The following is a 264,336-nucleotide window of genomic DNA, read 5'->3' as shown; positions in this document are numbered from 1 at the left end:
CAACATATCAGATGCATTTACATATCTGAAGTAGTGGAAGTATGGTGCAATACACTCTTTGATGTAAAACAGACCGTTCATTGTTCGCCTTTTAAAAGCCAAATTGTTTGTTTACTTGAAAATGGAAATTATTTTTGATTCATAAATACACTCCTTTTAAACATTTTAAATATTCTATAACTTGCCATTGTTAAAATTGAAACCAATCTAAAAAAATAAACTTAATGTACAAATATAAAAATACAAAATAAACTGTAGTCTTATGGAATGTAGTCACTGATAGACATATCTTAACTTTTGTGTGTCTTGAACCAAAAAGTCACATTTACCAGGGTGCATCCACATAAAAAAAGAAACTAACATAGCATATTTTGTACGTACACAATTCGCCAAGTGATTTTGAGGTTGAAATTGGCAGATAAATTTCACATATAAAAACTGAAGATAGAAGACAACAAAATGAATTTACATGCTACAGTTCATGTAGAAAAAAAAACAACAATACTGCAGCATTGCATGACCCACTATTTCACCAGTTAAGTTACCACAAATGATTCACCAAGATAATACACAATTGAAACCATGGCTGTTAAATCTGAAGTGTCATAGGGTGTGTCTGAGAGAGCCCAAAAGCATAGTTTGCCTAGAATTATACTGACAATGAGACAAAAAGATATTTTTTCTTGGATTAAAATAATATCCTCCACCAAGTGTCACAATATATTAATCATCATAGTGTGTATGAATGAACATCACTGTCTACTCCAACATTTTTCAGTAATGACATAAAGATTTAAGCTACTAAGGAAGCATATCCGACCTACGACCTAGGCTATTATGGCACTGCAGTACATTTGCAGCAGTGATTTATATTTATTGTCCTGTCTTATTTTTCCTGGGCTAGTCATAAATGCTTTCATGAGTGAGGGTTTAGTACAGAAAGTACAAAAAATAGTAATAGGAGATAACTGATTGAAATACAGATATGGAGTATATAGCAGTTTGTTGAGAAAAGGAATATTACTCACGATTACTCCATCAGGACCTCCTTTGTACATAGCTCAGTGTTTGCACTCAGACCAGTAGGGGGTCGCCATTGTAGTCTATGAGGATGATGGTAAACACGGGCGGTTCCCTTACTTCTGCCCAAAACCGGCGTAATATCAGATCTTGGTGCATATACTGGACATAGAGGTCTCTGTCATGTAAGTCCAGACCCAATGGAGAGTAAACACACAACACATACTACCCCCCTCCCAAAATGCAGGTACCTCAAATCTATGTCCGAGCTCCACAGTCTTTAGAGTCTCTGGTAGTTGGGCACAGAGGCTTATGTGACATTTTGCAGCAGGGTTTTGTTCCTGGAAGGATAAGTCAAGTGGCAAATTATTTAGGTAAAAATGGAAAAATGGTCTGTGGCAACTGACATTTAATGTAGATAAGTGCAAGATAATACACCTAAGGAATAAAAACCCAAGGGCAGAGTACAGACTATTTGATACTGTCCTAACCTTAAAATCTGAGGAAAGGGATTTAGAGGTAAATATTTCAGAGGACTTGCACAATGCAATTGAGCAGCAGGAAATGCTAGCAGAATGCGTGGTTGTATAGGAAGAGATATTAGCAGTAGAAAGAGAGAAATCTTGCTGTAATTCCCCAAAGACAAGGCTTTAGTAGGGCAGGGGGCGTAGCATGCTTCAAGGTGATTCTGCTGCAGCCTGCCAGCCTTTTTGCCTCTTTTTTTGAGCCAGGCAGCAGTGTGTCCATTTAAAGCATGTAGAAATTTTCTTTATGGTGAAACCTGGTCTTCCAAATAATTAAACGGCTGGGTTGCTCAGGGCAGGGCCGTTTGGCTCCGCCGTGGTAGGGAGCAGATGCAACCCAGCCAGGCCCAGGGACTACCCTACTCGGACAAAAGCTTGGCTTAAAGGATTACATTTAATAGGTTGCAGTGAGGTACCTGCTCTGTTACCATAGAATATGTTAATGGTAATTGCCTGAACCTGAACATTACAGGTTCTTATCATATAAATAGGAAAGATTTAAATTTGAGCTCAGATTCCTTCTATGAGACCATCACGATATATATATATAAATATATATATGATTGTTAACAGCAATCACACTCCTATCGTGCCCAGGGATACCAGGATTCCAGCATGTACTAGCTGACTTGGCATGATAGGAGTGTGATTGCTGTTAGCAATTATATATATCTATTGTTATTATAATTGTTCACATGTGAACTCAGCACTGGAGGCATAGAATCAAACATACAAATCCAGTATTTGCAGGTATACAATAATAATGTATGGAAACATAGCAAGAGATAAAACTACAGGCATAGATGATAGGTTGCACAACCCAAAGCCAGCTCTGGCGTCCACACTGCCCACATAGAACCTGACCAGCACCCAGATTACACACATAGGATTTACCATCTTTGTCCCCTAACAGCCCAGCATGAGTCAACTTTGTCCCCAAACAGCCCGGCCTGTGCCATCTTTGTCCCATAAACACCCTGGTCCCCAAGACTCAAACATCCTGCTTGTGCCATCTTTGCCTTTCCACAAATCAATTATACATCTATCATACACAGAGGCATATCTACTGAAAATAGCGCCTATGGCAAGCACTGAAATTGTGCCCCTGTCCAAATATCTAAAACCCATTTATTAGCCCCTGATGCCCATATCTATATATATATTAGTCCCTGCTGCCGATATATATTTATAAATATATATATATAAATATTAGACCCTACTGCCGATAGCGGGTATAGATCAACACACAAACCCAGATCAATTGAAATTCAGCACTGAAGGTACCGTATTTGCTCGATTATAAGACGACCCTGATTATAAGACGACCCCCCAAAATCAAAATATTAATTTAGGAAAAAAACAAAAAGCCTGAATATAAGACTACCCTATAGGAAAAAAGTTTTACTAGTAAATATTAATTCATGTAAACTAATTTTCATATTTAATAAAAGCTATGATTGAGAAAAATATATTTTTTATTTCCTTTTATTTGCCAACCTGCCCCCCCAGTTATGCACATCTGCCCCCAGGCTTGCCACTCTGCCCCCAGAAATGCCTTATACCCCCCTATTTGCCACTCTGCCCCATGATGTGCCTTTTAACCCTCTATATGCCACCCTGCCTCCAGAAATGTCTTATACCCCTATATGCCACTGTGCCCCATGATATGCCTTTTAACCCCCTATATGCCCCTCTGCCCCATGATATGCCTTATACCCCTATATGCCACTCTGGCATATAGGGGATTAAAAGGCATATCATGGGGCTGAGTGGCATATAGGGGGGTTAAAATGCATTTCTGGAGATATATATATATATATATATATATATATATATATATATATATATATATATATATATATATATATATATATACACTGCTAACAGCAATCACACTCCTATCAAGCCAAGGCAGCCAGTACATGCTAGAACCTGGGGATGATAGAAGTGTGATTACAGCCTCCCTATGCCATGCTACCACCCCCACCCCCCTTACACATCCATGCTATCACACACACACTCATTCACAAACATTTAAATACTCATTAATTCCATTAATCACACATACACACACGCTCAAACCCCCCACCCCCTCACCCCCTTACCTGAACTGCAGATCACCCACTCGCAGACTTCTGCAGGGGCCCGGCTGTGCGAGCAACTTCCCTGGCCCCGCCCCCAGAGGAAGGAGGGGGGAGGTAGAGTTATGTGAGGACTGTGCTAGCTTCCTGTTCTCCTGCTGCTAATAGCAGAGACACTGCTCGCGATCAAAGCCCGGTAAGCAGCCTGGCCCCAGCAGAATGAGGTCTTATTAGAAGACGACCTCGATTATAAGACGAGGGGTATTTTTCTGAGCATTTGCTCTGGAAAAAACTCGTCTTATAATCGAGCAAATAGGGTATAGATCAAATAAACAGAATCAGACATACAAATCCTGTATTTGCAGGTATACAATAATAGTATATGAAACGTAGCATTGCAGGTATAGATCAAATAAATACATGGAAACAGCATTGCAGGTATTAATCAACTGAATAAGACATATTTACCCTGTATTTGCATGTATACATAAATAATGTATGGAAACATAGCATAGCAGATATGGATCTACAGAATAACACAAAAACCCAGCTTGGCATTAAAAGGTATATTTAAAACCCCTTAAATTACAGGCACACCCCAAAGCCAGCCCTGGCATCCTCACTGCCCACATAGAACCAGACCAGCACCCAGATAACACACATAAGATTTGCCATCTTTGTCCCCAAATAGCCCAGCACAAGTCAACTTTGTCCCCAAACAGTCCAGCCTGTGCCATCTTTGTCTCATATACACCCTGCCTGTGCCATCTTGGTCCCCAAGGCTCAAACCTCCTGCTAGTGCCATCTTTGCCCTTCCACAATTATACATCTATGATACACACAAACACTTTTACAGTCACTCACTAATACACTTTCATTCAGACAACTCATCCACACATTAACTCATGCTCTCCCTCATTCAGACAATTCATCCTTGTTAATTTAATACAATTAATACTTTGTTAAAGCACCTTTTCATTTTATTACAACAATCAGTCTTGGGTAGGAGTCTACTAGCATGGCACATCTTGACATGGCAATATTTCTCCACTCTTCTTTGCAAAAGCACTCCAAATCTGTCAGAATGTGAGGACATCTCCTGTGCACAGCCCTCTTCAGATCAAGAGAGATGTTCAATTGGATTCAGGTCTGGGCTCTGGCTGAGCCATTCCAAAACGTTAATCTTCTTCAGGTGAAGCCATGTTTTTGTTGATTTTGTTGATTTGGGTCTTTGTCGTGCTGAAAGGTGAACTTCCTGTTCACCTTCAGCTTCCTAACGGACGCCTGAAGGTTTTGGGCCAACATTGCCTGGTATTTGGAACTGTTCATAATTCCCTCCACCCTGACTAAGGCCCCAGTTCCAGCTGAAGAAAAACAGCCCCAAAGTATGATGCTGCCACCAACATGCTTCACTGTGGGTATGGTGTTCTTTGGGCGATGTGCAGTGTTGTTTTTGCGCCAAACATACCTTTTGGAATTATGGCTCAAATTGGAATCAAGTTCAACTTTGGTGTCATCAGGCCATAACACATTTTCCCACGTGCTTTTGGGGGTCTTGGATATTTTTCTAAGAAAAGGCTTCCGTCTTGCCACCCTACCCCATAGCCCATTTATACGAAGAATATGGGAGATTGTTGTCACATGTAGCACACAGCCAGTACATGCCAGAAATTCCTGCAGTTACTTTAATGTTGCAGTAGGCCTCTTGTAAGCCTCTCTGGCCAGTTTGTTTCTCGTCTTTTAATCAATTTTTAGGAACGTCCAGCTCTTGGTAATGTCTCTGTTGTGCCATTATTTTCTCCACTTGATGATGACTTCACTGTGTTCCATGGTATATCTAATGCTTTGGAAATTCTATTGTACCCTTCTCCTGACTGATATCTTTCAACAATGAGATCCCTCTGATGCTTTGAAAGCTCACTGCGGACCATGGCTTTTGCTCTGAGATGCAACTAAGCAAATGTCAGGTAAATCCTACTAGAACAGCTGAACTTTATTTGTGATTAATCGGAGTCACTTTAAATTGACGTGGCGGGTGAGCTTAATTATGCTTTGGCCAATTTATATAACCAAAACCTCTCATTTATATTATGTTTATGTATTTGTTGCCAACTTTATTAGGGTAAGAAGCGCAGACAGTTTTTGTTTTTTGTATACATTGTACAGCCAATACACTGTTTTTGCAGCATGCTTACACCTGTTGGTAGGCCTCGTATTATACATTTGTATTATTTGAGCCTGTGACTAGCTCAGCGCACCGACATTTTTTCTTTTCATTTTAAATGATGACAGGTGTGTAATGGCTTCTATTTAACATGAGTTTGAATGTGTTTTTTCTCCCTCAAAGATTTCCGTTTATTTTGCAATTGAATTGTTCACATTATAGGTCACATTTAAAGGTGGAAACGTTCTGACCTGATTTATCTTTGTCTCATTCTTTAACATCAAAAGAACCTGGCATGTTAACAGGGATGGGTAGACTTTTTATATCCACTGTATGATAACAGTAGTGTAGAATACAGTGGAATCAGCTCTAGACTGTATGAGAATCTGCCCCTTTATGCTGAGACTGGGGCAAAAACCCTAAGACTTAGGGTCACACCCAGGTATGCTCACTGGCCCCTAGTCAGATTTCACATAGTTTATTATCCCTAAACTACTTCTGATAATGATCTGGTTTGGTATCTGTATGATAATTGGGCAATTACAAACATCTTCATGTTGCAGATATTTTAGATGCCAAAGAAATGCACCTTAATATAGCAGTTTCACATAAAGCAATGTTACGTGACCGCTGTTAATAGTGGATTTGTTAGCAGCAAAAAAAATAAAAATAAATAAAGACTCCAGGGTGACAGTTTGGAAGTACAAGGTGTGCTAGAGTAAGGATTTTGAATGTGCATTGTGTGTGTGTGTAAGTGCGTGCGTGTGTGTATGTGTGTAAATGTGGGGTGCTAGTGCATATGTTAGGGGAAATGGTCTGGGAGCTACTTGGCTTTACCTGCCCCCTTGGTCAGAAGATTTTAATACCTACACATTAAACAAATCATGCAAATATTTGAAAACCTGTCATTTTTTTATGCAGAAATGAACATTGGGACATTTAAACATAAAACAGATTTGTACCATGTGCATTACTCTTTCAAATTTGTGTTTTTTTTTTACTGTAAACAAGCATAACTTAACGCTTACAGATTTCTAATAAGCCCTCATAAAGATATTAAATCCCAGAATTTAGTGGGAGTGAAGAGGGTTAATAGGTAATCAAAGGTATAATCGTTATTCATAGGAAAAACATTGCTGAATGCATTCCACCTCTCAGAACACCTATAGTCTTATGCATGAAATCTAAAAAATCCCATGTTGTTACTAAATACTTAGGCTCTAGTTTTCAAATTTGTCGAAATGTTGTTATAGCAGTGTTGTTAAATGCATATACTACACCACCACAAATATATTTATTAAAATAAACACCTAATAGAAAGCTAATTACCCTATATATATATGGATTAGTCATTGGAATGAACACTCATATTAAGTGGATTCTAACATCATATGTACTGCAAATACCAAAAATATAATGGCAACATGCCTGTATAATGATATCATCGGTATGTGAAACACAAAGGAAATCGCAACCAAAGCATTGGAACCTAGTACTGGGAACTTGGATTTCAGGTTCCTTCTATGTATTATATGCAGTTTCTGTCAAACACCCATAGGCTGCATGTAATTAGGGCTTCCACCCATAGAAACACATTGTTCTTAAGGTGTGCTCATAATGTATTCACATAGCTATTGGTAGATTTGATTATTTGATAGAAACGTTTAAATACATGAAGTACAGGTGGACAGAGGAGAAACATTAAGACAATAGGCTGTAGTCTAAAACTACAGGGTCTGAGGTTTAGATGTAAGTAGTAAACAGTTTTAGTTTACTGAGGTGGTGGTAGATAATTGGAAAACCCTTCAACCCTCAGAAGTTGTAGAAGTTAATATAGCGAGGGACTTTAAACATGCATTGGAAAGACATATGGTTATCCTGAATAAACAAGCCAAGATCAAGGATCAATTAAGGTCTGAGATTTTACAGTAGGAGTAATGGGTAGACTAAATGAACTGAGTGGTTTTTATCTGCTGTCAAATTTAGGATTTTCCTAGCCTTCGGCGACAGAAAGTATAGATTTTATTAAAGACAGGAGATAAGTATTGTTCATTCAATTCTCTCTTTACTACTCCAGCAGCAAATATCAATAAAGTTATTTAAAGAAAAACAAACACACATAGAAAAAAATATGCAAAACAGTATGCAAATGTGGAACACAGAGGATCCAATCACAGCAGGGCACAGACTATATACTATCAGTCAGCCAACAAATCTTCCACTTTTGTGCTGTGACTCCAACAAAATGAATGAATAAATATTACCAAGACGAAAACCCTGAAGAATAACTAGAAGCTTTGAGTATGTCAGCCAAAGAGCCTCCAGCTTGAAACACCTTTGTTGACATAGCACTTCTGGAGGAATGTGCTCCAAATATAGAAATGTCAATACCTGCCTTAGACATGGTTGATCTGAGCCACCTAGCTAAAGTATGAGAAGAGACAGGAAGGAAAGTTTTCCTGAAATAAATAATTGGGAAAAATTAGGATTTCTGAAAGATTCAGTCTTGCATTCATACACTTTTAGACACGTCACAACACATAAAGAAGGATGACCCGGAAAGGAAGGATAGAGGACAGGTTGAAAACCAGTTTTAGTACGTCAATGGATTTTAAAGCAGACACCATTAGGAAGAAACTGTCTAACATTTAAATCTAAAGCCTTAATATCCGATACACGTTTAAACAATATCAAACACAGTAAAACAGTAAGTTTGAAAGATAACAATTTTAAAGACAAAGAATCATTATCACCCCATTCTATTAATCTAAGAACCAAAGAAAACGTAAGCATGTTTAGCTGAAATAGCAGATCTGTACCCATTAAGGGTATGGTAAGCTTTGCCTGAATCAAACTGGAAAGAAGGAAAATTCACTACATTGGTTGCATGTGAATGTACAGTATTTATTTCCCGTTCCATGCACCAAAGTAACGAAAGCTTCCAAGCTGATCCGTAATTAGCTCTGGTACCTGGAGCCCAGGCCTCTGACAATATGTTTTGACCTGAAATTGATAGTTCTGTATCAATTCCGAATTCCTCGAGATCAGACATGCCACTAGAACTAAATGTCCGGACTGTATTAGAAGATGAAAGTTGTTCAATGGGTCTCGGAGAATATCTTGGCTGTTTGGAAGAGTCCTCCGAAAATCTACCAGCACACTCAGTCATTAAGGGAACCAGGGTTGCATTGGCTACAATGGAATAACAAGGATTATTGTGGCTTTCTGCAACAAAGTCTGTGGTAGTGATCGAGCGATCATCGTGAAAGGAGGGAAAGCATAGTTGACTCCTTTGGACCAATCTTGTAGGAAAGCATCCTGACCCAAGGCTTCTGGGTCCGGACGCCAACGTCAAAGTTACTGTCTGAGAGTTCACTAAGAATCCCAGGAAATGGACTTCTCGGGTAGGAATCAGAAGTGATTTCTTGCGAGTGTGGATGGATGGAATGTTCTGGGACATTATTAGAATATCGTTAAGATAAATTATTAACCTCTGCTGCGTAGTAAGATTTTAGTAGTTTGGTGAAACACCAAGGCACAGAGGAAAGACCAAAAGGCAGGCAAGTGAATTGCCATTTCTTGTTCATCCAAATAAATTGAAGGTATGGTTGATAATCTGGATGAATTGGAACCGAAAGGTAAGCATCTTTCAAATCTATGTTTATCATCCAATCGTTGTAAATTAATAGATTTCGAAGGAAATTAATTCCTTCCATCTTGAAGTGTTGGTACTTCACGTAATTTTTTAGAATTCTGAGATTTATAATGGGTCTGTGAACAGCATCCTTTTTCTTTACTAAAAATAGATTGCTCAAAAAAACCTGGGGAAGAGAAAGGGACTTGAATAATTGCATCTTCCACAATTAAATCGGTCACCTCTTTTTGTAGAAGAAGTGAGTCTTGGGACGAGAAATAAATCGGAGTTGGGATTCGATTTTGAATGGGAAGAGAAAAAAAGTATATTGGATAACCTCTGATTGTATTTAGTACCCATGTATCGTTTGTTATCAGTGTCCATGTATGAAAAAAAGAAACAGTCTTTCCCCCAACTTTTCCAGGGAAGAAGGGTGACGGTAAATACTCACTTGAGGTATTTCATGATCGGGTAAAACCTCTTTGACCTCCAAGGTCTTCCCCGGTGTGGAAAGAAGGGTGAGGCATGGTCTGATTCCATAAATGGTCTGTATTGGGAATATCCTATAGGGGTATGTCTGTTAACCTGGGATGATTGGCTGGGAAAGTGGCCCCGACCTTTCCCATCCCTCCCAAAAATATGTGCGTTGAAAAGCTGCAGAATCCAAGGGTTTCCTCATCCATAGCTCAAAAAGCTTGCTAATATTTGAAGCAGGTATCCACTCGTCTGATCAAGGGTTTTAATCTGATCAGGATGGAAAAATGGATTACCTGAAGCATCCAAGAGAACGGGTTCAGCGGTTACGGTTTTCCTCGGATTCTGAAGCGGTATTAGAAGATACCACTTTAAAATCTGGATCTGAATCCAATTCACTTGAGGAAGTATGGAAGGAATCTGGTTTCCTTCTGTATATGACCTTTCTTCCTCACGGGTAGAGGGTCTGTATGGTGTTTGGGTAGAACACCTTTCAGTACTGCGTGATAAACACACTTCAGATTCCTTTCCCAGATAAGCTTTTTAACACGCTTAGGGGAGTCAGGGATATCTTGTAAGCAATGCTTCCTTTTCTGGTGGCCTTACCAGACTTCCTCATGCCCTTGGCTAGATTGCGATTTGACTCTTCCGCGGACCAGAATTCATCAGGAGTCTTGGGATATTTAGGATAACTCTGTTCAGGATTAGAGTTGTGTATAGCCAGGGCCACAGATTTAGCAACAGTCTGCTGCATAGAGGACATGCATTTGACACTGATTTATTTACAGTGCCATCCAATATAGACTGTACATTTCCCTCGGAAAACACTTCATTATCATGAGAGGTGCCATCCAAAAGCAAATCAATTTTAGATGTAGTATATTTAGCAGACATAGTGTCAGTGTAACAGTTTCCTCTTGAAAACACTTCAAAACTGAGTCATAATAAAATTATTCTGCTTAAAAAAGAAAAAAAAATTAACAAAGTATGAGAAAACTAAATCCCTGTGAGAAACACTGAATAAAGAAATAAATATGAAATGAGAGCTGTTTACGGTTTGATGAGGCTCTCTGAGGTAAAAGGGCTGTACCAAACTGATTGAGGATATAAGATGTGGATCAATACATATCTGTGAAGGGAGCAGTAAAGAAAGAGGAAGATTGGTTGGCTGACTGATAGTATATAGACTATGCCCTGCTGTGATTGGATACTCTGTGTTCCACATTTGCATATTGTTTTGCTTCATTTTTTGTGTGTGTTTGTTTTTCTTTAAATAACTTTATTGATAGTTGCTGCTGGAGTAGTAAAGAGAGAATGTAATGCATAATATGAGCCTCCTGTCTGAGATAAAATTCTATGTTTCTATTTTATGACAATATTACGATCATTCAGTGTTTATTGGTGGAACTACCAGTAGGTTATAGCCAGAGAAACAGACAAATCTGCAGCTAAGCCATGTCGCAGCAAAGAATAAAGGCAAACACTTATCGGCCTTAGTAAACAGGGATTCAAATCTTTTTCCATCAACAGTTCTATTTGTGCTTTAATTAACAAGAGAATTAATGATTCATTTGAATTATGTTAGTGAATCAGACTCTTAAGTGGGATTAGACACAGATGGGTTTTTAAAAAAATCCTAAAGAATAAATGTCAGTTATGGGAATGTTATATTAGTCAGTAAAGCATGAAACTGAGCAGCTGTTCCTATACCAGCATACCTTGGAACTTTTAGGCTCCAGCTACTGGGAAACCCCCTTTCAGGATGCAGCTACCTGCTGACACCAATAGGTGGTCCCGCTAACTTCACAGGCAGTCTCACTGATGTGGTGGGCATTTCCACTGATATCGCAGGACACTCCTCCATTTAAGGGGGAAATGGGCAGAGTGGGATGTGCCAGGACCCCACAACCCGATGGATTTGGGTGTTGAATCAGTGCTTCTCCTAGTGTCTCGGGCAAAACCCGGGGAGTTCCCATGTATTTAGTGTAAGTTATTTTTACTATTTGGTTTGGAATTTATGGGGATTTTTTTTTTAGATATTTACCACTATATCACGTGACAGAATGCAAAGTTTACCCTAAACGTGTTCTCTATAAATAGCTTATCTCACCATGAATAAACAATATACCGTATTTGCTCGATTATAAGACGACCCCCCCAAAACCTGAATATTAACTTAGGAAAAAAAGAAAAAGCCTGAATATAAGACGACCCCAAAGGAAAAAAGTTTTACCAGTAAATGTTAATTCATGCAAACTATTTTTTTTAATAAAAGCTATGATTGAGAAAAATATTTTTTTTGTTTTTATTTCTTGTATTTCCCAACCTGTCCCCCAGTTACGCACATCTGCCCCCAGGCTTGCCACTCCAATATGGCACTCTAGTTCACTCCAATATGGCAAATATAGTTCCCCGCACCGGTGCGGGGAACTTTGATCTCTGACAGTCGGGGAAGGTCTACGCGACGGACGCAGACAACCCCCGCTGCTAGCCACACCTCCTTCCGGCTGCAGCGGTCGTTGTCTACGCGGATCGCGTAGACGTCAACCTGTTGCCCCGGCAATACAGCAGGAAGCACCGGTAAGTGTGTGTATGATGGGGGGGGGTGAGACAGGAGGATCCAGGTCCCCTGCAGCGGTGCGGGGTAGAGCCCTGCGCGGGACTGCTTTTTTAATCCCGCTCCCGCCCGCTCCCGCCCGCTCCCGCCCGCTCCCGCCCGCTCCCGCCCGCTCCCGCTGATTTTTTGCCCAATCCCGCCCGCTCCCGCTGATTTTTTGTCCAATCCCGCCCGCTCCCGCTGATTTTTTATCCAATCCCGCCCGCTGATTGTTTGTCCACTCCCGCCCGCTCCCGCAACATATGTGTCCTATCCCGCCCGCTCAAACTAGGTTTTAATACCTAAAAAAAGTTTTACTAGTAAATATTAATTGATAAGGAAACTATGTTTTCATATTTAATAAAAAGTATAATTGAGAAAAATGTACCGTATTGGCTCGAATATAGGCCGCACTTTTTTCCCCCACTTTAAGTTTTTAAAGTGGGGGTGCGGCCTATATTCGGGGTCTAGCGCCCGACGCCCGGGACATGCAGTCCCGGGCGCCGGGCAGGCAGCGGGGTTAAGATACAGATCCCCCGCAGCGGTGCAGGGGACCTGCATCCTTCTCCCCGATACGCTCAGACAGCCTCCCCTGCCAGCACTTCCCACGGGGGGGGGGTGCCGGCACGGGAGGTTATCTAAGCGTTTTACCTCTGCCCACCCCCGACTTACCGGAGCAGACTCCCGGGTGTCTTGCGGGGCCGGCGGGAGACATCTACGCAATACGCGCATGCAACTTCCGGTACCGGTACCGGAAGTTGCATACGCGTATTGCGTAGATGTCCCTCGCCGGCCCCGCAAGACACCCGGGAGTCTGCTCCGGTAAGTCGAGGAGGGGGGGCAGAGGAGGACAGCGGCAGCGTATCGCGGGGAGGGAGGACAGCGGCAGCGTATCGTGGGGAGGGAGGACAGCGGCAGCGTATCTCGGGGAGGGAGGACAGTGGCAGCATATCTCCGGGGGGGGGGACAGAGTGGCAGCATGTTTTTTTTGGTGCTTTTTTAAAGAAAAAAAACTTTTTCTTTAAAAAAGCACCAAACTTTTAGGGTGCGGCCTATATACGGGGGCGGCCTATATCCGAGCCAATACGGTATTTCTTGTTTTTATTTTTCTTATTTGCCAACCTGCCCCCCAGTTATGCATATCTGACCCCAGGCTTGCCACTCTGCCCCCCAGATATGCCTTATATTTCCCTATATGCCACTTTCTACACCAGATATGCCTTATATCCCCCTATATACCACTCTGCCCCCTAGATTTGCCTTATACCCCCCAGATATGCCACTGTGCCCATGATATGCCATGTACCCCCTGATATGCCACTCCAACACCTGATACGCCACTGTGCCCCCAGTTATGCCTTATAGACACTTATATGCCACTGTGCCCATGATATGCCACTCCAACCCCTAATATGCCACTGTGCCCCCAGTTATGCCTTATATCTCCACATATGCCACTGTGCTGTCCCCCCTGGAGTGCCCTATAGCCCCCTGGTGCGCCTTATAGACTCTTATATGCCACTGTGCCCATGATATGCCACATACCCCCTGATATGCCACTGTGCCCCCAGTTATGCCTTATAGACACTTATATGCCACTGTGCCCATGATATGCCACTCCAACCATTGATATGACACTGTGCCCCCAGTTATGCATATATCTCCAGATAACCCACTGTGCCCCCCAATATGCCACTATGCCCCCTGGTGTGCCATTCTCCCCCATCATAGAAGCCCCAGCAGAAGTCATTCACAAACATCCATTGATCTATTCCCTAAATCACACATACTGGTTAATACAAACTCTTTCACTGCCTTATTATAATTGCAGATTTCCCGCGCACTCAAGGCTGCCTTCAGGTTGCTCTCACAGAAGGTCTCTTTTCTTTTCCCGCAGGAAAGGAGCAGAGTCATTTGATGAGATGTTAAATCACGTGACTCCGCTGTGTTCCTGGGCAGAACAAGAGAAGAGACGCTGTGAGGGAGCAGCGAGAAGGCAGCCTTGCGGGACTGCGCGGGATTACCGGGACCCGCAGGTACGCTGGCTGACCGCCCGCTCCCGCCCGTAATAGCTGAAAAACCGCCCGCGCCCGCAAGTTCTTTGGCGGGTCCCGCGGGACCCACCTCCCAATGCAGTCCTCTAGTGCGGGGGATCTGGATCTTAGTCTCCTAATCAGACCTCTATTTGAGGTCTGATTAGAAGACGACCCCGATTAGAAGACGAGGGGTATTTTTCAGAGCATTTGCTCTGAAAAAAACCTCGTCTTATAATCGAGCAAATACGGTATATATGTTTCCCTAGTTAAAGTATAAGCTGTGTATATGATTGTCACCTAAATGTAACTATAGCAAAACATAAAAAAAAATGGCCTGGCCCCTGGCAGCCAGAAAAAAAAAATCCTGATTCCCAGCACTCAAAGGGTTAAACTTAATCAGCTGGGTTAACATCCATTTAATTATCGATTAAAATTACATTTCATCATGATTTATGGAACTTGCTATGAAAAACACATAAAGGAACATGTCTAACTTCCCTCTGTACAAATTGTGTTATTTACTGACAATTATATTATTAACAATAACATTTTAAATTATTGCCATGCGTTTTTTTTTAACAGGTCGATGTTGGCCTTTAATCTCTGCCTGAAGCACCAGCTATAGATCCAAGTCTATGGCATCGGAGTAAAATACTGGTTTGGACTGCTGAACAACTGCACAATATAAAACATTTCTATTTTTTTACAATCTCATCTTTCAAGGGCTTTTTAACCATCTGCAGGGCATGCTTATTTCCTCATGACACTGGAGGCAATGGTGACAGTATTCCCCGAACTGGGTAAAGATCTTCTAAATTGTGGCAATTACTGGCCTACTTACCTTCCAAAAAAAAGTTATCATATGCTGGTCGCGGAAATGCCCACATTAGAAGTATCAATGGATGAAAAGAAAGCCTATGGGGTTTAGTCTCTAATAGGAGTTGGTCCGGTAGTTTGCAAGTGACATGTGGTTTTAAGTTCTTCATTTTACTTGGAAAGAGCTTGGCTGGTTCCATCAATTGCATATTAAATCAATGAGGTTTTTCATCATCCTGTGACATTGTCAGAGGACTGGTTGCAACATCCCCTCTCAGAAAATTACATTTCCCAGCAGGCAACACATCAGGGTTTCATCACATATTCCCCTCACAACATGATTGGTGCTAGACATGCCCCGGACCGATTGGAGACCAGTCTGGGTCATTTAAAATATGCTCTGGAAGCTGTTGTTTTGCATTTTACTGCTTTAGCATGTCCCGAAGAACCATACAGAACCATTATTACTTATGACTTGTGATAGAAAATTACTGTTTTTATTTTACCTTATCTGCTGAGATGTTTTTTGTTATGTTCTATTTCTCTTTTTACACTTGGGTCAAAACGATTGCCAAAGCTTCCACAAGATTGGAAGCAAGCTTGTATTGAATGTGTCTTTCAAAGGATGTATCTTTTTGTCCTGAAAAGAAATCGAGAAAAATAAAATATAATGCTGCCAATGTTTTCACAAGAATATCAGCATATATATGTTTATATTTGAACAGGCACATGTTAAATTTACATGTATGTATATTTAACACAGACAAAAGCAAAATTATACACAGCATCAGAATATAACCAACTAATATAACCTAAATAGAAAGCGTATTGTTGCCTGTACTGCTAAGCACACACAAAATTAACAAATATTTGAACCTGGACAAAGTATACTGAAGAAACCACTATACAGTAATAGTGGAAACAGTCACAAATAATTATACTTCATTTGACTGCAGACAAAGTTAAGAATCAACTTGCACTGTGACTTGATTGACAAACTACTGATTTACTATCACATTAGGTGTACCTGAGGGCTGGAGTCAGGTGTAGCTATCCACTTGTAGAGAACAGCCTCAACCTTGCTCTTGTGCACAGCAGACCAAAGAGAGTGAAACAATAGTCCCTTTATACCAAGCAGAATAAGGAACAACAGGGAATCTGGCAGATGAAAATGCCAGCAAACAGAGGTAACAGCACAGAATGAGGATCCTGCTGCCTTATAATCTTATATACTTATAGTCTTATCCAGCACAGACTAGTGTTTGATCCTGGGTGACCAAATCAATTGAGAAACAACCAACTCAATGAAAGACTAACAATGTCCAACTACACAGCAACTCGACTTCTTATAAACAAATTGCTGTTTTAGTTGACCAGGGCTGCTGCAGTTGAATTACCTCTGTATTGGACCTATAGATTTACTATATTTCTGTAGGATGTAATTATTATTATTACAGATGTTACTGTGTGCAAGCCAACTAATCTAACTAAAGATCAGCTGGCAATCTGCTAGCACACATTTTTCCGGTACGTCCTGCCCTTCTTGCAGCGGCAAGTTTGACGGGCTGGACTCTCCCCTCACAGCACAAGCCAGCATCGCCGGCTTTCGGCTGTCTGATCTGATGTAACAGCTTCCGGCGCGAAAGCTGGAAAACCGTTACATTTTTAAACGCCGATCGGGCATTCCCTTCCAGGTCGCGTCACTGCTGACATCACCTGGAAAGGTCATCAGATGCTGTGACCTCTATGCAATTCTGTGGGAACTTGCAGAGAGATTGTAGTATGATCAGTGCAGGGGGATCGCAGGGAAGAGAGTGAGAAACCATGTTTCTCACCCTCCTTCCATGCCGAAAAACGAAACAGAGAAAAAAAAGGTTAGTGATTTTAAAAAAAACCCACTAAAATATTACAATAAATAAAACAATAAAGTGAGCTAAATTATGTCATTGTGACATCACTGGCATTAATAACATGTTCAAGAGGTCCTTAAGAGGACCTCTAACCATTTAAAAAAAAATAAATAAATAAATATATATATATATATAAAATGCAAAAAAATACAAAAAAATAAAATATATAAAAAAGATAATAATAATAAAATTTTAAAAAAACCCTTACATCCCATTGCCCTAACACAACATCTACCCAGTATAACCTTCCTGCCCCTGTTCACAATGCCCAAACCCGTTAAGCCATAAACATAAAAATTATATGAATAATGTACACCTTATAGTATGTTCCCTATAAGTGCTGGGAAAGTATGGAAAATCTATATAAATTAGGTTTTTCCGAAATCAGGACACCTGAATTGATAAACTTGGAGGGGATTTTCCATCACTTTACCTAATTTTGTGAGGATTCAGAGGGAAAAAAAATAAAAAATTAGGAGTTTTTTTCTAATTTTCGCTTGTTTTTACTAAATTTCTCATTCTCAGCGAATCATCCAACTATGGTATCAAAAGAAAGCTCTATCTCTCCTTGAAAAAAACAATATATTTAGTTGTACATGGGTACACTATTAGCAGGAAAAGAGAATACGCGCTGAACCGACATGATCACCAGGGGCAGTGATGGTTACTATGGACACCATTGGGAAGCCGTGCACACCACTACTGTAAAACACGATGCTCCATGGCACCGTTATAGGGTTTTTGGCACACCATGATAGTATGGAACATCATGAATGCTTCAAGGGGTTAAAGCTGCAGGCACTACTATTTTAGTGAATACGTAAGTTTTTTTTTTAGTGTTTAGCACATGTGGGTGTGCATCCGCGGTGGAGTCACTGTTAACCCTTAACTCGACTGATCACTCAACCTCTGAATAGATTTATTTTGCAAGATGTAAGTGTAAGTCTCACTGTCTTCTTTGACGGACTAACTTTTAAACCAGATTTGTAATATGCTTAATGTGCTTAGCCAACCTAATCATGGGTCAGCTTTTGCATATCTCCGGGAGTGAGTAATAGTCTTTCATATTTAGAAAATAGTCACACATGTCACAAACTATTTTTGGTAGTAGCCAGGGTAGGAATGTTTCAATGATTCCAAAGTTCAGGTTTACTTTCAAAAACTGTCATAAAGATTTTTTCAAGGATTATGGCATTTGGACAATGCTATCATAAATCCTCTGTTTTTTTTCACACATTTGGCCTAAATATACAGTACTGAACAAAAGTTTTAGGCAAGTGTTAAAAAAATCAGTAATGTAACAATGCTTTAAAAAATAGACATGTTAGTAGTTTTTTTTAATCATTTTACAAAATTCAAAGTTTGTGACCAGAAGAAAAATCTAAATCAAATCAATATTTGGTATGACCATCTTTGCCTTCAAAACAGCATAAATTCTTCAAGGTACACTTGCTTAGTATTTAAAGGAACTTAGTAGGTAGGTTGCTTAAAACATTTTGGAGAACTAACCATAGTTTTTCTGTGGATTTAGGCAGCCTCAGTTCTCTCACCTTCCCTTTAACGCAGACCTGCTTTGACTTCTAGGTAAGTGTATCTATAAATATAAAACGGAAAAGGAACACCTTCACGAGTGGGTAAGTCTTAAAAAATATAAAAATAATTTACAGTACCCTACAGATCTTGCTGCTCTCGTAGATCAACACTCCTCATAAGTGTTATAATAAACGGTATATAGGCAAAGGTCGGGGCGCATAGATATGTGGGAAATCTTTCCTTCCTGAGTGACTGATCATCATAATGGTAAGGTGGAAACCTACTGTTACTTACTGGTACCACTGTGTATTTTACTTATTTATATCCAGGTCCTACTGGAAGACATATCTATACCCTAGATATTCAGATGGGTGGATGCACTACCACATGTATTCCAATCTTCCCTTAGTGGAGTCTTAGGAGTTCGCGAGGTAGGCATGGAGAAGACTAGCAAGGGTCAGTATGACCCCAGTCAATAAAGGGCTACATACATTTCAGAACAGACTGGCCATGCCTAGGTACCAGATTATCAGTGTGTCTCATGTATAATAGCTTGAAAAAGACCTCATTGTGAGGTCGAAACATTGTTTTTTTTGTCTCAATAAATCTGCCTGACGCTGGAACTCTTGAGAGTCTGGAGCCTTTATTTACCTTCTGGATTTACAGGGGAGCTGGCCCTTCCTGGCACAGTTAAGCACCTGGGTTCCCTTGGAGTGTGCAGATTCCTCATTATGGTTATTCATGTATAATAGCAACCTAAAATACAATTAAGGTACTTAGGGGTTTCATCACTAAACCAGGAAATTACAGGTAAGGTGAACATTTCTTATTGTTGTCATTTATAGAGTTGCTTTTATTTCACTATTATTGTTTTTAGGGATGCACCAATATATCGGTGGCTGAAACGATATCAGCCGAAAATAGCATTATCGTCAAAATGCCGAAACAAAAAAAAACCCCACCGAAAATAATCATCTGCAGGGGCCCTGCCGCTTCCCTCTGTGTTGCTCATCAGCGTATCTCTTACTCGATCGAGGGGATGCAGGAACCCAGCAGAGTCACGTGAATGCGTGCCACCTCACGTGACTCCGCTCCATTCCTGTTCCCCTTGGCAGGTCAAGAGAAGTTCAAACAGACTGCGAGCAACGCAGAGGGAGACAGTGGCCCCTGTGTAAGTCTGTGAGCGGCACAGGAAGATCTGCAGTTCAGGTAAGGGTGGAGGGTGCATGAATGAGTATACGTGAATGGGGGAATTAATGTTTGTGATGAATAAATATGCATGTGATAGCATGGATGTGTAAGTTGGGGGGCAGGGTACAGAGAGGCAGTAGGTTATATGCATGTATTGGCTGCTTTTGCATGATAGGAGTGTCATTGCTACATAAAACTTATATGATTAGTAACAGCAATCACACTCCTATCATGCCCAGGAATATCCAGACAACATGTACTGGCTAACTTGGCATGATAAGAGTGTGATTGCTAACAGCAATCACACTTCTATGATACCCAGGATCCAGCATGTACTGGCTACCTGGGCATGATAGGAGTATGATTGCTGTTAGTAATCATATATATTTAATATAGCAATCACACTCCTATCGTGCACAAGCAGCCACAGTAGTGTTGTGTTTATGAACATGAACCTTTATTGGAAGCTCTAGATTGCTTCTGGGAGAGGATCACACATGTGCATAAGCACATGTTCCCACACGTACTGGCTGATGTACTAGCAGCTGGCATCAATCACACTCATATTATGCCCAGGCAGCCAGTACATACTGGACCCTGGGCATGATAGGAGTGTCATCCTATCCCACAAGCCTATCGCCACATTTCAAATACATGGTGTCATTCAATCACACTGACTAATATCATGCCCAGACAGCCAACACATGCTGGAATCACTCAGATTCCAGCATAAACAGACTGCCTGGGTGGTATAGGAGTTTAATTGCAGTTATTAGTCGTACATATTTTATATATAAAACTGCTGTTTGAGTTTATTATTATTAATGTTTATTTTTTGTCCAATTTAAGTGTTACTTATATTTAATAAAAGTGTGTTTTTTGTTATTTTTCTTTTCTATAGGGGGGGGTCATTTTCAGAATCGGTTTTGGCCAAGTGCATCCAGAATTTTCAGTTTTGGTCCAGAATTTTCATTTTGGTGCATTGATATAATCATACCTGGGAACTCCGCGTTTGTGTGTTATTTTATATTAACCTTTTGTTGGTTTTTATTGTTTTTTATTACCAAAAGTTTAAAATAAAAAAGTTTTTTTAAAACTATTTGATCTTGCTCCTGGGCCTTTTTTAATTTACAAAACAGAATACCTTGTCAGCCACCACTATATCCTTGGTGGGGATCTTACCACCTATGCGCTGAGGAGTGAGCAATTCTATCATTGCTCACCAAAAAGGAACTGCGGACACTCCAGACTGCTCCAAAGGCTGAGGCTAAAGAAATTCCAAGGCATGGATTATACCACCTAACTGCACATCTTGGGGCTAACTGAAGAAACCCATATTACATAGTGCTGCCAAAGAAATCTTTAAGGCGAGGATTATATCGCCCAAGCGCATCTAGGAGTCAGAAGCACCGGTAAATTTGGGGGGCGGGGCATAAGACAGGAGGATCCAGGTCCCCTGCAGCGTTGCGGGGGATCTGGATCTTAGTCTCATAGTCAGACCTATTTGAGGTCTGATTATAAGATGACCCCAATTATAAGATGAGGGGTATTTTTCAGAGCAAATACGGTATATCCCACCCACTGACAGGGGCCATGATAACAAGATTATCAGTGTTATTCACGTCATCTGTCATAATGGTCATAATGTTATGGCTGATCCTTATTTTTCTACAAAACGTAGAAGCTTGCTCTCTTAAATGTTGGTTTGTTTCGAAGGATTTAGGAACAAAACAGTTGTATTGAGATACTGGAACAACAGGGGTATGCCAAGAAACACATTTACTTGGAAAAAGAACCTAGTTGAAACATTTTAAGGTCAAATAACTACAAGGTTTTTGGGGATAGTAATAATTACTAGACTGTACTAATGTATTTTTAATGTTTCTGAATGTATACCCCTATATTTTATATTCAAAGCCGAATATTTTATATTTTGTTTACTATAAGATTTCTGCATACATCTGTCAGGACTCGGGTGATCAGGTCGGGTAGGAGCCCATGTGCAGGGGATACTTGGGGTTCGGTCTGTAACCCACAGTCCATGATTATGCAAACAAAGACACCACAAGCAGAAATCCAGGTAATGCAATGTATTTTATGTATATATAGCAGGACAAGCAAATAAGGGTAATACAGTCTAAGCAAGAAACCGGACGTATGGCAAAATAAATACCGGTAATAAGTCTTTTGGCAGGGAGCCCACTTGCAAGGGCACGAAAGGCAGAGAGCCCACTGGGAAGGGCACGAAAGGCAGAGAGCCCACTGGGAGGGGAACGAAAGGCAGAGAGCCCACTGGGAGGGGCACGAAAGGCAGAGAGCCCACTGGGAGGGGCACGAAAGGCAGAGAGCCCACTGGGAGGGGCACGAAAGGCAGAGAGCCCACTGAGAGGGGCACGAAAGGCAGAGAGCCCACTGGGAGGGGCACGAAAGGCAGAGAACCCACTGGGAAGGACACAAAGCAGGGAATCCACTTGATCAGGACACAAAGCAGGTAACCAGGAACCGTACAGGTGCAGAGCCACAGCAGAAAGGTCCACAGACTTCAATACAAAGTCCCTGACTGAAGGGCAGGGCAGGTTCATAAAGGCAGGGTACTCCAGGTAACAAGGCCCAGCTGGATGTATTGATTAGGGCTCAACCCAGGTAACAAGGCACACCTGATCCTAGTAATTGAGCTCTGAGTGCTCCAGAGGGCGGAGGGTGGCCACTAGTGGTAGCAGATTTAAATGCCACAGGTATAAAAAAGCCATGGTTCAGGCAGCGAAAAAGTGGTTCCTGACAACATCTTTCTACTGAACTACGTGAAATAACATTAAGCTCAAACACACCATCTCTCTTTACATGTGTCTAAAAACAGTTACTACATCTTCTCACACACAATAACCATTGCCTCCTCTTTATCTCGCCTGGTGGCATATAATGCATCTTCACAGGGATATTGTTACTCTCTCTAAACATAATGTGTATTCAGTTGTCAGGCAAGAACATTTTTGCCTTTCTGTTTATCTCTCACCTGACTTTCTACTGCCTCACCCTAAGGCGTAGTCTTGGCATATCCAACAATGCTATGCATTGTGGCAACGGAGATCCTGACCTTCTCTCCAATTCCCCACCCTCACTCCATTAACATAGTAGGAATTTCAGTGATCTGGAGTAAAACTAAGAAAAAAGGGCTGGTCCCGCCTTTGTCTAAAGTTAATCATGTGTTTAACCCATGTAATATTATTATAATCTTAAGGCATTTTAAAGGGTTTATGAGGCATTGTGAGAATGTCGACAAATTATTTTCAGGTTTTAGATGATAGCATCAAAAAAACATAACAAACTAAACATTTCAACTTGTAAGTTCAAGATCCACATTAGATGTATTAGTAATATTCACTATGTAATACACCTTCAGTTCTACAAATTTAAACCTACACCTGCCAGTTTATCATCATCTTTGCATTGTTCTTATCTTGACACTACTCCATCCTGTGCAGTCACTTAAATAGCACACGGAGATCTATGCTGGAAGAGAAAGCTAGGTAACCCACCCTTGGTCAGTCATGTCTGCCTGTCCAAGTTTGTCTGCAGCAAGTATTTTCAAATCAGGATGTGGTATTTCAAAACATGGCAAAATCCACAAATGATAACAGGAGAGATTACCCAACAGGAGCACACTAGGGGGTTTACTCAAACTATCCCTTGTGAAACATAACTTTTAATTATAATAAACTTTATAGATTAAAATGGCTATAAAATGCACATAAGACATGAGAAAAAAAGAAATAAAATGTGTAGAAAAATATCAATGCATATGCCCTATGTAGAGAATTTCCATAAGGGAAAATACTTTACTAGCCTCCAGGTAACAAGCTAAGCACAGTGTCAATTGGCACTTATACTGAAAATACCAATCCAACAGTCCTATCAGCAGATTAGCTTCACTGACTCAATTGAAAATCTGAGGTGCAGCTCATAGAGAGAAGAGAGGGTGATGATCAGCAAAATGCATACCGGCTCCATCACCCCTGAGTGAAGGAAAGCTTATTCTTGATTCCAACAACACCCGACATCTCCTGAGTACAGTGATACCACTCATGCATGGCTTATCTGGTGGCTAAAAGACCACATTTGGGACATGCACAATTCAGTTTTTCAACTTGGAATTTTGACATCTAGTCCTTCTGCCCTCATGTCCAATTTGATCACCGGTCCTCCAAGTCAGTACTTTATCACTTGCTCAGTACTCATGTTACTGTCTCTGTACATGGCTAGGCCTGCCTCCCTGAAATCAGCCATGTTTCCTTACTAGACTCCTATAAAGAGCAGGAGACTTGTGAGGTGGGCTAACTGGGAAATTTCCATGTATGCACATTGTGTAGTGTAATTTCTACCAAGAAACACATTCAGCACAGATTTCCAACCAGTGGTATCTTGTAAATGGTGAGGGCAGTGATTTTGGACAGCCTAATTTACATTTTGATGTTTTGACTTAATTCACTCAATTTCTATTGCTGTGTGAGAAACTCCTAGTAAGAAATAGAATAACCAATCCAGAGTGGATAGATTATGGGGAGGGCCTGGTGAGGATCCAGCTGCCTCGATGCACATTGGCACCAATGAGATAGTAAGAGGAAGATGGAGAGTCCTAAAAGTTAATTTTAGGGATTTAGGGAGTAAGATTTAAAAAGGACCTCAAAGGTAGTATTCTCTGAGATACTACCTGTGCCATGCGCTACACCAGAAAGAAAGCGGTAGATTAGGCAACTAAATGCATGGCTTGGTGTAAGCAGGAGAGCTTTGAGTTTTTAGAGCACTGTACTGATTTTGCTTTGTGGTATGATCTATGTAGTCTTGATGGGTTTCACCAGAATTCAAGAGCGTCCAATGTGATTGGGGAGAGGATGGCTAGACAGCTAGAAGGCTGGACGAGATTTTAAACTAGGAATGGGGTGGGGGCTAAAAACAAATTCTGGTTCGGACAGGATAGATAGGGAAGGTGTTTTGGTTAGAAATCAGTTGGGTGGATCTGGGGCTTTAGTTTGTACAGATAATAGGGAGAAGCATCTATCCCCCCCCCAAACAAGGATAGAAGGCGCCTGCAGCTAAAGGTCATGTCTACAAATGCTTGCAGTTTAGGGAAAAAAAATCATGAACTTGTGACAGTAGTGGCAACAGATTGTGCCTGGATACACCAGGACAGGCTCTGCCACGCCGACACCCAAACACACACCAGGACAGGCTCTGCCACACTGACACCTAAACACACACACCAGGACAGACTTTGCCACACTGACACCCAAACACACACACCAGGACATGCTCTGCTACACTGACACCCAAACAAATGCACCAGGACATATCCTGATGGGCTACAATGATTAAAAAAAAAAAAAGATTTTCCATACTGCTTTTTGATGCCTCCCTTTTGTGTTTTTGCCCCCCTTGTGTATCACCCCCAGCCAGCCCCACATTTTGTAGTTATGACACCCAACCCCCTTTTAGTATCATGTTAGAGCTTAGAGCTACTAATACCCACACCCAACTTCCACCAACTCTTTTTTTTTTTTATATAATTTATGTACCTTTTCCCTGAGAGCCTGCCCGCCTGCTCGCTCTGTGTGCCCCTCTAATTACTCCTCCACAGGACTGACTGTGATTCTGTGTGAGCCTGTCCCCTTGAGTGTCTAGTCGCATCTTAACTTGGGCGAGACAAAGAGCCTCATTGAGGCATTAGGCGGCCCGGCGTCCACAAGCAGGCCTATTTAAAGTTAGATTGAGGTCGATGGACTGGCCCCTGGACTGGTCTGCCCACCGGGAAATCACCTGCTGGGCCAGCCCAGCCCTGACTGGGCCTATTTTTAGGTGGGGGCCTGGAGCTGCAGCTCCATCAGCCCTTTCGTTAATCCGGCCCTGGTACAGAGCACTGATGAGACCTCACTTGGAGTATTGTGTACAGTATTGGAGAATAGCCTTCCAGCAGAAGTGGTATATGTTAATACACTGAAGGCATTTAAGCAACCATGGGATAGGCATAAGGCTAAGCTAGATACAAGATAAGGTCAGGGACTAAGGAAAGTATTCAGAGGTTGGGCAGACTAGATGGCCCCAATGGTTCTTAACTGCCGTCACTTCCTATGTTTCTATGTTTAAAACAAGATACTGATATCTCAAAAATATATTATTCATTTGTGTTCTTCTTCTCACCTCTCATTGTAAAATGTTCAGCTACAATCAATTCAATCTATTAGTACATGAAGATAATACTGCAGGATAAGGCAAAAATGTAACATTCCTAATGTAATAAAATAATTTATATAGTAAACACACGTCATTTGTGAAATTCAAGGAAAAATCTTCTAAAGTTAATCAGGTTGAAAAAAAGACATATAGTCCATCAAGTTCAACCATTCCACAGTCCTATTTTAGTTGATGCAGTAGAAGGCATAAAAGAGAAAAAAAAAATTGGACTTCAAGGTAGTCCACTGGATCGTTATTACCTTATCTGATCAACCTTGCAATACCCCTTCAGTCCCCTATAGACGTACCTGTACATCTTAAAAATGCATTTAGCAAACACCTACAGGTACGTTATGTTATTTCTCTGCCGTAACACATACCATGTGTTAAGAATACTACAAAATTAATTGGTGTTTGTGAAAAAAAGTGCAGGGAATAATTTCTGTGGCCAACTTTGACAGTGATTGGTGGACAAATAGCTGCATGAAGAGTGCCCAAATACTCATGATAGGATAGTGTCACGTGCGCCGCCGCGGCACGTACCTTGGGGCCGTGTGCACGCGTCAGGTTCGCGGCTCCACCGCGAGCCGACATCGACAGGGCGTCACGCGCGCCGCCGCAGCACGTACCTTGGGGGCTCGCGGCGGCTCGCCCGTCACTGCCGCCGTGGCACGTACCTTTGGGGCTCGCGGCGGCTCGCCCGTCACTGCTACCGACGCCGTGCGGGCACATCAGTGTCGCGGCTCCGCCTCCGCCGCGACCCAACGTCGGCAGGGTAGTCCTGCCTCCACACCCTCGGCCGGGATCGCGCCTGCACACCGAGGACGTGCAGGCGCGCCACCTCCTCGTACCGCCGGGACCGGGGGTATGACGCGTCGGAGGTCTGCCTCAGCCGCGACAACGTCACGTGACGGACGCCACGCACGCTACGCACGCCACGCCGCGGCCTGTTTGTGAGTACCTTCTCCTATTTAAGCCTCATTTGTTTCCATTGTCTTTACCTGTTCAAAGTGTAATGCTTATTGGGTGTGCTGTTCCCTACCATTTATCTATTGCCTTGTGTACCGACCTTTGCCTGTTATTTGACTACGATTCTGTGCTGCCTGCCTACAACCCGGACCTGTTTAAACCGTTTATGCTTCTGATCTGCCTGCCTTGACCTTGGACCTGTTTAACCGTTTATGCTTCTGATCTGCCTGCCTTGACCTCGGATACGTTTTGACCTCGCTGCCTGCCGTTGCCCTTGATCACGGACTGTTTACTGGACTGCTCTACGTCTACATATCTGCATAGTTGGATCCTCCTTCGCTACCTGACCCCGTGACAGATAGTCTGGGTTGTCTGCTTTACAGAAATATGTACTTAATGGGTTTTTTGGTTTATTTGTTTAAAATTAGAGTTGAAATCCCATCATACCTAATGTAAAAATTCAACAGCTTTGTAAAAAATAATGTGCACCTTATAGTATGTTCCCTATATAATAATAATAAGTAAAGTATTTCTGAAATCAGGACACCTGAATTGATAAATGTGGAGGGGATTTTTTTTCACTTTTGTGAGGATTCAGAGGGGAAAATATATAAAAAACATTTTTTTCAAACTTCGCTAAATTTCTCATCCTAAATTTTCAGCTAATTATTCAACTATGGTATCAAAAGAAAGCCCGTTCTATCCTTCAAAAAACAATATATAGTTTACATGTGTACACTATTCACAGGAAAGGGGAATAATCGCTGAACCGACATGCCGCAAAAATGGCAAAATTGCTCCGGCACTTGAGGTACCAAAAACCCCTGGGACCAAAGGGTTTAACAACATTACCATTGATTTTATTTTTCTTAATATTCTTAAGCACAATGAAGCCGAGTAGACAACTGGCCCTTCCTAACAAATCCTATTTGCTCAGTCTTTTTGTAATTATACTCTTATGAACTTTTAACATTTAACATGCTAACTGAGGCCTTTAGAGTCTGAGATGTAACTCTTGAGTCTTTGAGCCAATTTCTCTGACCATTTCCCGGCCTGACCTTGGTGTAAATTTGGTGGGACGTCCGCTTTCTAGGAAGATTAGCACCTGTCTTGAATGTTTACTACTTTTGAATAATCTTTCTCACTGTAGAATGAGGACTTGTTTGGAAATGGCATCATAAATCTTCACGGATTGATGGTCCAGTAACAATTGCTTCTCTACGATCATTGATCTCTTTCATCCTTGGCCAGACCTGCAAAATGCTAAAACGTTGGCTTGTATGGAGGTGGTCTCACTTGCTGATGGTCAATTAATCAAGAGCATTTGAATAGCAGCACCTGTCTGCTACTTAGCATCTAAATTCCTATGGATATTTTTTGACACATAGCTTCTCCATTTTGGCTTCTCCATTTTTGTAGAATAAATCATGACCCTGTGTAATATGTCATGTGTTCTTGTTCATCTGAGTTTGTATTTATTCAGAGATGCGCAATTCGTATCATCCGACGCCCGGGACATGCAGTTCCGGGAGCCAGGCAGGTGTTTTTCTTTTTCATTCAGAGCTGCAGGAGATCTGTATTCTGCTTGCAGTCAGCATGGTTATCCAGGGCTGCAACAATGAATCAATCCTCCTCTTTGGCAGCCGGTGAACGTCTGCATGATGCACGTAGACAACCTTCCGGTGCTGCCTGGCACTTCTGCCAGGGCTTCATTGACAGAGAGCCAGCGTCCACCAGCTCCTCCCGCTAGACACCTGCTGGCACGGGGGCAAGTCGGGGGGGGGAGGGGGCAGAGTGGCATATCTGGGGGTATGTGGCATATCAGGGGGTATAAGGCATGTTTGGGGGACATAGTGGCATATCAGGGGGTATAAGGCAGACTTTGAGTCTAGACTTTGAGTCTTGTGTGTGTCCAGGTTGGAAGGGCCCTTTCTACACAGTTTCGAACTGGTACGAAGAGACTCCCTACTACCCCTGCAGTTATGCCAGTGGTAGTAGTGATGATTGTGAGGCAACTATTGGCATCTTTCTGCATACTAGGAGATGGTCCTTCTCCACTGAGTTCGTCTGGGTCTCTTTGCATCTGTGGGTCTCCTCGCATCTGGGTTGTACTGTTCAGTTGGTCAATTTCAAGTTTTTAGATATTTATAAGCCCTTACATCCCACTGCCCTAGCACAACACTAGCTCGCAAAGTATAAAAGAATGTAATACATACTAACACTCACAATTGTTTTTTGCATGTTACTATAGTTTCAAAGAAAGACCTATTTTTTCTGAAAAAAGGATGTATAATTTGTGTGAATTCATCAAACATGGAAAAGGAATCTTAAATTTACCCACATATGGTAAAAATGGCAAAAAACATACAGTAATTATGGCACTAAAGGACCTTGGCAAGAAAGGGGTTAAGGTGATATAAAAAGCATGTGAATATTGTGTAATGACACTGCCACCAAGTGGCCATGTAAACTTACTACATTTTTGCAAATATTTACCTAGCTAAACAAGACGCTGCTCTTTTCGGTTTGGGGTCTCAGTAGAATAGAACTGCAAAGGATTATTTAAGTGAATTGTAATAATATTGATAATTTCTATGTTTTTAGAGTGTATAAAATAAACAGTGACAGTGGCTTTTTCATTGGGCTGAATCCCCACATAGCTGCTTTTGCCCAGAAACGCAAACGGCAGCTCTGTCTGGTGCTGGACATTCAGCCCCCGTTTGCTTCTCCTCTTAGGAGCAGAAGTATGCTAGGGTCCCTACTTATTAACCCCTGTTGAATATAATATTGTTAGAGCTGACTTGTTAATTGAATTTTTATATGCTTTATTTATAAATCATTTTTGTTAGAAACATTTTCTTTTGTGTGATTTTCTTCTGCCTTTTTTGAGTGGCTGATTTAATTTGGAGTTTAATTTAATTAAAAAAATGTAATAATTTTATTTGAGGTTCTATTCAGTCTAAAATTTCAGATTTGCAGGGCCCTACCCTATATTTTTCCTGGTGCTTGTTAATAGTAGGCATTGAAATTGTTTCTGGATTAGTAGTCTAATTCGGAAGCAATTTTAATGCCTACTATTAACAAGCACCAGGAAAAATGTACTTCTTGTGGAAGTTGTCACACCTGTGCGAATAGGAATTCAAAGCAAGGTTTATGAGGTAGTTGGTCACAAAGCTATAAATCCATACTCCTAATGTTGCCACACAGTCTGCCCGTGCTTTCTTCTCTGTCCTGCGATTGCCCATTTGCTGTTCCAAGAGTTGTATATATGATGCCACAAAATCCTTCTCAAACTGCTAAAGCCTTAGAATAGGCGGATCTATTGAATCTTTGAAGCGAAAATCAATCAAGGTTACCAGAACATAGTCTTCAGTGCGCTTTATGGTGATTACTATAGTACTAGCTACAATATTTTCTTCTCCAAAAATGAAAACGGAAGCTTATCAATGGCCAATGTTTTGTCAGTAGACCATTCCACTATAATGTCACTCTTAGTTCCAAGAGAACTCAACTGTACAATATTTTATTGGCTCATTGGAGTCAGGGTACACATTGTTATCATCATTTTAGCCATCAGCTGTTCCTTTGCAAAGTTTAGGAAGACCCTACATGAGGTGAGTGTTGTACAGGTAACTTCTTTTCCACCATTCAAGGCACTTTCCCTGTAACTTCTGCTCTTTGAACTTATTTATAAACTTTGTGGGGATGCACTTAAAGCACCAAGCCTTTAAACCCCTCTGTTACAAGACGCCCTGTACTCCCACTGGGTACTCCCACCAATCTACGCTTCCCCCTTCCAGGACACCAGTGGTTAACCCCTTCAGCGCCAGACAGAACCAGCGTTGTAGAGAGAAAGGGGATACTGCTGCACCGGAGCTGGCACGGTGTCTAGCTGTAGCTTGGTATCCTCAGCGCATATACTATCCTGAAAAGGACAATCAGTTATTACAGTAGCCCACCCCAAGCATCAGACAGCATCAATATTGAGGTGAAATCAGGACTCGCTTTTATTGAAAACACACCAGTATCTAAACAGTACAAGGGGTATTTTACATACAAAAGAAACAGCAAACCACATATAGTTCTCCATTAGGCCCTCATTTGCACACGGCTCACTATTTGCACTTGGCCCACCTCAGCCCAGTAGGGGGTCGATATTGTAGTCTGTGGGGAGGATGCTAAACTCGAGCGGTTCCCTGACTTCTGGCTGAAACCTGCTGGATATCAGATCCTGGTGCAAATACTGGTCATGGAGGTTGCTGTCCTGTAAGTCCTGACCCGATGGAGAGTAAAACCCCCTCCCAAAATGCAGGTGCCCAAAATTTGCATCCAAGCTCCACAGTTTGTAGAGTCTCTGGTACTTGGGGAAACGCGGCACTCTGTTCCAGGGGTAAGAAGTTATCCCAATGGACCCCTGTACTCACCTCCCCAAAAACAGAACCCCAAGTCCAGTACCCATAGTCTGTAGGAAGGAGGCTGGCCCTCAGGCTCCTCCAGGAGCCCATGGCACAGAGGCTTCCGTGACACCCTCAATCCCATTGGCATACCGTTTGGCTCTGGCTAACCTGAGCCCTGCCTTATGTCAGTGGGTGGTCCCGCTGCCGTCAGTGGATGGTCCCGCTGTTTCTCTACACCACCGTACCAGATACGTCATGAAAATATGTACCTAGGACTTTTCATTAAAAAAAAAAACAGTGATCAAGGAGTCTAGTCTTTGACTGGACCGGTCAGTCTAAAACAGACTATGCATGTGATTGCTTCTACAGCCAACTACGTGAACAGATACAGTCAGATGACAAATGCAACGACAAACTCTGTCTGTTCTCTATCTCTCTCCCTTTTTCAATGTGATTGGGAACAGTAAGAATCAGTGTTCACTTGTGTGGAGGTTAGTTAGTGGGAAATTAGTTATGTAAAGTTAGGTTTAATATTAGATATTAGTTTAAAAAACAATATCAAATAAGTAGAATTAAAACCTAAAACAATTATATTAAAGAATATAGGGCGTTTTTTCTCATGTATAAAAGCTGTGTATAATTCTATATAACTGAAAAAGTGAATACATGTTTTGTTTTTTAAATTTCATTTTTCAAATTTCATAACAAATAATGTACAGATATGAATATGGTTTTTAAAAAAGCCTTACTTGACCCAAAATATCTCACACTGATGCCATACCTGTCAAATCCTTGTACAAGCCCAATAACTTTTAAACCTGATTTAAACAATATGAATATACATTGGTTCCTATGACAGGTATAACATTGACCATAGATAAATATTAATGTTCATTGACCTACACATCTACTGTACATTTGCTTTACAATGAAGAATCCAAGTGAAACATGTTGATTCATGGAATCATGGAGATTAAATTACAGAAAGACGAATCAGAATGATGGTACCAATAATGGTGTTATTCAAATAAAGGCAGATAGGACAGATGTTAAATGTGCTGTTCCTTTTTAGACAAAACATGTAGCATACACCTGAGCAGATCTATGATCGTACTCTGTGTTTCTTTAAAGTACTTACAGCATACATTAATTTATTGACAGGCAGTCATTTCAATTCAGAAGTATAGGTGGAACAGTACCTTGAAACAATCTCTTAAATATATTACTAAATCAGGCAATCATTACGATTATTAATGTTTTAACCATTTATAGTACTGTATGGTGAGCAAGCCCCATTTTACCCTATACTACTGTATCCATTATCGTTGTCTAGCAAAAACCATGGTCATTCAGCTTCCATCCTTATATATTTTACATCTTCTTTAATTTTTGACTGTCTGTACGTTACACACTCAAGATAACAACTTTGCTCTTTAGCTCTTGACAGTTTAGTAGACAGGAGGTGTGGAACCTGTGTCCAGAAAAGGTCCACAAAAGGTCAGTGAATTCACATGGAAGACAGAAACTGATGTGCTTAGCATATCTTGTCTCAACCAAGAGGAATATATTCCCTAGATGAATCAGTACACTGCTCTACTCATCTAACAACTCATATATTGTTTAAACTCCAATTTGAGATTAAATATACACAGTATAATTTGTAATTCAGTATAATTTAAGTGTAATGGGACAGTTAAGTTAAAGAATCAGTGTCAATTACATGCTTACAAGTCAACCCTGCAATACTCCAGATAACTATTTCAATGAGATGGATCTTTGTATATTCAAGAACAATGAGCAAGAACCTGTTTTCTTCTTGCTGCTACTACTTGAGGAGTAGAACGGATTGCAGAGTGGTGCATCTCTATTTCCTATTTTCTAATTAAAGTGTCCATGACAAAGACTGTGGAAGACATTGCTGCCTATGGAACAAATGCTGAGCAGTGTGGATGCTATAAGGAAATGGACGGGGCCAATCATCAGTGTGACTGCATGGAGGGACTGAGAAGCAGAAAGGGGTGGGGCCAATCATCAGAGTGACTGCAGGGAGAGACTGTAAGTAGTAACTGCTGTAAGTGACATTGAATGAACCAGATTATAAAACTAGGGGTATTTTTCAGAGCATTTGCTCTTTTTCAGAGCATTTGAAAAAACCCTAATCTTATAATCGATAAAATCGATTCATCTAATCTATAATGAAATTCGTTGTTGCAGCCCTAACTGAAAGGGTGATGGATATGTGGCACAGCCTTCAAGCAGAAGTAACTTGAGGCCCTTGGGATTTATGTTTTTGCTTTGTACCTCTCTATTAGAAGTTGGTGTTTTGGTTAAAGATAATATTAATAGGTTTAGTTTTAGCGTGATCTGAGATAGGATTTTTTCCCAATATAGATAGGTCTGGCACTGCAATGGTTAACTATAGACTCTTTTTCTTTTGCTATATGTAGCCTTTTGCACGCTGTCCTTGATTGTTTCCAGGGCAGTTTGTATCACTGCACCTGTTGATTTATTGGACTCTGAATGCTTAACAATGTACCCACTTTAAAACTTGACAACATTTTCTGGGAATGCTGCCAAAATTGCTAATCATAGCTTGTTTTAGCCTGGCTGACCACAGAAAAAGCAACATCTTGTAATTACTGTTAACCATCCTATCAGGCAAATGAATGAACAAGCGGTTTTGCTATTCGTTTTCATTTGTTTTCTTAGGTCCTCCTCGTTATCAGAGATTCTTAAAAAATAGGCAATTTTGATTACAAAACAAGTTTGCACGAATCCGAATGCAGATATATGTATGTATGTATATATTTATATATGTATATAATTTGTGACAGGTCGTCACCTTCAAATTAAACATTTTGATGTCTAGGTATGGTCTAGATATGGTTTTATTATATACAAGATACTGTAGCTTTAAACCAGGCATCCCACAAATAAACAAAAGAAAAATCAAACCCTACTCTTGTTTGGAGACTAACTAAACAGAAATTGTCCTCTCTAGCTCTTTTGCCCAATCAATGAGGATTCAAAGTGACAGCACAACACACAGCAATTTGATCAAGCAAAACTTGATTGAGATTCCTACCACAGATTTTAGCGAGTTAAGCACACAATATCACGGCAATATAACCATATTGCTATATCTCAGCACACAATGCTATATAGTACAGTAATACATCACCAAGCCAATATCACTCTCTTAGCTGATCAACTTGCAACTCAGTAGGGACTGGGAAACCCCTCAGGACAGTCTTTTCAAAGAGCTACTTGTCTTGGACACAATGATCCCTGGATCCGTCCTATGCTGTCCATGCATGTTTCCCAAATAGCACAGGTGAGGCTTCAAAGTTTGTGGTCGCGGCCGTGGGTTTTCATAGCCGTTGTGGGGACTTTTCAATCTTTTCAATCTTTCAGGGGTGAGTGTCTTTAAATCATGGTGTTATCTCTAGGTGGCTTCTGTTCTGTGGCACAGGCTGGCCCTCTATCTTATGGTGCTGGCCAGGCAGGTCCTTTGCCATTTTGTTCTTATGTGCTTGGGCTGTTCCTTATCTATTCGGCACAGTGATCTGTACATGTTGACCCCTAAGTTACAAGTTATCTAACTATACTCAACTAATTAACCCTGATGTGACCGGGCCCTGGAGTACACTGGCGAGAGTAACACAGAGCACCTCCTGTAGGGTCTCTGGGCATAAGGCTCACAGCCTCCTCTTTGTTATACACTTATCTGCCACCCGTTCCCACGCTGCACATTCTCCCAATGTCAAGTCCACCTCGCGGTGAAGTGTTTTTCAGCTGAGACTGTGAAGTTTTTGAGTACTGTCTATGGGCACTGCCATTTTGTTGATGGGTTTTTGTATGATGTTATTTGGCACCAAATTTGATTTTTTAAACTCCTGACTTCAACCCTACGGTACCCAATCATTGAGCTTGTTCATTGTATTTGTTGTTTTGGTGATTTCTTAAAAAATCTGTTGCTGCTCGTGCCCTTTGTACCTTGCTTCCGATCTAGTTTGACCTTGGCTTCTGAGTCTGGCTCCTGATGTCTGCTCCGGTTGTATCCTTGTTATCTTCCTATGTGGCCAGTCTGTTTGCCTTTTATCACGCTAGTGGTTTTAGTGAGGTGTTCCAGGCACTGACCCGACTCCGTATAGAGGGTTGAGCAGAACTTAACATGACACTCTCCAGCCTTTGGCTTATATAAAAAGCCTCTCTCACATTGCCACTATATATATATATATATATATATATATATATATATATATATATATATATATATATACATGGCTCTCTCTCTCGCTATATATATATGTACATGGCTCATGTGCCTGTTTATAGGATTGCAGGAGCAGATACCTTTATGAAGCATGGAGTGAGGTATAGAGCAGAGGTAAGAATCCGGTACAGTGCAGCACAGTTATGTGGTAGAGGTGGGCGCCATTCCAGTACAGAGCAAGGCGTTTGTATAAGGGTGGGGTAAGGCTCCAGTAGGGGGCAGGAGAGGGATAAGGATCAGTAAAGGTTTGAGGGACAGGGCAGAAGAGGGAATTGTTTCTGTATTACACCCTACCTTTATCCCTGCTAACCCCTGCTGGGGATGTAGAAAGACCTAATATTGAGAAATAAGAGTTTCATATGTATATGCAATATACAAAATTCAGTGTGGTTATTTGATTCAAAACTTTCAATGACTTTGAAAGTACTGTCAATATTACTTGAAAACAAATGCAAAACAAATGCAAATAGGCTTGACCAATAAAGTAACAAGAGTCAAAGCTAATTAAGATCTGGACCACATAGGTTAATAACATCCAATGAATTATCAACAAGGGAAATAAAGAAGACAGACATAAGTGCGTTCAAATGCTTCTGTCTAATGGATATTTCCTTCTGAAGCAAAAAGATAAAAGGGAGTTTGGAAAGAGAGTGAGAACATAAATACAGTACTTATACTTGGTAATATTTGGTAAGGTGACTTACGCCCCAGAGTTTATAAATCATCTGTGACTTGCTGTTTGGGGAATATGTGAAATACTACTTCTATCTCACTCCTTTGTGCGTCATGCAAGGCAGCTTTATAAGTCAAACACAAAACCAGGCTCAGCAACCATTTTAGTGTCTTAGAGGTACAGCCTTATTCACAAAGTTTTTAAACAAACTAGGTACTTTGTGTACATCCAAAAATAAAGAAATCATCTGGCGTTCAAGTAGTGTGGCAATCTTGGTTTCTTATACAATATTTTTTTTTAACTGAGAAGATATATAGGTCTCTGCCTATGATGGTCTGGGCATCTTTAGATGAAGTGAAAATGGAATCATTTAAGAGATGTTAAGCTAAAGGCAATAGAACATTGCATTATACTTGTTAGAGAAAGAAAAAAAATCAAACCACTGTGGTACTCAGCAGATGTGGCACAAATATTGAAGGAAGAGAAGGTAGTGTTTAGCAGACTCAGAATAAAGAAATGAGAGCAAAACTTAAGGAGGCAAAACACATTACTAGATGCACCAAAACACACACTGAGGATAATGTTATATGGATAAGCATAAAGATCTAGCTGGCCGCATTATTCTTCAGTTCTTTAAAGAGAAAGTTGAAGGGAAAGGGCTTCTAGGAGTAAGGATGAGGACCTAGCATGGGCAGAGGAGGACCTACTGTACCATCAGGAACAAGTGAAGGAGTTGGAAAATGAAGGGGTAGGGCTGAATGAAGGGGTATTTAAAGCCAATTTGTGGCCTATTTTCCAAGCAGTGGAGCACATTGATTCAGGATGGCAGAAGCAAGTGTGGGTGAGATGGTGACCAAGTTGAAGTCTGCAGCATGTAGGAAGGGGCCTATCTGGATGAAGACAAGGTTGGAAGCCTGCCATGATGGAGATGAGACAACAGTTTATGGGGATGAATATTTCCCTCCTCAAAGGTCTATTTTCCCCTCTACTCCTCTTCTGCTTCAGAGCAGAAACATATTTCCTTCTATTTCTACTTCTGTCCATTTGGGGTTGGGTGTCTGTGGGGTTAAGCTCCACTAACAGAGACTGCTGGGGTGATACTAAGGGTAGTATGGATGGTACAGGTGCTTGTCACTTTACAGAATTATTTCAAGGCTTTGGGGATTTGATTTGATAAAGGGGGTACAGGATCATAAACTCCTGGGAGGGAAAGCTACCTTATGCTGACTGCCCCATCCCAAAATGTGAAAGCTGCAAACTCAGTATAGTGTCATCTGAGGTTACCACTCCTACAGGGGATATATCATGTAATAGTGAGGCAGCAAAAAGGGTTGAGACAATATCAGATAATGCCAAAGGGAAGGGGGTCTTCGGGGCCATTTAAAGCAGGGAATTAGTTAAATATTTTGAAAGGTGAGTACATAGATACATTCACTTTACTGTCCCTGGATATGTTTAACCATGACGAGGTGGCAAAGGCAGAAGAAAGCAAGAAGAAGGTTGTGGAGAGAAATTGTTACAGGCTAATTCCTTGCATGACTTCAAGCCTTTGAATGAATGTTTGGGATGTAGGGACAACCATCCCATCTCTAAGTTTTTTAAGAAGGGAAACCACAGGACTTGAACCAGCAACCCTTTGCATGACCGACCGTTCGCCTACCCGTGTAGGTGGCTCTGTGGTCTCTAGGATTGACGATAGTATAAGCAGAGAAACAATGTTTCTTACACTTCTTTTAATAAGGCTATTTATTGGGTGAGGTCCTATAGCAAGGGAGTGCAGATGGCAAAATAGGAATTCTTACCCCAGAATTCTCTTTCCTTGTCCATTTCCACTGTGGCACAGATGGAGAGATGGCTCCGCCTACCAGGTAGGGCAGGAAACCCTATAAAAAGGTGGACCTCCCCTTCCTCCCCAGTGTGGTTATAAAGACAAACGTAGACACAAATTGTGCAACAAAAAAAAAACCAAATGTGTCCATTCCCATTTTCCTTGCCATGGAGAATTAGCAAGACAGGGAAGGAAGGATTCCTGCCTGAAGGACATGCTGACCAAACTGCGAGTCCTCAGAGGCTTGGAGATTGAGCCTGTAGTGCCTTACAAACTTATGGATGGACTTCAAGGGCGCTGCCTTACAGATAAGAGATGGGTTCATACAGGAGAGTTCTACCCATGAAGTAGAGACTGATCTAGTCGAATGCACCCTCAAGCCAGAGGGAGGATCCTGTCCTGCAGAGATATAACATTCAGGGATAGCGTCTTTGATCTCACGGGCTATGGAAGCCTTGGATACTGACATCGCCTTGCCTGCCACTCGGGAAGCCTGGGTTTGTTTCCCGGCCAATGTAAACTTGTTTGGAGTGCTGGGATTCTTTTCTGTGTTTGTACACTCAGAGACTCAGGCAGTCTCACACACACACACACAGACTTAAGCAGTCTCTCTCATACACACAGACTCAGGAAGTCACACATACATAAGTGAAATTTACTGTAAAAATGTGCTAAAGCTGTTTAGCAAATATATATATATATATATATATATATATATATATATATATATATAGCAGTTAATCAAAGTGTTCAATAAAAGTCTGGAAAAAGTATGCACTGGTACTTTTTAGATAATTGATTGAGATTTTTTATATGACAAATGCTATTAATAAAACATTTAAAGAGCCACTAAACATGGTTTTTAAAAAATCTACTTCTTGGAAACAAGGTGAAAACTGCATGTACATGAAAAAAACAATTTGACTGAAATTGGTATATGCCGTTTTCACCTTTTTTTCAAAAAGTATATATTTTTTACAAATCAATGATGCCTCTTTTGACATTTTATCGATTGCATTTGTCATATAAAAAAATCTCAATCAATAATCTAAAATGCACCGGTGCATACTTTTAATTACCATTAATTAATGCTAATTACCATTATATTAATAACAAATATTATATATTTATAATATATACAATTTATACATTTAACATTAATAATAAATGTTTATTTTATTAATAATAAACAAAAAAAAACATAAGCAAATTATTACCAGTAAAATACATTACAAAAAAATCCCAATTAATCTAAAAAGCACCAGTTTTAATTATTTTTAATTACCATTAATTAATGAATGCTAACTACCATTATACCGTATTGGCTCGATTATAAGTCGCACCCTTAAAGGTTGGTGTTATTTTAAAGTTACATTTATTTTTAAATAAAAAATACACATTAGTGGCATCATGCAGACGTTCCCCGGCTGCCAGAGAGGAGGATACAGGTCCTCGCAGTGCTGCGGGGGATCCTCATCTCTGGCAGCCGGGGGAAGTCTGCGTGATGAAGTCTGCGTGATGAAGTCTGCGCTGGGGCTTCTATGGCGGAGCACCGGAACATTATGTAACGCCGGCGCTCCGTCATAGAAACTCTGGCGGAAGTTCCGGCAGCAGATCCAGGTCTCCTACAGCTCTGCAGGGGATCTGGATCCTCACCCTGCTGTCTGCTCGCAGCAGGGCTAAATGATAAAGAAAAAAAAACACCTGCCCGGTGCCCGGAACTGTATGTCGGGCGATACGAATTACGTTAAACCCTGATTATAGGCAGTACCCCCACTTTAAGTGCGGGAAAAAGCGCAGCCTATAATAGGGTAATTAAGAAACGGTTTGGCGAACTCTACATTTTTTAAGAGATGGTTTGTGCCAACCGACAAGAACCGGCTGAATCCCACCACTGCCTCCCACAAGCCTGTCCACTAATGCCAGCGAGACCTCCTACCTGCATCCCACAAGGGGAGATCTGGGTACCTGGAGCCAGAAGTTTCCCAGGTATGCCTGCAGTGCTATGTTTCCATGTGTTATTTATTTAGTTTGTACCTGTAAATACAGGGTTTGGATGCGTTATTCAGTTGATCTATACCTGTATGTGGGTCTTTTCAGGTGATGACTGGGGCACACAGGGAGTGGCACAAACAGAGCACCTGAACACCTAAGGCCAGCTCTGTCTGCAGTAATTTATCACACAGTCCACTGCATACTTATTCTATGTAGTTCAATCTCAAGATAGAATTCTATCCAAAATAGCTGAATATAAGGTGCATTAGATAAAGATATGTAGGATATAACAGCTACAAAGAATTTGCTGAAAGATTGAATAAGAAAAATGTATATTTAACTTGTGTAGCATGTAATGCTGAGATCAGTCAAGAACAAATATGTCAGATCAGCATGTTGAGCTAAAACAAATATTGTCCCTGAAAAAAATGAAAACAAGATTTATTTATGCTGCCTGCACTTATTTTTGTGATTTGCTTTTTGTGATTATCAATGCTGCTTCTGCAGCATACATATAGTGTTTAGTGAACCTGTTTTCTGCTCTGATATCACGATACGTGAGCTGGAAAAATATTATTAAACTGTATTGTAACAATTATAATAATTGTGGTTATGTGTTATAATTGTGCAAGCTCATCTCTAGATTGTAAATTTAAGCACAATCTAGTCTTTACATAATGTATTGGTTTGTCAGTCAGTCAGTTCTAGTTTAGTAATGCCTTTAAAATATATGCACTGTAAGAAGTGCTGTAGAAATTGTTGATGCTATCTCTACGTTAACCACATATTAAGCTACAGCTTTTCGTACAAACACCCCTACACATATTTAGCAGAAGTAAGGCCAATAAATGGTGGAATTGTAGTCCCTCTCTTTAAATGCAAATGCAGCCACACAAATGCAGAGGAAGCGCAAAAGTTAAGGACGCAGATCCTTTGTGTTCGGGAGAGGAACTTGCAAAAGCTAAGGCTCCAAGATTCTTTAGTAATAATAAATATCATGTATCACGCAATGTCTTTTTTTAAAATTACATAGTTACATAGTTACATGGGCTGAAGAAAGACATTCATCCATCAAGTTCAGCCTTTCCTACATCTGTTAATTTGTTGCTGTTGATCCAAAAGAAGGCAACCCCCCCCAGTTTCCAATTTTGCAATTAAAAAAATTATTTTTGACCCCAAAATGGCATTCAGATTTCTCCTTGGATCAATAAGCTGTTTCCCCATAATTAAAGATTATATCCCTGAATATTATATTTTTCCAAGTATTCATCCAGTTGCAGTTTAAACGTCTGTACAGACTCCGATAAAACTACCTCTGCAGGCAGAGAATTCCACATCCTTATTGTCCTAACTGTAAAAACCCCTTTCCTCTGCCTTAGACTAAATCTCCTTTCTTCCAGTCTTAACGCATGACCACGTGTCCTATGCATACTCCTGTTTATGAACAGATTTCCACACAATGGTTTGTATTGGCCCCGGATATATTTATATAATGCCATCATATCCCTCTGAGGCACTGTTTTTCTAAACTAAACAGATTTAAATTTGTTAACCTTTCTTCATAACTATAGTGCTCCATTCCTTTTATTAATTTTGTAGCCCGCCTCTGCACCCTTTCTAGTGCTATGATATCCTTCTTTAGAATAGGTGCCCAAAATTGCCTAGCATATTCAAGGTGCGGCCTTACCATTGATTTATACAGAGGCAAAATTATATTTTTATCCCGCGAATTGATGCCCATTTTTATACACGACAATACCTTACTGGCCTTAGCAACTGCTGACTGACATTGCACATTGTTGCCTAGTTTGTTATCTATAACAACTCCCAAATCCTTCTCATTTGTCGTGACCCCTAATTCGCTACCGTTTAGGGTGTAGGTTGCTTGTGCATTCCCTACCCTGAAGTGCATAACTTTACATTTATCTACATTGAATTTCATCTGCCATTTGTGTGCCCAGTCCCCCAGTCTATCTAGATCCCTCTGCAGCACAGTAATATCCTGCTCGCACTGTATTACATTACCTAGTTTAGTGTCATCCGCAAACACAGAAACATGACTTTCTACGCCTATTGCCAGCTCATTTATAAATATGTTGAATAAAATTGGTCCCAGAACAGAACCCTGAGGGACACCACTTACCACTTTTGACCAGCTTGAAAATTTACCATTTATAACAACTCTCTGTTCTCTATCTCTAAGCCAATGTTCTACCCAAGAACAATAATTTGCATCTAGACCAATTTCCTTCAGTTTGAATACTAACCTATTGTGTGGAACCATGTCAAATGCCTTGGCAAAATCCAAGTAGATTACATCCACTGCAACACCCTGATCTACACTTCTACTTACTTCTTCATAGAATGCAATTAAGTTAGTTTGACAGGACTTATGTTTCATAAAACCATGCTGATTTTTGCTAATAATACTGTTCTTCCCAATGAATTCCTGAATATTATACCTTAATAAGCCATCAAATACTTTCCCAACCACAGAAGTTAAGCTCATCGCTCTATCATTTCCGGGCACAGAGTTTGAACCCTTTTTGAATAAAGGAACCACATCTGCCTTCCTCCAATCCTCTGGTACAGATTAGAAACAGAAATTATATTGCTCCTTACCAATTAGCTTTCACACATATTGAGAGCAAAACAGATGTCAGAGGTAGACATCTGCTTTTAAAGTGTTGGATAAGCAATGCTAAGTATTAGACTTGTGCATTCAGATTAGTCTGAATTGCAAATTTACAGAATTTTGGTATATTCAGCGATTCATATAAAGCCACGAAAATGTTTTCTTACCTCTCCGCTGACCACTTCAGCTTCTACATCTTCTTCCGCATCATTTTGCCCTAACTTGAAGTCGGGGCAATATATTGACGGTTCTGGTAACATCCTCTCCCTGATCCTCCAATCAGGAGAGAGGACATCACCGAAAGCGCCATCATTTTGCCCTAACTTGAACACAGGGCAATATAACAGCACTTCTGGTGACTTCACTCCCCGATCCTCCAAAAGCCCCATCATTTCTCCCTAACTCGGGGACAGGACGTCGCCCCAAGCACCGCTATTTTGGTGGAAGTTCTTGACGGGTTATGTCCGCGGAGATGAGGATGAAGATAGCAGATTGAAGAAGAGGAGGTGGAAGTGGTCAGTAGAAAAAACTTAGAAAGCGTTAGAGAAAAAGTGAGAGCATTTGTTTACCAATCTTTTGCCCCTGGTTATAGAATTTAGGGACAGTCAAATATTATGTGCGTACCTGAATGCTACGCTTGACCCCTCCCTAAACAGCTCTCACATGGGAGACTCCAACTATTCACAGCAACTGAATAATCAAAGGCTTACCCTTTCCTGAATTTTACATTTTCTTTAAATTAACATAAAAATGTATGGGTACGGTCTATAATCGGGCGCAACCTATACTTGGGACGCTACGGTAGTTAATCCAGGTATGATGGCTAAAAACTATAGGGCGTGATATAACCTTAAAGAGACCCAATGGCAATTAAGCCACTTAAGCAATTGATAAACCTCCTGGATTCCTTTTCTTTATTACAGTTCTCAGTGGAGCTGAGATAGTTACTGTATGCCCCCCTAGAGTTCAGTAAAATTACCAGGGTAATCAAACAGTTAAAACACACTCTGCACTGGGTCCATATCACCTTACAAACTTATATTAAATCAGTACAACTAAGACAGATTGGCCCTAGATTCCAGGATACTCTTAAGAAACTAGAGGACCATAGAAGTTTGGAGGAAATGTATCATACATTAACTAACTCTGTGGAAAATCTGGGGGACATGGTTAACGTCGGACACATACAAGTTAGGGGCTGGACGACAAATATGAGGAAGAAAAAAAAAAGCTCCCAGTCAGAAAGGTGCCCGGCATAATGAAATCTAAGGTCATCCTAGAAGAGGAGAGAGCCAAGTCGGATGAGAGGTAGCATGAAGGGTGGATTTTCATTTATTACCAGGCCCGGACTGGCCATCGGGCACACCAGGCATGTGTCTGGTGGGCCGGGCGGCCCAGGGCCGGATTGATGGAGCTGCAGCTCCAGGCCCCTACCTTAAAACGGCCTCTACGGCCACATTAACGCAGGGCATAAGGGGCACCTGCCCCTAAGCCCGCCGCGACCGTGTGCCACTCTACAGGGCCGGACAGCCCCAACCAGGGCCAGCCTTAGGGGTGTGCGGCTACACAGGACTTACATTACACCCCAAAGGCTGGCCCTGGTGGGGGCTGCCCGGCCCCCTAGAATGGCGGGCCCGGTCGCAGTTGCTGCTTACTCCGGCAACAAGTTAAGTAGGGTGAGGGAGGGGCTGCAGTGAGAAGAGGGGAGGGGTTAGATAGTGAGAGGGGGTACATATTGAGAAGTGGGGAAAGGGGTGCAGTGAGAAGGGGCAGAGGGGTTCGATAGTGAGAGGGGGTACATATTGAGAAGTGGGGAAGGGGGTACATAGTGATAAGGAGGAACATAGTGAGAAGGGGCAGATAAGAAAGGGAAGGGTAGATGGGGAGAAGGGGTAATGTGAATGCGTACGAGAATGAATGAATAAATGTGTGGATGAATTGTGTGAATGCGTATGAGAATTAATGAATTCATGTGTGGATGAATTGCTTGAATGATTTGTGAGACTGCATTAATGAATATGTGTTAATGATTTGTGTGAATGAATGAGTAAGTGTTTGTGTCTATCATGAATGTTTAAGTGATTTGGGGAAATGCAAAGATGGTACATGAAGGGCGGGCTTTAACAATAAATAAATAAATACAAATGGGCTGCTCAGTCTTAAATGCCCGGGCCTATTTTTTGTCCCAGTCTGGGCCTGTTTATTACTAATCAATACATGATGGATATGTATGAGTGTATTTTCCTTGTCATCTATCTTTAAAACCGATACAGCTATTGGGGTAAAAAATACACAGACATTTTATGATGGTGTTTGTAAAAATGTATAGATTAAATACAAGTTTTTGCATATTGTAATACCGTATTTGCTCGATTATAAGACGACCCTGATTATAAGACGACCCCCCAAAATCTGAATATTAACTTAGGAAAAAAAGAAAAAGCCTGAATATAAGACGACCCTAAAGGAAAAAAGTTTTACCAGTAAATGTTAATTCATGTAAACTATTTTTTTTAATAAAAGCTATGATTGAGAAAAATATATATTTTTTGTTTTTATTTCTTGTATTTTCCAACCTGTCCCCCAGTTACGCACATCTGCCCCCAGGCTTGCCACACCAATATGGCACTGTGGCCCATGATATGCCTTTTAACCCTCTATATGCCACTGTGCCCCATGGTATGCCTTTTGACCCCCATGTGCCACTCTGCCTCCAGAAATGCCTTATACCCCTATATCCCATTCTGGCATTTAGGGGGTTAAAATGCATATTATGGGGCAGAGTGGCATATAGGGAGGTATAAGGCATTCCAGGAGGCAGAGTGGTATTAAGGGAGTTAAAAGGCATTATATAGAGCACTCTGCCTCCAGAAATGCCTTATACCCCTATATGCCACTCTGGCATTTAGGGGGTTAAAAGGCATATTATGGGGCAGAGTGGCATATAGGGAGGTATAAGGCATTTCAGGAGGCAGAGTGCACTATTAAATGCCCCCTTAACGCCACTCTGCCTCCTGAAATGCCTTATACCTCCCTATATGCCACTCTGCCCCATAATATGCCTTTTAACCCCCTAAGTGCCAGAGTGGCATATAGGGGTGTAAGGCATTCCAGAAATGCCCTACACACACACACACACACACACACACACACTTACTTACTTACCGGTGCTTCCAATTTCCTGCTGTATTGCCGGGGCAGCGGGTTGACGTCTCATTCCGCGGCAGCCGGAAGGAGGTGGAGTTGGCAGCGGGGGTTTGTATGCGTCCGTCGCAAATACCTTCCCCGGCTGTCAGGGATCAGGAACTCTGGAACTCTGATCTCTGACAGTCGGGGAAGGTATTTGCGACGGACGCATACAAACCCCCGCTGCCAACTTCACCTCCGGAAGCACCGGTAAGTGTGTGGGGAGGAGGGGGGGGGGCGACGACAGGAGGATCCAGGTCCCCTGCAGCGGTGCGGGGGATCTGGATCTTAGTCTCCTAATCAGACCTCTATTTGAGGTCTGATTAGAAGACGACCCCGATTATAAGACGAGGGGTATTTTTCAGAGCATTTGCTCTGAAAAAAACCTCGTCTTATAATCGAGCAAATACGGTATTAACCATTTCTGTTTGTTTTATCACTATTATCTTTATAAAATGCCCTAGCGTTTTAATCATCCAGCTGCACACTCTGACTGTTGAAAGGTTACATAGGAAAGGTTGTCATTGTGGGACACTCTGACTATGGGACACTCTGACTATTGAAAGATTGTGTAGGAACAGACATAAGTGAAGTCTTTGTGAGGGATAAGTAAAAAAAAAATCACATGACTCACAATGGCTGCCTACATGTTTATTGGAAGAAAATAAGACACAACTAGGCTTTATGGCTGGGCTCAAGAGACAACTGCTATAGGCAAGTCAGGGCTCAGGACAACTACCCTTTTTTCTATCTGTTAAATATAGCCTTGCGTTCAATCCCCCTCAAAAAACTGCACTCACACTGAAACCACAATATTGTGTTTCTGAATTTAAAACATTTAAATGAGGCCGGCCAATTTGACACAGGTCAACAGCCAAGAGGCATAAACAGTCTGCTCTCGTTCTAATCACAGGTATACAGTTTGAAAGCCCAACCATATCACACTGTATTACTGTTAGGACTCATCTCTCATGGGGTGCCTTGACATGACAGGTGGGCTTATGTGCTTTGGCCAAATTGCAGTACTAAAGCCTAATGTTTACTGAAAATGTGTATTTGTAGGTTTGGATTTAGCACTGGTAATTTTAAATAGCTACATTTCATGTCTTGCTGCTACAATGTAAATTTTGAGTGAGTGCAGATATAATATATTTCTGTAATAAATATGACTTAGCTGTGTACATCTTGCCAAACTTAAAACAGACAATAGAGGCTGAACACTGCAGATCTTCAGTAGTACTTAGTTTTCACTCCAGAACATTTTCTGCTGATGCCTGGAAAGCGTTTGCATCTTCCTTATAACAACCATCTATTTATAGGGCTCAAATTATATGCCGGGAGCAGCATAAATATCCTGGGCTGTTATTAAGCTGTCACAGTTTCAGTTCATTTAAAAAAAAATAATAATCTTCACACACTGCAGAATTCTCATTATTAAAGAAGGCAACATTTTTCACTGACTCTAAAACCGGCAGCGATTAATGTTCAAATCATCAGCTGATTTTATGGTTAATGTTTCAATACAATCAGAAATCGCTCCTCCTTTATTTGCTAATCTTCACCTTCACTTCCTGTTCATACACACGTCTAAAAAATCAATAGCCACAGCATTTGAAGGAAACAATAATGTGAAAGATCAAAATTCTGTATTTTTCCTAAAACCTGGAGCACATTTCAGATAAATCTGAAATCCCGATAAGACATCTGTACCCAAAAAATGACAATGTACAAAGTCTGATCAAAGAATTTATATTTAATACAGACGCGGCGATACATATGCAGTGTGTCCCACTTAGTTATGGACAACGGAGTTATATTAACCTGTGCCACCTACTCCAGAAACAAGCCCCCATGCCTTATACTAGTATTAAGAAAGATGTGTTCAAAGGCAGATATCTTTCTCTGTCATCATAAAATTTTATACAAAATAGGAACAATGTCTATATCAAGATTTTTTTGAAAAATAAACAGGAAAAGAAAAAGCATCCACACTATCTTTTATAATTCATTTATGATATATTTTATAATTCATTTATTAGTTGATAAAACATTTAAAAGACGGCCTATGGTTAATATGATCATACTGTCTTGGTTCGTTTTTTTGGTAGGAAATGACAAACTGATAAGCACACCAACAATCACTGCCCCTAAAAGGTTAACCCTAGCAGGTTTGTGTAGCTGTTGGACCTCAGTGATCCAATAGGAAAATTAAAAGCTTTAACCCATGAGCTTGTGCAAAAAGAACAAAAATGATGAACAAAGTCTGGAAGAGTTAGGGAAGAAACTGAAATGAAAAAGGGTTTCCAGGTCAAAATCGCACAAAAGCCACACTCTCTTTAAATAAGCAGTCTAATCATTGCCTAATGAACATACAGAGGAAACTGGCACATGCAGACGTTGAGTCCTAAATCACCTAGTATTTATTATGGATTTGCAATTGGCTAGTATTTGAACAGTCTCAGTGTAAGTTGATTTATAAACAACAAAGAAAAATAAATGAGTCCTTGTTCTGAGGTAACAGAAAATAAATTATCTTCTTTAAGATGTCACCGCTCTGCACGTAAGCACAGAAAATGTAATATACAATCTGTTTACTAATACATTTCAAAAAATATAAATAATAATAATAAAAATAGGAATGGAAATAACATCATATACCCTCAGGAAAAGAAAAAAAAATAAAAAAAAATAAGTGAGATACATTCTGCTGGTTATACCCCTTGCTGACAAATCTGCAACGTATTGCAACAAATGTCTTAACAATGTCCCCCAAATATTTTGGGGTTGTTAATTTGGACATTTTTACTATACTAATACATGAATACCTATTGTTTAACTAATTGGAACTCTACTAAGGGAAATTTAAGTACTTTATGAATTGAGTTTACAACATAGATCTCAAGGAATTGTTATATGATGGTTTTTATGTTAGCATCAAAATAGGATGATTTTTAATGTGTGAGTTTTGTTGTAGTGAAGTGATTATACTTAGAAAGTGATACAGGTTGTTTATAATCCATTAAGCGACTACTAATTTGTGGATGAGTTATTTATAGGTTTGCGTAGATGTAAGCCCATTACCTATGTCTAAGTCGGAGAGAAGAAACACGTTATTATCATAGTTCGCTGATGCACAAAACACTTTGCCATATGCTGACCTTTTAAATGGAAACAAATACAATTTTGATTTTCCAATGCTTCGGAGTGCACTTGGATTGATTTAATCCAACTGTTCAGGGATCCTCTCCACTGAGTGGAGGAGTTGGTTTGTTCATTTATATTCTCTGCATGGAGGGTTGGGATTCCAGTGTGCTGCATTGTAGTTTGGAGTAGCCGTATTAGTCCAGTGTATAACAGAATAGCTTTCGGGAGTCCTCCCTTTGTCCCTTTATTGAGTCAAAATGCTTCTGACTTGATAAAGGGAGGACTCCCGAAAGCTCGTCTGTTATTTATTTATTTTTTACAATACTGTTAGTCCAATAAAAAAGGTATTACAAGATTCTGCAACATTCTGTTATTGTGTGCTGCATGCAAGTACTACAATTGTAGGAAGATGGAGTTGCTACACTTGATTATACATTCCAAAAAGGACTTTTCTGGACCTCTACAGAGCCCCTTTGTGACAGAGGGGTTTACCCTCCCTCCTGAATGACTGGAGCTTTTTTGCCATTTTTAGCATTTTGCCATTTTGTTCTATCATGATTCCCCTTTTCAATGTTTAGTGTTCCCACACAAATTATATATTGTTTTTGCAAGGACAGCTAGGGCTTTCGCTTTACACCACTTCTTTATAGGCTTTCATTTATTGTGAATAATATCGACTTAGGATTTATTCCACGAATTAGGTGCCACTGATAAAAAATGATAAATGTACATCCAGCAACAATAATATGCAACATTTTATAAGGGAGTAAAATGCTCTCTTACATAAATTTGGTTAATTTTAAACTTTGGATTGGAGACAACTGGTTATTCTTAATAGTTGCAGATTTATCAGTAAGCAGGGCTCCATTGACCTGCTTTGCTGATTGCAGTACCTCATCATAGGACATGCTATTATGTATTTTGATCATCTAGGGCCTGTTTTATAGGATGTAATAGTATGTCCTAAGGGCTTCGAATCATAGTTTGCTTGCTCTTGAGGACCATGATCGGCTGTTATTTGATGTCCATGATCTCCCGATATCCTCAGAGACGTTATAGTGAAAGGTACATCACTAGAATGTAAGCCATTTTGCATTTAGCTAGGTGATAAGGGTACACTGTTTTCAAGGGCCACAAGTAATGCCGAGGTCAAGGCATTACAGCAACACCGTTTAAGGTCATGGCGGTCCTGGCAAATCAATTGTGGTTAACCCTTCGTTTTCGGGTGACGTGCCCGGACCGTCAATTGTCATTAAGGGGTTAAGAAGGATCTTGGATATGGACTCCCTCCAGGCAGTATACATAGAAGACAGAAAGCCGGAAGGTAAGTATAAAAATATTTATTCGATAATAAGCAACATTTTTTTTATCTTACATTGGCGATTCCATGTTTTTTTCACTGCGACCAGATAACTAATCCATATAGCATCGTCCTGCTAAAGGCAGATATAAGTCCCCAGTGGCGTCGGAAGGAGGAAGTAAATGATTTTTTATCAATTATTTACACACGTGAGCCACCACACAGCGTGCTCGGTTATTTATTGTTTCTTTTCATTTTTTTTAAAGTCAGAATATGATATAGGTCCTTTAAAACAATCAGAAGCTTAAAATGAGTTTGTATTTTTAAGTATACTGCATACTCTGTGTGGGCCACAGTAAATTTACATCATATCTTGGCTATAAAGAGACCAGATAGCACCATAACTTGAAATTAATGGGAAATTGTGAGGATTTTTGATTGGCATTGCATCTCTCTACTGTTACACCTACCTGCCCGGCCGGTATCCCGTGATGTCCCGTCTCAGATGGGCGGCCCTCCCAAGGTACCGCTAGCGCGTCCTCTCCGTGCACTGTGGTGCGCGCACCACGTGCACACAGGGGCGTGCGCGGCGTGTCGAGCTTGTTGTGTTGTTGGCGATGTTGCCATCGCGACTGCGACATTGGCAGGCGCCGGTCGCGATGATGTCATCGCGTGTCCATTGGTTGTTTTTTTCTGGCTTCCCCGTCTCTAGTACTTTTAAACCCCCTTTGCCCTGTGCTTAGTGCCCGTGCAAATAGTCTTTATTACTCTGGGTGTGTGTTCGTGTTACTTTTGTGACTCCTGTACCTACGCTACCTGATTTCCGTGTACCAGACCTCGGCTATTGTTCCTGACATTCGCCCCTATGCTGCCTGCCCCGACCTCGGCTTTGTTATTGATTGTGAACCTGCGCTGCCTGTAGTCAGAGATGTTGCAAGTATTAAAATCTATTTAGCAGGTTTTTTCATTAGATTTTGTAGATGAGTAAAAGATTTTTCAAGTAAAAGTCAGAATTTTATTTTCTAATTTTTCACCATATTTTGGCCTTTTTTTATATAAAATTATATGATATGATCCAAATAATGGTTTATAAATGAGAAATTTACATCTAAACGCGAGGACTGCAGAAATATTAAAATCCATTGTCAGGAAAGATACAAAAATGAAAAACAGCTCCGTCCTTAAGGGATTAAGGAGGAGATTTACACTCAGTTTTGCATTGCAGGACCACCGGCAACAGCAGCGCTGCACCCATGGATACACACATCCAGCAGCATGCTATGGGACTCAATTTCTCCAAACTTTGACCCAGTTTGATTAATTGATCCCTCAATGTAAGGGCGGTGATATGGCAGCATTAGTAGCAAGGCACCGGGAGCAGGATAACATTGGCACATATCTAGCCTGACTATGCAGGAAGGAAAATGAGCTGTGGCAGCAGAGGCAGATAAGTGTTTAGGGCAGGCACTGCATGACCATGAATGGCTACCTTTACCTATCCTTCATTGCTGTTTACCTTCCTATATATATATATATATATATATATATATATATATATATATATATCCCTTCCCACTTTGCCTCATCAAGGAGCTCCAAAACGGCTTGTGATTGCGCCAAAACAGCTTGTAATGCACAAGTCTATTAGCTAATGCAAGTTTATGTTTAAAAGACTCATTGATCTTTAGAAAACCTTTTAGCTATTATGTTAAAACAGCTAGAAATTTACTGCGAGGGAGCACAGAACAGACCTATCACTGGACCCCTAGGGATGAGTCCCTTCCTGTGCCTACAAAGGTAGACAAGCTGGGTGGGGCTCTAAATGTCAACGTCTGTGAGGGATGGCGTGCATGTATATGCGAATCTTGTTGGGAAATACAACAGCATGTAATGTACAATATGTATAAATAGCACTGGAGCTGTAGATGGTGTTGTGTAGTTCAGATTACTGTTTGTATATGCCTGCAAACTTGTCACACTCAGGAAGTTCTATTTTTTTCTTTGTCCTTCCTTTATCCTTTCTTTTCTCTAAGCGTGTTGACTACTGCTTCAAGTAACTGATGTGTTCTAAACGTTTGCTGTTTTATCCACAAAAATAAAGCCTAATGCTGCATCTTCACAAGCTACCAGTGTCTCTTTTTGATACATAACCAACAAATCTGTGTATCTGTGACTTTGTATATATTTAGAAATGTAAAACTGTGTGAGGACATTTGAATGTGCATATATGATTATGTGTGAGTAAATATTACTGTGTAATATATCAAGTTTTATATTTCAATGGTGCTCACTGAACTGAAGATGCATTTGTGTGTATACATGTGTGTGCTAGATAGCCGCCTATATGGTCTTTGTGCTTACACGTCCTTACTTATAGATTACTAAAAAAAAGATGCCAGTGGCATAGATATTAAGTTTTAGTGTTTTCTGCCTTTTTTCAGTACTGTAACAGCAGTTAATTCCACAATGAAGAACTTATCACTTTGTAGGTTCATAACTCGATACCGTAAACGTTGGTTGTGTGATTACATTACTTATCCGTGGGAAGGTATAAAGTGCTATTACCATGTATTCATAATTGTAACGGCTTTAAAAGGGACCCATTTGTATTATATTTAGTATACAAAAGGATCTATATGCTATTTTAAAGAGTTGATCAGATAGATACTGATAAACATGTGTAAGCACAAGAGAGCAGTAATTTAACCCCTTCAATCCCCTATAGACGTACCGGGACGTCCAAAAAACGCCCACAAAGAAACCCCTATGGACGTCCCGGTACGTCCAGCCCTTCGTGCAGCGTCAGGGACACATCCCTGCCGCTGCACGGGAGACCAGGCTGTCGTTTGACAGCCTGGACTCCCCACTGACAGCAGAAGCCGGCTTTGCCGGCTTTCTGCTGTCCGATCGCCCGTAACAGCTTCCGGCATGAAAGCCGGTAAGCTGTTACCGGTAAACTGCCCGATGAGGCACAGAGACGCTACGATCTCTATGCAGGTCTGTGAGGACAGTGTGATCGGTGCAGGGGGATCGCGGGGAGGGGAGTGAGAGACCATCTCTCTCACTCCCCCTCCCGTCCTGTAACAGAAAAGCTGAAAAAAAAAAAACGTTAGGCATTTAAAAAATAATATTAAATAAATCATTAAAATAATAATATAAATAATACTAAAAAAAATTATAATGTGAGCTGTGATGTCACTGTGACATCACTGGTATGTTCAGGAGGTCCCTAGGAGGACCTCTAACCATTAATGTGTAAAAAAAAATATAAAAAATACAAAAAATGTAAAAAAAATTAAAATAAAAAAAATATTTAAAAAAAAGATATAAAAAAAATTCTTAAAAAAAACCTTACATCCCATTGCCCTAGCATAACATCTAGCCAGTATAACCCTCCTGCCCCCGTTCACAACCCCCAAACCCGTTAAGCCATAGGCATAAAAATTATACAAAATTGTACACCTTATAGTATGCTCCCTGGTGCTGGGAAAGTCTAGAAAATCTATATAAATCAGGTATTTCTGAAATCAGGACACCTGAACTGATAAACTTGGAGGGGATTTTCCATCACTTTACCTAATTTTGTGAGGATTCAGAGGGAAAATGTAAAAAAAAATTAGTTTATTTTTCTAATCTTCGCTAGTTTTTACTAAATTTCTCATTCTAAATTTTCAGCTAATCATCCAACTATGGTATCAAACGAAAGCTCTATCTCTCCTTGAAAAAACAATATATAGTTTACATGGGTACACTATTCACAGGAAAAGAGAATCATCGCTAAACCGACATACCCCAAAAATGGCAAAATTGCTCTGGGCTTTGAGGTACCAAAAACCCCTGGGATTGAAGGGGTTAAGGACCGAGAAACAGAATGGTGTGGAAAATAAACAAAGTAAAACAGAAATGTGGTAAAATTAAAGTTTTTAGGTTCTTGAAAATCCTTTACAAATATATAAAAAAAGCAATATACCTACAACATGATGTATCTGATTTTAAAATCTAGTCCTGGTATTTTTTTAACACACTTTGCCCATTTCAATATCCAAAATATTTCATAATTTGGTTGAATATTTATATTTTTAAATGCTGGTTGTTTTCAAATGTATGCTTTAATGTGAACAACCTGAGAAAAGCAAATTTTGAGCATGATTTTTGAAGTTCTATTAGGTATAGTACGGTAATAACCTTATAACCTTACAGGGGTACATTAAAATATCTAGTGTGTTCTGTGTTCTATATAACCTATGCTTTTGTATACTTACATTCCCAATTGTACATGATTATGCCTTGATTGCAGATTGACCCTGTGACTTTGGAGTAAGTATTTTTCAAATGCGTACCACCAAAACTATGCTCCAGGGGGAAATGTACTAAGCTCAAATGGCATATGCTGAAACTAAACCAGCAATCTGAAACATTCATGTAAATTGTATAAAGTACTATGGTAATAAGCCTTGGCATCAAAGCTGAGAACATCTTTTTCACAGGATTGAAAAATTCCAAGTTAAAAACATTATTTCAAAATGCAGTGGGAATTACAGTGTTTGCCCAAAGTAATATGCCTAGCTAAACAAGTTTCAATAAAATCTGTTATCAACACCACTTTATTTTTCAAAGAAAAATATAAATTGCTAACTGTCTATTACAAAGTGCATATTGTATTAATTTTAAAATAGGGCAATTTCATTTCTAGCTACCAGTGTTCTCACTTTAAAGCAATTCCTTATATCAAGATACAAGGTAATTACAGTGATTTGTAACATAATCCAAAGTATATTTAATATATATATAAATATATATATATATATATACACCGTATATATATACACTGTATATACAAACAACTATGTTGACAAAAGTATTAGAACACCTGACCATTATACCTAAAGGGACTTCTATGACATTGCATTCTAAATACATAGACATTATGTAGTTGGTCCCCCCTTTGCAGCTATAACAGCTTCCAATCTTCTGAAAAGACTTTCCACGATCTTGGAGTGTTACTGTGGAAATGTTTGCCCATTTATCCAGTAGAGCATTTGTGAGGAGAGGTACTGATGTTGGGCGAGAAGCCCTGCTCGCAATCTCCGTTCCAGTTCATCTCAAAGGTGTTTGATGAAGTGGCGGTCAGGGCCCTGTATGGTCCAGTCAAGTTCTTCCAAACAAAACTCATCGAACTATGCCTTTATGGACGTGTGCATGGACTACTGCTTTGTGGCTGAGCTGTTGCTACTACTAGACATTTCCACTTAGGGCAAGAATTTCAGGCACTGAAACGTGGCATTCTATGATACTACCATATTTAAAGTCACTGAGATCTTCGGATGGGCCAGTGTTTGTTTATGGAGATGGCATGCTTATGTGCGCTGAAACACCTAAATGTAATAATTAGAGGTATGTCCCAATACTGTTGTCTCTCTCTCTCTCTCTCTCTCTCTCTATATATATATACCGATCAGCCATAACATTATAACCACCAGCCTAATATTGTGTATATCCCCCTTTTGCCTACAAAACAGCCCTGACCCTTTGAGACATGGACTCCCCTAGACCTCTGAAGGTATGCTGTGGTATCTAACACCAAGACATTTACAGCAGATCATTTTAAGTCCTGTAAGTTGCGAGGTGGGAGCTCCATGGATGCATCCTGGTACCATGTTTTCTCCAGGCAAGTGACTCATACCGACCCAGCCAGCCAGCCATGTGATGTAAAAAAAAACGTGATTCATCAAGCCAGGCCACCTTCTTCCATTGCTCCGGGATCCAGTTCTTATGCTCACATGCTTATTGTAGTGGAGAGGGGTCAGTATTGGCAGCCTGACTAGACTGTGGCTACGCAGCCCCATACGCAACAAACTGTGATGCACTGTATGTCCTGAACCAGAATTTACTTTTTCAGCAATTTGACCTACAGTAGCTCGTCCGTTCTCTTGCTGCCTAATATATCCCATCCACTGACAGGTGCCATATATATATATATATATATATATATATTAGTCTTGTGCATTCAGATTCATGTGAATTTCAATTTTAACAAAATTTGCACAATTTCCTGTCTCCTTTTCCACTGCTCCGCTTCTTCTCTTGACTCTTCTGTTTTTATCTTTAGCTTCTCCTTGTGTTTTTTTTGTCTGCTGCTCTTTGTACCTTGGATCACTTTGAACTTCTGGAGGAACAAGGGAGAGGCTGTCCTTGTGCCTCCACTATTTTGGAGATGTTCACCAGGAGGCCAGAATAATGAAGACAAATTTGTGAAGAAAGAGAATCGTTTCTGCATTCTCTCTCTATCTCTGCAAACGTATCTGCATTACTCTGGTAACTTGGTGCACGTCCGCAAAAGGGCAGAGCTATGAAGATAGCCTCTCCCTAGTTTCTTCAGTCAGAGGAGAGAATGTGCCAGAAGGCTCTGCCCTTTTACAGAAGTTCGCCGTGAGGCCAGGTTCACAGAGAAGATGATGAAGAAGATAGAGCAAAGAAGACAGAACAAGAAGATCCAAGAGAAGAAGCACTAAGCAAGGAAATCGTTGGCAGAGCAGGTTGGGAGACATTGAAAGATAGCATGAGAAAGTGTGAGAAAGCATGAGTGAGAGAGAGCATGAAAGAGTGAATGAGGATGACAATCATTTATTTCCAAAAGCCCTCCAAATATCGTTTTAACCGAAAGGGAAGAAAAAATGTGTTGCCTGAATCGTTTCTGATTTATTTGCACAAGTCTTACTCAATGTATATATACTTTTAAATTATTAATTTAGTTAATGAACTACCATCCAATAAGGTGTGAGGTTTTGGGTGTGGTTAGGAGATATGATAGTGTTGCATTTTACCTTTAATGCAATTGTCCACAATATAGACACCAGGAACAGAATGAGGGAAGAGGACATCATTTTGTGTTGCTCCATTGATAATTGATTGATTGAACTAAACATTCTGAGCTCCTAGAAAAGTGAGGCGTCAAAGAGGGATCCAAAGTGGAATATATGTCACTGAGCTTCTATTTTTTTTAGACACAAATTACATCTGCACTTTCGTGAGACCCTTTTTTTATATGTAACTAAATGCATTTTGGTGTTTTAGACCTAACAAGGCACAAGGGGTGAGAAACACATTCAAGGGCCCATATGCAGCTGCACCTTTCTCCCTACTATTGTAATTATTGTAAGATAAAGAAAATATTTTTATTAGTTGTGATGTTCACACCAAAAATAAATATTTAATTGTAGTAATTTCTGAACAACTAAAAGATCTCTAAATATAATTGTAACTTGGATAGTTTAAAAAAAAACTTTTTTTTTATTTGTTAAAAATTCAATAAAAACTCAAGTGGTAAAAAAAAAACAAAAAAAAAACGAAGTGCAGTTAGTGTGTTTCTTTTATTATTTATAAAACAAACACACATGATTAGCAAAATGCAGTATATATATATATATATATATATATGTTGTAATTTATACAAATTTAGCTATGGTGTATTACTTAGGGTCAGAAGGGTTCATATGATTACATGGGCATATATAAACTGCATAAAATATTTATGTATGGGGCCCAACAATAGAATTTTGCCCATGGTCCTATTAATTAAAGACAGCCCTGAAAATACCACATAAAGGCTTAAGCACATATTTTTATTGGAGCCTTATGACTTTTTTTCTAAAACATTCTTTTGAGCTTTTTGCTTTATGTGAGCTTTTGTATACCACTGATACGAGCAGATTTATGGAGTAAACATCACATCTGAGATACAACCATAAAAAAACATTCATTGTTTGCCCTTATTTAGATTAGTGGTCTTCAACAAAGCATTGCAATTATATATATGTAAATTTTCATCAATTTCATATGCTGTCCCGTTCTTGCCTTTTCCTGATAGTGCTACAAAATCTGGCGGCACTCTGTAAATTGTAATGCTAATCATAATGCTGCAACACGAGGGAGGATTTCACACCACCCGATAAATAAAAAAAAAGGTAAAGTGAAACACAATTATTATATTTTATATGGGGGTAAGAATTAGACTATAGTATAATCTGCACTGTGACAGTTTTCCTTTAAAATTACCCCTCATCATTTGCGTTATTTGCAAATAAGTGTGATGGTTAAATACGTGAGTATATTATTATTATTATACTTTACTTATAAAGTGCCGACAGATTCTGCAGCGTTGTACAAGATGACAATTTTACATATATATCCATGTGTAGATAGTTCAATAAATTAAAGGAACCGTCCAATGTCCCTGAATGAATATTAAAGTACACTTTGAAACTTTAATATGCATTCTTCTAAACAGAAGAGGCTACTCTCCTCATCCATGATGCTATTGTTCTTGCCACTAATTGGCAGCTTGAAGCAGCCAATCAGTGAGAAGAACGAGCACCCTTTGAAAGACATGCACACTGCGTTTTGAACAGACCCCTGCATGTGGTGTTCACCCTAACCAGCGCTGAAGCTGACTAGCGCTAAGTATATCAAGTGCAGCGAATTTAACTGGTGGTTGTGGAAAGGAGCAAATGCATATGGGGGATTCTGCAGAATATTTCACAGGAGTACGCAGCTATCATAAGCATTACAGTTTATATGATGGCTGGAGTGTTTCTTGAAAATGTATGTTACTTTTGGTTTTACTGTAGAGCAGGCATGTCCAAACTTTTTTCGAAGAGTGTCAGATTTGATGAAGTGAACATGTACAAGGGCCGACCATTTTGCCTGACATTCTTTGAACCATTAAAATTAAATGCAAATTATTTTATGCAAAGTTTATTGAAAATGGCATACTTTTCATTTTGTGACTTGGATGACAAATCTAAACAGGTGTTAAATCACTCTGCCTTTAATATAAAAAAAACCAGATCTATATTTGGGCAACTTATCTGGGGGGGCCTTATCAGTCCGGAATGCAGGCCGCAATCGGCCCTCGGGCCGGACTTTGGACATGCCTGCTGTAGAGGGAACACTTCTGTGATCTTGAGAAGGTGACAGCTTATTTTCTGTTTGTGTGTCTACTATCACAACCGTTTTTTTGAATGCCTTTTGAGAAACACCTTTCTTCCATGTAAGGATAGGCCATTGTTCTGCAGTAATCTTCATTCTCGTCACTCTTGTTCTTTACCAAGTTTAGCATGTAGTAGATTCCATATACCTGTACTTTAAATATTTAAATTGCTAAATGGTAATCGTGGAAACAGATAAAGATAGGATTTTGTTTGTGAAAAATACATTCTCTCATAGAACCTTGCCAGGGAGTGTGTTTTAAAATCAAGGGAAGATATTAAGCTTAATTCCAGCAGTTGAGACTCACTTTTGTAGCCGCATGTTCCATTTTGGAAGCAACAAGTTTCTCAAATAATGTAACTGAATTTCAAACTACTGTGCACATAGAAACTAAAGAGTACATGTTATCTCTGGGTACACCTTGATATCCAGTAATATTCATGTTTTCAAACATGATTCTCTTAGATAAATATCCAAATGAGAATTATATTGAAATATGTGTACTAGTCGTCCATTTCAATTGCTTTAAATAGTCTTAACACATTTAAAGGGTGGTCCTATTAAAATCAAACAATTTGATAAGTATACATTTTGTTCAGGCCTACCATGTTAAAACATCCTGCCTTCTGCCTAACATTAATTTTAATTAATACATTAATAAACTAGTATTGTGTACTGAGAACATAATGAAACAATATCTCAAAATCATAGGCCTTATAATTTCAAAAAAACCCCACAATATAGCAAAGATTATTGACAACCCCATTAGATGTTACCTCCGTGATTTAAATGTTTAAGAGGAATTGCTATTCTTATCTTGAAAGTTTTTAACGTGAGAAATGATGCTGTAAGAACACAAAGCAATATACTCTTTACCTGTATTAATGTACCCATAAGTCGCAAATCTCTCCCAAAATTCCATTGAGTCTTTTATTTTATTTGTTTTTATTATACCAGTTAAGAGGCGTGAAAAATTGCCTTCAAAATTGTTTGTTTGATTTTACACACATATAAACAACATGAAAGTCAGAGATAATTTGATCTCTTATTTTTTTTCTTTAACATTTGACTTAAAAAAAACACCCTGTTTCATAATGTAAAACGCCTGTGAATTACTTTCAATTAATATATATATCTACATATATATATACGATATTTTCAGTTAAAGTTTCTCATCCCTTTAAAACTTTTATTTGTAAACAGCAGAGGAGGAATTATAGTAAACATTTTTTTTTTGTAGTTTTCTTGTTCATTTGAACACGTTTGAAAAAAAAAACCTCTAAAAAAAGAACACAATAGGAAAAAAAAAATATCACAGTTCTGGCTTTCTGTACACCAAAATTAGCTGCTCCTAATTATCTTTCGGGAATTAATACAACTTTGTGTATGCTTGATTACAATTTACTGATTCCCAAATACCTGCTTGGAAATAGTGTAACTTTTGCTCTTGCCTGATTGACATCCATCTGCGTAAGGTGTAGGATAAGTTAAAAGTGCAGTTTCCCCAACTCAATTTAATTATTATACCAGTGGAATATATACATTGTTATGTTGTAACACCTTCCTAAATCCCCTAACAAAGATATTACATTTAAACAAAAACACGGCAGTTAGAAAATTTAATTAGATAGAATATAGAGGTTGGAGAAACTGTACCTTTAATTGAACATTGTACAAATGTTACAATTTGCTTATTTTGCTGTATGGCGACCCCCTCTAACATCTAAATTAGTGTAACCAATGCTGCATGTCTATTAATATACATAAATTCCATATAATATTCAAATACTTGAATATACCAACTCTCCTCACTTACATTATATATTTTATTTGCAGGGCAAGACACAATCTCCTCCGAGGAATTTTATCCTCCATTTATATTTTCGGTTCAGAAATCATACACTGCTCCTGGCTGAGGTCTATTGGTGTAGCACAGTATTGATAATAATGACCTTGGTTTTTCATTTTCTTTAGCTAAAACTATTGTTGAAACATCCCCACCAGGGGGAGCTTCATTAAAAAGCTTCAAGAAAGCACTAATCAGCTCACCTCAATAGTGATTCTGTTCCATTTACTAATTGGGGTGACTTTGTTTAATTTAATATCATACTGGAAATAGTAACAATTAAAATATATTAATGTTTACATTTATAATGTTTTTTTTTTTGTTTTGTTTTTTACAATTTTCCCATGCAGGCAGACCATTGCTTTATTTACTTTCTATTTGAAATAATTGAAAACCACTTTTGCAAAAAAATTGATTTCACTGTTTGACATCTGGCTGCCCTTAAGTGCCTGTCACCACACTTAGATACTAATCACATATTTCTGGCAAAATATTGAATTTGGCCTATAAAAGATGGAAACACAACATGTGCTCACTAAACCATAGTGAATGGTGGCCACGGTTCCAGTGTATATACTATGTTTATGTACAGGGGTATCGAAAACTTACTAGGCTTCCGGCATTCAGCTGCCACGATTTCCAATTTTAAAAACATGTTATTCTAGGATTGTAGATAACTAAATCCATTACTATGAAATCTGTGATTTTTCACCCAATAGAACTAAGGGCATTCAACTTTGACCTAACATCAGATATGGCTGAAGAAGCCCTGCACTTAAACTGTGTCAAGAGCAAGCCTGGTCCCTAAAACAACATTACTTAGATGGAGCAGATGGGGTGGATAATGCAGTTTAAATTAGGTATATTGTTTTCATGTTTCCCTTATGCGGATACATCGTGAAAAAACGTTCTGTTGAGATGTTTTATCGTCATGAAAAGCATTCCAACAGGGGGCTATGCTTCCTGTCATTATTGTTTGGCACTAAATTACTTCTCTGAAGATTGTATCTAAATTAAGCAATTCAATTTCTGACCACCAAGTATTGCTTCATCAACAGAGCTCCATCTGATGCTGAGTCATCATAATGTCTAATGGGTTCCTACATGGTAGCAGCATTTGTAGAAACAATGCATGTCAGCCAAGAAAGCTGCTGATTGTGAAGAAAATAAAAAATAAGAAAAGATTAGATAGAATATCAACCACACAACAAAAAGTTACTCAAGAAATGAAGTGTCCTATACATCAACGTCACAAATTTCTACAGCCGAAAAGTGGAAAACCACCAAGAAAAGAAATTACACGCTTCAAATTACAAAGGAGGCTGACTGTATCTATAGCTGTATCCCTAAAAGATCTGCTTTCTTACAACCTTTACACCCCAGGGGAAATATGGAACATGAAACTGCCATATCATTGAATTTTTGTTTGTTAATTTATAGTTTTGTTCTTACGAGTAGATTTCTTGTTCCCGACATTTTGCACTTTGGTGAATTTGCATGAATGGAGACAATGCTGTATAATGAGAGTATAATAAGGTGATTAAACAGGAATTCATTCTCATTAACTTACAACCATGAGATTTCTCGATCACTTGGTCAAGACTCCAGTGAAGATATCTCTACTCTTCCCTTATATAAAAGGTATGTTCAATTTTGGAGACAAAGCATCTCCATTTTTGTTAACCTAGGTCTGGATGTTGACATATATAAAATGTTGAATGTGTACCAACAGTGTTAATGGTTAGTATTACAAAAAATCCATATTACGATTTATAATTAAAATGTTTTTGGCCCTCTAAATCGTCAAACACTTTGATAAAGTGTTTTTATCGCAGGATTAAACATATTTTTATGCTGTTGAGATAACTGACTGGTTCATTCTTTTTTTCTGAAATATCAGACTCTTGCTTATTTCCTACCACTAAGAATCACAGATAAAATCCCTGTTTTTTAAGTGGCCTCTAAATGTCAGTTTATCATTACAGAAAACCTACTGATCAAGTTAAGGTTATAATATAAGTATATGTACTAGCAACTTCAAACTGATATCATTGTAAGGGCCCAGACTAACACTTCAATCATCGATTGCATAGATTTAGAATTTCAAAAGTCTGCGTGATTCACCTCAGACAGAAATGATGCAATTTTAACGTCTTCAATGAAATTGAGATACTTTTAAAATTCTAATGCTATTGCAATGCAATTTAGTGGAACAAGACATTTCCAGAAAAAGATGACATGTGACAAAAATGTTCAAAACTTCGTAGGTTGTTAAAATATCTCAAACACAAGACCAAGGACTGATTAAGATTTGAGTCTTTAGAATTTGACGGCAGATAAGAACCATTCGAAGCACGTCTAGTCTGCACATTTCCCTGATGTAAAGACTCAGACCTTATCAGTCCTTAGTCTTGTCTTAGATTCTGAAAAGCTTTAGGCCTCTTTCATGCATGTTTACATTTCTTCACTGTATTAGCCTCTACCACTGATGGGGGGGGGGGGTCATTTACTCAGTAAAGTAAAACTTCCTTACATTACATCTAAACCTTTGACCCTCTAGTTTCAGACTATGAAATCTTGCTCCACAACGTATATGATTTCACTGGGAACAGTAATTTCCTGTCTAGATTCAGGATATCATTGGTACACTCAATATGATAACCATATGTAAGAAGTTCCTATGGACACTGCAGATAGACAGGAGACTGACCAACCAGGAGGATCATGTTTTACTAGGTACAGAATTTATAGTGGTAGTATAACCATGAAGCATTAAAATACAGAAAAACATTTTTTTAAAAAATTACATATAAATCTGCCAAATTTATGTTAATGTTTCTTCCATTTATTACACTTTAGTATAATCCCCTAGTGGGTTATCAGGGAGCGTTTGAAGTTATTGCTGGATACATAAGAGTTGGCATTGATGGGTTTAGGTATATATATGTATCTCAATGATTCAGGTGTGTACATTTAGAAAAGGAGATAATGTATTAATGCTGGATTACACATTAGGCACCATAGCCAAACAGTGTCCAATAAGGGATTGGGGCTATGGATAATACAGTGTGAAATATGCCTTCTCTGGTTCAGACCTCTCTCACTTCTCCCTTGCACCTGCACGTTTGATTCCTTACAGGAAGTACTTGGATATGACATCACATCCCAGCACTCCTCATCTTAAAGTTCTGCTTATATTATATTATTATATTTTTTCCAAGTACCAATTCAATTTAGAATCCTATGCTCTCTAAAGAATAGTATATACTGAAAATAGAGAACTTAATACGGCACTCCCGAAACTAGTGCCAAAAGCAGGGGGGGAGTTAGCACATTGATCTTAATATATAGCTTGATACATTTACTCTGAAGTGTAAATTAGCCAGGAGCAAAAAGTAGTATTTAACAATATTCTGAGAGTTTAACCTTGATAAAGAATTCACATGATGGTAAAGTTTCACCAGTAATTTGTTAACTTGTGAACTGTTGGTCACGTATAAATTGGCACAGAGATAGTGGCAGTTTCACGTTACTCTTGGATGGCTTCAAATTGCAGGCTATTCTATGAGGGTGTCAGTTAACTGGAGTCTTTCATTTCTAAGGTGGCTTCAGTATTTTGGCACAAATTAGTCAGAGCCTGGCATCTGGCGACTCAAGGATTTGGCACAAAGAAGAGCATCTCACCTCCAGGACTGAGCTCTGTCAATTGGCACATGAAGAAAAAAAAAAAAAGCCAGAGCCAGGGATCCTAGGCAACTAAGATCAAATGACTCATGGAAATGGCACAGGGATACAGAGCCTTGAAACCTCTAGGAACAGGTGTCTCGGGGCAGGACACATGACTTTCTCCCTCTGTGTCAGTACGAATTCATTGAAAAGTCTATTCTTAAAAAAAAGTCTCAACCACATATTTACAAAGCTAAATAAATTAACAGTGGGCGGTGTGTGGTCCCGTCCTGTGTTTCTGATGACCGAATGGGCACCTTTATTTATCTCCCCTCACATTCAACGTGATGGAAGGACTAACTGGAGGCTATGTTAACGCTTCCTGTGTTTCTGTATCTAAAACCATGTGTCATCTTGGAGAATTGAATATTAATGCCCTTATGGTCTTAGCTCTTGTGCTAGGATACTGCCCTCAATCATCTGACTTCACCACACTCAGCCACACCATTTTCAGTACTCTCGCCACATACAAAGCAATTATTCTGATGTCCATCCAATATTCTTGTAAGATGTTAATATGCTGATATATACATGAATACAAATAGATATGTGAAAAATATATTACAGGTTTCATCTGTATAACCAAAGTGAAGCCCATATGAAAATTAGCCCTCAGAGTACCAATAACATCTGTGCAATATCATCAAACATTTTTCTGCAATGTTTTTCCTTCAAATTTTACTCTTGCATTCACAGCATTCATCAGCATTTTACAGCATTCATCTTAAGTATGCTACCAAACAGTCTATCAATCTGCCTCATAAATTTGAAAGGTGGTTTGTTTTGGGTTTTCCCCTGATAGAGATCTGGACTCTGAACATCTACCTACAGTTAAAAGTGTAGTTTTAGTTTAAACTAAATAGTATGAATGACAGCTTTAGCGTCAAGATTGCAAGTTATATTTCCTTCACTATGAAGGACAGCCAAAATCCTTAACTCAGACTGGTATTATCTGTTCCTTAACACAGTGCCATGCTAGGAAGCCCTTGGATCCAGGTATGCTTCTTGTATCCCATTGTTCTGATATATCTATAGAATCTATTTCTGAAAACAGTCTGTTTAAATAAAAATGCCCGCAATTATGAATACTGAAAACAAGCATTATTCGATGGCAGAATCAATAAATTTGCAAACCCAAAAAATATAAAAAGTTATAAAAGTGTTTCTAATACTATACGGAGCTATTCTATATCAATATGGTTTGCAAATTAATTATGGGCTGAAGTTTTGATACTGACCTGAAAAATTATAAAGATGTTCCTGAGCTATCAGCAGAATTAGTTTTCGTCCTTAAAGTACATAATATTTTTTGGTAAAAAAAAACAAAGATCATATAAGATGACTCTTGTGACTTTCAGGCTTTACGTGTTATCACTTTCCATTTAGCTAATGGGTAGTTATGGCAGCAAGATTTATGTTTGGTCTACCTAAATCAAAATTAACTGTATGCAGATAAAAGAAAACAGTTAAGGTGTTTTGGTGGATGGACAAATGGAGGTCTTACTTGTAGTCATAGAATTCTTAAAACCTATGTTTTAAACATTCTCCACACAGACATACGTCAGCATTCACAGTGGGCAGTTCCCAGTCATTTTTTCTTCTCCCATAATAAATATTCCTAGGCTTGTCTATAAAAGCTACCTAGTCTCCACTTCTATAACAAATTAGACGGTTTCATGGAAGCTTTCTACAATGTAAGCTGTACCCTATTTATCTTAACCACATCTGAAACTTTATGCTCTGCTTCTGATCCCCTGGCACTATGTGTTCTTCCAGCTCTTCATATCGTGTTGGAAGAAAACTCTTTAGAATGTCTTTACCCATTCTTTCCTTTCTCCCTTACAGCGCTCAAGCCATGTCTTTAGTAAATGAAATCAAAGAATCCCCCCTCGTCTGATGTCAGCTCGGTGTTTCAGCAGGCTGGGATATGAACTCCACGTGGTTAGAAGGACGAGATGGCCCCAGGAAGAGAAGAAAGATGATGAGAATAAAAAGGCTGCATCTCATATATTCTGCTCCAACAGCACTCAGGAACACATCTGTCCTGCTTCACTGTAAGGGAATAAAATTTGGGAATTGGGAAGGGGAGGATTTAGGTCCCAGCCCACCTCCCCCTTTCAGACATCAGATTCAATGCTGGACAACTTCTCATACACATGGCCATTGGTAGAGTTGTTGAAAGATCTGGGGTTCTTATTGTTTGAAACGCAGGCATTGGGTTGGTTTCCTATACAAATGTCTTTTTGGAAACGGCCTGTGGGACCTGCATGTAGGGCAGTGAGTGATTTACCAGATGCTCGGAAGTCCGACCTTCCCTTCAAGCCACCAATTGCAGGCTGCCTAAAATAGTAGGGCTTGCTCCCATGAAGCAGACATTGGTCATCCCCAAATGTGGGAATAAATGGGTTTTGAGTGACTCGGTCTGGGTACAGGGAACGGCTGAGCATATAACCCCCAGGATTGTGAGTTGAACCATGGGACTTGTTGGCAAAGGAGGTCTCATTGGGCATTTCAAACATGTGGGCATAAGGGCTACCATCCAAGAAGCGCTCCTTATCTTTCAGGCTGACACTGCGGGGAGCTAAGGTCACATCTTCTTTCTGAAGGTCCACAAATGTGTCATAGGAATGCTGGCGATGGAGTTTGCTTCTGTTTCGTTTCTGAGCTTTGCCATTGGATGGGCTCTGTGGATACTTGGAGTTGGAGGTTGCAATTGGTCGAGCATCCAAATCCTGCAGAGAGTTGTCCTCACTGATGTCATAAAGGTTTCCTGCTTTTTTGCAGACTTCACAACGGATACAAGCAGGACGATTGGTATTTTGGGCTGAATAGTTGTGCATCTTGGAAGGGCAATTGCGACAGAAGTTGGTGCCGGCTCTATCCTCCCATTCCAAGTTACTCATATTTTTCTCCCACGCGTTCCCTCCAGTGCCGTGTTTACGCTCATTTTGCGCAAACTCAGGTGCATGCTTCTGATGTTGCCTGTTTGAACATGAACTTTCATGCTTAAAATCATCCCCTCTTTCTTTATAGATGTCTGTTAGGTCCACATGCTCCCAATGAGGGTTGTTTTCCTTGGTCCTGAACTGGTCCAGATAAAAATCTCGCAGTCCCTCTTTGTCCCGAAAGTAGCGTTTATGATCAGGTGACCTTGGACGTCTGCGGTAAGCTAGTTCAATCTCATCAAATTCCCTTCTGGATTTGGCAGATGCTGGCCTCTTTTTCAGACTATCTTTATATTGTTTCCTGCGCTTTGCATTGCCTTCAATGTTGCCATAGGTGACAGTATGTGTAGAAATGTCAGAAACATCAGACCTTATTAAATCATCAGGGGCACCATAACGGTCACTTTTAAAGGAAAATTTACCATATAGGTCACCTATTTGGGTTGTTGAGTGTTTTGTTGGCAAACCTATGTCTAGAGGTTTTTTTGAAAGAGATCTGGGCTGTGTAGTGAAAGGTGCATTATCACAGTCATATAACCCATCAATAGAGCTATTGCTCCCTATACTGTGTGGTCTATGATGGTGGAAATGGTCTTGGTATACATTGCTGTCTTTCAGCTGAAGATTACCAAAGGTCCTCTCCACTTCAGAGATGTAGTCACTAAATAGATTCTCCTCTGGTTGGAAGGACTTGCAGTCAGAGTGAGTGAAGCTTCGCCTATGCTCAGAGATATCATATACTGAGGATTCCCGTCGGATAAAATCCAGGGCGCTCTGCGGGGAGCCATTTACTCCAGACAGGTTGGCCATGTTCTTGGCAGTGCGGAGTAGACGCAGTATATTGGAGTGTGTATTGTTCATTGTTGCTGAAGGGGAATTCATGGCTGACTGCCGATCTTCTATGGCAACACCATGTATACAACTGTAGATACCCTAAAATAAATTAGAAGAAAATCAAAGTCTGATACTATTAATTTGTAGGATAACAAAGTGGCTTAGTGAAGGGCAGGGAATAGGGCTGGGTGTGCCTAGAGAGCTGGCAACCCCACAGCCTGGAGAACTGGAGACTCCAGGCAAATCCTGAAATCCCCAGGTCTCTGTACCTGAGAGCAAAGTGCTAATCCTTAGCTTAAGTTCCTACATGTAAATACATACATGTATGTGTAAATATTTTATGTCTAAAGCAAAGCTATTCTTAATTAGTGTAAAACTATGAGTTAAAAACACACACGTCTGATCCCTTAAATCTTCTGCTGTAGCTGCTGCTCTGTTCATCTTCTTATTTGCTTCGTGACAGTAAAAACAGCAGGAAGCTATGTTGTACTAAAATGAGGCTTTTCAATATATATTTTTACATTACAACTTCTTTTGTTACCAAACCATTGTAACAATGCCTCTCAGTTGGGCTCATTTTGCAAATGCATCTATAAATGTTTCTTTATAAAATCAGAAGACTTCACAGGTTAGCTATGTGATTTAAAAGAAAACATTTTTCTATTCTTTCCTTTGTAAGTTACACCATAGAATTCTCTTACTGATGATTCGGTAGTTTTTACATTTTCAAAATGGTATACATAAAAAAACCTTCCCTCAAAGGTTTAAATTCTAAAACCTGTTTAATGTATAACCCCCAAAACACCTATGTAAAATGTGTAAATTACCAAACTTGATATTAATGGGTGAGTCTGGTATTAGTAATTCAAGCTAATAATTGGAAAAAGTCTTGTCTTTTTAATTATTCATTAACTAAAAAAAACTGATGTCTCTTCAAGTTCCTCGTGCTCTGAGAAGCACACTAAAGACCTGCTGTTACTTTCAGTTGTATTCCCACAAGGTACTATTTGTCATGGATATCTTGATATAACGTACTGTATGACAAATCTGGTTAATAAAATATATGGTTCTTTTGTTTTATAACTGATTTAATATTGGCTTTGTTAATATGTAAGTGGCATGGTATTTTTAAATTACAGTCATTAAAATGCAATTTACAAAAATGTACCAAATGTGTATCAGCCGCCACTGTTCCATAACTCACCCTGCTAATAGAGAACACCAAGCCTGGCTTTCCAGAACAAACACCCATGAAGCAATGCCGAAACTGCCAGAAGAAGAGGTGCTCCATTATGAATGTGATCAGACTCAGAGCCATGGCTGCCCCCAACATGTAGAAGACCCCCGCCATGTTATCGATGTCCAGTTGGCTACTCATAACCTCATTCTTCTCATTGTGACAAATACCAGTTAGCCAGAGAGCTTCCAGCTCCTCCATTTCTCCTACAGGAAAAGGTTAGTAAGCTTGTTATCACAATTTGTTTTCAAACACCCACACCGCTTCCATCAATCAAGAAATATGATATGAAGCAGATAAGGCCACATGAATGCTACATGATGTTTTTGACCAGAAAGATGCAGTTGATCATTCATTCTGGTGTCTTTGGGATAGAGACTTATCATTCTTCTGTGAATAACTTGGCTTGTCACTAGTGTAAACCTTACCTACGAGTAATTATGTCATCAACTTGAAATCACCTTGCTGAAAACCAGCACTGTTCATGTATGCAAATAACCATAATTTTAACAGAAGAATAAGCCAGATGTATTTTTGTTAGAATTTTCAGGCAAACTACCCAAAAAAATTAAAGTTCCCAATGTCACATATCTCTTTGCTTATTTACCCTGTGCCCTCTCATGTTAAAAAAACACCTCAGGCCCCTTGTGTTAAAGAGATATAGCTACCTCTGATTCCCATGTCGCTTTCATTGGAAACAAAGCATCTGAATCATGGTGGGGATGCACACATGTGTGGGACTACATTGCCCCAGGGAGACTTTGGTTAGGTTAACGGAAAAGAATACATATAATAGCCGCAATTAGCATGTTCTATTTGGTCACTGTATGTTAATGTTTAAGATATGTCCATGCAAAATATGTTTTAAAAAAGTGTGCCCAATAAGATTAAAGCTAAACACCTACTTGCACACACCGCTTCCATGGCAAATGAACATTCAAGCCAATCAATTTGCTCAGATGACTATTTACAGACAAATACATACCATCACCAAATAGCTGAAGAATTGCCAGATCAATTTGTCGTTTCCATCCTGAGTCCTTCTGAATGGCAATTCCATATCCAGTAGAAGCAAAGACTTTGCCACTTCCAATAGTCACTAGCTTACATCCTTCATCTCGACCAGCCATGTAGTTGAGTACAGCAGCATCATAGATAAAGGCGTCCAACTTACTATATTGTCAATAAGAACAAGAATAGAATATCATGGTATACCACTTCTGAACATTACTTGGGCCTGTGGTTGCATTTCCACAAGATATGGAGTGTTATCTGATTTAATCACTGGTACAAAACAGGTCTAAAGGAAGGTTTCATTAACTACAGTAACATCAGCAGAGTGAAAATGAATGCGTACCACATTAAAAATGAATTTACTAGCATGCATGGGTTTTCTTGAAGGGGTTTTGTGTCTTAATTCGAAACTAAAATAATAAATCGTGGGAACATTGCTCATGATTGGGTTACATAAAGTGACATAATTGACATCTTATATAACCTCCATACCCAGTTTTTAGAGATAGAAGAGCATCCTGCACAGATTTCTGGTTAAACTTCACCATATATGCATGCATCTCGAGGTAGTTGTTACGGATATTCCTTTCTGTGCTGCCATTGGGAACGGTCCCGAACCGGAATGCTGGGGAGAAGTCGTTGGGTCTCTGAAACTAAGCCGAGAAGAAAAAAAATCACCTGTGAAACAGATTTCTACATTTTACCTGCATAATACACATGAAACCGATGCTGCGTTTGACTGCTTAGCATTGTTACCTAGGCTAAATAAATAATACACTAAAAACATCCAATTCTGTGATGCTGTAAAATCAGTTTATACCAAATGATAGGTAGTCTTACTGCATATTGGTAATCTGTTTAAGTTAAAATCTCTGATTAAATAATACTTCATTAGTTTTAAAAACTGCGGAAAAAACTGTGTTAGTTTAAAGTAATTCACGAATAAGAAAACTTAACATTCAGATGACCATCTTACTATCACGCCTGGGAACTGTCTGTGCCATTGACATGGATTTCTGTCTACTGTGGCAACATTGAATATCTATATTAAAAAAAGATTTGATATTTCTTTTATTCTATTCAGCACAGGTTTCAACCCCTTACGTGCATGTTCCATATAGAACTGCCCCCCAAAAAACAACTTTTTGCATTGCATTTAATAATAATTTTTTTTTTGGATAATAATAGTGAGTGTTGCATCATAATTACTTTTATATAAAATAAAATGTAACTGGGTTGCACTCTTGCGTTTACTTTATATTTGATGGGTTGCTGGTCATAGGTTGCAGTAAAATTGGATAGGCAGGTCTATGAGAATTGTGTATAAGCTCAATTTGCTTAGGTTTCCTAATTCTACAGAGGACCGCTGACTGGGTGGTAGTGAACGTATATAAAGATGTAACACATTTTGACTGGAATAGTCAACATTCCATAATACTTAGAACAGATGTCCTTTGTATGGCTGTTTTCACTTTTACAAAATACAAAAAAAGGTTGCTGTCTCAAGTTTGCTTTGGATTCTATCTATTGTTTAAAATTAGGCCATGGTTATTACTCGGATAAAAATACATTATTCATTAAAAAGGCAAACTGCAGCTTTCCACCAAAGCATGAAATTCAGCTGAAATTAAATTAGGATTTCATTTAAGATAACATACCCACAATCCTCTGCTCACGCAGAGAAGAATAATAGGTTCAAGGAACCAGTTCCAGGCAATAAATGTATTATTTTCCATTCGCCCTGTGAGGTAGTAACTTTTAAACCCCATTTTAAAAGTCCTGGGCTATAGAAAATGTAAACTGCTCAAAAATCCAAGCAAAATATAATTTTTATGCGCAAAAGAATGTGCAATATGAGGTATAGATCTATATACTCAGTGTGTGTGGGTGGTTCAATATACCTTATATTCAGATACATCATATTACCTCCTTTGTATTTTGAATATGGATTCAGGTTTTTATTCTATAGAGCAAAGCAAATGCTATCAAACTCCTCAAACTATATATTTGTGAGGACATCAGAAGATACATCTTGCATAACCTTACTGTAATATTTTATGTATAGGTGCTGTCTTATCGTTATCAATGATAACATTTACAGATTACCGTATATTGCCCTTGCCTACTCTTCAAATCTATAGGTGATTGTTACAAAACAGAAGCTGTGTCTGCCATTTTCCTTGCAGGCCTGATTATTTTAACTCAGAATGTAAACAATATGTTGGCATAATATACATCGAATTGGTATCTTATTTATAGTGGGAATCATTGACCAACAAATATTAAGTTAGATATGTTTATCGTTCTCTACATTTTTTGATTAATTAATGCCTGAGGAGGGGACCTAACAACTTGGTCTTGAAAGCTTGCAATTAAACTCTCAACCAATAAATGGTATCATTTTAACTATATTTTTCTCCTACATTTTATTCACATTTATCTTCTGTCTTGTTTTGATTTATATTTGATTAATTATGGTTAAATACCTTACACTTCCTGAGCCTTGGTATTTAATTAAGCTGGTAACTAATGTCATTTTATGTCAGAATTTTGATTTTGATTTAACTAAGTAGAGTTAAATTTGGTTCATGTGGAAAAACTTTGATGTTAAACATATTTCTGTCTATATTTTTGCAATAAGACAGGTACCACACAACAGCCTTAAACTGGCATGCATCCCATGTGGGCAGATACTGTCTGTTTCATCTGTTTTGTAAAATAACTGTTAAGTTTAAAATAAAAGTGTTTTTTTAAAAAATTTTTTTTATTGTGTTTCCAATAGTTGTTAATGAGGGAGCCACATCATGTACAATGGCAATACATACAGTGCCCTCCACTAATATTGGTGAATATGAGCATAGAATAATGTGAAAAATTGTCTATATTGCTTAACCATTCGATCTTTTCTTAAAAACAAACACAAAAATACACAACTGAATATTAAACAATTACAAACACAACACAGGTTTATCCAAAAAAAGGTAAAATATATTTGCGGCACAATTATTGGAACCCCTATACATTCATATGAAAAAAAATATATTTGAAGTATATTCCCATTGATATTTAAAACATTTTTAGTACACCTGACTAGTAACAGGAAATTGTTCAACTATTACTTTTTTCAGAGGGGTATAAATATTAGGTAACATATAGGCCAAATTCCCTTAGTCATTCATCACTATGGAATATACGTATCTGTGATGTGCGGCAAAATATTGCTGAGCTTCACAAAATAAGAAGTGTCTAATCATTGAGAATGCCCATTTATATTATAGCTGCAGGGGACCCGGATCCTCCTCTCTGGCAGCCGGTGGACATCTGCGTGATGCGCACAGACAATCTCCGCTGCTGCCGGCACTTCCTCTGGGGGCTTCTATGACGGAGCACCAGCGTGACTTTCCGGTGCTCCATCATAGAAGCCCCAGCGGAAATACCGGCAGCAGCAGAGGTTGTCTGCGCACATTGCGCAGACATTCACCGGCTGCCAGAGAGGAGGATGCAGCACTGTAGGGGATCTGGATCCTCCTCCCTGGCAGCCAATGAACGCGATGCGCGCAGACAACCTCCACTGCTGCCGCCACTTCCACCAGGGCTTCTATGACAGAGCTCCGGCGTGACATGTCCTTCCAGGGCTCAGTCATAGAAGCCCAGGCGGAACTAACCGGCAGCAGAGGTTGTCTATGCACATCGAACGACATCCACTGGCTGCCCCCACCAGGAAGCCTGAAGCATGGAGGAAAAGCATAGGGATGCATTGGTAAGCCGGGGGGGGGGGCAGAGTGGCATATAGGGGGTTATAAGGCATATCCGGGAGACAGAGTGGCATATAGGGTGTATAAGGCATTTCTGGGGGGCAGAGTGGGATATCTGGGGGGTAAAAGGTATATCTGGATAAATTTTTCATACTTTTTGAGGAACTAATTACCATCTAAGCATTTTTAGCAATTTCCAATTGAGAGAAACAATGAACTGTTCCATTGTTATTCCCAAAGGCTATAAACTGCTTCTCAATGCTTACAGTAATATTTAGATTTGTCCCCTAAGCCACAATGTATGTCAATTTATTAGCCTTGCATTCAGTCTCATTTCCCAACATTAAAGCAAACCGTTTTACTTTTAGCACACTTTGGAGAAGTGTAAAATGCGTAAAAACGTAATGTAGTCACATTGATTAAATTGGTAGTGTGTCCACCAATATATACATATATATATATATATATATACAGGTGTGTGTCCCCCATTAAGTTGCCCAAATGGTTGATACCACTTTTTCCCAACATTTGATGTTAAGATCAGAGTTTTGAAGTGATAACCCAAAAATGTGGGATTACAGGAGAAATGAATGCTTGTCCCATAGAGCTAAAGATAATTGTGAGCTAGCGTACACACTTGAGAGGCATGTTCACTTGTTTCTTGGTGTCCACATAATTTATGCTATATATTAGGGGACAATAGCCTCACTCTTTATAACTAGCCGCACCAGGGAGCCATGGTAATAATGGCATACAAGTGACTGTGACAGTATGGACTGTGACTGTGGTATAGATAAAAGTTTAGCGTCCCCCTTATTGTTGGGTCTCTGAAGGATAGCCATAGATATTCTAGGCTTCCTATTATTTGAAAGAAAGTTCAATATGTTCTTTTGTAGGGTGTCTATTAGAGGCTTTGGGATCATAACCGGAATTACTCGAAAGATGTATAAAATTGTGGCAGATATTCTCCCAAACCAGGTGATATATAACTTGTGTCTGAAGATCCTGTTTAACTGCTTCACCAGTTTAGAATAATTGAGATTGTGAATACAGTTGGGGTCCCTATGGATCTGAATTTCCAGGTATGATTGCCTCCAATCAAATTTGAATTTTAAGATTGCCAAAATATGTGAGGGTAGTATTCGATACATTGATTTGATGATTTCTCAAGACAAAATAATTGTGTTTTTTAACCACTGCAAAACTATACACATTTTAAAGCATACAATAAAAGATCAAAAACCCCAAAGTATATTACATGCAGAAACATACCCCCAAAGAACAGAACAATTTTGTGTCCATATTAATTTTAGTAATTTGCTCTAACTTGAATAATCTGGACTAGATTTACGCTGTTTTTACACGCTTGAGCGTGTAATAAGAAATTATTTCTGTATTTTGCATGCCACTTTTTCATTTGATCTCAAATAGTTAAACATCTGTTCTGAAGTTGCAAACTGTGAATCTTCCTGTGCCTTTCAGATACTGATTAGTAATTTAGAGATGCACTTCAGATGAAGGCTTTGTACAGAACTATTGTTAAGTGCCAGCAAGTTCAATCTGCATAATGAAGTTGCTAAAAGCATCTGTTGATTGGTCAGAATAAAGCTCTGATTCTGACTGGCTACAATTAAACTGACACTTTGACTCTGTGCATACGCAGTGAAATCTCAGGAGAGCACGAAGAGTGGAGGCGGCTTTAGCTTTTCTAATATATCTTAACCCGTACTCATTACCATAATCAATGCAAAACATGTCACAGGATGTTGGATTAAACCACATCAGTATGTAGGAAAGTCTACATACCTATCTCTATATGTTCATTGGAAATTGCTGAATGACACAATGATACAAAATGACATTAGATTAGCTGCTGAAGTGTAAGTTGCAGATGAGTTGAGATAAAACATTGCATCATCTAATGGGCAGCCTTGCCAACCAAGAATGTATATTAAAACTCTTGTGACCAGGGTTTCTACCCAGTAAACAGTGCCTATTTATCGACCTTGGAAGGATTGAACCTCCGACACTGCTTCCCCCAACTGTTTGATTAGCAAACAGGGCTCATTTTCCCTGCATTACTGATCGCAGTACCTGTGATCAGCCTGCGTGGGGCTCATCAGAGGCCTCAGGAAGGTCTGGATAGACCCTCTGGGAACCTTTTTACTTAAACATTGTTTCTGAACACAGAGAATGCCTAAAGAGAAAGTATTCTCTTAATCGGTATGTTAAATAAATAAATATTGGTATGTCAAATAAACATTGCTACAGTGTTGTCACTTGTTGCTATAATCACATGAGCTGAGTACATCCATTCTGTGATTTGCCTATACACAAAGAACATTAATCACATCATTCTCGGTCTACAGCAGATTAGCAGACAACACTGATTATACCCACAATTGACCACACTGCAGAAGTGTTTATTTGACATACTGTATCACTCGGTCTTTGGAGGGTTATTGTACATCCCACATCACAGGGTGTTTTGTCATTTAATGTGATACCTTGTTAGGCCGGAATGCGTCAGATTTACAGCATTTTTAAAATAACTTGCCAACTCACTGTTTGTACTTTTTATGGACTATGATTATTTCATGATACGCACATGATTATGTATTTACTGTATGTATGAATATTATCATCATATTCACTCTCTCTTTGGGGCATTGGGAACAGGTCCCCGATGTTGTTAGAGTTGCCACTACTCCTTTTTTCCTCTCTCTTTTCTATCATATTTTTTCTATCTATACTGAATTTCCTATTAAAGCATAACATAACAAGTAGTGCCTAACATAACAATTTTGACTTACAGAAAAGTAATGAAGGCCAGGCTCAAACATGCTTACAATCTGACACTTCAACTCACTATCTTGCGTTTGATTAAAACAAATGTGAATATATATGTTGTGTTCTGTCTGATATGTTTAGTCTGCTATGGGGAAGACCAAATCTTTTTTGTATTGGGCTCTTATGACATGCATAAGCACTGGCACGATCAAGTTGAGTGCTATGTAATATGCAAACATATCAAACATTTTGCCGGTCACTAATGCACACAATGCACATTGATTTGTTGCAAATGCATCAATGAGCACCTGCAATTGGTATGCCATTGTGTAAACAATATAGCATTTCAAAACACATAAATGAATATCAAGGTAAGAATTACTTTTTTAAAACTGTTACATAGCACTAAAAAAAGACACAACTTGTTTAGCCACATGAGACCAATAACCACACTTATGCATTATTACTCACGTTTACCATATTACACCAGGCCTGGACTGGTCTTCAGGCACACTGGACAGATTCCTGGTGGGATGGTGCCTGACAACACCTTTAATTCCCCTCAACCAGCTCAGACAGCCAGCCCAATTCTTTAGCATGTGTACAGGAGGCAGCTTCACGCAAGTGGGTGATATAAAAGTGCAACACGAGGCTGCATGTATCCATGTATACAGAAGTCAGCCTAATGTCTTTTATCAGCTTCCCTACTTCTAATTTCTCACCCCCCCTTTGCCTTGGAAGTCTTTTATTTATTTCATAAAATGAAAAGTCCGGAACCAAAATATTTTGTGCTGTACATGGAAAAACATTTTTTTGAACAGTGTCACACAGGAGCACATACCACAGAAGTTCTTTACACTAAGACACCTAGAGATGGTTTGAGCCCCAAAGACAAAACAACAAGGACTTTGATGATCCTAACAGTGTGGATGCTCCGGTATAGGCAGGAATAAGTAGGCAGGTGCGCCTCCAGCATTTTTTTTTTTTAACAGGACCGCACATCTTACAGCGGTCGGGCCAGTGCACCTCACCTGGAGACCACGCACCAGCTAGCAGCAACCTGCCTGCTGGTAGCAGATCCCAGCAGCATGACATTACCCCCTTCTCGAGGGCCGACAGAAGAACAGAGCAGGGACATGTAGATCAATTGGGGAGACCCACAACCTTTCTCCTGGCCTATATCCTTTCCAATGCACAAAGTATTGGATTGCATATTCCATACCTTTCTGGAATCTAGGATGGCCTGTATCTCTTTAGAGAACTAATGCATTTTCAGTAATAATTTACAAAGTCCAGGAACCGTTGGAGAGGTTTGAAAGCCGGAGGTTGAGGCCATTCAAAATGGCATGATGTATCCCAGTAAAGCAATACACAAACCAAATGGAATCACTGTGTATTCATAGTGTTCCATACGTGTATTAAAGGCAGTCTTCCACTCATAGTGACGTGATGGAGTCCACGTTAATCATTAAATGGTCTATTTTTAAATAAAAATTATCCTACTGGGAATGTGGATTTAAGAATGAATCCTCTCAAGATTATTTTCAATATACTCCTCTAAAACAAGGGATTCAGGTATTGACAGAGGATGGGTTCTGCCTCTAGGAGGAATGCTACCAGGGCAACCGTAGTGACGATGGAGTGGAAGCTCTTCAGCCTTGTCAAAAACATCTTGATAGTCCTTATAAAGACTGAGAAACGAGGATGATAAGACGAAGAAGACTTTCTGTAGGCAGTAGGAGATACACAAATCACAGCAGGAGCTGATATCACCAGTTTGCCAGTGGATCATGGGATTTTGACACTGCAACCAGGGGAGGCCCAGATTGATGGGGAACTCAGGAGAGGAGATGACATGGAACAAAATGGATTCCTGGTGAAGTCTCACATACAGCAGTAAAGTAGTTTGATGGGTAAAAGCAGCAGGGTATAAGGGGTTTCCATCAATAGCAGAAATATAGTAAGGATAGTCAGGATAGTAAGGGACAAAATCATTAGGCAGAGAAGGGTAAAAAAAAAAATCTAGTGGTGTTTAGTTCAGGAATCAGTACACCAGATAGGGTTCACAGGACCACACTAGGGTGCACCTGCATTACAGTTTCAGATTTTTAAATCCAGTCCTAACCTGCCCTGCCCCTTGCTGTGCATCACAGCCGCACCTCCAGCATTTTCTTCCCAATTGACCTTACACCGGCTTGTTAGAAAACAAAACCAAAGCCGGTAGCTTTTTTCAGTTGCTGTCTGGGTTGCACTCTGCCAGCCAGGACTATGTAATATTTATACATTGTCATGTCTACCTGCAGCTACTGGTGGCCACCCTTCCCCCTCATGAGCACCCATTTCTGATTACTTGGGACAGCTGAGCCACATTACCCGAGCATAGCCCTGCCCTTATATGCCTGCTCTGCCCTTCAGTCTGGGCCTTTGCATTATGGTGTATTCAGCTTTGTCGTTTCTCTGCTTCCTGGCCCTTTGCTGTGCCCTGTTGGATTGTACCCATTTTGACCTGGCTTGTCCTGACCTTGATCTTGGCTTCTGCTTTGGCTCTTGTGACCTCTGGTGTTGACCCAGCTTTCCTGACTACGTGTGCCCTGCCTGAGGGCTGTCCGTCGTGCTCCCGACTTCCGATTTGGATTTTGTTCCTGTGATCTCCTAGTATCGACTCGGCTTGTCTGACTACGTGTGCCCTGCCTGAGGGCTGTCCGACGTGTGCCAGCCATGTTCCGTGTCTGAGGAGTTCCAGCCTTGTGCTCTGCTCTATGGTCCCCTATCCGAAGTCCGTCCCATGGTCCCTTATCCAAAGTCCGCTCTGTGGTCCCTTATCCAAAGTCCGCTCCGTGGTCCCCTGTCCGAAGTGTGCTCCGTGGTCCTATCCGAAGTGTGCTCCGTGGTCCCCTATCCGAAGTCCGATTTGTGGTCCCCTATCCGAATATATATATATATATATATATATATATATATATACAGCCTCTTTTGTCTTTATTCGCCTGTCTGTATGATGCATTGTGTGGTACAGACTGAGCCCTTGGTATCCCCTGCAAATGGGCTCCTACCCAACCAGGGCTCCTACCAGTCCTGCCAGTTGCTATGACAACACTGTTTTTTTTAACCTATCTGCACCTTCTACTTTTGTCACATGACAACAGACTGTAATTAAGCATTCCTTGTTAAAAATAATGGGGCAACATTTCACACGATTTTCTGCAGAGCATTAACATTCAATAGAACTGAGAATGTTGTGTCTACTGTTACTGTATATTTAGTTATGGATATGGGTTAGTTTCATAAGTAGGTGGAACAGTCTCATTAACATTTTTTAAACCTGCTTACGAATGTGAAGGTGTTATTAAATCAAGGGTCAATTTTGATTCACCTGACATAAATGCCTTATTACTTTACGTTTACGTGTAGTCCAACAGTCCTTCAAGTGTTGGGATTTAATGAATTCGATTCCGGCGATCTGTTTATTAGCTAAAACTTGGAAAATAAACAATCAATAACATAAAACATGTATCTTATACAGGACGTAACTTGGGAGCACACTGAAAAACACTGGCCTAAATAATCATTTGAAAATATTTTCCAGCCTAACTACACAGCATCCAAATTTTCAGTCATGAGCCGATGAGCCTGAAGAGGCTCTGATCTGTCAGGAAGGATTTGGATCTGGCAGCCTGTTACGTCTCCCCTGCATTGAGTCAGAAGGTCTCATCAGGTCGTGTGTGTCCACATCACTTCTCGGGGCTGAGAGATGAGTCAGGTTGCATAGGAGCCTTTTTAGGAAGCCCTGTATCCTGCATCGTTCACGCTTTGTCACTTCCAGTTCCCTTGGCACAAAGTTTGACTGCCATCCAAAGATTTTGTGCCTTTCCCCCTTGGGAATTTTTACCTTCTCTAGAGTTTATTTTAGATGTAGTGCAAAATCACCAAAGCATGTATTTGTGCATTAAGAAATTATAAGTGATGGCAACATTTCAAACATTTATTATAGCTTTATAATGACAGAATAAAGCCACCGTCACAAATCTTAAGTGAATACTTTCTTACTTTTTATGTTTAATATGTATTGTATTATTAATGATGCATTTACACATCTCAGAATTCAAGCATTCATTCATTAAATCATAGCATTACCATTATTATATCTAAATTACATTTTTTTTTGCTTAAACACTAGAACTACAGTTACCATATTTTTAGATACATAATATAAGCTTTTTTTAACATTATCCGTGGGCACTTTAACATTTAGATATGTATAACACAAGGTCCCGAGCCACGAATTGTATAATGGGCATAGCAGAATAATATATGTATTCTGGAGATACTTTGCATGCTATATATGTGTCAGCTTTGCCCGTGAAACACACATAACACTAAATGTTTGTGGCAAGCATCCAGATTAACCGACAATGAACAATTTCATGGACTATACCACATAATTAAAAAAGAATGATAACTGAAAACCAAGTGGCATTCATTTTATTTAAGAATTGTGCTGCCAACTTGCTGCAAAAATATTTTTGTTGTACATTTCCTTTGTTCCTTTCCAGTACATTTACAATTTAATGTGCATTTTGCATGTTACTTCAGCTATTTTGGCGTTATACTTTCTGGTTGATATACTAGCTAATTACAACAATCAGTATTTCATTTTGAAATATAGGTTTCATACCTTTTTGTCACTGAGGCCAGACACCTGGTCCACATACTCCTCTTGGATCATGAAGGCAGCAAGGTTAGCTGTATAACTGGCTAGGAAGATGACAGCAAAGAAGGCCCAGACTGATACCATAATCTTACTTGTGGTTCCCTTTGGATTTTGAACAGGCACAGAGTTATTGAACACTAGGCCCCAAAGCAGCCAAATTGCTTTACCAATAGTAAATGAAGGACCACCAGGTTCTACAAATCAGGGAACAAAGAGATAGACAAGTGTTATTGAGCTCATGGTCAGGAGGCAAGGCAATTTTTTCAGGTAGTTTTGAAGGTACACTAAAATGTCTTTCAGACCCACTCATTTTAAATTGTAATTGCTAAGGAAGAAAAATAACGGTAACTAAATATTTGCCATCTTACCTCGCCCATCTGCAAGGCACCTGTTGTACCCAACAGGACTGAAATACTCAAATATGAACACAGCTACAGCAGAGACGATAAGAAGCATCACAAACATCATCACCCAGACATCAGCGCTAAATGGTTCTGTGGAAGAAAGATGAAATTGCTTAAAACTAAATAGAGAACAAAATAAAAGGGGACATAAAACCAAGGAAATAGCAGCTAAAACATTGGCACAACTCAAGAGTTAAAGAAAAAATAAAGTCAATACGCTCATAGATTAAGAAACGTTTTTAAACAAATAGATCCTGTCTTACCAAGAAATGCAGAGGGAGAAACAGTCCCGTTGCTTCTAGACACCATAACACTAATACCAGTTTCTATGAAAGGTACAGAGAAATCCACCACTTCTGAGCGTTCTTCATTGATCGTGAGGGATCCAACAGCCATATAAGCACGTTTGGTAACCACCTTGAGAAAGACAGTGTTCAAGATTGCATATTCACCCCTCATGGCAATCCAGCCATCTTCATTTCTCATTGTATAAGATTGTTCAACTATAATTCAGTATTTAAAGCCTTGATCCTATTCAGCTCAATGACTGCCCATGATGACCACGGAAAGTTTATTTGAAACTAAATGAGTGCAGGCTTAGGCTTAGGAACCCACTTGCTCCTTCCACCAACCCCCTGGGATATTTGGTAACTTTTATGCCCCGCAGCTGTTCAGTGTGGGGGAAAGGAATAATAAAAAGAGTTTATTTTTGGTTCCTGCTTACAAACCAAACCAATAACATATTACCCTCCAATTATAGTGCCTCATCAACATCTAAGGACCAGAAGGTATTACCTCTCCAATCATTCCATTCCATGTTCCATTAATCTTCTTGCCATGCTTGCCGTTGGTCACCAGATACAGATCATAGGTGAATTTGACAGTCTTAGCAATTTTTTTGAGGATATCTATGCAGAAGCCTTTGCAGCATCTCTTGATGTAGTTTCCTCCCTCTTCGGTGCGGTTCCTAATGATCAGAACAAGATTAACATGAGGTCTGGAAGACTGACATTTTTATCCAAGTCACAGGAACTTTATGTCTTTTTTGCTCCCTTAGGGGATGGGTTCTTTCCATAGCAACCTTAGAACATAGCTCTTAGATTTGTATGGATGTCAGTTCTGTTTGTCTGCCTTTGACCATCTTTCATTGTTGCCTACAGCAATGGCTACTTTATTAGTTTCAGGCCTATTCTTACTACATTTATGTGGAATGTTTTTGAAAAAGTATGCTCACTGGAATAATTTAAAGCAGAAATGGATTCTGTCAGTCGAATTTACATTACTGATATATAAAAGTATTATTAATACTATAATCTTTCAAATTCAGTACTACTGTTTTGCTTTTTTTTATAACAAGCAAAACATTCACTGAGCCTTTTTTTCTATACGATTTGGTATACATAATAATGCAATTACAAGTGAGTTGTAAATATTGTGGTTGTTAAGACCTGCACCATTGGAACCTCAATCCTACCGTTGGCATTCACCTTTGCTTATATATACACAGCTGGTATCCTGTGGCCTATGTGCTTGTGGGGTTCATGTGCATGGCTGCTATTGATCCCCAGTCCCTCCTCCATGATTGTCTTTCATTTTCTCCTTTTCTCATCATGTGACGTTTCTAGCCACCCACTGTTATTGACCAGTGGCATCAGTCTTTTTGTAGCCAGACAGCTGTAGTAAGCTGCCTGTGGGTACGGAAGATGGACCTATTCTGACTGATTAACATAACCCCCGACAGTTCATTCACTCTCTTTTTCTCTCTAGGTTTGTCTCTGGCATCCGCAGGGCTACCCATCAAGCAATTCAGACATCTACCTAGAGAACCATTTTTTAGGTGGAGGGCACCATGAGAGGCAGACAGGAAATGCTTAGTTGCAGCTCTGCTCTTTCTTGTATATGCTCTGCCCACTCATGCTTATGCTTCACTGATTTTAAAATATTGCACCCTTTTATGGTAACACAACAATTTTCCCCCTGTCCTTGCTTCAGGAACTTTTATTTTTGTATTTTATTATTGAGTAAGGAGATTCTCATATATGCCTTTGAGTGTGAATCCAGTGTCTCAATAAGGCCACCTCCTTTGAATTCAGTTTTCCAACAACTGAATCTTTATTGTTTATCCTGACTCCAGTTTATGCTCTTATAAACTCCCATCCCTTGTCCCCTACTCCTATAAGCTGGGTTTGCTGCTTTATCTACTTCTGGATGTTACTAAAATATTACCTCTACTTATACCATATGATAATATTATGATGGTTCTTGTCATCAAGCCCATAAGCTGAATTGCTTTGTTTTGTGAGGCAATTGCCAGTCACATGGCTCAACTCCTGACTAGGGCCTTAGCGCAGTCATAAATTTATCACAACTCTTGATTTAACAGACTTGGGAAGCAAAAATACTATGCACCAAGATCAAACGCATGAACTACAGAAAAAGGTGGTGCCACGTTGCGCACGACAGGGGCTGAAACAGGGACTGCCCCAATCCTCCAAGGCTCTGCCCTGTTGCAGAAGCGCTTCAGGTACATCCCCAAAAAACATCCTATTAGCTAATATTGATTTATCCTTGCAAAAACGTACTCAATAGAAAGAAAAAAAGACAGAGGGAGACAGAGCGAGACACGTGTGGCAATACATAAAACAGAGGATTGTCATGTACGTATTTGACAGCCCCTGTATCACAAGTTTCATCCAGCAGATCCTTTGGGAAACCACTGATAATGTTAAGGTGATGCACATTGTAAGAGATAGCCCTGAATTCTGTACAAAGTTGTTTGTCACTTCCAATACTGACATATGTCTTATGATATGATAACATCTCAGCAAGTGACACAGGGCTGTCATCATGATTTCTCCTAGGTTCAGAACACAGAGAGCTGTCTCTCTAACACAGTCACAATGACAAAGATGGTCCAAAGGTCGGTTTCATTTCTTAAAGTAAGAGAAGGGATTCATGTTTTTAAAGATCTCTGAGGGAGGCTGTCATGTGGTGAAGTATTTTCCATCTCCATTAGCAGCTATTTAAAGTAGCAATCCATCAAATACTCAAAAATGTAAAGCTTCTGACAAGATTCACTCCCCTTGCATGAGTCCTTCATATTTCAAATTTGGGCACATTTGCAATTCTGAGATACATGCATTAAAATAGCATTACATGAATCAAGGACGTGGTTCACAGATTCATGCGTTTTGAACTCTGGTTGTCTGATTTTGTACAGCTTACAGTAGTTAACAATTGTTAATCCCTGCACAGTCCACATTAGCAGGACAAAATCCAATTGTATAGGTAGCAACTTTTATTTGCGGCTATACTCTTTGAATGTAGGTTGCCAGGGTGATGAACAGTATAAGATATATGTTTTAAATAACATTAAACAGATTGATTTATTAAACTTATGTTATCCCCTATTTGTGAAGACCATGATTGTCACTACATTGACTTTGGATAATGTATGTTTTGCATTCTAAATCCAAATAATTACTTTCATATTAACCTGGCATTTAATATTCTGATCTGCCTCAGTTCAATAAATCTTGCTGATGTGTTACATTACTTATTGCTGCAAACAAAACACCCATTGTTATCACTAATAAGCACGACCACAGAGTTATAAAGCCACCAGGGGAATTACAATGTTGTCATAGAATAGGAATATGATTAAATGTGTCACAGAAGGATAGCATAGCAAGATGTTTCAGAAAATATAGGCTTTGCAGCTATAACAGCTTCCACTTTTCTGTGATGGCTTGATGTTGGATGAGAAGGTCTTGCTCGCAATCTCCATTCCAGTTCATTCCTAAGGTGTTCAATGGGGTTAAGGTCAGGCCTCTGTGCGGGCCAGTCAAGTTCTTCCACACCAAATATGTCACAGACCTTGCTGAAATACAAAAGGACCTTCCCCAAACTGTTCCCATAAAGTTGGAAGCATAGTATTGTCCAAAATGTCTTTGTATTCTGGAACATTAAGCCTAGCTCAAACCCTTATTTAAATAATTAAGGTGTGTCCCAGTACTTATGTTGGTGCACAAAGCAAGGTCCATGTTGGATGAGTCTGGTGTGGAAGAACTTGACTGGGCCACACAGAGCCCTGATCTCAACCCCATTGAACACCTTTGGGATGAGCTGGAATGGAGGTTGCGAGCCAGACCTTCTAATCCCATATCAAGCCATCCCAGAACAGTGAAAGCTGTTATAGTTGCAAATGGGGGACCAACTACATTTTAATGTCTATTTAGAATGCAATCAAAATAGAAAAAGGCTCCAGGCACTCAAGGGTTCCATCAGACAGATTTATTGAAGGAAACGGACAACAACGTTTCGACCTCACAATGAGGTCTTTATCAAGTTGACCACACAAGTAAAAAGTGAAAGTTTAAATAGCACATATCAATAAATGAATAGCCAATCAAAAGACCAATCTAATCTAACACCATGTGTAGTATAATTGATAATCATGTATAAACATAAGTAAATATTCAAAAGTATACATCGCATAATAAATAAATGATACTTGCAGATGTTAAAAGAAACCAGTGAAAAAATAAAGAAATATATTAAGATCCATATGTATTAAATAACCATATGTATTACTTTTGTATACTTTTGAATATTTACTTATGTTAATACATGATTATCAATTATACTACACATGGTCTTAGATTAGATTGGTCTTTTGATTGGCTATCCATTTATTGATATGTGCTATTTAAACTTTCACTTTTTACTTGTGTGGTCAACTTGATAAAGACCTCATTGTGAGGTCGAAACGTTGTTGTCCGTTTCCTTCAATAAATCTGTCTGATGGAACCCTTGAGTGCCTGGAGCCTTTTTCTATTTTGATTTACTGGGGAGCTGGCCCTTCCTGGCACAGCTAAGCACCTGAGTTCCTGTGGGGAGTGAGTGCAGATTCCTGATTCTGGTGATTTATTTAGAATGCAATGTCATTAAAGTCCCTGTTTGTCCATATAGTGTATGTGCATACATACACATACTTAACACGTTCCTGGTTCCTCAGGAGCATAAAGCATAAATTTAATCTGTGTTTGTATATACATAGCGGTGGCCTGGTGAAGTTACAGGGGACTGAGGTGATAAGCGGCACAAAAGCTCAATTGTAAGGCTACAGGATCTAGTACTCAGGTTCTTTTTATATGATTGTTATTTTCTCTTGTAATTGGCTTTGTGTTTATTAAAGCATTAGCTTTTAATGCATGAAGACTCTTGTTCCATTTCTATTCCACTTCTCTTTTCTAAAGAAATCCTTGAGCCTGCATATTATCATTGGACTGCAGCAAGCTTTGGTTTGTAAGTACTTTTTTGGCATGAATGGTTTATAGTGGACTTGCGCATTCAGATTCTAGTTCTTTTCTCTTCTTTCTTGGTCTGCTTTTCCCCAAAATCCGCTCCGTTAACCTGGCCTCCTGAATCGCTTCTGCAAAAGGACAGAGCCTTGGTGCATATCACAAGGACAGTCCTAACTCTGTACTACTCTGTAAGTAGTCTAAGAGGCCAGAATAATGCAGAAGGATTTGTCTTGAAAGAGAAGCGCGGAAACGTTTCTTTTTTTCAGCAAATCTGTCTGCACCTTGTGGTGGAACTGCTTCGGGAGGCCTGGATAACCCAGAGGATAGCAGGGAGAATACTTAATATTTAAGTATCAATTTCAAATTAGTGAAAATTCTGCAAAATTGTGCCATAGACAGTTGAATACATTCACTATGTATGACGAAATGACGCACTTAATAGGTTCATGCAGTGTGTGAATATATGAGTTAAGTTGATTGTTCTTCATGTGAAGTTATGGATCTTTAGTCTACATGGAAACATTGTGACCTGGAAACATGTGCATATGCTTGCATTAATGTAAACAAATGTTATATTTTTGGACTGCTTGTCACTAAACTGATCAGAAAGCGGAATCGCTGACTTCAATCTGTACTATCTCAGGTATACCTGAGGCAATTTATATTAACTCCTTAGCATCCTTTTCCAAGTCACCGAGACAAACCCTCAATAAAGCCCTCATCGGCATTCATTTCCTTCTGGCTAAATGAACAGATGGTATTTAGCTTAATATAACCCCAAACATTTTTTTTCTCGATAGAGTAACTTTAACCTTCACACAATATATAATGCTGACAGAAAAAAGTATAAAGGACATCAAGTCATACTCAATGCGTATCTGCTTTCGACAGGGAACAGTGTTTCTCATGCAGGTGCCACTTAACGGGTCAACATCCTCAACGATAACAAAAGGTGCTTCCTCTAAAGTTACAATGCTCAAGTGTTCGTCCTTATGTTCCTCAGAATCTGGATACAGATCAAAAACGGGCCACACGTAATACTTCATCTGCAAACTTCGGTCCTTATATTTTCCCACCTGGTCATAAAACAAAAAAATGGGATTAACGATAAAAAACATACAAGCTTACGTATTTAAAGAACAATGAAGAACAGCTAGTGATACACACAATGGCAAATAATTGTCAAAATCAGCTAATGAAACATCACTAATTAAAGTAAAATTATAGGACACATTTTGCATGGGGCAATAATGCCTGTTTTTTTTTTTGTTTTTTTTTTTTAGATATTAAGAATCATTGATCACCATTGAAATCAGTGTTTTGTTCTGAGATATTTCTCATTTACTTTATTAGTTGCTCCTGCCTTACTACCTGTGACCTGTAACAGATCATTAATGAGTTCTTCCATGAGGTGGTGCACATGATGATCCATCTTTGGTGTCTCACTGAGGTCTAACAACATCTGGGCAAGAATCGGTTTCCTCAACCACAAATGAAAAGCCTTAGGTAGACAGGCATTTCCTGTAGATAGCATTTCCTGTATGTTGAAATTGTGAAATCGATTCAAATATATTTCCACAATTTGCTCTCTTTTATGCAGCCTTCTTGTTGCACAAAAACCTGTTTGATATGTTACTGATCTCTGATAGCACAGATAACAGTCTTGTTTGAAGAATGTCCCAAGAGGAGCAATTAACATTACCAAGAAACAGCTTGTGAGGATTCTGTGCCAGATTCAAAAGGCAGGTAGAAATAAAATGAATGGGGAGTGAATATGGGTAATAGGGTGGTTAAGTAATTATATATATATATATATATATATATATATATATATATATATATATATAAAATCACTGAGTCCCGGATAAGTCACTGGTTAATTGTGCACCAATCTGCAATTCTATATAGATGTATGAAGTTATATTTAATAATATGATACCTCACCACTCATTTCTTTTTTAAGAAACATTATTTTTAGTCTTCCAAACAACATCAAAAGGCATTGAGACAGAAAGTAATTAACATGCAGTATAATACATCATAGGCTGCTTATTAGAGAATAGGGTGATTTTTTTATGTTTCATTAACAATATTTAATAAGCAGGGAATGTACCCAAATTTCGAGAACACCAATTACCTGTTGAGGATTTTAACCTACTCTGTGTATACAGCAAAAGTGAAGGCATTGTATATTAATTCCCCCCCATTGCACAGGCACACCACTTCAGAGAAACAATTCAGAAGTAGCAAGGTAGTATAGTCAAGGGAGGGTGTCCAAGCTGCTCTGATTTAACCCCTTAAGGACAATGGGCGGTCCCTAAACCCATTGAAAACAAAGCATTTTGAGCCCGTACATGTACGGGCTTTGTCATTAAGGGGTTAAATAAGCTCAATTGCTTCCAATGCATGGGACCTTTCCAAGTCTCCCCTGTATACCATAGTCTATTTCAGTGTATATTAGACACAGTGCATCACTGGGAGGTTTAAGGGCCAAGTGAGCTTCTATGTGTCTGTATTAAAGGGCCATATGTGGTCTAAATCCGCCACTTATAGTAAAACATTCTGGCTTGCCCTGAGCAGTGATAAATATACACAGCTTACTTGCTGATGTTTGTTGGTTGAAAATCGTATTAATTTTGCAGAGACAATATTCTATTTTACCATCAATATCTCCAAGTAAATATTAAGCCTATAAGTGATGTGTTTTGGACATCCGTGTAAGTACCACTTTAAGAATAAAAAGATTAGCAATTGAGAAAGGGAAATAAAAGATGCCAAATGGAAAACACAAGCAGGTAGGAGGCAGTGACTGGCAGAACTCTAAATGGCGTTTCTGTGTTCCTGGTGTTATTTTTGCTCTTTTAAGCAACATTCCCCTTAATTATTTACAGTCTGTGAAAGGGCATTTAGTAAAAAAAAAAACAAAACTAAAAAAAACTAGGTTGATGAAAAAGTAGTTTTTTTTAATACACATTAGTGCCAGAAGTAACTGCTGTAATTCATTACACTGCATCTCTCTGGAAGGAAAGTTTGAGATACTCAATGGCATCAGTGATTTCACATTTGTATATCTGGGAAGTCCCAGGGTAGGCTACTTTAAGCTGTTTCTTGCAATGTTTTGTAACTATTTGTTTGTGACCCAAATGAGAAGTTTGATAACACACATGCAAGACCATACATACTAAATCATACATAGTTACATAGTTACATAGGCTGAAAAAAGACATGCGTCCATCAAGTTCAGCCTTTCCTATATCTGTTAATTTGTTGCTGTTGATCCAAAAGAAGGCAAAAAACCCCGGCTTCGCTCTTTCCAATTTTGCACTAACCAGGGAAAAAAATTCCTTCTTGACCCCAAAATGGCAGTCAGATTTCTCCTTGGATCAATAAGCTGTTTCCCCATAATTAAAGATTATATCCCTGAATATTATGTTTTTCCAGGTATCCATCCAGTTGCAGTTTAAACGTCTGTACAGACTCTGATAAAACTACCTCTGCAGGCAGAGAATTCCACATCCTTATTGTCCTTACTGTAAAAAACCCTTTCCTCTGCTTTAGTCTAAATCTCCTTACATATGAAGAATAAAAGGTCATCATAATTTATGTTTATGCTACATGCATGTACAGTTTCAAGACAACAATAAATGCAAAAGAGAAGGTTTGACCTTGACATAAGAAGCACCATAACAATGCTTGATTGCCAGAAAAAAAAACATAAAAGCTATATATTAAAATAGAAACATATACTGCATGCTGGGATGGGCAGAGAGCTCAGTGAGGTGATATGCATCTATAGCTCCTGTTTCAGCCTCAGTGATAATGTAATTCATTTGCTCCCCTCTGAGAGCTTGGTGGTAAATTCTGTTCTCTTTGGCTGATTTTTCAAGAAAGCTTTGATGAACGGAGAAGTTATGAGTCGTGCCAGCTTTCTACCACCCACCAGACACATTTTTGTATCTCCCCACTAGCTTGGAAAAACAGAACACTATGTTCTTTCAGTCACCAGATTATGACGTCTCCCTTCACTACATTTAAACAGCCATCCGTGTGAGTAAAGGATGTCGTTTTCGACTCTGAGATTCCATCCACATATTTCAGGCCAACATTTGAAAAACATAATTATGTTAGCTAAGATGTATGTATCCTTTCTCAAAAAGAATAATAGGTGGAATGTGCAATCTATGTTTTCAAATGGAGCTGCAAAACATCTTATACAATTGTTACAATACTTTAGAAATATAGATTTTTAAATACACCTACAAAAATTGTTATACCAATTTATTAACCAGCACAGTTTGATTGACTGGCCTCAGTTTTATAGAGATATACTCCAAGAATGTCTGGAAAATTCATGTCTGGGGTACGCCAGTTCTAAAATATGCCATAGGTCTTCTGCTTATGTCTTATATGTTGACTTCGCTTTACGAGTAGGATGTGTGCACTGATTAATATAATCTAACAAGCTGTTTTGAAAAACAGAATCTCAGTCTCAAACTGAATCATTAGCTTGGGTTTTAGGAGATATTAGCAAGTCAGTTTGCAAACCTGGCTAGGTGATCATCCAAGCAACTACACATTCAGAGAATGGATCAGTTCATGTCAAGTTCCAGCTCGTTTTGTGGAAAAAGATGAATCCAGCTAATGCTGTAGTCTCAGTCCCTTGTTCCTTGAAAGGTAGGGGGTGTTTTGGGGGTTGCTCTGATTTCAAGACAAGGGGACACTCCTTAATTTATTTTCAGATATTCATTGTAGTTCCACACCTAGCCACTAGGGTGTTTGCATTTGCAATGCAACATGAACCATTCACACCCTGACTAGATTATTCCCATGGATTTTTGTGAGCTTTCCATGTGCTTTTTGCTGAATGTGTGTAAGACCAGGCTGAATATTGTCTTGTTATAGACCCTATTTTACTGGGCCATATGGGTCAGCGTAATAGTGCCTGTCCTCTCCTCATCTGCTCTGATTTTAAGGGTAACCAAGACAGCATTTGTGCCCTGATGATCCTTTCTGTGCTCCTTTTATTGGATTTCTTTAAATGTCCTTCGAACATAATGTGAATTTGTGCTGAATTGTGTGAACATTTTGAGCAGTTTTTTTGAATTTCTTAGATTTGTAATCTAAAGATAAAAGCATATAGCAACTTGTAGACATTGGGCTTGATTCTATGACCTGACTAAATCAAGTCTTAGAAAATACAGAACGACCGTTCTATACATGATATGAATGTACCAATTCAATTCCTCAGACTAAAAGCAAAATAGATGACCGACCAAAATACTGGTAAGCAGTAAACAACCATATTACTTGATCACACCATATTGTATGCCATGAGAATGGCCAAAGCATTTAACCACCAACTAGATCAAAGAAAAAATTGTATCATTGTATTTATTTTTAGATCACATATCTGCAAAATAAATACAAATAACATTACCCGCTTTAATTTAAAGAGTGAACAGCAGAAAAAACAGATGATCTTCAACAAGGAAGGCTAAGAAAATTGAAGGGGTTATAGTATACAGGAGTGATTAAGTATGAACAGAGATAGACAATGACATGGATGCCCAACTTCAGTCATTGCAAGATACCATTCCAACAGGTTTTCTGGATAACAGATAACAAATTGCTCAGTAAGGCAAACTGTTAACTGTTTGACTGAAGATTAAAATGGTAATTGAAAAAGTGCAATAGGTTCTATCATGAGATGGGAAGAATGGTGCAAAATATAACTAGGATTAGAAGACTATTATCCATTGTGAAAACCGGTGTTTAATCTACTTAAGATGCGCTAATGTTAGACATGTTTTTTTCATCTCCACTTTCCAGTTAATTGCTTGCACTAAGAAACTGCATTCAGCTTTTAAAAGCCTATGGTGGCTAAAGAACTGAGATATGCGTAATAAATAAAAGGCCAATTTTCAATATGTCTATAACATGTTGCAACAAAAGGAATTACCAACACAAAGGAGAAAGATGGCTTTTCCTCACTCATCTTTTCAATTAGTAAAGTCATAATTCAGAAATTTATAAAAAGGTTGTGGTTGTAACAGCAACTAAGGCACATCAGCGTCTTAAAGAAACCATCCACAGCCTCTGTGCACCTGGCTCTGGAAGCACGACACTTGTATAGGTTTCTTGCTCAGCTTTATTGTGTATTTAAAAATAGAGTTAATATGTGATTACCAGAAGACACAGTTGGAACACAAAACGTAAGATGTATGAAAGAGGTCCTTTTTAAACTACTGTACAGATCATGTTAGCGTGTCACTGCCGCAAGCATAGGTCTGCTCAACATGTAATAGCATCTATGCAATGCCCTGTGGGATTGAAGATGTGTTCTCTAGCTCTGAACAATCTGATACAACATTAAAAGCCACCAATTAAAGGCAATTGAAAGCGTCAATCTCTATGACTGGCAATTGGCAAGGCTAATCTGATAAAGAACAAGCCCGTAAGGGACTAAATGTGGATATGCAGGCAGCCTGCCAAGTGTATGAGGGAATGGAACATGTATGGAGAAGATAATAGGGGAGTGGGCATTTTGAAGGAGAAAAAAAGTAAAGACCAAGGGAACAAAATTATATTGCGAAGGGTAGGAAAAATATAAAGAACTACAGAAAGTGAAGATTTGCTAAGTGAAGATTTTAGCAAATGTTTAAAAGTAAGATCACAAGCTAAAGGACGGAGATCTTTATAACCATGAATGCTAACCATTCACTGATGATGACTCCTCGTCTTCTCATGTTAAACCATATCCTTAAGTGATGCTTTCCAGAGAGAGATTTCAGCTGTCGCATAATAATAATAATCATAATGAAATTAAGAGGTGCAAGTAGGTGTTGAACCATCAGCTCCTATGTAATTCTGATCTTGGGAAAAATGAAAGCATCAGGTATAAATATCATCCTGCCTTTAGAAATGTAAAATATCTATACAACCTTACCTGGCCTCGGATTTGAATCGCTACCAACTTTTGAGAAACAAATTAAGAGCAGGATAAAATGAAGGGGATTTGTTGGAGTTAGCTGTTGACAAATTCCAATCCTCTTGTTATAACTTTACTAGTAAGGGTAAGCTAATAAAAGCTGTTAACATGGTTTTAATATTCTGGCTTGATTTATGACACCAAAGTGGCACAGTTCAAAACACATATGAGCAATGAGTCTATTTAGGCTATTTAGGTTATACTTAACTGCACCTCTACCCACCCCCTCCCACCAGTGATTTAATTCTATCTCACAATTTACTTCAACTACTCATTAAATTTAATGATGATGTCATTTTCGGTGGTCAGTGAGAGTCTGTTGCCTTTGATCATTTTTTCTGTCTCTGACTCTCGTATCAGAACGAGGCATAAAAAAAGAGGACAACAAGAGAAAAAAGGGACTTGAGGGACTTGAAAAACACAGGAAAAAAGCAAGAAAAGTCAGGTACATAAGCAAAAGATCTAGCAAAAGAAATCATACCAGAATTAAAGAGACAGAAGGGAAAACTAAATGGAAAATAGACTACAAGAAGTAGGCAGAAGAAAAACTAAAAGAACAGAAATAGGTAAGGAAAAACACAGGAAAGTTGCCTATATTGTCACTTTTCAACCATAAGCAATTGCCCTAATCCCAAGGACGAGACCACGATGCGTTGCATGTCCTTGCAGTAGTAGCTCGACAGCTCTGCATTAAGGAAATGCTGAGGCTTCACAATATTAAGTAAGTTATGTGTGACTGTGTGTCTGGGTATGTTAGTGTGTTAGTCTGTGTCTGCTAATGTGTATGTGTCTGGATATGTTAGTGTGGAACTGTGTGTGTGTCTGAGAATGCTAGTGTATGTGTCTTGGAATTTTACTGTCCATGTTAGTGTGGCTTCCTGTGTGTTAGTGTCTGAGTGTGTGTGTCTAGTTGTGTTAGTGTCATTGTGTGTCTGGGTTTGTTAGTGTGTGTCTGCTTATGTGGGTATGTTAGTTTGTATGTCTGGGTATGTTAGTGTGTGCATGTTAGTGTTGAGTGCCCGGTTATGTTGCTGCGAGTTAGTGGTTGTGTTAGTGTGAGTCTCCGTGTGAGAGTGTTAGTGTAAGTGTGTATGCATGTTAGTCTAGGTGTCTTTGTGTGGGTAGTGTGAATGTGGGTATGTTAGTGTCTGTGTGCATGTGAATTAATGTGTCTATGCAAGGGAACAAACTGGGGCTTGAGCGTCCTTGATAAAGTCCCTGGAGGGTTGAAAATATTGCCTGTCCTTTTTAACTAACTTAGAATAATAGGGCATAAACGCTTGTGGTGTTATATAAACTCATTATACATTTTTAAAAATCCTGAATAGCAAAGTATACAGCATTTTTGATATATTTCAAAAATGTTTAAATCATTGCATCATTGTTTGCAAAATGTTTAGCTTTACAGCATGCTCTTTACACCAGAGGAAGCCGATTGGTGAAACATGTTGTGCTGAATACGCCCATTGAGGAAGTGGACACGAATGAATTTTGTGAGAGTCAAGCTGTCACTGCTACAGCACGATACGATTCCAGTCCTCTCCACGGGAGCGTTAAAGTATTTTTCTATGTAAGATACTGATTTTTGTATTTATATTAAAGTTGTTACTTATTTTAACTATCTCCCCTCCGGTCTTCCTCTGTTATACTGGTACACGGAAGAAGCTCCATTTCATTCCCCAGAGTCCACTTTGATAAATTTAAGTATTGTTTAATCTTCACACATATTGTGGTGCAATTTGTAAATGTTGCACACCACCTTATTTTTCTGTTTTGTGTACTATTTTTTACACACTTGTGGTCAGTGTGTTGGGTCTGCAGCACCGAGGTATTATACCTTTTTAAATCGTGTCATTATACCAGATATCTTGCATTTCTATTTCATTACTTTTTTGGTTTTGGGCTATCAAAAAAGGAACAAATTGATTATATTATAAACATATGCTTAATTAATACATTTTCAACCAATAGAAACTATTATGGATTGTTTTAAATAAAAAAAAAGGGTTTCCTCCACTGATCTGGTTGGTTTTGAAAATGTCCACCATGAAACATGCTTGTGCCTATCCCTGGACACACTTGGCAGAATGACTTAATTCACTAAACCGATCTCAGGAGGCACCTGCTAAGTGTACAAAGGTTCATATACTAATTGAATGACATTCACACAGGGATAATAAATAACTCATCAAGCTTAGAAAACAAATCTTTTATGTTCACCATACTAGTTATGGGATCTCTGCCACAGTTCTTTGTATGCACTACCTCATTTAACAACTTAATGACCAGTGACATGCAAGACACGTCACGCAAAAACAGACAGTTAACGACCAATTACGTGCCTGGCGCGTCATGGCATTAAACAAGTTTAGAAAGCAATCTACAATCTCTTTCTTCACTTAAATGGTGTTGCTGTAATGCCTCAATGTGGAGGCATTCAGCAACACCGAGCCCGGGGCGTCACATTCCTCAATATTATATAGCGACGGATCATTGACTGCCTCCTAAGCTTCATTGGTGAAATGCCTCCATAGCAAACCCACCCCAGCATTCAGCAACACCAAATACCCACCCTAGGACGCACTCTGGCCTCTCTGGAGACTGGTCACAAGCATCACTGCAAGATATTTTGCCTCTCGCAAAATGGCAGCATCCTTTAAAAAAAATAAACATGTTTTTAAGAGGGTCTCTCCAGACCCTGCTGAGAACTCTGGGCTCCCCTTGCAGGTACTGCATTCAACTATGCAAGTCAATGTAGCCCAGCTTTCTAATCACAATGTGATTAGTAAAATATAAAAAAAATATCTAAAAAGAATAAATAAAAATGTGGTAACATATAATTATATATAAATAATCATGCAGTGATTTCACCATCAGGGGAATCATCCAGTTCCAACAAAATGTAAAATAAAGTCCAAAAATATAAAAAATAAAATGAGCAAGTGCTAAAATTAGCGCTGTATCTTCCCAAAAATCCTGACATGGAAATACTAGCATACTAGCAAATACCCAAGGGGTGTCTACCTTAAAAATAAATGGTTTGATGGGGTAAATTGGAGTGGCCTGGTTTCAAAGATGTCCTAAATAGGGCACAGTCACAGACTGACCAAGTTCAAAAAAAATTGTGCAACTCCCAAATGTGTCCTTTTAGTCTCCAAACCAGACAAACCCATGCATGGGTGATCTCACTGTACTTGCTGAATATATATTGGGGTGTTGTTTTACAGTGACGTATACCAGGAGCTATAAATTCATACCTGAAGTACAATTTGTGTGAAGAAAAAAAAATACTATAACAAACTTTGGCAAAGGTAGAGTCTCATGTGTGGAAAGGGTTAAAATACCAGCATTTGAAATACCTTGGGGTGTCTAGTTTTTAAAAATATATGGTTTGATGGGGTAAATTGAATTAGCCGACTTCAAAGATGGCCCAATCAGGACATGGGGCAATACGACCAAATGTCAATGTTCCAAGAAAAAAAAAAATGCACACTTCCCAAATGTGGGGCATAACAAGGGCATAGTCACAGACTGACCAAGTTAGTTTAAAATTGCGCAACTCCCAAATGTGTCCTTTTAGCCTCCAAACAACCAGACAAACCCACGCATGGGTGATATCACTGTACTTGGGAGATGTTTGGAGGGTTGTTTGACCGTGACATATACCAGGAGCCATAAATTCATACCTGAAGTACAATTTGTGTGAAAAAAAAAAACACAAAATAATTTAGTGCATAGAAAGGGTTAAAATACCAGCTTTTGAAATACCTCAGGGTATCTAGTTCAAAAATATATGGTTTGATGGGGGTACATTGCATTGGCCGGCTTCAAAGATGTCCGAAATAGCAAAATGCTACTTGTATTGTCCTTTAAATGGCAAAAAAAACCATAAAAAAAACATTGGGTATTTTTAAACTGGGGACAAATAGTAGAATCTATTTAGCAGGTTTTTTTATTACCTTTTTATAGACGAGTAAAATAATTTTCAAATGCATTTTTAATAGGTGATAAAAGGTGTTTTTTTAAACCTGATATATAACTTGTGTGGGTAGGGTCCTTAAGGGATTAATTCATTGTCCCTGCTCATAAATAGGTTTACATTTTAAATAAAAGGATTTTCATCTCTATGTATATCCATTCACCATTGCAGTTGTCACTGACCAGAATTATGCACCATGGTCCTTTTTAGGAAAGGAAAAGTATTAGAATGACATTGTGAATGAGTAAATCCTTTGTGTCGATTTAACAAAGCAACAAACTATATTTAATGAATAACATCAGAAGAAGAGGCAGTAAAATTAACCCGTCTTGGTTTACCCTTTTAGTTTAGAATAACACCGTGAATAAACCAAAAATACGTGCTTCTATGGTGAAGTGTAATAAATAAAAATAGAAAAAGTAATAAATGGATCAGTATACAAAATAATACTTCCCAAAAAGCAACCGCAGCTGCCCAAACGACACTCTTCCTCAAAGTGTGAAAATATGAACAAACCAAAAATGGATGGGGCGCAGGTACATATAAGAGGGAAGAAAGAAACAACACAATATAGTGAAGATGGTATGTTCAATATGGTGATAAAGTGATATGTTGCACTCACAAATAAAGAAGGTGATTCAAACCCATCAGCATGGAATATGTAAAGTTCTTTAATAGTTCTTCATATAAAATCTAAAAAACAAACTAAAAATGGTGCAATATCTCAAGGTAAAATATAGATGTAACAATAAGGATGCACTCACAAATTTTCATGCACAGAAGTGCATATGTAGGCGTTTGGTATAAAAGTCCACCACAAGGTAGGATATAGTAAAGTCCAATTGGATCCTTCGACGCGTTTCGCCCCTTGGGCTTCTTCAGGAGATCAATCGATAAAATAATCAATAATCCGTAATATTAATGTAATAATGTTACGGATTATTGATTATTTGTAACATCCTTATTGTTACATCTATATTTTACCTTGAGATATTGCACCATTTTTAGTTTGTTTTTTAGATTTTATATGAAGAACTATTAAAGAACTTTACATATTCCATGCTGATGGGTTGGAATCACCTTCTTTGTTTGTGAGTGCAACATATCACTTTATCACCATATTGAACATACCATCTACACTATATTGTGTTGTTTCTTTCTTCCCTCTTATATGTACCTGCGCCCCATCCATTTTTGGTTTGTTCACCCTTTTAGTTTAGGCAATGTATTCATTAACTGTAGAATGAATGAACATAAAATAGTTCATAACAAAAAAAAACGGCAAAGCCTTTGGCACATAATTCTTGCACTAAACATATCAAGAGAAGATTGAAATTACCAAGCAGGTAATCCAGATTATTTTTTTTACTTCTTCACAACCTTGCAAGAAACACTCCATAACTTTAGTTATCTTTATTGTAGCACTTATATGGGAACTACCTTGATACCCACAGGGTCTGCATAGACTAGAAAGGGCCTTGACAGGGATGTGGAGCAGGGCTAGGCCAGGGGGTCATGTAAAGTTCAGATGGGAGGGGGAGGAAGTGAAGAGGATATATGAAGTTAGGTAAAGGGGGGTTCTGGGTTGTTTTGTTGTGCTGTGTGTTTGTCCCTTCCTCCCTTTATTTATTGTGAGATGTTTTCTTATTGCTATGTTTCTGGTTGGTGTTCATGTTTACTAATTTTCTCTGCTTCTGTTCTAGGCATTTTGTCTGGTAGCTTGCCAGGTAGCGGGGGATGTTATGTGGTGTTATAGCCACTGGTGGTAAAGTGTTGGTGGGAGGTTCCTGCCTGGGCGTGTTTGCTGGAACCTCGGATGGGGGCAGGGCTTAACAGGATGCCCTCCCATATGTGACGTTTATGGTTTGGCCCTGGTTGATCCTGGCAAGCTTATGGGTGCTCGGTTGTAAATGGTTTTGGGTCATTGTCATGTTAATGCACCTTTTATGTTCACAGGTTGCGTGGCAATGACTATAATAAACCATATTGGTGTCTGTGTTTTATTTGGGGGGTTAATTGGGCATGGCATAGCCCGAGAGTCGAGGCTACCCCTGTCAAATAAAACATTGGTTGTTTAGGCAAATTAATACGGATGAATGACTGATAGCTGGTAAAAAAAGCCTGACATTGTTTTATTATAAATTTTATCTCTATTACTTTATGAGACTATGATCTGCACACAAAGCCTGCGTTACAACAGGGGTTATTTTTGACAACAGATAAGAACTATCTAGTCTGGCCCACTTCTAAAGGTAGGCTGCCCCATTTATCTACCACCCTCTCAGTAAAGTAAAGGTTCCTTACATTATATCTAAACCTCTTACCCTCCAGTTTTACTATGGCCTTTTCGCCTCTGAAATAAATGTGTCTTTTGTACTCTGTAAAATACAATTTAAGTATTTAATACCCTCTCTTTTTTTAACTCCAACCTATACATATTGAGATTCCTTAGTCTTTCCTGATATTTTTTATCCTGCAAACCATTTATCATTTTAGTAACCCTCATCTGAACTCTCTCCAATAAGGATTATGGGAAATAAACTAAAAATACATACAAAACATTGAATAGGCCTCTGACTGATGCAGGTATGACATCAGTGATAAGAAAACTCAGAACTGAATCATGTATTACCCTAAATTCAATAACGGTTTCAGATATGATAGTTTCTCATTTCCTTGTACACTATTTTATATGGTAAGGTATCAACTACTCCTTGAAACACAATGTATGCCTCCTTACCTTAGGAAAAGTTTACTTAGAAAGGTAATACATGGCAGGTTTTTAATCACGGCATTAGATATTAGGATTAAAATGGGTCACTGACAGAAATTACTGTTTATTGTGAATCTAGTGGGACACATCTTCAGTGTTGACAACGTAAACCTCTAAACTGACTTCAAATTCATATTGTTTTCTTCTTTCATTCACTTCTTATCTCCTCTTTTGCTGTCCTCTTTAATCACACTCTTGTTCTTGTTTGTACTTTCTGAGCCTGTACTGATGACAAGAGTGCTTGCCTGTGATGGACAGTTTAAAGAGATGCAATAAACAGATGCAGGAATATTTGGGTCATGCTTGGTGAAGGAATGTCGGGATATTACAGTACTGAAATTCATATTGAAGAAAACCTGATTGAGCTGGGCTATGAAATAAATACAAGAACCTCACAGCACGTTCTTTTTTCATACTGATATGCATTGCAATAGTCATATCTAGAGTTCAGATTAATTTCCCGATTTATATACTGTATGATAACTGTGAAACACTTGGTTTCCAAAGTTCTTACATTTAATCTTTTGATGCCAGCTTAGACCCAAGCCAAAGTGTCTTGAGCTGCTGGATAAATGGGTTAAAACAATGGTTAAACTTAAAAGTTTTACATACACCAGTACACCCAAAAACCTTACCACACCTATCAGCAGAATATTCTGGATTAGGGTAGGCCTAGGGTGGCAGGTCTGGGAGTTGGAGAGGTCAGAGATCTGCCTTGTAACTGGCCCATTTGCCAGCCCAAAACAGGTTCAGTAGCATCATGCCCCAGTGCTCAGAACATAGGATCTGTTTAAATGTTTCACACCCACACCACCACTCCGTCTCCCCTCCAAGCTACGCACACTGAGAATTCTTAGTGTTGAATTCTTGACCATTCACCGTTGTAGTAGTTTTGCACTGAACTCTCTCTAGATTGTCTATACTTCTGAATATGGGTCCGCAGAACTGAATGCAATGTACGCAACTGGCTCAACAAGTACATGTATTGTGGGGCGCCAAAGAAAAGATCAATGTCACCTCACATGACAGCCTAATCAATCACAATCAGCCAAAAGTGATCTATCTTTTGAGAATACCTTGCTTCCACTTTCTGGAGCTGTAATAGAATACCTGTAGTACGCAAAACAGAAAATGTCTCTTACCCGTTCCCATTTCCTCTCCTGATTGAGCAAGATGATGACAAGTTTAGGATGCATTTGGTAACCATCTTCACTGAATGAGAGATTTCTTCCTTCAAATGTCACATTGATCAAATATCTATAAAAAAAAGCACAATGTAAATATAAGATCGCCATCACTGATTGCCATATTATGATTTTGAAAAGTCCATATACTTGGTTCAGGCATGACACGGCTGCTGTGCATAGATGCTCTGGGATATGGTGCCTTTAACCCCTTAATGACAATGTCAAAATGCATTGTTTTCAATGGGTTTAGGGACCGCCCATTGTCCTTAAGGGGTTAAAAGGCTGCCACACCAATGACAAGAGAGTCAATAATTCAGCCCCAAACTCCATGCAAGGATTAGATACAGCTTGCAGAAATTGTGGTATATGGGCAAACTGGCAAGAAAATCAATGTATGGTCATATGGTATCATTGAATACCTAATATTTATACCTAAGATAGGTGCTTATAATATTTGCAGTGTGTAATTGCTGAGTGTGCTCTATTTTGTTGTATATACATATTTGTAATTTCAGCAGCACCACAAAACCCATATCTAAATGCTTGCTATGCGAGTGCTTCTTTTCTTTGTATATATTTCATATATACACACGAAAAATGGTTAACGATTTAAACAGTGTTATTTCAGAAACATAAAGGATAGTGTTACCATGGTAACATCTACCCACGGACAGCGAGATGCAGAACGTAGAAAAAAGAGCGAAGATGTAGAAAGCTGCCCATGGATGTCATGGTCCAGTGAGCAAAGCAAAGGAGTTTTCAGAGGTATAGAACCATATAAAGTGATGACATAATTGTAATTCCAACAATAGAAACTCTGCATAGAGTGGAAGAAACAAAACCACTAGGTCTGAGTAAGAAGGTCTTACAGAAAACCAGAGATGCATGCAGTCTGATCTTTTCCTACTATTTGTGCATCGTGTAATGTTATTCTGGATCCTCTGACGCACAAACATTGTCATACTGATACAGATAAAATACACCAATGACCCCATTAGAACACCTGTTAATGTAATGTAATGCAATGAAAATGATTGGAATATTTATTTATATGCCTTTGTTTTATCACTCCTGCTGTTGTTCAGGAGGGAGAGCTTTTTATTGGATTTAACTCTGCCATTAGGTACCAGTCAAAAGTTTAAAGAAAGATGCATCCAGGATACGTCTTGGTTTAGTGTACAGTTTCTTCGGGAAGAGACCCGTGTGCTTAAGACCTCCAATGGTTTACTTGACAACGGACAGAGTATGACTACATAATTGACTTTATCTTTATTTTTGATTACCATGACGCAACCGTTTGTTTTGGGGGAGGGGGGATTACTGTTTGGAGTTTTCTTGTTAGCCTCCCTGTGTTGTGGTGTTCTTGTTTCTCTCATTCGGTGGTCATTTGGGGGATGTTACTGGGGTACTGTGTCATTTTGTTATGCTATTTGTTTCTTATTATGTTGTACCCTGGTTTCCTTGTTTTTATCTTTAAAAACTCAATAAAAATGTTGAAAAGGAAAGAAAAATGCATGGTTCCAATATCATTATTTGGGGAATGTAAGGATGGATACCTGTGAGTATACAATATGAAAGATTCCAAAGGCATGTCACAGTGTAAGGCAAAACCCAATGCGTCCTGCAACCAGATAACAAAGAACCTAGGCACAGAAGGGAAGCCTAATATGAGTTATAGCATTTATTTCAGTGCAGGAAGCATACTTCAAATCTCAAGATCCAGTATCTAAGAGTTCATGTGCCGATTTTAATTTAGTAAAATGCATTGGCTACCATGCAAAATTGACATTAGATTGTAGATGACAAACTTAAGAAAAGGAAAACATTTACATTGTAATAAACCCCGAAGAAGACAGAATTGTAACTTTGTTCACAGGGAATGTATATTAACCAGGGCAAGTCAACTCAGGCAGTTGCCAAGGGTGCTTGGACCAGGGGTGCCCTAGTAGTCACTAAAGACACCATGGAACTCTTGTGTAAGCCCAGGTGAAAGTGGTGGCCGAACACAGCGTCTGTAAGCTCAGGAACTGGAGAGGTAGGGAAATACTACAAATGCAAGAAAGGTTGCAAGGGAAAAAAATACAGTACAATATGCTTTTGAAGCTTTTTGCATTAAAGTGCATATTATGTCTGGGATGTCCCTTAATTTGTCATTTCATTACTTTTGCAACTTACCTATTGAAAAAATATAAAATTACTAAGTGCATCCCAGGAGATGAATATAATAATTTATCTGATTGATATACAGATATATCAGTTCTAGTTTTAATAAACAACACATATTGTATTACTTTGACTTTCTTGTCAATTGTAATCAATGCTAATAGGACAGTCCTTTGGACAGTTGGACAACTCCTCAGCCCACTCGCATAACCTTTCTCTGGGTCACCAATAATTATATTGATCTGAATGATGTATTTCCAGGAATTAATCAATAGAATTAGCTGAAGTGCTTAGGTTAGCACAAACTTAATCATTGCACCCCTGCATCATTCAATACATATAAATGGTCAGTCTAAAACGGGCCGAGCAAGCATTATGCTATGCACAGTTTTAGCAGCGCTATTGAAATATCTTTTTTTAGGTGGTTTCAAGTGGTAATAGCCTTAATTAAAGAGGTCTGATACAGTAACTTTAACATATTAAATAATTTTCATGAAATACAAAAAAAAATAAAGTGTTCTGCTCTGTTATTACCACCTAATAATCATTTGCAATGTGAAAGACTAATATGAGATCATATGATGTTGTATTATATAGCAGCTTGTCTAAAGTCAGAAGCCTTTTAAGCACTTACACACTGACGGACGTTCGGAATAGCATACCAGTACAGTAAGCCAGGATCACACTCCCTGGCCATTTCCCTCCCTCCTACTTCTTCCTACTTCCGCACCTACAAAAAGCTGCCTGGGCCTAGGCCTGCCCTTTGCACTGCTAGCCCTACACTTTACAAGACTACTCTGCCAGAAGAGAGAACGCCTACCCAGGTATGTTACCAGGCACTGATTTGGGCCTAACCTATCAAGGAAGTCACCTGTACTATAGGCAAAGTCTATTCAATTATCATAGTGAATACGCTGAAAATAATATTTTGATCTGTAGGAACTCACAGATGTTAAGCCAATCAGGAATACATACAATACATGCTGGAAAATATTACACAATGACCAAGAAAGACAATAAGAAAATGATGAAGACAAGAGAGTAAATTGCAAATTAACATAAATGTTTTAATGAAGGCAAAAGGCCATTATGGGTTTTTTTGTTGTTGTTTCTGACATTACTATATGTCCACAGTTTATGACATTTTATAGTAAAGTACAATGCTTTGGAAATGCATTGCATTTGCACATGTAATGTTATGGCTTATTTGTGTGTGTAAAACTCCTATTGTATCCCCATCTCCAAAATGTGTCATTATTTTGCAGTATTATGTTTTAGAAGACTTTTTCCCCACGGGACCTACATGACCAAATATGTTTATTTAGTGAGATGATCTTGTAGGATCTGCTGTAAAGCAAATAGCAAGTGAAATTAAGGGGGCAAGAAGTTGCTGCTAAATATACTTTAACCTGGAATTATGAGCCGTAACATTGAATGACACTCATAATAAAAACTAAAACACATTTTGCTGATAAGTCAACATACCACCTTATTGCTAAGACCTAACAAATATTAAATACTTGAAAATTAAATTGCAGGCATTGATAACAGGCCATGCTCTATCGCTCCCCTTTTCTATTTATCTCTCTTTGTAGAGGAGAAGGGAGGTATGGACATGGGATAAGAGAGGGTTGCAGCACTGTTGGGGGTCCCAGGCAACTACATCAATACTGGGCCCCAAAATTCCTATTGATGGTACTGTCTGTGAATACGACTGGATCAACTGAGGTTTAGAGTTTGCTACAGCTGCAAGAATTAAGGCTAAGTAAGTAAGTAATTCAGCCGAGGACCAAATCTGTTCCACAAGCTTTGACTTTGTGAGAAGCCATCTGACAAACAATTATACTGTACATATTGGTTGATGGAGCAATCATTATAATAGCTTTAAAAGAGTAAACATTAAATTGATGTCCAGGGCCTGACTGGATTTGAAAATGGGTCCTGACACTTTAAGGCCAGTGGCCAATAAATGACATACATACAGCCACCTGCTTTATACATGGCCGTACACTCAAAAGTGTGTTGCCGGACACTGTGGTATCTGATTTACTACATTTGCCAGGTGCCCAGTTGGCACCCAGTGGGGTTAATCTGTGCATTTTTAATGAGTGTAAGTGTCTTAGACTGAGTGTTTCTTTCTCTGTATTTCTTACTTTCTTTCTGTCTTTTGCCCTTATTTCCTCTTCTTGTCTCACCCTTCTCATCTTCTTTTTCTCTTCTCTCGTTTGCTCTTCTTCTTTTCTTCCATCTCCTCTCATTTCTCCTCTCATTTCCCCTTCTCTCACTGCCATATTCTCTCCTCTTTTTTGCCCTCTCCTTTTTTCTATCTTCTATCCTTTCTCTTTCATCTCCCTTGCGTTTTCTCTTGTCTCTCTCCAGTTTTTCCAATCTCTTTACTCTCTAATGAACAAATCGCAAAAGCATTTTTGCTGTGAATAATAAAACCAATACCCCTGAACAGGGTCCAGGGAGCAACCCTCGAAATAGTGTCCTGGAAATGGCTCAGCAAACGGAGGCAACTTTATTTCCAAAAAAATGATAAATGAACACAAAATGCCATCATTGCCTCACCTTGGTCTAGGAAAACTATGGTCATTTTTCCTGATAAGGAAACCTTTCATCTGGAGTACTTAACACCAAAATAAAGAAGTGCTAAAGCTTAAAAGTTACAGAATATTACTTATTCAAAGTCATCTAAACCTAAAGCAAAAGGAATATATAAACCAAAACTCTAGTTCTCAGACAAATAGATTAGGCTTGTTCCTTGTTAGTTAGAACATAGCTCAAGTTTCCATTCCCCTTGAGGAACTCTGCATGAGGGGAACAGATATAATGAGAATGCATTTAATGAAACCAGTCTGTTGGAATTTCAAAGACTGCTTTAAAATGCCACATAAAACATGATCCTCATTCAAGCATCTTTCATTGACTTTGAACTAGTTGCCACATACAGAACGTGCAAAGGAGAATAATTTTACACACTGCTACAGCAAAATGTATTGTGTTTAAAGAGAAAAGTTATATTTCTGACAGTTTTAGGAAGTAGAGATACAGGGGCAGCAACACGAGGCTTAAGTTGTGAGGATATGTTCATGGCTAAAAAGTTAAATTTTCTTTCTATGGGAGCATTTTGGAATATACCGTGCACTACTATTTGTGAAATCTCCTACAGGAATGTCAACATCAAAGAAACGTTAAATACCTGCCCATTGGCAAAAAAAATATATTGACTTCTTACAATGTTATGTTTAATACGCATGGCAGAGCTTGCTATTGAAAAACAAATATTGTTTGCAAAAGTTTATGTGGGACAGAAAGTGGAATTTTCTTCCATTTATAAAAAATATTTTGTGGTCAGATGAGACCCAGATAGAGCTTGTTGGCCAAAACAATACATGGAAATATAAGATGCTTTGCATTTAAGGAACACTGGATGGCGCATGATACAAAGATATACTGCATGGGAACCTGCCCTTGCAAATTTGAAGCGTCTAAACAACAAACTTTGCCGTAGATCCTGATCTCAATCCCTTTGTTTATATGGTAGGTCAATCTAATTACTTGATTGACAATTAAAAAAAAACATATTGTATATATTAAAACACTATATTTCATAATATTCTTTATTAATTCTATGTACAAAAGGTGTTAATGCATCATGTTACATATGCATCATGTTACATATGCAGCTTTGGCACTGCCATTTTTATTTAGTCAATGTGCTATCTATCTTACATTTACAATCTACGCCTCACTATTGTGTTTGATCTCAACTTGGTCTTGGATTGTGCCTGTGTTTTTTGTGACTCTGACCTTTGGCTTGTGACTGGACTGTGTTATATGTTTGTATGCCCTGGCCTATTGGAATTATATAATGGAAGTGTGTTAGGGTCAGTGCTGTTAAACCTCTAACTTAAAAGCAATTACCGTATTTGCTCGATTATAAGACTACCCTGATTATAAGACCCCTCCAAAATCTAAATATTAATTTAGGAAAAAAACAAAAAGCCTGAATATAAGACTACCCTATAGGAAAAAAAGTTTTACTAGTAAATATTAATTCATGTAAACATTTTTTTCATATTAATAATAAAAGCTATGATTGAGAAAAATATATATTTTTTATTTCCTTTTATTTGCCAACCTGCCCCCCCCCAGTTATGCACATCTGCCCCCAAGGTTGCCACTCTGCCCCCAGAAATGCCTTAATACCCCTTTATTTGCCACTCTGCCCCATGATGTGCCTTTTAACCCTCTATATGCCACTCTGCCTCCAGAAATGTCTTATGTCCTCCTATATGCCACTCTGCCCCATGATATGCCTTTTAAACCCCTATATGCCAGAGTGGCATATAGGGGGTTAAAAGGCATTTCTGGAGGTATATATATATATATATATATATATATATATATATATATACCTGCTAACAGCAATCAAACTCCTATCAAGCCAAGGCAGCCAGTACATGCTGGAACCTGGGGATGATAGGAGTTTGAGTACAGCCTCCCTATGCCATGCTACCACCCCCCCTTACACATCCATGCTATCACACACACACTCATTCACAAACATTTAAATACTCATTCATTCCATTAATCACACATACATACACACACACAAACCCCCCACCCCCTTACCTGAACTGCAGATCTCCCACTCGCAGACTTCTGCAGGGGCCCGGCTGTGCGAGCAACTTCTCTGGCCCTGCCCCCAGAGGAAGGAGGGGGAGGCAGAATTATGTGACACTCTGCTAGCTTCCTGCTGCTAATAGAAGAGACGCTGCTCGGGACCAAAGCACCAGTAAGCAGCCTGGCCCCAGCAGACATTTTTTTGAGGTCTAATTAGAAGACGACCTCGATTATAAGACGAGGGGTATTTTTCAGAGCATTTGCTCTGAAAAAAACCTCGTCTTATAATCGAGCAAATACGGTATATTTTTTCATATATACAAACCCCCCAAAAAACATTCTATAAAAAGTATCAGAAATATACAAATTGGTAATTAGATGATATTGACCAAAACGTGCACCATAACTTTTTTGTCTAATGTTGTGAACTGGCACCAAGAGTTTTTGTTGAGGTAAACTTAACATGTTTAGCCAATACTGGCGTCTTCAGGGGTAGGTGGGTATGAATTGTAGCATAAAACAATAATCACACTATTCGAAAAGAGCTGAATACATTTTGAGAAGTGTATGGGAAGCAGAGCCACTGAATATGTGTTATATTGTTGCAAATGTCCGATGACATTACGCACGGAGGGCGGATCTCCCCTGGCGGCAGATTTAAAAACCGGCACTGAGTACTACTCAGTGCTCAGTTACTGTGCCTAATAGAGCTCTTCCTTGTGTTGCTATTTATTCCTGTTGTTGACCCCGGATTATCCTTTGAGTACGCTGCCTTCTGTGACCCTGACCTCGGCTATTGTATTTTGGACTACTCTGCCTCCCGTGACCCTGGGTACGTTATTGGACTTTGCTGTATTTAGTGAATCAGACCCTGCCTTCACCTTCTGCGTTGTGTATATCCTGCATTCCGGACTCCTCACCTGCACTCCTTACAATACGTAGCCCTAAGGGTACTCCAGGAAGTCAGTGTGGTTATTCAGGGAGCCTATATTCTTTAGGGTAGTAGCACAAGACTGGAGAAATGGTAATGTGATCCATTATTTAAAAAAAGGGACTACATTATGGATGAAGTCAGAGCCATGGCGCACCCCACAGGGACATCCTCCCCCTCATTCCTTCAATCCAGGGAAAGTGTTTGTGCAGAGTCCAGAGGCCTGCATAACACAGCGGATAGGGGTGAGAACCAGACCAAGAAACAATACAGAACGCAGAAAAAGCAAAGAACAAGAAAAGGCAAGGAAAAAAGCTGTTGGAAAAGGTGACGGGGACACTGAAGTTGTTGGCGGAAAAGGTACATTCATTGTCCCAAAACAAATGGACCAAAAACAAAACTAAAAATGAGTCCAAATCATTTTTTGGTCCATGTGCATAAGTAAAGACTAAGAAGAGGGCCTTAACCTTAGAAGCCTGTAGGTTTATAGGTAAGCGAGAGTCTGATAAAATGATAAACAGAGAATTCCATAGAACAGAAGAAGTGATAACGGTTAAAGAGAGACTCAAGTCCTGGCCATGCAATATAGAAAGTGCTGTATACACCACTCAGCCATAACCACTGACAGGTGAAATGAATAACACTGATAATCTTGTTATCCTGGCATTTGTCAATGGGTGGGATATATTAGGCAGCAAGTGAACAAAGTTGATGTGTTAAAAGCAGGAAAAATGGGCGAGCAGGAGGATCTGAACAACTTTGACAAGGCCTATATTATGATGGCTAGACGACTCGGTCAAAGCATCTCTAAAACAGCAGCTCTTGTGGGGTGTTCCCAGTCTGCAGTGTTCAGGGCTCCAAGGAAGGAAAAGCAGTGAACTGGAAACAGGGTCATGGGCAGCCAAGGATCATTGATGCATGTGGTGGGCACAGGCTTCAGAGGTCTAGTGGAGTCCATGCCACCGACAGGTCAGGGTTGTTTTGGAAGCAAGAGGGAGACCTACACAATATGAGGCAGGTGGTCATAATGTTACAGCTGATTGGTGTGTACATTATTAAAACTATAAATAAACGCATGCAGGAGTAATTAAAAAAAAAAACAGTCATATATTGAGGTTGCAGTACATCTTTCCAGAAATGTATTGTGAAGTAATGTCTTAGCAGCACTTGTTTTAAAGGAAAACTCTATAAGTTGATACAACAAAATAACGTAAAAGGAGACATCTGATATATTTATATTACACCAAATAAGACAAGTCAATCCAAGGTCTTCTCACCTATTGTTATACTCTGTGTTTCTTTTATCCTTTGTTAGGTTCCCTTTGTGTCTTTTTTGTCTCTCCTCTCTTCCTCTAGCACTGCCATATCCAAAGCCAAAAGCTGCAGATTACAGATGTACACAAACAGACCTCATGATACTGCTTTGGGGAGAAATGGAGCTATCACTGGAACATCGACTTTATTCAGCAGTTCAAGACAAATATATCAGTTCAAAGACAATGTTCCCTGGAGATCATCTGTACCAGGCAGACACAAAAGACTGCCTAACTAATTATATAAATGAGTGTAATTAAATCACCAAGGGAAATTCTGCATGGAGCTACTTGGTTGAAATCCTACTAGCAGTGTGTGGATTGTCTGTATGATTTTTTTTTACATTTGTGCTAAACTCAAAGTAGAGCCTTCAGTTTCTACCATATACAACTGGGAAAAGTTCACAAGAATTACTTCACGGAAAGATAAAGAAATATTTTAGTGGCTATATTCGCATTTAACGCTTAACTTTAATTACGTTACACACTGTTCTGGGTGTTTAGTATAATCTTCTCCACCAGCATCACCATTTAATAAAGTTTTCATTTCAACTGTCCTCGGCCTTTTTCAATGCACCTCAACATAATTACCAGCCTTCATGTGCCACACATGGATACCACATGTAAAATAATACGTCGCTCCACTCATAATTGAATCAGAGCTGTTGGCAGTTCCAAAATGCAAGGAATCTGCCGAGACTACTGACAGTTATGTCAGAGTTGGGTTTCACAAAACAAAAGAATGAGATTGATTCAGTGACCTTACTAAACCTTAACAGGCCTCAATGGTGTAACCCCCTCCCCACACACACACCCCAAACAACCCAATAAGAAATTTAACAGTCTGATCATAGAACAATCATACACTCTATAGTACGGACTACAGACACACAGAAACTATTGAAAACCCTGCCTTAAAACCAATAGATGAGATGCACAGCGTGTATAATAAGCACCTTATACCTAACCTACAATGGATACAACTATGCCCATACACATTTTGTGAGATACTGTATATATATATATATATATATATATATATATATCCAAAGAAAAATGGGCACTCACGGGTCTTTGTAGCAAAGTGCATTAAACACTAGTTTATTTCAATCAGCACGGCCAACGTTTTGGACCACCTCCGGTCCTTTCTCAAGTCTTGAGAAAGGACCGGAGGTGGTCCGAAACGGCCGTTTTTGCAGCACCCGGGCAGCCGCTCCCTTTGGTTTGAATATATATATATATATATTTATTTATATACACACACACACATACACAAATCTGCTGGAAGAACAGGAGAAAAGGGACTGGCCAAAAAGCACGAGCTAGGCACAAAGGCAGACTTTGGATAGGGCACTGCAGGGTAGACTTGGGCACCAGGGGGCTCTTCGTGTTCGTCTTCGTGCTCGTCTTCGGCAAAAAAAAAAACTTCGTATTCCGCGAATATTCGCCTGGTCCTGTCTTCTCTTCGGGCGAATATTCGCGGACATTCTTCGTGCTCGGGTTTTCTTCGTTTTCCCCGGTTAAGGGGTTAAAACGGAGTTAAAGCCGCTCTGGCGCCAGGAGTTTAAATGTCCGTATGAGCAACTCTATTGGTCGTCAGCAGGGGGCTCGTCTGCCATTGGTTGATGGCAGACGAGCCCCCTGCTGGCGACCAATAGGGTCGCTCGTACAGACTGTTATACTCCTGGTGCCGTAATTGTTCGGCAGATCCCGCTGGTCTCCCTGTTCTATCATTTATTAACTGATAGAACAGGGAGACCAGCGGGATCTGCTGGGTAAGTTGCAGCATTGGGATTTTAAAAGTCTGCACGAGCGACTCTGTTGGTCGCTCGTGCAGACTTTTAAAACCCCAATGCTACAATTTACCCGGCACATCCCACTGGTCTCCCTCCCTGTTCAATTAATTAAATGTCCGTACGAGCGACCAATAAAGTCGCTCGTACGGACATTTAACTATCTGAACAGGGAGGGAGACCAGTGGCATCGGCAGGGTAAGTTGCAGCATTGAGGTTTTAAAACCCCAATGCTGCAACTTGCCCTGCCGATGCCACTGGTCTTTAACTAATTGAACAGGGAGGGAGACCGATGCCACTGGTCTCCCTCCCTGTTCAATTAGTTAGTCCGTGCGGGGTTAAATGTCCGTACGAGCGACCAATAAAGTCGCTCGTACGGACATTTAACTCTGTACAGGGAGGGAGACCAGTGGCATCGGCAGGGTAAGTTGCAGCTGCAACTTGCCCTGCCGATGCCACTGGTCTTTAACTAATTGAACAGGGAGGGAGACCGATGCCACTGGTCTCCCTCCCTGTTCAATTAGTTAGTCTGTGCCGGGTTAAATGTCCATACGAGCGACCAATAAAGTCGCTCGTACGGACATTTAACTCTGTACAGAGAGGGAGACCAGTGGCATCGGCAGGGTAAGTTGCAGCTGCAACTTGCCCTGCCGATGCCACTGGTCTTTAACTAATTGAACAGGGAGGGAGACCGATGCCACTGGTCTCCCTCTCTGTTCAATTAGTTAGTCCGTGCGGGGTTAAATGTCCGTACGAGCGACCAATAAAGTCGCTCGTACGGACATTTAAATCTGTACAGAGAGGGAGACCAGTGGCATCGGCAGGGTAAGTTGCAGCTGCAACTTGCCCTGCCGATGCCACTGGTCTTTAACTAATTGAACAGGGAGGGAGACCGATGCCACTGGTCTCCCTCCCTGTTCAATTAGTTAGTCCGTGCGGGGTTAAATGTCCGTACGAGCGACCAATAAAGTCGCTCGTACGGACATTTAAATCTGTACAGAGAGGGAGACCAGTGGCATCGGCAGGGTAAGTTGCAGCTGCAACTTGCCCTGCCGATGCCACTGGTCTTTAACTAATTGAACAGGGAGGGAGACCGATGTCACTGGTCTCCCTCCCTGTTCAATTAGTTAGTCCGTGCGGGGTTAAATGTCCGTACGAGCGACCAATAAAGTCGCTCGTACGGACATTTAACTCTGTACAGGGAGGGAGACCAGTGGCATCGGCAGGGTAAGTTGCAGCTGCAACTTACCCTGCCGATGCCACTGGTCTTTAACTAATTGAACAGGGAGGGAGACCGATGTCACTGGTCTCCCTCCCTGTTCAATTAGTTAGTCTGTGCCGGGTTAAATGTCCGTACGAGCGACCAATAAAGTCGCTCGTACGGACATTTAAATCTGTACAGAGAGGGAGACCAGTGGCATCGGCAGGGTAAGTTGCAGCTGCAACTTACCCTGCCGATGCCACTGGTCTTTAACTAATTGAACAGGGAGGGAGACCGATGTCACTGGTCTCCCTCCCTGTTCAATTAGTTAGTCCGTGTCGGGTTAAATGTCCGTACGAGCGACCAATAAAGTCGCTCGTACGGACATTTAACTAATTGAACAGGGAGGGAGACCAGTGGCATCGGCACTGCCGATGCCACTGGTCTCCCTCCCTGTTCAATTAGTTAGGGGTTAACTTTTTTAAAGGGTTAAGGGGCCGTGCAAGTGAGCCTATTGGTCGCTTGCACGGCCCTTTAACCTATGGATTTCCGCTCCCGTTAACCCCTTCGATGCTGCGTTAGATAACGCAGCATCGAAGGGGTTAACGGGAGCGGAAATCCATAGGTTCGCTGTCAGGGGCTACAAAGACCGTGCGAGTGAGCCTATTGGTCACCTGCAGGGTCTTTCTCTGGCATCAACCAATTGGTTGATGCCAGAGGAGGTCCCTGTAGGCGACCAATAGGCTCATTCGCACTGCCCTGTAACCCGCGACGGCGAACCTGCGGATTTCCACTTCCGGGAACTGCCGCGATGCCGCGAAGCCAAGACAAGGTAAGATGAAGGGGGGGGAATGGTAGACGAAGACGAAGACAATCACGAAGATCTTCGTGGTGTGTGTCTTCGTCTTCGCCTACGTTTTACCGCCGCCGTCTTCTCTTCGGCGTGTCTTCGGAACGAACACGAAAACGCACTCTTCGTGTTCGTTTCCATGTTCGCCCGAAGACGAATGCACAAGTCTACTGCAGGGTGGACTTCAGATAGGGGACCGCTGGCAGAGCATAAGGCTGGAAGACCATAGACAGGGCATTGGACTCACAGCAGGTCACACAGCTGGCAACCCTCAGGCAGGGCACACCTAGTCAGGCAAGCTGGATCAGAACCAAAAAGATGAATCAATGGCAAATCGGAATCCAGGAGCAGAGTCAGAACAAGCCAGGTCAATACCAGAAGATGACGAATAAGAGACAAATCAGAAGCCAAGCGCAAGGTCAGGACAAGCCAGGTCAAAATAGGTAGACTCCAACAGGGAGCAGCACAGCCCAGGAAGCCACAAAACAGCAAAGCTGAATACACCACAATGCAAAGGCCCAGACTGAAGGGCAGATCGGGTATTTAAAGGCAGGGCTACCGCCAGGCAACGTGGCTCAGCTGATAGACATTAGTAGTGGGTGCTCCAGAGAGGGAAGGGTGGCCACTAGTGGCATGGAAGTAGGTATAATTATCAAATAGTCCAGGCTAACAGGGTGGAACCCTGACATGGTAGTAAGATGATGGAGCTTGGATACTGTAGGCTCTGTATTCTTGACAAGATGGAGGAGAAAGAGATTTTGCCCTTTTAATCATGAGTTTTTATACTCCTTTAAATTAACAGTTAGGCCTAGGTTTTATCATATATGGTAATATATGAACATTTCTAGACTTACGGAACCATTCATATAAGTCACTGGCCATCTAATAGTTACATCACATGATTAAAAACACAAATTCCCTGGCATTCATGTTTCACTCAGGCCTAATGTGTGTATAGGTATAGGAAAGAATAAAAGCACGAAAATGATTTTGTAGACCCCTCCTGCAATATTTTAGAGGCAGATACCATACTGCCAATAAAGGTAACTTGTTTACACATAAGGGTGCTTACATAAAAAGACTGCAGGTCAATTTTAGAGTCATATGGTATGCAACTCGAAAGCCAGTACTGAGTGGTTGTTGCTGTATAATCTGAAAAAGTTCTTAAAAGTCTCTGCGTTGACTAACCTTTTATAAGAAATAACAAAATGATAGATCTGTTAACGTTGATTTGTCTAACATACTAGAGAGAGCAAATAACATTTTGTGTAAGTGGAATAAGTAATAAAGTAAATAAAGCAGATCATAATAAAATAATTGTCTGCCACAAACCTTTGTGCATAACTCCCATACCCACATATATTTGTACAAATAATGTAGAATATTGGCAAAGATAAATCCCAGGGTCATAGGAAATCATTTTGTTAACTTGCTAGGATAGATCTTGGTGCAGTCATAAGGGGTAGCATGAGAGCTATTACAGTAGAAATTGGCATTGAGCTGTATGCAGCGGTTATAAGAATAGCTACTGTGGCACATTGTAGGAGAATTGTTACAAAGAATAGAATTGAAGAGGTTGGCAGACAGCAAAAGGCCATGTTGTTCATGCAAATAAGTAGCTGAAACTTGCATCTGCACATTTTTCTACAAGCATTTTGTGGAGAATATGGCTTAAAGTGCACTGTGGAGTGTATGTCTTGCAGTGGTTCCATGGACATATACTCTAATCTCCGATGTGGAGCTTTGCAGCTCCTTCAGAGTAATCTTTGGTCTTTTTGTTGCCTCTCTTATTAATGCTTCCTTGCCTGCTCCATGAGTATTCATGGGCGGCCCTTGCTTAGCAGGTTTGTTGTGGTGGCATATTCTTTAGTAATGGAATGAATGGTGCTCCATGGGATGTTCAAAGTTTTGAATAGTTTTTTATATCCCAACTGTGATCTGTACTTCTCCACAACTTTATCCCTGACCTGTTTGGAGAGCTCCTTGGTCTTCATGGTGCCACCTGATTGGTGGTGCCCCTTGCTCAGTGGTTTTGCAGGTTCTGGGGCCTTTCAGAACAGATATATATATACTGAGATCATGTGAAAGATCATTCGACACTTAGATTGCACACAGGTGGACTTTATTTAACTAATTATGCGACTTCTGAAGGTAATTGGATGCACCAGATCTTTTTTAGGGGCTTCATAGCAAAGGGTAGTGAATACATATGCACACACCACTTTTCTGTTTTTCATTTTTTAGAATAATTTTTTAGAATTTTTAAAAAAGTTTTGTGTGCCCATCACATGAAATCCAAATAAAAATCCATTTTAATTCTATGTTGTAATGCTACAATATAAGAAATATACCAAGGGAGGGAGGGTGATTCCTTATACAGTGAATATAGAGGCAAAAAGTTGATCATTGTTAACCCTGTTTGCACATGTTTCCTGTCAACCCAGAATCCCCTGCAGTTGTGGCAGCACTTGAAGATTTCTGAGGAGAAAACAAGTCTTCTGGCTTGTCTGGTTGGTGTAGACTGGTGTTTTAATGCTTCTGCTACAACCTTTGAAATACTAAAATAGACAGTGAGGTAAAGTGTGAAGTATTGTCCAGAAATCTTGCTTCTTAATATCCCACCTATAACGAATAAACCTTTTAGAAGTGGCTGTTAAAAGAAAAAAATATTAAAATTATTCAAATCCAATGGTTTGACAACAAAAGGAAAAAATGAACAAGATAGCAGATTTCACAAAATCCATCTATCTTCAGTGTCCAGAAATAGTTCTAACAGCCCTTTTGCTGATATGATAAAAGGGAAAAACAATACTTATGTTGCTATAGTGAATGAAGAACTTGCAATCCCAGAAGCCAAAGCTTGTGTGTTATCATGTTCCTAAAAAAAAACACAAAACCATTTTTTTCACAGCTTTTATATTGGCACATTTCGGGCTGCAAGAAGAAAAGACCTGAAAAGCGATACTATGAGAAGGAACTGATTCAGTTAAGGTAAACCTGAATTAACCCATTCCTTCTGTATTTTTTTTTCCATTTTAGTCACAACCATTTTGAAAAAAATAACTCTAGTAAAGGAAACCAACAGTAAACTTTTAAAAAATAGTAGCAACACAGCATGTTGTCTCCCTTCTCGTTTCAATCGACTGAGGGAGACATTGCAATCAGCAATCTTCTCCCACTGACCATTTTGTTCAGTCTCAAACGATATTCCTTATTGGCTCTGAATATTCCTTGAGTAATTTTGGGAATATTTGAATCAGTAAGATAATGATTTAGGAGACCAGTATTCATATTATTTTGTATATTATATAGTGTGGTGTCATAATTATTGAACTCCTGTCCTATACCATTTGGAACTCTTATTATTCTGCCATGTTGCAGCACTTTATTCTGTTATTGGCCAATTTCTGTTTTAATTTATTAGATATTAATAATAAATATCTATTGACTTGGTTGTTTCTCACATACCATTTTCATTAAAATTTTTCTAAATTGGCATTTATTTGGCAAAATTCCGATAAGTTATCTGCGTCTTTAAGATTTCTTTTGCGATTTCTATCAATTTAGTCAATTTATTTATTTATTCTTTTTATAGAGATCAAGATATAATGTTGTCAGGTCAGCAGCGCGGATTTGATTTTCTCTTGCGCCTATTATTATCAAGTATCCCCGAACTACCGCTTTATATGCACACCATCTAACTGTAACATCACTAGATTTATTTTCTTCAAAATAATATTTGGTTAGTTGTTTGATATTTAGAAGATTATCTTCTTTGTATAAAAGCTTGTTATTTAATCGCCATTCTCTTTTTATTCTATTATCCCTTTTTGAAGAAATGTCCCATATAACTGCATTGTGGTCTGACCAATATATTGTGTGTAAATATATCTTTTTTATTTGATTTACAACGGAGATATTTCCCAGAACTAAATCTATTCTAGAATATGAACAATGTCTGTGTGAGAAGTTTGTGTAATCTTTCTCCTGTGTATTGAATAATCTCCATAGGTCATATAAATTTGATTTTGTCATTAATGAAGTCAATGCTTTAGATTTCTTTTCTAGTGCTTTATCTATCTGAGATTTTATGCATATTTTTTTATCCCATTCCGTATCCGGTACACAGTTAAAACCTCCGGCATATATTATATTTCCAATAGCTATTGTCTCTGTTTTTTTCTATGATGTTATGTAAGTATTAAACTTTGCCTGCATTTGGCATATATAGATTAATTAGCGTAAATAATAGAGTTCATTTTGCAAATAACAATCATATATCTAGCAAGGGGATCAATTTGATGGTATATTATTTCAGTATTACATTCCTTACTAAACCAGATAGCGACCCCTCCTTTTTTCTCTTCCTGGGAGGATGCATAGCACATACTTGCTGTTTGTTTCCCCAGTATAATTTTTTTACCTGAATTTTACCAGTGAGTTTCCTGTATGAAGCAGACTTTTATTTTTTTTCTCTTACAACCAGGACCGGTCCTGCCATGGAGCAGAGTGGGGCAATTGCCCCAGGAGGCACTTTTGAAGAGGCGGCACTTTGCCGCCCCAAGCGCCGTTTTTTTGAAGCGGAGGAGGGAGAGGGGCGCCGAGTGGTTTTCGCTTATGAAGTTTTCAGTACCCGCTCGGCGCCCCACTCTCTCCTCTGCGAGCCCTCTAGCTCGGTCTCTGTGCCGACTTGTAATGCTGAGCGCCGGAATATGACCTTATTTCCAGCGCTCAGCAGTGAAGTAGCACGCACCGCGGCAGAGCAAGAAGACTCTCGCCGCAGGACTGCTGGAAGGTAAGTGAAATACAAAGGGGGGAGTAAGGTAGATAATAGGGAGGGGGGTAGATAATGAGAAGGTAGGGGGAGGAAGGGTAGATAATGAGCAGTGGCGTGGGGGGGGGCATGATTTCAAACTTCGCCCCAGGCAGCACTATGTCTTGGGCCGGCCCTGGTCGCAACATAAATATTTTGGGGTAATGGAGGCTATTTAGAATAGTCAATAAAGAACTTGCCAAAGCTTATGTGTTATCATGTTCCTAAAAACACAAACAAAAACAAACAAAACAATTTTTTCACAGCTTTTATATTGGCACATTTCGGGCTGCAAGAAGAAAAAACCTGAAAAGCGATACTATGAGAAGGAACTGATTCAGTTGAGGCAAACCTGAATCAGGAAAGTCCTGATTTAACCCATTCCTTCAGTATTTTTTTTTCCATTTTACTCAGAAGCATTTTGAAAAAGTAAACAACTCTAGTGAAGGAAGCTTACAGTAAATTTTTAAAAAATAGTAGCAACACAGCATGTTGTCTCCCTCTGCCCTTCTCCTTTCAATCGACTGAGGGGGACATTGCAATCAGCAACTGACCATTATGTTCAGTCTCCAACAAGATTCCTTATTGGCTCTGAATATTCCTTTTTGTTTAACAGGCGTGTTCCTTTAGCTTAAATGTAATTCTTCCAGTAGCCTTCCCTTGCTTTGTTCTCTTTTACAGGGCTGCTTGATTCTGCCTCTTTCAGCTTAACAGTATGTACAGTAAGTGCCATTGGCATACAGATACTACTGAAGAATACGGTTGGATAACGTGCATGCTCAGAAGAAGACCCAGCAGTGTTCGGTGTCAGTAACCATTGGTAAAGAAAACCAGTGACATCTGAAAAAAAAGTATTACTCTAATGATCATGCCTATTGTAGCGGATTAGTGAAGCAAATGTAAGTCTCGTTGTCACAGTTGCTAATTTACTACATATAGTGGAATATGGAGAGATTGATAGTTTAAAGGACACCAGGATCAGCTCTTTAACAAGGTTCCAAAGTAGTGAATATCATTAGTTTAAAAAAAATCAAAGTGATCAGCCTTGGGGAAGTGTAAATTCATTTCAAGTTTACTGTTGCACTGCACCTGACCTATGTATGACATTGCAAGGCAGCAACAGTTACTTATTATAATTATTATCATTTATATAGCATCAACAATTTACGCAGCACTTCTTACCGAACTTACAATTAAACGGTTATGACATACCAATACATTAGATAAGCTCACAAGCTTGCAATCTAAAGGTACTTCATAATTAACATTGAATCTTGCAATTGCCTTGCAGGAATTCAGTATAGGACTATTTGTTTTGCCATACATACACTATATGGACAAAAGTATTGTGAATCCTGACCATTATACCAACAGGGACTTTGCATTCTAAATACATAGACATTAATATGTAATTGTTCCCCCACTAAAGCTAAAACAGCTTCCACTCTTCTAGGAAGGCTTTCCATAAGATGTAGAGTGTTTATGTGTGAATTTGTGCCCATTCATCTATTAGATCATTTGTGAGGTCAGGCACTGATGTTGGACGAGAAGGCCAGGCTCCCAATCTCTGTTTTGGTTCATCCCAAAGGTATTTGATGGAGTTCAGGTCAGGCCTCTGTGGTGGCCAGTCAAGTACTTCCACACATCAAACTCATCTTACCACGTCTTTATGGACATTGCTTTGTGCACTGGGGCACAGTCATGCTGGAATAGAAAAGGACCTGTCCCGAACTGTTCCCACAAAGTTAGAAGCATAGCATTGTTCAAAATGTCTTGGTATGCTGAAGGAGACACACACGCAGATTCTGCACAGTGCCCTGACCTCAACCCCATTAAACACCTTTGGAATGAACTAGACCAGAGATTACGACCCAGGCCTTCTCGTCAAACATCAGTGCCTGACCTCACAAATGCATTAATGGATGAATGGGCAAAAATAATAGATAAATGTGTGCAGTAAGCTAAAATGTGACATTGAACATATTTTTTTAATATATTTTAGTGTTCCATTTATATTACTATCTATCTTTTAAAATATAAGGAGAACGCAGTATTACTTACATACATTTACTTGTTGCTGAACAACTAGTTTTTTTATATCTAAAAAATAATGTACCTCAGGCACTTTTTTATTAGCTCTTGTATTTTCCAAACATACCTCCAAACTCCTCTAGAACTGTATAAGAAGATTTAGTTAAATCTGATTACAGTAGGTAAATGTCAGTGTTTCTTTGCTGATTTCAAGAGATATCTAATTCTTACTTAAAGTGTCGATAATCAGGTCTGGCTGACTGCCAAGAACATCCATCTTAAAGATCATTCCTTCAAACTAAGACCAAAGTTCATTAACAGATATACAATGTTAAAAAGGATTTAACTTTATCCTCCTTAAAATCTGATGATGCATTACTTCTCCTCCACCTCTCTCACATCTACAATATCCTCCAGACATCTCTTACCTTCCTATGTTCTGCTATTACCAATTCTAATGCATGTTCATGAAGTTATTTAATTCTAATGCAGGCTGCACAAAGTGTATTGGGATGTGTTGGAAGGACATGGTTATGATATATATTTGTATTCATTTACTGGAAAAATACTTACCTATTTCTTTAGGTTTCTTCTTTAAGTTGCCCAAAACTGACATCATGTATGCAAGGCCAGCTCAGCCATTCTTGGTGGTGAAGTTTGCAGGAAATGGCCCTTCATACCACATAAAATTAGTGAGCAGAAATCACAACTCTCCTGCCAAGTCTTGCTTTAGTGAATAAAGTCATACGACAACAGCAAAGTCGTATGGCTGCTGAAGCATCTTGCAAAACCAAAAGGTGTCCTGGTTTTGATGTGCAAACAGGTTACATGTGGGCATTTGGCCTTGGTGCAATTGCCATGAGTTCCAGAAATTCTGTATTTACTAAATCACTACATCACAATTGCCTGTAACTGTCCTGAAGTTAAATTTGTTATGCTTATTAACTTGCTTTGTAAATATCTGACACACTTACACACACTGAAATAAAGTTTACTTTAATACAAGAGCTACAATATATTTCTATATTGTAACCAATATATCAAAAATTATACCAAACTTTGGCTTGTATGACTACCCATTTAGTGTACCAAGCTCGGTTGTGTCTAAAAATGCATTCTGCATTAACCTCTGGCATTCTGTGTCATCCATCTGTGATTTCAGACTGCAGTTTAGCAATACATGTATCTAATTCCCACCTGTGCTTTGACTACAATACTCAGTACCAAATATTACCTGTCTACATCTGAGCTTCCCTACTGTTGGCATCATCTAAGTCCCTGTCCTCTTAGCTTGGGGCTAAATTTCTTGCAAAGTGATATCAATATTAAAGTACTCTAATATGCATCTTCCACAACTAAAGAAAAGGCAAGAACTTACCTCATACAGAAGAGGTCGCACTGCAGCAGCAGCAGCAGCCCTCCTCCATGATTCCACTATCCTTGTCACTTATTGGCTGCTTGAAGTAGCCAATCAGCGGAAGGAAGGTGCTCCCACTGAAATCAAGCAGCACTTTTCACATATGAGCACAGGGGGTCTGATCAGACCTCTGCCCCCAGCTTTCCCTGAGACAGCGCTAGAGCTGACTGGAGGTGAATGTATCAGATGCAGGGAGATGTATCTGGCAAACACATGTCCTGTAGGCATTTAGCATAATGTGTGTGGGAAAGGGCAAATGCATATGGTGGGATTCTGCAGAAAACATTAAAATGTAATGACCATACAGCTATCATAAAGTCACATTGTCCTCTTATGCATGCTAGTTTTTTCCCCTTCAGTCATCCCGTTTACTAGGGATATTATTATTATAGATACTACACAGAAGACTTCTTCTCTACTGCACAAAAATGTTGAAAGAACTAGGCTTAAATGTAAAGCAGGTAAATATTACACTAGTATTTTATCTCGTTAAAAAAAAACCTTCACTCTACTGAAACAGCTCTAACAAAAGTCTCCAATGACTTGCTGCCTGCCAAAGCAAAAGGTCACTTCTCCATTCTAATACTCTTAGATCTATCTGCTGCTGTTGATACTGTTAATCACCACCTGTTTCTTGACGCACTAGTATCTATTCCTCACCCAAGAATCCACAAAAACTGTGGTTCACTCACTTATCATTTCCCGACTTGGCAAGACTCTTCTGGTTGGCATTCCACTGTCTCGACTCTCTTTACTGCAGTCTGTCCTAAATGCTGCTGCTAGGCTTATCTTCCTTGCACGCTGCTCCTCTTCTGCTTCCCCACTCTGTGAAATCCTCCACTGGCTCACTATTACCTTTAGACTCAAATTTAAATTCCTGGTACTAACATAAGGCCCTCCATAACACTGCTCCCCCATACATTTCTGCCCTCATAAGCAAGTACTCTCCTACTCGATCCCTACGTTCTTCCCATGGACTAAGGCTCTCCTCCTCACTTATCACTTTTCCTGTCTACAAGATTTCACTCAGGCTGCCCTATATCTCTGGAATCTTCTCCCAATGAACTAATAATATTAATAATAATAAAAATAATACAGAATTTATTATAAACAAAAAAAATTTACAAATATTCCTACCATTGGAATTGAATTTTCCAGTTAAATACATTATTCAGAAAGCAAAACTGTCATATGATTCTTATCTGTTCCTGAAGCCTATGGCTAGTTAGTGGGGGGAGAAATAATTAAAACACCAGCTATTGGCTGGGGCTGGTATGGCCCTCAAATTGATCACACATTATTTTGTACTGGAAATCACATGTAAACTCAGCACTGAGGGTATAGATCAAATAAACAACACATGGAAACAGCACTGCAGATATTGATAAACTGAATAAGACATAAAAACCCTGTATTTGCGGGAATACATAAATAATGTAAGTAAACATAGAATATCAGATATGGATCTACAGAATAACACACAAACCCAGCTTTGCAGGTATAGATCAATTGGAATTTGAAAAAAAACCCTCAGCATTAAAGGTAAAACCCCATGAATTACAGGCACAGATCACAGGTTGCACAGGCCAATGCCAGACCTGGCGTCCACATTGCCTACATAGAACCTGGCCAGCAACCAGATAACACACACAAGACTTGCCATCTGAGCACAGCATGAGTCAACTTTGTCTCCAAAGAGCCTGTCCTATGCCATATTTGCCTTAACACAAATCAATTGTACATCTATGATACACACAAACACTCCAGGCAATTCATCCACACATATATTCATACTCTCTCTCATTCAGACAATCAATCCACACACTCATTCATATTCTCCCTCATTCAGACAATTTATTCATCATTCTTACATCAGACAATCCATCCACACATTCACTCATACTCTCCCTCATTCAGACAATTCATTCACACATTAATTCATACTCTCCCTCATTCAGACAATTCATCCACACACATATATTCATACTCTCCCTCATTCAAGCAATTAATGCACACACTAATTCATTCTCTCCCTCATTCAGACAATTCATCCACACATTAATTCATACTCTCCCTCATTCGGGCAATTTATCCACACATTAATTCATACTCTCTCTCATACAGACAATTCATCATTTCACTCAATCTCACTCTTTATTTCAATATTCTTACTACCCTCTTCCTCACTATCTCCCCCCTATCTCCTCTCCTCTCTCCCTTCTTTCTCATAATCTACCCCCTCTCCCTCCCTCCCTTCTCCTTATCTACCCCTTCCAGTCCCTTAGTTCTAGTGAATGTACTGTTACTGCTATTACATATAAATACATTTTAGACACTTGTATGCTTCCAGCAAGGTCCATGAATACCATAAACAGCTTTAGGATGAACTGTGAAACCAAGCCAGGCCTTCTCATCAAACATCAGTGCCTGACCTTTAACGTATATGACAGCTGCATGGCCTCTTTATATTTGCATGGTGTTTTCCTTATAAATGCATGGGGTCTTCTGCAGAATCTCTCCAAATGCATTTGCCCCTTTCCAGCTGTTCTCTCTGCAGCAGATGTCTTCAGCCAAATGCATCTCCATGCATGTGATATACTTACCGCCAGTCAACTACAGCACTGACTTGGCTAAAGCTGTGGGCGGGGATCTGTTCAGCATGCATAGAAAGTGCAGCCAGTCAGTGTCAAGAAATGTCAGACAACGGAGGGCTGCTGCTTAATATGAAAGAGTTGTCATAGTGGTGGGCTAAGCAATGTTCACCGATCAGCCATAACCTGCCTAATATTGTGTAGGTCCTCCTTTTGCCGCCAAAACAGCTATGACTTGTCGAGTCATGGACTCCACTAGACCTCTGAAGCTGTGCTGTGGTATCTGGCACCAAGACATTAGCAGGAGATCCTTTAAGTCTTGTAAATTGTGAGGTTGGGCCTCAATGGATTGCACTTATTTGTCCAGCACATCCCACAGATGCTCAATTGTATTGAGATCTGGGGAATCTGGAGGCCAAGTCAACACCTGTACTCATTGGTGTGTTCCTCAAACCATTCCTGAACCATTTTTGCTTTATGGCAGGGTACATGATGCTGCTAAAAGAGGCCAATGCCATCAGGGGATACTGTGTCAGGACCCAAGGTTTCCAAGCAGAACATTGCCCAAATCATCACACCACGATGCACACGCACCCGGCCACCCAGGTGAAAATTTCCAGGCCACCTGCCTCCACTGCTCTGTGGCCAGGGGCGTAACTAGAAACCTCAGGGCCCCGGTGCGAGAATCTGTTAAGGGCCCCCCCAACCCCCAACCCATCTATCTCTTTCTCACGATCTACCCTCTCCCTCCCTACCCCCCTTCTCACAATCTACCCTCTCCCTCCCTACCCCTCCTTCTCCCGATCTACCCTCTCCCTCCCTACCCCCCCTTCTCATGATCTACCCACTCCCTCCCTACCCCCCTTCTCACGATCTACCCACTCCCTCCCTACCCGCTTCTCACGATCTACCCACTCCCTCCCTACCCCCCTTCTCACGATCTACCCACTCCCTCCCTACCCCCCTTCTCACGATCTACCCACTCCCTCCCTACCCCCCCTTTTCACGATCTACCCACTCCCTCCCTACCCCCTCAACGATCTACCCACTTTGTAGGTCACTTACCGTCGCCGCTGCCGCCGTCGCCGCTGCTGCCGCAGCCTGCCTCAGCGCTGCCCAGAGTGCTGTGTTGGGAGCGTGAGGCATTTGTCTCCGGTGCCGGCGCTCAGCGTGAAGCGCCGGCACCCGAGACAAACACCTCACGCTCCCAACACTGCACTCTGGGCAGCGCTGAGGCAGGCAGCTGTGGCTGCGGCGACGGCGGCTGCGGCGACGGCCGCAGCAGCAACGGCGGCAGCAGCGGTGGGGAGCGGAGGCATCCTGGATTTCTGTCAGTCAGAGGGGCTGGCAGAACTCCAGGGCCCGGTCGCAGTCGCGACCCCTGCGACCCCGGTAGTTCCGCCACTGTCTGTGGCCCAGTTCTTATGCTCAAGTGCCCATTGTAGGTGCTTTTGACAGTGGGCAGGGGTCAGCATGGACACCCTGAATGGTCTCCAGCAACAAACCTCGGTTCACTGTGTGTTCTGAGACCTTTCTATCAGAACCAGAATTACATTTTTAAGCAATTTGAGCTACAGTAGCTCGTCTGCTGGATTTGACCACTTTTGACAGGTACTGACCACTGCAGATCGGGGGCAACCTACAAGAGCTGCAGTTTTGGAGATACTCTGACCCAGTTGTGTAACCATCACAATTTGGCCCTTGTCAAACTCACTCGGATCCGTGCGCTCGCTAATTTTTCCTGCTTTTAACTTTGAGGACACATTTCTCACTTGCTGCTTAATATACCCCACCTACTGACAGGTGCAATGGTAACAAGATTACCAGTTAAGTCACTACACCTGTCAGTGGTCATAATGTTATGGCTGATTGGTGTATGGCCATATAATGTGACAAAATACCCAATATTTATGCCTTAGACAGGTCTTTTTTGAACGGTATTTGCTAGGTATGCGAACCAATGCCTGCAGGCTTGCAAGTGCTAAATAACGTTAAAATAGATAAAGCACAAAATGATATACACCCCCAGTGAATTTAGCCAGGATATTACCGTATTTGCTCGATTATAAGACGAGGTTTTTTTCAGAGCAAATGCTCTGAAAAATACCCCTCGTCTTATAATCGAGGTCGTCTACTAATCAGACCTCAAAATGTCCGGTGGGGCCATGCTACTTACCGGGCTTTGGTCGCGAGCAGCAGGAGAACAAGAAGCTAGCAGCGTGTCACAAAACTCTGCCTCCCCCCTCCTTCCTCTGGGGGCGGGGCCAGAGAAGTTGCACTCACAGCGGGCCCCTGCAGAAGTCTTGAGTGAGAGATCAGCAGTTCAGGTAAGGGGGTGGGGGGGCTGGGGGGTTTGAGCGTGTGTGTGTATATGTGATTAATGGAATGAATGAGTATTTAAATGTTTGTGAATGAGTGTGTGTTAGTATGGATGTGTAAGGGTGGTGGTGGTAGCATGGCATAGGGAGGCTGTACTCACACTCCTATCATCCTAGGTTCCAGCATGTACTGGCTGCCTTGGCTTGATAGGGGTGTGATTGCTGTTAGCAGTTATATATATATCTCCAGAAATGCCTTTTAACCCCCTATATGCCACTCTGCCCCATGATATGCCTTTTAACCCCCTATATGCCACTCTGGCATATAGGGGATTAAAAGGCATATCATGGGGCAGAGTGGCAAATAGGGGGTATAAGGCATTTCTGGGGGCAGAGTGGCAACCCTGGGGGCAGATGTGCATAACTGGGGGGGCAGGTTGGCAAATAAAAGGAAATAAAAAAATATATATTTTTCTCAATCATAGCTTTTATTAAATATGAAAATATTGTTTACATGAATTAATATTTACTAGTAAAACTTTTTTTCCTATAGGGTAGTCTTATATTCAGGCTTTTTGTTTTTTTCCTAAATTAATATTTAGATTTTGGGGGGTCGTCTTATAATCAGGGTCGTCTTATAATCGAGCAAATACGGTACTCAGACCATTGCATTTTCCCTCTTGTCCGGTATGGTGTTAGAAGACAGAAGTAAAGCAGAAGTGGTACCGATATTCAAATAGGGATCTAAATTTCAGCAACTTACCGTAATTACAGACCTGTAAACCCAACATCTGTGGCGGCGAAAATATTTGAAAGCTTGTTAAGAGATAATTTTCAGGATTACATTTTGATATCATTAGTAAGAGTCAACACAGTTTTATAAAGGACAGATTGTGTCCAATTTCATTTTATTCTATGAAGAGGCGAGCAAAATTATAGATCAGGGTCTTTCAGTAGATGTGATTTATTTGGATTTTGTTAAAGCATTTCATACAGTTCCTCAAAAAAGGAAAAAATATATAGGCTTAGGCAATATTTTTCTATGTGGACGGATAACTGTCTTAAAGGTGGAGTACAGAAAGTTGTTGTTTATGAGGAATTATCCAACTGGACACAAATGGTAAGGAGTTCCTCAGGGCTCTGTTCTAGACCCACTGTTATTTAATGTTTTGATTAATGATATCGGAGTGGCTATTAAAAACCATGTGGCACTTTTTGCTGATGACACAAAATTAGGTAAGGTAATATGAACTAGACATTTCATCTCTAGAAGTGACTGGGTAGCCAAGTAGCAAATAAAATGTAATGTTGACAAATTTGGGAAATACATGTGTAAATCATACCTTAAATAGAGTTGTGTTAGGAAAATCATTAAATAAAAAATGAGTTGGGAATAACTGTAGACAGAAAAACATATCAAGGATTTAATGTTAGGCAACTGCTGCAAGGGCCAGTAAAATACTGTAATGACACATGAGGAAAATATAATTTTGCTTCTAATTCAATGGTAAGACTTCACCTTGAATATGCAGTATATGTCTGTGCATCTATTCTTAAAAAATGCATTATGGAGCTTGAAAAGGTAAAGGGAGAATTACAAAGGAATGGAACACCTTAGTTACAAATAGTAGCATAACTAAAGGTGTGGGGGGGGGGTGCAGTTTGCCCTGGGTGCCACTCATCAGGGGAGTGGCAGCGGTGGCTCAGGCAGGCTGTTTTAGGGGCAGAGGCCTACCATGTCAATGTCTGGAAGAAAAGGACAGCATAAACCCTCTTGAAGCACACAAACAAAGAAAAGGAATCCCAGCACTCCAAACAGCTTCCAGTCTCTAGGACACTTTATTAAGCGAGAGCAAACAAAAGCAACGTTTCGGCCAAACAGGGCCTTTGCATTTTGGGATCAAGGAATTTTTCTCCTTTTTGAGGCACAATTGAAATAGCTTCACTGTGCTTTTTTGCCTTCTTTTGGATCAACAACAAGGTTGGACTTGTTTCTTTTTCAACCAAAAAAACTATGCTATGTTTCTTTAATATGCATTCTACTTTGATAGGGCTTTAAGCTCCTCGTATCTATATGTGTTTACAGACGAGCACACCATTCTCTTTTATGCAATGTGCATAGCAAATAAAAAATGAAAGATGTGCAGGTTAAAATAAATTAACTCCTCACTTAAATGCCTGGTCATTAACCCTTTGAAATATTGGAATTTTTAAGCAGTTTTTTTTTCTATTTTCACATTGATGATTGAGCTAGCAAATAGCAAGGGCAATGAACATATGCAGCATGCTGGTGCATTCCTATATTGCTTATGTGTCGTGTCAGCAGTACACGAGGTGGGCAGCTTGAAGACTTCTATTGTTTAAGCCTATTCCTTATTCACCTATCGCTTTTTATTTGTGGTTTAATACCAGCTTCAGTTTGACTTTTATTTTTATTTATGCATTACAGTTCCTTTGGCTGATACATTTATATAAAATATCATGCTTAATTTTGAATACAAGTTATTGAGAAACAAGGAAATAAGCTAAAAGATAAAAGGAAGAGCTATTAATATGATAATAGGATGGCCTGGGCATCTGCACAAAAGCTGTCAAAGCCTTGAAAATATTTCACACTCTATGGTTCTACATTAACACTGCATCAACTCCAGAATGCATAGAATCCTTTCCTTACAATTTAGCCACTTATCAACTGTGTCATATTGGTGCATTTTACACTTAATACTATATATGGTATATATATATAAATATATATATATATATTTAAAATATGGCTCATGCAAGAAATAACCAACTGCTAATGTGTATTTTGTAGACATTATGAACATCCTAAGGTTGAAGAAAAGATTGTTCATACACAATCAATCTGTAAGATTTAGATAAAGCGTTTGCTGAGTCGTTCTGGGATTCTGTTCTCAAGTGCAATACTGAAAATATGAATCAGTAACCATAGCGTCAAGTACAGATGGATCCTACTGTCCCAAGATTTTGTTCTGAGTGTGCAGAAAAGTGAAGATTTTGTAGACAGTTTTAGTATTTGTGTCCCACAGTACACTGTTTCAATGTCATACAATTAAATTGCGAGTGTCAACGGACACCATGCACTTCTAATACTAAAATTAACAGGTAAACACTCCAGCCAACAACATAATTTATGTCATTAGTTGACTTATTGCAGCCTTTCGCGTAAACCTCTTCTGCTGTTTTCTGATGTTCATGTATAGGAATAGGTGACAATAGCTTTGTGGTATTTTAATAAATATGACTTCCATAAGGACTATGAAAATGAGGACTGGCCCAGGACCATTAACTAAGCTAGCCAGCTCTAGGAGATGGTGCTCAGCAGGGTCATGTAACATGACATTATGTGACTTTTCAGGTGTAAGGTTAAGATAAGATTTTGTGGTTGTGTTTATCCTTTTTTAATTGTCAGGAAGGTAGCTGATAAAGACTGGAGGGTGAGGGTATGACTTGTCCACAGAAGTTTTTAAGGGGGGGTGGATATTGCCCTAGGCAGAATGAGGTTGATCATATGTGGGGATAACAGCTGGTTTGGCCTAACAAGCCTTACACATAATAATGGTCAGGCATCAGCAGGTTGTGATAGAGTATTGGCTATCATTTTGTAGTGCTCATAAAAATGTAGATGCCTAGTGTGGTTTACAGGAAGTAAAATCCAAGCTGTTTCTTAGTGTCAGCCAATCTAGTGGCAGCCAGGCACCACATTACTATCCCTGACAACAAAATGTATGGACTTATATACTGTATACCATTCCAGGATGGGAAGCACAATGTGCTGATCTGAGAGGAGTGTACAGACATGCCTCATGGTCGTCTTCTTCCTCTGTTCAATTATTTATACAATCTGTGGGGTAGATCATTTAAAGGAGTCATGGATAATAATCAACTGCAATAATGATGAGTAGAATAAGGACCTTCAATGTCGGTTTCAGGTAGAAATCAGATACAAGTAAAGACCAGGCTATAATTACATAGTAGGAGATTTTTCTATTCTAGTATATTTGTTTTAATAAGTGGTGGGCAGATAATACTTGCTGCTTACTTGCCACGGTGTAGTTTATGTTTGTGTCTGCACTGCACAGCATGAATACACAGTACTATTTGTGCTGTGTGATGTAGGTGATTGAAGAGACACAGTCAGACTCCATTATGGGCAATGGTGATGGTAGGATCAGCTTCCTCCTTCCTACTTTTCTATCATGTGACAGGATCACCCTGTAAGAAGTTAGTTTTTTAGTAAGTGGAAGCCGCATTGTTCTCTGCTTGTAAGGGAAAGGTAAGAATCATGGTTACTGCGTAAGGATCCCCCAGCCATCAGCCTACAGCTACAGGAAAAGAGATACTCTGCATATAGGAGCTGGGATGTATATGGCAGTCAGTGTGTATGCAGGTGTATTTATGTGGGGGTATCTCTGTAGGAATGCACGAGGATGTGCTTACTGCACTTATAGTTTCTGTAAGTCAAAAGTGTATGTTATGCACTACTTGTCATGTCTTGTTTATCCATTATGCAGCACTGCGGAATATGATGGTGTTATATAAAACAATAAATAATATCTATGTCTATGTGTGTTTATGCATTTTTGTGTTTATGTGCATTATCCATTGTGTGTACTGTCTGGAGCTCTCCAGTCCCAGGCTGAATTGTGCTGTGACTGTCTAGGGGTGAACAGAAAACTAGCAGACTGCTAATGCACAGTGTGTGTGTATATATATATATATATATATAGATAGATAGATAGATAGATAGATAGATAGATATAATTAACCTGGAGGTGACCCCTTGTAGCAGTGTTGCCCCAGGGCCTCATCTGACCATCAGCTCTAAATGATCTAAAATAATTGCATGACCTGCTGTTAATCGGGACATAATATATGAGGTGTCTTCGTGGGTGAAACTTCTCTAATATGCTGATGGATATTTTTCCTCTGTAACAGAACAAGTGATCTTACAACTTGAGACATCCCCAGCCGGGATTCACCAGAGTACAGGCACTGCCCGTTCTTGGCTGAGTTACTCCCACCTTAAACCATATGTATACTGTAACAGATTCAGCATTGGGCACATAAACAATCCAATATTATGCAGAATAGTTTCTATTTTTGGAACGGTAGGGGCTCATTAGTCAGAAAATCTACTTTATGGATTACAGTTGCTAAATTCCCCAATGCATCTATTCAGCTGGCAAACATGAGTTGATCAATAGGTTAAAGTGTGGGCCTCATTTACCAAAAGGTAATCCTGCAGTTTATACTCACACAGCGTCCTTCACCTTTAGAGTTTAGAGGATTAAATTCAGTTTGTTCCAAGGCTAGAAAAGCTGGATTGCAAGCTTAATATAGGATATAATGTGATATGTGTTTTTATTGAAGAGACCAGTTTCAAAACATCGAAAGATTGCTCCATTTATATGCAAATGAAAGAGTTATTTTTATTTTTTTTATTTTAAATAAGATGATGCGCAATTTCATTTCACAATATCTTAAAGCTTATCCTACTGTGTACATACATTGGTAGATGGAGAGTCTGAGGTCAACCACCATGAGTTCAGCATTAAAATCTTAGGAAGTCAAATGTTAAAAGGTTATTTCAGAAATAACAGAGTTAAAAGACAACAAGGAGGTCCTTTCTATATCCATTCCTGCCAGTAATGGTATGCAGGAGGAGGTTACCTAGCAACCATCTCTCCATTTTAGTAACCTTGGAAACGGACCATACAGTTTAGCTGAATTTTTCTATATAGCTAAATGAGAATGCTTTGACAAGAAACTCCATTTACTCGACTGATGCCAAATGTTTGGTTCATGGGGTCAGAACAGTGATCTGGATTTAATGCTTTAACCCCGTTGTTATAATACACTAATTTATATGAAACGTATGATAACTTTCTAGCTATGAAATGCATCCTTGATTGTAGGTTTGTGCATTCATAACAGGACTTATTAATGCCAGTCCATTTGAATATATTGATCGGTGATGTGATTTGACTGCACAGTTGGAAACATCAGAAAACATCTTGAGATTTTGGCTCTAGGTGCCAAATTAGACTCCCGTTCGCTAAATGTCCATAATAACACTTAAAAAGTTCTATTCTCATCACAGTTTTTGTGACTCTATACTAGCCATGTCTATATATTACACTTTGATTCTGGGTGTACGCATTGTATGTAATAAGCCTAGTATTACAAACAATGCTTCCAAGGATCTGTTAGTGGCATAATATGACCATCTTGTGTGATTCAGCAGGTTTGTGCTAATGTTACAGTGCAGCAAAGGAAAAGTAAAAGGCAGAAAGCAACTAGCTACTAAACATAACATAGCATAATACAATATTACAAACCTTTTAAAATCAGAAGATTTTGCAAAATAAGTTCGAATCCACGATAATGAGCGGAAATCTCTGCCACTGTTGTAAATGGAGTAGAGAAACAAGATACAAAAGGATTCTTCTTGTAAAAACACTTAGGGGAAGCATGCATTCTGCTCACCAGCTAATAACAATACCACGAGTTTCCACAAAGTGGCAAAGAGGAGAAGAAAGCACATGGCATATGCACTTAATACCTAAAGACAGACTGTACATTTCACTTGTTGTTACAAGTAAATAAAAATGACAGATGTGACCCTGCTGAAAGTTAGCATTTCTTTCTAGACATTTTACTGCCTTTTTACAGTTACTTTGTTTCGTTATATGTATATTACAAATCGTAACATTAACTTACATTTATATAAACACCGATCAGCCATAACATTATGACCAAAGTCAGGTGAAGTGAATATCATGGCACCTGTCAGTGGGTGGCATATATTAGGCACATGAGCATAAGAACTGGGCCACAGAGCAATGGAAGAAGGTGGCCTGGTCTGATGAATCAGATTTTCGTTTACATCACGTGGATGACTGGGTGCGTTTGCATCGCTTACCTGGAGAACACAAGGCACCAGGATACATCCATGGAGGCCCCAACTTACAGGACTTAAAGGACCCCCTTCTAATGTCTTAGTGCCAGATACGTCTCGTGGAGTCCATGCCTCGACGGGTCAGGGCTGTGGTCATAATGTTATGGCTGATCGGTGTATAAATATATATATATATATTGCAATAATGTTTATGGCAACTGCTGATTAAACATGACTTTTTAGAGGTGGAGCACCATTTGTACTATGAATATTATGTTAAATGTCTGCATGTAGTAGGGGTAGTAAGGGTAAGCAAATTTACTAGTGCTTCATGACTACCAGGATCTAAAATATTATTGGTTTCAAATGTTCAATTGTTACTTAGATGAGGATAAAAAAATAGTGACATCAATATATGAATCTTCTCAGTAACATTTGCAGTTCCCACAAGAGGTTTTGATAAAGCAGCTGTTATCAGTGCTACACAAGAAGAGTTTGCTCTAAGTCTTCAGCGCTCCCGCATGAAATAGTATTGGACAGTGAACTGATCTGACTGCTGTTCATGGTGCTGAAGAAAAAGCAAATGCATTTGGGGTGTGAATACCACCTATTATTATATTTTGTTCAAATAGCACCAATATATGTAGCGCTTCTTACAGTAAATACTGTGAACTGACCTAACTAAAACACATTTGGTCTGTTGATTCAACAAGGACAGGTAGATACTTTTTACAACTGAAGTTTCTTGAAGCCCACATCAAAAAAGGCAAATGATAGCAGGAAACAAATATACAATGGCAAATGTTGTATTGGTCTAAACCACTACCTGTATTGTTTTATCTGGGAAAGCATTATCTGGGAACATCATATAAAGTCTATGATAGTGTGATGGTATCTCAAAAAAAAACCTGAAGCATTTGTTTTGTGTGTTTTGATCTTTGTAGAAGAGTCTTTGTAAATGTGATTATCCCTATAAAATTGTGTCTCCCTATATACTTTCTAGTTACATTTTAGTCATATTGCTGTTCATTCCCGATGTAACCCCGTGTGTGTTAGCCTTTCATAGGCTTCATCACAGTATTAAACCCTCCATTGCTTTATCACAGAAGCATATTATTTTTCTTATTTGTACTACATGGATTGAAACTATTGAGCCCCAGGCAAAGGTGTCTTGGCACCTGGAAAACCCTTATTTCATCAAATATATCCCATTTCCGACACGTATATTCAAAGGGTGTGACAAAACTGAAATTGACAGACTAAGATGAACCATTAGATTAGATGAAGAGTGTCCTGCTCACAAGTTTACTATAAATCCTTGCCTGTTGTGATAAGTGGGGCAATCATTTCAATGATATTCATTTGTTTGGAAAGAGGTACTTTCAGGTGTCACTTTTACCTAGGCAGTTGAATAGAGCAAACAATGTAAATGTATGTGTATATACAATGTGTTTTTATAAAAGTACAGCAGCATGTTTGTTATTCATTGGATCTCCCCAATATATACAGCACGGGTCTATTTCTGTGTATTGCAAACAGAGTTAATACAAGGGCGCAGGATGCAATCATCTACTTGGGGTTATGTTGACATAAACTCCAGCCAGGAACTGTTGGGGTTATTTCCTTTTATCACATGAAAACATACATTTATCCGTTCATTAAAGGAAACGCGATCAGACATATATACTAGGAATTGTATAGTTCCTACGTGCTAAACGTCTGTTAAACACAAAGAGGAGGGTTTTTTGCCTTGTAAGTAAATGTGAGCTGCCGTTGTCTTATGGTTGTCAGTAAAATCACATCTGAGCTTGGATGACATAAAAACAATATACTAAACAAGCACAATGGAGACTGGTTTAACTTTAGGTATACCAGCATAGGGTAAGATACTTCTCGCTATTTTATAACAGTGGCACTTAATGTGTTAAATATCTGATTGTTTCTTATCCTGCCATCGTGACCTAGTTAAGACATAGTAACTCCCAGGCTCAGTAAAGTTAATTGGAAATACACAATTAGATTTTGCCCTTGTAAGGACATAGTAGTACCTGGTGACACCAGTAGGAGGCCAGGTACTTAATCCTATGTTCCTTTCCCAAATATGTTTATAGTAAGTAATACAAGGGTTGGGTGACAAGTAGCAGAAATATCTGAGTATATGTAAGGAACCTATCATCTTCCAGTACATTACTCAATCTTGGAAAAACATCAAATTATTCTAGACAAAAAATATTTATTATAATTGGAAACAGTCCCCCCTTATACATGTCCCTTCTTAAGTCCTTCATTACACACTGGAGAGAGGAAACTTATGAAGGCGTTATACAGATTTATTGTATTGTATTATGTGTTAGTGAGGGGTACCTATAGAACCTCTAAATACAAAGATAGCAATTTCAATATCAGCAACATGATCACTTTAGTTCCAGAATACAGAAGGACCAACACTTAGAATACCATGTAATATAACATATATATCTGATTGTCCTGTAAGATAACAGTTTTCTCGAGGCCTCTGAGTCTGATGCTGCTTTCAGGGGCTTTTGGATACTCCAGATAAAAGCATGTGGGTTGTACGTATTACTATACAGGTTTAATAGGCCACAGTTTGGTCTCACCATGTAATAATGTTTATAAAAATAATTTGATGTCGGTGATTACCTAAAAGAGAGAGAAAGCAGTATCTTCTTGTTTAATATAATATTAACATAAAAATAGTAATACCAAAAATGAAGCAGCTATACACTAATCATCTGCGTACCCAACACCTGTGAAAATATGTTTAATCCTGCTGGGTGCTAAAATCAGAGAAATTAACTATCCAGACAGCCAGCTGTACAGCAGAGCCTCAGTTTACCTACGGAGACTTATAATATTTGTTATCAGAAACAGACAAGATGAATTAGGAGCCAGACAGACAATTTTAAAAGCAAAGAAGTGATACATCATTGGCGGTCAGTGTAAAATAGCACGTAATTTAGGCACCAGTCGTTTCCTTTTAAAAGCCATGGTTAGCAGCCTCCTGGGATTTGTCCAGCCTTGTATTACATAAAGATACAATGTACAGCAGTTAAATGTTCCCTTATGTCCTATTTGCCAAATTTTCTTTCATCGCTGAATTCTATTGATCTCTTATAACACAAAATACACCCACAATGTATATGTTTGTGTAGATTATATGGATTTTGACACACACGCCAGACAAATCTGTTTGCCTTTGCACAATATATATATATATATATATATATATATATATATATGTGTGTGTGTGTGTGTGTGTGTTAATGGGTGGATAAATTACATTGATCTCTAAAAACCTTTCATTTAAGGTATTAGTTTCTTTTTCATAAAACAATAAGGACAGGTACATCATTTCTATGAAGGATAAGCAACAACCTATATGGGAAAATATACTCTGTTTCCCTGTGCCTCATGCATTAAAGATTGCCAGCTCTAGGTGGCACAGACTCGACGTGAATGAAATATCTTGTGCAGATAACCAGGAACACTATATATTATTAATAATACTGCACATCTGTCTACACAAAGAGACAACAAGAAATGGAATAGATGTTAGTTGCACATAATATGTTTTACAAACATTAAATAAGGGTGCAGACGTATTAAAAGACTATATCCCGTTGTTATGGCAACAAGTTCAGCATCCAAAGAAAATGAAGGATATTATCATGGTTGTATGGGAATTTCCAGGAATTAGGCATGCCTATGGAGACCAGTTTCCATAGAGAGTTCACCAGAACACAGATTGGCCTAGAAAGCATTGTCAAACACTGCAATTTTGTGACATTAAGTAATATTATGGCCAAAGCAAGGTACAGTAGTCTAATAATTACTGAGGTCATTCACCTGTCTGGATGATGTCTATATACTAACAACATTATGTGCAGAAAGTGGCGCTCATTTTAAATTTTGAGTCCTGAAGGAAAATATAGACATTTACAAATATTTGAAAAATGCTTTAAAATGCTAATTTTTCTTGCATGACTGAACGTCTTCCAATAGTTCATTTAAAGCGTTAAGCCTTTACCAAAAGGAAACGTGGCATCCTATTTATTAACTATATAAATATCATAAACGATAATAAATATTTCAGGTAAAATGTAGAATATATTTTTAAATCAACCTATGCTTTAGAAAAGAAAAGTTGATATTCAATTTTTCTTTCTGAGTATATTTCACAACATTTCTGTCATAAATTATGAGTGTAATCCATCAGGCCACTAGGGGGAGAAATCCTTTGAGGGGGGTAATGGACACTATAAAAACAAACCGCAAAAAAAGACGAGGATTTCCCCTGGGATATACCATTGAAATGTTGCTAAATGGGGCAAGCTCACAGGAGTCAGGGTCAGACTGGCTCAGCTGCTACTCACAGTCCCTTCACGCCACCTACACTTGCAGGGAATGCTTTGCATTACATTAGGTCCACTGGAGGCATTGCCTCAGTGTAGGCCGTGGTTTGTTTGTAAAATAAATTAAGGAAATATATGTTTTTGTATTAATTCTGACATTTATTATTAGTGAGAACAAAAAGGACGGGTGAAACAAAAGTATTTTACAAGGAATAAGCCTTTCTATTTATTTCCTTTTAGATCAACACCTAGTTCTTGCAATGAGCAACAAACCAATGTTATGCCTTTCATATTGTAAAGGTCTGTCAATTAAAACAACTTTACATTAATCAATAGTGCATACAAATTAAATGTTCTGCTAGCATGTTTAATCAGCTTGGAATGTTTAATAATCAATCAGCATTATGCTTTGGAGGCATTATACTTGTGCATAACACTTCTGCCACCACATTATTTGCAGCATTATGACCAGCATTGTTTTAAGACGTTCTTGTTTTATTATATGTGTATAGAGGTGTATGAAGGCAGGTGAAGGGTTCATTATATACTCTATGTGACATGAATCCCACATCCATAATTAGTTCTTTGTGTGGTAGGTTAAAATGTATTTTGAAAAACATATCTTACAAACTGCTAATTCAGTCCAATTACAAATGTAAAATTTATTATTTCTGATTATTATGTGGTTTGAGTTTGCCCATTGAGGAAAAGGTAACGATCCTGAATTTTTACACCATCTGTTACATTACATATTATAGGCGGTGTACCATATAGGAGAGTAAGTGGAACTTGTTGCAAAAGCGACTAAGCTTTACAGCCACCAACAACTAATTTGTTTTGGGGAAAACAAAAACATTCCCCACAGCATTTCCCACTTCTACCTTTATACACTGAGTGTTTTCATCAGGGCCGTAGGAAGGGTGAGGTGAGGCGAGAGAGGCACTTGCGAGGGTGCGCAGTCCTGCCCGATCAGCAACTGCAGCCTCCAGGCCTGGTTGGGGAGATCACAGATCTCTCTAACCAGCCGAACATTACAGTCGTCATCCAAACGCACTGGGCACACTGGGCAGTTGCCCAGGGGCCCAGCGTTGTAAGGGCCCCATGGTGAATCACATTGCAGCAGTTTGCGAGTTAATGTGTTGATCTATACCTGCTATAATATGTTTCCATACATTATTTATGTATACCTGCAAATATAAGGTTTGTATGTCTTATTCAGTTGATCTATACATGCAAGTGCTGTTTTATGTGTTGTTTATTTGATCTATACCTGAACTACAGGGAGTAAGTAAAAGAGAAGTATGGATTAGTTAATGAGGGGACTCTGGGCAGTCGTGTGTAAGGGCAGTGTATGCGTATATGTGTGTTTATGGACAGGTGTCTGTAAGAGAAGTGTAAATAAAATCACCTCTGTAAAAAAATAGCTGGGGGGCACAATTTTCCATTCTTGCCTCGGGCACAAAAGGAGCTAGCTATAGCTCTGGTTTTCATACATCTCTATCTCCTACCTAAACCATCTTTGTGTGGCTATTCTTTTAATCCTTTTTTTTACAGGGGCACAGAAAACTGGAGCTTTTTCACATTTGAAACAAATATTTGTTCAACCATGATGAATATTTTCATTTTTAGTGTATCCAGATACGTTATATATATGATTTTTCAAGATGTTTCAACATATATGGCTTCTTTTACCCTAACTTTTAGATGCATAGTACAACATTTCCTATGAAAAATTATTTAAAAAATAGTTGTATGGTTTTCTTGTTATAATTGTCACTAAACTAGTTGAGGTTACCCAAATAACGCAAAAATAGATCAATTTAAGTGTCTTAATTGGAAATACCTTATATGTTATATTAAAAATGCCACATCTGATGACTATAGGTCAAAAAGTAGATGTCATGAAATGCCCTTTCTCAGTATTGATTTTTTTTTTTACAGTTAGTATGCTGACTTGTAACTGTAAGAATGAACAAAAACCCATGAATAACATACAAAATAATATATTTTTTAAAGCAGGCAACCCAGTTTATTTCACTAGAAAAACCTTGAAACTTTTTTTTGTCTATTTGGTCTCCAAAATTAGTAATAATATACATTTTCTGCCCAGTGTTTCACGTTGGCTAGCATTTTTGCACAGCTTACATGCACATTTCACATATTCAGCTGCATCTCCAGAAATACCACTTATACTAACGTTTTCTTTTCATTCTCTTGGAAGCTATCGGATACATTGCATAAAACGCTAATCTAATTGTAGGCACATATAACATAAATAGTTAAATTCCAAAAAGTAGTCCAAAGCAACAAAATTTAGGAAAACAAATACACATTTTCTTTTATTAAAAAGGTGGCATCCCGCAGACAAAGGTATTGTTCTTTTTTTCTTTTTACTATTAATGGCATGGTGTTAGGTAACCTGCTCCATGCAACAATCACTCCCTTTAAGCAGCACTCACTCCCTGTCATTGTAGCCTTGAGCCTATTAGTGTAAATGTAAAGTCTCCTCTTTATTTGAGATCACTCAAGACCTGGTGGGCACTCCATGATGGTTTTCGTAGACTGCCTCGGATGCAAGGCAGTCCCTTGCAATGGGAATCATTGGGTAAATTACTTACTTAAGAAATTTTATTACGTCATTTCTGGTGTTAATGCTCACCTGATGCTTGTGATGGCATGGAACTTCATGAAGGATGCAATGAGTTAAAGGGGCAGCTGTGTTATAGAGCAATAATGTCCAAATATAACCTTATGTTTACACAGAAATAACTATTTTAGTACTCAACTACGTATGCACTGGGTTCATTGTTGACAGACATTAGACACACTGCTGGGTCCAAGCAATAAAACGGAACAGGATTTGAAAACTGCACAACCACGTTAATTGCAATTTTCTCAGCTATCACAGTGTCCAGTACATTTAATTAGTATTCCATGTGCTTAGCAGCAAAATCAGTCAAAACTTTTTTTTAGATTTGGAATGGTCAACATAATGATCACTTACAATTCCTTGCAGTTCCTCGCATCCCATAACCGATGAATAGTAATTAACCAAATAGAGAGGTGTGTGTATCCGCGATATAGAATAAATAACTTAAGGGTAAAGGTACTACTTAATCATCATGGGGAGGAGAATGTAAGGAAATATATGTATATTACCCAGGAATTATATCGAAAAGGTAGGGAGCCATATAGCAAAGCAAACTTTTGTTTACAGAAAGCTGCATAACGGTTAGATTTAGTTAATTAGGAGTCGCATATATCTCCAAGTATTTATCAGACCTTGCTTCTTTCCTTGCGTGGCTAAGCTTACATACAACATAGAAATGCATGATACACACACCTGCACAGGTATGCAGCCACTGAAGAGACATAATCACATGCAGACATACCGACATAAATACATACATCACGAGTATGCAAGCCTTCTACTTGAACAAAGCACCTGCTCCTGTGACTGCTTGCTGGGGCATCCTGGTAGAGTAAATTTGAACCTTACCCTTTCCTTATAAACAAACAGCCATGCAGCTGTCACTTACTGACGGTAGTACATGACAACAAAATTAGTTTATTAGCTGATCCTGTCACAGGACAGGAAGGGAGAAATTCCCTCTGCTGACACCGTTCATCCTAAAGTATTACAGTCTATGTGTGTCTTTGCAAATACCCCTGCTGCAGTAGAGGGACCCCTCGGAACAAATGGTCCACCAAATCACCCAGCATAACAAACACTGTGTCTCTGCTGTGCAATGCAGGCCAATATATACATGTCACAACAACAAGTTAGAAGCAAATGGGGCCCCTTGCCATTAAGGGCCCTGAGCATACATGTGAACTTCAAATGGTAGGTTTTGATGGGTCTAGCCCCAACTCTTGCATTGCTAGCTATGCACAGGTTGTGTGGCCAGCCCCAGTCAGTCTAAAATGGACTGAGGTACAAGGGGAAGTAGATAGTAGCCAAACACCGCTCCCCTGCCTTAAGAAAGAGGAAAGCGATCCAGAGACCTAGAGAAGCAGCAAATCGTCTGCAGACTTTTGGTCAAACTCTGATCCTGGGTATGATCCAAAAGCAAATATCCCTTTTACCTCATTGTAATTCCATTACTACATAAATGCTGGTTTGCATTTTCATTAAGTTTATTTGCATTGTTTAGGGTTTGGTGCAGGGGCGGGCTGGGCCGGGGGGCAGGGGGGCAATTGCCCCCCAGGCTGCCCTAAATCCAGGCCGGTGGGCAGGACGGACGACCGGCAGACGAGCATTCAATGAAGAGGAGGAAGAAGAAAAGTGAGAGTGAAAGAAGAAAAGGTAGGAGAGAGTGGATTAGTAAGTGTGTGAGAGTGATGGGTGTTATGCTGAATGTAAGTGTGTGAGAGTGATGGGTGTTATGCTGAATGTAAGTGTGTGAGAGTGATGGGTGTTATGCTAAATGTAAGTGTGTGAGAGTGATGGGTGTTATGCTGAATGTAAGTGTGTGAGAGTTATGGGTGTTATGCTGAATGTAAGTGTGTGAGAGTGATGGGTGTTATGCTGAATGTAAGTGTGTGAGAGTGATGGGTGTTATGTTGAATGTAAGTGTGTGAGAGTGATGGGTGTTATGCTGAATGTAAGTGTGTGAGAGTGATGGGTGTTATGCTGAATGTTTGTGAATGAGGGTTTCAGATAGCATGGATGTGTAAGTGTTGGGGGATAGCTTGGCATAGGGAGTCCGTAATCACATTCCTTTCATGCCCAGATTCCAGCATGTAGTGGCTGCCTAGGCATGATAGGAGTGTGATTGCTGTTATAAATTATTTTTTGGTCCAACTTCGGTGTGTTAACACTTTTATTGGACAGAATAATTCAGTATTAATATATATATATATATATATATATATATATATATATATATATATATATATATATATTGCAAACAGCAATCATACTCCTATCATGCTAAGTCAGCCAGCACATGCTAGAACCTGGGCATGATAGGATTGTGATTGTTGTTATATATATGTGTGTATATATATATATATATATATATATATATATATATATAGTTAATATTGTTGTTGATTTTTTTGTTCTATTTTTTGTGTTACTTTTAATAAAGTATTTTAAAGTTTTGTTTTTTTTTGTTTTTTTTCAGTTTTGGCCAAGTGAATGCTGAATTTTTAGTTTCAGTCCAGAATTTTCATTTCGGTGCATCCCTACTATATACTATGCCAGTCACTAAAGTGGTAAGCCTACACCACATCAATGTTTGGCTTAGTATATAGTGATAGGGGTTGACGGTGGTGCTGCGTAATCCCTAAGTATATAATGATAACAATTATGCTGTACCCCTGTCAATGTTTGCCTAACCATAGAAACTATGCAGTTTTAAAGTGTGTGTGTGTGTGGGGGGGGGGTGCCACATACAGGGTCTGCCACAGGTGCCAAATACTCTAGGTACGCCCCTGCATCATGCGGCTGTCAGACCCAATGGCCATGCCTCAGCTCCTCTTCCCACGTATTAAAAGGGGTGTGATGAAGAGATGAGGCATGCGGTGTGTGCACGCCGGCCACTTTAATTTCATTAGGCGCTGGTGGAGTGACTGCCGCACGACGGCCGCTTTCAATGTCGCTCGCAGCCTCCCCTGGTTTGGTGTAATCCTGGCAGCCTGTAAAATAATTCTGTTGGCCTCTGCCATGAGTGAATTGGGCAGCAGTTATATGTAACGAAAAATAGTAAGATTAAACGAGCATCTTGCCATAGCTTTTATGTTAAATGGTTATAGGGGATCCATTTTAAATGATACTGAATGTTCTGCTGATGTCCGTTCTGTGTAATCACCATTACGTGTTATGTACACTAATGTTAAAAATATCTATTATTGTTCATCTTCTTTGAACGATATTAATAATTTGATAGGCTAATAAATATGTTGGAACTGCAAATAAAATCCATAGGTTTTTTGCTTAATCATTTGTCACACATGGCAAATCATTAAAAACAATATCCTACCTGTTTAACACGTGGGCATCATAAACACGATTTTCCTGGATATTGTTACAGCTGCTCTTGGACTGAGGAATAGAGTTGTGCTCAGACAGCATGGTGGAAGCTGCGGTAGTGATGATAGCAATCCCATCTCGAACTCGGGCAGGCAGATCATAGTCCCATTCATCATAGGACACAGAGATGAGGCCTGTTGGGAATTCAGCTGGCACAGTGTCGGTGTCTCCTGCCACCAGGCTTGGTACAATCCATGTGTAACCATATCCTGTCAACCCCACCGAATGGGCCACCTCAAATATATAAGTGGCTTCCTCTTTCGTGCAGTACAGCAAGATGACAGGACTTTGAAGCTTCTTTAGTTGGTTTTGGATCTTGGAGTCATTGTCATCTAAGGACATGTCCAAGTGGATAACCTCTTCCAGCTCCCAACCCACAAAGCTGTTTTCTATGGTGCTTCGAACCTTGTTCTCAAAGCCTTGGTATCCAGGAAAGTAGGTGGTAACAATGGAAAAAATGTACCAGTCATATTCTTCCATGATGTTAAGCATTACAGAGGCTTGTTGTTCAATGGAGGGTCCAAACTGGAAGAACATGGATGATTCCTCCTGCAACAAAAAAAAAAAAGAAAATCAGTTGAGAACTTGTGATTGCAAATTCTCGGAAGGTTTGAAGCAACCATTGCTTAGAAAGCACCAAGAATTCTGTCTTGCTTTTAAGTATTTGTATCAATTTAGAACTGCCTGTACAAGTGCATATTTTGCTATTATTAATATAAAATGTGTTACACATAACTGCTGCCCAATTCCTTTGTAGGATCCCAGCCTTTCGTATAAAATAGATCGGTCTCCCAAAATGAGCATATAACTTAAGAAGTTTAGAGGTGCTCTCTAATATCCATCACAAAGCAGTTCCCAAACAATATGCTGGAGTGTGGTATGGGACTATCTCTGTATTATGATGGCACTACCAAAGTGAACATCTCCTGCAATGACTACTTAGTTCCCCCTGCATAGTAAATTACCGGTATTTATCTGGGGAGGTTTTGTTCACGTAACTAATTGAAATGTGTATTATACAGGGCTAGCTTAGTTCTTAGTTCAATGTGGTTAACCCATCATAATTAATACACAAAGATATCATAGAGTTGTAAATACCAATTTTCCTACATATTTTGGGGTTAGTGAAATCACTCCACAAAACTAAGTTCCAGGTCATAAAGAAAGCAAAGAACCCATGGTTTAATTCCAGACAGTGAAGAGAACTGCATCTTCATTCTTTTCTTTAAATCAATATAAATGATGTTGTCTTTGTCAGCTCCACATCCCTTAGAGCCATCTGATTTGCTGTTGAGAACAGCTAATTAGAGTTTGCCAGAGGTGACAATAAACAGCCTTCCCCTTTGGAGAACGTAAAAACAATACAGGACTTAAGAGAAAAAAGAACAACTTGTCATACTCATAATATTTATTCTCCATTTGTATGTTACTAAATGTCTTTCTTCTGTAGAAAATCCAGCCAATGAGTTTCCCTTGTAAGCAGAGCTGAGCTGATGCTCCATTAAAACTCCCCTGAGTGATATAGCTATGCATTATAAAGGTCCATCTCAGCCCTTCTTGCAAAAGTAGCTCATCACAGTGACTTCTAAACAATTACTTAAAATGTCTTTGTCTTTACAGGATAGCTATAATTGCACATACCTATGTCCATATACAATTTTATAATTTTATGATAATTTTATACATTCTCATAAACACAGCTTTGTAGGCTCTATAATTATAATGGTATATATACTGTATAGTGATCATAGGAGGCAAAATGTCCTTACTGTATTAGCCTCTGCCATTTCTGATGGGAGACTGTTCTATTTATCTACCACCTTTTCAGTAATGTGAAACTTCCTTTCATTAAATTGAATGTATGATCTCTTGTTTTAACTTCCCTCCTGTACTTTGTTAAATACCTTTTAGTATTTAAATGTTTCTATCACATCTCCTCTTTCTCTTTTTCCTCCAATCTATCCAATTTTTTTCCCCTGCAAACCATTCACCAGTCTGGTAGCCCTTCTCTGAATGCTCTAGCAATGGGGGTTTCCAGAACTGTACACAACACTCTAGGTATATGCTGCCTTGGGAGTTTTACATCCCAAGTGCATTCTTTTACATTTATCAACGTTAAACAGCAACACACTTGACCGTTCTTCTATGTTACTTAAACCACCTGCCATTTGACTTGTTCAAACAGGAATGTCTACCCTGTTGCAGACCTTTGTATCATCTGCAAAAAGACATACTTTACCATTAAGATCTTTTGTAATATCACTAGCAAAAATATAAAAAAGTAAGGGTAAGGCCCAATAAAGTGTCCCTCAAATTGTAGAGTGAATGGAATCTCAAATCAAAACAAATCAAATAAAGACACTGAAATGGGAGAAAGCTGATGCACACTTAGCCTCACTGATACACACTGACCACTCAAATGTATGCATATGGTATTCTAAGTTAAAGGACACATACTCAAAGACACACAACACACAGCTACACATATCACATCCAGCCTTGCACTGCAGTTACAGTCATTGTTTCCATGTTTTTGGACGAGGATGCCTGCTGACTGCTGTCAGCATAATGTCAGTGACCAGAGGAGTATATAGCCCAACAAAACCAGGGTACAGCTCGGATAGCACCACTAGTTCATCTGCTGTACAATAAGTGGCTCTGCTTTTAGACAGTAAGCTACAGTGAGTACCTACTGTTGGGAGCACATGAATTGATTTTTTGGCTCTTCTCTTAGAGCAAGTTGGGTTTGTTTGTGGATTTAAATTTAATTGGAATCCCTGGCCTTTCCTTTTAATCCGTCTCCTCAAACAGCACAACCACAGAAATATAGATTGTGGATATACAAACCTTAGTATCAACATTAGTTGTATTACAATGGTGAACTGAACAACTTTGGGGGAGGGTGAAGTAATTTGCCTGTCTCTGCTTGAATGAAATATATACTGGTTATGCCTGGTACCAAAGAAAGCTGTAATCAATAAGGATAGGAGGTGTGAATTACTTTTCAATGAGATCTGTCTGATTACTGAGGAACACGGACTGTGTAGGAAGCTTACTATGAAATTGTAATATGGCAATGTGTGCCAGTAGCTAGGCAAGCAACTATTTCATTATCCTGACAAGTGATAATTTATATTTCTAGCACACCCTCATTTTCTTTGCACTCACCCTTTCAGACATAGCATGAGGTACCTCCACTCTTCATGTTATTGCTATCCAATCCAGCCAATGTAAAGGAATATCTTCACTGGCTTTTAAGTTTAAAGAGCCACATTATGAAAGGGGCTTTTGTTGCTTTTCTCCAATTCTTATATTTCTTAGTTCAGTAGACTAAATAACCATATGTAGTAGTGACTACCTTCTTGTGAATGACACACTCCTTCCATTTCATAGTCCTATCTTCCAGCTTTTAAAGGACTATGTTCCCCAGGGGCAGGATGGTCTGGGGGCAGGGAGGGCGACAGTCCCCTAGGCCAGTCCAGATTTTCCAAACAAGACTGGCCTGGTGTACAATTCAGGCTGCTCATGGAGATGTGGCAAAGCAGATCAAAAAGTGACCAGTCGTCTGTATCAGTGAGACATTGCCCTGAATGTGAGTTTACTATTGTTCGAAGTGAGTGATGTCTGTCTAAGTGTTAGAGAGAGTGTATGTATGGGTGTGTGTTATAGTGAGTGGGTGATACAGTAACTGTATGTTATTCTGACTGTAAGTATGTTAGTTGTGTGTGTTAGTTACATTGGGGGAGGGCTGGGGACATTATATGATTTCATATGCCCCTGAGCCACACGATATTTAATTATATAGTTCCAGCAGATTCCAAGGTTTTACAATCAGAGTCGGTAGGATAAATTTAAAATCCCAAACAATAACAAACTGGTACACAAGGAGAAGTGCGCCTTGCTCTTGCAAGCTTACAATCTAGTCGGTTGAGGTGGGATTAGTCGTCAGGTGGCTTAGACATCATACTGGCTGAAAGTGTTATAAGAAAAGGGTGTATGCTTCTCAAAAGAGGTGAGTTTTCAAAGAGCTTTTAAAATTTGCATATGAGGGAGAAATCCTGACAGAATGGGGAAGGGAACTCCAAACAAGGGGTACAGCATGGGTGACATTCTGGATTTCGGAGAGGGAAGAGGTAATGATGGTAGAAGAGAGACTTTACGTGATCTTCCACTTCGTGACTGGGTTGCTGTCTTTCCTAAACACTTCCTTTTTCCAATAAAACAAAAAGTATTTTGAACTGGAATGGGAAGATAGGAACGTATCAGGGTCATGTGACATCACGTAACCCTGTGGTGAAACCGAGGCACATGTGTGATGTGTGTGAGCATGGATGTGTAATTGTGTGTGAGCATGAATGTGTTATTGTGTTTACATATGTGTACCAGAGAAGATGTTGGAAGGGGGGCAAGGGGCACAGAAGGCACAGACAAGTTGTTTGAGGGCAATGATGGCACGGACCAGCTGTTGAAGTGGGGGACCCTGGGGCAATTTTCCACCAGGACCCTGTGGTTTCTAGTTACGCCCCTGCATATATATATATATATATATACACACACACACAAATGAAAGAGTGTCCTCATATTGCTAACCAAAAGAAAATTAAGTGTCTCTCAATATTAGAACTAGAACAATGCTAATGCCTAAATGGCAATGAATATGTTAAAAACATAGATGAAGCTAACGTTATCTTATGAATGTATCAATATAACAGCTAATAGAATGCAACTACTATTTAGACAACAGTAACACACTTAGGGCATACAGGTTTGAACCTAGATCTGTGTTTTAACCTATGCATTGCCATTTAGACAATTACATTGTTCTAGTTCTAATATTAGGACACACTTAAGGCAGGTGACGTTTTAATTTACTTTAATTAGCATTTTTTTTCCTTAGTGTTTTGGCCGTGGTAGTTAAGTGCATTCTGACTACTCTAATTGAGAATAGGAGGCACACAGTGTATAATGTAATGCACAAGCACATTACATACACATAGATATACACACAACAGACTGGGTTATCTATATTCAGTGTGTACATATTGTGTGTGTATATCTCTTTAAGGGAAAAAAACTCCCACATGTCAGTATCTTCCCTTGTGATCTGGGTCCAGCTGCTGACATCTGTTCAGCACTCGTTGGCTCTGGCCAGAAAGGCAGCTGCTGCTTGTGTTGCGGCCCAGCTCGTCACAATGAGATCAGGGAAATAAACCATTTCAAAATAGTAGGGATAATGAGATGAGTGTAATGTGAAGGAGACGGCTTGCTCAGTAAGGTCTGCCACTGGATTTCTAAGCTCATTTGTCTTGGCTGCAGATGGCCCGCTTTGTCCTCAGTTTGCTTACTTAGTTCTGCATAAAAATGCTAAGTCACTAGCCCACAATAATTACTAATTTTATCATAATTAAGACCTCATTCACTTAATAGTGACTTTATCCAGTATTTTCTTTTCATTGCTGTTTACATTGTACCACTGGAATATGTATATACAACAAAAAGAGTTTGACGTTGTCCTATAAACTACGGTAAATACAAATGCATTGAACTATACTGCTAGAGACACTCAATTAAGTATAATGTAATGCAAAGTTTTTTGTTTTAGATATTTTTATTTTCCTTATTCTCTAAGTCTTCCACATACCTTGATTTTCTCACTTCCATGGCCTATCTTTCCCGACCTTGCAGTATCTTTACTGTTGCGTAGTTTGTTTTACCTCCTTCGTGAACCTGTTTTGTGTCTGTTTTTAATTTCCTGATCAATTCCAAAAGTGTGATTAAGTCGGGGAGCAGGCATTGTAGTACATATCTTCTACTTAGCTGTCAATATTTCAAGCAAACACTCAACATCATGCTGCTGAAATACTAGAGTCAGCAGCACTGGGCTGTGAAATTAACTTTTCACGTTTGTGGTTACAGCCTATCTTGTAAATAGATGGACTGGCCAATTTAACTCTTTCCTTCTGAATTCCCCATGACCCACTGGCACCTCTACACATTATTAAATATGTAGTTATTATGGTAATATCAACACAAGCGTCTTCTCATCTCATAAAATCTAAGCAAACATTTTAATAAAAGAAATCTGCTCAACACCAATCCCATTATTTCTCACATTGGATGTGAAACAGCAGAAGTTGAAAGGGGGTCAAATGGCATAGTTGTAAATAAGTAACTTGTTTTGTTGCATGGCATAAGCAATACTAGTTATTAAAATGTAATGCTTATTTGGTTTCTTATGGGGTTTCAATCCTTCTTCCCTTCTGGACTCAAGATATTTGGCAGCGCAAATTATAGCATCTTACAATGATAACCTGGTGTGAGTGTCAAGAGAAGAGAGGGTCTAAACACGTTCTTTGGTGTTAAGTTGTCTAGTACAAATGGGTAAGCTGACGGTGATTTTATTCTGCATCAGGAAAATGTAAGTGTGGCACTGACACTTAGTGCACAACTGTCTATGCAGTACAATTGTACAAATTTCATTGCAATCTGGTAAAAGCAAAAAGCCATTAGTTGCATATTTGTATAAAAGTGAACTGTTAACAGTGATCCATTGTGAGAAGTGGGGGATTGTTACGGTACCCTGTGACCTTTTAGATACATATCTTCAATTTCAAAGACTTTAATTGGCCTATTTTCCAAGAAAATGACCCTTAGACCTACATCTTTTAGAATTACTTAAGGGCTGTACTATCAGATGGCAACCAAATTTTCAAACATGTTTTCCATGTTTTCACTGGTAGTGCTTTGAAAAAGCTGGCAAATGTCCTAGGATGAGGAAGAAGCTTTGAGCAGATGGGAAGGGAGCAGTATAAAAGGACAAAAAAGGATTCTAGGATGGAAGGGAACATATTCATTGCATATATATAGAGAGAGAGACATCACAGGTCAGTAATTTACAATCAGAAAGCCACATAAGAGCTAAAATCTCATAATACGGTATATACAAGCATTGTGGTAATCGGTACATAAGGTTAGCATCCACGTGTGGTCACTGAGATGCTTTGACCAGTGAGGTTTGCTCCAAGCCAAATCGCATACATAAATCTATAGCTAATTTTTAAGCAAAGACTGCAATCCTTTCACGGTTATCCCTAAAAAGAACTGGATTGTCAAATTGGTGTAACTGTTAAAATGTAATCCTGCCTAAACTGTCCCTAAATAAGCAATTGCAAAACAAAAGGAAGATTGACTTTAGAACATCTAAATTACTAGTAAATATTATAATGCTTCAATAAATGTGACTTTTATCACCAGATCACAGCACGTAAATCATTTGTCTTGCTGGCCACAATCCAAAGCAAACAAGAGTGAAAAAGTATTCACTGATTTAGCAACACATAAATAATTTAAGCTCTCATAATGATAGAGCATAATGTAATAGGTACTTAACAATTTCATGAAAAATAATTGTGTGTTTTAACCCCTTAAATGTGAGAACCTGTTAGCATGCAGACATCGTTCAGGCATAAAGATGTGAAAGGTTAAACATGAATAAACAGGCCAGTGAGGGTTGAACTTAATGAATGAGATTCAGCAAAAAAACAGGATTGATGATGGAGGGTGAGTATATTAAGGCCTTATAATGCATTGGGGGGAAACACCAGTGTATCTCAGCGTGGAATAGTAAATGCAAGAAAATTATTTTATGCTTCTTTTCTTTCACATCATATATTGGCAGGTTATATCCCAACTTTTTTTCTAGTACTTTGCTTAAATATCATTAATAGTTGTTTATGCAGTATATGCTGCCCATTGTGCAATGTTTTCAAAGCACCAAGAAGTAATTAAATGATGCCCTTCTTCTTGAGCAGGCTCAAAGTGGATGGAGTAAAAAATGGCTGGCACGTCCCAATGTTATGGGATAATACAGCCCTGTACTGGGCATCCCTGAAAGCTGTGTTGAGAGAACCTCTCTCTATTTAACGGAAAACATGCAATATCCTTTGGTCAAATATTTATCTCTCAAATCCGTCTTTAAGATCATATACCTTCCAACATTATAAATGTGTGCTTACAGGGCGACTAGACTGCTGGGCTTTCATCAAGACTTTAATTGTGACTTTATAAACCATTCATATCTAAGTACTCACCAGGATTGTCCTAAACACACTCCACAATCCACCCAATGGACCAAGCTTGCTGCCATAGTGTCATGTTTGACTATGCTTTCTCTTTCATCCCTCACATCTAGTCATTCACAAAATAATGCCTCCTGCACCTGAATCAATTCCCTAGCTATTCATATAAGTAGCCTGGAATCTGACAATAATGTGAGCAGTAGCTCAGCTAAAGACCAGAACAATGGATGAGCCTAATGTCAATGATGCCAAGATGCAGCATTTTTTAAAGGGCTGCTATGGGTAGATGCGGTTTTATCATTAGCTCCATCTCTCTGACAAAATGAAGAGATTTTCTTTTTCATTTTTCACTTAATTTTTAAAACCAGATTTTTTTAGTCCCAACAACTGGGTTTATACTAGCTGACCTGGCAAATGTCCAGTTTCTTGGGACTGCCGGCAACTTTGCATCCACAATGCCAGAATCAGTGTGGGCCACAACATATCGCTAGAACATAATGGCTTAACTCTGTGTAAGAGTTTAATACATTTTGTAGATAAAGGTGCATCTATATCAAGTCACTGCACCGGAAAGAAATAAACCTGAAATACTGCAGCCTGTGTGAAAATTTCTAAATAGACCAACATAGCAACACAACTGAGAATGCCATAAGGCTCGGAAGCAAGACTTTCCTCTGCTTCCCCCCTCCTCCAATGCCTATGATAACGCACTGCCACACAGGGCAAAAAAAACCCTGCATCCCACACACATATAGACCGATTTGTTAAGCACAGTGGAGAAGCCGGTATGTAATAACAGCAATCAAATAGCACGATAGGGGGACAGCAGCTGTTGCGCAGTGTACTAAATCTATGTGTAGGGGTGTAGTGTTAAACAATTGCAGAGATGGAGTCAAATTGAGCTCTCTTTCATTCCTTATATTGAATGCTAAAAGCCAAGTTGAATTTGCTTCTAAAAGTATAGAAGGAAACAGCTGGAAGGTATTACTTTGATTTTATTTTGTTTAATCCATGAAAGATTTATAATCATAGAATGGGTTAAAAAAACGCCCTCTTTTAAGTCCACTATACATTTTTAAGATCATTTCTACAATTTTCATGGCCAACCAAGAGCATGATTAATTAAGGATAAGCACCACTTCATATAATTTCAAGAACAAGGTAACATGTTGGTTAGAGATAACAGAATTATTTTCTCTTCAGAAATCAACATTGCCCTGACCTAAAGGAACGTGACCCTGCTGCATTTCTGAATCCCCTGGGTGGTACACGAGAGGTTGCTTGCACAGTGTGCAAGCATCTCAGGTGTAAGCAGCGGGCCTGTACAGAAGTGATTGCAGAGAGTAGCATATATGGGGAGGGGTGTAGGGGGGGGTCTGCCCCGGGTGCAACTCATCAAGGGAGCACTGAAGCCATGCCCACCGCACCGGAAAGAGGCCGAATAAGAAGAACCTAGAGGAAGAACGAAGATGAGGAGGAAAAGAGCTTCAGCAGGTAAAATGACAAGTGACAAGGTAGGGAGGCATTTAGAGAGACAGCGAGAAACTACATCAAGTCATCTGCCTCAGTTTATAATGAGAGAAGTTATGCTGTACCATTGTCAATGTCTTTTGCAGTATATAATGGTATCAATTATGCTGTATGACTGTCAATATCTGCCTCGGTATATAATGATAGCAGTTATGCTGTGCCACTGTAATGTCTGGCTCAGTGTATAGTGATAGGAGTTATGCTGTTCTACTGTAAAGTCTGCTTTGGTATATCATGATAGTAGTTGTGCTGTACCACCATCAATGTCTGCCTTAATATATAATGATAGCAGCTATGCTGTACCACCATCATCGGCTGGCCCAGTATATAATGATAGCAGTTATGCTGTACTACTGTCAATATCTACCTCAGTATATAATAATAGCAGTTATGCAGTTTTATAGTGGGGGGTGCCACATACAGGATCCATCCCAAATATTCTATGCCCCTGATTGCATTGGTCGCCTGGGCCCCCTAGAGTTGCGGCCCTGGTTGTAGCTGCAACCCCCGCTGACCTTGGTTGCTGTGGGCTCAAGGGCCAGCTTCTATGGGCCCCCAGAAATGACTGGGCCCGGGGCAGCTGCCCCATTTACCCACATTAAAGACCGCCTGTGGCCAATGCAGAAAGAGTGGCATTTTTGGAAAATAAAATTACATTTGTAAGTATTGAAACAATGCTGGTCCTGAAATTTGCCTTCTGCCTTTTAAGGATCTTGGTCCCTGGGATAAGTCTTATTTTCCTAAATCCTTACATCTCCCATTGTTTAAGGGGAATTGTCTGTAATTAATTGGCACAGAATGGCAAAGGGAGATATATTTTTTATTTGTTTAAAATGCAGTAAAATGCTGTTCTTATTGTATCATATATTATGCACATCTCTAATGAGACGCTTGTTGTGTCTACTAGGGACCTGGATTGCAAGAAATGTTTCTTAGGAGACTACATCAAGTCATCTGGATGGGCTTCCCAATCTTCAAGATACACCCAGTACATTTTCCCTGTAGGAAAATGCATTAAGGCTATTTGTTAGCACACAGATTGATGATACATATAGAAATCAGGCATCCCAATTTTGGAATATGTAATAGCTTTTGTGCCACTCTATTTAATTTTTCCAAATGATTATATGTTTAGTATATTTATATCAATAAATGGAGATTTGAACTCACGAATCTCCAAATAACACTGTATTCAGCTGCATGGTCCTTTATCAAGATAATGATGTGGTCCAAAACAATGACTTGATTTTTCTTATCATGCTGCTTGTTTAATAAAGTATTATTTGGAGACCCATAAGTGCAAAACTCCATTTCTGGACATTGTATGCATCTAGGCAAGTAGTTATTGTTGATTTATAAAAAGCTGAGTGCAAGCCTTGTGAACTTTGTGTATATATATATATATATATATATATATATATATATATATATATATATATATATATTGTTGCCTATTATTGTTTTACTTTACACACTTCAGAAGACAAGAGGCCTAAACTGGGCTTAAAACCGTCAACGGGCTGTTTCTTTGTTTGAAATGTAAATTTAAATTGCTTTGTAATATCCCTAACATATGAGGAATGAACTGTGTTTTAAACGACATCTTGATTCAGTAGAGGTAATGCTGATTTTCGCATGGCTGCCATGGAAACAGTCTTTCGTCAGTCTTCTGCTTTTAGTTCTTCTGCCAATTCTACTTCCTGGAAGACCATAATAAAGTCATGCTTGCTTATATTTCCATAGAGACTAACTGTGATTATTGTGGTGAATTTGATGATGGGGAATAGATTGCAATCTCACGATTAGAAAAAAAAAGTCAAATGTAAGGCGTCTAATTTACTAAAAATTTAAGCTGTCAGTTTACTCAATTGGTGTGTTTGTCATCGAGCTCATGGAGGTTAATTTAATATTTGCATGCCATGACTGCATCTAGCAAATTAATCCCTCTATGCATTTAATTTAAAGAATCTCTCAATAAGAAAAACCTTTCTGGAGGCCTCTTCCTCCAACCCATGCATGAGGGGGGGGGGATGATAAATTGCACTAGGTGAGATACAACCCACCAATGCACTCTAACTCCTAAACAATAAGATCTACGTACCAGAGATGGAAAAATTATAGCCCTGTCCAATTGAAGGGGAGAACACACTGATTAATATTTGACCCTTTTTATTTTATTTTATTTATTTCTATTATTACTTTTACTTTTTTCTTTTAATTCTAATACTGGTGTGGTTCACACTTCACTTGCCACACAAACAACACAAGGCTTAATAAATGTCTGGGTTTCTGAGTTCAATTGAAGTCAAGCTGACGTGAGACAAACATAGTTCCATGCTAGTATAAATGGCAGTAGTGAATATACATGTTGGACAATATGTTGCTGCAAGCACTTTTTAAGTAAATATGTTTTCAGTATCCCACTGATAAGTGAATGACTTTCCCTTACTGACTGGCTGTTTATATTGTGTACTAAAGTAAGGTAGCAGGTTAGAAGAAAGGATACAATTATTTGACAAGCAAGTGTGCTAACTATGTCGCTTGAAGTTGCCTTTAAGACAAGTAGGTTCACATTATTACAATATTTTAAACTTTAAAACAAAAAAAACTAAAACAACAATAATAAAATTGACAAGTTTTACATTAATATGAATAATTTTAAGTTCTTTGACCACCTTCATTAAGATTTAGAAAGGGATATTTTTACACATTTTTCACTTAGCTACTTAAAAATAATAACTACTTTGAAAATAAAAATAAGCATACTGTGGTACATATTGGGTGCTTTAGATAAAAACTTAAAAGTAAGTGAACCTGGCAACCAATGACAATAATGTGGAACTCACTGGACAGAATCTAAGGAAAAGCCATGGCTTCTTTATAAACAGTGAATAATGAGGGTTTTCATTTAGGTTAAAGATGACTGAAATTAGGAACCAGCCAGTGGTACAGCACAGAAAGGAGTCCAGCAGGAGGCTTGTACGCACCGTGGAAGGATATCCATTAACTGTGGTAACTAGTAGAATACACTGGCCACATGGGCAGTGAACAGATGCAGAAAAGGTTACAAAGCATAAGCCAAAGTTATTCCAGCGATCAATACAGCAGGCAGCAGGCAACAATGAATTCAATGCAGGCAAAAGGGTTTGGAAGCCAGGAACGCAGTAGGACAAAAAGTGGCACAGGCAAACATGAATCCAAGGCAGGAAATGGTCAGGAATAGGAGTGACAGAGGGACAGGAAGCGTGACTGTCAGAATATCTCAGTGCCATTTGCAGGCAGTATGGAGGCATTATAAATTTAATATTTATATATTTGTATTCAAAAATTCAAAACACACATGTAAGACATATCTTTCTCAGAGCCTTATTTCATATATCAAACTTCTTAGTATGGATACAGATAAACTGTACGTGTATACCCCAATACAAAAGGGAGTTTTATTACATCATACCTCATAAATATGGCTGACCATTGTAGAAGAAAAAAAAGAGAAGAAAAGTTTGTTACAGTGTATTTCATTCATAAAACTAACAAATATCATTTACCCTTTCTTCTTAACATTCATACATCAACTTCAACATTCTCTCCTGGGAGTAGCCGGAATATATCCTCTGGGCCCGCAGGTTAATCTCGTAGTAATTTAATAAGTTGATTTCAAATGTGCAGAGGCCAAATATAAGAGAACATTTTATCATATAGAGGTACCAACGCGCTCCTCCTGAAATAATTTCCAGGGTCGCCAGATTTTATCAAACATGTCGATCTTTTCCAGTTTATAATAATATCCCCTTTCCATTGTGTACTGGTATTGTATTTGATTCGTAACTATCTCCCAATTTATTATGCCAGCGTTTCTCCACTGTCTGGCGATACAAATCTTTGCAGCCACAAAAACATGTACAATAAGTATTCTTTGATTTAACTTCAGTTTCTCTAACCCCAGATGGAACAGAAACATCCGTGGATCCACCTGGTCCTGGAGTTGGAAAAGGAGATTGAATTGCGAGATATTCTTCCTAATATTTAATAATTGGGAGCATTCCCACCATATATGCAAGAAGGAACCCATATGGGCAGAACATCGCCAACAACTATCAGAATTTATTGGATCGATTTTATTCAATCTAACAGGAACTAAATACCATCTATAGATAACCTTAATATAGGTCTTTAATAGGTTTACCTAATGGACATGTTTTTTTTGTTGATAGGAAAGCCTGACGCCAATGTTTCAATGAATCTGCTGTACCCAAATCTCTTTCCCATCTCAGAATCGGTGGATCTTTCTCATCTATATTAAGGCTTTGTATAAGGATAATTGAGCTTGAGATTTGCTTTATTTTTGTGTGTTGTCAACCAGTGTTCTATTGCGGGATTATTGTCTATTCCTATCCGATTAATAAAATTCTTAATCCTTAAATATGTAAATAATTCCGAATTTGGCAAGGAATATCGTTTCGCTAATCTGAGAAAATGGCATAAGAACATCTTGGTTTAAGATATTGCCAATGCGAGAGATACCACTCATATTCCATTTAGTCAGATCTATATCGCTAATATGGTAATAAATAGCCTCCAACGGAGTGAAGGAGAAGAGGGATCTATTTATTTTTGCTTTTCTTTTAAATATGAGTATCGTTCTTATTGTATCATATATTATGGGGTTCAGATTACTTATCTTCTTTGCTCGACATGCATTAGCCCAAAACAGATAACCTAGTTCCCCTTTCTTAATGTCTGCTTCCTCAATTTGTAGCCATCTTGGTAGGTTATTAGATCTTTTATCCCATGCTAAGTAATGGGTCAACATTGTTGCTTCGTGAAGATTTTTAATACTTGGATAGGATATTCCCCCTGGGTGTGACATCACCCATGATGCCGTAGGCCCTGTCCCCTGAACACCCTGTTGGATTTCTATGGCAAGGGGCAGCACAGAATACTTAGCAACAGGCTGTGTCCCCCACTGAACCCAACGCACTCTCCTCATGCTGGAGCAGGACTTCGACTGCAAGGTATACGTCTCCCAACTGAATTTAGACTGCAACCAACTCTCACAAATTAGGTTTCTAACTAAAAAAAGTTAGTGAACTTTGCACTTGTCAAAGGTGAAACCTTTTATTGGGTCAACATAGAAAAGGATGTAGTCACCCCAACCTTCAAGACTTCTGTTGAGTCCATTTGCAATGTCTTGGCTACTAAAGAGTGTTGAATACAAAGAAATCTTAATATTATCCCCCAAAGGTACATTTTGTATTCATATAAATCAGAGGTGTGATGGATGACTGCCAGAGGTGCCCTTCTGTTTTGATGTTATACTTCATTAAGCAGAGTATTGATTGATAGTGTGGTTGTACAGGGGCTCTGTCAGATACAAGGCATATTGCACTGGACAATGAAATGGACATATGGATTCTAAAAAAAAATAACAAATAACAGTAGATAAGCGTTGTAATATTTCAATCCAACGTGAATATTTCCTAACAAATGACAAAATTCAGATGTCTCCCCAATGTGCGAGGTTGGGAAAAAAGAAAAGGTCTAGAGAATGAAGGAAAATGAAGCAAAGAAAACATGTCCTAATTCAGACAGACAAATTTGGTTGCTGTAGCAACGTTACTCTCAAACAGCAGGGTGTTGAGTTCTTTTCTGCAATAGAATTTCAAAAGTTCTGGTAAAAGAAAAAAAAAACAGTAGGAGGAAATATTTGCCAGACATGGAGAGCCCAGCCACGTGCCCAGCTTTAAAAAAAAAAAAAACGCGGTGGTTTTGTTGCAAATTAAATGATAACCTGTTACAAGTTAAAACGGAGATCTTTGTCCGTGAGTGACTACATCATTTCAGAGTATACTTAGTACAACTGGAAAGAAAATTAGCATCATTTGCTAAATTGTGTTTTTAAATCATTTTCAGAGTACAGATGGGGCCATGCTTACAAAAGCATTAATAATCCATAGACGTGCTTACTAGGCACACATGGAAACTGTACTGGAAAAAGGCTGGGTAGCATTTTTTTTTTACTTAATAAAAATTAAACATTGCAAGAAAAAATAAATACATAAATTAGAGAAAAACATACAAGACGTATGTATTAAAAGTGTCATCACTCAAATGGTGGTATACACGGGAAAGCAATGTCTATATTTAAAAAGCAAGCAGATTTCTTTGGTTGCCTTCCATGTAAAATGGGAAGATAACAAAAGAAAATAATTATAGAGAGATTACTACCGAAGTTGTTTTATGTTTTTCAACATATCGGGTATATCCAGTTTGATTTTATAATTACATAATTTCATTGTAACATGTTAAATATTAAAGGTGACTAGCTTCTCTATTATAAGTATTTAAATTATTAACAGAAGGATGAAACAGCTGTCCATGAGTGGTGGTCTGGCTTCTGCACCTCTTTTCCAGGCTTTGTTTGAAAGCTGTCTAGCGCAACAGACACGAACTCTAGGGGATCCAAGTATAAAGTGGATTTAGAGGAAAAAGGTGTTTGTTGTTAAACTGATGTGCATACTGTATTTCTACCCAGAATCGCTTGCATCATAGGATTTCTGTTAGGCTTGCCTGGTGGATTTAACTAAGTGTTTGGCAATGCTTCCTTATCTCATAACTTTAAGTGGAGAGGATTTTCGTCGCTTTCCTTGTCCCCACCATAACATGTATTTTTAACATTTGCTAGGTACAGCTACAGTAGCTTTGTACAAATCATACAAAAATAAACCTAATATTTTGTGCTCTCTTGTATATTGTATTATTGTTTTTTCTGTAGTATATTTTGTACCAGCTAGCGTGATACATAAAGCACTGTAGCGCTTTTTCATAATTATCTATACCTTTTAAGTATGGGATATATTCCCTTGGTTCTTATTTGCTTGCTTGTTATACAATAAGATAATGAGACTAGTCATACTGCTTCTTAATGTCATGGATGCTATGCACATGTAGCATGACTGTGACATTTTTGTCCACAGAGATGCCTCCCTGTATAATTTAATTATAGACCGTAACATATTTACAGCCTGTGGAAGATGGAGCAGAGGAATCTCAAAGAGTTTGAAAGTCACAAAAATCAGCCCTGTTGATTTGAACGCACATTTACTCTGTGCTTAACAAATATGAAAATATCCATATCACAATCCAGATTATTCCAAATTATTTATATAAAACATAAATCATGTTTATGTTATTTTTCCCTGCACGGTTCTAAACAATTTGCAGAACTAGAGACTCAAGTAGAACTTGTGGTTTTGCACATTCTAATGTAATCTTCATAGGAAAGAAAGAAACATTTGAATTAATTGCCTATTGCTTTGCCTTTGGTGGAGGATACAAAAAGTGACATTAGGAATAATAGTGACCTTTTGTGCTGGATTCAATTTTGTTTTTATCTCAGGTATGACAGTTTGTCTTTAAAATGTTCCTCCTCTGACAAGTTTCTTTTTTATTTTAACCAAATTTTGCAAAACTTTGTGTCTCATAACTTCAACCTTATCATTCTGACCAGGGGCGGGCTGGGCCGGGGGGCAGGGGGGCAATTGCCCCCCAGGCCGCCCTAAATCCGGGCCGGTGGGCCGGACGGACGACCGGCAGACAGACATTCAATGCGGCTGCGGCCGCAAAGTTAAAAACTAAGCGGCCGCGAGCAGGATTGAATGCGGCCGTCATGCGTACCTGGCGGGGGAGGGAGGGGGGCGGTCCGCTCCGGCTGCCGCTCATCTGAGGGGTGCCACCATGCCGGACCGCCCCCTCCCGTTTCGGTGCGCGCGGCAACAACACTGAAGCCACGCCCAACATTTTCCGCGCTCAGTGCACCGGAAGGACAGGAAGAAGAAGAAGTAGAAGAAGAAGAGGAGGAAGAGAAAACGTGAGAGTGAAAGAAGAAAAGGTAGGAGGGAGTGGATTAGTAAGTGTGTGAGAGTGATGGGTGTTATGCTGAATGTAAGTGTGTGAGAGTGATGGTTGTTATGCTGAATGTAAGTGTGTGAGAGTGATGGGTGTTATGCTAAATGTACGTGTGTGAGAGTGATGGGTGTTATGCTGAATGTAAGTGTGTGAGAATGGTGGGTGTTATGCTGAATGTAAGTGTGTGAGAGTGATGGGTGTTATGCTAAATGTAAGTGTGTGAGAGTGATGGGTGTTATGCTGAATGTAAGTGTGTGAGAGTGATGGGTGTTATGCTGAATGTAAGTGTGTGAGAGTGATGGGTGTTATGCTGAATGTAAGTGTGTGAGAGTGATGGTTGTTATGCTGAATGTAAGTGTGTGAGAGTGATGGGTGTTATGCTAAATGTACGTGTGTGAGAGTGATGGGTGTTATGCTGAATGTAAGTGTGTGAGAATGGTGGGTGTTATGCTGAATGTAAGTGTGTGAGAGTGATGGGTGTTATGCTAAATGTAAGTGTGTGAGAGTGATGGGTGTTATGCTGAATGTAAGTGTGTGAGAGTGATGGGTGTTATGCTGAATGTAAGTGTGTGAGAGTGATGGGTGTTATGCTGAATGTAAGTGTGTGAGAGTGATGGATGTTATGCTGAATGTAAGTGTGTGAGAGTGATGGGTGTTATGCTGAATGTAAGTGTGTGAGAGTGATGGGTGTTATGCTGAATGTAAGTGTGTGAGAGTGATGGGTGTTATGCTGAATGTTTGTGAATGAGGGTTTCAGATAGCATGTATGTGTAAGTGTTGGGGGATAGCTTGGCATAGGGAGTCCGTAATCACATTCCTTTCATGCCCAGATTCCAGCATGTAGTGGCTGCCTAGGCATGATAGGAGTGTGATTGCTGTTATAAATTATTTTTTGGTCCAACTTCGGTGTGTTAACACTTTTATTGGACAGAATAATTCAATGACAGTATTAATATATATATATTGATATTTATAATTGCAAACAGCAATCACACTCCTATCATGCTAAGTCAGCCAGCACATGCTAGAACCTGGGCATGATAGGATTGTGATTGTTGTTATATATATGTGTATATATATACCGTATTGGCTCGGATATAGGCCGCCCCCGTATATAGGCCGCACCCTAAAAGTTTGGTGCTTTTTTTAAAGAAAAAGTTTTTTTCTTTAAAAAAGCACCAAAAAAAAAACAAAAACATTCTGCCACTCTGTCTCCCCCCCCGAGATATGCTGTCACTGTCCACCCCCCCGAGATATGCAGCCACTGTCCTCCCCCCCCGAGATATGCAGCCACTGTCCCCCCCCGAGATATGCTGCCACTGCCCCCCCCGACATATGCTGCCACTGCCCCCCCCGAGATATGCTGCCACTGCCCCCCCGAGATATGCTGCCACTGTCTCCCCGCCCCCGAGATATGCTGCCACTGTCCTCCTCCTCCTCCCCCCCCGAGATATGCCACGCCGGGCAGGCAGCGGGGTTAGGATACAGATCCCCCGCAGCGGTGCAGGGGACCTGCATCCTACTCTCGGATGTCCTCAGACAGCCTCCCCTGCCAGCACTTTCCACGGGGGGGGTGCCGGCACGGGAGGTTGTCTAAGCGCATCGTCTGGATGGTCACCGGCTGCGGCGATGCGGGTAAACAGCCTCCGGGTTGTTTACCTGCATCGCCGCAGCCGGTGACCGTCCACACGATGCGTTTTACCTCTGCCCCCAAGACTTACCGGAGCAGACTCCCGGGTGTCTTGCGGGGCCGGCGGGGGGCATCTACCAATACGCGTATACAACCGGAAGTTGTATACGCGTATTGCGTAGATGTCCCCCGCCGGCGCCCCGCAAGACACCCGGGAGTCTGCTCCGGTAAGTCTTGGGGGCAGAGGTAAAACGCATCGTGTGGACGGTCACCGGCTGCGGCGATGCAGGTAAACAACCCGGAGGCTGTTTACCCGCATCGCCGCAGCCGGTGACCATCCAGACGATGCGCTTAGACAACCTCCCGTGCCGGCACCCCCCCCGTGGAAAGTGCTGGCAGGGGAGGCTGTCTGAGGACATCCGAGAGTAGGATGCAGGTCCCCTGCACCGCTGCGGGGGATCTGTATCCTAACCCCGCTGCCTGCCCGGCGCCCGGGACTGCATGTCCCGGGCGTCGGGCACTAGACCCCGAATATAGGCCGCACCCCCACTTTAAAGTCTTAAAGTGGGGGAAAAAAGTGCGGCCTATATTCGAGCCAATACGGTATATATATATATATATGTATGTGTGTGTATATATATATATATATATATATATATATATATATATATATGTATATATATATATATATATGTGTGTGTGTGTGTGTGTTAATATTATTGTTGATTTTTTTGTCTAATTTTGGTGTTACTTTTAATAAAGTATTTTAAAGTTTTTTTTTTTTTTTTTTTTTTCTGTTTTGGCCAAGTGAATGCTGAATTTTTAGTTTCAGTCCAGAATTTTCATTTCGGTGCATCACTACTATATACTATGCCAGTCACTAAAGTGGTAAGCCTACACCACATCAATGTTTGGCTTAGTATATAGTGATAGGGGTTGTCGGTGTCTGGCTCAATGTATAGGCACGCATTGACGGTGGTACCGCATAATCCCTAAGTATATAACGATAACAGTTATGCTGTACCCCTGTCAATGTTTGCCTAACCATAGAAACTATGCAGTTTTAAAGTGTGTGTGTGGGGGCGGGGGGGGTGTCACATACAGGGTCTGCCACAGGTGCCAAATACTCTAGGTACGCCCCTGCATCATGCGGCTGTCAGACCGAATGGCCATTCCTCAGCTCCTCTTCCCAAGTCTTAAAAGGGGTGTGATGAAGAGCTGAGGCATGCGGTGTTTGCACGCCGGCCACTTTAATTTCATTAGGTGCTGGTGGAGTGACTGCCGCACGACGGCCGCTTTCAATGTCGCTCGCAGCCGCTTTGATGGTGCAATGGGCCAGTTGACTAGACTTGCCCCCCAGGCCTTAGGCTGCCAGCCCTCCCCTGATTCTGACGAATGTTCAGGTATGACAAAGTGCAAGACTTACTCAGTCAAGAACGGACAACAAATAAATAGTGTGCCTTACAGTGAGTTCACACCAATATGAGTCTCAAATTCTATCGTATGTACTATACAGTAACACAGGCCATATATATAGTAAGTAGACAAAATTTACACATTTTACATTTGGAATACATTTACAACAATAGAGGTACTAATTCTTTCTCTGGTCGTCCTGGTTTGTTATGTATTAACACGTCAGACTTCCAACAGTGGAGCATTCATTTGAGTAGAGTGGATGAAGAGACTGACAGATCTAGTGAGTGTCGGTAATTGAGGAATTGGACAGGGACAGGGAGTCGTAGGACTGAAATGATAGGACCATCTTCAATGTGTTTACCTTTCCATGGAATACTGATTGGGACTATGGCCAGCATTAATCCATTTGATAGCTTATTGATGGTAGTTGGCACTGGAAAATCAGATCCATGTGCCAACCCACAATAGGTATGTGGTCCCATACGGTATTACTATAGCTCCAGCTTCCCTGGAAAGAAGTCTATTGCTTTAAAGCAGAGGCTTAGTTTGGAGTCAATTACACATAGCGTAATTATAATGCAATACAACCACACAGCCACACAGATATATAAAAACCTTCTAACCTAACAGTACAGCTTGAACGCAACAAACGGTCAGATTCCAAGTCAATTGCTTAATATATCCCCTTCTATCTGCATTTTCTCCAATAACTTGAACACACTTTATTTTATATAGTATATTATCATTGCCATGTACAACTTGTGTGGCTATGGTTTTGTTCCTTAATATGTTATCTATTTTACCCTGCATGAGCTTTTCCCTCTCTGTACATCTGATTTCAGCTAAACAGAGGTTGAATGTTCATGCATATAAAGGTCTTCAGCTAGAGTACATGATGCTACCAAATAATATTTATGTTATGTTTGAGTGAGCGTGTGTTTTTAATAAAACTCATTTTATCATTCAAACTGCTTGATCACCAAAATCACAGGTAGGGATTAGTGATTAATATGAAACAAATGTGAGTGGGTAAGATCATTGGAGTGGGACAAGGTTCTAGATTTTGACTTGTAGTAGCAAAGTCTCTAAATAATATTCAAATCAATTTCACCTGTGCTTTAATAATTTTAGATAGCAAATTCATTGCAGCAATGGGCACATTTAAAAGTGCTAAGAGTCTATTAGCCTTGCAAAGCAATTAACATAAAGGGTCACCATGCTTTCACCTAGTAATTACTATTGAGTTTTGTTTATCCCCAGAGGTGCCTTCTGTGGTATTGAAGATTTGCATCGAAGCCTATCATTAACTACTGAGATATAAGTAGGACTTGTACTAACATAGCAATAGGGGGCTCCCCTTCCAGGGTATTTATCACTTACCCTCTGGCCCACTGTCAGGGCTGTCTTCTAGCACTTCGGCTGCTGACCCAGCTCCCTTGGGCACAAAGAATGGTGATGCCTATGTAAGGCCCTCTAGCCAGCCCACTATGCCCTCAGAATGTCATACCTATGCTAGTCATGGGGTGTTCCTGTTCAGAGGATTCCTGCATTGTATTATTCTTGCTTGAACCCAACTCTGGCTCTAATATACACCTAAATTTTGAACCGGTACAATAAGACAGGAACAAGCGGTTGTAGTTACGCCACTGCTACGTAGCCAGGATCCAGTGATGTATTGTGTTTCCCACAACTGCAAATCTTACAAAACAAAATCGGGTATATAAATCTGTATATACATTATTAAAGTGCATCAGTCAGACCTGAGAAATAACATTTTCCTGGGACATGCAACTAACACACAGTATGAAACTCTAAGCACTAGTATTAATGCACGTGACTTCCCTTGTATCCTTATCTGAGACCCCACTTTGTGAACTTTGCAATGATAAGCAGGTAGTTTACTGGTGAATTCCCTATGTAGAGTGTTCACACATTGCTGGCATTGAGAGTGATAAATGAGCTTGCACTGCAGTGTAATGAGCTCCAAATGCATCTGTGAATTAAGGCCTGTAGCGGGGAATTTTATTTCTCCTTGTTATAAGTAAGTGTAAACTCAATGCAGTGAAATCTTTGACACGTGGAATATATAAAATACCCTGACAACAAAGAAGGTGATTATAGTGGAGCCTTTATACCGTGTATGATGTATTTATTAGGTCTGTAGGCTTAGCAAGCACCTTCTTTAACACAAGGCAAAACATATAGGTGCTCAGGGCAAAAAACATCCCCAGGGGTCTATCTGTAGCTGTCCCCACTCCAATGAATGATTTTTAATACCCTGACCCCTAGGAACAAAAACATATGATATCATGGGTATACTACCTGCCACTGTAGTAAGCTAATTGAGAAACAATGCTAGGCCAGCCAGCAGAAAGATGGAAGAACTGCAAACACGCTAAGGGTTTTGACTTTTATTTGACATTGTGACCTACTAATAGCTTTTCATTTATTTGAATAAGCAGAAGCTTCTGTTAACTCAAACTAGGCAACTTCCCAGGATGATGGGAAGTATCACCACCATGTTCTTCTCTCTCTTAGCAAGCATGTTTTTTTAAGAAGGAGCACTTGGTTTGATCAGGGCACCTAACACCTTGGCACAATCGAATTTATAAAACAATTTCAATCTTTGGAGGATCTTAGAAAAAGAGGAATTTAAGGGACAGACGGATTTGGGTCCCAAAGGACAGACCCTCTGAAACAGGGGCACTTAAAGGGACACACCAGCAATCATTTGCACTTTAATACATATGATAGATGAGAGGTCAGAATGCCTCTATATGCCTCCGAGCTACTTTTTGTTCAGGAGATATGTTCATGCGCATGATACAGCTCAAGATCTGGCTCAGTGAAAGCTATTCCGGCACATGCACAGAAAGTGCTTCCATTGATTTGTGCGAATATTGATTTCAACGGGAATGCTTTTCTTCAAGCAACCAATCAGTTCCACCGTAGAGGAACAGGGAAGCTGCATGGCTGCAGTTTTCACCTCAGTTAAGTGATTTGTTTTTTACATATAGTGCTTTGATATGCATTCTTCTACAGTGGAGCCGTCAGGAAGAGTAAACTATCCCTTTAATAAGTAAGCCGTGGGTAAGGTTTTTCATGTAATTCTGTAACTAAACAGCATCTTACCAGGGCTAGTGAATATGCATAGTGAAAATGCAGGCTTTGTCTCCATTAAAAAAAAAAAAAAAAAAAATCAACCCGGAGGACAGATTTGACAACCACTGGCTATATACACAATATGCGTAGTTATCAATTTTAATTACGCATTTTCAACAACTACTGGCTTTTCAATGTCAATCTTTTTTTTTAATCCCACCCCAACCTTTTCCTGAGATCCACAAGGTGATGCCATGGGGACCACTAATAGTCTATGGACCACACATTTAAAACCACTGATTTATATAAACTACTTGCTTCTAAAGTTCCATCTCTACCACGCAAACTGAGGACTAATTAGAGAACTGTGAATTTCTTTCATTACAGCTTTGACTTTAGAGAGGAGGTTTGTGTAGCATTTGAGACGTTATGTCTTTGTGTATGTGGGAGCAAACCTCATGAATTGCTAGGCAACGAATTTCTAGTTCTTTGTAATGTTTGGGAACACAGCACAGCCCATGTGTTCACAGTTGGACACACATTCTGTTTTTCAAGCAATGGAAATTACAAGTGGCTGAACATGGTTTGTACTATAATCTATGTCTACATCAGAATGGATAATGTGTTAGGATTTAAAATGGAAGGCCAAACATTCTTTGTAGCACATACAAGGAAATAGATTGCTACATTATTGCTACAAAAAAAGCACAGTAAAATCTGGAAATTTTAAAAACCTTATAGTCCTGCTATCATAATATTTAACATAACTAAATATTCAAGTTCCGTTAGGTATAAAATCATTATGATACACCTGTTCACTTGATGAGAACTGACATGGTCATGCATACCCCTTTTATCCCCAATAGACAATGATACTGCTAAATGTCATTTTATATCTTCCAAATAAATATAAGATATATCTTGGTTTCTGCATACTGATATGGTACACTGTAGCATACCTCGACATATTTTGATCCATATGAACTCTTTAAGTGTCTCTGTGCTCATCATCCACTTGAATATTCTATTACAGAAACTTCCCTGAGGCTGCTAGTTCCTGGAACTACGATAAAAAGCTCTGACCAAAAAGGAGCATTTTGTTGAGGTCCTGTAAAGGACTCTTCACATTACCATTTGTCCTGCTTTTAGCTCCCCGGTGAACTGTTCTCTTTTGCCATTCATCTCAATGACCTAAAAAATGAAATCTTGACAAGCAAAAAAGAAAAAAAAAGCACATGTTTCCTATGAGATACAAACTGTAATTTTAATGAAGGCTATAAAAGAGCTGCCAATGTCTCAACTCTGCAAAAGAACACCTTTTTTCAAGAAGGCAAGAAAATAAGTAATGATTTAGACACAATGGACTTAAGAAAAAAACAAAACGGCTGTTCTGTACAGAGTATGAATGTAGCAATGCCTCAGACTGAAAGCATATGAACATCAGCCCTCAGCCAAGATGCACAAAAAAGTAAGCAACTGTATTACCTAATCACATCATAATGTGACGAGAGAGAGAGAGAGAGAGAGAGAGAGAGAGAGAGAGAGAGAGGGAGATAATTACACATACTACACCTTTGCACACATCACCATATCTCAATCAATGCATCAGTGTGATTGCATGCCAGGGAGTGGGGGAGCAAGCAAATGCTTGCCCACGGTCCAATCGATATTAAAGGCATCCCTGACTGCACTGCATATTGCCTGGATGTCAAGTTCCACAACCGTAAAGTCTTCTACCTGCAGTAATACAGCTGTAAATAATATGGGGGCTTGCTTAGATCATATAAAGTCTGGTACTATGTCCTTCATTTATTTGTTGATTATATTCTTTAATATTAGTATGACATGCTTCAGTAAAGATACATGGGCCATACTTGACATAGAAATCTGAAAAACGTATGAATGTAAATTATGAACATGACATCTTGACAAAATGATATCACCCTTTTGGCCATAAGTCCTGATACTATAAATTTTGCCACTCTGTGGGACAATATTTTGTATATACCGTATTTGCTCGATTATAAGACAAGGTTTTTTTCAGAGCAAATGCTCTGAAAAATACCCCTCGTCTTATAATCGGGGTCGTCTTATAATCAGACCTCAAATAGGTCTGACTATGAGACGACTAAGATCCAGATCCCCCGGAGCTGCAGGGGACCTGGATCCTCCATTCCCCCCCCCGCCCTACTTACCTGTATTTCTGAGTCCCCGGTGTGTAGCTGGGGCAGCAACGGTGCAGGGAACTCTGATCTCTGACAGTCGGGGAAGTTCTGCGCGATGGACGCAGACAACCCCCGTTACTAGCCACGCCTCCTTCAGGCTGCAGCGTAAGTGCGTGGGATCTACACGCTGCCCCGGCTACATGACAGGGGAGTCAGAAGCACCGGTAAGTTTGGGGGGGGGCAGGCTAAGTGTTAAATGGGGGGCATAAGGCATTTCTGGAGGCAGAGTGCTCTGTGAAATGCCTTTTAACCCCCTTAATGCCACTCTGCCTCCAGAAATGCCTTTTTAACCCTCTATACGCCACTCTGCCTCCTGAATGCCTTAAACCTCCCTATATGCCACTCTTCCCCATAATATGCCTTTTAACCCTCTAAATGCCAGAGTGGCATATAGGGGTATAAGGCATTTCTGGAGGCAGATGTGCATAACTGGGGGGCAGGTTGGAAAATAGAAGGAAATAAAACCAAAATATTTTTCTTAATCATAGGTTTTATTAAAAAAAAAATAGTTTAGATGAATTAACATTTACTGGTAAAACTTTTTTCCTATAATGTCGTCTTGTATTCAGTCTTTTTCTTTTTTTCCTAAATTAATATTCAGATTTGGGGGGTCGTCTTATAATCGAGCAAATACGGTACCAATCCAGAATGGAAACCCTAGACAATTAAACAGGGCTGATATGTTAAAGTTGTCGATCTCAGATATCATGTACAGGCTACTGGATTGATGTTGTCTCATTATGACCTGTGAATAAGAGTCTTTCAAACCAGTAATTAAACCAACATCTGAGGAGTTAAATATAAACAGGCCACATAAAGATTTTAATGCCTGTTTAAAAGATTGTCAGAAGCTTGGCAGAGTCTCGGTGTTAGCTCCACTACCTTTCATGTTTTTAACTGCATGCATAAAGTAAAGCACAACAATGAGAAGATATAAAGTATTCCTTTGTCATCCCTCAATAAATTCATATGACCCTTCATCAGAAGACCACAAACCTCTTAACTGTTTTTCTAGACTGGATATTTTAAACACTCATGAATTCTACATGACAACATGTAAAATTCATACTGTAAATAACTGTTACACTTAACCAAAATTGCTTTCCTGACTCGTACAGCATGGACAGTTTGGCAGTCCTACCAAACATAACCCCCAAAACACTATATTTAAAGCAAGGTAAGCTGAGGCTATTGAGGTGTTTGTAGACTAGAACTGCCATAAAAATCGACCATCTTCGTAATGATAATGGTTGTCTTCCAGTAACCATCAGGCTATTAGCATTATATGAAGGAGACATCTGGATACAAAGCCTTACATATTTTATATTATTTTTTGTCACATTGTAAAATATACCGGTATACAGATTATTTTAAAGACATATTTGAAAACTGAAGTTTGTAAAGTGAAATTAATTTTTTTACAAAATCCCAATATTACTCTTACCATTGTAGGAAACCATGTTAACATATATTATATGCTAACACTTAAAATATTATATAGAAAAATACTTGATTGCTCATCAACTACACAGTTCAGAGGTAATTCAACGTTGCACTGCAGTGTTTAACACTAATGCAGCGAAAGGGTTAAAGTACATAGCTCCGCTGAGCAGAAACATCCCAGCTGCTCTCCCTATGGATATCTTCACGTCAGGGTTGCATATCTTGAAGACCTGCAGACAGCACTGGGGTCAGTAGGTTAAAATATAGCACTTCAGTGATCCCAGCTCCCTGTAGCCTTCTAGAGCCTCTAGCAACTTCCCTGGCAGTAATATGATTGAAGAAGTAAAGAGTCTGTCTAAAGTAACTTTAGAAAATGGTGATTCCATTCAATATTAAAGGTGGCCCTGACTGCACTGCATTTAGCCTGAATGTCAAGTTGCTAAGTGCCACCAGCGCAAAGACGTTGGCTTGTATGACTCCTCGTTTAGTGTACCAAACTTGGTTGTGTCTTACCATCCATTTCGCTTTGGTACCTGGCATCCAATACATCATGTCCTGTTATTCTACCTGCAGTATTACCTATACAGGTATCTATTATACTTGGTCCCTGTCCGTTTAACTTGGGGCTTAACCCCTTGCTGTGTGATTCAGGGTAAAGAACTTCTGAGGTGTGTCCTCCTGGGAGACAGAAGACATGACACTAGTTCCCTTAGAAACTCTATACGCCTGGTCTAGATTTAGTTTGCACATATATACGCTGTATGACCCCTTTCTGGTTTGTGTTTTTAATATGTATGCAAAAGTACTTCTTCAAAAATGCCAAAGGCAGAGTTTAGGATTGAGTAATGCATAAACGGATCAAACCTTAATTTAAATGAAATACAGCACGCTGTTTCATATATGCAGCCCCATATCTTTTCATAAATAAAAATCCGCCCATTCATTTATGAGTTCTGACAGAAAATCATATCATGCAGTGTGACACTAGTCAAAAAACATGGCTTTAACTGAAAACACTGCATATGTGATGGATCTAAAATTACTTGAAATATTAACCCATGCTTGGATGATGTAACAATTGTCCCTTGGAAACATTCTTCAGAGGTGGAACCTGATGTCTTTTAATATTAGCATTTGATTATTAATCCCAGGAAAATATGATACAATGTAAAGAATATGAAAGAAGCAAATGAGGGGCATGCTCTCTAGAGTTCACATTCTAAACAAAATGTTGAAATGGCCAATACAAAAGTCATGTTTTTTTTCTTCCGTTTGATGGAGGGCAACTATACACTGTTACAGTGCTAATTAACAGCAACGAGCCAAGGTAATTTTGGTTTCCTGTAGTGAAAGCGGTCTCTGTGACACGAGGACAGGAGACATTTCATTGTAACTAGTGTTGCTTATGATGGTCTCTGCCTCTTTCATGTGATGTTTGTGATACAAAAGAGTCAATTGCAATAACAAGATTGATCATGACATGGTAACCATTTTTTTTATCATTGTACAAAATGCAAAGTAAGTGATCAGAAGAAAAATCGAATTTCGCGTGACCACCCTTTGCCTTCAACACAGCATCAATTCTTCTATGTAAACTTGCAGGGATATTTAGGCATATAATCAGATGTGTATGATTAAACAATCATACCAAACAGGTGCTAATGATCATCAATTTAATATGTAGGTTGAAACACAATCATTAGCAGAAACAGAAAAAGCTGGGTATGAGGAATAAAACCGGATGAGAAACAGCCAAACTCACTAACAAGGTGAGGTTGCTGGAGACAGTTTAATGTCAAAAGTCATACAGCATGACAAGACCAAGCACACAAAGTAGTTAATCTGCATCAGAGAGGTGCCTCCCATGCAGAAATTTTAAACCAGACAGGGATTTCGAGATGTTATGTCCCTGCTTTTGAAGAATCACAAATAAGCGGGCAATCTTGAGGAGCATACTGTAGATGCAGTGGCCAGCCAAGGAAACAGTGGAGCAGGGGAAAGGCACATCATGCTTACTTTTCTTTGCAATTGGAAGAAAACAGTGGGACCCTGGTATTCAAGACTTGCTGCCAAAAAGCCATACATCCAAAGTGGAAACAAGGCCAAGCAACTCAACAATTCATTAAAACACGAGATTGGGGACAAGAAAATGGCAGCAGGTGCTCTAGAATGATACACAGTAAAATAATGAGTGTTTAAAGGCTAAAGTGAAGCATGGCGGAGGTTCTTTGCAAGTTTAGGGTTGAAAATGGAGTTGGGGATTTGGTCAGATTGAATCATCTCCTAAATACTGAGAAGTACAGGTACCATCAGGGAGGCATTTGATTGGCCCTAAATATATTTTGCTGGATGACAATAACCCAAAACATACAGGCAAGGTAATTAACCCCTTAATGACAAAGCCCGTACATGTACGGGCTCAAAACGCATTGTATTCAATGGGTTTTGGGACCGCCCATTGTCCTTAAGGGGTTAAGAACCATCTTCAGTGAGTCCTGGAAGTGATGGTCTGATCTTAACATAGAGTCTCTCTGGGAAGATAGAGAAGTGACTGAGGCTGCCTAAATCCACAGAAGAACTGTGGAACAACCTACTTGCTGAATTCCTTAAAAAGCTATGTGCAAGTGTACCTAGAAGTATTTTCATATTTTGTCAGCTATTTATATGATTATACTGTGCTATTATGAAGGATGGGCTAGTGTGCATATAGGTTACCTACATACTATATGCACCCTCTGACAGGTGACTAAGCCTGCCTTACAAACTTGTATGTCATTGGCTTGCCAGATAGTTCATTAGATGACCCAGGGGAAATTGACTCAACGAGAGCACTACAGTGCATGAGTAGGAAGCATCCTTATCTATTTGCCACTTATGCTGCTTTATCTTCTTCCTTTTCTTTGGAGTGATATTGTGTCAGGAAGTTGCATCACTTAGGATTTGTTGGTTTTAGTGTTGTCACTGCTCCATTGCTGACACTCTGTCAACAGGGAGTCATGACATGAAGGGCATTATACCTAGATGTATCTGGATGTAAATCAATAGGCTGAGAGATGGAATTTTCTCAGGAGTGAATGCTAATGGATAACATAGGAAATCTTTGGTGCTCTACAGGGCACAAAGAAACTCGGCTTTCTAAAAACACTCTATGGAGTCAAGAGCAGCAAGTTTCAGTTGTATCTCCCACTGTGTACTGATGTATATATGGAGAGAAATCAACCTTATGAAATCCCAAGTAGCTCAAAGGACACTACCTGATCTGAAGAAAATATAATCTTTTCACAAACATTTATGTAAGAGGCAGGGGCGGACTGGCCAACTGGGATACCATGAAATTTCCCACCTGCTCTGGGGCCTCTTTTGACGTTAGAGTTATGTGGTGGCCAGACTGAAGTTAAAGAACTAGATAGAAGAGTGAAGTACAATGTCAGATTTGTGAAGGACTCCAAGAACCATAGAAGATTTAGGACTGATGCAGAAGAACAGGTATGCAGTACTACAGTAACTGTTTTAGTCAAAGCCTAGACCTCAATCCAATTGAGCATTTGTGGTATGACTTAAAGATAGCTGTGCACCAGTACAACCCAGTGCAGTTTTGCCTTGAAGAATTTGCAAAAATCCCAGTGGCTAGAGGTGATGCACCTCAAAAAACTTGCAGGTGTAGTTGCTGCAAAAGGTAGCTCTACAGTACTGACTTTGAGGAGGGTGAATAGTTATGCATGTTCAAGTTTAACGGTACAAACCCCCCACAAATCCATTTCAATTCCAGGTTGTGATGCAACAAAAGAGAAAAAATGTCAAGGGGGGGTGAATACTTTTTCAAGGCTCTATTTCATACCCCAACTGCCTAGGAGTCATATTAAGGCTCACCCCAATACACTATCATTGTACATCTTTTTCTTTGAGCACTATGGAAGAGCTAATTGGGGTTGGTGGCAGATCCTGTATTTTTTTTGTCTTTTCACTTTTCTTTTTTTTCCATCCTAGTTCATTTCTCAGTCCCCCTAGGACAACCAGAGTAACCCTCAGGACCTTCAGGCTGACACCAAAAACCAGCTAGAGGGAATGACTCAGGACAGAGATCTGTAGTTGGGAGTCCCACAGCTGGCAGAGGTGATGGGCATAAGTAAGTAAGTTCAACTATTTTCAGGACTGGTGTTCAATTATTTCCGGAGTTGTTTTTTATTCCAGCCCTGGTAGCATGATGTTACATTAAGGACCTGCTGTGACGGCCAGCTCCACCAGATAACTTCTTGGTTGCAAATGCATGTGTGATATATACTCACGGACAGGGCCGGCCCTACAATGGAGCCGACTGGGGCAATTGCCCCAGGCGGCACTTTTTAAGGGGCGCCCCAAGCGCTTTTTTTTTAAGCGGAGGAGAGAGAGGGGCGCCCAGTGGTTTTTGCTTACCCGCTCGGCGCCCCTCTCTCTCTCCTCTGCGGCGGGTCTCCGTGCTCTGCCACAGTGCCGGCTTGTAATGCTGAACGCCGGAAGTGACGTCAATTTACGGCGCTCAGCATTACAAGCCGGCACCGTGGCAGGGCAGGGAGACTCGCCACAGGACTGTTTAAAGGTAAGTCCCCGGCGTCGGCAGGGGGGGGCGGCATTTTAAACTTCGCCCCAGGCGGCATTAAGTCTTGGGCCGGCCCTGCTCGCGGATAAGCCCATTTGCAGATAAACCGTCCTCAAAATTTAAACACACTTCTAGACACTCACACAGTTACTAACACGCATACCCAGACACTCACACAAACACACTCGGACACTCATGTTAACATGACAAACGGACACTAACAAATACACATGTGCTACTCCCTTACCCACTGAAGACTCAGCCTGTCCTAAATGCATTTCCGCAATGTGTGCTCCTGTGCTCTACCGTGTGGTCACACAATGTCTTCTCCTTAACACTAATATGTCTCATTATGGCCATACATATGCACGGATAAGCCAAACTTAATTTAGTATATTCAATATATACAACATTATCAGTTGTGTTATTATCCTTTATTATAAAACATTGTAGAGCTTTCTCCTATTTCTACTTACATTATGTAGGAAGATGGGTGTGTGTGAGTGAAGGAGGTGGGGTCAGCTATGCATAGGGGTACAGCTAGCCCCCAAGTGACATGAAGGGGCAGAGATTGGGGAGGATCAAGTTGGAAGTGGGCAGAGCAAATTTTTTCCCCATGCACAGAGGTTAATCACACTGACCCAAAGGCCCAGTAATAAACTCTGATTTCCAGAGCCTCCAAGCAAAATCTGGAGAATTCCCAGGTGTGGTTACACAGACAGTGGCAAATTTAAACAAAAAAGTACAGAATATGTTCTGGGCCCCAAACACTACATTTTAGTAAAAGTTAAAAAGACGTAAATCATACAGAGATTAGGCACAGGGTTGCTTGCAGCACAGTGAAGAGGAACCCCATGTGTTTCTGCAGTTTCGTATGTTCCAAAGTCTGTAGATAGGGAAGTCTCAAGGGAGGGTGAAGAGGCAAGTTTGTACACGGCAGGCGCTCCCTAATTAAGAAAGAGCTGATGGTCCCTGCCTGTTTTATGAGGCAAGAGTTGCTGTCTTCTGGGATCACAGTTACCATAATTAATATGCTCCAATTTGGAAAAATGAGTGTGTTTAAGCAAAGCATCCAGCGTCTCTTGGCAGGCTGAAAATGGTAAAGAAACACGGCATACATTTATAATTATTAACCCCTGGAACACAGTGTGTTATATAAAGTGAAGAACAGAAAAACAAATCTCAGCACTGTTAGAATCAACATTATTATTATTATTATTACTATTAAGCAGAATGCATAGCTGGTTATGGCTCCCAATAGTACTTTATAGTATAAGTGTTCACTAAGAGCATTGTGAAATGTTTTATCATATAGGTCATATCCTTTAAAACAAACTTATCATTGGTGTTTCATGCTCAATGTATTACGGTAATTACCGTATTCTTTTTTTTATCACTTGTACCTTGGGACCTGAAACTAAATATTTTTGCTTAGGGCCCCTAACTGACCACATCCTTTTTGGTATTAACCCTGAATACTGCTTTGTACCTGCAATAGGATGATACAGACAAACTATACATTATTTGACAGCCACACAAGAGGAATTCCTAAATTTGGTAGGATTTTTGTAGTTACTAAATTTTGTGCTAGTTCCAACAGAGTTACCCAGCAGAATCTCAGCAACACAGAGAACCATTAATTAGCCAAACTATACTATGCCAAGTTCAACTCAAGTGCACAAAATCTGCGTTACGTTCTTTCTGCAGTAAACTGTTGAAATATTTTTGTTGATACATCTGACGTCTAGGTAATGGAACCTAATGTTATCATAAAATAAAACACCCTGCAAACCAGACAAAAATGAATCATTTCAAGAATCATTTTAAGAGGAAGGGTTTTAGCAGTATAAACTCATACTTCCCAGATTCCTCTACTGAAAAGGGGAGGTGTAAGCAGAAATAATATTCAACTACAATTCTGGCACAAGCTATATAGCACTTCCATTAAAGTCAGCAGCCAATCACATGTAAGCCTGTTCAAAATCGATTTTTGTGTGTGTGGTATATATATATATATATGTGTGTGTGTACCTGGGTCAGGACTATGGGATCAACTGCTATAAATACACTACTGAAAAACAAGGTCATACAAACATGCACACATACCACACACATACAGGTCAAAGTCATACCAAAATGCAGTGGTTCTGCATGTATTTATTTACAGCACAATTACAAAATAGCAGTGTGAAATGACTGTGGAATAACATTAGTATATGAAACAAGCAGCAGAGAAGATCCATGTCATTAATGAACAGATATTAGTTCAAAGCAGGAAGGTTAGCAGGTCCCTGATTACAGCAATGAAGACAAGACCAGGCAAGAAAGAAGGAAGATAATGTATCCATTTATACCATTATTAACCAGAAATGTGTTGGTCTAATGAACCACCAGGGTACTTATTCTAACACACTAAACATTGATTATACTCTTGCAATGGGCCAATGTCATAGCAACAATTTTAAAGATAACAAATAGACATCAATATCAAAATATTCTATTTTAAATGTCTGTCACTGGCTTAAGGTTTAATAGGAATTTGCCAGCTACTACTACAGTTCCATCAGTAGTTGTGCCACCTATGTGAACATTATGATGCCTAAATATCTGCTATAAATATTTTTTGTTGTATAAAAAAACCTAGGCATACATACAGTATATAAAAGGATAAATTATTTCAGATTATATTTCTGTTTCTTATTTGCGTCTTCAAAATGTATTTAAGCATGTCAACTTAAAACAAAACAGTAATGGCATTATACATTTCACAATATTATTAAATATTCGGTAAAAACTGGCATTTAAGAGTCAACCCTTGGCTCTTTAGAAGACACGTAGATCTGTGCCAATAAGCTCTGGTCTTGCAGATACCTGAACTGCCATTTGTTTGTCAAAGAGACACTCCAGTTATCATATGCACCTTAATGTATATGGTAGCTGAGTGCCCCCCCTTAAATTATTGTTTTCTCACGTTTGGAAATGCATTGAGGGTTTCAGTGGAATCACCCCCTATCTGAACTTGCTTCTCTCTCTCCCCTAGTTCATTGGCTTGCAGGAGATGTTTGCACTTTTAAGAGTACATCAGGAGGAAATTAGTGACATCCCTGGCCACTTAAAGCCATACTCAACTTTAAGTAGTCTATACCCAATTTTAAGCACTCACCGCCCTCCCTTGGTCCCTGTTCTGTTAAAAAACATAAAGGTGATTTAGTTTGATTCTGTGAGGTGCCCCAATCATATGTCTTTCATTGATAGAGCAGGAATAAAGTAGGCTTTTGCTTGCATTTTGGTTTATTTCAGTCTTTCTAGGAACAGTTTGTCTGGGGATTTGGATTTTGTTTAAAAGTAATACTTGACCTAGACCATCAGAACATGCTGAAGAAACTACCTCTGGTCTTCCCTTTTTTTATGTGATAGATTTAGTTCCTCAAGTATGTTAGGAATTCTTGTAACATAAGTGAATCTACAGGAAATCAAGGCTCTTCTGCACAATCCTCTGCTAAAGTGCCTTGTAACTTCTATGCATGAAGTGTTTTTCTTTTTAAGTGAAATACTTACCCCTTAGTCCAGTATTTAAAGCATCTATGAAAACTTGAAGCAAGAGTGAGTGAAACTAAGATAAATGTACTGTTATTACACTGGACTTCATGTTTGATTTTCAAATAGATTCCGTGATATGTTCGGAAAGCTTTCAAGGCAAAGCCCATCTGAGGGGTTATAGTCCTTCTACTTCTTTTTAACTTTTCCATCCAGTAAGACTTTTTGGTGGATGGATTAGTACATGATCTGTCATCACAGCCTTGGGCATCTTCAAGCTTTGGAAATTGCCACTAAGCCAGCAATCTCATGATTTAATGATACACCTCCCTATAAAAACACCAAAGACAGCAAATACATTGTTCTTGATCTACATGTATCAATTTAAAACTCATTTATTTAGAAGATATGAACACAACTAAACAAAAATGAGTATTGCATGGTTTTTGTTTCTCAACAGTTTTAAGTTGCCTTCCTTACAGCACTTATATTATGTTCCAACCTGAGATAAGTACATGTATTGTTCATTCATCAAACTTTAATAACACAGACAGTGTGCGGGTCAAGGTCCAGAGATGGTGGTTGCAATGACGTTTATGATAAGATCAGTATGTGAATAACAAAATGTCGCATGATATCCATAACTGGAAGTTGAAGTATATTGACTGATGTGTTCTTAACAAAACAGATCTTCCCATGAAGTCTTTAAAACCGACCTTTTTAAGTCTCTTATGTTCTATACAGTACTCAATGTCGAAAATCTTTTTTCTTTTGCTATATTTAGGATCCTACTATTGGAATGTAGATTGATCAGCCATTACATTATGACCACTGACTGGTGAAGTGAATAACACTGATAATCTTGTTATCATGGCACCTGTCAGTGCGTTTGATATATTAGGTAGTAAGTGAACATTTCATCCTCAACAGGAAAATGGGCAAGCATAAGGAACTGAGCAACGTTGACAGGTGCCAGATTGTGATGGTTAGACAACTGGGTCAAAGCATCACAAAACTGCAGCTCTTGTGGGGTGCCCACGGTCTGCAGTGGTCATCAAAATTGGTCCAAGGAATAAAAGCAGCGAACTGGCGGCAGGGTCATTGGCGTCCAAGGCTCATTGATGCACGTGTGGGGCGAAGGCGGGCTTATGTGGTTAAATAAAACAGACAAGCTACCGTAGCTTAAATTGCTAAAAAAGGTCAGTGCTGGTTCTGATAGAAAGGTGCTAGAACACACAGTGCATCACAGTGTGTTGTGTATGGGGCTGCATAGCCACAGGCCAGTCAGGGTGCCCATGCTGACCCCTGCCCACTGCCAAAAGTGCCTACAATGGGCATGTGAGCATTGGAAGAAAGCGACCCGGTCTGGTGCATAACGTTTTATTTTACATCATGTTGATGGCCGGGTGCGTGTGTGTCATATACTTTACCTCCCAATACACAGATACTAAGTAAACTAAACCTAGAACCAAAAAAATATTATCGTACTATGCAGCTCAAGTGGCCACCAACAGTATCTCCCCCAATCTGCTTCCACCCCCTCCCCTTCATCCCATGTTTACTTGTTACCATGTTTAATTGCTCTTCGTTAAGCAGTGGACCTCAGTAACGGATTCATTCCCTCAGTGTGTACAGAGATACTAAGAGTGTTATATACATGTGAAGCCATGCAAGGACAGCAAGTAAGCTAAACAATATACTGTTGGTCAGTTATATATAACAGTTATATATATATATAGTGAGCTGGGATCATGTAGCCACACAGTTTTAAGGTTTAAAATACCACACAAGGTTGAATTCTTTTAGAAATTATAGTCCTTTTGATAAGGTCTGGTAAACAAACATAAATATAAAACAAACAAAAAGAAAAGCCTTGCTCTCTGAGCACTCACCAACAATTGTAACTAACTATCATTGGAGGGCTTACCCGCTGCCAACAAAAACATTATTTAGCACAGACCTTTTTTCCTTCTTTAGGAATCGTTCAGCAGACTCTTTTTGGAGAGAAATGCAGTCTCACTCACTGCTTGTGTCTTTTTCTCACCTGAATCCCCCACAGGGCAATTTTTGTAGCAGCCCCCTGCTGCTCATTGCTAACAGGGGATTAACTATCTGTGAGATCCAGAATTTCTGGACTGGCTTCATCACCTGCTGCAAGTAAACTGTGGAGTGGAGCATTGGCCTCCCTTCTCTCCAAATGCTCCACCCCAGGGACCCAAACTTAACTACAGAATTTTCAGTATTTTGTTGGTAACAAAACATTCTCCCTGGGGTTATCAAGTACTGTAGTATTTCCCGGGAAATATATATGCCATCCACCACCATGCCCGGTTCCCTGTCACAACACATATATAAAACCACCCTTAAAGATGTCAAAGGACATTCAAAAGAACAATTTGTACCTAGCAGCTCCTGTGGTGTTCAACATTTTAGTCTGGTAATACAAGCTTCTAACTGCATAGTTTTGTTTTATTGCACCATAGTTGTATTTAATTTAGCAGTAAAGCATGAATGCTATATCGAAGCCATAAAGTTTTGCCTTTATGTAGAAGGTATGACCCAAGTGACCTTCACAAAATAAAAAAGATGCAGCAAAAGACAAAAAAATGAAACTTTGTTGTATATGAGGAGATGGTGGGGGGACTCAAGCATTATCCATAGCATGGGTAGAGCCCGTGTTCTGGGTAAGTATTCTTTGCACGTGCTCTCGTACTGCCATGGGATTGTGTGCTCTCTCTCCATTGATTTGTAAATGAAAACGTACAGGTTTTGAAGCCTGGTGTCTGACTGCAGCTCTGAGAACACTTTGTATGCAGCCCCTGACCCGTCACTACTGCACCAAGGACAGCTCCTGTTGTTCAGAGCCTGTACTCCATTTACCAAGTAATGCATTTGCTTTATGAAAAAGCAGCGTATCTATCCCAACAAGAAAATATCTTTTTGGATGTATTGCATACGTAGTGAGTAGATTTTCTCCAGCGTTCACCATCTGAGACATCAGATCATATGCGGCAAAAGTATTTTTCGGTGTTAAGTCAAAATTTTCTGAGAATTAAACATAGTACACAGTTTTGTACTGTTATAGATTCAATTTAAAATATAATTTCATCCTAATAATTATTAATATATGATGATGATGCCAGATGATTAGTGAGTTGAATCATCCAGATTAATTTCCACATTTCAGTATTTTAGAGTAAACTGGTGTGGAATATATTATCCCAGAATCAGAAGGCAAACCACAAAGTAGAAAACTCAAACACAAGCAAAAGAGAGTGGCTTGCAGTGGCCAGTCATTTTTGTGGGAATGTTTCTGTGCCCTCCTTACTGCATAAAATAATATAGGTGCAAAAAATGTGTTTGTGAGAAAGACATTGGGTAGTGAAAAGGGTAAAAAGGCTAGATAACGTCTCATCCGTTATGCCATTATTCTATGACAATACTGCTACAATGTTGTACAAAATACCCCTGTCAATTAATTCACTTAGCTCCTCGATGTAGATGTTCCAAGATATTTTGAAGATCTTGTGAAATGTTTATCTCATGTGCAGGGCACAACACAATTAAAACTCAATGAAAGGGACTTTTTCTGTGCTTTTCAGCACTGTGAATGTTAGTGAGGTGGTTGATATATTATCAGTGTCTGAGTGTATTTCCCAGAGACACACTTTAAGCCTTTTAGTAAACTCAGGACACTACACCAGCAAAAAGTGTATGCCCAACAGGTTTAGTACACACTCGATTCCACAGGATCAGCAACTATTCAAAACTGTGGTAATTTTGAGCAGACAGGTGCTTTGGTGGGTAACCAAAAGGGTATCTGATGCACAAAGAAGATAAAATACCACAAGTAAAAGTTTAAGAATGAATAAGAAAATGGATGATTCAGTCATACATACTGTCAAATTCTGTTGTTCTGAACATGGCAGACAGAGCTATGAAAATTACTAATATAGATTCTCAGCATTGTATGAAAGATACATGACTACTAATTTTCTCCATACTCTGTGCAATTGTACTCTAATTTCACTTCTTATATACGTTGCTAAATGGGACTCACTTTTTAACAAATGTTCTACTTATCAATGTGGTAACAGCCTTCAATCTATCTCCTGTGGAGCAGCTGCGGGATAAAGTGCCTTCTGGATTGCTGTAGACAAGCGAGATATTGACCTTGTTCAGCAGTGTTAAATCATCTTTTTGAGTGCTATCAAAGAGATGAGGGTTCATGTCAAAGCTGCACTGAGGAATCTTATGAAAAAACATATAAAAAAACATATCAACATGAGCACATGGGCTGATACCCAACATATTAACCAATCTATGTCAATTAACTTAGTGTAACTGACTTAGATGGCATTCTTATAAGTTGTACTTATGGTAAAACAATCATTTAGATTGTAAGCGTGGAATAAAATGTAATATAATAGAATAAAGGTTTCATAGAAATGGTGGTGTCTGTAAATTATAGCCATTTAATGCGTATAAATACCAAGTTTTAACCTATGGCATGAATTCAGCATTGAACGATGGTTACACCACAGACGTGCTAAAGCATTTTCAGATATTTCAGATGATCAGAGAACACATTTGTAATCTCTGATTTCGTTACTGACACTGCCAACGCTGCTATGTAGTACTTGAAGTACTGAGGCATTAGACATTTTATTACTTTCATGAGCAAATGTTTGTACATTATTTTATATCACATTGTAGAAGAAAGTAAAATCTTACTACTGTTGGGCTGTATATAAATATCAAGCCGGCTATCTAGATTAGCCATATTTCTACCTGATGTAAATATATATTCTGAATTCTTCTGCCATGTCTGATGTTTAAGAAAACCTTATTTATATCCCATCCCATATATTATAAGCACCAAAGATAGCATCCAATGCTTATAATAATTGATCAAATTAGCAACTATGTGACAAAACCACACTGATTAGATATCATGCTAACCTGACAATTCTGGCACCAGACCAATATGAAAGAACAGACCTGGTAACACACTATGTTCTGTTCAGTGATGGAAAAAAGATTAAAGTTCCTTATGCAGCTGACATAATGAAAGGACCTATACATGCGAATTGTAAATTCTATTGTTTTCCACAAATATCCCATACAACTGGTTCATAGCTCATGAGGCTGCTTGTGAAAAGGTAGGTTAATTTTAGAACATGTAAGAGAAGGAAAGAAATAGGATTCATTCCTGATCATCAAAAAGATGGAAGTCAAGACTATGATGACTGAGCAGGATTTGGCAACTTGCTGAGAATTAATAATTGTAATGGTATTTTGTAAAAAATAAAATAACACTTTTTGGGGGAACTTCAGTAATACACTGGAGCTTACTCCAAATACACATACAGAATAAACCTTTAAAAGCAAGGGTCTTTTTCTTGAGCTATGTTTGTTTTTTGGTGTGGATGGTGAGTGTCTGGGTAGCAGGCTGGAGACAGGCACTACATAGCCTGAACAATGCCCTTTAGCACAGTGGAAAAGTGTCTAAAAGATGTTTTAAACCCATAAAATTTCAATGAGAAAACAAGCTCAAAATCTACATAAAAATAGACAGAATAGGATATTTGGGCACTAAAACCCACAACATAAATGTCTTTATGAAAACACGTCCTAAATGTCATCGCCATAAAAATGTAATTACCAAACCAAAATCCAGACTGGTTCCAAACCCGTATCTATCTATCTATCTATCTATCTATCTATCTATCTATCTATCTATCTATCTATCTATCTATCTATCTATCTATCTATCTATCTATCTATATCCCTTCTGTCTTCATCGGGTCCTCTAGCATGTATCCTACTGGTAGTTCTACCTTGGTGGGGGGCACATAGCAGACATACAGAGCAGCTACAAGTACCTTGGTACCCCTCAGTCACATGGGAGCCATGATGAGGAGGCAAGGAAGGCAACAAAATTCAAATACCGCCAAATGATAAGGCAGCTCCCGAAGAGCCAGCTCGAAGGGGAAAAAATATATTCAGTCATAAAAATGTATCACACAAAACATTTTAAAGCCTGACATGCATTTCCTTTGTGATTATCATCACAACTCTGGTTTCTTGTTTGTTTGTTTGTTTTTTTGCATCACCAACCATCAGCCAGTGCCCTAATCTGGTGGGTGGTATAAAGTTGAGTGTAAAGTTTTATGTCTGTATATTATACAGAGGTGCGTATTATTATTATACCTGAGATTTTACAAGTCTCAGCATTGCTGACAGCTATCCAGCAGTAAATGCCAAAATCTGTTGTCGTCACATCACTCAATGGATCCAATAGATATTATTGTACTACTCTATTCACATAATATTAATAAATGCTGACATTTATTCACCATTTGTTCTGTCTCACATTACTGGCCATATCATGTAAGACAGTGAAGCTCAGTGAAAACTCCCATGCTCTTGCGGGCACTCACTGCTAGTTATAACGCATACAACCAAATGGCAAGATGGTACGAAAAAATCATATAACGCCCTATACAATCACTCTACAAATGTAGTATCTGGCAATTGCTAATATCAGCATGTTTAAAGGATCCCTATTTGGAAATACCAATATTCTCTGAATGTTACCAAAAAAAATTCAATTAATAAATGGTGTAAAATAGAAGCCCTGATTTGAGCTTTTGGGAGAGAAGGTCTGTGATTTGTTAATCCGAAAACACTCTTCTTGTAAAAATGTCCTGTTTCCTTTTCTATGGGAGGTCCTTAAATTTTAAGCAGACAGGTCTACACCTGTGTTGCTAATGAACGTGACCGGAAATGGGGGAGCACTTACTGACATAATAGATGGAATTCCCATCTTCTGAGAGCCGAAAGCAAAATTTCATATAGGTTTTGCATAAACACGTGAGATTAAATAAACAACCCCAGTGATGCCATCCACATATACACGAGGATAAATAAATAATCTCAGTATTCTAAAACAAGCCAAATTTTGCAAAAGGTAAAAATAATTATGAAATGTGGGATGGTTTCAATAATATTTGTGGTGTGCAAAGAATAAAAAAAGAAATATTAACCCACTATTAACCAAAGGGTCTTAAACATAGTTTAAACCCCAATGGGAGGCATGGAGTCCATACATTCTGCCGCCTTACCCTGCTCATTCTGTGATCGTTGGGATAAAAGATTTAAATAAATCTAACCTTTTAGAAAGGGATGGTGCCCACCCATACCTCACCATTCCTTGGCTGTAAGATGGAGGAAGTTAATGTGTAAAAAAATAATATAAAACAAAAGTACTGTGAAGTAAAAGAAAACGTACACCCTACCTCTGGGTACTACAGGTAGGAGGTAAGAGGTAAACTAATTGCATTTACCACACACATTTAAAGCCCACAAGCAACTCAGGGTTAATAAATCCTAAAGTTATCTAAAAATGTTACTAACATTCAAGTGTAACTCTGAGACGAATAGATAACTACCAGTTCTCATCTGCTCGACCCTTTGTAAATAGTGATTTGTGTGGTAACTCTCATACTTCTAAATATTCATTAAAGTTGTGCACCAAGCAGTTGGGTCTAAGGAAGGAAAGATGACCAGATAGAGGACAGCGCTAGAAGACACTCTCACTGACTAGAGATCAAACAATATCCACCTTCCATAATTGAAGCACTGGGATTATATTCAGGAAGCTCTCGTGGCCGTCACATTCTGCATGGCAAAAATTCCATTCCAAAATCTATGATGAATGATCTGAATAAGGCTATGACTAAACAATGCATGAGGTACCCAATATTATCACAAGCAGAAATAAGTAATTGACGATTTAGAAATCATAGCATGCTGCTGCCAGGTTCATACTTCCAAACAAGTAGGCACCTTCCTTGTTATCCTGCTAGTTAAAATGTTTAGTAAGATTATTCTCAAAATGCTCCACTTCTTAATAGAGACACATCTGAATGATTACTTATAATAAAAATTAAACAATGTCAATTCCAGAGCTAATTATTTCACGCAAACAAATGGATTGGTTACTTGGAGTCATATAAAAACTAAGACAGCTCTTAGTCTCTGTGTTGCAGTTTTCATTGCAAGTCATGAAATTTGCACACCTGATAACATGCACTGCTGATCCATACTTGCACAGCTTTGGTTAATCCCAAACCGTCACTGATATCAATGCTCAACCTGTAATAACTTGCCTTTTCAATCAATTTAATTAGTGACATGTGCCAGCTCAATGATTAATTTCCCTGAGCTTCACAAGAACTTGTTACTTACTGTTCATAATCTACACATTGAGGATAACTTAATTTCTGTTACAAGTTTTAACACACCTAAGGTAGCAGCACCAACAGACCTACTTAAAAACCTAACATACACAATGCCGTTTCACAGGGAATCTTTGTCCTATAGACAGTAGGTCATTGAAGAATTGTGGACCAGAGCTACTTGTCCTGGTTGGATCAGTGAAACTTTTTTCTAATCAGGGGAACTCTTTTTATAAGTCAATATATATCAAGTATTGAATTGTGCAGGGCCAGAATAATGCAGGTAGATTTGTGGAGGAACAGGAGAATGTCCGCAAAAGAGCGGAGCCTCCAGGCTCACACATAGATACATGTTTATGATCTATTTAATCTAGCTTAATTGATGAACATTCCATAAACATAATGGTTGTTTGGTATTTGCGTCATTTATTCAAGGCAACCTTACTCAAAATATTATTATACCACTTAGAATCTCTTCTCTGCTTTCAAGGTCAGACCCACTAATTACTGAGCAACATTCCTAATTCTGCTAAATAAATGGCTATTTATCCAAATAATAGTTGTATCATAATATATGTTAGAGAGTCAGGATTGACTACTTCATTAATACAGTGGTATTGGAAACCTCCATTACATTTTAGTGGATATCCATGAACTTTGCATTCCCATTTGAGATAGACAAATGGTAGTAATAAAAAAGGTATAAAAGAGGAGAATAAGAGGAATAGGGGATTCATTCAATAACATACAGTAACTCCTGGAATTTCCACATATTTACAAATATTATTTTTACTAGTTCTGACCAACGCACCTTAACGGACACTTCTTGTCTCTTTCTAGAACTCTTACTCGTTCTGAAAAATCATTTACACTGTTTTGCTATCCTATGATGAGTGTTGGTGGTTACCATCTTTCCACAACAAGAAGGAAGCCAGCCTGGTTACATAGTGGTATAGTGTCATATAGGGTCATGCCCCTTAGGATGTATAGGTACATTCCTTAAAGCTGTGTCAAGACATGGAATACTGGAACCATGTCCTGTGGTCCGATGAGATCAAGATAAACTTATTTGGTTCAGATGGTGTTAGGCGTGTGTGGCGGCAACCAAGTGAGGAGTACAAAGACAAGTGTGTCTTGCCTACAGTCAAGCATGTTGGTGGGAGCGTCATGGTCTGGGCCTGCATGAGTGCTGCCTGCACTGGGGAGCTACAGTTCATTGAGGTAACCATGAATGCCGACATGTACTGTGATATACTGAAGCAGAGCATGATCCCCTCCCTGCGGAGACTCTGCAGCAGGGCAGTATTCTGACATGATAACGACCCCAAACAGACCTCCAAGACGACCACTGCCTTTCTAAAGAAGCTGAGGGTAAAGATGATGGACTAGCCAAGCAAGTCTCCAGACCTAAACCCTATTGAGCATCTGTGTGGCATCCGCCAACAGAAGGTGGGGGAGCTCTAACGTACACCAGGTCCGTGATGTCGTCATGGAGGAGTGGAAGAGGCTGTGTGTTGAGTTATTTTGAGGGGACAGCAAATTTACATTGTTATAGAGGCTGTACGCTCACTACTTTACATTGTAGCAGAGTGTTATTTCTTCAGTGTTATTACATTAAAAGATATAATAAAATATTTACAAAAATGTGAGGGCTGTGCTCACTTTTGTGAGATATTGTATATGTACACTGCAGTACCAATCAGAAGACTTAAAAGGGCAACTGTTACCTTTACGGTATTTAGCAAAACTAAAATAATTTATTGAAACTACCTGCCGTTTCTACTTTTTGTTTAGCATTCAGCATAATTGCTCTGAGGACATTAAGTTTAAAATTGAGAGACTAATTTAGCTTGATGAAGCTGATATCTGTGGAAAAAGGTGACACACCTAGCATTTCAAATCAATTTCTGTTCTAATTCCTTGAGTATTTTTCCTCCTCCTCTGCCCACTCTTATAAGGCATGCCTTATCCAAACGGCAGAAATAAATAACTTAAAAAGTGGAGAGATAATATATTCGGTTGGAAATAATCATACAGTTCCTTAACTCAGGTGACTCAGGTGTTCATGCTAGTTCCAATGTCTAAGTCTGTAATACATAAAATTGTTATTTTTTACCTGTAAACATGATTGCATAGGTTTATTTAGCATATAGAATCTTAAAATGTACAATCTTGGAAAAGTGACAGGGGCCTGAAAGAGATGGGGATTTTTGAAGAAGCAACGCCACGAGGTTTGCAATCAGAACTGTTTTGTATGAGTTTGATGTATGAGTTTGCATGCACATACATATACAAAACAATAACAATCGGTGAACACATACAAAATTGAACTATTAAAGAAAACCATCATTGGGTAATCTGTGGAGTTAAAACAACCCCAGATTTACTTTTATAAAGATATAGAACTCCCTTCATTTTCATGGAATTTATCACTGAAGTGAAATGATGCTTGGAATGTGAGCAGACAAATTTGACAAGAGCAGTGATCTCAGAGCACATCCAAAAATAGAATGATACAGTGGCTTAGTTTAATGCTGTGTCCTGTTGCTGGGATTCCCTCCTACGTCAGAGGATGTTCAAAGTCTTACGTTTTTTTTCTCCCCCGCACACACATTAATCTGCCCTCATGCATCAAAATTTCTTGGTTACTGTCACAATTTTCCACCTGCTTTTTTTCATGTTTCTCAAGGTCGCCCACTCTATTCCCACCCCCAGCCTGTCTTCCAGAGAATTGCAGGGTTTCCAAGGCAACCCAATCAGTGTTTCCTGCCAAGACGATAACAATCTATTCAATTAGTAGATAGAGGATGCTAGTGTTGAAATGGGACAGGGAAAAATCATGTCTCTTACACAAAAAAAACTTTGCCACTTTTTTTCTGACACATTCTTCTTCTATATCATTCTTCTTCTATATCATTCTTTCTCTTACTCATAGTCTCACTTAGATGGATTTTCTTGTCTCTACCCTAACATCCTTGCTTTTTTGTCACGTTCCTAACAATCTATTACAAATTTTAAAGTGTTAGTAAAGTAGTTTTCTTCTTATGCACACCTGTTTAAGATCGAATGTTTCTCTTTTGACTGAAGTCATTATTGTAGCTCATAATGATTGCTGGGTATAAGCATGGGAAACTCTGGGCTCCAGCTACCCAGAGCCTTCCCTTGCGGGATGAAGCCAGGACTGCACACTGACGTTAGTGTCGTTGGTGGGAGGTCCCGCTGATGTCAGTGGGCGGTCCTGCTGACGTTGGTGGGTGGTCCCGCTTATGTCAATGGTCGTTCCCACTGTCGTTAAGGGGCGTTCCTGCTGACATCGGGAAACACCCCCAATTTAAAGGAAAAATTGGCGGGGAGCGGGGCGTGTCAAGGTCCCGCGACCCGTAGGATTCGGGTCTTGACCCTGAGAACCGGAGAAGCAGTGCTCACCCAGCAATCTCCGGGTTAAACCCGGCGAGTTCCCAGGTATGGTTATGAGTGTTTCACAGTGTTGCACTGCTTTTATAAAATCACTATTTGAGCCTAATCACAGCCCTGTCCCCTGACCATGCCTCTAACCACCTCACCAAAAAGGTCCCACTGGCCATTTTACATGCCCTCAAAATGCATCTTAAATAGTACCGTCTAGTACTGCAAGTTTATGCCATCCAAGCTGCCTGGAAGTCTGTAACATAGAGCTGGTAAGTTGCTTTTTCATTGGCTGTTACTTTAAAAGAAAATGATTTGTGGGTCAAGTCTAATCTCCAAACTGAAAAGGCCTTGGTTTTATGGTAAGAACCTAAAGTTGGTCAATATATATATAGGTCAATGTAAATATCAATATGAAAATCACCAGACTGTAACATTTTGAATGTGATTTTCTATACAAATTGCTTGCTTTTCTTTACCTCTCTCGCATAGTAAAGAAACTATTCAAATAATTAACAAAATTGTTGTAAGCAACAAGAAGCTTGAATATGTTTAACTTTATTGCTGTTTAGAACTATAGTGATAACAAAAGTTATGGTGGGTAAAGCTGATGGAAAACCCTTCCACTTAAAATTAAGAGGGTAGTAGAAGCATTATTAAACACTCGTCTACAGACACCAGACAAGCCAGAAGGCTTGTTTTTTTCCCTCAGAAATCTCATGGTGCTGCCACAACCACATAGAAATATAGTGGGCATGCTGAAGTTTCCCCTGCCAACCTTTGCCTTACAAATCCTACAGGTCACTTGAAAACCCTGACATGTCCTACCACACAGAGTATTTAGCACCTACAGAAGTTATCCAATTGCAGCATCCTACGGACTGATCCATTATGTAAAGAGGCCCTGTACAAGCTTACAATCCAGAGGAGTATAGTGCCACTTTGAACTGATACTTTTTTAGCCACCAATATATCTTGTTTAACCTAAATACCCAAGCGTACAAAAAAGATATGTTTGGGACAAAGAACTTCCATAATAACAGACCATGGAAAACTTTTGGGTAAACAGCAAACATCCCAACACAGACAGCAAATCATAATATAATAATATAATAAAATTATACAGAAAATCCCAGGGAAAATGTGGTATAATTACTCTTAGACACCCAAGACACTGTAAAACCCACTAATTTGCCTAAGGTAGGCTATTCTGTATTCCAGATGTAGTATCACAATTAGGACTAATCTAAATATACATTGCAAACCCCATGTTTATTCTGCAGTGAGCTAGTAGGTGTCAGTTTATGTTCTTCTAGATAGGCCTCTTTTCTAGAGTAGTTCTGATTCACTTGCTTTGAGTGTAGGAGCTACACATAAATAATAAGTGCGTCTAACTGCAATGTTGAGTTTGACTTTCCAGAAACAGCTGGTGACAAATGCCAGCGCAGTCCAGCTCTTAAAATAAAAATCTCTGACAGCTGTGGAGCAGCATGCGCAATAAATGAATACGATTCCTTGTCAGTCCCGATGACCTTCTCTTTCTCTCTATATAAACACTGTATTTTGTATGCATGGGAGATACTCAGTTGTTAGAACCAAAGAATGAATCGCATGTATTGTAGACACTGCAAATTCAAAGCTAATACAGTACATGAATATGGGAAGAAAATATTTTTCTCCTGAAGGCAAGATATAACATGTTAACTTCTACATGCATACAGTAATATATTGTTGCATTATTACATATTTTACATATTACAACAGTAGGACCTATAACAATGCTTTGTTGATTTTTCCTCCATTTATTCCACTGTAATGGTGACAATCCCAATCCCATTATCTGTAAAGGTAGACCTCAAATCCTTTTGCGATAGCTCATAACAATCTGGGATTAAGGAATGTCTTTTTTAATATAACATTGATGGGATATTCTGGTCTAGAGGTGGTCCTTAAAGGCTATATTTGAGATTTACTGATTTAGAACAATACATTTTAATAATATAATTGCTATGCAGAAAGAAATGCTGAATTCATTATATAGTGATCAATGCATATTTTCAGAGTAATTATTTTAGTAATATTTGCATTAGATAAATATACGCAAGATTGGGCATGACCATAAAAATTATTGGGACGCAAGCGTTTGACAACGATTATTGACAGTTTTTTGTTTTATAAGAAGCCTAGAAGAGTTTATATGAGCATGTGAGTGAATACTCAGTGTTCATTATAGTAATTTTAATGCTTGGTTATGGAAATGAATTAATTTCCTACCATTATATATTCACCAAAGCTATCTGGGTGAAAACACAGAAAAAATTCATGCCACTGAAGCAGGGCTATACTGGCCATCTGGCACAATGGGCATTACCCGGTGAGCCAGTGGCCATTAGTGTTGTATACTTACCAATACTGCCGCTCCAGCAGGAGGTTCAGTGCTATACTGGGTGGCTGCCGACTGCATATGCGCGGCAACACATGTGAATATGAATATGTAATGTGCAGCGGTGCAGATCCAGCTCATCCTAGTCATCCCTAGTCTAGCCCTGCACTGAACATAATATTTCATGAGAACAGTAACAGAACGTATTTACCGGACGCTATGGATGATATTTTGGATTGTTTGTATTGTGCTTTTGTTTGTGGAAAAACAATTTTGTTGTATTGTTCAAGGAAGGGTATGAGCTTCAAACAAACCTTTTTCTTGGATCTTCTTTACATGTTATAGCTTTTCCACATAGGAATAAAGACAGATGGGAATAATTCAGTCCATTGTCCTGCTGTTGTCTTATATCCAGTAAAGTCTTATGTCTAATCCATGCATGTTTACACTCTCTTACTGAATTAACCACGTTTGCTGTAAGACTGTTCTACTTTACTTCCCTCTCAGTGAAGTCAAACCAAGTTTCCGCATGGCTCAGAGCTCTCCAGAATTTCTAGGTGAAGAGCTGCCTGGCCCCATGTCAGTTCTCCCTCTTACCTTTAAATGTTAAATCTTTCAGTATTTAATTTGATTTTTCCTCCTGCTAATTATTTACCACTTTATGTTACTAATGCCTGATACATTTATAAATATTGAACTGCAGCTGCCACACTCTCATCCACCCAGTCAACTTGGGTCACATAAAATCTCCAGTGCTGAGCTGTAAAGCAATTAATTCAACATTGTAGTTGCATATAAAAAATCTTATGTGCCTCTGGTGTTGGCTCATTTATACTATAGATTCTATTTTAGCATGAGCCCTAGTTCAGAGCGTTAGTTAGCCAACTAATACTGAAAATACAAAATATTAAACAATGAAATAATAAAATTGAGATGACCCGAACATTATATATATATTGCTGTATTATATATATATTGCTATAAATGTTAAACACAAGATGAGTTGTGGTTGAATAGTTAAAAGTCAATATAAGTATCAGATGCTATAAAGCTGCAGCTATAACTCTTACAAATATTTAAATCTTTTATCATCACCTCCTTGTAAACAACATTAACATGGATCTAATTAACAATAAATCTATCACATCGTAAAAGATGAAAAATCTTTTACAATTGTTTAGAGTATACTTTCAGTTAAATGAATTGGAAGAGATCACTTTAATTGTCCTTATACTGATAAAGTGTTCCTGATAAAGTGTTACTGTGTAAGCTATGGTATGTTAAACACAAACACAACATTGCGCTTTACACTACAATGACAATCTGTGTCTCATAAAACTCTAATATTCTGGAGTACAAAACAATGGGTCTAGATGTCTCTGCATGCCCTGTCTCCTTTGGTGGACAAGTATGAATGAACCTCTTGTCATCAATGATGCTACTTTATACCCTGGCACACCTGGTCTTACTGGGGTGGGGCTCTACAGGTGTATCAGATGAAGGACAATACAAAGGACTGACCCCCAAGTCATGGTGAGGGATAGAGAACACAAGTGGCAGTGGATTCCAAAGATAATGGAGCACTGAGGCTTTTTCTGCAGAAACATGTTATAGTACACTCATTTTTCTCAGCATAAAGCCTCATAATTGGGAATATGTATTACCTTTCTACCATATAGGTGCATTTTTCAGTATAATCAATTCTCCTTGACAATTACTTCAGAGAATGGTCTTACCTTATCAGCCATGATCATTGAGGATCCACCATGAATGCCAAGAATGGGAGTAAGTGTCTGGGCAGAGATAAAGTCCAAAATTTGGGCGATAGCCTCCTGGTCTGTGTCATCACCAAATACCACACCTTGAACCTTCTTTTCAGACATGACTTCACATATCCTTGTGATGATACTCTTGGGATCTGACTCATTCATGGTGACAAGGGCCACCCTTGGTGTCACAGAAAGGTGGTGAAAGTCATCTTTCTCGTGGGCATCTTTTATGGCTACCTCGTCTGAAGTACCCACCAAAATTACTGCAATGTCTAAACTGGGGTGTTTCTGGGCATAATAGCCCAAACAGAAAAGGGTCATCAAGCTGATTTTTAAGAAGTAGCAGGCTTCTGAAGGCCTCATCTTCAACTTTTACTCTCCCTGAAAGATAAGAAAAAAATGGTCAAGAAAACGTTCCATATACTTATCATATTACTATTAATAGAATTTATTTCCTTATACTCAATTAATAAAACTGCTTCAAAATACTATATGAACATGATTTCCCATTGTATATAAATATGTACTAAAATTATTTTAATAAGCAGGATTTAATTATGAGGACCATATTATTTCAATGTTCTTCTGGATTTTTGAGTGAAAAAAACGGTTATATTGTGCACTCGTTTGCATGCATGCACTCACGCATATCAATTTTAGTGCAATGTTTATTGTTGCCTGGGTTATACAGTATGAAAGGAATCATAATTATATTAGCAGGATTTGCATTAGTACAGAGCACATTGTGAGTGAGTAAGAATATATGTGTTCATTAACCTTGACATTTTTATGGCAATCCACTTTATTCCCTCCTACACTCTGCCCAGGAAACTGCAGGAGTATGGTCTAGTTACCGGTTGTACTTTTATGTGCTCCCACTCCAAACACTGGAAACAAATTGGAGTCTGTATTCTCTGGAACATCTACTGCCTCCCACTTTCCGGCATAGGGCACTGCAGGAAACAGGGATGAGTGCTTGGGTGCCTGTGATGTTTGTCACTATTATTGACTGCGAAAAATGGTATTTCCAGTAAGCTTCTACCATATTAAAAATATAAGCTTTCAGTTTCCAAGTAATAAACATTTAATGCTATTTATAATTTCTGTAAAGATATGTGGTTGCGTATTAAACTGCAATACAAACATCTCTACTGATTTATGTATCTGATGATGCAAGAAGGTATTTAAAGGTACATTCCACTTAGATAAAACAATACGCTCTCTAGTATTTTAAGCAGATAAACCTTATTGGATCTTTATATTTCTTCTTCTAAGAGCCATTCAGCCATCTAGTCTGCCCATTTTTTCCTGCTATAGTGACTTGTCCTTCGGTCAGATTTGGGACGCCTATCCCAGCATGTTTAAATTGCCTTACTGTATTAACCTCTTCCACTTAGGTTGGGTGGTTTTCCCACTTATTTAGTATGCTCTTGGTAAAGTAAAACTTCCGTAGACTACATACAAATTAAAGTGCTACTGGCTAAAAATCTAAACAAGGTAACATGTTTATTAATTAAATAATTATTATTGTAAAGGGTTTTGGCATTCCTTAGTACTGGCAATAATGTTTCCAACTTTATTTTATTTACAATATTGTTACATTCAGCAGAGTAGGTGAACAGTACGCTTAAAGCCCAGACATTCATGAGTATAACCACTATATTAACCAATGCAGGCCATTAACAGATATTCATTCATTCATTCATTTTCAAAGAAAGAACTAGGATTTCCACAGGTTCTATGCTCACTGGTAATTAAAAAATAAATTAATAAAAGATAATTAAAAGAAAAATCAAAAACATGTTTAGTTAGCCTCATACTAATAATAGTAATTACCGGTATTATTATCATCATTAATATTCTCAGCTTTTATTTCTGTAGCACCAACAATTTACGCAGCGCTTCTTACAATGGATATATTCAAGGAGAATGGCTAGAGTAGAAAAGACAGACCAAGACAAACCGACACATTAGATAAAGAGGGCCCTGCTCGCAAGCTTATGATCTAGTAATAATCATGTTTCTTAAATAAATATACACTGATTATGATATAACATGAATCTATACCTTTTAAGCTATGTGGTATGAGAAATGATGCAGTATGACAATGAGCATTTCCGGTGAAGGAATCTGGTGTTAGAAATGTTTCTGCAGTAATGTACCTGGATTAGCTGCTTGCTTTCTTCCCCTGACATTAATTATATATATATATATATATATATATATATATATATATCCCGAGTCACCTTTATCAAATAAAGGATTTTATATGAGATAAATCATAAAGAAAAGTGCCGGTTCATGATGTATTGCATAATATGTTTTTTTCAGAGACATTAGGCTATCTCATCAGCCTAGAATATTAATAGCCTTACACATTAGCAGTTTTAAAATATACATATATTGCCCTCATTGACAAATAAAAAGAAATCTTAAATAAGCATTCTGCGACTGTTTTACCTACATTTATCACTTTAATGTGTTCCAGTTAGCACTAAGAAATGCATGTCACACAAGCATTCTAAAGGGACTGTCACACAAGCATTCTAAATTTTGTCAAAGTAACAACATATGCCCCATTTCTCTTGGTTTTTGAGGAATAACCATGAAGCCACGTAGAACTGTATGACATACAGAAGTGATAACATTTTAGCTGCGTATGCTAGTAAGAATGAATAGCTTGGTAGCCTAAAATTACAGAAGGGTTTATTATGTGAGTATGTATTTCAAGCAGATTGGTAATGACTCCATACAAAGTGAGAGATTGCATGAGTACTAACTATGAAAGTGTAAGTGCAGCTTTTGATTAATTGGTACAAATATAACTTATGTGTGGGAACAGATTAATGCATAGCAGCTTGAGATTTTGAGGGGCATTATGGAAACAAGAAAAGATGAAGATATTAAAGGAGTTTGCCCCAGCTTGGCTCCTGCTCATATTCTTCCACTCTTGACGAGACATTTGCCTTGAGCCCATGCAAAATTATGAAGCTGGACATATATACAATATATGTTTGGATATCTATCTATCTATCTATCTATCTATCTATCTATCTATCTATAAAACAAAATGTATCTCTTTTTTTCTATATAAAAATAATTTTGCAGTCTGCTGCAGTCTATACAATGTACTCTACTATCTGTGATACCAATAACTGAATACAAAGTCTGCCAAAAATTGCAAGAGAAAAACCCTAAATCAACATCCATAAATTCCATGCTTGTGGCAGAGCTTGTGGTCAGATTTTATTACCAGGACGTAAACTTACCCCTAGCAATATGTCATAAGCTTGCCTCAATGAGTTAAATTCAATTAATTAAGAAAGTAAGATACAGTACATTTATCTGATCATTGTCTTAAGAAGGTTGTAATCGCATTTTGATTTAAACATAATCCTCAAGGTTTGTGGGACTATGAATGTGAGGATCCACTAAAATGTACTTGAAACTAATCACCCTGTCTGTTGTTGGGCAAATATGGGTGAAACGCACCAATTGAGATGTTTCCAGGAGTCTCCCAGTGCCTGTTTTCTTACATTTCACCTTGTAACAGGGAATTTTACTCATCCTTCTAATAAGTAACTTTATTTATAAGTTTATATTTTTCCATTGCAAAGTAAAGCACAATTGGTATTCTATTTTTAGGAATAAATCTATATTTTGCTGTTGGAATCTTTCCCGAGTGATGGATTCTATGATCAACAAATTACTCCACGTAGCTGGGGTGTCATTTTGATTGAGATGCCATGCTCTTGCTGGAATATACAGAACATTTGTCCTGGTTGTGGCCCTCAAGGCTTAAAGTTTTCACACCCTGGCTATACATTTTGTAATAGAATAAAAATTGGAGACAAAGAGAAAACGGTAATTACCATTTTTTTAGGCTCATTTTATTCAGCTCTTAGAACTTAATTTCTCTTGCTTTTAACATGTTAATATTACTAATTCTCTAGATGCAAAGATCCAGTATTTTCAGTTCAAAATGTCGGACGTTCCAAGCAGATGAGACAAGATAAAATATTTGCTTTTATTTAAACTGTGTAAATGTTATGGTTAGGACTGGTCATGTCAGTTAATGAAGTGCTTTTTATGATTAAACAAATATTGTTCTTCAGTGGGAAATTTCAAATTAATAAGGGTGCCGCAGCTATCTAATAATATTGAAGGATATTTGATGGCTTTCATTAGATTCATACTGACCCTATGCAATATTTTTGTGTGAAAATAAAGATAACATACACGTTTCATGGCAGCTAAAATTATCAAGCAGATTCCCGTTTCTGGTTTTATCATGCTCCACAAAATGCAATAATTTTATATTAGTGAATGAATCAAAAAACTATTTTATATTGATATATTTATAGCTTGATTTGATAATGAGTGACGATGAATTAGTAGAGCCATGCTAAGACTGAATTAACCCCTTAATGACAAAGCCCGTACATGTACGGGCTCAAAATGCATTGTTTTCAATGAGTTTAGGTACCGCGCATTGTGTTTAAGAGGTTAATACAGAATAATGAAGTCTATCTCTCAAAAGGCTTCAAATTGTCAATAATAATAATATCTCCCTTCTCATCAGTAGGAATCCATGGACAACCCATGCACATTCAAAAGAAAGACCCATTGAATAAGTTAAGAACCAAGTTTAGCAATACAATACATTTAATGATACCTGTTAAATTAATAATATAGCTGTATAATATACACTTATCTGCTTAGAATATAATTTATTAAGATAAAAGTAAGGGCAAATTACAGATAACTCGAGTTATAATAAACACAACATAATGACATAATAAATGCAAGGCAGCATTAGTTGGTTTATATTATATTATATTTGTCTGTCTGTCTTTATTGGTATGTGCTGTTGTATATGTTAGTATGACGTACGTAAAAATTGATTACAAACAACACTATACATAGAGCAAGGTAGACAGTTAACAAATCGATTGTTATGTTTAGGCTAGGTTTCCACTTGGGTTTTTGTCCTGCGTTTTTTTCTTGATGAAAAACGCCAGGAAAAATGCCAAGAAAACTGCCACTGCATTCTCCTGCGTTTTGGCGTTTTTTCTGGCGTTTTAGCCTTTCTGTGGAAATTGCTTTTTTGACCTTAGGCAGTTTTTCCAGCCTTTACACGTTAGAAGTTTCACCCAGCTAAAAGGGATTAAATGGCAAGTATCTGCCCTCTCCTGATGTCATTTACTTGGTAGAGTTCTACTTAAACACGCCCCGGCGGACCCTTTTGTCTCTTTTCTGTGGTTTGTAAGGCATGCTTTATTCCGAATGTCTGCTCCTCTAGGAAGATTGGCCGTTGCTTTTGGCACGCAGGATCCAGTTGGTTTGTTTGTTTGTAATGGCATGTTTGTTCCCAATGGTGTAAAATTCAATATGAACTTTGTTTTGTGTGAAACTGTTTGTTTTCAGCCTATTTCTCGTAGGACACACAGATACTGGGTCCATCCTCTGCATTGTAACTGTGGAAAAAAACGCCATAAAAAACGCCAAGGCAAAAAACCCACATGGCTTTTTCATGGCGTTTTTTCTCTCCCATAGACTTCTATTGGAGAAAAACGCCAAGATTTCCTTGCAAAAAACGCCAGAGTGTCAACATGCTGCGATTTTGAAAAACTGCCACAGAGCCCAAAAAAGCAGAAAAACGCCAAAGAGGACTGAAAAACGCCAAACAGAAAAACGCCAAGTGGATATGGCATTGTGCGATTTCCTATTGAAGAACAGCTAACATCTGGCTGCAGCGTTTTTTCACTAAAAAAACGCCGTGTGGCTGAATTGGCGTTTTTATGGGCGTTTTTAGCAAAAAAAAAAACAAGTGGAAACCTAGCCTAAAAGTGCAGCATTGCAGTTTTTTCATGTCCAAAAAAACTGCAGTATTACTTCAGAAAAAACTGCAATAATTTTTCGTAAGGGTTTGGCCAGATTCTATTATCAAAGATTTATTGTTTGGAACTGAATACCAATTCCCCCATAGTCCTCAACAAAAATGTTATAAAAAAGTGATAAATTTGAATTCAGAGCTGCCCTGTGTGTCTGTTTCTGGTGATGGTAGGATATGATAAAATATATAATGGGATACATTTTTGATGCTGATTTCTATCATTTGTTGTTAACAATGCATTAATTATCAGTTCTTGTGACTAACAAGGGAATACAGACAATAATAGGAGATATATGGGAAACATACATAGTTACATAGTACATAAGGTTGAAAAAAAGACCTAAGCCCATCAAGTTCAATACTGCTACGTAACCTTCCAACTCTTGATCGAAAAGAAGGCAAAAACCCCTATTTAAGCTACTTCGAATTCTGCCATCAGGGAAAAATTCCTTCTTGACTCCAAAAGGCAATCAGATTTCTCCTTGGATCAAGAAGCTCCAAAATATTAATTCTATTTATAGCCCTGTATGTCATGCCTTTCTAAAAAAAATATATCAATATCCAGACCCCTTTTGAAGGCATCTAATGTATTTGATAACACCACCTCCCTTGGCTAGATAAATTTGATAGATTTTGGAATTAACAAAACATATTTACTTTTGGCATTTTAAGGGTATTACTTGAATTCCTGAATCTCTGGATGGTTTCTACACTGCCTACATCTTCATTCATGGAAAGCTTTTTAGTTTATTAGCACCATCCGATCATACATGGTCCGGTCTCATTAGTATTCATTTTCCACTAATGTGCAACAGGCGGATTTAATTGTAGCAGACACTTCTCATGGCCCCGTGTTAACATATTTAAACTAATAGAGGGAGTTCACCAGGCAATTAAAAGATTGGACACACAACTTAACACTGACTCCGCTGTTTCCGCCGATGTTTCACATCTTATATGAAAAGCAGAAATATACAGGATTTTCTTCCCCTCTCAATATGATACTTGGAAATGTAAATCGGTATTGATAAGCCAGGAAGCTAAACATGGTTATTTTCCTCTTTACTAGAAAATCCTCAAAGTCAGAAATCAGTGGAATTTATGTAGTTTTAACTATGACGGCAGAGGAATACAGTATCTAGGGGTGATGCTGGCAGGTGCCCAGGCCACATGAGAAAGCCAGGGCACCAGATAAAGGATTTCTTAACACCCTTACAACTGGATATGTGTATGAAGGATTTATTCAAGATCCCTTCATTGGTTGTACAATTTCATGGCTACTCCACTGATTGAACCATTTCATTGATCTAGAATTTTTACATCGTTTCTTCCAATCAGCTACAGCCAAAGCTTTAAATGCAGGCTATATTCAAGGCATATCTCTGTCTGATTTCTGCCCCGAATTCATTCAACCTACGAAATCAATCAGCATTCCCATATGTCTTCTTACTAAATTCAGCCCTTGATTATGTAACATGCAATCTATATATAAACCAACCTTTGTCATCTCCTACTGCCAAACTGCAGCATAAAAAACAATACCCAAACGTTTTCTGTGTTTTACTGGGCACTATATGTAGAGAGCTAGGGGGCTAAATGTACCTTATGTATTCTCAGCTATACCCAAAGGGCTTTAAAGCACGAATGAACCAATGTTTAGCAAATTATTCCATGAAACAAGTCAATAAATGTCCCATCCTTACACTGAATAGTGGTTGGTAACCATCAAAACTACTGTACACATACTTCTAAATAATGCATGCAAATCTTTCTAAATCAAAGCAAATACTGAAATTGCATAGCCGTTTATTATTTGTGTAGTGGCAGATTTTCAGTATAAATATAGGTTAGAAAAGAGCTATGCTATCACACCTTTTTAATACAAATAGCATATTTCTTCCAAGTATTTACAGACTACAAGTTCCAATCGATAAATGATGTTATTGCGCAACAACAGCAATACTATTTGGGTGATTATGATTAGGCTGGAAAATCTAGCCAATACTTAAACACCTACTACTCTCCCACTATATTATGTCATAGAACAGAAGAGATTTCCATAGTCATTTAGTAGTAACAGTAATTGCTATTTTATGTTTGTGAACAAAATAATATAAACTTGGCTGCTTCCTACTTTGTCCAGTTTCTATTATGTCCAATTCAGGCAGTCAGCACTAAACCTGATGGAGCCAATCACAATCCCCATGTAGCGGTCAGCTTTTATTAATTATTTAAAATGCAATGATACAGTAGCACATATTCTGTTCCATGGTAAGGCATACCTTAAGCTGCACTTAACCCTAGAGATGAGATTTGGAGCACTTATATACACCGCTACCACTAAAACTAACCAAAGTTACAGCTTTAAATGAAAAAATTTAAATAATAATTCCATGAAAATAAATAACTTTCTTTGTGAGTAGAAATACACCTCCAACACAAACATATTTGGGTAAGCTTAATATTACACAATAGACCTAGTTAAATAGTACATACTATTAGTACAAAAGTACAAATGTAGATCAGAAGATACAAGGATATTTTTGTACCATTGCATGTACTGCTGAGACATTTAATCTTCTGTGTAACTATATTGTATATGTGTAATATAATGATATAATAAATCAAGTAAAGATTCACTTATGTTTCTTAGAGTAGAAACTAACTCTTGTCACTTAAAAAGGAGGTTAACTCCAAAAGAATTAAAACCCTTCAACAAAATTAAGTACATTGCAAAGTGTTGAAAGGTTTACATTTGAACCATGTTAACTGATAAGGTTGTTACTTTTATTGGCTAACTGAAGTATAATAGATTGTGAGCTTTTGTGACTATCTAGGTGTCTTCTTCAGGTGTAATATTCTAGATATTCACAAAAGCTTGCCCTCTCATTGTGAGAAAACGGAATCAATGGGTAAAGGTGGAGGTCCTAAGACTGTTATACCATCACATGGTGGTACCAGCTATAAAACACATTCTGCAATAGGACTTGTGTTGACAAGGTTCTCTTAATGTATCAATAATTTCAATGACAATTTGTTAATTTATATGCACACTGAGTTTAAGAATAAAATGTGCGCTGTGACCACTTTATTCATGTTTTGTGTAGCAGGGCCCTGTATTCCTTCTGTACCAGGAAGCCCTAATATGTTTTAATCTGATTGTCAAATTACATATTTAAAATTTTAATTCTATTTTGCACTCTCCCTGTCCCGCTATTAAAATAGAGCTATGCAATCTGCAGGTGCGAGATATAAATGTAAGAAATGAATGTATTGGGGAAAAATGGACGCAAGGTGGAGGGTAAATTAAGTATTAAATGTTTCATTAACACTGTATGTTCAACTAATTTCTAGCTTAAATTGCTTACAAAAACAGCATCTAAATTAGTTACATTTTTCTTATGGATATAAAGTTGAAAAACCATGTGGATTTAAAGATGAATGTGCTTTCGCAAGCAACCAAATGTACACATTTTGTGTTAAATAATGTGTAGTTTGTGTTAAATAAGATGTTTTTAGCATCTAGCATATTAACTATGATAAAATGTAACACCGTTCTAATTGTTGAATTTCATACAAATCTGGTAGATTCTTTAGGATTGAAAACTTTAACTGTACTTAATATTAATATGTAATGCCAAAACACTTGTTCATTCTGGATGTAAATGTAGTTAGTATTTTTGATGCATATTTTTGTTTGCCCAAACACAGTATATTCCTCATAATGTCTGCTGTTATCAGTTAAACTGTTTTGCAAGCAGCATCCAAACTGTCTACACCTGGTCACAGACCCTAAATTGCTCCTTTCATGTGTATTTCAACCATGCCAACATGTCACATGCTGAGTGCTTGTCCATCTGGGAAGCTTGAGGTCAGCACACAATGTGACAAATATTTAAGGTTTTCTAACTCAATGCTGCAGTTCCACCTAGTGATCGAAAAAATTCAATAAAACGTATGCAGTAATAAACAGGCACTTATTTCTTTAGAGATATAGGTATCATTTATATTGATAGCATGCAACCTGCTTCGAACTGGTCAACATCTGGAAACAATAGTATTTGGTAGCTTCAGATACATGAAACTATATTACGATTAATGGTTATTATGTGTTTCTGGACTTTATATATCTAGTCAATATATATACTGTGTGCTCCCAGTGACCTTATGTATCTTGGCACTATTCAATGATCATAATAATCAGTGATGTTGGCAATCATTAGTGCTTCTGGCTGTACCCGCTTGATTTATAATTTTCATGTAAAACGGTAGGCTCATAGTCTAGAACAGTGGTTCTCAACCTTCCTAATGCCGCGACCCTTTAATACAGTTCCTCATGTTGTGGTGACCTCCAACCATAAAATGATGGAATTATATATTGTGAAATATGTGTTTTCTGATGGTCTTAGGCGACCCCTGTGAAAGGGTCGTTCGACCCCCATAGGGGTCGCGACCCACAGGTTGAGAACCGCTGGTCTACAACATCTGGGCACATTTTTTAACCAAGAAGGACATTTACTTTAATATCTAACGATGATCTAGGAGTATGCATGTAGATCAATGACAAGACTGAATCACTTTTGGAGGAAGTGCTTGAGAGCAATGCTTCACTCACTGGCACCAGGTTTTACCTCCTAGAGGTTTACAGTTTTATTATGAGCATTAATGTTGCAATTTTATTTGATGGCTATCCCCTTTATTTTGTGTAATGTGTAAGATTTATGTGTAAAATACTGAACTGTTACACAATTAAATAAATATAAATAAAACAATATAAAACAACCATCCATACCTTACTTTTAGCTCATTTAAGCTTGATTTCAAACTCTAGTTTATTTATTACAAAAGGATATTTTCAGGCTCGCTGAGTGCAGATGAACCTTTTCACAAGGAACTACAATATGTTTTGTAATACACTTTCTTAATGTATTTTCTGATTAGAGAGCAGTTCTACCGTCCCCCTTTTTTTGTTTAGAGTTAATGACCAGTGAATGACAGGGGTTCCTCACCGTTTTCAATCTGCTTTCACAGTACATTAGCATGGTGCACCAGACCATGCTCACTCTGAGAGCCCACGACAAGCTGTTACGCTTCCCTTCTGCACTTCTATTACAGTCTAGAATTCAACCTACCCAGACAAGCAGTTCACATATTGACATCATTTCACTTCTCCCACTCGATTTCCTTTTAACAAAGAAACAAGATGGTTGATTATACTTAGTGGGGGTAGATTGATATTAATGGTGAGATAAGTACAGTGTTCATCGTAAGCCATCAACTATATCCTGTTCTACATGAGAGCTTCATTTGCACACAGAGCAGGGGGAAAAAATCTGCCGTTTCAGGTCACACTCAGGAGCATGATATATTAGGCTGCTGTAGCAAAATCCAATTCTGTGCTCGTACAACAATAAACTCGTAAAGTCCGGATTGGCTGTAGATTACACCTAAGAAACAAGGACAGAATTATACGTTGTGACATTATTTGTTTGGTTGCCAGTAATCCATTTACGGAAGATGAAATATAATCACTTAATCTACCTAGTTGTACGGTAATGTCATAAAAAAACGAATATAGTATTAGTTATATACAACTTTAATGTGATTGTTGGGTAACGTGTAACTGTAGCATCATTGAAGGTTTTTTCTTTACATATTTTTCTTTTTCATTACAGATGATTTTGTACTCTGATCACCATTTCTATGTTTCTCCCCATAATGCCTTGCATATAGGATTCCTATACTCTATCTTTTTTCACACTGGTCCCCTTCTATGGTTTTAGCATTTGCTGTGGTCAGTATTTTTCAAAACAATAATTGCATTTGAACATTCACCACAGGTAAACACTCCAGATGTACAACTACTTTAGTTGAAAACAGAGACCTTTGTGTCTTTGACACCATGCCACCTTCAATGTGTAATATATATTCCGTTGGCTTGTATTCATACAAGCTGTTTCCGTGTATATATATATATATATATATATATATATATATATATATATATATATATATATAATTATATACATACAAACATATACAGTCTACATCTGAGCCACTAGAAGATATAGCAAAATCATAAACTCAATCATGTTCAGCCATGTGAATTCTACCAAATCAAGATAGCATACCATGATCATTGTTTTTAACATTGCTTACTGAATAAGATATTAAAAATCAAACACTCAGCAAATGTATGGAAGATGAAAAAGAAAAGTTACAGAGTGTTACCAGATTTTAGAGCCTCTTCTAACCTTGGTATGGCTTTGTAGAACAGATAGAAACTCTATTTTTTCATAGAATATATGGTATGTGATTGCATGCAAATCTAAAAGGCCTTAGAGTGATAGAGAAACTCCTGCATCTAACACGTCGAGTCGATATCCACTCCGGGCTTAATTTAAACCCAAGATTGCTAGTGAATATTAATGAACTTGGCATGCTGCCAGGCAAAGCAACCTTTCTTTTCTGTCCTATGCATTATCAAAATCTTGCAGCATTTATAGCCAACGGTGCACAAAACATGCTGTGCAGAATTCTGCAAATTTCTAAGCACACACTTTGCAAATTATTTAAATACCATTGGTTTACTATGGTAGTTTAACAGTTAAAAACCAGCAAATAATACTTGTTTTGTTCACATTTTCATAAAGAGCTGGGTAACATTGTGGCTTCTTGCCTCAGACTAGCTATAAAGCATTGGCCTACCTACCCTTCAGGTAATATATATATATATATATATATATACTGTATATGTGAGTTTAGTGTCTGAGAGAGGTAGATATGGTTGATATTGTAATCAAGTGAACAAAATGTTTCTTACTTGATTGAAATATATTTTGTTAGTAACAAATTAGACAAGGATACTATATTAGAGAATACATAAAAAGTGACATTAGTTGATGAAGGCCACAACAAATGCTTTTGAAACGCTGTGCATTGTTCCTTTTATTAATTCCAATGACTTCTGTTTAATTGATGTATTGTTGGGTTAAGGCTAAAGGCTTTGAATACTCATGTCTATTGCGGAAAATCACAAAATGGCTGGCAACATTTAACCTAGGATCCAACTCCAGCCCAAATTACATTTGAAGGCCAACATGCCCAGTGTGTACTATCCAGTTTGATTTTAAGTGTATTAACAGAAGTGCATATAAACCTATAAAAGGAAACGGGAAAGGATACAGTCCGTGAGTAAATTATTTCTACAGTTCTACAGCCTGGTGGCTGTAAGTGGAATTGCAAGTAAACAATAAAGCTAATGACAGTGGCCAAGAATGTTTAAATCAGAACAACCCATGGGACAATTGCTCCCTTGCCACCACTCTCTGGGTGGGATATGATCAATGAGAGAGAATACAGCAAGTAGGGATGCAAACTTACAATGTATGCTAACAGACAATGTGATGTGAATACCCTGGACATAGGTGCATATAATATATATATGTATATACATACTGTATGTATGTGCTAGTATAATTAAAGTGGAACTGTTTGTGTTTGCAAAGTGTCAATTCTGATTTCACACAGTTACAGTCTGCAGTGTGAAAAAAATGATTTCATGTTCCACTGCAATGAAAGAGGAGATGGTTACATAGATTACCCGAAGGACACCATGTTTTACAACATACTATAATTATTAAAGCAATTGTAGGTCTTTTGGTTCTCTTGTTTAAAAAGACAACCTTAGTGCCATAGCTAAGAAGTACAACATTTTTATTTCTTCTATTTCCTTTTCAATAGATAGTAAATAAGAGGTGGCCCATGTGTCCTCTAGACACATCAACTGATAACCCTTGCTTGACACTGATGAGCACGCGGTGTGAAATACGTGGATGTCTTCCACAGAACCACAGGCATTTAAATTGGAAGATATGACGATGTGCAGATTGAAGTCGCCCACGGCTACCAGACGTTAACATGCAGCAATCTGTACAAAAAGGAAATCTGAAAGCTATGAATCCTGGCTGTTGGGCAATAGCTGACACTTACCCAGATCTTACTGTTTATTATATCTGCTTCAGTACATTGCAGAACTAAAAATCTTATTAGTATTTAGACATTATCAACACAAATGTATTTGTATGTTTGATTTGAAGTCCTCGTTTTTCCCATGAAAATTTAAAATCATGTGCAAATTATACTTTTCAGCTGATAATTTTTCATGCTGGAGCATTTAGATTATTATTTAAGGACACTCTTGATCCAACACAGGTAGCCCAATAACAATGGCAGGTCACTGTCTCTGTTGGATCAAACTGTGTATGCATTAAGTGTGCAACTGGAAAAAAACAAGGCTTATGAATTGTGGTGGAATCTTTGCTCAGCCATAAACACTGATGCCATCCTGTGTGGATATTTGAGCGTTCTGTCCATTTGCACTGTTGTTGAATAAAACTTTATTGTTCTTGTTCTTTCAGGTGCTGGCTAAATACTGTTGATAATGGGTCTCTGAGCACTGGACATACAATTGCAGTTTCATAGCAACTGCTTATTCACAAACTTGTATTGATCTAATCAGGTGGCTTGTCAAAGAACACAAGTGGTCCAGGATTTTATGAGTATTCTGTTGTATTTCAATTGACATCCACAAAACCTAAACAGCTGGTGTTTATGGAGGGCTGGTTTGAGAACCACTAAACCACTTAAAAGCTTGCTCTGTAACTCCATGTTATAATAAGAAACATGTAATTATTAATACCTTTTATCTATATAACATCAACAGGTTCTTCACAACTGAACAAATTTAAATACAGATGGAAAGGACATATTTAGACAAATGGAGAAGAGTATTTTATAGTGCCATTACATGAAAATCGATATACAGTAACAGAAACAGACTCTCTCTTATATTCTTCTCTTATGTAACACATAGGTTAACAACCAAGTAGTGCATGGCAAAGTTTGCTTAAAGGACCCTTCTATCTTTCTCTGCAGTCTAAAGTCAAGTGCCCTTGAAGCTTTTATTTTAGAAAACAGAATAATAAATCATTTTTTACACATGGTTTCATGATTCTAAAGTGAGTATTTCCAATTTATTTCAATATAAATCAGACACAACCAATTCTCTCTTTGCTTGCATCATTGGGTAGAGGCTCACTCCACATATGTTTAAAATGTGTACTTTTTTGTGAAATTTTAGCAAGTCAGTTGTTAAAGCACTACAACCTGAAATTTGAAAGGAAGCTCCAGCCATCATTTGCACTTTAATGCACGTCTCCTAACATGTGATATACTTATTGCCAATCAGCTCAAACACTGGCTCAGCAAACACTTAAGGGGATCTAATCGCCATGTGATTTCAATGGGGGTGCTTCAAGCTTCAAGCAGCTAATTAGTAGTGCAAAATGTCAGGACACGGAGGGGGCAGGGAGCAATGAAGGGAATTCAATCTGCATTTACCATGGAAATAGGGCTGGAGAGCACTTTAATAGATTTCTAATGAATGGACTTATGTATAGAAGCAACCTGATGATTTCTCCACCTCTGCTTAGTCACTGGGATGTGTGCAGATTAGGGAAAAGAAAAAATGTCGGTGCGCTAAGCTAGTCACAGGCTCAATTAATACAAATGTGTAATACGAGGCCTACCAAACAGGTGTAAGCATGCTGCAAAAACAGTGTATTGGCTGTACAATGTATACAAAAAACAAAAACTGTCTGCGCTTCTTACCCTTATAAAGTTGGCAACAAATATATAAACATAATATAAATGAGAGGTTTTGGTTATATGAATTGGCCAAAGCATAATTAAGCTCACCCGCCACGTCAAGGCACACTCTCAATAGGGTGAGAACCTACTCTCACCTCCTACATAGTGGACACACAAAGCAGTTTATACTGCTACCAAAACCTTATTAATGTGTAGCAGTATAAACTGCTTTGTGTGTCCACTACGTAGGAGGTGAGAGTAGGTTCTCACCCTACTGAGAGTGTGCCCTCACCCTACTGAGAGTGTGCCCTCACCCTACTGAGAGTGTGCCCTCACCCTATTGAGAGTGTGCCCTCACCCTATTGAGAGTGTGCCTTGACGTGGCGGGTGAGCTTAATTATGCTTTGGCCAATTCATATAACCAAAACCTCTCATTTATATTATGTTTATATATTTGTTGCCAACTTTATAAGGGTAAGAAGCGCAGACAGTTTTTGTTTTTTGTATACATGTGTGCAGATTAGCCAGGTTTGGCTGTTTTAGTATGAAATGTGCAGCAAAACAACACATCACATCAAAATTCAATTCAATTAAGATTTAGAATTACAAACTGAGGTAACTGCAATTTAGCAGTTATTAAATCTGCAAAACGGTCATCAGAAAATTAATTTGGACAGATAAATCTGCAGGCAAATTTTAATAGAAAAAAAGAATGAACTGTAGAGCTTGATAAGTTTCTCATATTTTATGATGTCCTGTATTGTATTTCAAAGAGAAATTGTGTAAAGAACTAGCTCCCCCACCTGTTATATAAGCTTTCATGTTATTCTCATGAATAGAGCACCAATTGATTCAATAATGAATAATGCATAATTGTTTCAGTGATCACTAAACACAAGTGTTTACAGCCATGTTAATAGGCCAATAAAGCCTCAGCTCCAATAAATCCAATAGGCATCTTCATGTTGCTACTGTGAACCTTTCCCTAAAAGTAATCTGGATATCAGCCCCTTGGTGTATTCTGCCTTGGGCCAATTTGAAGGGCACCAGCTAGTAGACAACTTCACCCTATCGAGTGATTGGTCTTCCCAATCCACCATCTCTTAATGAGCCATTTAGGATGATCTCCCTTGGAACTTGTCTAATTAAGCTACCAATGTCTGTGCAGATAGTATATTTTACACATGAAATAATGCAGAGCAGTAGCATATGACACCATATAGATCCTTTTTAATTCACATGAAGGCATACTCAAAAGACTTAGTAAATTAATGCCTACTGCTATCTCTCTATTTGATGATAAATGGTCTTTAAGAAAACACACAGGCTGTGATTGAGAGTTCCAATCTAAAGTCAGATTTTTTAGTCAATGTTATCATATACGTTTTTGGGACCAAAGAGATCTCTTTGTCACATTGTCCATCCGAGGAAGAGACCTCTAAAGTCCCAAAAACTTTTGTGACTTTACATCTTTTTCTACTTCAACTAAATAGAATCTATACTGTTTTACTAAAGGACTCAATCATCGTCTGGGCTAATATAGTTGAATCTACAGCGATTAACAATGATTACACACTGGGTCATCATACAGGATGGTGTACATAGGCAAGGATGTCCAGGTCCGTTTAACATCATTACACAACAATGAGAACAAAACAAATGCACATGTCAAATGGAAATTTTATTGAGCAAAATCTAGTATTTAGGAATGCCAACTGTTTTATGGTCAGTAAGCCAAACAACTGAAAATGTGAACTGAAAATATTTTGATGTTAAAAGGCAGTGTTCATCCTAATGGCTTGTTTTGGTACCCAGAAACCTGTGAACATCAATTATATGCGAATACTGCAGAAGTAAAATTCATAAATATGTATCTTTTGAAAAGCATGAAAACAGACATTCTGTGCTAGAAATACTGGAAAGGACACAGATTTTGATTCAGAGATGTTTCAATTGCTGACATTTGTTTAATTACGTACTTTAAATTAACTTTTTTAGCTGACATTTTTAAATGCTCTAGCATAATTATGTATGAACTATATACATTTTATTTCTTTTGTTGATATTACATTTCTTTGCGGCCTCGGTCTCTAACATTTTTTTTTTAAACATTTTAAGTAAGATTTAAAGTCTACATTATAATTTTATCTTTTAATGTTTTTCTCAAAGTACTTACAGCATGTAGTTAAAGATTTATGTTGCTAGGCAACCATCGCTATCTTGACCTCTAGAAGCTACACAATAACGTCACACAAACCATATTCAGGTTCCTTTGGTTGAAGAAAATAACTCAGTGGTCTGATTTATCCATGTGTGTCTTCTATATATTAACAGACTTTTGTAGCTCTGTATGTCTCCAGGGTTCCACACACTTAAAAAGCAGCAGAATGTATCTGCCATACGGAGAAGTGATTCATTGTCTTGTCACTTCTTGTCATTATTTATAACGTGTCCACTCCATCATAACACTTTATAGTTGATTAAAAGGTCAATGGGTTTATATTTCAGCTGTTTGGAGACAATTATGACATGACAAGTGTACTTATGGTTGATCTCTTAGTTTGAGGGATGCTTGTGAAGTATACAGGAAGTAGAATGAGATGATTGGGTCTGACGACAGGAAGTGATGCTTTAGAGGTGTCAAGCTTTGTTCTGAAAAAAAGAAACATAGGGCTTATAGCACTGGGTTTATATTTCTTCTCGTTGCAAATAATTTTGTTGATAAGTTGAGCACAACTTAGTATTTAGTACAACAAAGCCCCAAGATATTCCGAAGGTTTTCTGTACCAAGGTCATCTTTAATGTGAGGCAAAAGTAGCAGCTGCCTTTGTTACAGGCTTACCTTAGGGGCCCACAGTAGCTTTCCTTTGGGCCCCTCAATAGCTGCCATAATCCAAGCGGCTGCACAGACCTCACTGCCAATGGTTCCTCCTAGTGACCTGTGTACTTTGGTTTAGTAGAGCACTGGGAAATTACAGTATGTCATATACTACAAGGGAATTTGATCTCAGTATACACTACCACATCTGAGCCTATACAAATATATATATATATATATATATATATATATATATATATATATAGATATATATATATATATATCTATATATATATATAGATATATATATATATATATATAAATTTTAGAAGTTGCAAAGTTGTTTTAGAAAAATAAATTCCCTTTATTGAGATATATATATATATATATATATATATATACACATTATCTCACAAAAGTCAGTACACCCCTCACATTTTTGTAAATATTTTATTATATCTTTTCATGTGACAACACTGAAGAAATGACACTCTGCTACAATGTAAAGTAGTGAATGTACAGCCTGTATAAGAGTATAAATTTGCTGTCCCCTCAAAATAACTCAACACACAGCCATTAATGTCTAAACCTTGGCAACAAAAGTGAGTACACTCCTAAGTGGAAATGTCCAAATTGGGTCCAATAAGCCATTTCCCCTCCCCGGTGTCATGTGACCCGTTAGTGTTACAAGGTCTCAGGTGTGAACGGGGAGCAGGTGTGTTAAATTTTGTGTTATCACTCTCACACTCTCTCATACTGGTCACTGGAAGTTCCACATGGCACCTCATGGCAAAGAACTCTGAAAAAAAAGAATTGTTGCTCTACATAAAGATGGCCTAGGCTATAAGAAGATTTCTAAGACCCTGAAACTGAGCTGCAGCATGGTGGGCAAGACCATACATCGGTTTTACAGGACAGATTCCACTCAGAACAGGCATGGCCATGGTCGACAAAAGAAGTTGAGTGCATGTGCTCAGCGTCATATCAAGATGTTGTCTTTGGGAAATAGACATTTGAGTGCGCCCAGTATTGTTGAAGGGGTAGGGGGTCAGCCTGTCAGTGCTCAGACCATAAGCCGCACACGGCATGGCTGTCGCCCCAGAAGGAAGCCTCTTCTAAAGATGATGGCCAAGAAAGTCCGCAAACAGTTTGCTGAAGACAAGCAGACTAAGGACATGGATTACTGGAATCATGTCTTGTGGTTCGATGAGACCAAGATTAATTTATTTGGTTCAGATGGTGTCAAGTGTGTGTGGCGGCAACCAGGTGAGGAGTACAAAGACAAGTGTGTCTTGCCTACAGTTAAGCATGGTAGTGGGAGTGTCATGGTCTAGGCCTGCATGAGTGCTGCCGGCACTGGGGAGCTACAATTCATTGAGGGAACCATGAATGCCAACATGTACTGTGACATACTGAAGCAGAGCATGATCCCTCCCTTCGGAGACTGGACCAAAGGGCAGTATTCCAACATGATAATGACCCTTAACACATCTCCAAGATGACCACTGCCTTGCTAAAGGCCGTAAAGGTGATGGACTGGCCAAGCATGTCTCCAGAACTAAACACTATTGAGCATCTGTGGGGCAATCCTCAAACAGAAGGTGGGGGAGCGCAAGGTCTCTAACATCCACCAGCTCTGTGATGTCGTCTTGGAATAGAAGAGGACTCCGGTGGCAACCTGTGAAGCTCTGGTGAACTCCATGCCCAAGAGGGTTAAGGCAGTGCTGGAAAATAATAGTGGCCACTCAGAATATTGACACTTTGGGCCCAATTTGGACATTTCCACTTAGGGGTGTTACGGTTTCTTATATGGTACCTTAATTGATAAATAATCAAACAATATAAAAGTCAGTTTTATATTGTTTTATAAAATGTCTAAATAGAAAGGCACAATTATCTCCTGGTATTTGCAGCATTAGCAGAAATCATTCCTTGTAACTTGATAGTTGCAACAATGTAACTATAACGAAAATAAAGTATCCAATCCTGGATTTGAAGCAGTCAGACAGACAACTGACAATCAAGAAACAGTCTGTTTAGCAGTATGCAACGTAGCTCCTGGTATTTGCAGCAGTAGCAGAAATCATACTTTGTAACTAACAAGTCACATGACCCCGGGGAGGGGAAAAGGCTAATCGGACCCAATTTGGACATGTCCACTTAGGGTGTACTCACTTTTGTTGCCAAGGTTTAGACATTAATGACTGCATGTTGAGTTATTTTGAGGGGACAGCAAATTTACACTGTTATACAGGCTGTACACGCAATACTTTACACTGTAGCAGAGTGTCATTTCTTCAGTGTCACATGAAAAGATATAATAAAATATTTACAGAAATGTGAGGGGTGTACTTACTTTTGTGAGATACTGTATATATATATATATATATATATATATATATATATATATATACATATCTCAATAAAGGGAATTTCTTTTTCTAAAACTACTTTGCAAAATAAAGTACACCATATATGTATTGATAATGGGTCTTGATAAAAAATGTAGCATATTAATATGGACCACAGACTTTTTAGGTTTGTTTGTTGTAATGCTTTATTTTCTCTGTAAATATACTGTGTATTGCTATATATCGTATTTTGCTATATGTAAGATGTCTGTTGAGATATTTTTCCTGATTACTCATGTGTGCCAACGTCTTCTGTTGTAATACTTTTTGCTGCTTTTTGTAAGTTGCTATTTATTGACCACTTAATCAGCTGTTTCTGTTTGCTGGTACCAAGTTTGCCTTTTTGTCAGAGCATAATGTACTAGAAAGGTTACTCACATTTATGCCCAAACGTATGAATACATTTTGCGAAGCTTTTCCTAGAATAAAAGATATACAGTTTTTTATCTTTATTTTTTTGTCTCAACTTGCTGCCTATGTTTAACTTTTCAGTATATGTTCTGCAGTGATAAATTACATGACAAATTACCAAGTCTCAATTTGCGTTCAAGGAAAATAGTCCAATAAATGAAGTAGTGTCTTCTGAAATACTGGGGGTTATGTATAAAAAGGTATTTTTGTGTAAAGTTTGAAAAATGCCCATATTATTATAGCAACCACTGTGATATCCCAGCTATTTTGACTATAAAATTGTTAGCTACAGTGATAGGCCCGTACCATGACTCCAGAATCATGTTTGGTATGACCCCAGAATCAGAATCAGTTTTATTATTATATTACTTCTTTTAAGTCATATCATTTTGATACATGTGACTGTCAACTGTAAAGACTTTGTGTGTAAGGTGCACACATGTACTATATCTTTAGCATCTGCTAGATCACATGCCAGAGGAGACAAGCCGAGATAATGTATTTCTAGTTTTTCTAGTTGCTGACTGACATTGGGAACTGCTGAAATGATTGAGCAACAGTCGTTAACAAAATGGACATTTCGTACCCTAGATGGCATTTTCTACAAATACTGGCTCAATTATCTGGTTTTCATATATGAAGCAAGAAGGAAAAAGCAGAAGTTATATGTTCTGAAAAAAGAAAACTTGGGGTATCCGAAGGCTTAGTAATGCTGCATCTTTTTCTATGTTGGCCCTATAAAAGGTGACTGAAGACGCTGTTGTCTTAAGCACCTATAACAATATACATATTCCTTCAGAACAATGAATACAATGGGGTACTTCAAAATCACAATCACAACATTAGTTTTTACTGCAAAATATCAAGACAAATTAACACTTCTTTAAACCCCTCGTTGTAATCTTTGCTTCCAGACATCACCATTTGAGTGAATATGAGCTTGAAGTTATCAAAGTGCATAAGTGAATGTTTTATTCAAAGGTTCATGCTGCATGTGTGAATGTTTAATTCAAGATATCAGTATGCATATGTGCATGTTTTATTTAAGAGATCACTGCATTTGTATGAATGTTTAGTTTAATAGCTCCGAGTGCATGTGAAACTGTTTGATTTAAACATGTGCATGTTTGTTTATTTAGTTGAAGAAATCTTTATAACTTTCTAAATGTTTCCTTCATTAGATTAGTATGTCTATGTAAAAAGTTATTCAACTAATTATCCAAGTAGTAACCCTGCCCTACTAACTATACAATATGCATTAGAATTACTAAAAAAAATAAAATTTAAGTGGGACTTGAGACCAAGGGAATCTAATTTCTTACTATTTTCTGTATCTCGCTCACTCATGACCACAATGAGAAGATCATGCTTTTTCCAGTGTCTACAACAACTGTGTTTGCCATTTAACTGTATCCATGTATGTACACGTTGTGATGTTTATGGGTGTAGAAAAATGTTATATATACTCATATAAGAGCATACTAAGAGAGTATACTTAGAGAGTAACTAAGGGGGTAGAAAGAGAGAGAGATGGATTTTGGGTCACAAGGAGGGACTATCTCTCATAAAGTGACAAACTTGAGAAGTATACCCTTTAGCAGCTGATGTTTACATGTATTTTCTGTGAGCCATGTGCACAGTGGCATTGGTCATCAATATATCCAGGACACGATTTGTATCCGGCTATTTGGAGACACAGAATTTGACACACTTCCCCCTTGTGTTACATCTTTTTATGCATTTAACTTTTTTAGTGTCATATATGTTTAGAAAGTAGACCTAGGATACCAAGCAGATATCTCATGCATGGTGGCACTGTAGGGTCCCAACTTAGTAATCACTTTTATTGGGGAAAAATTATTTGTAGTGTTTGGACTTGTGTGAAGGTCCTAAAATGTGAGAAAATACACAGAAGGGAGAGGACCCAGCATTTTGTATCATTCAGCTTGCTGAAGAGACGTGCTTGTTTGTCACTAAATATGTTTAGTGTAATATCACAAAACATGTTTGGTCCACTGTTCCTGATGTATAATTCTGTATAAACTGTTGCTGTTGCATTCAACAGATCCCTTTCTTTCTAACTTTGGCCCTGCAAATGCTAAAATTTAAGTGGAGCCCTACTGCAACATACAATTTTGCTACAAGTTAAGAGATTGAAAAGTTAAGTTAGACAAGAGACCAATAAATGTTTTTGAACAATGTAACTGGTCAGACCAATATTAATTTAGTAGATATCATTAGAAATTAGATTTTGACCTTAGGATATAATAAGAGACCAAAAACACAAATTACCAAGTAACCCGCTGATTACTAACATGGAAGTAGAGCCAGTTGTAGGTTTATGGGAACTTCAGTGAACCGATTTATTAGGGGTTCATTGGTATTAAATATTATAAGTATGCATACACTAAGGAACACAGTAGTTCTAATGAGAACTGTGTTTGAAGTAAATGTTATTAAGAATCAATATCACATTTGAATATATCACGCTATGAAACTGCGTATAATGAAGTATCATCTACTCATATATTGTCTATGTTTTTGTCATGGAAACTAGTTCACAAATTTTAGTACCATCATTAAGTGTGAAACATATCTAGCCAATTCAACCTTAGCACCATCATCTGGGAAAGAAGGAAGCACTTGGTATATAACAAATCATCAGACCTTTCTGCTGCCAGAGTCTGCATTAGCTATAAACCATTCTTATGCTCTGCACCCTGCTATGCCTGTCCCAAACAGTGATTTATAACCAGAACACTCCATCTATCACAGGTCTGTCATGCCACACAAGGGTTACAGAAAGGAAGACCTTGGGTTTCAGCATTACCTTTTTTCTTAGCATAAAAAGCTGCTGGACGCCACCAGGTTCCAACATGCAATTTATAAACCACTTTAATCCTATTTGAAAACCCTGCTCTCAAAAAAAATATACAAAAAAAGTCCAAGAACTGATGCTTTTGAATGTAAAGCTATAATGTTCCTTTGGCAGTAACTGCAAAGAATTTAGAAGGAAATTTCAATAGCAGAAAAAGAAACTCGGACTTATTGTTAGAATATCACCATTTAAGCACAGTTGGCAATAACACTTAAAACTGTGAAAGCAGCTGCTTAGGGTCCCCACTAATCACAAATATAGTATAGTTGAGGGGTAGAAAGAGGTAAATGTATATGGAGGTTTTTTGCAAAAGCATGGAAAACGCAAGCAAGTGGGACAGCTGTGGAAAACAAGAGTCTTGAGAGGTAATTTAATATGTATTCTTTCTTAGTGTGCTGTCAGGTACAGTGAAGTGTTTTAATCCTGATAGGGCGGATGGCAAGAAAAAGTAAATGAACCCTTTGGATTTATATAAAATGTATCTTAAAATATTATACGATGTTCATCTAAGTTACAATTGTGACGGAACCCTCCATCACTGGGGCCACTGGAGAGGCCTGACTTCCAGCCTCCTCCCTATTGACTATGGGCCCTGACTTTGTAAAGACTTCTGTGTCTACCCCCAGCAGTATATCATCCCATCACTTGCTAAGGGGATTATCTCCAGCAGACAACCAGGATCTGCAACCAAGGAGTGATCGCCATTGTTTTTGTTTACTATCAGACCCCTCCACCCCATGGTGCATTATTATGTTGCCCCCCCTTCCCCCCAGTTCCACTACTACAGACATTTACCCCGGCCATCCCTGGAACTGGTTTGGGGCCAGTAATAGATATTGGAGGTTGGGACCCTATTGTATTGTTAATCCCGTTACTGCCCATGTTGTCTCTGGGAGGCAGATTAAGGGCGCGGTTTGTATCCCAATATCTTATTTTATGTTAATGTGTGTTTTGCTGGATATATCCAGTGCTGTGTGTGAAAAATAAATCAGTCTTTGTTTTGGTTTATACCCTACACTGAGTCTCGGCTAGTGACTGGGGAACCGGGGAAAGTGTGGTGTCCCAGGCTAAGGGAGCACAAGACAGCGGAGGTAGTAAGTCGGACTAGGCAGATCACTGACAACAATAATGAACAAACACAATCTGTTTTAACTAATAACACACAAATTATTGTATTCTATTTGTCCATGTTGAATACATCATTCAAACATTCAAAGTGTGATAAGGAACCATAAAGTAACAGCTAAAGGCTTGAAGGAATCATCGGAACTGGTTAACATCTCGGTTCATAAGTTTACCAGGGCAGGACACCACAGGGGAAGCCTCTGCTCTTAAAAAAAGATGAGTGGCAGCCAGGGTGGAACCCCCCGCCCCCGTTTAGATACGCTACTGCAGATATTGTATGCCTTGATTTATGACCACCATCATTTTCATGATTTTAAAAAAAATATATATTTTGTATATTGATCAGAAATACGCCCTAGTGTCATAGTAATAGGCTTTGGAAGTTTTGTTTGCCTAATTTGTTGGGAAATATGTTTAGCATTTCAAGTAAAAATATTTTACAGTTACAGTGATATTTGTGGAAATCCATTGCTAATTTAGTACAGCAACCAACCCTTTTAACACGTCATAGCTGCTGACGTTCCCGAATGTACGTCCCAGATTTGGCAAAATCCTGTTAATCTGAATTGTAGCCAAACCTTGCACTATGAGCGCTGGAAGAGAGAAGGAACTCCCTGAACACAACACTACACCAATAAATTGTGTGTGAAATCACCCTAGCATTGATGTCACACCATGGGATGTTAAAAAAAAAGTTGAAATGCATGCCAAATGACTTATGGATGTTAATTTGCTAAATTAGCCTCCACCTATCCAATCAAGAATCTAGTTACTTGTAAATCAGGTTACCATGATTCTTATGGAAAAACGTCTAGTCGTAGACTAGTCCACTCCTTTGTTTCCCATTTTCTCTCTGACATGGGTGTATTGTTTAATAAGACCTCATAAAAAATGCCAAGCATCCATCACTACCAAAAACAAGATATCACCTTTTGGTGGGGACATGTTCTCATTTTCCACGGCATTGTTCTAGTTGCCGTTTACTGGCTGTATTTCCTGGGATTTGAGGAGTCCTTGCAGATCTCCACTTTTAAGGAGAGTATTTTGGCCTTTCTATAAATTGTTTAACAGTATATGAAATATTTAGGATGAGAGGGAAAATGGGTTTAGGGCATCAAATTGTGGGAAAAGAGGCTTAAGGGAGAGAAAGAACAGAATAACAGATATGTGAGCTGCCCAGTGGTTTTAAACCAAGACCTAGCCTTACCATGGGCTTGGCTATTCAAGTCAAACGTACCCATAACATAAAGGAAGTTCCTTGATAGCATCCATAAGGTTTTTAGCGAGGACCAAAACTGTAATTAAGAGTAGGGGTTAAGTAGGATGAGCCGCTCATTATCTTCCTTTTTTCAAATTTAAAAAAACAGGGAAGAAGAAATGTCTAAGAAGAAGAAAAGACAGGGGAATGGACTGATGTTAGGGAAGAAAATGTAGGATGGGGACTCAATGAAGCCACACATTTTGTTTGCAAAAACAAAATCCTTCTGTCCAATCCAATACCTTTCCTGGTTCATGCAATGCAACCTATAATAGCAACACTTGGTGCATCCCCTTAGAGAAGGCTTCTGCACCTATATAATGACAATAGTATTCACAAAACATGTATAATTTTAGTATCATATGAGTTACTGTTATTTATTCACTATGACAAATGGCTTGAACTGTAATTTTCCAGTCTATGTAACAGACCTTAATCATGCCTCACCTTCTGTGATGGTTTTCTTGGGATACTGCCACAAATGATTTACTACATTCCAAATTTCCATTTGGACAACATTGCACATACACTGTGTAATCATTCTGCTCAAATCTTAGTTAGGTGTAGTTGCATCAACAAGTGTATAATCCAGGCTAAATTGTTAAAATCACAGTTTTGAGAAAAATGCTTAAGTTAAAAGACCATATTAGAAGGCCCTCCACAAAGATAGAGGCACTCTATTACAGTATACAGTCAAAACAATGAAATACTCCCAAATTGTGTTGTATTAGGACTTATGACTTTGCATGACCACAAATACAAATTCTCTACAAACTTAAATTTTAAGATCAGATCGAATGTTGTGTTTGTTATTATCTTGCCTAGGTTTGTGTCTTTAGTCTTTAGTTATCTGCCCATTTTCCTTTCAAAGTGTAATTGGGGCTAGCTCAGCCCCTCTATAATGAGGAACCGGGAGCTCTGGACAGGGAACTGGAAGAAAGTCCCAGTAATACACATGATCTTCTTCAACCCTTTGTATATAATAATTATGAGAATTAAAGCATAATAAATACACGAAGGGAAACTCAATACAGCTTACAAAGGTCTAGAACATTACCATGAGAACTGAATTTGAGCATTTGGTTTAATACAAAACACATCAGCTGCATACGTTATTAGCATTGTTTTTTTATTTCAGGACAGCTTTCATTCTGCAGTCTTCTGAAAAACCTATATGTTCTATTACATCATTCACTTGATAAGTTATGGATCTCCTGCACATACCTCTGAATGATACATCTTCCTCACCATTAAAGAGATGGACAAGCATTTAAGGGACTATATTATATGAAAAACCTTGTGTTATCATAATATCATGAATGTCCTCCAGTAGTGAAAATCAAAACAAAATGTTCCCTGTCTTTTCTGTACAAATTATGACCAATACACCGTCTGCCCTCTAAAATGCAAATTGTACTTTACAGCCTAGTTGCCCTGTGCATAATCATTTTGACAACAGGCCCGCCATACCTTCCAAAATTGCAAATGCTCCAAGAAAGACACTTTTTAGGGGGTGTGGTAAAAGACATGGATGGAGGCAAGGCTTTACTGAGATTATGTAACCTCATGAATTCAATTTATGTAATCAAGGAATCCATTTATAAGAAAAATATTTTATTTACACATACATTTTATTATTGTATTTTATTGTGTTCTTTAACAGTTTGTTCAATGAGAGGGAATGTCCTCCTTAAGAGACATGGGGGGATTATAACAGAGCCGGTCCTTACATGAGTCCTGGTGGGTCCATGGGACACAGGAGGCACTTTGGGATATTGTTTAGGCATAGATTTGTGAGAGAAATGTTACTGCACTTCTCTTTTTCTGCCAAACTATTTGAACTATTCTTGCCTCTCAGTGCATTTTCGCGAAAGAGTGGGTCCACTCAGACAGCTTCTCCCCCGTTTCTCTTCTCCAGGTTCACGGACAAGTAGACAAAGGAAAGAAGACACAGGGAGAGAGACTGTGAGAGAGATTGTTTGAGAGACTGAGAGAGCAGCAAACAGTACTGACAAGCTGTTTTGTGGCAAGGGGGGCAAAGATGGCACAGACAAACAGTTGGGAACAAGGATAGTACTGACAAGCTGTTTGGAGACAAATATGGCACTGACAAACTTTTTGGGGCTAAGACACTAACAAGCTGCCTGGGAAACTGGTAAACTCTTTGGGACAAAGGTGGCATAGGCAATCTGTTTTGGGGTAAAGATGGCACAGGCAGCTGTAACAGTTGTACCACCTGGTGGTTTCCCTGTGTGAGAAAGAATGAGAGAGTGAAACCTTCAGTAAAGACTATAATTATACTTTCTAACTTTGTTCCTTAAAAAGAGGGGGGATTAAAATTAAGCCCTTTTTTCAATTACAGATTTTTTTTAAAACGTTTCCTTTGTTTTAACTGTATCCCATATGGCTAGCTGAAATATTCTTCTACAGGAAAACAATTTCCATTTTTGCAGGCTGTAATGTGAATATAAAATAGAAGGATTTTTGATTTATGGGAATATGAAAAACGAAGACATTGAAGGACAGAGCTGAAGTGCTGAGCAGGTAAGTGAGATTGAAGAGACCTGAGCGGCTTGATGAACGGAAACCATTTATATCAGCTGTATAAATAAATAATGGAATGGAACATGTACAAACTGATAATAATGTATAGGATAAAGCACAGAGTGAGGTACATGATATGAATGTAATGTGAGCTATAGATATGAGCTGCTTCTAAAACAATCTTCAAGGACAAAACTTTTATAAGTGGGAATGTTTGTTTTCGGTGAGCATTCAAGGCTGGCATTATGATATTACAAAATATACTTCATGTTTTCAAAGCTGATATTTATGTTAGTGGTGGGCCTTGTATCTCCTTCCCTACCTCTGCTGAGAAAATGAATGCAAATTACCACATTGTATTTATAGCAGGGGCTATACTGGGACTCATGAGATGGTATTAACCGATTAGTGGTTTAAAAACTATTGCTATGCAGGAATCCCCTGGGTAGAGTTGACTAGTGGATAAGATCTGTAGAATGAGTTGATGAGATAAAGAATAGTTGAAGATTGATCCTTTGGACCGTATGTATATGTGTATATTTTCATAAAATATATGGCATAATTTCATAACATGTTTTGGCAGCAAGACTTACAAAACAAGAGCACTGCCTCCATTGCACTACCATCAGTGAATCATAATTTCCAATAACCCAGTATCCAGGACTTGACTTTCTTGACTTCATTTGTCTGTTCCTGTCTTCTTTATCTCCTGGTGTCCAGACCCTGACCTGTTTCAACATACACAAGTCTGCAGTTCATGTAAGCTACCTATTCCAAATACTACAGTTTTATCATTAGGGTTCAACCCTCATCTATATTGGAGGCATCTTGATGGCCAGACATGGTGAATCCACTGGTAGTGGGTAAAGGTAGGCTTTCAATGCCCATGTACACAGACACAGGTGCAAAACACTGGTCTGCTCAGAAATGGGGCCAGCGTTTACATGATTATGGGAGTATGTACTGTGCAAATGAATAAAGTTGTACAACTATACATGCATAGGGTCCAGGAGTCTACTCAGGGCCCCATTGAATTAAGGACAAACCAAAACACACTCTTTAATATGTAATGATTTCTAAGCAGGTTCAACCAATGAATATAAAAATCAAATAAATAACACTAAGTGTAAAGTAAAGTGCAACTTGCAACACACCTCGTAAAAAAACACTCTAAATTTCCACTCAAATAATACAAATAACAATAAACATAAAGGTGTGAGCGCCAATACACAACCTTAGAACCAATGAATGTTCACCTACACCATTAATTTACTCATATATCTCTCTAAGCAAAAATATATAAGAGACACTGTGTAAACGGAATAGTGAAAAAGTAATCATACATGAAATAAGAACACAATACACGGACTCCAGTTTAAAAATGAGCAGCTTTGTAATGTGGTAATCTGGTAGAGCCAGCGCCGTAGGTAATACATATTAACATGTTTAATTTTAAAATAACACTACTGGTACCTTCGAACAAAGCGTTTATTGTGTAATACAAAGGCATTTTAAATTTGTGCTGGGTTTTTTTTTTATCTTTAGAGAGGTTTAGACAGAAAATGCCATACAGCAGTATCACAAATGTCAGGTCTGAGAGAGCATATGCACTCACAAAATGCTGCTTCAGCTGTAGTAACTACTGCAAGCAGCATCCACAATCTGATTACCCTTTTTTCATTAAAGTGGACCTGTCAACAACACAGATATGAGCATTATTTAACGGGACTGCAATCTCCCGGATTTTTTTCCTAGGCATCAGTGCAACAAATAGTATTAGCCTCACTGATCCCCTTCATTTAACAGGAACACTAACTATTTTACTGGTGGCTTCTCAAATGCAGCACCCAAAGGTTTACTGCGTATAGTTGTACAATACTGTATGTGCCTGCATGCAGCAGCATATACTTGTCTAGGAATTAAGGGGAATATCACCACTTAGCATGCCAAGGTAATCAGGCTCCCTGGTGCCTCAGTGCGCAATGGGTCGATTACAAGACCCATCTCTGATCTCCCCAACCCACTCACAAACCCTATGGGGATCGGCACACTCTCCATTGTATGCTGTGCCCAGCGCCACATGACGTGCAGTGCCAGGATATGACATTATATATCCCAGCACTTACCAGAGTGGATGGCAGTTTCACGAGTACAAACTGAAGGGCAGCAGCACCTACAAACACCAAAGATAGGCTCATGAGGACTTACTTTATGTTAGATAAGTAATGGCAAAAAATGATGTTGCTGTTCCTTTAATTGTATGCATTAAGTCAGCATAAAAGATGTTCTTTTTGTTTTTTCATACAATAAAAAGGTTTCAGGGACATTCAGTAAGTGACTATGTTCTCTTAGTTCAGAGTGCAGAACCTCCAAAACAGATGATGTCATTGTCCTGAATTGACCTCCTTCCTTCTTAATCATTTTTTACTGTGAGAGCAAACCAGCATTAACTAAAGAGGAGGAGTAACTTCACGGTGTACAAAAGGAGTGTAAAACTCCAGGCCTCAAGAAGAGCAAACGGGATTTCTACATACTGCAGCTAAATCATAAACATATTTTGATATAATAATAATTGATGAAATAATTCAGAATTTCTTATATGAATGGCTGTCTCTGTTACGTAAATTCATCCAACGTTATAGTTAACTCTCTCCTTCCATCTATTTGTGGTGTAAATTCCATGGTACGTGTGTCTGATACGTGATTCCATGGTACATGTGGGCTTTTATTTCACATATGGTATATCAGAATGCTGACAAACATGTTAATATTCATGAAGATCACTGCTACTAATCCCTACCAGACACTGCAATCGTTTGACAAGTCACTGACAAGAGATTTTCATTTATTGTCTGCCGACGACATATTTCCAACGTATCTTCTAATATGATTCATATTTATATAAGTTTTGTCTGTTTTGTGTACATTTTACATTAATTATACATGCATTTTCTACAAAAAAAACTGTGAATAACCTGTTTTGGTTATTTACTTTACAAGGAACTCTGTTCATCTGATCAGGCAGAACGCACTGTACAAAATGATTTTCTCTGCTGTTCTAACTTTGGGTCACCCTGTTCACTGGTTTTATTGAAGTTTAATGATTCTGTCTCAGGTGCTTTTTTTTTTTATAAATGTAAAGTACAGAATTTAAGGTCATCTTTACTTTGTTTCAATTATTGTTAAATGTATGTTACATAGTATTATATCTGTTGTTCCCTTTATTTGAAAAAAAAAAAACTATGGAATGTGTTACACCTTTATAAACAACGTGTAATAAATATTATTTAAATAACTGGCAGACCATGTTCTCTAGTGTCCGGTTTTTCGCTGTTTCCTGTATGTATGTATGTCTGTACGCTCTTTTATGTGGGCGAGCTGACTATAAATGCGTTTCTGAGCCTGTAGTTTCGTGACAAGCCTTCCGAGGGTCTGCAATCATGGAGCATAATTATACACAAGCTTAGCAGGGTGAACAATGGCAGTTTAGAAAGGCACAGCTGCCCTCCCCCTGTCCTCTGTTCAGCACAGTGTAATGACAAGATGATTCAGCTTCCAACCAGAATTCTTGATTAACTCACCATGGAGACGGTACATGGCAGATACTACATACATGCCAGCAGTATAGAAAAAGGTTTGATAGAACACCCACTCGCTTTCAGCAAGGCCACCCTACACACATCATATGTCCCAAAAAGACTTCAATGGTATCTGACATGAGGAAGGATGTTAAGAGATGAATCAGATTGAGCCGTATGTATCCCTTGTGCCTTGTATATCAGTGATATTGTCCCTTTGCACATATCATTAGACGTAGATTAGATTCGTTCCTCCCATAACATTTTTTATGGCATTGCCTTACTGCACATAGCAATCAGGATGCTTGGGGCAGAGCTTGTGAGGTAGACTGTCACTCAAACTGGCAGTACTACTGAGCATGCGTTCGACTGTGCCCATGCAGCTTCTTAGACATCAGAGAATTAAAGCGCCACGGAGGTAGAGCTCGGTAGGAAAGCCTGTCAAGAGTGTCAAAATCAGGACTGTTCCACAGTAAGCGAGGTAGCTGGAAGGCATTTAATGTATAAAACTCAATCCAAATATCCATACATCAGTGCATTCTCATGAACTAACCTGCTTACCATATGTTTAACTCTTTTCCTGCCAAAGTGCCAAGTAATGCTCAGCGTATCAGTGGTGGCCTATCCAAAGAGGGCCATACATAGTATATCATTTACTATTTCTGAAAGGGTTAGTAGTTCTGGATATTTACTAAATTAAGGTAAATATACCCTTTTCACTGTTTTCATGTGCAAGAGTATAATTTTGAAATATTGCCAATCATGAAATAGGTCTACTAGGAACATCCTCACGCCCTTTGAATCCTCAGTGATGGATATACAGCGGATATAAAAAGTCTACACACCCCTGTTAAAATGCCAGGTTCTTGTGATTTTAAAGAATGAGAAAAAGATAAATCAGGTCATAACTGATCAGGTGCTATTCCACATACATGTTTTCTTCCCAACTGTATCAGATTTTTATATTATTATGTATCAGTATGACATGCAGCTTAAATAACCTGTTTTTATAATACACACCATTTTGCTGTATTTCCTTGTTGAAAACATTTCAGCTGGGCCTCTTAACCCTTTCTAAACTGCTCAACCTGGCCTATCTCTGACATCACAGAAGGGGTGTTGAATTGAATGGGTTCTAGTTTAAAGGAACCTCACTCTCCTCACACCTATCACAAATCACCCCATCACACCTATCACACAAAACAGCTCACAACTATAACACCCCATCACAGCCAATGTGGCCGTCACTGTGTATTAGGATCTGTAAAGATTTGCTGTTCCACATAAGTGAGAATGAAATGGCTGGTGGGTGCAGCTATAGGTCATCAGACTGCTGTGATATAGTACATAGAGGAGGGGTTTGGAGGAATGACGAGACTCTGTTTCTGGGCAACGGTGGAATTTCAATAAACTTTTAAACCCAATTTTTAAGACTGAGACAGGGTGCATTAATGAGAAAAACAAAATGACACATAACTTTATTTTACTTCACTCACCATGATGCAGCAAATATCTGGGGATATTTTAAGAGACTTCTTAAGTGGAAAAGCACCTTTAAGTACTTTTAAGTGATCTTCATCGTGCATCACACCTTAGTGATCATAGGACTTCAGAAAGCTAGCTGGGAACCTAAACACATGCAAGTATGACAATCATATATCATTCATCATGTATGCTGTGTTATAGGAACTATTCAAATTTGATTTAATCCCTTGGGAGGCATACCACCCTTACCTCCTGTTTGCTGTTGGATAGGGGATTAACACATGTTTAAAACCAAAATAGGCAAACAAAAGTCCAAATTCCAAAATAAATCCCTACTTACACTTCCTCACATATAAGTACAGAGGGACAAGGTCCACCCAATGCAAAATAACTAGTATATTAACTCAAACACTGGTTTACATTGGTAACTTGTGGTCAGTTTAAGTCAAATGTTTTCCCACCGCCCATACATTTTTATAAGCAATAGCTTAAGCTACATAAAAATATTATTTTTTTGTTGTGTTTTTTTGGAGAGAAAAGAACAATAAAAATCCTGGTGAGGCTAATGGACAATTTTTGTTTGGCTGTGAGTGATCTCTCTTTCTCTCTTAAAAAAAAAAGAAGGAAAACTTAATTTCATGAAAGCTGTCAACCTATTACTTTTCCTACAGTACAAAAAAAACAGCTAAAGGGAATACATTATGTTTCCTGTCTATAGGAATAAATGGTTCTCTGGTGCTATCCACTTCAATGGAGAAAGATGTAGTTAAGTTAGGAACACACCGAGATTTAGGGTGTAGGCAGCTAATATGATTAATGCCCCGAGGGACACGTTTGCTGAAGGCAGAGACTGAAAATAGACTAAACTGAGAGATGTAATAGTATGCAGAAAAGATAGGTCATGTGACAAAGGGCTGGTTCAGTGACAACTGAACACCACGATCCTATTATTACTAATTATTATTAATTATTAGTATCTATTGTTTAACATAGCGCCATCAGATTCTGCAGCTCCTGGGATAACTTTGTCAAATTAAATATATATAGATTTTGAGCCATTGTAAGGGCTGATAATGAGCTAACTTTTTGCTTCTTTAAGGGTTTTTAAGATAACATGCAAGTATATTATATATATCCAGTATAAGACATGAAAACCTTAATAAACAAAAAATTATTTCTTGCATCAAAGTAAATACACTGTAAAAGTACAAGTTTAAAAATAGATGCAACATAATTATGAACATTAGGTACAAAAACTGGAGAAAAATTCAAAAAAAAATTCATATAATATAATGTTATTCATATAATGTTATCATGTAAGTTAAGGAGTTATTCCACCTACTATGTTGGATTCAACACAGCATTACTGTTAAATATCAAAAACCTTTCCTTTAATAATTTTTTCGTCATTCACTATTTTTTTAGGGATGTGACACAAAATCAGCCACCGATAGGTTGTAGCAATAGACTTCTTGAAGGTGCATTTCCACTTAGATAAATTATTAATTCCATTCTAGTATGGCAAGCAAATTACCTGTAACAGATCTGTTGTTTTCTTTCATAGTTTCTAGTGTATAATGATTTACAGATAATACACTTCTGATTAGTAAAGATTCTTAAGCTCTATGCAGACAATTCTATGATACAAAGTTCTACTTTAATAATTAGGTATTACACTGCGTTATGTTCTTTGTCAATGACATTTCATATAAAGAACTAACTAATTTGTTCTTAATATACAGGTTTAAATATCCATAAACCGTTAACAGTATTGTGACACTCTTCTATATAAAATGTTTCTTTTTATTTTGAAGAAAACGATGCACCCATAGTGCATTGTAAATCATAGGTTTGTTTTTATTAAATCGCAGCTAATGTTGCTGTAAGATCATCTATTTTTATGGCCCCTTTTCAAAAAATACCATACAGATCACATAAGCAAGAATACAAGGTTGATATGTATGCCAATAGTTTAACATTGTAGGAATGAAATACATCAACAAGAATCATCCGGGGTTGCAATGAAGATGAAACGTGTTAAGAATTATTTTTATGCATTGAACAGAACTATGTATACAAGCTATAATTAGTTTTAAAAAATTAATTTAAAAACCACAGACAGTTCATCTTTAAGAAACAATGGAGGCTGTACCTGTAGACAACCTGTTTGGAACCCAAACCTACCAGGCATCCAAACCTGAAGCCTACATTGCCTCATAGCCTCATCAAGAAGTACAGCTGGCATTATTTGTAGGGCTTGTTGCAAATCTTTAGACAGTAACACTATACAATATTGACAGGTAACTATAAATAGGCTTTATGGCAGACATTTCATTAAATATCCCATCAACATCATACAACAAATGCCACGGTTAGCAGCAATTGTTGTACGGGCACTTTACACTTGTCTCTCCTTGACTATAATTTTGATAACTAGGGTTAATTTAACAATAGTGGACTCTTTCAAAGTAGTTCATATGTTTATCAGTAAACCAGCAGGATTTCAAAATGGTCTCTTTTCCAGACTCACTATCAGACTAAAGGTACCAGCACTGTTTCAAATGTCCCTCCAGTGGCAGAGATAGGAATAATCCTTGCTAACCTGCTTCAAGCTTCACACAGTTGCCCATTAAATTTTATTTTTACTGTTTTTTTTTACTTTTAATGCTCCAGACTTTTAAACTTTACTGCTCCATTTGTATGAGCAAGTTCTAAAATTGGCGCTTCGTCTTACAAACAAATGTTGCAAACTTATGCATGGGGGCATAGGTATACTCAGGGGGTGGCCTTTTAACTACCAAAGAATTTTACAAACCTATGCATAGGTGGAATCACTGGGAACATGTTGCTAAATACGTATTGTGTTGTTTCTTAGTAACCCTTTAAATTTGAAGTCGATTAATACTCAAGTTGCAATCTGTGTAAGAAAAGTTTTACCTCTCCAAAAATTGGCGGGAAAAAGACTGCATGAAAAGTGTCAGAATACCTCTAGTTGACTACCCTGGGTAGAAAAATTTGTACATGTGTTGGGTGATTCTGGGATTCATGACAGATATGTTACAATGTCACTAGTTTTTGCCCTATAAAAATGGGTATTCCTGATTTTACAATTTATTGGCAGTGGGTATGGTAATTAGAAAGAAGAAAATTTACAGTTTTTCAAAAGTGGACCAATTATGAAAGCATTAAGCTGAGGAGTTAAAAAATTTTTCTAATAATGCTATTTGTATAGAAAAATGGCAATCCAGCAAACTATGCTCTATTTAACATCAATGAAAGTGTAAAGTAAAGTATGTTTTATGTAGCCGCTGCTCATTTCTTTAGGTAGGGAATGTTGGGAGTAATGCAGATTATGTTCTTGGTCTTTTCTTGTAACTGCAAGCAATACAAATTTGTTTACAGAAACTGCTGCAGTGACCTGTGATTGATGAATGTGATTCTTGGAGGCCAGGTTTCTACCAGTTCACTGCAGCATTGCGTTGAACAAATTAGTGAGTGCAATTTGGATGTAGTGCCTTTATAGTAATGCAGAATGTACCGAATCATCACTCTTTAACTCATGGAGCGCCAGGCGGGATAGTGTGTGGCGTACTGCCCAGCCATTATTCATGGTTTTGGGTTACAAGTGGGTTACAGTTCCTTGCATTCTTACTGTTATTTACGGTTCCATTTTTTTAGGGTTATCCAGATTTACACATGCCAACTTTATACCTGACTCAACCAAGGCATTTTCTGCAAATTTTCTTCTATTACCCAGCTCGAATGTTACAGTTCCTCTTTAACAGGTGCTGGATTAAAGAACGCATTATATGTTCAGTAAGAAGACCATGATTATTAATGGGTCTATGGAATATAACAGTAATAGAAAATGCATGGTTTGCAATTGAACCCATATCCAAACTCAAATATGCAAATATTTGGACGTGTCTAAAGAAATTTCACACACAATATACAAAGTGGAAACAAACCTGTGAATGTTTGTTTATTGAGGTTGCCCATTTTTTCATATAAACTTCAAACCTTATTGGATTCTGGATCTTGTCTAGATAGCCTTATGCTTATGCCATGCTTTTTTCAATATTCGCTTTATTAAAATCATCGATAAGTGCTTGGAGCATTCAGTATGTAAGTGTTTACCAGGAGTATTGTCTATTAATAGCTAATAACAAATGTATTAACAGCTAAAAACAAATAATGCCAGTAACCATTTGATGCCAACAAACACACAAATTATGTTACATCTGCTGTACTTCACCATCACAACCATTATAATATAACAAACTCTAAACTTTACTTTGAAAAGATATACTTAAATTTTGTAATAATGACTCTATGACCACTACAGCAATCTCTACACGTTATAGTTAGAACAGTGATTCCTACAAATATACAGCTTTTTAACACATTATTGGGCTTTGACATGTTTCATTGATGTCATTGGAGATCATTTGATACTAGGCTGGGATAGACAATACTCCTGGTAAACACTTACATACTGAATGCTCCAAGCACTTATCGATGATTTTATGTATTTGTGCATTGGGAGCTTACTAGTGAGTATGATTTTATCACGTGATTTTCTTGAAAAGTCTGCTTTTTTAGACTTGTTTTTTCCTCAGAATAAGTAATGTTCCATAGGCATATTCAAAACCCATACCATGCTCACTTTTATGAGCACAAAATGTTGATAAGACTTATTTAGTTTTTCATTCAGTTTCCCATGGCACTGTAATGCACTGTAAATTTAAGAAACATCTTGATACATTTTTACATTGAGATAGAGGTGAGAACATTTTGCGGCTTTTCCACTTTTCTGGAAGGAGAAAGTAAAAGTAATGTTTAGAAAGGATGTCATAGTCTAAAACAAGAGGGTCGGAGGATTATATGTAATGTAAGGACGTTTTACTTCACTGACAGGGTGGTAGATAAGTGTTAGAGGTTTGCGCCAAAAGTGGTAAAAGGTAATAAAGCGAGTATTGAAATAAGCATGGCATAAGCATAAGGCTATCTAGACAAGATCCAGAATCAAATAAGGTTTGAAGTTTATATGAAAAAATGGGCAACCTACATAAACTGTATGGTTTTTATCTGCTGTAAAATTCTGTGTTTGAGGGCATTGCTTTGTCTCAAAAATGGACTTGAGATTTCTAAAGAGTTAATATAGTAACAAGTGATTGTTGGTTGACGACTTCCACGTGGTGCAAATATCCGATATGCATACATATATGTTCATTAAGAACCATGCAAATGTGTATTGCATGTTACCCATGCTGTACTTACAGCTTTCAACAAATTATGTTTACCATCCTACATATGTTTTATTTTACCCAAACGACTCACTTTAAGATATTGTGATATATCACTATGATAATTAGAGGATAAAAATAAAAGGTTTTTATTTTTCTCCACAATCACATTTATATTTTTGTCCTTCCTAATTACCCCTGATTTGTTATCAGGTCCCAATATATAACAGCTGTCCTCTAAAACCACCCATTGCCATGCTTAACTTTTTTTTTCTGGTCGCATGAAGATATTGATTTAACCAACGGTGGGCAATAAGTAAATGACATAACATTCTGAAATAACTGACCTACCTAGTTTAACAAAAGGGAAAGAATTCCAATCAATCAATTAGGAGAAACCGAAAGAGACTGCCATTATATTTCACGACACCCATCTCTCTTGAGGCTGAGAGCGGGTGAGCTTATGTAAAAGGAAACCTTACCAAGACAGAGGACAGAAAGCATTATATATTCTTGATGAGTACCGACAGTCTTGCAAACAGAAATTGTATATTCAACATACAATTACATGGCCGCCAGAGAATGCCAGTCGCCTCAATTGTAAGCATCGGTTACTCCAGCATCCTGCTAAAAATATCAGTTGAAGTCAGGCACACAAGATGGATGTGTGTAACGACTTGACCATCTTGACGAATGTCTCTTTTTAATAAACATGCTAATCTTTTATTAGAAATGACTCATTTGTATTTTAACTTGTAACACTTTGCTTCAGAGCAGAATGCCACAGTTAGATAAAAATTGCTAAGCAACCACACAGCCCTAATGGATGCATATTCTTGATAGAGAAGTACACAGAATGCTAATTTTATAAGAACTCTGCGTCATGAACAAGCTCACAGCACAACTATTACCACAAGAACCTGATCAGTGGAGGTCTTGTGAATGGAAATCCTACATAACCATAATGGTGGCCTTAACATCACCATGTATACTGGTGAATCTCTGCAGCACTGGTTTGTGTTATAAAACATCAGTACTCATCTCTAGGCCTTGAGGACTGCAAATAAGCCATAGATCTTGGAAATCTCAGCTTAAACACGTGCATTTCAATTAAAACTTTATTTAATTACTTGTTTTCTAGCAGGGATAGACATCATTCACAGAGGTCGCATGGATCTCAAGGCCTTGGGCTGAGCACCTCTGCTAGAAACTGTAATATGTTCATTGCATTGCTGAATGCGTCTGTTCATCTCAAACTCCCATTTAGCATCACTGTTTACCAATCTTTAATAACACATTATTTAAAGGTCTGCTTTTTGTTCATCTTAACATTAATCCACAATATCCACCATGATGTGAAATTTGGAAAAGAACAAAATAATGTATATTGTATATAAAAAAAAAAAAAATTATGGCAAACTACTAGTATAAAATGCACTTCATATATGTAATAAAGGATCATTTTTGCTAGGGCCCATAACTAAGCATGTCACCAATTGTTGGATGTAGTTAAACACTGACTTGAGTAGATGACGATCCATGGTGATGGCTTAATAAATGTGCTTTATTGTGTGTCTCAGTAACCTTGATTTGCAAAATGTGATACCTAACTGCTGTTATTAACAGTTATACCATGGAGCTGGATTTAATTATGCCTTGTGCCATTCCTTACATTTTACATTACTTTAGTATATATGATTTATTATGGCTTGCTTATTCTGTAATCAATTTTATGTAATGAATTTATCCCATAACTTTTAGCAACACTTACAACTAATCATTAAATTACACTTTTATGGTAATGCAACATCTTAGGTAATGCAGCATGTAAACTGAACACTATGCCTTAAGCATTCAATAAGAACATACAATATAATGCAATGGCAAGTCATACAAGATTGTTCATATTTTGCACTCATGATAGAAATAAACATGACTAAGGATAACATAAATGCATTTGATGTCCCACATGTGTTTTGGTTCTCTTAGTGAATAGTGCTTAAATAACATAGTATAATAATAATACATGAGTGCTGAAGTTATATCTACAAGAAATGTGTCTGAAAAGGTTTTTTAAGACACATTTTTCTATTCTACACACAGGAATATAGACAAGCATCTATATGCAATATCCCTCCATTTAAAACATTTAGAAAGGTTTGCCTTGATACTGTTAAATATTTTCCCTTCAAAATTAAAGGGATTGTTTAATTTCTATTTCAAGCATATTCTTTTGCTTGAGCATACAATATGGTTTTGTATACAGTATTTTAGATTAGCATTGACAAAAGCTGGTTGTATCTAATATTTGTTTTATGTGATTTGGTTCCAATAAACATCCTTTATCTGCAGACTTGGAGACTGCCACTGTCAATCGCTCAAACACCACACCAGGCTTATTCTTTACGGCACTGCTAATAAAGTCCATTACTCCTCAGACGTACAATAGTCAGAATGTCCGCCTGGGTGATTGAGACTGAACCATTAATTATTGTTTACTACAGGCAGTACATTAAGGGGTCAGGCTGTTTATCTAGTATATTGGGCAAAGATAGCACAACTATACAACATCACGGATATGAAAATGAAAATGAGAACTCTACATGAAACTATACCAGAATGTGTACTTAAACGTAAGGTATGGAACATTTTTTATTTTACCTGCTGTACAAAACTGAGCATATTTCATGTACAGATTCCCTGAAAATAATGAAACAATTTAGATTTGAAACATTATGAAAGAACTCTACATACCCCCCTAGTATTTATACATATTAAAAACTTTTTTTTTTTAATTTATTGATAAACAGTTATAATAACAAAGTCACAACAGGAGTATCAACAACATGACATTAATTGCATCAAATTTGCATTGTATTAGTTCGGATCTAAATTGTTATTCCTAATGCGAAGCTATCCACATTCATTCATTCATTCACCATTCTTACAACATATTTTTTGGTCACGTCGATGGTAGGAGGGATTGGTTGCGGTCATATGTCTCACCTAAAAGAGGAGTCGACAAATGAAATGATGTTAAGTATGACAGGGAGATCGTTGGGGTGAGAATAATGGACTGTAACTTATGGTCACTCTCCACATCTAATTTGATTTGTTTGTAATAACATCCATGGGGCCCATATTTTCTCATAAAGTGTTAAGTTTTTTGACATCATAAAGAAATAATTCTCCATTTTGCATTGATAATTTATTTGTATTATGATATTATTTCAATTCAAAATGCTATGTTGTTTCCAGCCTCTAGCTATACATATCTTAACTTCCAGTAAGATGTTAATGCTTAAATCTCTTTGGGTTTTTAATTAAAAAACTTTTTATTGTAGAAACATACCTAATGATTAGTTAACAAGCCAACTGGACAGCATTAAACCAAACCCTATTCCATGCTTCATCACACGATAGGGTGCAAGTATAAGCAAAAAAAAGATTTTTTTTAACCAAATCCCAACAGTCTATTTGAATAGACAAAGCAAGTGGGCAACCAGATAAATGAGGAAAAAGTGCAGGTTGGATAGATTTTAAAGGTGTATGGGTTATTTTCTTAAAACAAAACCTGACTTTCAAATTGTCCTCTTTGAGTATATACCTTTTGTGTTTCCATAGCTGCATTTTTTTAAAGCCATCCATTTAAAATATAAAAGCATTGAAATCAAACATAAAAGCTAAATTCTGCCATGACTGTTGCTGTTAATTGTAATGGTCGGAGGCCTTTAGATTTAAAATGTTCGGAATTCAAAATTAACTGCAAAAAATGCCACCCACTAAATGCAGGCTATGCGGGTTGCCATGGTAATGTCAGTAGCATTGGGTATAAGGCCTTTAATTTACATTTTAAAAGCTTGTATGAAATAAATAAATAAAACCAGGATTCTGAAGGTTTCCATGGCAATGTTACTGGTTGTGACTTGATGTTCTAGTGTATGTGCCAGAAAGGGGGGGATAATAGTGCATACAGGATGGTAGGCTAGAGGCCTAGAGCTCTCATTTTAATTTACCTGTCATTGACAATGAACTGTTTTGGAGTAATATGACACCAACAAAGATCACTATCCATTTGAAAAAATAGACTCTCCACGTTTAAAGGAAATGTTTATTTATTTATTACTATGCTAATCAATAATACAATTAAACAAATAAACGTCCTACTTCATTAACTGCAGATGTTTCAGATTCATATCAGCCTTATATGTGTGTGAGAACCATGTGAGTTACACAATCTCTACAGGGGTTATTCTGGTCCTTCTACTTATGAATACTGTGATCCAATAGGGTTTTTAAGAGTGTTGTGTTTTACTTGAGAGGAGCAGGCCTAGAACACAATTGTTTGTTCGCCTCAGATTTAATTTTATTGTAGAGACTTGAAAATTGCCTAAATGTTGTTGGTGTCCCTCTTGCAAATGCATAGTGGGATTCTGCAGAATGCCTCTCTTTCCCTGATCCCCTTTACAATATGAAACAAAGAACAGACCCAACAGCATAGATGACCCCCCAGTCCAACTGAAAAGTGGTGCGTTTGCCGGTGGTGAGAATGTTTCCCACGCAGGGCTAGAGAAAGGTGTTACACATGTTTGAGAAAACGTTTTTTTTTTTTTTTTACCCGTCTTCCTAAAGACATTGAAATTTCATAACACACTGTGCAATGGTTGCTGTAGCAACTCTCTGACAGATATGTTGCCATTTAGTGAGTGGGAGAGATCTGCACAGAATTTGTCAGTTTAACATGTAGGTTTAGAATAGAAGGCAGCCTTAAGACGTAAAACATACATGCGTGTACTCATTCTTAGTATCAGTGTGTGCAGTATACACATGCCACAAATATAACATAGAACACTGGGGTTTCGCCAATAGATGGTGAGTTTGAAGGGAGAAGAAATATTGATTTATAGATGATGAATGGCAAACCCATTTACGAAAAAGATGCATTGCCCCTGCATTGTGGGATTCTTTTTCCATTTTAACTATGAACTATGGCCAAAATAGCCTTTCTCCCAGGAAAACTCAAATGTATCTCAAGTGCACTCAGCTTTAATATGAATACAAGTTTTATTTTGTTTGTGCAGAATTATCTCTACACTAATAGTTCTCTACACTATTTACCTTGGTTTATAGGCATTGCTTGAATCAGTGCCTGCTTTCAGTCTGTAGCTGTCATGCTTTTGCCTCTGGATTTTGATTCTGCATTTGTTAGGACTAAACACCTTGTATGACATTGAGCTCTCTTTCAGTGTACAGAGCATCTATTTCTATCTGGAGTTAGGGGGCTCAAGTCGAGAAAAGCCTAAAACCTACAACTAAATTAAAAAAAAAAGAACAGAGAGCATTCTAAAACCATAATAACCAGTTAGCAATTCAACTCCCATCGCATTTTGACAAGTAACAAGCAATAACCACTCAAACTCACATACTGGTTTAGCAAACGTAACTCTGAATCTCCTCATAGTGAACACTGCTTTCAATTAAAAATCACTGTTAAGCAGATCAAAGCAAACCTCTGGGCAGCAAATTGAGATCAAACTAATTTAACAATTAGGTTCAATTAAGGTAAGCTAGCCATAGAAAATCCCCTAGATACAACAGAAATGGATACAAGACAAATACAAGTATTACATACATATTTAGAACCCTACACATTTTCATCATATTTGTGTTACACCTGTTAAGCATAAATTTGTGGGTAGTAATTACACACCTGGAAATGGTAAATGCATAATTTTATATAATCAATTAAATGTATTATTATTTACAAATAATCATACATTAACAACGGCAAAAATGAACTCTAAATAAGCAAAAACATTAATTACCTTTTCTCTTCATATGGTTAACACATTGTCTTTAATTGATTTCTGTAGTTTTTACCAATTATGAAAAAATTCTGGCCATCATGCGGGAAACCTATCTTCATTGTAGGACACTATGATACCCCCATTTCCACAAAACATTCTGAGCTTCTCGTGAAAGAGTGACATTAAGAGAAAAAAGAGGGTTTTGACAAGGTGTTGAATAACAAGCTTTTTTTCACCACAGGTAAACGACAATTAATATTTAGATGGGTAAAATGTGACCCTGCCTTTCGTCACCATCACTCAATCTACAATTAACCCACTATTAATTAAATAATTTGTTATTTATCTAGTTCCCCATTGCAGACACTTTGGGAGAATATGTACAGGCCTATGAAAAGAAAGCTATTTAGGTGAACTAGGCAGCTTGAGTTGATTTTGGGCTCCACCACTATATCAGCAATAAAATGCATGCTCAAGGGGGTTGCTGGAGACATAGTTTGCCTTAGGTACAAGAAACCCTGAGGCCAAACCTGATACTAAGCTTTACTAGACAGCACTTTTTTTTGTTTGAGGTGAAAAGTAAGTAGTCTACCCAGTATTACATGTATATTATAAACATCCATATCACTTGGATTGTCTTAATCATCACAGAAAAGTGGACTAGAGAAATTTCCAAGCACGAGTGCACTCTGTTAGTATGCAGTAAGGGTAATAGAAATATGGAATAACGGAGGATGTGGAGAACTAAGAATAAGATGGTAAAACTGAGGCATAACGGACAGAGGAGGAGTGTGTAGATGGAAGTAGGAGAGACGATTAATACATGGTTTATTAAAGCAGATAAGGCGGAAAGGCCCAATAATATTGTCCTAAACACATTTGGTAGACAACTCAATTTGCACTGCCCATTCCTGTCAGAAGTGCAACAAAAGTAACTGCACAGAAAACCCATATAAGTTGACAAAAATGATTCAGTCATGGTATAAATACTCTCTACTGCCAGTGGGTGTATGTAGAACTGAAAGTAAAACAAAAGAGGAGCTCTACTGGTACCAGCTCAAATATAGCTGATAAAGGGAGAGACGGAGGGATGGAGGTTAAAGCTGGCATAAAGAGAGGGCAATAATAGTATGGCTGCTAAAAGGAATACATTTCATTAAATAGGTATTAATTGGTTGTGACCCCCCCCCATCGATAAACACCTTACGAAATCGCCGACATTAATGCATACCACTCTAGCATTTGGATGTGAGTCTTTGCATATAATGACATATATATATACTACCCATTCTTGCTGGAAATGTTACATATTTATTAACTGAAGTCTAATTGTATAGCAGTATGAAGCATAATTACATTGGAGGGGCTAATGACATGGGGTTTTAGATCAAAAGTGTAATTATTTGTGAAGGGTGTGTTGAAATGAACATGTGGCAGGGTAGAAATGTTTATAATTTAAGGTGGGCAAGGGGATGGATTATTATAATTTGGGACGTTAAAGGGGCTTTTAAATAATGATGGTGGAAAAATATGAAGAAGACCATTAATCTCACATGAACACACTGCGTTACTATTGATGTAAAATGCATTAAAAAAGTACGCATATTTCAAATAAAAAATGTTTGAATTTTTTTTTTTAATTGTTAAAGGTCTTTTTTGTACCCATTAACATAGATAAACAGGACACATCTTTTGGAAACGAAAACCTAGAAGTTCTGCACTTCCAACAGAATTATTTTAAACCGTAGTTAGCCTTCTATGGTACAACCTTTTTATCAGTTCAATAATAACAGGCATAACATTCAATGGTTGGGTAACTTTCACAGTTAATCTTGTACTCATTGACCCATGCCCAAAGATTTTGGCCTATTCATCCACCCTTAAAGATGCATTTAGATTGTACATTTTATTTATATAACGTTGAAAGCTCTTGTTGCGGTCACTGCCACAGTGATGTAGTTAATGTGCAGCAGAGCCAGTTCTGAAACGGTATTTTGATGTGATTCTTCTTGGAACTTCTCTATAAATTGTGGGAATCTTTTCTCCATCCCAACAGCTAGTAAGTAATGTAGGTGGCCTTGCTGAATTCCCAATATATAATATACAGTTAGCAGTACCAATGGCACCTTGCTTTGGTGGATTTCTACAACATTACCATAGTAATGCTGGACCATTAAATGCAATCTAAATTAGGGCAAAATAATCTCATACAAACTGCCTTGCAGCAACAGCTGTTCTCCTTCTCCGACTATTCGTGTCACTAATTGTCTGCTTGAAAGTTGTGAATCGGTGGCAGGAAAGGGCTCCCGTTGAAATCAATGGCACCACGTTCGACACAGACACAGGCATGCAGTGTTCACCCAGGTGCATCATGTACAGGGAGATGTGTTCAGCTGAACACATCACCTGCAGGGCATTTAGCAGGGGTATGGAAAGAGACCAATGTATATAGGGGGATTCTGCAGAATCTCCAATGTATTTGCAAAAATGGAACACAGGAAAATGTAAAGGGACCACACAGCTATCATACGCATTAAAGTGCATATGTAGCTAGCTTGCCCCTTTAATAAACATTTTTCATTAGTGGGGCTGTCTTAGTAACAACCACCCTTTAATAATGAATACTTTATCCACTATATGGACAGAAGTACTGGGGCATTGCACCCACAGGTACTTTGATGATATTACATTATAAATACATTAATATGAAGTTGGTCCCCCCTGTGCAGCTACAACGCCCACTCTTCTGGGAAGGCTTTCCATAAGATTTTGAAGTGTTTCTGTGGGAATTTGTGGCCATTCACCCAATAGAGCATTTGTGAAGTCGGGCACTGATATTGGAAGGCCTGGCTCTATGTTCAATGGGGTTGAGGTAAAGGACTCTGTGCGGGCCAGTCAAGTTCTCACATACATTACTCCTCCAACCATGTCTTGATAATAATAATCCAACAATAACTTGATTATAATGTGTTCATGTTACTTTTACTGTCGTGAAACAGTGATGGCTCCAATTTGCAGTAAAATCCCTGGTGTTCTCTGGAATTATCCTAATAGATTTTTAGCCTAGGGAATTTATTAAATACATTCAGAAATATGTGTAATGTCAATAAAAATCCAAGGGAATATGCAACGTCTAAACAACATATGTTTTTTTAAAAAAGAAAGTGTAAATTAAAGAAACATCAGTAAAAGTGAGGATGGCTAAAACTAGTCATAATATGTTTAAGGATTTAGGTAATACAGCACTAATGTTTAACAAGTCTGAGGGGAGATTTTTTCTGTGCTATTAAATCCAACACACTCTAACATGTTTATGTCATGGGTTAATAAAAAACAACCTGTAATAGCACATACTTGTCACATGTCTTAAACATTAGCGAAAATTGTTTTGCACTCCATGGCAATTCCAAGACAACACCAACCACTCATTACGTATGAGATAGCTAATCATTAATATAATTTCCTATACAAGAGTCTTCTATATGTGATATATTGTCCTACTAAGTGGATTTTCTGTAGTAGGGGGGGGCTTTGTATAAGTGGTTTATATCACAGTATACATTGTGGTATCTGCCGCGATACTGGAATGGTCAACTCAGGTGAATTAGTACATAAAGGGGAACCCTCATGTCTTTTTTAGTAGTATGCCATTTAAATTATTTTTTAAAATATTGTGCTGTTTTCTAGTTCTTGTTTTTGCATGATATATATTTCAGACGGCTACATAATAGTCATTTGTTTGTGTTCTAGCTATATTATGCCAATTAACTAGACATACATACTGATTCCTTAATAAACAAGGAAATAACTTAGTCTTAATCACTTAGATACTGACAGTCAGACTAATGAAAGTTTATAGGGGCAATGATTAAACTGGTCAAGTAGTACTTTTTCAGCGTAGCCACAAATAGTCAGCTTAGTGTGGTGTTTAAGCAGGGAATGCTTCCTGTGGTGTCACATGACTAACATCAATGGCAACATGCAAGTCTTCAGATGAAGCAAGGTTATGAGAACAAATAGAATAAAACCAGCTTTTTGTATTAAACTACATTTGCATTTGTGACAAATAATTGTATTGCATCAAATATGAGGTCCCACTTACGGGAAGGACCAGATTAACCAAGTATTAACACAAGAGTTATACATATTGTTTTCTTAGGACTCTTCAGATACCATTTTTTTTTATACCATCTCATTTTTTATAAAAGCATTATTTGAATGTTTTACTCTTCTACAAAAGGTAATGAAAAAAACCTGCTATTATAGATTCTTCTATTTGTCCTGAGTTTAGAAATACCCAATGTTTTTATGTTTTTTTTGCAAATTATAGGGCAATAAGTACAAGTAGCGTTTTGCCATTTCAAAACCATTTTTTTTCCAAATCTGGTCATTCTGCCCCAAGTGCTACTTGGGATATCTTTGAAGTCGGCCCTCAGTCATAGAAGCCCAGGGGGAAATACTGGCCATCAGCAGCGGAGGTCTGCATTGCACAGACCTCCACCGGCTGCCCCACTAGACACCAGGGAATCTGAACACGGGGGTTCGGGGGGGTTAAGAATGGCATGGGGGGATTAAGAGTGGCATGGGGTGGGGTTCAATGGTTAAAATGCATATCTGGGAGGCAGAGTGGCAAATAGGGGATTAAAAGGCATATCTGGGGGCAGAGTGGCATATAGGGGGTATAAGGCATGTCTGGGGGGGCAAAAATTCAATCATAGTGTTTATTAAATATGACAAAATAGTCAAAAAGTTAAAATGGCGTCTGTACCCCTTTCCCTTGTAATAAGTTTTTTTGGCTACTAGTACCTATGAGTTATTCATATGTACGCTCCTATACACAGTCCCTTCCCATTTTACCTCATGACGGAGCACCAAAACAGCTTTATAATGGTGCCAAAATGGCATGTAACGGCGGCTACATGTGGCATATAACAATAACATACGAATGCACAGAACGGGGAAACACAAGTTCATACAAATCTGGATGCACTACTAGTCTCCTGAATGCACTACTAGTCTACTAACTACACCTCTGTTTTGAGCTAATGATTGTCTACCAAATCTGTAAATTTAGTATATGCATTTTATATATACTTTATTTTCATGCCAGAAACCATGAACCCTTTTTAGTTTTAAATGGTTTCCCCGGGGAATATATGTAGCACATGTTTATCTTTGTAAAGAAGCTGCTTGGACAGTCTTTTGAGATTCCATGGGTAAATAGCAATAAACTCAATTCTCAGTTGTTTAGATGCTTGTGTCTTGTATAGCAATGGAATTGAGTCTTATTAAAATATGGATACGGCTCAGCTGTTTACAGCTAATTTACTTTTTGAAGTGCCCTCACCATTAGATAGGATGTCCAACGTGCCCTCAAGAAATACTTTTTATTTTTATGCTAGACATAGCCACCAGAATGCACAGCAACAGGTCATATGAGTCTTTGCAAACCAACCACGTGAACTAACAAAATTAGTCTGGTTACCTATGTTTAAAACATTTATTTTGACTCAATGCTTATCAAGTTGCCATTTCTGAGTCTTGCTCATCAAGAACACTCAATTAAACTGAATGGTATCCACAACTACTCCTCTGGTCATCCAAACAAGAACCTAGTAAATTCACCCTTCTCTTTCAGATCAGGACATCTAGGAAGCATTGTTTCATACATAAGCTCCATAGCACCTAAACACATTGACATTGATGTTATCTAGCAGTGGACCTGACATTTAGAAAGTTGTTGCCATGTACCAAATGTTATACAATGCTTGTGTTTTACTTTAGAATTTCAATCCACACAGCGCTTGATTACTTAAGAACACTTGCATTCTCAATAATCGACATTCCTGGATGCTGATATTGTTATCCAAAGATACTTAGTTATCAAGCCTATACCCCTTAATGTAACCACAGGTAGGTAACTCTTCATTGTGTAAATCAAAAGCTTTCATTACAAAAACAAATACAAATTAAGTATTTAAGAATTTATTTAAATTCCTTCAGTGCAAGATTCATGAATAAAGGGCTGTAATCTCAGGTGAGTAATCTCACAGACATGGCATTCCTGCACATATTCTAGATGTACCTTTACAAAACATTTTAAATGTGACCACCTCCATCTTTCCGTTGCCAATATTGGTCCCCGCAAAATGCATAATGTATGTACTTATTCTTCCTTCCGTCTCTTTCTTCCTCCTCTGCTATTGCTTTGTTCTATCCCACTTGCTGCTAGTCAGGGAATAAAGAGCAGAGTGGACCTGCAGAGCTTCCTGCGTCTCTGCATAGAGTTGCTATAGATATAGCGTAGAAGGGCTAACGTAGCATGCAGTAAGTCTAGTGTGGGAGACAAATACAGCTTGTTCTTTGTTTTTCACAGCTACCCAAAGTTGTACTGCTTCCATTCCTGACATGAACCTCTTTGCCTGATAAAGGTAATACCATTGTCTACCTATTCCATTAAAATATATATTTTTTTGAATTTACATAATTGACTAGTTTTAGTTTCTGATGGACACATTAATTCACCAAGCTCTTAATTTCACATTTTTTCTATTACTATAAACAGATCACAGGAATTAACTCTGGTGATGCTGAAGGTGGTACTATTTTAATATAATCATGTCATGAGCTAGGAATATGTTGTGGAATGCAGATGAATATAAAAGCACACAAACTGCATGCTCAGCATACCATTTATTTCCCAAAAATAATGAGATCTCAATGTTGCAGCAGAGCTGAGTGAATGAGTAAGAAAGCATTACTTTCATTTTTTTGAATCTAGGCAACCATAAAGATATACATACACAGGGGGTAAACTGTTGCTTTAATGCTATATTAGCTGCAGTGCTGTGGGACATGGCTCGCCGTACCTGCATTTGGACCTGGGCCTAGATTAGTAGATATGCAATGTACCTAAAATAAAGGATATTCTGAAATTATATGTATTCTCTGTAATGTTTATGGTTTTTTGTACTTCAGATATTGTTTTGGGGTCTTAAGTGTCTTAAGTGTTGTTTAATCAAATAGTTTAATATTTATGAAGTATGAGGTAATATAAAAATATGCACACTTCCTTATGAAAACAGTATACAACACTAAATATACATTTCAAGTCCAAAATTATGAAAATATAGTATGTAGTGGATAATAGCATTAAGTAAATTTTGTTTTTTGGGGACAAATATCTACATAACCATAACTAAAATATGCATAATAAAAGAGAAATTATTGTATTACCACATGTATGTCTATGTATATGATCCTGCACATCACTTGTAATGATTGGCGTCACTAGGGTGGCCAGAGGGGCCATGAACCCTCTACAAATTATCATTCATACAGACCTCTGTCTCCCTTCTCCCTCTTGAAACACACCGGCTATTAATGCCAATGCTCAGCAGTGCAGGGGCCTGTGCAAAAAAAGAACTTGCACTCACACCACAGACCACAGGAGAGATTGGGACAAAGTAAGAGATATAGAAAGGAGAGAGATAATGAGAGATGAAAAGAAAGAGAAGGGAAGAGATAATGCGAAGTGAGAGTGATAACGAGAAAAAGATGGAAGAGAATGGGAAAAGGGAGAGATAATGAGAAAGGGTAGAGCTAAACAGAAACGGGAGATATTAATAGAAAGAGGATAGATGAGATAAACATAAAGAGGAGATGTAGAGAGAAAATGGAGAGATAAAGAAAAATGGAAGATATGAGTTAAAGAAAAACAGGAAAGATAATGAGAAGGGGGACCAAAAAAAAGAGGAGACATAAAAGGGGACACATAAAAGAGAAAAAGGAGAGATAATTAGAAATGGGAGATATGCAGAAAGGGGGAGAGAAAGGGAACAAGGTGAGGTAAAGAGGAGGAGAGATGAATAGAAGGGGAAAGAAGAGGAAAAGAGACTGGAGAGAGAGAGAAAGAAGAGGAGAGATAAAGAGGGTGGGAAGCTAAATAAAACAAAGAGAGATAAAAAAGGGAAAAGATAAATAGAAAAAGCAGAGATGGAAAGGAGAGATTAAGAGGAGGAGTGATACTGAGAAGGATAAAAAAGAAAATAGATACAGAGAAAAGGAAGAAAGGTGGAGAGATACAGAGAAAGGAGAGAGATGAGAAAGAAAAAAGGGAGAGAAAAAGAGAAAAATCAGAGGAGCTAAACAGAAAGCGGAGGGATATGGAAAAGGGGTGAGGTGAAGAGAAAGGAGGAGAGATAAAGAGAAAGTGGGGAGATACAAAACAGAACACACAGAGTGGGAAAAAGAAAGTGGAGAAATAAAGAGAAAGGGGAGAGATAGAAAGGAAAGAAAAAGAGGAGTAGATATAATGAGACAAGGGATCAAAGTGAGAGAGATAAAGAAAGAGGGGAGCAATAAAATGAAGGAAGGAGAGATAAAGAGAAAAGAGAGCTGTGATAAAGAGAAAGTGAGAGAGATAAAGAAAAGGGGAGCAATAAAATGAAGGAAGGAGAGATAAAGAGAAAAGAGAGCTGTGATAAAGAGAAATTGTGGAGATAATAAGGAAAAATAGGATCAAAGAGATTGATGAGATGGGCAGAAAGGGGAGAGATAATTAAGATAGGGGAGTAATTATGGGAAGAGAGAGTGTGTTTGTGTTGTAAAAGTGTTTGTATGTTAGAGAAAATGTGTATATTCTGATCCATAGGGCCTAAAGGGAATAAATAAAGGGTGCATGCGAGAGATGACCTGACTCTGAGAGGAGACCTGAGACTCTGAGGGGAGACCACTGTGTGTACAATCTGCGTGCTGGGTAAATTCTGTGAATGAAATTTGGGCAAGTCTCGTGCCTGTGTGTTATCTGGGTGCTGGAGCAAGTCCTGTGGTTGGAGTCTATGTGTTGAAGCAAACTCTGTGTCTGTGTGTAATTTGGGTGCTGGTGCATATGCTGTGGATATAATCTGGGTACAAGGGCAAGTCGTGTGGGGATGCAATCTGGGTGCTGGGGAAATTCCATGTGTATATATTATATAGTTGAATTGGGATGATTAAAGGCATATTTCACAGAGGTTGTTAATTTTTGTTAAAATTGCAAATATTTGTGTGTATATATATATATATATATATATATATATATATATATATATATATATATATATATATATCGGGAGATGCCACTGCCTTTGTTATTCTAAAATGAAAAAACCTCATGGTCAATCTTTCCCGTTTGTGTTTTTGATATTGAATTTCCAGGTTATAACTACCAACAGTAAAAACCAAGCAAGGGTTTATCACAAGCAGATATCTTGCAATTTAACACTATGAGATCTGTCCAGGATAGGGCAAGTGATAACAGGCCTAATCTACAGTTAAGGCAGCTTCTTGTAAGAGCTGTTTATTTCCAGTCTGGATACATTAGCTGATACAGTTATATGTGTGCTTAGTCCTGATTACTGTACGTGAACCAGTGTTCTGTTTTATTCAACAAGAGACATTTGTTACTATTTATAAAGCTCTATTGCATTGATTTTTTTTTCGTAATAATTACCTAAGATCTTATACCTTATATTGGTCACTGTTGAGGCCTCACTACTACTACTTAAACCAGTATAGGTTTTGTTGTTCTAACAACTCCAAATAAAAAGTTATTTATTTTAATAGAAATGCTTTTTGCTTAATTTTGCATATTCTTGCTTGATTTTAACCAATTTCAAACCTTTTAACTGATCTGCCCATACTCATGTTAGGATATGCAAAAATCCTGGTGTGTTTGCGGCCCTGAAATTCTAGAGATTGACAGCCTCACCCTATTTAATTCCTTTTCTTTTTATTAACATTTTAAAATAGGAAGCAGACTCTAACAGATTTCACTGTTTTGGAGAAAAACCCATACAGATTCTTATGATGCATTCTGGCCAAGTGACCTTTGAAAGTTGTGGTTTCTATGGATAAATGTATTGGAATGCAATAGGTAACCTCTAAATCCTGGGTTACTGAATTAGTAAATCATTCATGAATAGAAGGCCATTATATAATAAGATGTATATTATATAAATGTTAGTATTATTGACGCATTTTATAACACTTTTATAACAAGCATATTTAAATAATACAATTGCTAAAGCCATCAATCTAAGCCATTACATATCTAAGAAAGCATGATCTATAGATAGATGTCTGGGTGCCTTATGTAGGAAAATGTACCTAGACAAAAATAATTAGTACCCGCCGGTTTTCGGTATGAAATAATTAATATTCTATCATATGTGTTTCTGTTATGTGGTATGGTTATGCAATTAAGTCATTAAGTGTATATATTCCTGCTGGTATTTATGTATTTAAATAACACCTTACCATATGGTGGACAACCGGATGCCTGCAGGTGTATGTGGCCTTTTAGGGTTTTATTATAGACCCCGTTTTTTTTTTGTTTTTTTTTAAAAAGACATCAGCAATTATCCAGAATATGTCCAGTCCTGAGTTTATATGATTGTGTTGTGAATCCCATTAACTTTAGACACCATTACAATTCTTGTGGTGACAGGTTTAGTGGTATATTAAAAGAGGTTATATGGGGAGCTTGGTTTATAATGGAAAATGTTTTAGGAGCTGCTTGTTATGTTTTAGAGATGGGAAAAAAAGCCAACCGTTAAGTATAAAATATATGGGTAGCCTGCTGGTTCTTTTGCCCCCAACTTTTACGCATTACCATATTCATCATTAACATGAGAGGGTGCCAGGGCCTAGTAGTTATATGGACTATCATATGTTAAATGTCTAGCTGGTAAAGAAAGTGTTAAAATGCAATATTTTCTGCAGTTACCGGCAATCTTCTATACGTACCATCTTTCCTATCACACAGCCAGCTTAATTCTTGAGCTCTAGTATGCATGCACAAATGGTAACATCTGAAGCCCATCAAACAAATAACTTTGTCATAAAGAATGTAATAATGTTATTTAACAAAATATATGCAAAATAACACAGATTACTAGCCACAATCTAAAAAGGATTTGGGCATCAAAACTGGTGTTTCTCAATGTAATATGTATTGCGCGTAGAAAATCAGTATGTTCTTTTTATGGATGCATACGTGTACATATATCACTCCCAGATACGCAGCTTTATATGCCACACTGCACATGTTTATAGCCATGCAATAATTTAAAAGACTCCAGCAGTGAGGTTATGATGGTTTCTGCCAACTGCCAGGCCTTGAACATGCATCTTAATACTGCAGTATGTAGTATGTAAGTGATGTATATTTAGTTCCTGCAGAAGACCAACGCAGACATGTATGACATATAACAATCTATAGCCTAATATTCCACTAACCAAAGAGGTCTATAATTAACACTATATGAATGTGTACTGCTGCATGTGTGCATACCTATATCAATTTTATACACAGATGGATGTGTATATATATATTTATATATATACATAAATATATATCGTATATATTCATGCATTTCATTATGAGTGTTATTATGCGTTCAAATATATTATGTATGCATAAGTGTAATTCAAACATTCTGTGATAAAGGTTGTGTGATGGGAGTTAGAATAGCACCTGGGCTAGATCTTAGCCAATTGGAGTGCAAGCGTTTAGACTTTTAGATTTATATTTGAGATACACAGATTGATATAGATGGAAATAGATAGATAGATAGATAGATAAATAGATAGATAGATAGATAGATAGTGCCTGTGTTTCAAACACTTGTTGGGTATGAGTGTGTGTGTGAGTGTGTGTGTGTGTGTGTGTGTGTAACAGGGCCCTTCAGGTATTTACAGAATTAAGATAGATTTTGTGTTTCTAAAAATAAATGTGTGCGGGCCTCCAAATTTTCCAAGTAGAAAGACAATTGTGAAATTCTGTATACGCATGCTCTGGGAACTTCAACCACAGCAGAAAATAACAGGTGTATTGTTTAAAAAAAATGCAAGAAAATATAAAGAAAACATATCTATACATAAGATCATACAGTCAAATTACCAAATGACACATTAAAAGGTGAGTAGCAAGAATATATATATAAGAAAATTGGTATTACCGCCCCCATATGCTCACCAGAGCCAAGCAAGCCTACATAGAATAGAGAAGCAACAGCTCTTGGAGGTGTACATCATGTAGCTGTTATGTACAGAGTGGCTACCATGTAAATAACGTGTAACTAATCCCTTAAATAAGGAGTGACAATTACAGGTAGCAACCACTGCTGAAATGATCGGGCATTTACACAGGTAGACAACGAAATATTAATTATTCCTCCCCTACCTGGGCTTGTAGACACAGATCCTTTAGTCTGCTGGGTTAAAGCTCTGGACATGATGGGATTATGCTGTTCTCTCTTCTACCTTGCATATCCACATAGGAAAAAAGGGTGCAGAAATACATAAGAATATAAAAATGCAAAAAAAAAAAAAAAGGGTAGGAGATTTCGGGGAAGAACTGAAATCCTTTGAGTGGCAGGCAAATCCTTCGTGGCTTTGAGAAGCAAAGGTTGAATTTCAGGAATGAAATGGATAGATCACGGATTCTTCGGAATAACAAGCTCCTTTTGTGTCCAGATCCTGTAGGTTTGGAAAGGTATCTGATGGATCTGTGTGGGTCTGGAGGGCTTATTTGTTCCTTAGCTGATCAGTGCTGTTGCTATCTGCAGCATAATGTTCTCCTTTACTACACCCCCTTCCTATACAGGAGAGAGAGAGAGAGAGAAGGAGAGGGAGAGAGAGATGGAATCAATATTTTATTAGAGAGAACATGGTGAGAAGGGGAGAAGAGATCGTATTTACATCCAGAGGTTATTCTACAGCCCTCGTACCCCCAAAAGGGGAGAACGCGACGTAGTGCAATGGCTGAAAGACGGACATGCATTATTAATAGCACGGGCTGCGCTCAAGCATCCTCATAATCGGCACAGGGGCTGAAGACAGACAGGAATTCTCTGCCGGCACCGAGCGAATTCTCGGCTTCACTTTCACGCACACGTAGCGATTTTAATTGCAACAATCATCACTAGCAACACTTATCAAGACAGCCTGGAAATACAACATACACTTGAGAACAGTGACACTTCCAAGCAAGAGGCACCGCCATCCTTTCGCGTGTTACACACGTAGGCTACTTATGCACATAGATCAAATCCAACACGTATTGCCAGGCACCTAGCTTTCAACGACATGGTCTAATGCACATATGATAGCACATACGTGTGCTGTTGCACATAGTAGACGCACGTACGATATCCTGATCTAACAGGGCTTCTCAGATCCGTATGAATGATTCCACAAGCAGCACTGCTGGAATGACCGATGGATGGACGTATAGACAGGCATAGATATATGTTAACCCGTGATGTGGCGCTGAGATCTCCCTGCAGGTGGACAATAATGTGATGGAGATGATCTTTTTTATATGAATTCACCGATATGTATCTGGATAGCATACTTTGGACGATGAACCGCGGATGCATATAAAGTACACATGCACCTAATATACATGCCGACATGGTTGATTCATCCACAGAAAAATGGTACAATCAAATGATTTTGCTAGAGAAGGAGGTGAAATGTTTAGATAAACTGATAGATTTATACTTACAGTTATGTCAGTTAGTTCCAGCCCTGTAATGTAGAACCCTGATTTCTCACCCCATGCACACTAAACACACACTGTCAGGATTAGGGAAAAGAGAGAATTTCCCTGCTAAGAATCCCTTCCCTGTGACTTCTGCTCAAACTGATTGGAGCTCCAACGTCATGTTCTATGATGGGGGGAGGGGTTCCCCCTTATGGTGACGGTGGGAATTGCAACCAAATCTTCGCAACTGGGTAACTATGTAAAAGCATGCAGCAACTGCCTCACGCAGTATTGCAGTCACCTTTAATGTCACCATAATGGGCAGTAATGCAGAATTATATTTATTTATATAAAAGCAGCACTTATAAGTCAAGTTACATAGGTTTCAGCATGCCTGGGTTAACAGTATATATTTTATTGTATTAAGATAAATCCAGCAGTTATAAAAATAATGTTTTTATTAAAAAAAAAAAGTTACAGTTGACATTAGAAGACAGACAAGATATAGCAAATAATCACGCCTCCAGAAAGCACTATACGTTTGTTACGGTATAAACCATTATTATTATGTTTATTATTAAACTCTTATTATTAGTTATTGATTTATATAGCGTTGTTATAGCCACCAGCGCTATGCAATGGGTAATCAGGACATAACGAGTACCGTATCACATAAAGTGTGGATATACAGACACAAAAGTTAAAGAGAGTCTTGCTCAAATCAGTATTATCTGCAATAAAATTCTCTTTTTTTGTCTCTACAGAAAAGGAAAAGGTACACTTAGCCACCAGGTAGGCAGAACAAATGATCACAAACTAATACATCTTATAAAACTACTTAACAGAGTAGAATTAATATACCAATAACAATTAACTACTTGACAACAATCGACGTTCCAGGCATGTCATGAAGTTAAACAGGTTTAAAAAGCGATCAAAGATTGCTTTCTTCTCCCAAACAGTGTTCTGTAATGGCTCGATATTGAGACTCTTAGCAACACTGAAAATTGCAGCAGGGGCCCCATCTGATCACTCCTTGAAGTGACAATGTGTGCCGTAGTAAATGTGGCACCAGCCACCTGCTTTAATAGAAGTTAGAATGATGATCAACAATCCTAAGATCTAACGATATTGAGGCATTCAGTGACACTGAAATCCTACCCCAGGACACAGTGTGTCTGCTCCAGTAAGCGGCCACAAGCACAATAGTAGAGAGAGATTTTGCCTCTTGCAAGATGGCGGCACCAACTAAAAAATAAATGAGTTCCAGAGATGGTCTGTCCAGACCTTCTGGAGAACTCTGAGCTCCCCTGTAGGTTAAATACAAGTACTGCATACAACCATGCAAGCTTACTAATCACAATGTGAAATAATTCCTCAGTTTCTTTTTTATTATATAAACAAAGTTCAGATTGTTTTATCCATTGAGACCAGATTGAACTGGACTTATTTAGATAGATTAGAGGACCTATACATTGCATGTTCCATTTTGGCTTGAAATATTAATTAATTATTTACTGTGTTCCATATAGGTTTGTTAATTTGTTTCCAATTATGAGCAGTTATTATTTTAGTAGCTACCAGAATATGCGTTATTATCAGTGAATTTGCTTTTGACATATGTGGCCAATTCAAATGCAATAATACCATTTCCAGAGTTTTTTCCTAGTAGGAAACAAGTACCATCGATTAGCAACTTTGTATTGGGTCTCCACTAAATTCAAGCAGTGAATGTTTTTCATAGTTCTTTAAAAAGCAAAATCCCATTGCTGCTTCTCAATATGGTACTTCATGTCCTTTTCCCAACTAACAATAGCTTTGTTTATCACCCGTTTTGTGTAAAATTTAAAATTTACAAGCTATTTGTCATTACTTTAATAGTGTCCTTCTTGTTAAACAAATAAATAAATAATGAGTAAATATTAAATGTTTTAATACTAAATACTTTTTTTAATATAAATACTTAAATATTGAGATACTTCTGCATTTCTTGATATAATGATATTGCTCTCTCAAACTTGTGAACTTATAGTCCTTGACTATAGGTGAGATTCTATTAAGTACCATCCTTCCTTTTTACTCATCTTCAATAGAGTCCTATGTATATGTGTAATTTTGGCTGCCATATATTTTCAATATTGGGGAAACTCAAACCTCCTTCATATGATTTTTGCATTAATACTTTTTGCTAGATTCTTGGTTTTTCTCCTCCATACATTTTTTTGTACCATAGAGAGTCACTGATCCGAAATTGGTCCTGGGAGCATGGTAAACATATAAGACCATTTCGGAATAATATAGGCATTGTTTGTGTTAATTTTATGTTCCTTTAACCATAAGCTAAGGGTCATAACATTTGTTTCCATTAAATTATTTAGGTTCTTGGTGATCCTAATGCCTAAATAGTCTATATGATTCTTTCCCCATTTAAAGCCATAATTTTGTTGGATTTAATCTTTTATTTGGTTCTCGATTAATTAATATTATAAAGACTTAATCAGCTGTTCTATTGAATTCAATGTGCTTGTTAAAACTATTAATGTATTGTCTGCATGTTGATTGATTTTTAGCTGTTGTAGTTGTATGTTTATACCTTCAATTTCATTTTTATTAAAATGTAATTTCCATTGATAATGGTCCTATGGATAGAACATGTAGTAGAGGGGAAAGTGGGCAACCCTGTCTGGTTCCATTTGTCAATGGAAAGCAGATAGCGCAAATATTTAGCCCTACTGTTCTGACTGTAGGATTTTAATACATTGCCATAATTGGTGAAACCAATCAGTCAGTACTGGGATATTTTCTTAATGGGCTAAATCCAATATATCTGTGATTTGTTGGGGTGTTATTAATGGCGGATCTTCTTAGTATAAAACCTATTTGGTCTGGATGTATTAAAGAGTCAATACCTCCTTTTAATCTATTAGCTAGTATTGAAGAAAAACATTAAATGTCTACATTGATTAGTGATAATGGTTTATAATTTGCTACATTTCTGGGTGACTTTAGAATATTAGCTTGTGCAATTTCTTGTGGGAATTTACGTTCTTGAACTATACTATTATAGAAGAGATTAGTAAATCCATCTGGACCGGGAGTTTTCCAGAATACTAGTTTGTAAATTGAGGTCTGGACTTCTTCTAATGATATCAGTAAACTAATCCTTTCACTTTGACTGTTAGAAATTGTAGAGAAGGAGAGTTTTGAGAGATATTTATCTATATCTCCCTTATTTTCCTTACAGGGTAAATTGTACAGTTTACTATAAAATTAATTAAATAATTGCCCTATTTCTTTGGGTGTCCTACACTCTTTATCTTCTTCAATAAGTTTCTGCACTCTGTTATTCACTATTACATTTCTAATTTTATTAGTAAAATGGTATCTGTTCTATTGGCATAATATATTAACTTATAGGTTTCTATAAATTAAATGCAGTTACCTTCATTAGTTTTTTACTTATCTTATTTTGGGTGTTCTTAATTTCTGCCAGCCCCTCTTGAGTTGGGTTATTTTAGCTTTTTTACCCAGGCTTGATTTAATTCTATATAGAGTGATTCAATTTTGGCCCCTTTTTCTGGTTTCTTGAGAATTCCATTTAATGCTCAGGCATCTAATGACAGATTTAAAAGTATACCAATTATTGGATGGTGAAGTTTGTTCTGAAGTATTTTCTTTAGAGTAATATTCAATTTCTGATTTTAATAGCTCAATGTTGTATGCATTCTGTAATAAAAAAAAAATTCTTATTTCTAGATTTCAGAGTTTTTCCCAATATGTCCATATCTCCACATACCGTGTCAACTCGAGAGTGAACCATTGACCCTTGAAAATTAGTAAAATCAGAATCAGAAAAAAGACATGCATCCATCAAGTTCAGCTTTTCCCACATCTGTTAATTGCTGTTGATCCAAAAGAAGGCAAAACAAAAATCCAGTTTGTAGCTCTTTCCAATTTTCCAAATTCCATGCCGGCTTTTCCAGGAGGCTAGAAGTCTGCAGGATCTGGTCTGGGATTCCTATAGGGCTGGCATCAGGCACAGGTGCTGGGCATTAAAAACCCCTGGAGGCTGATAATCAGGATGACTGTTGGGGGAAGAAGAAGTTCCCTGCGTTCCCAGGGCAAGGAGAGGCCCTGAAGAAGAAGGCCATCCCTGAGCCAAGTGAGGCAATACCTGCCTGGACCCTTTGTGTGCTGTCTGTGGAAGGTTTTCCTGAGCCTGGCTTAGCTGGGTCTGGCTGGGAGGTCGAGTTAGTGAGTAATTAGGCTGGTCAGTCTGGGCCAGCATTGTACAGTTAGAGAGGGCTCCAACTGGCAGCTAGGTGTTTCTTTTTATGATTTTGTTTTGGGGTGTTGCATTTAAACAGTTAAAATAAAGCGCTGTTTTGTTACAAGCTGGTGTTCCTGACTCTGATTGCCCTAGAGGATTGTGCTTAGGACCCCTAAATGTGACATTTATGGCCCTCATGCTACAGGGTTTGTCACAATTTGTATAATGCTATCATATCCCTTCTGAGGCAATTGTTCTAAACTAAACAGATTTACATTTGTTAACCATTCTTCATAACTAACATGTTCCATTCCTTTTATTAATTTTGTAGCCCGCCTCTGCACTTTTTCTAGTGCTATAATATTCTTCATTAGAATAAGTGTCCAAAATTGCACAGCATATTCAAGGTGTGTGTGACAGAATGACCTGTCATACAGGGCCCCAAGGTACTCAAAGATGGCTCCAGTCTGGCTGCCAAACAGGCAGGAACTCCATTGTGTAAACTAATCCCATTAACAGGGTTGCTGCCAGGGGGAGATTCAGTAGCTAAAGGGGATTAAAAATTGGGTTGTCTACATGCACCTATTTATCAATGTTAATTTATGTTAATTAAGTTCTGTGGCTATATGAGTCTATGTTTTACAACAATAAACTGTTCATTCCTGCTGTACTCAATTCAAGGTAGTTGTGTCTACTTATTGGGTACACATAGCAGGGTTCCAAGGTGTGCATGCTGGCTGGTGCTGGAAGTTATTCCGGGGACAACAGGAGGATACTGGGTGATCTCTGGGAGTTACTACAGCTCTCTTGGTGAACCTGTTACAGTGTGGTTTTACCATTGATTTATAAAGAGGCAAAATGTAATTTACATATTATTAACATATACCTTCCTTCAGGCTCAAGGACTTGAGATGAATAATATCCACTTGGACAGATCTAGAGAAAATGATAGCAACCCCACATCTTTTTTTCCTTTAGTGAAGCATGTACTATTATCGGGAATTAGTTATCACCCCATGTAATTTTCTCAGAACTTCTTTCTTCTGGGAGACATACATTGTGTTCTTTAATAAGGTACTAATATAAGGTAGGCCGTTCTTGTGGATAATTTAACCCCTGCACATTTAATGATAACATTTTAATCATATTTATTTATTTTGCTTCCCTCTCCTCCACCCTACTCTAGTACCAGTCCAATTATAGGTCCATGTCACCCTCATAACATTACATAAATAACATAAAAAGCTTCATGTAGATTTCCTCCTGTGATAATGATGATCTCTTGGACCATCTTCCAAAGATCATCACGCCTGTATCCCTTTGAGACATGATAATGTGTCTTATTATAGACACCAAAGGGGAAACACAGGGGAAGCTGAGGGTTCATATTTATTTAGAAAATATTAATTTAGTGACTAGCCCTACATTCATTAGGCTCGAGAATGAAGGGGAGAAAATAAATAAAATAAAAGTATTCTAAATGTCCTGCGTATGTGTGTAGGGTCTATGTGACTTATACTTGCTCTTATTTATTATCTATAGCGCTCTCGCTAGGAACCTACATCAAACATGACTATAGTGCTTTCTTATATACCTCCTGTGTATCCTGTGTAAAATGCCTTTAATCAGCTTCACAACATGTGTAAATAGATATTCACCCATCTCTGGGCAAGGGAACACCCAACGTAAGGGGGGGGTTGACATTGTTTCTAGTGATAGGCCTTAAATCAGTTTGGCAGCATACAATCGTGGCCAAATGTTTTGAGAATGACACACGTATTGGTCTTCACAAAGTTTGCTGCTTCAGTATTCTTATATATTTTTGTCAGATGTTATTATAATATACTGGAGTATAATTACAAGCATTTCATAAGTATCAAAGGTTTTTATCAACTACATTAAGGTTATGCAAAGAGTCAATATTTGCAGTGTTGACCTCTCTTTTTCAAGACCTCTGCAATCCGCCCTGGCATACTGTCAATTAACTTCTGGGCCACATCCTGACTGATGGCAGCCCATTCTTGCATAATCAATGCTTAGAGTTTGTCAGACTTTGTGGGTTTTTGTTTGTCGACCCGCCTCTTGAGGATTGACCACAAGTTCTCAATGAGATTAAGGTCTGGGGAGTTTCCTGGTCATGGACCCAAAATGTCAATCTTTTGTTCCCCCAGCCACTGTTCTTGGATGGTTGGGAGAAGTTGCTCTTGAAGGATGTGTTGGTACCATTCTTTATTCATGGCTGTGTTCTTAGGATTGTGAGTGAGCCCACTCCCTTGGCTGAGAAGGAACCCCACACATGAATGGTCCCAGGATGCTTTACCTGTACTTGCTCTAAAATTTGCAAAAAAACTAAACAAAAAAACATAAAAACACAGGGTATTTCAAAACTCAACACAAATATAATTTATTTAGAAGGCTTTTTGATTAGATTTTGTACATGGGTAAAAGAGTTTTCAAATAAAAGTTCGAAAAAATATTTGTTTTCAGTTGTGTACCATATTTTTACCATCATTTTTTTAAATTGTAAAATAGATGATATGATCAAAATAATGGCATCTAAAGAAAACACTTCTTGTCCTGAAAAAATAATATATATGTCAGGAACAGCAGGCATTAGAACCTGCAACATTGTGGATTCTATGTGAATCATATATCCACTGCTCCACCAGGTAGATCTTGGAATGCTGTTTCCTTCTGCCTCTCCTTGAACCATGTTGTTCCTGCATGCTCTTGACACACCTGCCCCTCGTTTGGTCAATTAAGGCTCAATATAAACCAGGCACCATCCTAGCCTCAGTGCTAGAGAATTGTGTACCTGGCCTTGTATACTGTGCTACTGCTTTGCCACCTCTGACCTGTCTTCTGTGTTTGACCCTTTGCTTTGGACTCAGACCTTGTTCTAGTGTTTGTCCCTTGGTACCCTGTTGATCGTGATGTTCTGGTTTCTGACCTTTGGCTTGGACTGTGACTATTCTTCAAATTATCCTTTGTACCGTGCATTGGTCATCATCCACTGCTGCCGCCTGCCAGCCGTGCTCCTGCCGTGTGCCCTACCAGAGGGCTTCCAGCCATGCTCCTGCTGTGTGCCCTCCCAGAGGGCTTCCAGCCGTGCTCCTACCTCTTGCCTTGCCTGTGCGCATCCGGTTTCCTGCCTGTACTGAGCTTGTCACCCTAAGTTTATATCCTGCTCATGCTTAGAACACCTATAGATGGCGCCCAGGAGAAAGACTAAGGCTAAAGTGGAGTGCAGCCCTGAACAGCATCAGCCTGCCTACAGCCATGCTCTGAACTCGAACCTAACCCTGCATCGAGACTCCTACCTGATCCAGCACCTGGTGCCCTTACAAAATAATGTGTGTGAGTACACTAAATGAGAGAGAAGAAAATTAGCTAAAAACAGCCATTGTCATAAAGGGCACAGACAGCTTTGTCCTCCAGGGGTTAAAAATGTCAGTGCCTGTAAGGTAAGCTGTGCATTAATTTCTCTACAGACAAGCAAGGATTATATTATAATTAAGGCCAGCTTTGATTGCAGATACTGTGTACACTACATGTCCATCCCCTCCCCCCTCTCCTGCCAGTCTTTGTCTGTAGCTGTACACTCACTTACACACTGACACCCCCTTTTGTCCCATGTCTTCTGTCAACAGGGCCGGCCCTACAATGGAGCCGACTGGGGCAATTGCCCCAGGTGGAACTTTTGAAGG

The 264,336-nt window shown here is 38.6% G+C and overlaps 1 protein-coding gene across 1 annotated transcript; it reads right to left on the bottom strand.

The window, feature by feature from the left end:
* Positions 1-64,976: 64,976 nt before the first annotated feature.
* GRIN2B (glutamate ionotropic receptor NMDA type subunit 2B) lies at positions 64,977-256,458 on the bottom strand. The gene is made up of 14 exons (XM_053469112.1): positions 256,381-256,458; positions 255,055-255,469; positions 197,688-198,101; positions 146,423-147,021; positions 103,046-103,160; positions 89,031-89,239; positions 83,653-83,824; positions 83,121-83,274; positions 82,822-82,947; positions 82,418-82,647; positions 71,690-71,850; positions 71,169-71,356; positions 70,151-70,389; positions 64,977-69,045 (listed from the first exon to the last, which is right to left on the bottom strand). The coding sequence occupies exons 3-14, from the start codon at positions 198,081-198,083 to the stop codon at positions 67,285-67,287; spliced, it is 4,350 nt and encodes a 1,449-aa protein (XP_053325087.1). The 5' UTR covers positions 198,084-198,101; positions 255,055-255,469; positions 256,381-256,458; the 3' UTR covers positions 64,977-67,284.
* Positions 256,459-264,336: the final 7,878 nt, after the last annotated feature.

The sequence above is a fragment of the Spea bombifrons genome, chromosome 6, assembly GCF_027358695.1.
Source record: "Spea bombifrons isolate aSpeBom1 chromosome 6, aSpeBom1.2.pri, whole genome shotgun sequence".
Taxonomy (NCBI): Eukaryota; Metazoa; Chordata; class Amphibia; order Anura; family Pelobatidae; genus Spea; species Spea bombifrons.
Note: the sequence above shows the minus strand (reverse complement) of the source record. Positions and strands in the feature narration are given on the sequence as shown.

Bases quoted from the DNA above. Each gene is read 5' to 3' on its own strand.
- GRIN2B (XM_053469112.1), bottom strand. From the start codon at position 198,083: ATGAGGCCTTCAGAAGCCTGCTACTTCTTAAAAATCAGCTTGATGACC. The intron at 83,275-83,652 runs GTAATACCTTCT...GTCTTTCTCAAG, and splicing joins GGAATGGAATGATTGGAGAG to GTGGTTACCAAACGTGCTTA. The intron at 69,046-70,150 runs GTGAGTTATGGA...AATTTATTTTAG, and splicing joins TGGTGTTCTCTATTAGCAGG to GGTATCTACAGTTGTATACA.